Source organism: Cololabis saira, chromosome 11 (assembly GCF_033807715.1).
Source record: "Cololabis saira isolate AMF1-May2022 chromosome 11, fColSai1.1, whole genome shotgun sequence".
NCBI classification, from domain to species: Eukaryota; Metazoa; Chordata; class Actinopteri; order Beloniformes; family Belonidae; genus Cololabis; species Cololabis saira.
In genome coordinates, this window is record NC_084597.1 from 27,033,705 (window position 1) to 27,299,085 (window position 265,381).

At 39.7% G+C, this 265,381-nt stretch overlaps 16 protein-coding genes across 23 annotated transcripts; 10 read left to right on the forward strand and 6 right to left on the reverse strand.

Annotated features, from left to right (window-relative positions):
* The first annotated feature begins 1,728 nt into the window (after window positions 1–1,728).
* LOC133454451 (eosinophil peroxidase-like) lies at window positions 1,729–26,128 on the forward strand. The gene is made up of 11 exons (XM_061733182.1): window positions 1,729–1,796; window positions 15,652–15,827; window positions 16,008–16,140; window positions 16,568–16,697; window positions 16,773–16,979; window positions 17,067–17,430; window positions 22,244–22,404; window positions 22,494–22,752; window positions 25,258–25,428; window positions 25,528–25,765; window positions 25,924–26,128. The coding sequence occupies exons 1-11, from the start codon at window positions 1,729–1,731 to the stop codon at window positions 26,126–26,128; spliced, it is 2,112 nt and encodes a 703-aa protein (XP_061589166.1).
* A 10,887-nt stretch (window positions 26,129–37,015) lies between these two features.
* mpx (myeloid-specific peroxidase) lies at window positions 37,016–44,015 on the forward strand. Its single transcript, XM_061734255.1, has 15 exons — window positions 37,016–37,053; window positions 37,147–37,212; window positions 37,308–37,395; window positions 37,571–37,746; window positions 37,927–38,059; window positions 38,439–38,568; window positions 38,644–38,850; window positions 38,932–39,295; window positions 40,072–40,232; window positions 40,983–41,241; window positions 41,332–41,502; window positions 41,601–41,838; window positions 41,997–42,198; window positions 43,462–43,530; window positions 43,919–44,015. The coding sequence occupies exons 2-15, from the start codon at window positions 37,149–37,151 to the stop codon at window positions 43,925–43,927; spliced, it is 2,271 nt and encodes a 756-aa protein (XP_061590239.1). The 5' UTR covers window positions 37,016–37,053; window positions 37,147–37,148; the 3' UTR covers window positions 43,928–44,015.
* Window positions 44,016–59,891: 15,876 nt separating this feature from the next.
* LOC133454452 (serine/arginine-rich splicing factor 4-like) lies at window positions 59,892–61,084 on the reverse strand. The gene is made up of 2 exons (XM_061733183.1): window positions 60,309–61,084; window positions 59,892–59,895 (listed from the first exon to the last, which is right to left on the reverse strand). The coding sequence occupies exons 1-2, from the start codon at window positions 61,082–61,084 to the stop codon at window positions 59,892–59,894; spliced, it is 780 nt and encodes a 259-aa protein (XP_061589167.1).
* A 6,437-nt stretch (window positions 61,085–67,521) lies between these two features.
* On the forward strand, window positions 67,522–75,927 carry loxa (lysyl oxidase a). Its single transcript, XM_061734250.1, has 7 exons — window positions 67,522–68,351; window positions 69,214–69,322; window positions 70,011–70,148; window positions 71,310–71,466; window positions 74,993–75,088; window positions 75,261–75,376; window positions 75,476–75,927. Exons 1-7 carry the CDS (start codon window positions 67,739–67,741, stop codon window positions 75,480–75,482), a joined length of 1,236 nt encoding a protein of 411 aa, XP_061590234.1. The 5' UTR covers window positions 67,522–67,738; the 3' UTR covers window positions 75,483–75,927.
* A 5,265-nt stretch (window positions 75,928–81,192) lies between these two features.
* On the forward strand, window positions 81,193–89,864 carry snx24 (sorting nexin 24). Its single transcript, XM_061734252.1, has 7 exons — window positions 81,193–81,359; window positions 82,564–82,647; window positions 86,877–86,981; window positions 87,164–87,258; window positions 87,391–87,420; window positions 87,590–87,654; window positions 87,782–89,864. Exons 1-7 carry the CDS (start codon window positions 81,291–81,293, stop codon window positions 87,850–87,852), a joined length of 519 nt encoding a protein of 172 aa, XP_061590236.1. The 5' UTR covers window positions 81,193–81,290; the 3' UTR covers window positions 87,853–89,864.
* Window positions 88,011–97,453, reverse strand: ggcx (gamma-glutamyl carboxylase). The gene is made up of 15 exons (XM_061734251.1): window positions 97,283–97,453; window positions 96,832–97,035; window positions 96,588–96,746; window positions 95,608–95,773; window positions 95,163–95,241; window positions 94,949–95,055; window positions 94,706–94,869; window positions 94,337–94,614; window positions 93,948–94,079; window positions 93,519–93,670; window positions 93,249–93,418; window positions 93,034–93,164; window positions 92,547–92,694; window positions 90,647–90,851; window positions 88,011–90,547 (listed from the first exon to the last, which is right to left on the reverse strand). The coding sequence occupies exons 1-15, from the start codon at window positions 97,305–97,307 to the stop codon at window positions 90,388–90,390; spliced, it is 2,280 nt and encodes a 759-aa protein (XP_061590235.1). The 5' UTR covers window positions 97,308–97,453; the 3' UTR covers window positions 88,011–90,387.
* Window positions 97,454–99,624: 2,171 nt separating this feature from the next.
* Window positions 99,625–110,242, forward strand: gmcl1 (germ cell-less, spermatogenesis associated). The gene is made up of 15 exons (XM_061734253.1): window positions 99,625–99,913; window positions 103,956–104,161; window positions 104,276–104,395; window positions 104,512–104,608; window positions 104,689–104,786; window positions 104,889–105,001; window positions 105,095–105,160; window positions 105,454–105,538; window positions 105,648–105,738; window positions 105,828–105,968; window positions 106,186–106,255; window positions 106,359–106,434; window positions 106,539–106,684; window positions 109,700–109,787; window positions 109,891–110,242. Exons 2-15 carry the CDS (start codon window positions 103,967–103,969, stop codon window positions 110,002–110,004), a joined length of 1,500 nt encoding a protein of 499 aa, XP_061590237.1. The 5' UTR covers window positions 99,625–99,913; window positions 103,956–103,966; the 3' UTR covers window positions 110,005–110,242.
* Window positions 110,243–114,789: 4,547 nt separating this feature from the next.
* Window positions 114,790–117,148, reverse strand: fam136a (family with sequence similarity 136 member A). Its single transcript, XM_061733392.1, has 3 exons — window positions 116,883–117,148; window positions 116,644–116,784; window positions 114,790–115,497 (listed from the first exon to the last, which is right to left on the reverse strand). Exons 1-3 carry the CDS (start codon window positions 116,967–116,969, stop codon window positions 115,309–115,311), a joined length of 417 nt encoding a protein of 138 aa, XP_061589376.1. The 5' UTR covers window positions 116,970–117,148; the 3' UTR covers window positions 114,790–115,308.
* A 2,567-nt stretch (window positions 117,149–119,715) lies between these two features.
* Window positions 119,716–126,330, forward strand: pcyox1 (prenylcysteine oxidase 1). The gene is made up of 7 exons (XM_061734254.1): window positions 119,716–119,914; window positions 120,094–120,238; window positions 122,420–122,626; window positions 123,839–124,013; window positions 124,113–124,324; window positions 124,441–124,593; window positions 124,684–126,330. Exons 2-7 carry the CDS (start codon window positions 120,118–120,120, stop codon window positions 125,352–125,354), a joined length of 1,539 nt encoding a protein of 512 aa, XP_061590238.1. The 5' UTR covers window positions 119,716–119,914; window positions 120,094–120,117; the 3' UTR covers window positions 125,355–126,330.
* Window positions 126,331–138,074: 11,744 nt separating this feature from the next.
* Window positions 138,075–142,013, forward strand: LOC133455297 (uncharacterized). 5 transcript variants are annotated; one of them, XM_061734257.1, is made up of 19 exons: window positions 138,075–138,194; window positions 138,410–138,463; window positions 138,550–138,576; window positions 138,894–138,944; window positions 139,038–139,073; window positions 139,178–139,198; window positions 139,275–139,316; window positions 139,404–139,442; window positions 139,609–139,662; window positions 139,746–139,772; window positions 140,163–140,213; window positions 140,298–140,336; window positions 140,438–140,458; window positions 140,531–140,563; window positions 140,655–140,693; window positions 140,818–140,844; window positions 140,947–140,963; window positions 141,111–141,149; window positions 141,256–142,013. In XM_061734257.1, the coding sequence occupies exons 1-17, from the start codon at window positions 138,140–138,142 to the stop codon at window positions 140,955–140,957; spliced, it is 627 nt and encodes a 208-aa protein (XP_061590241.1). In that variant the 5' UTR covers window positions 138,075–138,139; the 3' UTR covers window positions 140,958–140,963; window positions 141,111–141,149; window positions 141,256–142,013. The 5 variants fall into 5 exon arrangements, with proteins under 5 accessions (XP_061590241.1, XP_061590244.1, XP_061590242.1 ...); XM_061734260.1 differs by having other exon boundaries at window positions 140,658–140,693; XM_061734258.1 differs by having other exon boundaries at window positions 139,407–139,442.
* Window positions 142,014–142,482: 469 nt separating this feature from the next.
* slc20a1b (solute carrier family 20 member 1b) lies at window positions 142,483–157,144 on the reverse strand. Its single transcript, XM_061734256.1, has 11 exons — window positions 156,863–157,144; window positions 153,142–153,879; window positions 152,657–152,797; window positions 152,077–152,162; window positions 151,665–151,761; window positions 148,240–148,359; window positions 146,760–147,038; window positions 145,374–146,016; window positions 145,052–145,237; window positions 144,333–144,417; window positions 142,483–144,145 (listed from the first exon to the last, which is right to left on the reverse strand). The coding sequence occupies exons 2-11, from the start codon at window positions 153,488–153,490 to the stop codon at window positions 143,984–143,986; spliced, it is 2,148 nt and encodes a 715-aa protein (XP_061590240.1). The 5' UTR covers window positions 153,491–153,879; window positions 156,863–157,144; the 3' UTR covers window positions 142,483–143,983.
* Window positions 157,145–165,463: 8,319 nt separating this feature from the next.
* stard7 (StAR related lipid transfer domain containing 7) lies at window positions 165,464–172,566 on the forward strand. Its single transcript, XM_061734262.1, has 8 exons — window positions 165,464–166,322; window positions 167,850–168,013; window positions 168,240–168,289; window positions 169,617–169,727; window positions 169,881–169,963; window positions 170,087–170,186; window positions 170,265–170,349; window positions 170,521–172,566. The coding sequence occupies exons 1-8, from the start codon at window positions 165,904–165,906 to the stop codon at window positions 170,697–170,699; spliced, it is 1,191 nt and encodes a 396-aa protein (XP_061590246.1). The 5' UTR covers window positions 165,464–165,903; the 3' UTR covers window positions 170,700–172,566.
* A 7,904-nt stretch (window positions 172,567–180,470) lies between these two features.
* On the reverse strand, window positions 180,471–189,830 carry drg1 (developmentally regulated GTP binding protein 1). The gene is made up of 9 exons (XM_061734263.1): window positions 189,663–189,830; window positions 187,285–187,408; window positions 186,958–187,133; window positions 186,804–186,873; window positions 186,244–186,413; window positions 185,863–185,993; window positions 182,555–182,722; window positions 182,300–182,422; window positions 180,471–180,677 (listed from the first exon to the last, which is right to left on the reverse strand). Exons 1-9 carry the CDS (start codon window positions 189,699–189,701, stop codon window positions 180,578–180,580), a joined length of 1,101 nt encoding a protein of 366 aa, XP_061590247.1. The 5' UTR covers window positions 189,702–189,830; the 3' UTR covers window positions 180,471–180,577.
* A 1,922-nt stretch (window positions 189,831–191,752) lies between these two features.
* kcnn2 (potassium calcium-activated channel subfamily N member 2) lies at window positions 191,753–223,785 on the reverse strand. Of its 2 annotated transcripts, XM_061733394.1 has the most exons (9): window positions 222,885–223,785; window positions 221,607–221,702; window positions 205,401–205,819; window positions 204,988–205,129; window positions 204,707–204,817; window positions 204,465–204,592; window positions 202,172–202,179; window positions 198,767–198,873; window positions 191,753–193,342 (listed from the first exon to the last, which is right to left on the reverse strand). In XM_061733394.1, the coding sequence occupies exons 1-9, from the start codon at window positions 223,599–223,601 to the stop codon at window positions 193,067–193,069; spliced, it is 2,004 nt and encodes a 667-aa protein (XP_061589378.1). In that variant the 5' UTR covers window positions 223,602–223,785; the 3' UTR covers window positions 191,753–193,066. The 2 variants fall into 2 exon arrangements, with proteins under 2 accessions (XP_061589378.1, XP_061589377.1); XM_061733393.1 differs by lacking the exons at window positions 198,767–198,873; window positions 202,172–202,179 and having other exon boundaries at window positions 193,167–193,342.
* Window positions 223,786–239,387: 15,602 nt separating this feature from the next.
* slc2a11l (solute carrier family 2 member 11, like) lies at window positions 239,388–244,777 on the forward strand. Its single transcript, XM_061733395.1, has 13 exons — window positions 239,388–239,435; window positions 239,579–239,677; window positions 239,829–239,989; window positions 240,104–240,228; window positions 240,387–240,516; window positions 241,795–241,943; window positions 242,060–242,247; window positions 242,441–242,551; window positions 242,836–242,937; window positions 243,037–243,112; window positions 244,054–244,181; window positions 244,323–244,583; window positions 244,689–244,777. Exons 1-12 carry the CDS (start codon window positions 239,397–239,399, stop codon window positions 244,527–244,529), a joined length of 1,515 nt encoding a protein of 504 aa, XP_061589379.1. The 5' UTR covers window positions 239,388–239,396; the 3' UTR covers window positions 244,530–244,583; window positions 244,689–244,777.
* Window positions 244,778–248,581: 3,804 nt separating this feature from the next.
* On the forward strand, window positions 248,582–259,089 carry nt5c2l1 (5'-nucleotidase, cytosolic II, like 1). Of its 3 annotated transcripts, none has more exons than XM_061733396.1 (17): window positions 248,582–248,803; window positions 250,147–250,220; window positions 250,371–250,488; window positions 250,575–250,670; window positions 252,530–252,621; window positions 252,730–252,787; window positions 252,896–252,989; window positions 253,106–253,159; window positions 253,242–253,325; window positions 255,530–255,565; window positions 255,641–255,748; window positions 255,838–255,904; window positions 256,585–256,755; window positions 256,844–256,895; window positions 257,900–257,960; window positions 258,309–258,485; window positions 258,571–259,089. In XM_061733396.1, exons 1-17 carry the CDS (start codon window positions 248,742–248,744, stop codon window positions 258,643–258,645), a joined length of 1,479 nt encoding a protein of 492 aa, XP_061589380.1. In that variant the 5' UTR covers window positions 248,582–248,741; the 3' UTR covers window positions 258,646–259,089. The 3 variants fall into 3 exon arrangements, with proteins under 3 accessions (XP_061589380.1, XP_061589381.1, XP_061589382.1); XM_061733397.1 differs by having other exon boundaries at window positions 248,584–248,803; window positions 250,122–250,220; XM_061733398.1 differs by having other exon boundaries at window positions 248,698–248,840.
* The last annotated feature ends 6,292 nt before the right edge of the window (window positions 259,090–265,381 follow it).

Consider the following 265,381-nt stretch of genomic DNA (forward strand, 5'->3'; position numbering starts at 1 on the left):
CTGTTGCAGCACTTTGGTGAGCCTCTCATTATGCTGCTCCAGGGTGGATCCCCAAAGCACAATGTCATCCACATACACCCAGACCCCGTCAATGCCCTCTATTATGTGCTCCATGGTCCTGTGAAAGATCTCAGGAGCAGAGAAGATTCCGAAAGGCATCCTTGAGAGGCAAGTTTACTGAAGAACCGTGCACTGGCCATTTCACTTGTGATCTCATCCCTGGTTGGAATCTGTTAATGTTCTCTCTTTATGTTGTCATTAAGATCTTTTGGATGCATGCACCAACTTAAATCACCATTCTGTTTTTTAACACACACCATGGAGTTAACCCATTCTGTGGGCTCCTCCACCTTCTTAATAACTCCCATTGATGTCATTCGGTCGAGCTCCTGTTTTAACTTCTCACGCAGTGGTGCTGGAACACGTCGCGGTGCATGAATGACAGGCTTTGCATCCTTTTTCAAGTGTATCTTGTAGGGGAATGGTAGAACACCAAATCCTTTAAAGATGTCTGGGTACTGGTTCACTATCAAATCCACACTGTTTGGTTCATTACTGTGGATGTGGTGCACTCTTTTCACTAAACCCAGTCTTTCACATACTTTATCACCTAATAGTGACTCGTGTCCCTCTGGTACAATAACAAACATGAGGCTGTGTTCCTTTCCTTTGACTCTCACTTTAAGTCTGCATGAGCCTGTGGTATTAATAGACTGTCCATTGTAGGCTTTTAGCGGCTTGTGATTTTACCTTCATGGCCTTGATGTCATGCTCATTCACCAGGTTAGCTTTTGCTTCTGTGTCCAGCTTAAAAGTGATGACAGCTTCATTCACCTGCAATGCCTTTATCCATGGGTCCTGCTCCACTCTGTTTACACTTGACTTATCCATCTCTGTAGACATGGACTCCCTGTGGACTTCCTGTATCACCATGACTATGCCCACATAGAATGTGTCACAGAGAGAATTTTCGGTACTTGTTTTCCATATGCCAGACATTGTTTTGCTGCATATCTGGGCCACACCTTTTACAGTCAAAAGTCTCTGTGCCTTTATGCCATTTAGCATTTGTTGCTCTCGGTTTCTGTGCCCGGGTAGACACTACAGCAACCGCCATGCTTTCTGCGTCCCTCGCCATTCCACTGAATGTTTTAGCATGTTGCATGGCTAGTTCACTAGCATGGCGAATCTTCACTGTGCCAGCTAAAGTTAGTTCAGTCTTTCGCAGCAACCTTTCTCAAATTTTTATGTCCTTTATTCCGAACACAATCTGGTCACGAATCAACGCTCCAAAGTTACATGTTCTAGCTTTTAGCTTTTTAGCAAAAAAGCATCAAAGCTCTCTGCAGGCTTTTAAAGACGTGACCGAAACACGTATCGTTCAAAAGTCTCATTTTTCTTAGGCGGACAGTGTTCATTAAACTTCTGCACAACTGTGACGAACTTATCTTTATCCTCTTCGTCTGCGTACACAAACGTCTTTGTGACAAAGTGGGTGAGAGCACAACATTTGTCCCCATTTCAGTCCACTGTCTTAGTCTATCCAAATTCAACCATGCTTGTTTGTTTTGGTCATAGGTTTACCATTGTTTCATACCATGAGAACTTTACTTTAAGTTCTCATGAGTTGAGTTTTGTTCAGTTAAGCTGAGTTAATTCTTTATTTGTTTTTCTTTTTTTTGTTTCTATTTTGTCAGGGGTCGGGAACCTATGTCTCGCGAGCCATATATGGCTCTTCCGTTCACAGCGTATGGCTTCCAGACAACCTCCGCGGTGGGAGCCGCATCTCCTTCTCGGTAGCCAGGCCGAGGCAATCACGGGCTATTCACGCGCCCCCCTTCCCCCTTTAACGTTCTCATGGTGATCTCTACTACGTCCGCCATACAATAATACAATGGGCGCATTGCGTCATTGGGCGCGCAACACACTTTAAAAAAAAAATAAGACGTTTGTATGCGCGGGTCGCAAAAATACGGTAATTGAAAAGATGGCAAAAGAAAAAGAGATGACGAGTATCGTACATTTCATTTCAGTCTCAATATCTGCCCCATCCTCTGGAACTCTCTCCCTGCTCACAGCACAGACTTACCCACTTTCAAATCACATCTCAAAACTCACCTCTTCAGACAGCTTTTAATGTGTCATTCGTTTCTTATCCTTTATCTCTTATCTTTTTTTTATCCTGTTTTTAATTTTTAATTTTATTGATCTCGATGTTTTATCTTTGTGTCTGAAGCGTCTTTGATTTTTTAAAAGTGCTCTATAAATAAAATTGATTATTATTGATTATTAGGGCCTTCGCACTTACAGTGCGAAGGCCCTATTGTATCTGTAGGAATTCTTTATTAGGGCCCGAGCACTTACAGTGCGAAGGCCCTATTGTATCTGTAGGAATTCTTTATTCTTTATCCTTTCTTCTGACATACCCCAAAAGTCACCAAATTTTGCATGCAAGTCAGGCCTGGCGAAAAATGTGATATTTAATGGTTTGCATTAATGGGCGTGGCAAAATGTCTCAGCAGCGCCCCCTAGAAAACTTTGTGCCTCAAGCCCCACAATACAGTTTAACGTACATGCACGAAAATCGGTACACACCTGTATCATGTCGCAACTTAATGAAAAGTCTCTTGGCGCCATGGCCCAAACCGAACAGGAAGTCGGACATTTTTTAATTTATCGTGTAATTTTGGCGCAATTTATGCCATTCCTTCGGCATTTAATACGGCCCGAACCGTAACGTGCACCCAGGTGTGTTATACATCAAAATGTGCGTCTCCATCCTGCGACGACGCACATTACTTTTCTCAGTCAAAAGCATTACCGTGGCGACGCTAGACGCCAAAAAGCGCACCCACCCATCATCTGGTTGGTCCATATTTGGACTTTATATACGTTGAAATATTACCTCATTGACAAAGAGTTTGTTCTTGAGACTGACCATTGTGCATTGCAGTGGATTCATAATGTGACAAAGTGGGTGAGATCACACCATTTGTCCCCATTTCAGTCTACATTCTTAGTCTATCCAAATTCAACCACGCTTGTTTGTTTTGGTCATAGGTTTAACATCGTTTCATACCATGCAGGCACATAGTACCCCGGCTTTGTTTTTGTTCACAATTATTTCACTTAAAATACCGTATTTTCGCGACCATATGGCGCACTGTGTGGAAAGGCGCACCCTCAGTTTTGTGTGTCATTTTTGGTTTTAAAACACACATATGGCGCACCGACCCAAAAGGCGCCGTCTACGGAGACGGAGCTGCACACACGCACGCTGCAAAACACACACGCGCTAATAATACAGCGGAAGCAAAACTTAGTTTGATATTTTATTTCACTTTTCACATCAATCAAACCCTTCAAAGGTTCATATTCTGTTTCTGCATTAAAGAATTTTAAAAAACCACCGGGTTGCTGCACATAAACCTGTCTCAGCCACTGATCATCTCCTCATCCATCCAGCCCTTTTCATTTCACTCTGGCTGGAAAAGTCTCTTTAGGGAACGCTTTTCTTTTAAAAATCCCGACCGCGGCGGTCCTGGGTCCCGCTCCCCGTCTGCTCCCTCGCGCTGGACCGGGTCCGCTCCCCGTCTGCTCCCCCGCGCTGGACCGGGACCCGGGTCCCGGGTCCCCCGCGCTGGACCTGCTCACACACGCGCTGTCGGGGATCCGGTACCGGGTTGTATGCGACAGGAGCTCCGTTAATTCAGCTGCGCCAGTCCGAATTTCCAGACCTGTCTCGGCTTCTTGATCATCATCCCTTCATCCAGCCCCCTCTTTTCATTCACCCTTATAATGACTCCGGCTGGAAATGTCTTATGCAAAGTTTTTCTTTTAAAAATCACCACAGTTTCTGTCCATCAGCTGCGCCAGGCCAGCGCCACATAAACCAGTAAGTGTGTGTCGCGCCGCGAACACACACGCGCATGTCGGGATCCGGTACCGGGTTTGTAACCGACAGATTTGGCTGCAAATTTCGGAGGGTGAAGCTGATCTGACCTGAGACAGACCCCAGAAATCCCTTCTCGTAAAGCGGCCGGGAACCAGGTGATCGGACCGCTTGGGGAACCAGGAAGTCGGCTGCAGCAGCGCGCATCACCGCGCTGCTCCAGCCGCTGCTTTAACCGGGGAAAGTCACCGGTTCCGACCGCAGGAGCCCACATGGACTTGTAGCAGGGGCTCCCGGGGAAAGAGCACCGGCTCTGCAGCGGGGATGCGGCGATCGGACCCCACAAACCCACGGCAGGTGCTTCCTCGGTTCCCGACATGCAAAACACACGCGAGCTGCAGAACACACACACACAAGTGTGCTTATTTAAATAGAGCGGAGCAAAACTTAGTTTGATTGTATTTTATTTCACTTTACACATCAAGCAAATCCTTAAAAGTTTTCATCATCTGTTTCGCATTAAACAGCTCAGTGGAGTCTCATTCACGTCGCAACTCACGGGGGCTTCACCCGCCCCCTTCTCCCTTTACCGTTCTCATGGTGGCCGGCCTTACATTACCGTAATTCAGGTAATAGACACGGCGCACCGTTTCAAAAGGCGCCCGGCACATTTAAAAAAAAAAAAAAAAAAAAATGTGCGCCTTATGGTCGCGAAAATACGGTAATACGGACAAGTACTGTTAAGTTTAAAGTTGTTTATTTGTTCGATTTTGTCATTCATCATGAGTTGATTCTGTTACTTACCATACCCACCAGGTTCCAGTCTCAAAAGGAGGGAACAGTGCAAACACTTCCTGTATTTATACCCTAGTGACATCATTAATGATGTCACTGTCATTAATGATGTCACTGGGTTGAACCATGAGGTCAATTTTGTGATTTGTTTTCTTATTGATTTTGATTATTTTCAGCATGTTTGAAAAGGTATCTGTTACCATAGGCAAAGCTATTGTGTGTTGTGTGTGTATTGATGGTGATTGTAGTTGAGGGGAAACTATTTTGATTGCTCAGTTGATTCCAAGGAAGCGAGTGGAGTCACCTTTGGAGTGGAACAGCCTGATTGAATGGCATACTTAACCGGCTGCTGTCTGCTGCCGGGGGAGAGAGAGATCAGTGTGCAGCCACGTGCACATGTTGCGTTACTTTCAGTTCTCATGAGCTGAGTTTTGTTCAGTTAAGCTGAGTTAATTGTTTATTTGTTTTTCTTTTTTTTTGTTTCTATTTTGTTTTGCATATATTTTTTTGCAACGTCTATGACATGGTGGCATTTTTGAAAAAAATAAATCACTCTTTTGGACATTTTAGCATTGCTTCTGAGTCTGCCTCCTTCCATCCATCTACTCTGGTCACGCTTCCCCACAGTTTTGTATACTTCCACTGCCTGAGGTCCCACAATGGTGAGAAGCAGTGCTATCTTCCGTGCATCTGGCTTTCCATCCAGCCCGAGGGCCTGCAGGTACAGCATGAAAAGCTGCTTAAAAGTTCGCCATTCACAGTCAACATTTACAGTCCAATTTACAGCGTCAGGCGGCTTCACACTTTCCATGACTCCTGTAGCCGGACCACTCATGGTACCATGTAATGTTTTCAATAAAACATAGAAAACATGGCTTTGGTGAACTCAGCCGTTTAATGTGTTCCCATAACATGTACACACGTTCTTCTTCTACGTACCATGTAACTATAGCACACAGGTAGAACTGAGACCTAGACTGCCATCTAGTGGATGGCCACAGGGATCATGCTTTTTCATTCTTTGAAACAGCTTACCTACACATATAACGACAACTTGAAGTGTTGCTACATTTAAATCTTAGACTTATTTCTACTTCTTGGCTTTCAATTAAAGCTGAATTTTAACATCTTGTAAATATGTTTCTACATATTTTGTTGCTATGTGTTTGCTCTCTTTGTCTTGATGTACATTATCTTGATAAAAAACCTGTTGCTTTAAATGTGCAACATGAATATATTTGACCTTCACCTTGATCTTGACAGTATTAAAAATTGCATTATATGATTTTATGCCTATAGTATGAACAGGAGAACATGAAAGTTAGACAGCACTACCTTAAAGTAATTACATATTAATTTGAATGGAATTGCTGTTTTAAAGTGCACTATGAATTCTACCAACATGTTTTCTTCAAATAAGGTGTGTCTGTTAAAACAAGCAACAAAGGGAAATAATAATCCAAAAATGTAAATTAAACAAAATGTGAAAATGTGTTGCTCAAATTAGCTTTTAGTTTATCAAGACTGTTAAACCTATAAAAAAAAGACTTGCTGTTGACATACATATGTTCAAGTTGTAACATCTTGAACTGTGTTTATTTCATGTCATAAAAAAGGCCAAAACACTCTTTACAGTTGATAGATGAAAAAAAGATGCCAGAAAAGAAAAGTCTCCATGGTGCAATTGAAACACAGACTGTCCTTTAATTAGACAAGTTTATATTTGCTAACTTCAAATAACTGTTCCTGCCCTTTTAACGAGACACAAGCAAAAATAAAATAACTTTTATGTGTCGTCTTTTTAATCAGTGGAAGTGTGCTGTTATTTTATGTTATTCAAGATAATGTGTATTGTGTCTGTACTGACTTACTGAACAAACTGACGAGCTTCCTTATTGTTTTCTTAGAAAAGGTGAGGTCTGTACCACGCAACTCGTTATCGTAACTTATTGAATGAATAATACATTGTCCAAAACAGCTCAGCTTCCTGGACATGGTGAGTTCACCAACTTAAGCATGACGTATTGTTCTCCAAATAGGAATTTATTTTGTTGTAGACACTATAGATGTGCTGAAGGTGTATATTTGTGTTAAACAATTTTTAAAATGATGCACTTCTTTCCAGTCTGCAAAAGCAGAATCTCTCTTTCTTGTGTCCACCCACATGTATCTCTAATGAGCCCAGAGGTGAAATGTAATTTTACGCAAAACACTGAAGTTGACTAACAGCCTTTAAGTGTGTTTCTGCTTTTTTGAAAGGATGCGGACAAAAGTGTTGCCCTTTAGAGGATGTTAAAAAAAAAGGTGACCTTTTCTTGTCAACAAGTCGAAGGGGTAAAACAGCTAACTGCCTTTACTTTAGTTACTTAGACTTTTGAGCTGTGGATAAAGACCTAAAAGAGAATAAAATGCTTATTCTGAAGACAATATGGCTTGTTGTGCTGTTATTTGTACTAATACAACACTGCAACTGGCTAGGGGTTGGCCTGGAGGGTCTGAGATCAAAAGTGAGATGACAGCAGCCACAATGCAAAATCCAGTTAGTTAACCTCATCTTAAAAAATAACCAGCTTTGCCTTTAAAAAAGCATCCATCCATCCATCCATTGTCCGCCTCTTATCTGTTCCCGGGTCGCGGGGGCAGCAGTCTCAACAGAGATGCCCAGACTTCCCTCACCCAGACACACCCCAGCTTTTCCGAGGGGAGTCCGAGGCGTTCCCAGGCCAGCCGAGAGACATAGTCTCTCCAGTGTGTCCTGGGTCTTCCCCGGGGTCTCCTCCCGGTGGGACATGCCTGGAACACCTCCCTAGGGAGGCGTCCAGGAGGATCCGGTACAGATGCCCAAGCCACCTCAGCTGACTCCTCACAATGTGAAGGAGCAGCAGCTCGACTCCGAGCTCCTCCTGGGTGACTGAACTCCTCACCCTATCTCTAAGGGAGCGTCCAGCCACCCTGCGGAGGAAACTCATCTCGGCCGCTTGTATCCGCCATTTCGTCCTTTTGGTCACTACCCAAAGTTCATGACCATAGGTGAGGGTAGGTGCGTAGATTGACCGGTAAATCGAGAGCTTCGCCTTTCGACTCAGCTCCTTCTTCACCACGACGGTCTGGTACATCGACCGCATAACTGCGGACGCTGCACCGATCCGTCTGTCAATCTCACGCTCCATTGTTCCCTCACTCGTGAACAAAACCCCGAGATACTTGAACTCCACCTGAGGCAGGACTTCTCCACCCCACGTGAGAAGGCACGCCACCCTTTCCCGGTGGAGAACCATGGCCTCGGTCTTGGAGGTGCTGATTCTCATCCCTGCCGCGTCGCACTCGGCCTCAAACCGCCCCAGCACATGCTGAAGGTCCCGGTCCGATGAAGCCAACAGGACAACGTCATCCGCAAAAAGCAGAGACGAAATCCTGTGGTTCCCAAAGCGGATCCCCTCTGGCCCCTGGCTGCGCCTAGAAATCCTGTCCATAAAAATTATGAACAGGACCGTTGACAAAGGGCAGCCCTGCCGGAGTCCAACATGCACTGGGAACAAGTCTGACTTACTGCCGGCAATGCGAACCAGACTCCTGCTCCGATCATACAGATACCGGACAGCCCTTAGTAGAGGGCCCCGGACTCCATACTCACTCAGCACCCCCCACAGAATGGCACGAGGGACATGGTCAAATGCCTTCTCCAGATCCATAAAGCACATGTAGACTGGTTGAGCAAATTCCCATGAACCCTTGAGCACCCTGCGGAGGGTGTAGAGCTGGTCTAGTGTTTTGCCATTTAAAAAAGCAAATCAAGTGAAATAGCAAAATCTCGTTTGGTGTAGTACATTTGAGTTTAAATAGGCTCTACACAACACTTGAGCATTTAAGTGAGACATATTCCATATTCTATATAGATTAGTAAGAAATATCATTTAAAGCAGCATTTTCCAATTAAATATATTGCATGTGTTTTCAAAACTACACACTCATTTGAGTTGAGCTAATTTCTGTTTTCCTGAAACTAAGTAAATATCACTTGAACATCATTGTAATTTATCTGGAAAGACCATTCAGACATTTTTCTTTTCTTGTTTTTTAGTAAATACTAGTCATTTAATGTCCATCCATCTATAGTTGCTTCCTCTTTTCCACCGTCACAGAGGTCCTGTGGAGCCTATCCCAATTAAAGGGCAGGGAGTACACCCTGGAAGGTTCAGGTATGCAGACAAACAACCACAAACATTCAATCTCGCATATGAAAAATGTATGTTCTCTTATTCAATATGCAACTCAATTCCTGGGACAGGTCATGGTTATATCCCAGTTCAATTACTGCAAAGCCCTCCTAGCCTTGATTTTATTCCACTGATTCTAAGTGACTTTGGAAAAAAACATCTGCTAAATGTAACGTAAAATGTTGCCTGACATGCATGCATGTTTTTGGATTGTGGAAGGAAACTAGAGTACCAAGATAAAGATACATGCAAATTCCCCTCAGAAAGGTTCCTGCTTAACCAAGAACCTTCTAAATGTGAAGCAACTACCAAGCCACCCTCGTGCTCATATGTAACTTAAGTGCCTCAAATAGCCATTATGTAAATAAAATAAGGTTCCTTTCTTATGGAACAATCACATGGAGAGATATAAATAATAAATTAAGATAGTGACACAGTTCCAACAAAGTTCAGCTATATGCCATTTTATTTGTGTATTAAAAGCATCTCACATGGCTCCTTTTAAAATTAATTCACACCAAAACACAAAAACTGTGATCTGGCTTTGTGGATGTATCTTTTAAACAATGGGAAAAGCAGAAGAACTTAAAATGAGACACAGTAACAAAGTGGGATATAGTTTAGATGATTTAGGGAGCGATAAGCTCACACTCATTCATGGCAGGAACCCAAAGGTTGTAGCTGGCTACACATCTTCATTGTCACAATCCTTCCCCACCATTCTCCAGACCAATCTTATTACATGAGATATTCAGCATGCTCACAGCATCCCTTTGTAGCTTATTCATCTTTTTCCTGGCAGACTGGGAAGAGTTTAATACAATGCTGATCCTTGGCTGCCGGCTGATGGTGCTAGCTGGTGCTAGCTGGTGCTAGCCAGAGAACACAGTATGTCCAGCTGGTAGCTCATCAGCCACTAGCTCCAACATCAGCAAAAGCTACCAGCTGCTCTGGCTGACATACCTTCGCCCACAGCCAAGCCTGGGTCCAGAGGCCACCCTTCAAAAAAGGTGACCTGGAAAGGTCCTGGGGCAAAGGTGGCTCAGCCAGGGACGAATTATTATTATTTATTATTATCTAAATATAAACCACTTCAAAGACATTTTACAGGTGAACTATACCAAACCACATAGAATAAAAAAGAAGAGTGAAGTTAAAGGAAGAAGAATATAAACAACGGGTTTCTGGGTCTCTGGAAAGCGCCTAGAGATAACTAACGTTGTAATAGACGCTATATAAATAAAATTGAATTGAATTGAATTGAATTTCCAGGGTCTTTTCCATCGATTGTAAAATAATGGATAGACTAGCTGGGCCATCTGCTGTAGGTCTTCTTTAGAGCAGTATTGAAGCCTGTTTTCCTTGTACTGCGCAGTGCCATGTTGTAAAGAATGAAGAGGCCAGGGAAACTGGAACACACCCACCTTATGTCAATCAAAGCTTCCTGTGGGAACCACCTCCTTCAGCTAATCCACACCAGAGGTGCAGTGTAGCTGCCGGCAAATATTTGCAGTAGAATATCTAGTTTCAGATGTCGTTTAGGTGTAAAAAGTCAGAAATGACTGCTGCACGTACAGTAGCTTATACTTGCTTTGTACAAACTGCCAATTGCTTCACTGAGTTTCGCTTATGATAAGGAAATGATAATGGCTTGGCCAATTGAAAAGCCTACACCAACTACTACAAATAAATCAATTGCCTTGTATAAACTTCACCTTAAAGGTATTGTGACATAATTTTTAACATGCTTTTAACACTATTAAAAGTCTTGGCCAACATCCCTCAACTTCACTCCAGTACTCCATGCCTGGCTTCTTTTATGACGGTGTTTTTTGCCTGTGAAAAACGCGTCCTTTTCCCCCTTTCCTGTCAATCATTGTCCCGCTCCTCCTCCCAACCCGCCAACCCACCCGAGACAAAAAATGTGCTGGCTGTTAATGTGTTTATTTCTGCTGCAACGTTCGTTATTTTAACATGGGAGTCAATGGAGATTGACTCAGTTTTAAAGTCAGTCTCCAGTGGTCAGTTGATGAACTGCACTTTTTGTTACTTCTGGGTTTCAAACCCAGAAGCCTATATTGACAAAAGAGTACACTATACTTTTCTTACACTTTTCTTAAAGGGACATCACATGATGGTCTACAAGACTCGTCTGATTCAAACGATGTAGTGTCCTAATTCACTGGGACAATACATACCACGGTCAGACGTGCTTATTTATGAGTTCCTAATCTGACGTTTCAACTATATCAGCTCTGTTGGTTTCATCATCATCATCATTTTATTTATTTCAAACTAACAAAACCACAACTCTCGTACTACAAAACAAGAACAGAAAGTTACAGGACACCATTGAACAGAACAAACAACAATACCAACAACAGACACTATAACAAAACAAAACAAACACTGTTTGAAAAGGGGATGGCAGAAGCAAAGCTTATTAATTTCCATCCCCCGCCAACACACATATAACAAAGACAACCATAACACAAAGTTACTCCCTTAAGCCCCTCTTCCCCTCAATCATTTCATTTCTTTACATCAGTTTATCTCCTCTTCCCTTTTATACATTTCAAAGACTGCTTTTCTGTACTTACTTTTAAATTGACTGACACTTTGACTAAGTTTAATTCCATCATCTAAACTGTTCCACAGAATTACCCCTCCAACAGAAACACACATACTCTTAAGAGTTGATCTTACACTTTGTTGTTGCAATTTAAGTTTTCCTCTTAAGTCATACCTTTTACAACCTTCCCTGTCATAAAATAATTTTTGAATTAAACTTGGCAGAAGATAGTTTTTAGCTTTATACATGATTAATGCAGTTTTCAATTTTACCAAATCAAAAAATTTTAATGCAGAGGCCTTAAGAAAAAGTAAATTAGTATGATCATTGAACCTGACATTGAAAACTGTTCGTATGGCTCTTTTTTGTAATATGTATAAAGGCAACAGGTTGGTTTTATATGCATTACCCCAGACTTCCACACAGTAACTCAAATATGGCAAAACAAAAGAATAATATAAAATAAGTAGAGACTGTTGGTTAAGTATGAACCTAGATCGCCTCATAACACCAACACTCTTTGCAATCTTGGAACATACATAGCCAATGTGAGTTTTCCAGCAGATTTTTTTATCAATTATCACACCAAGAAATGTGATATGATTCACTCTTTCGATACTTATATTATCTATTATTATTTGCACTGGAATGTCAACTTTACATCTGCCAAATAAAATGAGTTTTGTTTTTTCTAGATTAAGTGACAATTTGTTATAATCAAACCAGTTTTTCAATTTATTCATTTCCTGCGTGATTTCTTGTAAAAGCTGCTGCAAGCCCTCACCAGAACAAATCATGTTGGTATCATCGGCGAAAAGTACAAATTTCATAATTTTGTTTTTTTGTTTGTTTGTTTTTTCAATTACTGTGAGTCAGACATACACATAGTACTGTCCACCTTTTATCAATGGATGTTTTGTACTGCCGTGTTTGTAAGTGAAGAATGTGTTGCCTCTTTTCCAAAATTTAGAACAGTTTCTGTGTTGTAACACTGATAAGCACTAGCAAATGCCTGACAATATCAGTAAAAGAGTGAAGCAAAAACACTATCATATTATGGCAAGTGTCATGATAGGATAAACAATATGAAGCTCATTTTATTTCTGAAGAAAAAGAAAAGATTTAAAACCAAATTTCAGGTAGGCATGCACCGGGTTGTTGAGGTCTAAGGTGGTGAACTGCTGGTTCCAGAGGCTTGATTTCCTCCCTCATTCCCTTCTCTCTTCTTCATTTTATTCATCAAATGACAGAAGGTCAAACATCTAAGAATATTTTGTGCACATTATACAATTCTACTTTTTAGTCCCACATGTTTTTTAAATTAGTAATCATTATTGTAAAACATTAATCATTGACATTGACATTGAATAACTACAATCCAAGCAACTGGAAATGGAATTGTATTTTATTAAAGTTTTAGTTTAAAGGGAACCTATTATAAAAAACACATTTTCTCTTGCTTTAACATATATAAAGTGGTCTCCCCTCAGCCTGCCAAATCAGAGAAGGAGGAAAGCAACTAAATTCTGCAGTGTCTGTACAGCCGCCCGGATGATCCATCCAGTGTGATGTGGCTTCTACGAGCCGTTCAGATTCTGCTCCCTTTCGTTATGTAACGAAAATACGATTTACATAGGTTTGCCTCCGATGCGTGAAACCACGTCCACAACTAACTCCGCCCGGCCGGAGCTTCCACCATTTTTTGGTAGCGGTGTATCACGTCATTCAGGCAGCCAATCAGCACAGTGCCTCATTATCATAGCCTCCCCGCCCACTCAGAATCCTGCATAGATAATGAGGTTAGAGAATGGGAAGATAAAGACATGGCTCAGAGGCTGAATTTCTAATTTATTTAGCAAAAAAAAATCAAAAGCTTATTTTTAAGACATTCAAGGCCTGTTTAAAATAGGTATAAGATGCCATAATAGGTCCCCTTTAAGTTTTAAAGTTCTAATGAACTTTGTAATTCTTTTCTAGTTTAAATTATATTTTAAATATTTTGACCACTTAGGGCCTTTTTTCTTACCCTGCACCTTGAATGTGGGTAAATTTAAGAGACCACATTCAACTTGCTACTCTAAACTGACTAGACTGTAGATACGATGGACGAATCATTGAGTCACGTGACCCCTTGATTTCTGAAGAGCAGTTTTGAAGCCTCTTTGTCATTGTACAGTGCACAGCCATGTTGCTTTGGAAGCTGATGGGAATATCCCTAGTGTATGTCAGTCAAAGATACCCGATGCTCGGTTGCTTTGCTAAGCTGGGTAGCATGACAGTTATGGATGAGGAAGTGATAGTAGCTAGCCATTAGCTGAGCCGACTGTCAAACCAATCTCATTAGAAATACATTTATTGCTTTATATAAACTCTTCTGATGTGGTAAGAATAAATTTACTCACAAAGGTGGTGTTAGGATTTCATGAAATTGTTAAAGGCTTGAAGGGTTTTTCTACAAGATTCTACACTGGTGGTTGCTCCTGGGGCAGGATCACCTTCTGTCTTTTATGAATAGACTGTTTAGTTGAGTTCTGTCTTGTTTAGGTGAAGATAATGAAGAGAGACAGATGTTTTAAAAGTAATAGGTCTCATCCTGTTTTTGTCAAAGTTTTAGTTATCTCAGATCTTTTCTGAGTTAACATCTCGAGTAAGAAACAATCAACAGAAATATATAGCTGAAAGTCCCTGCAGCTGGCTCCACATATAAGGTTCAACATCTGCACCTATAATGTACAAAACACCTCCTTTTTTTTAAATACGACTGGATCGATGACCACCATGTGCATTTCTCTCCTACCTCTATGGTTTGAGAAAACTGTACCTCCAGCTGGAAAATTTTGTGCATGATATTATAAAGCTTGTATTAACATTTGCTTCTGTTCACTGGTTTTCTTATGGTGCAGCAGACAAACAAACACGCAGATCTTTCAGTGTTATCAAAATGCATGTAAGATCACATTAATTACCATCATAGATTAGCTTGAGCTAAACCAAGTGAAAATAGCTAATTTGTGGTAGCTGGGTTGAGGTGGGCATATTACAAGTGGCCTCCGGGCTTGCCCATCTTTGTCCCTTTGGCTGTTTTTGGATTAAGTAGAGGGGCTTGGGCAGAGTCTGCCTTTTGAAAGATGGCAACCTCTACAGAAGAGAAAATCAGGCTTCGAAAAGAGTGTCCAGAAAACCTCTGAGTGATGTCCTGGGGGTTTTGTCCAATTTTTCCCATGCAGTCTCTGGTCAAACTGTATTGAAAACCACCATTCCACTTTAATCTGATAATATGACATGAAAAGACACATTCACATTTGCAGAATGTCTAGGAAAAAGATAAGATGATTATGAAAAAGAAACACGGTTTCTTGCTGTAATTGCAAAAACTGTTTATCTGTATCTGTATATGATGGTAGTATGATGTTAGTGTGCCTGTTTTAGTTTCTGACCATTGCCACCAGTAGCACATTATTCTATTTATTTGGTTTTTCATTATTTTTTAACGTGTTATTTGTGAATTTTCTAAATAAGATGATTTGTCCTATCACTGACAAAAGGAAGGAAGACGTGCTGTTCAGTGACAGTATCTTCACCTGCTAAACCCAAGGGCGAGGCTTCTTTTGTCTCCACTGAATATAAGGAGGCTGACCATATCAGAAAAGTTTTCACAGGGATCTTCAAAGACAGGGGTAACAAGGACTCTCTGTGCTTTAATGCTTGAATGAGGAAATCCTTCTTTGAGTTCCTTCAAAATGTACTAACATCAGTTTGGTTATGTGTTGCAGAGATGCTTTTTTCAATCCTCCTTGTGTGGGGCATCAACCTAGTGCCAACTTATTCCATATCTAATGGTTTGTTTTTCCATGGTTAAGATGTTTCTACACATTGTCCTTATTTATATTGCCTTTCATTGAAAAAAAAATGTTTTGACATTTTTTTTTAGATGAATATCTTGGAAGTCCTTTCCTTCAACACTGCTTTAAAGAGGCAAAGAAAATAGTGGATGATGCATACAAGTACTCCAGAGAAGAGTGAGTTGATCAGATGAATTCTTGCCTTGATAGTGAAAAAATGACTTACATTACAATAGTTCTACAGCTATATGTTGGTGTGAAGGAGCTACAAACTGTCAAAAGTATCACCTGTTTGGGTTTTGTTGTTCAACTATGTGACTCTTTGTTCTGCAGAAGTCTGAGGCGGGTCTGCGAAGATGTGGTGAGTCCCCACAATGCTCTCCGTCTCCTGAAGCAGCCTCGCGGTGACACCCGCTCAGCTGTGAGATCTGCCGACTACATGGCACAGACTCTCCGTCTGCTCCATGACAGGGTACATCATGTGCACAAACGCTCTCTGAATGCAACAGGTCAGACATGCAGCATCCACAGAAGATATCACACACAGTCAACACATTGTTGTTTTTTAAATAGTTTTTACTGGTCTGGTTAAAGGTCTGAGGTGTTCTGTTTTCTAGCGTAGACACAGTGGAGTGCTTGTAATTAACTCCAGGAAACATGAAAGTGAAATCTCGAAATTTGTCTGACAGATCTGCTGACTCCAGAAGACCTGATGAAACTTGCTGAGATAACTGGATGTGCAGCTCGAATCAGAGCTCCACAGTGCCTGACCACACCAAAAATCAACAAGTATCGCACAGCCACCAGTGTCTGTAACAACCTGTAAGAGGAACACTAGACTGTCATGACATGCTGCTTTGAATGCTAGGTTTATAAAGTCTGATAATTTCTAACAGAGAGAAAAAAAAAACATTTACTGGATATTTAGAGTTTAACATGAAAAGCCAAGTGTTTTGGCATGACAGGCTTTTTGTATATTAAAAAATACTTGAATACCATGCTGTCAAGAACACTGGTTTTCCGTTCATTTTGGAAATGTAAAAATAAACAAACTGATACGGTTCCTTTAAGGCTATTAGTGGAAACTTAACAGGGTTCATATAAGAAAGAACAACATTTACTTTAAAGGACATGTTTGTTATAGATGCATCTTAGGCCATTGACCGCAGAAGATGTCTTCACCATTGAGGGAATTCCTAATTTTTCTAAGAAATGATTTCAACCATGTCAAAATCCTATTTGCTTTCAGAAAAAACCCTCGCCTCGGAGCCTCCAACACTCCCTTCACCCGTTGGCTCCCCGCTGAGTATGACGATGGTATCTCCCAACCAAAAGGATGGGACAGAAACCGAAGATTCAACAACTTCTTGCTGCCACTGGTACAGCACACAGAAGACTATTAGTATGCATGTATGATTGTTTAGATTTAATATTTAAATCTTCTCCACTCTCAGGTGCGACAGGTGTCCAACAATATCCTAAACACAACAGATGCAGGTGTTGTCAGCGACAGAGAGTACACCCACATGATCACCCTGTTTGGACAGTGGATTGACCATGACCTCACCTTGACACCCTCCTCCCCCAGCATCCGCTCCTTCAGCAACGGGGTGAACTGTGATGAGAGCTGTGAACACACTGAGCCATGTATCCCTATCCCGGTTGGTGTCAGAGGTCAAAACTAAACAGTGAAATGTTGTTTTAACCTTCTATGCTTTCACTCACCCTCTGCCACTTTGTGCTAACAGATCCCTCGTGGAGACCCCCGCCGGCCCTCCGGCCCAGACAGCTGTATCCCTGCATTCAGATCTGCTCCTGCTTGTGGAACCGGATATTCAGCCTTCAATTTTGGCGGGGAGCCCAACAAGAGAGAGCAGATCAATGCGCTGACAGCCTTCCTGGATCTCGGGCAGGTGTACGGCTCTGAAGAGAAGCTTGCGCTGTATCTTCGTGACCTCAGCAGCAATGCTGGCCTGCTGCGTGTCAACACAGAGTTCAGAGACAACGGCCGCGAGTTGCTGCCCTTCCACCCTCTGAAGGTGCAAATATGTGCCACTCGCAGAAGAATCACCAATGACACCAACGCCCGAGAGGTGCCATGTTTCATTGCAGGTTAGTTCTTAAAATCAGGATATTCTCATACATAATAATAATAATAATAATAATAATAATAATAATAATAATAATAATAGATTGTATTTATAGAGCACTCTTCATTCAAAGAATCTCAGAGTGCTTACAAGTTAAAAACAGGTACAAATGTAAAAACTCGCCAGCGTCCCCCTCCTCTCTACTCTCCTTAGCAGTTAAAAACTTTCCTGAATAGGAACGTTTTTAGGCCTGTTTTAAAATTGTCCAAGTTCTGTGGAGCCCTCAACTGGGCGGGGAGACTGTTCCACAGGCGTGGTGCTGATGAGCAGAAGGCTCGGCCCCCCATGGTGCGGAGTCTTGTTTTTGGGACTCAGAGGAGCAGGCTGCCTGTAGATCTGAGGGAACGGGTGGAGGTTTGTGGAGTGATGAGGTCTTGTAGATATGGTGGTGCGTGTCCATTGATGCATTTATGGGTGAGTAGCAGGATTTTGTAGTTGATCCGGGAGGAGACAGGGAGCCAGTGCAGCGTGTGAAGAATGGGAGTGATATGTTCGTATTTCCTGACTCTCATCAAGACCCTGGCAGCGCTGTTCTGAAAATATTGCAGCCTCTGGATGTTCTTGCCAGGGATCCCGAAAAAGAGTCTGTTGCAGTAGTCCAGCCTTGAGGAGATAAAGGCATGTACCAGTTTCTCTGCATCTGGTAGGGTTAGAGTGGGGCGGAGTTTGGAGATGTTCCGGAGGTGGTAGAAAGACGTTTTGCATAGTTATTTTATGTGGTTGTTGAAAGTGAGGTGGGGGTCAAATCGAACCCCCAGATTTGTGACTGAGTTTGAGAGAGGGATGACCAGGCCGTCGAAGGTGAGTTGGGATATGGGGGAAGTTTGGATCTGATGTGGTGTGCCAAGAAGGAGAGCCTCAGTTTTGTTACTGTTCAACTGAAGGAAGTTGTTAATCATCCATGCCTTTATCTCCTCAAGACAGATGATGAGAGATAACAGGGCTGCTGAGGGAGTGGGGGCAGTCCTTATGTAGAGTTGCGTGTCATCAGCATAACAGTGGAAGGATATCCCATGTCTGCTGATGACACGACCAAGTGGGAGCAGGTAGGTGATAAAAAGGATGGGGCCGAGGACCGACCTCTGTGGGACGCCACAGGTGACAGGGAGCAGCCTGGATTTACAGCCTCCCAGCGACACATATTCAGTCCTGTCTGAGAGGTAGGACCTGAACCACTGCAAAGCACTGCCTGAAAGTCCAGTGGTGTTTTGAAGGTGCTCCAGGAGGATGGTGTGTTCCACAGTGTCGAATGCTGCTGTCAGGTCGAGGAGGATAAGTATGGTGGATGTGTCTGCTGTCATCAGTATATCATTTGTCACCCTGAGCAAGGCTGTCTCAGTGCTGTGGGCTGAACGAAAGCCAGACGGAAATTTATCAAACAGATTATTGTGTTTGAGATGGCCCTGGAGCTGAGAGGCAACTACTTTTTCTAGTACCTTGGATAGAAAGGTGAGGTTTGAGATGGGCCTGTAGTTAGCAATGACCTCTGGGTCCAGTTGGCTTTTTGAGGAGGGGACGGGTGACAGCAGCTTTGAGGGCAGGTGGAACATGACCAGTTCCGATTGAGAGATGTACAGCCTGGGTGATGATTGGGCTGAGGATGGGGATGTATGACTTGAGCAGAGCAGTTGGGAAGGGGTCCAAGATGCAGGTGGATGGAGTCATTCCTCTGATGGTTTCCTCAATGTAGCTCTGCTGAACCCCAGTGAGACATGGGAGGGATGGCGGACTCCCAGTCACGGGGCTAAATGCAGGGGGAAACAGAGAGGAGGAGCTTTGCATCAGTGAGCGGATGTTGTTGACTTTGGCTCTGAAAAAGCTATTGCATTTTCCCTCTGTGGGTTCAGTGGAAGAAGATGGTTGTGGCCCGAGAAGATGATTTATGGTGGCAAAAAGCTGCTTGGAATTGCCAGTGTTTTTATTTATCAGGTTTGAGTAGAATTTTGACCGGGCATCTTTCAGGGACTGTGAATAGGCCTTTTGATTTTCATGAAAGGCCAGGTTGTGGACTGTGAGCCCAGAGTGTCTGGCTCGGTGCTCCAGAACACGGCCTGCTGTTTTTAAGCTTTGTAGTTCCTGTGTGAACCAAGGGGCGGAACGTTCAAAATTGACCTCACGTGTCTTGGCAGGGGCATGACGGTCAAAAACGCTGCTCAATTATCTATTATAATAGTCCACTAACTCATCCATCGTTGCAGAGGATGGGCAGGTGATGCGCTGGAGGTCTGTAATCATGGTGGTTGGGTTGATACGTTTCCAGGTCCGAAAAGTCATTTGTCGCTTAGGTCTGGTAGAGGGCAGCAGAAAATTCAAGGCCATAGACACCACTTGGTGGTCGGACACACCCAGATCGTAGACATCGTGGCTACTGATGGGGGCTGATTTTGTAATAGCCAAATCAAGGGTGTGGCCTCTGGTGTGGGTGGGAACCTTGACATGCTGCTGCAAACCAAGACATTCAAGTAGACCCATGAATTATGTTGCAAGATTACAGGAGGGGTTGTCCACGTGGATATTTACATCACCAATGATGACAATGTTGGTTGACATGGTGCAGAGTGATGTGAGCAGATCATGTATTTCAGGGAGGAATGAAGAGTGTGGTTTGGGAGGGCGATATATGAGAAGCACTGTCATGGAGTATGGAGGTTTGCATTTGAAGGCTAGACATTCAATAGAGGTAAAGTCAGGCAACGGCAAGGGAGATAGTTTCAGATCAGCCCGGTGGATGATGGCTAAACCACTACCACAGCCAGAGCTGCGGGCCTTCTCCATGTAATTGTAGCCAGGTGGGCAGGCTCTATTGAGCACTGAGTAGTTCCCTGGTTTGTGCCATGTATCCACTAGACACATGAAATCCAGCCCTTTGTCCAGAATATGGTTGTGTATGAGGAGTGGTTTATTTTGGAGGGATTGCGTATTGAGCAGCTCCAGAATGGCAGGTGACAGAGCTGGTGGTGGAATTCTCTGCAGACTCCGGAGTAAACTGTGATCCAATCCTTGTTTTCGGTTTTGCTCTTGCCTCAGAGGCCAGGGGCAGCTGTTACCTATTCCAGGAGCGCCAGTATTCTGATGACGTTGTAGAGAAGCGCCGCGTTCAGCTGCGGACCAGAAGGAGGGAATTGCGGCAGGGCAACACCGGGAGAAAACAAACCCTCGCCGGGCACTGCGGTGGATGTAACGGGGTCAACGTAGAAGGCCAGGCTGACTAAAGCCTGAATTAAGGTTCTGCGTCACACCAACGCAGAGCACACGCCGTCGCCGTGATGCCGTCGTGAACCCTTCGGACTTCTCCGTCACTCCATTTCGCCGCGGTGCAGTACCCCCCGTGACCGCTAATTCGCAATCTTTTCCTGAATGGTTTATCCGACTTTTTCCGGTCACAGTGAATCAAAGAGATAAGGACAACTATTGTGCAAAAAACCAAAACAAAAAAAATCACACATACACGAAGAAAAGAGCGCTGAAAGTTCACGACTGCTTCAAATCGGAAACCGGAAATGCGTTGCTTCCAAGCGAACCAATCACAGCCCTCTCGGTATGCGTGTGGTCTGCGTCGCCTCGACGCGTAGTTACAATTTTCGAGAGGTGCGCGTCAGTGACGGCGTGTGGTCTGCGTCGACGCGTACCACACGCCGTAGGCAGAACCATAACTCAAGCTTTAGAGCTGCGATGCATGCTGGAGTGGTGGAGCTATTGGTACTCAGCAGCTGTGAAGTGGAATACTTCAGTATCATGCCAGATGCCAGTGGAGTTAGCCTGGTGCTAGTCAGCAGCATCACAGCTAGCAGGGCCAAGCTGCAACGGCACAGCGGCAGGACTGTCCCGATTGAGTTTTCCCAGGCAGGGCTGAATATAGGTTTTACAGTCCGGGTGGCGATACGGGCAGACGGATATTGCACAGCCAGAAGTCCAACCGGCGTGATGCACAGCCAGAAGTCAGCTAGTGGAGGAAGCAGCGCCTGCTCTGGCAGAGTAAAGATCTTTCCCATTTGGTGCGAAGATGACAGCTGTAGCTGGGGGATTATCTGTGTACAATCAGTATAGGCCACAGGGGTATCAAAGACGGGTTTAGGATGCCAACTTTCCTCCATATTTAGCAATTTATTTAAGAAGCTTTTTAATTTTTTGATTTTTTGATTTTTTTCTAATTTAACAATTGGACATTCTCATGCTTTACAGATGAAAGGAAAGGAAAGACAATTTTAGATTACCAAGTTTATCATACTTTTTTTTTTGGTCATTATCATCCCTTTTATAAATGTGTCATCCTCTGAAGCTTTCGTGAGTGGGTAGTGGAAAACATAATAATAAAAGCTCTCATTCTGTAACTCATTCTGTAACTCTTTCTTTCTTGCTTAACACTCAAATATAGGAAGTAATGGTCTCTTAACCTGCTAGTGAACTGTTAAATAAAGAAGTAAATCTTTGCAGTGTGTTAAAATGTATTACTATGAACTTCACAGAGAAGTTGTTAAGGATTGATAACACTTTTTAAGTCTGTCATAAACTATTAGGGCTGTTATCCTCATTTAATTCTTCAAACTGTCTTTATTTACTGTTCAACTGTGACATAAGATATGAATAATAAAAAATTAAAGATAGAAATCGAATCCCAGTAGTGTAGTGTTGTTCAGTAAAAACATTTGTACATTTTATTTTTCCCTGTTATTAATCATGTAACCATTTTCATCTTATAAGGTCACGAAACATGGTGGCTCTAAAAATAAAATATTAAGCAGGACGTGAAAACTTCTTGTTTCATATCCCTGAAGGTGACACACGTGTGGATGAGAACATAGCTCTGACATCCATTCACACTTTGTTCATGCGTGAACACAACCGTCTAGCTCGTGGCCTGAAGAGACTGAACCCACACTGGGACAGTGAGACACTCTACCAGGAGGCTCGCAAGATCCTGGGTGCTTACACACAGGTAAAGACACCTCAGAGTAATTTAACGTGCATTTATATTCCCCCACGCCTGTACAATCCACTCATCTGAAATCTGTCTGTCCTTCTCAGGTGTTTGTGTTCAGAGATTATCTGCCACGCATTGTGGGCAATGCCGCAATGCGTACACAGCTGGGTTGTTATCCTGGATACAATCCCAATGTTGACCCCAGCATCTCCAACGTCTTTGCTACAGCAGCTTACCGCTTTGCCCACTTGGCAGTACAACCAGCTTTATCCCGACTGGATGCAAACTACAGAGAACACTCTCAGTTTCCCAGCGTCCCCTTGTTCAAGGCTTTCTTGACTCCCTGGAGAATCATCTTTGAGGGTGAGCTGCACAACACAACTCTACAAAGGTGCAGAGGTGGAAAAAGTACAAAAATATTGTACTTAAGTAAAAGTACCTCATGGCGGTGGGGGGGGTGGCTGGGGGGGCTCGGGCGGGGGGCTGTGGCTTGGGCGTCTCCGGGTCTCCCGGGGGGGGCTGGGCCGTGGACGTGGGGGTCCCACTCGGAGTGGCTGTCTGCGCTGGGGGGACATTGCTGCCTTGGTCCTCCGTCGCTGGGCGGGGGCCGAGTGCCCCTGCGGATGTGGGGACTCCGTGACCCTTGGGGTGTCCGCCGGGGTGGCCTCGGGGGGGGGGTGGGGACGGGTCCGGGGATCGGGCCTCCCCTGACCGGGGGGTGCACGGGCGGGTGCGCCTGCCCGCGTCGGCGGCCGGGGCGACTCTGTCTCTCCGGGCAGGCTGGCCCCCTGCCGGGTGGGGGGGGGATTGCCTGGGTCGCGGTCCGCCGCCGCGGGACCCCTGGCTGCCTCTTCCCGCGCCGTGGGGGCCCCGCCCGCGGACCCCCTCGGCCGCCGCCGGGGGGGGGGGGGCTCGCAGGTGGTGGGTTGCCTCCCTCCTGCTTCTCCCCTCTGTGGGGTTGCCGGTGGCCTGGGTTACGGGCTCTTCCGTGTCGGCCTCTGGTCTCGCGGGTGGCGGGGTTGCTCCCCCCCCTCCCCCACTATAGATACACTTCAGGTAGAGCTTTGTTTGGTTTATTACACACACACACACACACACACACACACACACACACACACACACACACACACACACACACACACACACACACACACACACACACACACACACACACACACACACACACACACACACACACAGCCACTTAGTCACATGCATATACACAAACATACACAGCCACACAAACATATACATACACACACACACACACACACACACACACACACACACACACACACACACACACACACACACACACACACACACACACACACACACACACACACACACACACACACACACACACACACGCATGATCATATACATACACACACACACACACATAGACATACACACTGGCTTGTTCACCTGCATGCTGGCTCTCTAGTTTTTGGGGTTAGGTAGTGGTAGCGGTAGCTTAGCTCAGACTGCGATCAGATCTCAAGATTTAGGTCGATTGCTGTTGTTGTTTTGGTTGGCTCCGTGCCGGTTTCGTGTTTTGTTTGTGGTTTTTTGTTGCAGATCTCCAGTGCTTGACGTGTGTTTCCGTGTGTTCCTGCTTCCTGGATTGGCAGTGGATGTCGTCACCCCCCCCCCAACCCCCTCCCCCCCACAAATAAAAAAAAAAAAAAAAAAAAAAATCACTGGGTTTGTATGTGTATATTTATGTATGTGTACGCATATGTATGCGTATATATATGTATATATATTAATTATAGTAATAATGCACTTATATATGCTTTTGTTTTCTACCGTCATGGTATCAATCATTAATGTGTGCAGACAAGGGAAAAAAAAAAAAAGTAAAAGTACAAATTTTAATTTAAGTTTTAAGATGCCAAATATCCAGAAGACTACTTGTACTGCAAACATGCCTTAGAGTGGAGACTGAGATTACCTCTTTTTAATTTACAAAATTACTTAAGTAAAAGTAAAAAGTACCCATTAAGAACATTACTTAAGTAAAAGTATAAAAGTACCTCAACTTAAATATAATAAAGTAACAAAAGTACATGGTGTAAAATGTACTTAAGTACAAAAGTAAAAAGTACAAAGTACAAAGTACAAAGTACAAAATTCAAAGTACAAAATTATTTTCAAAAGGATTGCAAAGAAATGAAGAATCCAAGAATTTGCTTACAACTCTAAATAATGGTGATATTATTCTGACCCCTTTAGCGTTTGTCTCCATTACCCCATTTTAATTTCTCCCTTTGCTCATCACTGCTGCTGTACCCCATTGGCCCCTCTGCGTCGATTTAACGCGGAACCATAATTCAGGCTTCAGTCCTCATCGGTACTCGACGCGACGGCGGTTCCTCCGGCCTTCCGGCCCGCCTCTGCGGCGCAACTCTCCCGGGAGCTGCGGCTCCTTCTCGGTGTATTCACGCGCCCCCCTCCCTTCCCGTCCGCCTTATGGTTCCGCGTTAAATCGACGCACACCTTACGCCGTAGGCTACGGCGTAAGGTGTGCGTTGCCGCGTACCCTACGCCGTAGCTCTGCGCCGGTGTAACGCGGAACTATAAATCAGCCCCCGCTGTGCTGTTCTTTAATTTGTAGCGAGTAACGACGTGTCCAATTTTAAATATAGCGGATTAAAAGTATGATTTTTTTCCTTGAAAATGTAACGAAGTAAAAGTAAAAGTACACAAAAATGAAAGTATCAATAAAAGTACAAATTCTCAAAAATCTTACTTAAGTACAATAACGAAGTACTTGTACTTCGTTACTTTACACCACTGCAAAGGTGTTATTGTTCATTATATGTCACCTAATTATAATTATGTTTTCCTAATTTCTACTCCTAGGTGGACTTGACCCTCTGCTACGTGGTCTAATCAGGCGTCCCGCCAAACTGAACACCCAGGATCACATGATGGTGGATGCTCTCAGGGAGAGATTGTTCATGTTCGTGAAAAGATTGTCCCTGGACCTGGCTGCTCTGAACATGCAGAGGGGACGTGACCATGGCTTACCTGGTACAAACTTCTACTAATTTCTGGACCTGATCATTTCATGTTTCTACACTTTCATAATTATCCTCACTCCTTTTGTCCTCCTGTTGTTCACTCCTCCAGGCTACAATGCGTGGCGTAGGTTATGTGGTCTGTCCCAGCCCAAAAACCAGGCAGAGCTGGGCCAGGTTCTGGGGAACAACAACCTTGCCCGCCGGCTGCTGGAGCTCTACGGGACGCCTGACAACATTGACGCCTGGCTTGGAGGTGTTGCGGAGCCTTCTGTGCAAGGTGGGCGTGTGGGACCTCTGTTTGCCTGCCTAATTGCGAACCAGTTCCAGAGGATCCGCCAGGGCGACAGGTCAGTATGTGGGAGGATTTGTACCTTCATTTAATTGTTATTTAGAGGGGTAAAGAAATTCCCAGATATAATTGGTGCCACCATCTCGCATCTCTGTCTCTTCTGACGCTGTCTTGACACCAATGTGTTTGTTTTTCCTCCTGTTTCAAAATTTGCAGGCTTTGGTATGAGAACCCAGGCGTTTTCACCGAGAGGCAGAGGGCTGCTCTCTCCTCTGTCAGGTTGTCCAGCATCATATGTGACAACACCGGTATCACTAATGTCCCTATTGATGCCTTCAGTGTCCTCTCAAGGAAGAATCCGTGTGTGCAGTGCACCCGTCTTCCTCGACTTGACCTGTCAGCTTGGACAGAGAGACCTTAAGCAAGTTTTTAACATTTTAATACTCAAATTTTTCTGTCAAGCTCCACTTTCCCAGTCATTTGTCATCTACTACTACTTAGTTTAACTTGTTTTGTTTGTTTCTCTTCTAACTACTTCCATCAAAAGACGTCTTCACATGTTGTTTTATCTGGCAGGCGCACACTGTGCAAACAGTGATGAAAAGTTTAGTTTAAAGCACTAATTAGTAGTGTTCACATTTACCTTCCAGGAGCCTCTTGATGTTCAGGACAACGAGGTAGCTTAGAATCTAAACACTTCCAAGATACTTTATTTAGTGCAACTGTGCTAATTTATAATCTCAAAATCTATTTTTTTATTTAGTATTTTATACGAAAAGATTACAAATCCATCAAGAAATAATTATCTATAATCTATGTATTTCAGAAGTTTATATTTGTAGGTTGTTTCAAATTGAGGACTTACGATATGGATTAGTACTAGCCATCAGTATCCATTACTCTTTCTCACTTCATTGAACTAACTTGTGCTTTTCTTCAGGTCCTTTAGGAACATCTGGCCCCAGAGGACCTCCTGGACCACCAGCATTAAATTCAGTGCCACACACAAACAGTCTATCCTCTTGGTTCTTATGGACAAGTGCAACCCACCTTTGAAGAGAACCAATCATTTCCTGTTACATACACCAAACAGAACCATGACAACATGTAAGCAGTCCTGTTTACAAGCATCATTCCCCCGGCTTTCAGTTTATTGCTAGGCACTTTTAAGTTCTGAAGTGTGTCTGGTGGCCAGAGATGGCATGTTCCGATTGTGATAGCAAATTCAGCTTTAGCTACTTGATTAAACCAAAGCTACTGAGAGCAGCAAAACAACAGCCACATGTATAGACTAGGTGTCAGGGTTTGACACTTCCCCCCAGTTTGAGTTTCAGTTCTGTCCCTCCTGTTTCCCATTTGCCCTGATTGTGTCTGCACCTGTGTCTCGTCGTGTCTCGTTATCCCCTGTGTATATCTGGTCTTGTCATTCCTTTGTTCCCTGTCGGTCCGTACTATTTGCTCCCTCCATGTCTCCTCGTCGTTTTTGGATTCCAGTTTTTGTTCTGCTTTTGATCCTGCCCAGCAGCGTTTTTGGTTTTGTTTTTGCTCAATAAATCCTGTTTTGTTGCGAACTCCTGCCTCCTGCTCTCCTGCGTTTGGGTCCTCAACAACCACACCTTGTGACAGAACGGACCGACCATTATGGACCCAGCAGGAGAGACTCTGGATCTGTGGGAATTTTTCTACCCCAACAGAGTGGAGTTCTTCCACCGCTTGGTGAAGAGGACAGGGGCCTGTTGCCAGCCCCAGCCTGCTCTCGTCGGGGTCCTGGACGCACCTCACTTTGTTCCCGAGGTGGTCTCGGACGCACCCCATCCTCTTCCCCCCTTCTGGGGAACACGCCTGGCTCGAGGGGGGCCAGTGTCTTCGACCCCAGGGGAGGCGACGTCTGCACCCGCTCCAGTCTTTTCCTGCTCCGGCGGTGGTCCTGGACGCATCGCCCCCTGTTCCTGCTCCAGCGGTGGTCCTGGACGCATTGCCCCCTGTTCCTGCTCCGGCGGTGGTCCCGGACGCCTCAGCCTCAGCTCCAGCTCCAGCTCCTGCTCCCGTTCCTGCTCCGGTGATGGACCCGGGTTCCCCCTCAGCCAGCGCCGAGGACCCGGGTTCCCCCCGAGCCAGCTCCGAGGACCCGGGTTCCCCCCGAGCCAGCTCCGAGGACCCGGGTTCCCCATCAGCTCCGAGGACCCGGGTTCCCCATCAGCTCCGAGGACCCGGGTTCCCCCTCAGCCATCACCGAGGACCCGGGTTCCCCCTCATCCAGCACCGAGGACCCGGGTTCCCCATCAGCCAGCTCCGAGGACCCGGGTTCCCCCACAGCCAGCGCCGAGGACCCGGGTTCCCCATCAGCCAGCTCAGAGGACCCGGGTTCCCCATCAGCCAGTGCCGAGGACCCGGGTTCCCCCAGAGCCAGCTCCAAGGACCCTGTCTGCCCCTGTTCCGGCTCCCGGCATCCTGTCTGCCCCTGTTCCGGTCCCGCCGCCAGTCTCGGTTCCTGAGGCGGTCCCGCCGCCAGTCTCGGTTCCTGAGGCGGTCCCGCCGCCAGTCTCGGTTCCTGAGGCGGTCCCGCCGCCAGTCTCGGTTCCTGAGGCGGTCCCGCCGCCAGTCTCGGTTCCTGAGGCGGCCCCGCCCATCTCTGTTCCTCTTCCTGAGGCGATCCTGGATGGATCTGCCCCGCCCCGAGAACGCCGGTGTGCCTGGTCCCGAGTCTGGTTCCGGGGTTGGCCCCCCAGAATGAATCTCCGGTTGGCCCGGCCCCGTCGGCGTCCTCCGGAACTCTCTCGCCGGTCTGCCCGGCCTCGAGGACGGCCCACGGAATGCTCTCGCTGGTCTGCTCGGTCCCGAGGACGGCCCCCGGAACTTTGGCCGTGTGTGGCTTGGGCCCTCCTCCTGGCCCCCTCCGCCCGCCCTGGGTGACTGTTGGGACATCTGGGATCTGTCCCTTGAGGGGGGTACTGTCAGGGTTTGACACTTCCCCCCAGTTTGAGTTTCAGTTCTGTCCCTCCTGTTTCCCATTTGCCCTGATTGTGTCCGCACCTGTGACTCGTCGTGTCTCGTTATCCCCTGTGTATATCTGGTCTTGTCATTCCTTTGTTCCCTGTCGGTCCGTACTGTTTGCTCCCTCCATGTCTCCTTGTCGTTTTTAGATTCCAGTTTTTGTTCTGCTTTTGATCCTGCCCAGCAGCGTTTTTGTTTTTGTTTTTGCTCAGTAAATCCTGTTTTGTTGCGAACTCCTGCCTCCTGCTCTCCTGCGTTTGGGTCCTCAACAACCACACCTTGTGACACTAGGAGTCTTCTCAAAAAAGATTAACTCTGACCTTAAAGATGTTTTTGTCTAGTCGAATCGTAAGAATGAATCATCCTTTGTGCCTTAAAATCAGTATGCTGCCTTTGCTACATTGTCATTCTGCATCGAGACACCTATTCTATGTTCTGACCCTTTTGCATGCAATTGTTTAATTAAATCCACTGAAATCTGGATCATTTCTCAAGTCTTATTCTTGGTAACTTATACACTCAGTATCAGTCCAGTTATTCACTTAATGGGAAAGAACACATTAAAGAGCATTTTATGCGTTTTTTTCACAACACAGATGTCAAAAGTATTTTCTCAAGATGTCTCATTTTTGCTATGTGAAAAAAAGGCTTCTCAAGTCTGAGCTGCTAGCTTGCTGCTCGGCTACAGAGTTAATTTTTAAAGAAACTTTGTTGTAACTTCATGTCAATCCTTGACGTCCCCCAATCTTGTGTTTACAAATTATTTACCTGCTGCTCCCAACTCACTTGCCTGACCCACAGGCAACTGCAATGGGTTTGACTCCACCAGGGACAGGTCGAATGATGGCTGGAGCAGAGCTCCGCTTGTCCTCGTTTCAGCTCTGGCAGCACTTGTTTCGGAAATTGTTTTCAGTATTGATTCGGTAGAAACCCTTTAAATGAACATGATTGGACACATTTGAGAATAGTGAATGTAAAGTAATAGAGGGAATGCGCATGACGTCAAAGATGCGACTTCACAACGGGTTACGCCCACTGAGTGGCAGAAAGACTGAGTGGCAGCGTAAACTTTCAGTTTGAGCACTTGAAAACATCTAAAATAGGAAAGAGCTGTTGTGGGATCGACTGTACTCATAGATTTAGCAAGAAATCGGAATTATCGTTTTACAGACTGCCGAAAAATACGCTTAAGAAAGACAAATGGATTGCTGCAATTCGCAGAAAAAACTGGATTCCAGGCACCGAAACGTGGACTTGCGGTTCCCATTTTGTATCAGGTAATGTTGGATTTTTGGGTAGGTAACGTTAAACGGTCAAATCATAAAGTTTTGTGTCCTCATTACTTTAATTTCTACAACAAATCCTGCCTTGAAGTAGGTACAAGCGTCAAGACTTTTGAATGCCTTCAAACTTTGCTTTGTGTATTTCCCCGGTGTAGAAAATTAAGTACATATAAATATCAGGAAACTCAATTTGTGGCCAAATATTAATGTCCATGGACCACTGGTTCTTCGGGTAACTGTACGGGTCACTGTCATGTCCACCTGCCTTTAATTTAAGCCGATAATCGGCTGTTATCCCGTCTTTGCCCGAATAGTTGCAGCTGTTTTTGCCACTCAGTGCGAGTAAGGGGGCGTGGTCCAGTGGGAATGTGACATCAATGCATACCCTCTATATCAGGAGTCCCCAAACTTTTTTCAGTGGGGGCCACAACAACTTTCCTTTCTGTGATGGGGGGCCGAGGTTAGTCTATAACAGGAAATGATCTGCCCCGGCGTAACCAGCGGACTTCAGTGTAAAGCACATCTCTGTGGGCTGATTCTTCTTGCTTTGCAGCACAGTGCTTGCTGGTGAATCAAGCAGTGGACTTGTAGCGGGAGTGTGAGACCTCTTTCTGCCATTTCCTTTTTCACGTGCCCGACGAGCCCCCGCGACGCGCCGGTCATATTTGGAGCACCGTCCGTTGTGATGCTGGCCAGCTTAGACCCGTCCACATCCAACTCTTCCATTGTTTGGCAAACTTTACCAAAAATATCCTCCCCTGTTGTCGTATCTGTGAGACTTTGTAATGCTGCCAGCTCCTCGGTAACATCAAAGTTGGAATTTACTCCCCGAATAAAACAGTTGTGCTGTGTCCTGCATGTCGTTGCTCTCATCCAATGACAACGAAAAATACACAAAATCTTTAGCTTTCTCTTTCAGCTGGGTGGTAATGTACATTATCCCCCATTTCTTCATCCCGCCTGGTGACTGTAGATGCGGACAGACTCACCGCGTTTAGGAAATCTTTCTTGTCCGGACACACCTCCTCCGCAGCAGTGCTCCAACACTTTTTAATAAACTCCCCATCATTGAACGGCTTTCCACAGCGTGCTATCAGTTTAGCTACCTTGAAGCTGGCCCGGACGGACGCCACATTCATCTGCGTCTGACGCAGTAAAGCATGTTTTTGTGATGGAAGCTCACATGAGCTACCCAAGGGAACACGGGGAGAACATGCAAACTCCACACAGAAAGGCCCTTTCACCAACCCCACCCAGGGTGTGGGCGCTGATGTCATGGGGAAACTAACACGCACTTCAGCGCCCACAGCGCTGAAGTGCGCGGGAATCGAACCCAGGACCTTCTTGCTGTGAGACGGCTGCACTACCAGCTGCGCCACCTTTGTGGTCTTTTTCTTTTTCTTTTTTTTTTTTCCACAATCTGTTTATTGGAATTTTCAAATAAAAACAACAACATTACAGTAACATTGGTCAATGGAGTAATGATGAAACAATGCAAGAAGCAGGCAAAATATAAACAGAATAAGACCAAAAATAAACCAAGACAGGACAAATACTACAAACTAAAAGGACAAAACTCAAGACAAAGACTAAAGACAAAAGATAGCTTATTAACGTAAAAAATATATAAATACAGTATATGAATAATAACACAAAATACTAAAAAATAAAGTAATAGTTGTTGGTCAGTTCGGCAATCTGTCATGTCTCAACTATACCATTGAAATATATAATGGGTCACTCGGGAATCGCTGGGAAGTCCAGCTCTCGACCATACACAAAAAACGGGTCCCACGTCTTATAAAATTTTCCAAGGGAGCCCCTCAAAACGCACCTAATCCTTTCTAGTCTAACAAAATTAAGGACTTCTCTTATCCATACTGTGTGCGAAGGAGGAGTTGGAGATTTCCACTTGAGTAAGATCAAGCGTCTCGCTAGTAGAGTAACAAAGGCTATAAAAGCAGCTTCCGAGGAGGTGAGTGGTATTGTGGGTGGAGATGTGCCAAACAACGCAATCATTGCATTAGGCTCTATTACTTTATGAGTAACCCTTGATAATGATCCAAAGATTTCTTTCCAATAAGAGTGTAAAGCAGGACAGGACCAGAACATATGCACGTGACTTGCTGGGGCCTGGTGACACCTGTCACAAGTTGGGTCCACCTCCTTGTAGATCTTAGAGAGCCTGACCTTTGTGAAGTGCGCACGGTGAACAATTTTACACTGAATAAGTCCATGTTTTGCGCAGATGGAAGACTTATGGACTCTGTTAAGAGCCTCCTCCCAGAGATCCTCTGAGATCTCCTCTCCCAGGTCTGTTTCCCAAAGTGCTTTAATTGAATTTAAAGAGACAAGACGAACAGAATAATTTTGAGTGTAAAAGTGTGACATCATTCCCTTCAGGGCAGGTGCCGGCTTAAGGAATGACTCCAATGGAGAATCTGTGGGTGCATTAGGAAATTGAGGGAATCTATTTTTAACAAAACTGCGAATCTGAAAAAACCTGAAGAGGTGTTGTGTGGGTAGGCTAAATTTCTCAGATAACTGTTGGAAAGATGCAAAAGTGTCATCTATGTATAGATCTTTAAATGATTTGATGCCAAGACTAGACCAGATAGCAAATGCACGGTCCACCAAAGATGGAGGAAAAATGTGATTTGCAGTTATTGGAGCCAGTATAGAATATGTCTGGAGACCAAAGAAACGTCTGAACTGATTCCAGACTCGCAGGGACGATTTAACAATGACATTTTTCGTGTAATCAGAAGAAAAACTCTGAATGGGAGAATGGGCTAAAGCCGAAAGTGACACTGGGCCACATGAAGCTGCTTCCATTTTAAGCCAGATGGGAGGAGAGGGGTATGAGTCAAATTGTAGCCAAAACTGAATTATTCTGATATTGGCTGCCCAGTAATAAAACCTGAAATTCGGTAGAGCCATTCCTCCCAACGCCTTTGGCCTCTGCAAAAATTGCTTGCGGATCCTTGGAATTTTCTTGTTCCAAATAAATTCTGAAATAACGGTATCAATTTTGCAAAAAAACTTTTGTGGGAGGAAAATGGGTACACACTGAAATAAATACAAGAACTTCGGCAGGGTGTTCATCTTGACTGAATTAATTCGGGCAGCTAAGGATAAATTCAGCACTGACCACCGGTCAAAATTCTCTTGCATACGGGACAGAAGGGGAACAAAATTAGCCTTATATAGATCTTTAAACTTGTCTGTAACCTGAACCCCTAAGTAGGTGAAAGAGTGCTTTGCAGTTTTAAATGGTAAGCTATGGAGTGGGTACTCATGTGCTGCCTTATTCAAAGGAAATAACTCACTTTTATTTAAATTTAATTTGTAGCCTGATATTGCACCAAATTAGTTAAATATATTGAGAGCCGCAGGGATAGAAATGGGAAAATTTGAAACGTAAAGGAGGAGATCATCCGCGTAAAGAGAAACTCTCTGTTCCATCCCATTCCTGAAAATACCTGTAATGTGGGGGTCACAACGAAGCGCAATGGAGAGGGGCTCAATGGCTAAGGCGAACAAGAGGGGGCTCAGGGGACAACCCTGGCGGGTGGAGCGATGAAGAGGAAAGTATTCTGACTGGGTGTTATTTGTCCTAACCGAGGCTACGGGGGATGAATAAAGTAGCTTCACCCATGTGACAAAATTCCCACCAAAGCCAAACTTCTCCAAGGTGAAAAATAGATACTTCCACTCCACGCGATCAAAGGCCTTTTCAGCATCTAAAGATATCACAGCTTCTGGCACAGATGTCATGGGGTGATGATAGATTGTATCAAAAAGTCGTCTTAAGTTAAAAAAAGAGTGCCTATCTTTAATAAATCCAGTTTGGTGGGGAGAGATAATGGTTGGTAGCACAGTTTCCAAACGTAGGGCCAGCATTTTAGACATGAAATTTAAAATCCACATTTAACAAACTGATCGGCCTGTAGGAGGAGCAAGCGAGGGGATCTTTATTATTTTTGAGGATAAGAGAGATAGACGCTTGACTAAGTGTTGGGGGTAGACTAAGAGATGTAAATGACTCATTAAACATATCTATCAAAATGGGAGCTAATTTATATCGGAATGTTCTGTAAAACTCAATTGGGTAGCTGTCCGGCCCTGGGCATTTGCCACCTTGCATAGATGTGATAGCAACAGAAAGTTCACTAATGGTTATTGGCATCTCCAATTTTTTAACCATGTCAGGGTGAACCCGAGGAATTTCAACAGTAGTAAAGAAACTGTCCTGCGTATTCGAATCAGCTTCAGACGTGTATAATGAAGCATAATAGTTTTTGAATTCATCGTTAATTCTTTTGGGGTCTATTGTAATATCTACCGATGTTTGAATTTGGGGGATTTGGTGAGAAGAGGCAGATTGTCGTAATTGATGGGCCAATAACCTGCCAGCTTTGTCACCCTGTTCATAATAATTACTTCTGGACTTAAGGAGTAGTTCAACAGCATGGTCTGTGGTCAGCGTGTTGAATTCTGACTGGAGAGAGAGGCGTTCTTTCTACAGGTCTGGGGTTGGCAATGTAGCATATAAACTGTCCAGCTGAGCAATACGTTTTTCTATTTCGTCCAATTTTTTCCTCTTTTGTTTTCTCTCATTACTTACATAAGAGATCACTTGCCCTCTAATGTAAGCTTTTAAGGTTTCCCACAATATGGAAGGAGAAATACCAGGGGTCTTATTTATACTCAAAAATACATCAATTTCGTTGGACATTAATTCTACAAAATTTTCATCCGAGAGTAAGCGTATATTAAAACGCCACGGGGCCTGTGCATGAACTATCCCCCTAAATTGGACACTCATTGTGACAGGGGAGTGATCAGAAATGACTGTAGCCTCATAAGAGCAGGAGCTCACGGAAGGGAGAATTCTATTATCCATCAGAAAATAGTCTATTCGTGTGAACGTGCGGTGTACATGGGAGAAAAAGGAAAACGCTTTACCGGAGGGATTAAAAAAACGCCAGGGATCTGAAATTGCAAACTCGTTCATGAAGGTCTTAATTGTTCTGGCAGATCTCGAAGGGGTAGTGATTTTTGACGAAGAGCGGTCCAGCTCTGGACTCAGCCAACAATTGAAGTCACCCCCTAAGATTTTGTGGTCTTTTTCTGTCAGCTCACCACTCGGTCACGGTAAAAGTCATGTCAGAATATACCATTGTGTGAGGGGGTGAAGATGAGCCACTATTAGTTATAAATAGCTCATAACTATGGTCAATTCTAATTAGAATGCCAACATTTAAGTAGGGATATCTTATGATAGGAAAATTAAAAAAAAAAAAAAAAAAAATTCTGGGATCATAAGTGGGCCACCCCAATTGCTTTGGCGGGCCGGATGTGGCCCGCGGGCCGTAGTTTGGGGACCCCTGCTTTATATAAACTCTTTTGACATGGTACAACAAAAAGCGTTCTTCAGAAACCCTATAGGGTGACATTACAATGGGATTAGTCCAGTTCTCTTACAGCCTAATGTACTATTTGTACTGGAGTACAATTAACTCTGTAATTTAAAAAGCAAACCCTTTCTGCGGATCTGTGTTTCCTATAGTGCTTTCACACTGCATAGATAAAAATCTGTGTTGTTTTAATATAATTTACAGACATCGATCCCCAGAGTGTCATAAGGGCTTTACTTATTTATTATTAAATGATTACCTCTTGATTAACATAAACTTTAAATATTGAAATATATGCAGCTGGTCAGACACTCGTAAGTTCTCAGTAATTATTACAGGTCCCCAGATAATTTGAATCCATTGCGAGTGCAGCAATAGTTAGGTTTTGGTTTTACATTCTGTTGTCAATTATACATCAATCCTTCCACACCTCCTCTCTTCTCTTGTGAGACCAATGTGACAGACAGGCTGTTGTCTTGACAGTTCTACGAAAAGATCAGATACGTAGTATCTAGTTTACAAACTAGTGGGCTGTCAAGGCATTGACTTCTTTCGTGATCGCACAATATCAATACAAGAAAACAATTGAAGTGAGGTGCAAATGAGCATAAAATAAAATATTTGCAGCACTTTATTATATATCTACTTAGCTTGGCTGTCCATGCATGTTTATGCATGTGAACTACAGGTACATCTTAATTTCACCAAACTTCTAAGTGTCTTACTCTGTAATTAGGTTAATGAATTTATACTTTACATGTTTAAAACGTGAAGACACCGTATTCAAAATTGTAGATGTGCTCTACCGGGTTGTTTCTGCTTCCTAAGTACTGACTGTGCAACTTAAATTTCTTAATATTTTATTTTTGCCTTCACTGCTTATCATTTTTAAAGGTATCACAAATAAACCTGCCATCCAGGAAGTATAAACCAGCAAACTTGTTGACATTTACATGTGACTGATGTTTTTGTCAGACGGTGGAGTGTGTTGGGTCAAATACTGTAGATGTTAATGTCGCAAGAAACATACAAACTTTTTACAATAAAAAAAAGATTAAGGAGCCAAAACGTAATACTTTTTAGTAGAAGTAAGACATTATAAAAGAGTTTACATTTTATATTATCCAACATTGTATTTGACAAAGATAGGAATTCAATTTTGTATTTTTAAATTCAATTTTTGTTTAAACAGACAAGTAGGTATGTTACTGCGCACCTGCACAACTTCACCAATCTAGACAGAACCATTAACATACCTTCTCTATCTTTTCACTCTTGTTATTGTGAGATTAAAACAGTTAAATTGCCAAATATAGAAGTTTCAGTTTCAGTGTCTAACCATTTAGCACCACAATTAGCACTTGTTATTCTATTTATTTGCTAGTTGTCTGGATTTTTTTCCAAAATGACATTTGCTGGTTATTAAAATTATATTGTTAATACAGGAAGCATTAACCAGTTGGACTAAAAGAATGACCTGTTGCACTGAGAGAAAGGAAGAAAGAAGTGCTCTTTACTGACAATAATTTTGCCTCCTGGGGCGAGGCTTCCTGCGGTTCTACTGTATATATAAGAAGGCTGACCATGTAGGAGAACATGACAATGTCAAAGATGTTCTGAGGTCATCATAGCGATCTTCATTTACTCAGGTAAAAAGACTTATTTTGTGTTTTAATGCTTGAATTAAGAAATCCATTGACTGTCTGTAAACTGTACTGACATCACGTTGCTGTTTGTTACAGAGATGCTTTTTTCGGTCCTCGTTGTCATGGGCATCAACCTGGTGCCCACTTATTCCAAATCTGAAGGTTTGCTCTTCCACAGTGAAGGTGTTTGTACATATTACTCTCATGATTTCTTTCTTTTTATCAAAAACATTGAATTTTCTTATTTTGTTATTTAGGTGAATATCTTGGCAGTCCTTTCCTTCAACACTGCTTTAAAGAGGCAAAGAAAATAGTGGATGATGCATACAAGTACTCCAGAGAAGAGTGAGTTGATCAGATGAATTCTTGCCTTGATAGTGAAAAAAAATGACTTTGTGGCATTAGAACTATACGTTATAATAGTTCTACAGCTGTATGTTGGTGTGAAGGAGCTACAAACTGTCAAAGGTATCACCTGTTTGGGTTTTGTTGTTCAACTGTGTGACTCTTTGTTCTGCAGAAGTCTGAGGCGGGTCCGCAAAGATATGGTGAGTCCCCATGATGCTCTCCGTCTCCTGAAGCAGCCTCGCGGTGACACCCGCTCAGCTGTGAGATCTGCCGACTACATGGCACAGACTCTCCGTCTGCTCCATGACAGGGTGCATCATGTGCACAAACGCTCTCTGAATGCAACAGGTCAGACATGCAGCATCCACAGAAGATATCACACACAGTCAACACATTGTTGTTTTTTAAATTGTTTTTCCGGGTCTGGTTAAAGGTCTGAGGTGTACTGTTTCATAGCGTACACACAGTGGAGTGCTTGTAATTAACTCCAGGAAACATGAAATTGAAATCTGGAAATCTGTCTGACAGATCTGCTGACTCCAGAAGACCTGATGAAACTTGCTGAGATAACTGGATGTGCAGCTCAAGTCAGAGCTCCACAGTGCCTGACCACACCAAACATCAACAAGTATCGCACAGCCACCAGCGTCTGTAACAACCTGTAAGAGGAACCCTAGACTGTCATGACATGCTGCTTTGAATGCTAGGTTTATAAAGTTTGATAATCTGTAACAGAGAAAAAAAAAAAAAAAAAAAACACTTTTTATGGATATTTTAACTTTAATGATAAAACATTTGAATTCAATTTTTTCAGATTATGTAAATATAAAAACAAACAAAAACTGTATGGTTCCTTTGAAGTAAATTATATAAACTCAACAGGGTTCATGTGAGCCAGAGCAGAACTTACTTTTAAAGGAAGTGCTTGTAATATTCACACATCTTAAGCCATAAACCTCAGAAGATGTCTTCACTGTTGAGGAATTTCCTAATTTTCTAAGAAATGATTTCAACCATGTTAACATCCTATTTGCTTTCAGAAAAAACCCTCGCCTCGGAGCCTCCAACACTCCCTTCACCCGTTGGCTCCCCGCTGAGTATGACGATGGTATCTCCCAACCAAAAGGATGGAACAGAAACCGAAGATTCAACAACTTCTTGCTGCCACTGGTACAGCACACAGAAGACTATTAGTATGCATGTATGATTGTTTAGATTTAATATTTAAATCTTCTCCACTCTCAGGTGCGACAGGTGTCCAACAATATCCTAAACACAACAGATGCAGGTGTTGTCAGCGACAGAGAGTACACCCACATGATCACCCTGTTTGGACAGTGGAATGACCATGACCTCACCTTCACACCCTTCTCCCCCAGCATCCGCTCCTTCAGCAACGGGGTGAACTGTGATGAGAGCTGTGAACACACTGAGCCATGTATCCCCATCCCGGTTGGTGTCAGAGGTCAAACAGTGAAATGTTGTTTTAACCTTCTATGCTTTCACTCACCCTCTGCCACTTTGTGCTAACAGATCCCCCCTGGAGACCCCCGCCGGCCCTCCGGCCCAGACAACTGCATCCCTGCATTCAGATCTGCTCCTGCTTGTGGAACCGGATATTCAGCCTTCAATTTTGGCGGGGAGCCCAACAAGAGAGAGCAGATCAATGCGCTGACAGCCTTCCTGGATCTCGGGCAGGTGTACGGCTCTGAAGAGAAGCTTGCGCTGTATCTTCGTGACCTCAGCAGCAATGCTGGCCTGCTGCGTGTCAACACAGAGTTCAGAGACAACGGCCGCGAGTTGTTGCCCTTCCACCCTCTGCTGGTGCAAATGTGTGCCACTCGCAGAAGAATCACCAATGACACCAACGCCCGAGAGGTGCCATGTTTCATTGCAGGTTAGTTCTTAAAATCAGGATATTCTCATACATGATCTGTGTACAATCAGTATAGGCCACAGGGATATCAAAGATGGTTTTAGGATGCCAACTTTCCTCCATATTTAGCAATTTATTTAAGAAGCTTTTTGATTTTTCTATTTTTTGATTTTTCTAATTTAAAAATTGGACATTCTCATGCTTTAAAGATGTCCAGCTGTTGTAGAGCTAGGAAAGATTGGTTAGATTACCAAGTTTCCGCATACTTTTCTTTTTGGTCATTAACATCCCTTTTATAAATGTGTCATCCTCTGAAGTTTTCATGAGTGGGTAGTGGAAAATAATAAAAGCTCTCAATCCGTAACAGTCTCTTTCTTGCTTAACACTAAAATATAGGAAGTAACGGTCTCTTAACCTGTTAGTGAACTGTTAAATAAAGAAGTAAATCTTTGCAGTGTGTTAAAATGTATTACTATGAACTTCACAGAGAAGTTGTTAAGGATTGATAACACTTTTTAAGTCTGTCATAAACTATTAGGGCTGTTATCCTCATTTAATTCTTCAAACTGTCTTTATTTACTGTTCAACTGTGACATAAGATATAAATAATGAGAAAATTAAAGATAGAAATCGAATCCCCGTAGTGTAGTGTTGTTCAGTAAAAACATTTGTACATTTTATTTTTCCCTGTTATTAATGATGTAACCATTTTCATCTTATAAGGTCACGAAACATGGTGGCTCTAAAAATAAAAGATTAAGCAGGACGTGAACACTTCTTGTTTCATATCCCTAAAGGTGACACACGTGTGGATGAGAACATGGCTCTGACATCCATTCACACTTTGTTCATGCGTGAACACAACCGTCTGGCTCGTCGCCTGAAGAGACTGAACCCACACTGGGACAGTGAGACACTCTACCAGGAGGCTCGCAAGATCCTGGGTGCTTACACACAGGTAAAGACACCTCAGAGTAATTTAACGTGCATTTATATTACCCCATGCCTGTACTTTTTTAGCTTTTTTATTATCTTTAAACCTTTAATCCATTTTAGTGACTTTGTATTTTATGTTATTTATTATTCATCTTAAGTTTTGTATAGATTTCTCTAAAATTTTACACTTTTTAGGCATTTTTTACTTTCTTTTAATCTTTTAGTTTTTAGCTCCAGTGTTTCCTCAGGGGGGTCCTCCACACTGGGAGGTGTGCCTGCTCTGCCCATGGGGGTGTCGTCATGGGGGTCCCTCAGGCCTGGGTAGCTGGGGGAGGGACTCCACCTTCTGTGTGGGGTCTGTCCTGGTCTGTCCGGGTTGGGGGGGGGTCTCTGTGACGATGCTCCTTGTGGTCATGGCCGGTGGAGCCTCTCGATGTGGACGGCCACCCATAGGTACTGTTTTCCTCACTTGGATCGTTAGTGCTAAGCCATGTCACCAGTCCACTTATTGTGTGTGTGTGTGTGTGTGTGTGTGTGTGGGCGTGTGAGTGTATGCACATGTGTATGAGTGTGAGTGAGGGTGTGTGTATACGTGGGGGGTGGGGTCGTATGGGATGTTTTAAATTGTACTTTTGATTGTTATTTTATTTTGTATGTAAAGCACCATGAGTTGCATTTACACTGCATGAGTTGGTGCTATATAAATAAATAAAGTTTAAGTTTAAGTTTAAGTTTACAATCCACTCATCTAAAATCTGTCTGTCCTTCTCAGGTGTTTGTGTTCAGAGATTATCTGCCACACATTGTGGGCAATGCCGCAATGCGTAGACAGCTGGGTCGTTATCCTGGATACAATCCCAATGTTGACCCCAGCATCTCCAACGTCTTTGCGACAGCAGCTTACCGCTTTGCCCACTTGGCAATACAACCAGCTTTATCCCGACTGGATGCAAACTACAGAGAACACTCTCAGTTTCCCAGCGTCCCCTTGTTCAAGGCTTTCTTCACACCCTGGAGAATCATCTTTGAGGGTGAGCTGCACAACACAACTCTACAAAGGTGTTGTTGTTCTTTATTTGTCACCTAATTCTAATTATTTTTTTCCTAATTTCTACTCCTAGGTGGACTTGACCCTCTGCTACGTGGTCTAATCAAGCGTCCCGCCAAACTGAACACCCAGGATCACATGATGGTGGATGCTATTAGGGAGAGATTGTTCCAGTTTGTGCAGCATCTGTCTCTGGACCTGGCTGCTCTGAACATGCAGAGGGCACGTGACCATGGCTTACCTGGTACAAACTTAACTAATTTCTGGCCCTGATCATTTCATGTTTCTACACTTTCATAATTATCCTCAGTCCTTTTGTCCTCATGTTGTTCACTCCTCCAGGCTACAATGCGTGGCGTAGGTTCTGTGGTCTGTCCCAGCCCAAAAACCAGGCAGAGCTGGGTCAGGTTCTGGGGAACAACAACCTTGCCCGCCGGCTGCTGCAGCTCTACGGGACGCCTGACAACATTGACGCCTGGCTTGGAGGTGTTGCAGAGCCTTTTGTGCAAGGTGGGCGTGTGGGACCTCTGTTTGCCTGCCTCATTGCGAACCAGTTCCAGAGGATCCGCCAGGGCGACAGGTCAGTATGTGGGAGGATTTTTACCTTCATTTAATTGTTATTTAGAGGGGTAAAGAAATTCCCAGATATAATTGGTGCCACCATTTCGCATATCTGTCTCTTCTGACGCTGTCTTGACACCAATGTGTTTGTTTTTCCTCCTGTTTCAAAATTTGCAGGCTTTGGTATGAGAACCCAGGCGTTTTCACCGAGAGGCAGAGGGCTGCTCTCTCCTCTGTCAGGTTGTCCAGCATCATATGTGACAACACCGGTATCACTAATGTCCCTATTGATGCCTTCAGTGTCATCTCAAGGGAGAATCCGTGTGTGCAGTGCACCCGTGTTCCTCGACTTGACCTGTCAGCTTGGACAGAGAGACCTGCAAGTTTTTAACATTTTAATACTCAAATCTTTCTGTCAAGGTCCACTAACGCACTAACTAGTATGTTAGATTGTTTAATATATATGTACAGGGCCGGCCCAAGCATCCATGGGGCCCTAAGCAAAATTTGATTTTGGGGCCCTCTGTTACTGCCAATAATACTGATTATTGATCATTCACACACCCACTATAAACTTATTTCGTGTTCTTCCCCATCATTACAAATACACTTGTAAAATTAGAAGTAAGAACTTTTTGTTGTAGTTAGATTGTAATCCACACTGATTAAAACCATAGAAGTAGACGAAAGATTAACAAATTTGCAGAAAAATCTTTCAATTAATATTTTGCAAAGTCAGCAACTGCCCCTACTGGCCACACAGAGAAGCAATAGATAAAATGTCAAAGAGCTGCACAGTTGCAGCAGTGTTGTTTACATCATCCTATTGTCAGTCTGGCATGTTTTTACCCTACTATGGTTTTTAATTTGAAGAAAAAAGCGGCCTGGGGTTGATTTACACTTAATATTTAAAGCTATATAGTACTAAGTGTGATACTGAGTGTCATCTACTGTGTAGGCCTACTAAAAGAAACAAAATATTCAAATAGATCATTTAAAAACCATTTACTTTAAACACGTTATCTACTTTATTTTTATTATTATTATTTATTATTATTATTTCAAATAAACTGCAACAGCAATGTGCAACACCAATTTGAAGTGGAACAACAACAATTAAGTGCAACAACAAAGTACTACAAAAACTATAATTAAAATCACTCGACTTAGATAAACAGTACCTCATCAATATGTTCTCCATATAAAAATAAATTCAAATGTACAAAAACAGACATTATTAAATAGGATTAACAAATAAAGTCAGTTTTTGCGACATGATGGGCCTTCAACCTACTGCTCTGGAGCCGAGAGGCAGTAGTCAATATGCCAGCAGTAGTCTACTCTAGTCTTACACATAATATTGTTTATGTAATAATATTAAATATTGTGTTTTTGTACAATAACATATCTTTGATAATGTATGAATCATCACTCACACATAAAAAAAATAATTGTATTTTTTTTAACTCTTGGGGGCCCCCTAGTGGAGCAGCCGCTTAGTTCTTTATGCCTTGGGCCGGCGGTGTGTGTGTGTGTGTGTGTGTGTGTGTGTGTGTGTGTGTGTGTGTGTGTGTGTGTGTGTGTGTGTGTGTGTGTGTGTGTGGATCCATCCTGTGATTCCTTGTATCTGCTTGATGTGCAGGGAACAAACCATGTGGGTGAACAGGACCGTCAGGTCTTCCAGGAGCCTTTTGATGTTCAGGACAACGAGGTAGCTTAGAATATCTAAACACTTCCAAGGTACTTTATTTAGTTCCACTGTGCAACTGTGCTAATTTATAATCTCAAAATCAATTTTTTGTCAAGTCAAGTCAGCTTTATTTATAAAGCACTTTAAAAACACCAACATGGTCCAAAGTGCTGGACAGGCAAATGGAAAACTAAGATAAAACACCATAAAACACAAGACAAATTTAGCATTGAATACAAAATTGAAAAGAATACGAATCCATCAAGAAACAATTATCTATATTTATGTATTTCAGAGGTTTATATTTGTAGGTTGTTTCAAATTGAGGACTTACGATATGGATTAGTACTAGCCATCAGTATCGATTACTCTTTCTCACTTCATTGAACTAACTTGTGCTTCTCTTCAGGTACTTTAGGAACATCTGGCCCCAGAGGACCTCCTGGACCACCAGCATTAAATTCAGTGCCACACACAAACAGTCTATCCTCTTGGTTCTTATGGACCAAGGAAGTACAGATGGAAGTACAACCCACCTTTGAAGAGAACCGATCATTTCTGATCGGTTCATTTCTGTTACATACACCAAACAGAACCATGACAACATGTAAGCAGTCCTGTTTACAAGCATCATTCCCCCGGCTTTCAGGTTATTGCTAGGTACTTTTAAGGCCTAATTGTTACCCATAGTGTCGAACTGTAGTGGTATGTTTGACTGGTGGCCAGCGATGGTATTTTCTCAAGATGTCGGCTTTTTTCTTTGTCAGAAATCTGGAACTTCTTAAGTCTGAACTGCCAGCTTCAAGATCTTCTTTATCTCTCAACTTTGGCACCATCTATCTCAGCATATTTTTTTTTCGGCACAGCAGAACATTACCAAAAGACAACAGTTTTGATAATCTTTACCTTATTAAACATAAAGCGTGATTTCAGTAGATCTGTTCTTACAGCATGCATATTATTTTGCCATTTTATTTGTCAGTTATGGGGATTGGAGTTACAATTATAAGATGAAAAACTTAAGCATGCCATGAACATGTTTTGACATGTGTTTTGTCTGCTACCTTTGTCTTTCTGTTTCTTTATCATTATTATCATTATTATTATCATCATCATTTCAATTTTCTATTGCATTTTGCAGTCAATAAATAATATAAAATGATACTGTTCCTGGCTTCTTAATAATGAGGTCTTATGCATAACTTGATCCGGTTTTCGTGCCCCCCACAGCACTGAGACTGCCCATGTCAAGGTGTTCAACAAAATCCACATAAATGCAAACTGTGGAAGTACCACAGTGCTGGTATTACATGTGGGGTTCCGCAAGGTTCCATCTTAGGACCGCTCCTATTTAACATCTACATACGCCTACTAGCTCAGATAATAATAAATAACAAGATAACTTACTGACATGCCTTCCACTGAGGAAGCAGAGAGTTGGGGCTCGGAGGCGTGCTCATCCATCACCCGGGCCGAGGTCACTGAGGTGGTTCGTAAGCTCCTCGGTGGCAGGGCACCGGGGGTGGATGAGATTCGCCCTCAAGTCTACCTCAAGTCTACCTCAAGTACCTCAAGTCTCTGGATGTCATAGGGCTGTCTTGTTTGACACGCCTCTGCGACATTCCATGGAGGAAGGTGACAGTACCGCTGGAGTGGCAAACCGGGGTGGTGGTCCCTCTGTTTAAAAAGGGGGACCGGAGAGTGTGTTCCAACTACAAGGGGATCACACTTCTCAGCCTCCCCGGGAAAGTCTACGCCAGGTTACTGGAGAGGAGAATACGGCCGATAGTTGAACCTCGGATTCAGGAGGAACAATGCGGTTTTCGTCCCGGTCGTGGAACACTGGACCAGCTCTATACCCTCCGCAGGGTGCTCGAGGGTTCATGGGAATTTGCCCAACCAGTCTACATGTGCTTTGTGGATCTGGAGAAGGCATTTGACCGTGTCCCTCGTGCCATTCTGTGGGGGGCGATCAGTGAGTATGGAGTCCGGGGCCCTCTATTAAGGGCTGTCCGGTCTCTGTATGATCGGAGCAGGAGTCTGGTTCTCATTGCCGGCAGTAGGTCAGACTTGTTCCCAGTGCATGTTGGACTCCGGCAGGGCTGCCCTTTGTCACCGGTCCTGTTCATAATTTTTATGGACAGGATTTCTAGCCGTAGCCAGGGGCCGGAGGGGATCCTGTTTGGGAACCACAGGATCTCATCTCTGCTTTTTGCAGATGACGTTGTCCTGTTGGCTTAATCGGACCGGGGCCTTCAGCATGTGCTGGGGTGGTTTGAGGCCGAGTGCGACGCGGCAGGGATGAGAATCAGCACCTCCAAGACCGAGGCCATGGTTCTCGACCGGAAAGGGTGGCGTGCCTTCTCTGGGTGGGTGGAGAAGTCCTGCCCCAGGTGGAGGAGTTCAAGTATCTCAGGATCTTGTTCACGAGTGAGGGAACAATGGAGCGTGAGATTGACAGACGGATCGGTGCAGCGTCAGCAGTTATGCGGTCGATGTACTGAACCGTCGTGGTGAAGAGGGAGCTGAGTCGAAAGCCGAAGCTCTCGATTTACCGGTCAATCTACGCCCCTACCCTCACCTATGGTCATGAACTTTGGGTAGTGGCCGAAAGGACAAGATCGCAGATACAAGCGGCCGAGATGAGTTTCCTCCGCAGGGTGGCTGGACGCTCCCTTAGAGATAGGGTGAGGAGTTCGGTCACCCGGGAGGAGCTCGGAGTCGAGCCGCTGCTCCTTCACATTGAGAGGAGTCAGCTGAGGTGGCTTGGGCATCTGTACCGGATCCTCCTGGACGCCTCCCTAGGGAGGTGTTCCAGGCATGTCCTTCCTCCCTAGGGAGGTGTTCCAGGCATGTCCCACTGGGAGGAGACCCCGGGGAAGACCCAGGACACGCTGGAGAGACTATGTCTCTCGGCTGGCCTGGGAACGCCTCGGACTCCCCTCGGAAGAGCTGGAGGAAGTGTCTGGGGTGAAGGAAGTCTGGGCATCCCTGCTGAGGCTGCTGCCCCCACGACCCCGGAACGGATAAAGCGGAAGAAGATGAGTGAGATGAGTGAGAAGATAACTTACCATACCTGGCCGACACAAAACTTTACATTACAATGTCACCATGTGACAATGAGCCCATATAAGTGTTGAGTAGATGACTAGAACAAATCAATGATTTGCTATGCATCATTTTCTTCAGTTGAACACAAACAAAAGTGAAGTTGTTTTGGGACCAAAAGAAGAGTGTTTAAGAGTCAGCACACAGCTTCAGCTATAACAGCTACGAACCACTGATAAGGCCGAAATTTGTGTGTAGTCATAGACTCAGAGCTGAACATTCAGAGAAACATTAAAACAATTACAAAGTCAGCTTTCTATCACCTGAAGAACATCTCCAGGATCAACGAACTAATGTCTCAGCAGAACCTTGAAAACTCAAACATGTGTTCATCTTCAGTTAAATTGATTACTGCAACAGTGTTGTCACTTAATTAAATCTTTACTCCACTGAACATTGTAACTCTCTAATGTCATTTTTCAATAGAAAAGTAAGTAAGATCCACCAGCAACTGACCCCTCACTCATCCTACAATCCGTCTCCTCTCATGTCCACATCTTTCAACCGTTCTCAAGCTTCCAACTCCCTTCTCATATTGTAATTCCTGACCTCATCCTGAAATCAAAAACATCCACCTGCCAGCCAGTGGCGCCAACAGGGAGGGGCCAGGGGGGGCCAGGGGTGGCCATGGCCCCCCCCACAAATTTGCTGGCCACCACACTGGCCACCCCACTTGCCTCAATAAAAAAAAAAAAAAAAGAATTCCCGGTCACATAGGTTCTATCGTCAGTTTCTTAAAGTATTTCTGAGCCTAATAATTGTTTATTGTTGGCTTTGTCTCGAACACAACAAAACCCATCAAATTAAAAGCATCAAAATGTAAAAAAAATAAATAAATAAATCAAAGCTGCAAGCAGGCCCTCGCACGTGCAATTTTCACCAATAAAGGTCAAGGACTCAAAACTAAGTCCAATGACACCACCCACGACTCTTTATGTCAAACCATTCAAAAGTTATGGTAGAAAATAGGGACTATCAAATATCGACCAATCAGAAGAAGAGGCGGGGCTAATTTGCACCAATTATGTTCAAGGACTCAAAATCGAGTCCAATGACACCACCCACGACTCTTTATGTCAAACCATTCAAAAGTTATGGCAGAAATTAGGGACTATTAAATATGGACCAATCAGAAGAAGGGGGGGCACGATTTTTGGCATCTATCGTCGCCACGGTAACGCTTTTGACTGAGAAAAAAGTAATGCGCATCATCACAGGATAGAGACGCACATTTTGATGTACAACACACCTGGGTGCATGTTACGGTTCAGCCAAAGAAATGGCATAAATTGTGCCAAAATTACACGATTAATTCAAAATGGCCGACTTCCTGTTCGGTTTCGGCCAACGCGCCAAGAGACTTTTCTTTAAGTTGGGACATGATACAGGTGTCTACCGATTTTCGTGCATGTACGTCAAACCATATTGTGGGGCTTGAGGCACGAAGGTTTCTAGGGGGCGCTGTTGAGCCATTAGACCACGCCCATTAATGTAAACCATTAAATATCAAATTTTTCGCCAGGCCTGGCTTGCGTGCAAAATTTAGTGACTTTTGGGGCACGTTTAGGGGGGCAAAAAGGCCCTCATTTCGTCGGAGGACAAACGAGAATAAAAACTCCTACAATAGGGCCTTTGCACTGTCAGTGCTCGGGCCCTAAAAAAAAAAAGAAATATAAAAAAAAACAAAACCTAAGTCATATAGGTCTTAGGTTTTTACCAACATGGTATTAACCATTAATATATATGCAGACAAGTTAGGAAGTAAAAAATATATATATATATATATATATATATTTCTCAGCCTGTTGCAGGCCGGAGCCTCGGGAGCTGCGTTCTGGCCTGTGTTCCCGGCCGCCCCCATCCCCCAGCCCCCCCCCCCCCCCCCCCCCCCCCATCCCCGGTCATCCCTTTGCTGCTTCCACCTGCCTACTGACAATTTTATTACCGTAACACAAACAAAATATATATATAATCACAATTACCGTGACTGGAAAAATATAACCCAAAATAAAATAGAGCTCTTTTCTTCAAAAATAAAATAAAATAAAGAATTCCCTTCTAGCACATGTCCAGTTCTTATTGTACTGGTAAATGTTCTTTTGCTGTTCCGTGTCCCTTATGTACACTACCCGGGTAGGTATAAGTGTAGGTGTTATTTCCTTAGCTGGGAAATCCTGAGTTCAAGATGATCTTGTCCATCCCTGCAGCAGCTGGCCAGTCTACTGGCAGGAATCTCCACACCATCGTCCGTGGGTCTGGCTCGCCATCATATCCGAGGACTTCTCTCATTCAATTGAAGGGGATCTAAAAAAAAACAGTCGGAGTTCCGTCAATTTAAGCGATTCACTCAGCAATACTGCACAATACAGCACTCTCTCCCGCACACTTTATCGTCTCCTCTATCCTTTTTTTTCTTTTCTATCCTTTCTTTATAATTTCACCTGTACTGATTACACCTTCCTGTTCACATGCATGGACACTCCTTCTTTTTTTCTTTTTCCCGCGTGCCCGTTAATTACATCGCACACCAGCAGAGGGTCGGATTTGCCGTTCCAATGCCTAGGGCTGCCTAGGATAAAACTTGCGCAGCGTTAACCCTTTAGTGACCATACACTTTTAGTGTGTGGGTTACATTAATTTTAGTACTCAATTGTAACTGTAGTTTAAGTCTAATGCTTCTTTATTCTGCCACTGCACTGACCTTTTTTTTCCTATTCACTTTTCATACATTTATTATGTAAAGCACCTTGAATTACCTTGTTGCTGAAATGTGCTATACAATTAAACTTGCCTGGCCTTGATGTAAAGTGAATAGAAATAACCTAAAAATGTGTTAAATTTGTAAAATCTGACTCAATGAGTATTTGAAGGGTTTATAGTATGGACATCTGCTTTGCTGCAGCATCTTGAAAATCCCAGATATCCCTTGTACTGTGTTTATCTGCTTTACCCAGTGTTCAAGATATTATGGTGCCCTGGACAAAATGATATGAGCTATGATTAAATAAGATTGCATCCATCCATCCATCCATCCATCCATCCATCCATCCATCCATCCATCCATCCATCCATCCATCCATCCATCCATCCATCCATCCATCCATCCATCCATCCATCCATCCATCCATCCATCCATCCATCCATCCATCCATCCATCCATCTACCACTCATCCATGGTTGTAGGGGCAGTAGCATAACCCAGATTTCCATCTCCCCACCACTTTGTACAGCTCATCTATGGGGATACAAAGGTGTTCCCAGGCCAGCTGACACACAAAATTAGTTTCAAGCTGAGTTTGTTTTCCACTGTGAAGGCGTCCACTGTGGTATAAAAATGTACAGTTATTTAACTGACCACTAGGGGCTGTCTCCAAAAGCTGGTCAACATAACATAACATAGCCTGATTAAGAACAAAACAAACCAAAATCTCCACAGGTGGATTTTATATCCATGACAAATGAATAGGGGTGAGAATATTGGAAAGGTCAGAGTTTAGAGCTCAGTTAAGCATCAGGAAGTTTGTCCTGACCTACAAACTCTTGTTCTCTTGTTAAGAAAGTTCACCATCACTTCCACATCTCCTTTGGCATGGATAAACTGGAAGAGTTTGGGAATCATGCTGGATCATTTCACGATCCTTCTAGTCTACTGGGACTCACAGTCAATACTGCAATTTGTGTCTTAAAATGTGTACTAACATGGTGCCACACAGTGAGATGATGAAAGAGACTTTTCAGGAATCCTGTGTGTGACATTGGGGTTCTTATACAGTATGTGTGTGCATGTCCAATGAAACTGAAATATACATGATTACAGCAGTGATTACTGCAGTGTGTACTTCTTTCTTGAACAAACAAATATGAATATATAGAGAGAATAGAAGTGAGGGATAAATTAGCATAAAAGAAAATATTTGCAGCTCTTTTTTTTATTTATTCTGTTTGGCTGGGCATGTTGCGAATCTGCCATTGTCTGTTTCTTTGTGTTTTTCCTAACACTCTTGTGTATGTTTTCTTAAAAATTAATTATTATTATTTCAAGCAGCAATGTTAAATATTTGATTAGCTGGGGAAAGACGAGAGGTAAATCATTCGGATATCTCTAATCTGTAAAATTAAATAACACTGTATCCCCAGTAGATGGAGCTATTGCTCCTATTTACACTAAATATGTATGCGTGGATTGTGAACTACAGTACAGCTATATCTTAATTTCCACCAAACCTCTGGGTGTCCTGCTTTGTATTTAATTTATCAAATTTACACTTAACACATAAAACACAATATACAATCCTAAATGCTGTATGTTTTTACATATTTAAAAGCAGCATGCAAATCGTACATGCTGTTTCTGTTACCTAAACATTGACTGTGCAGCTTCAAATTGTGAGTTTCATTCTTAATGTTTTATTCTTTTCTTCATTGCTTTTGACATTATTAGTGTGTCTACAGGCATCATGAATAAACCTGCCCTCCAAGAAGTATAAACTGGCTAACACACTGACATTTACACGTGACTGCTGTATTTTCCAGACGTCTAGGGTTCAGAGGAAACAGAAGTGAACATGGGAAGAAACATGTAAACTTTATCCAATCAAAGAGGATCAAGGAGTCAAGACGTTTTTGTAGAGAGAAAACATCACAACAGAGCTCAGTACATTTTCTCCATCTTTTCATACATGTTAGTCTGGGGTTAAAACTTTTACGTTGTCTGATATAATTCAGGTAAAAAGCAGTTTTCTTGTTGAAACTCCTGTTTCTCTAGTTTGGGTTTTTATATTAAAGGCAGATCACATGACTACATGTCAGCCGTATGAAATGTGTCACTTGTCATAGATCTTTAATATAGCATTAAATATTGTTTGCAATGTCTTAAGAGAGATAAGATAAGATAATTCCTCTCTTTGTTGGCAGCAGTACACTTAACACACACATGCAGGGGAGGGGTAAAAAAAAAAAGTAAGAAGTAAAAAATATATATAATATAATAATAAGTCTTAACTCCTTGTTCGTTTTTTTTGTTGATGTTTTTTTGCTATCCATAGCCACACCAGACAGCTGAAAGAATGAAAGATCTTTCAAAAAAAAAAAGGAAAAAAGAAGAGGAAATACATAGGCCACCTGCTCAGCACCAAACAATAGCTTTCAAAATATAGGCTGCAATTATAAACCCTCAAGATCACTGAGTACACAAACCATTACACAATTCATATTATACTTAATTCTAGTTTGCTTAGAGGACAAACTTTTGCACTCTTGTACTATTTTAGTGTGGTTACCACCCAGTTGCAGCAAATTTGTACATGGACATCAGATCAGAACCACAGCATATTCTCTGATGAGAAAATGTATGGATCCCCATGTTGCCTACAGATTAAGGAGGGTACTGCAGGCTTTACCTGATCATTGCTGGTGGCTGGGAGTCAGTGGAGACCAAAAAAAGAGCAGTCTTAGTTGTGATTTCTTAGTTTGAACTTTACAGACAGCTGCAATCACAATGATACACTGTTTGTCTGAAGTTTTATGCAGATAAATTCAAAGTATGAAACATTTAATATGTGGTATTGTGTAACATTTTTCACAAAGTTCTCATTAAACAGAATGTAGTGGTTGCGTCTGTACTTCATCATACATGAATCCCATATACAAGCATTTTTAAAAAACATTAACCAAACAATAGTTTAGAGTGAAGCTGGCGAACACAGCTGTTTATTCTTTTGCTGTTACAGTTTTTCACAATTGTTTAAACACATTTCCTGATAGACTACCTCACTTTCTCAAAACTCTAAACAAAAAATACAAAACTCACACAAAAAATGCAAAATCCTACACTTCTCTTGCAAAAGCACACTCTACCCTCAAAACAGTGTTAACTCTTCACTAAATGGTATTTCCTTCTCAAATGCCAAACACATACATCATTTGAGTGGACATTTCTAAGCACCCACTGAACACTGATGTGCAGAATGGAAGACTCTATAGTATGAATGGAAGACACTATATGAATGCCTCAGTAGAATCATGCATTTGTATGTTCAGTGTTACACCTTCAGCTGTTGGATGTAATATATCACCATATAGTATTCATATGTATAGGCTACTCAAATAGAAAACAACACACAATTCTTTACTGTAACAACAAATACGTAATATTTTACAGTATGAGTAGGAATGCTAGAAGAAGTGCAGTGTTGTAGGGGCCAAGGGTGGCGTGGTGATGGAGGACGATGAACATATCAAATCAAATCAATCAAATTGATGGCAGCACACATTGTTATGTTCCCTCCACGTTGGCCAGGGACCTCTGTGATGGCACGCTGGCCGATGATATTCCTCCCTCAGCGCCTTCTTTTTACAAGGTTGAACCCTGCTTCATCAATGAATATGAATTCAATGGCAAATTGCTGATTGCATATTGCACAACAGCCTTTGGAGTTTAGAAATGTGATTGACTGTGTGTTCTGTGTGAACAGCAAGAGAGGGAATTCAGGAAGAGTGTGTAGGATATTAGGAATTGTGTGTAGTGTTGTGAGAAATGTGTGGTATGGAATGGGAATTTGAGTCTAGAGCAGTAAATGTGCTTGGAGTTCAGCAGGATTGGTTCAGACACCTGAAACATGAGTTTCAGGTTGTGCACATTGTGTCTGATGTTCCAATAAATGTGTTTAAACAATTGTGAAAAACTGTATTGTATCGCTGCATTAACTGGAATCTCACCCTGTAGTTCTGTGAGCTAATGGGAGATACTGGGAGGGAGAAAGTGTAAAGAGTCACTGCACAATGTAAAGTTTGGTGGGCTGAGTTCTGATAAAGGGCTCCTCCTCCTCTTGGTTGCCAAAACTGAAGTGTATGTGCAGATTGCCACGTAGTCCACCAGACTGACTCTGCATGTGTGTGTGTATGAGAGAGAGAGAGAGAGAGAGAGAGAGAGAGGGAGGGAGAGAGGGAGAGTATGTGTGTGTGTGTGTGTGTGTGTGTGTGTGTGTGTGTGTGTGTGTGTGTGTGTGTGTGTGTGTGTGTGTGTGTGTGTGTGTGTGTGTGTGTGTGTGTGTGTGTGTGTGTGTGCAATCTGGGTACTCCAAGGGTAATGGAAACCCATTATTTATGAAAGAGGAGACAATATTTGAACTGTCTGTTTCTGTCATAGACATTAGGGCTGAGCTCAACTGTTTTTGAAAAGCCCAAATCTTGCAAGCTGGTGAGGGGAAGTTAAGGACTATGATGACATGTTGAAGGTTAAATCTGCACAAATTTACAAGAGATTAGGGGAAGCAGAATGCAATGGGTTGGAAGTTTAATGTAGACGTGCGTGATGCAGCTCAGAGGAAGTAAGCCTTGCATGGAAAAAATCAGTTGACCGAGTTTTTGCCTCACCCTCATAGATCACAGTGCTCACATGCAAACATATGTAATTGCAGATGAGAACTGTGTCAGAAGTATTAATTTTCAGCAGGTTTGAAACCTGGATGAGAGCAATAGTGCAGTCTTCAACAGTAATTCCCCATTAAAGAATATTTTACATTAACCTTAAAGACAAATCATTCTTATTAAACTGAAATATAGCTCTGAAATCTCACATAATAGGTAAAGTTTTGCCAGATGTTGACTCAAAAAAAAAAGGTGTTGGTTTGATGGTAAATTTAGCGTCATGACAGGATGAGAATCTTTTTTTTCCCCTCTTTACTCAATGACGTGTCTTATGCCGAGTTGCTGTCTCCCTCCCTTATTCTGCATCTCAGACGTGGATTTATCCAAATTCTTTGTGCTCAGTTGAATGCCCAAAAAGTCTGGAACAAGGATGAATTCCAGCGACGTGGACAAAGGAACTAGGCTAATTCTTTGCAGATGTGTCTCTGAATCATGTGCAGGAACACTGAGAGAAAGGAAAAAGGGCTCAACATGTAGAAAGTTGAGTGAATTACTAGCAAAATATATCAGTGACCGAAAACAGCTGGTTCTGACTGTCTGCCTGGTGTTCCAGGGAAGAGAAAGGAGGCAAGCAGTGAGCGCATTCACATAGTTTTTGGTCTCTGGAGGAACTGTAGGTATGCATAAGCACTGTAGTGTATGTTAGTCATCTTAAAAGCTAAAACCCAACTGTGTTTCAGTTAAAACAACACAGAGCATCACTTGCACTTTCATACTTGGAAAATTAACCCGCTAGACAGCCTGTCTGAGACCAAATAGGAAACATTTTCCAAAGAGTAGAGGTATCTACTGGTAAAATCGTTGCTACTCTGGAAAACGGTTGGTTTTTGTTTTGTTTTTGGATGTTGTTTTTTTTCATTAGCCTAATTTTTTATTGACTTATTGACTTATCCTATTCCATCCTCAGGATCTCCATTTCATGATTGCATTCTCCAGTTTATCTGGATCACCAAGCTTACGGCTCCTTCTTTTGCTGTCTCCATCGGATATTGTACATTTATATGTCAACAAAGGCATCACAATTGCAATCTTTAGATCTTCAAAATAGTGTATATGTTCCCAGGAAGAAAGTGTTGTATTTTTTGGAGCTCATACAACTCCACTTGGCTCTGATTCACCCATGTGGTTTACACAAGTCGAAAAAGAACCTCATTTGACTGCTAGATGATGTGTACCCTCCAAAAACAATACAACTGGCTCAGCTGCAAGTTACAGCATGCTTTAATCATTTTATTTTGCATCTAAATAGAATCCAGTTGCAGACTTTGAGTTATTTTTAGTATTCTTCTCTTCCAGCTGTTGTTTCGACACACTGGTTGATCTCAGGACAATATATTCTTTTGTAATTCATGAATCGGTCAGACAATACTTTTAAAACCTCCTTGCTTTATTCTTGGTTTGCAACAGTCACATTTTAAGGAACATTCTGGAGTTTAAAAAATCATACGTTTAATATTATATGGTAAGAAATGTAAACTTAAGTTAGAAACAAAAATATTTTTTTTTTAGTTTTGAGACAATAATGAATAACGTGTTTGCGGTGAAATGGCAATTAATGTTTTCACGTAGGGGAATCCATAGATTTTATAAGAAGAACTGGATCAACCCCCTGCTACATTAACCATATGTTTTCTTTAGGGGAGTAGGGAGTCTCTTTTCCCCATTCTACACGGTACAAATGTGGGTAATGAGCAGGCCTGAGCACCATGCCCACCTTATTTCTGTCACAGTTAACTATTTTAGCTTACATATGCTAACCCATGATAGATGGATGGATGGATGGATGGATGGATGGATAGATGGATAGATGGATAGATGGATAGATAGATAGATAGATAGATAGATAGATAGATAGATAGATAGATAGATAGATAGATAGATAGATAGATAGATAGATAGATAGATAGATAGATAGATAGATAGATAGATAGATAGATAGATAGATAGATAGATAGATATCTCCTACGCTGTCTCCTACGCTCCTATGCTGTAGGAAACAGTCACGGATGAGGAACGGCTGATCCAGTTAGTTGAAATGAGAAGTTATCTCTATGATACCTCCTCATTTCACTACAAAAACCTCAATAAAGTGGCAGCTGGCTGGAGGGAGATGGACAGAGAGCGTCCAATGTCACGCAGTGCAACGCGATAGTCGGAAGCTCGCATGCAGTTAGGACACAGTGTTTAGTTGTGGGCGTGGTTTGCATTTTGGTTACGTAACAAAAAGGAGCAGAATCTGAACGGCTCGTAGATCCACATCAGACTGGACGGCTCATCCGGGCGACTGTACAGACACTGCAGAATTTGGTTGCTTTCTTCCTTCTCTGAGTTGGCAGGCTGAGGGGAGACCACTTTATATATGTTAAAGCATGAAAAAACATTGTTTTTCATAATAGGTCCCCTTTAAGCAAGAGAGGTACAGGATATGTAAAAGACAAAACAAAAAAAGAACTTTATAAAACAGTGTAAGGCATACGGTATCCTAAGAAGTCAATACAGTGTTAAGCGCTAAGTAGCAGAAGTGATGATAGCAAAGATCACATAACTAGAGAATTTAAAATAGTCCTCTTCAGTTTTTTGTTGTAGATTCAGCGGTCCTCTTTTCAGATCTCAGTGGTGTCAGTCAGTACATTTGAGCACTGATAGAAAATCAAGTTATTGCCTTAGCCCGACTGATATTGAAGTTTTAAAAGCCATGTACACACCTTAGTCAGGCCGTAGTCAAACCGAACTGGAGTTCTTGAAATCAAGCTATTTGAGCCACATAATGCGGTTCTAAATCGAGCTATTCCGGCATGTATACGCAAAACACAGTTAGCCGAGCTATTGACTGGCCTGGAAGTGACGAGACCGCGGAAGTGGGAATACAGTAACAATAGTCACTGCTACTGTGTGACAACAACACAGAGTCAGAAGAAGAGGAAGACTTTGAGTGCATCTTACCACACCTAACGTTGTTGAGTCGAACACACCTCCCTCAATAATTAGATTCTCTTCCCGTATATGTATGCTCTGAGTTCTCGGACAAGCCAATTAAATCCTTAGCTTGATTATTGCCAATAACTTGATTTAGATCTGGATGTAAACCATACTGTGTTATGAAAATGGAAAACCAGACAATCAGTTTTGAAAACCATAAGCCCCCAGGCTTTTAACAAACATCTTCACATCTGAGACTGTTTTTCAAATAGTTTTTTTTACAGTTGAAAAAAAGCATAAACATTTTCTCTCCACATCTGGCAGATATTGTAAATTGTACATTTTAGGTCAGACAAGATCACCCCTTTTCCTTTCTTTCTTTTTTATTGTGAACAGGGGCAATAAATTATTTTTATTACAGTCTTCAAATTCAGAAGTTAACATAGAGAAAGTTACCTGTGGCTTTAAACATTTTGGAAAATTCCTTAGGTTGATGATATGGCATTAAGAGGCTCCTGGGAGGATACTCTACTAACATAATTTGAGTTAATTGGAGCCACACCTGTGGATATACTTTAAGTCACACGTTTAAACACAAAGGCTTCCTTTTGTGACATGATGGGAAAATCAAACAAAAGTTGTGGACCTTCACAACGTTCATTGGTGCTCACTTTATTTACGTAGCACCAGTTCATAACAAAAGTCATCTGAAGGCACTTCCCAGAGAAAATAGGTTCAACACAGTCAAATTAAAGATAATCCAAATCCGCCCAATTATATTCCAATCCAATCAAGTTCATTTTGTTTTAGTTAATCTAATTCATTCCAATAGAATCTATGTTAAAAATCCATATAATGCAATGTATATTTCTGTATCCCAGAGATGAATTGGTTTGTTGCAAAATGTGTACACGAACACTGGAACAACATGGAAAGATCTTGTAAAGTTGCTGGCTGAAATGAGAAAGATACTTTATCAGTAAAGTTGGATCTGTGCTGTCATGAGCTGAAAGGCCACAAAATGTCCATAAAAACACTTTGCAGCTGCACATGGAGATAACGGTCTTAATTTTAAGAGACATGTCCTGCTGTCTGATGAGACTACAACTAAACTATTTGGTCATATATGTAATTGTTCTTTTTTGAGGAAACATTAAGAAGCTTGCAGGCCTTAAAACACCACCTCAACCATAAAATATGGAGGTGGCAGCATCATGATGTGGGGCTTCTTTGCTGAACTTTACAGAATAGGCAGGATATTTCAGTGGGACAATTCTATGGACACATTTTCTATGCACACATTGAAGCTACTTCTCAAACCATCAGCCAAAACATTAAAACCTAGGCATGGATGGGTCTTCCATAGGTACTATGACCCACCAGTGAAGGTACTGGCATGGCCGTCACAAACCTCTGGCCTCAGTCCCACAGAAAACTTGTAAATGACACTGAAAACACATGTGAGTGCAAAAAGGCCATATACTTGATTAATCTCCACCAGTTCTGTCAGTAGAAATGGATCAAGATTCCAGCAAGAAAGTGGGATAAGCTTTTAGCCGGGTTCCCAAAACATCTGAGCCAAATTAAACAAGTTAAATGTAATTCTGGCAAATACCAGTTAAGTGTATTTAAATGTCTGCTTTTGAAAAAAGTAATTAAACAAATTCCATCTTATTATTCTGACATTTTACATTTTCCAAAAATGAGAATCCTATGTGTATTTTTCTGAAATATATATGGGAATTCTAGTTTCAACTTAATACAGTTTTTTAGAGCTTGTCTAAAAGGACCCTTTCCAAACTATCTCTAAAGTGGAATGGCATTTTTGCATCTTGAGGCTTAAATGTATTCATTTTGATGTATAGGTCCCTTGTGACAGGATTAGAATTTTTAGCCGTTTCACTATTACGGGATATTCCAACCTTTGTTGGAAGATTAGAATGCATATATACATGGCTTTTAGGTTATGCCCAACTTGGTATTAACCATTGATATATATGCTGACAAAGGGAAAAAATGGAAATTAATCACAAGATGTTTCATTGTCATCAGTGCTTTAAGTGGACAAAAATAAGTGCCGGTACTCCCCTTATTCAACTGATGTCAGGTAAATTAGGCGGTGAATTATGCTTCTGCGTCACACCAACGCAGACCACACGCCGCAGCCGTGACGCCGTTGTGAACCCTTCGGACTTCTCCGTCTCTCCATTTGGTCGCGGTGCAATACCCCCCGCGACCGCTAGTTAGCAATCTTTTTCTGAATGGTTTATCCGACTTTTTCCAGTCACACTGAATCAAAGAGATAAGGACAACTATTGTGCAAAAAACCAAAACAAAAAAAATCACACATAAACGAAGAAAAGAGCCCTGAAAGTTCACGACTGCTTCAAACCGGAAACCGGAAATGCGTTGCTCAAACTCAAACTCAAACTTTATTTATTATTATTATTATTTAGCACCAAATCATACAATATAATTGCAACACATGGTGCTTTACATGCAGATGTTACGGCCCCTAACAGGCTCAATAAAGAGGTCGAACATAACTACCAAAAGTCAAGTAGTTGCGTTATAAAAAAAATTAGTTTATTCATAAACAAACAAAAATGAACTCCAAATCACAAAACAACCATTCCTAACAAATGATGATGAGCCAGCAAAAGAAACAAAGGAAGGGAAAGAGACACAGACCAACCCACAAAGGGCCGTCAGATCTGGGCTCTTCCCTCTACCCTAACCAAGTAAACAACCAACTAAACCTATCAGAAACAAAACCGGAAAAAAACATGACAACTGGACCCATCAGAATTAAAGTAGAAATTATAACAAACAACACAGGCTGCTGCTGCTGCCGGATGGTGGCAGAGAGAGTGAACCAGGCTCCAACCTCCTAATTTTAAAGCCTCCCCCAATCAGCCTGACTGAGTTCACCTGTGGGGGAAAAACACACAGATGGTTAACATCACTTATGACCAACAGGGGGGGGAGGATGTAACACCCCCACCCTAAGTTACTGAACAATGCATTCTGAAAGAAACAAAAAATTAACAAAATTACCAAAACATTCAGAATACATTGTTCAGGAAACAAATTGTCACAGACGCGACAATGCGTCAGCCAAAACATTATCCCTGCCACGGACATGTTTGACCTCCACATTAAAGGCCTGCAGTCTCAAACTCCAGCTCATCAAACGCCTATTTTTATTCCGCATTCTGTGCAGAAAGACGAGGGGATTATGATCGGTATATACCACCACAGGAACACTGGTTGAGCCCACATAAACCTCAAAATGTTCTAACGCCATCACAAGCGCCAATGCTTCTTTTTCCATGGTTGAATACCATTTCTGATGGCGATCAAGCTTCTTTGAAAAATAAGACACTGAGTGCTCCACTCCATCAGCACCCTCCTGCAAAAGAACAGCGCCCACCCCAGTGTCACTCGCATCTACCGCTAACTTAAAAGGCTGATCGTCTGTCTTGGAGACAGATTTCCTGGAGCGATCCTTGACCTCCGATCTGGAGCGAGACCTGGAGCGAGAACGGGAGTGGGATCTGGACCTGGAGCGGGACTGGGAGTCCCTCTTGCCCTTCTTCCCGTCTTTCTTGCTCTTTGGGCTGCGGCTCCTGCTGTGGTCGTCATCCTTCTGGGCGCCGTTGCTGCGCTCCTCTTCCTCCTTCTTGCTCTTGCTCTTACTCTTCTTGCTGTGAGAGCGGCTGCGACTGCTGCTGTCACTGCGGCTCTTGTGGGACCTGCGACCCCTGGAGCGAGACCTGGAGCGGCTGCGAGAGTAAGAGCGGCGGCGCTTGGCGCCGGGCCGGTCCTCGATGAGCCGGATCTTTCTGCCGTTGACCTCAGTGCCGTCGAGTTTCTCCAGAGCTCTCTTCATGTCGGAGTACTGCCTGAACTCGATCACGCCCTCGTTCCTGCGGCCTCTGTCTCTTCCTCCCCAGCGTCCATATCCACTCCTCCCACCATAGCCTCCATCTCGCCGGGGCCCCTTCGTGTGCTCCACTATCACCCTCTCAGCAGACTCCGGAACACACAAGTGAGCCTCACCAGGATCACAAAGAAAACTGTCACTTAAGTCCACATCTTCCTCCTCATCTTTATACATAGAGCGAGTAACAGCACAAGATGTGAAAACCTTGGGAAACTTCTGAGCCAGCTCATCTGGAGACTGCCTAACCGGGATCGGCGTCACTTCAGGTGTAACCAGAACCTTTCCACCAGCCAAATCGTTCCCCATTAAAAAAGAAACCCCCTTAATCGGGAAACTAGAACACACCCCCACAACCACTTCCCCTGAAAAAAGATCTGACTCAACCGAGATCCTATGCAAAGGCACGTCTATGCCCTGCATGCCAAACCCCAACACTGGAACATCAGAACCCACAGCAGAGTCATCACTCAATGGCAAAACTCCCTCCAGAATAAAAGACTGGGAGGCAGCCGTGTCCCGTAGCATCGTCACAGAAACTCCAAAACTGTTACCAGGCAAGGAAACAACCCCAGCCATGACAAACGGTGCAAAATCTGCCAGCTCACTGGACCTTTCAGCCACCACAGTTTCGTCTATGATTTTATCGAGTTTATTTACCAAAGCTACCGATATTGTATTTCGCCTTTTCAAAACAGGACAGCCTGCCACAATATGTCCCATTTTCTTACAGTAAAAACACATCACATTATCCTTGTCCTTCAAATCCTTATCAGCATCTAATGAACCTGAACTGCCACCCTGAGACACACCAGCCAGACTTTTAGCATTATCCCTGCCTTCATCATTTGTAGCAAAACGGGAAGATCTTGAAGGGAATCGAACCGGGATCTCACCGCCGAAGGACGGGCGCGCTGACCAGTCAGCCAAAGGAACATCCCTCCCATTATCATTTAAGGTGTCAAAATGCCTATTAGTATAACTGAAAGGACGATCCACAAAAACAGCCTTGTGAGAAAGGACATACTCGTCGACCAACACAGCAGCTTTAAAAACATCACTCACTTTGTGTTCACTCAAGTAAGTTGACACTCTCTCTGGGAGACAGTTTTTAAAATCCTCCATTAATATCAACTGTTTAAGTTGCTCAAAATTGTCAACCCTGTTAGATGTACACCAGCGATCAAAAAGAGCCTCCTTCTCCCCAGCAAATTCAACATAAGTCTGAAGATCCTGCTTTTTTAACCTTCGAAACTTTTGACGGTACGCTTCTGGCACCAGCTCGTACGCTCTAAGCACAGCAGCTTTTACTTCGTCAAAATCTCTACTGTCTTCCGTCGGGAGTGATGCGTAAACTCTCTGTGCTTTACCACTGAGGACACACTGTAACAACAACGTCCACACATTTTTCGGCCACTTCAGTGCAGAAGCCACCCGCTCAAACAAGATGAAATACTGGTCAACATCTTTTTCATCAAAAGGAGGGACTAAGCAGATGTTTTTACTAACATCAAAATCTGTGGACCTTGCAGAACCCTGAGAAGAAACACCAAGCTCTATTTCACGCATGCGAATTGTCGTCTGCTGTTCAATCCTTTTCATTTCAATATCATACATCATTTCCTTTTCTTTCAAAGCCAAACGCTGTAACTCAACATCCAGTTCTTTAAGTCTTACTGCCTCATCAGTCTGACCAAACCGCTCAGGAGACTTTGGAGCCTTCTGTAACTGCGGCAAAACACCTTTATCAATCAAGGCAGTGTATAACTCCGCCTTGATAGTTTGTTTCCTAGATTGTTTGGAAGCAGGTACCTCATAGTGGTCAGCAATTAACAGCAGACTATCCTTAGTACACTGATGGAACACCTCTAAGGTAGGAGATTCAACAAACTGTTCCAACTCAAACTCCATCTTCAAGAGAGCAAAACTACAACCACACACACACACTACTGCAACCAGCCTTAAACAGCAAACTACTGACTTACAAATTACTGCATACCAAATCACAAGTTGCAGTCAAATCACAAGCATTTCCAAAAACCAACAAAACTGTGTACACAAAGTTACCAACACACAAAAGGCAACACACAGTACAAACGCCCAAAAGCACACCTACCTACCTAAGACATCCAGCTTAACACAGGCCTACTGCCACTAAGCCACCAAATCTGGATGCCACATAAACCACACTGAAAACTTTAAAAGTCTTCAGAAAGTTTGGACGAGCCCCCAAATTATGTTACGGCCCCTAACAGGCTCAATAAAGAGGTCGAACATAACTACCAAAAGTCAAGTAGTTGCGTTATAAAAAAAATTAGTTTATTCATAAACAAACAAAAATGAACTCCAAATCACAAAACAACCATTCCTAACAAATGATGATGAGCCAGCAAAAGAAACAAAGGAAGGGAAAGAGACACAGACCAACCCACAAAGGGCCGTCAGATCTGGGCTCTTCCCTCTACCCTAACCAAGTAAACAACCAACTAAACCTATCAGAAACAAAACCGGAAAAAAACATGACAACTGGACCCATCAGAATTAAAGTAGAAATTATAACAAACAACACAGGCTGCTGCTGCTGCCGGATGGTGGCAGAGAGAGTGAACCAGGCTCCAACCTCCTAATTTTAAAGCCTCCCCCAATCAGCCTGACTGAGTTCACCTGTGGGGGAAAAACACACAGATGGTTAACATCACTTATGACCAACAGGGGGGGGAGGATGTAACAGCAGAATAAAATAACAATCAAAAACACAATTGGTTGCTACCGAGCGAACCAATCACAGCCCTCTCGGTCTGCGTGTGGTCTGCGTCTCCTCGACGTTAGTTACAATTTTCGGGAGGTGCACGTCAGTGACGCCGCAGGTGACGTCTCACGAGGGGCAGTCGCGTTGCGACGCCACTGTAGCCAAATCACGAGGAGAGAACAGAGTACTGTGAGCTCATGAGAAGTCCCGGTACGCCGTAAAAAGTCCCGGTACCCCAGAGGCTAATATTGAGAAGTGGGGGTACTCCGTACCGCTGCCTACCGGCCCACTTAAAGCACTGATTGTCATTCAAAACTGCTTTGATCTGCATCTTTTTAGGTCCCTGATGAAGGTTTGACACTCATTACCTTCCAATAATAGATCTAGAGTTGATTTCAGTCAGGAATCTACCTTCAAGTTGAGTTTTAAAAGTATAGAAAAAAAGGGTGTTACATGAAACCAATCATAGAAAAATAGGCTTTTATGACATTTGCATGTGGGACAGCACTGTTGCCTCACAGCAAGAAGGTTCCCAGTTCGACTCCCTTGCCAGGCGGGGGTCTTTATGTGTGGAGTTTGCATTTTCTCCCCATGCTTGCCTGGGTTCCGTCCGGGTACTCCGGCTTCCTCCCACAGTCCAAAAACATGCGTAGTAGGTTAATTGGTGATTCTAAATTGCTCGTAGGTGTGAGTGTGCATGTGTCTGGTTGTTTGTATCTATGTGGCCCTGCGATGGACTGGTGACCTGTCCAGGGTGAACCCCTACCTCTCGCCTGAAAAATTAGCTGGGATAGGCTCCAGCAGACCCCTGTGACCCTGCAAAGGATATAGCGAGTATAAAAAATGGATGGATGGATGGATGGACATTTGCATGTTTGCATTTAGAGAAAGATCCAAAGCTATTGCTAAAAGGTGTCACCTCTGTTAGCAGGCCCAGTGTTGGCAGACAATGTAACATCATAAAACCTCAAAAAGGCCCACATATAAAGCATAGTGATTAAACCAGCTTTGAGCCTTGAAAGTGAAATAGTAGAGACTGCCCCACCCTCATCTTTAGTGAGGCGCCCCTGAGCAAAGCTTTTAACACCTGGCTGCTCCAAAGGCAAATGCATCTACTCCTGGGTGGTTTCCAGGTATAAATATGGGTAAGTGTGACGGTGAACAAAGCATTCCTGAAGTACAAGGGGTGGGAAAAACATGCTTGAATAAAGGTTGGTACCATTTATTCATATTTTTAGATAATGAGACCCATTTAACTCCAAATGGGTGAAGCTATTGTCAGAAACCTGCTGCTGTTTAAGCACATAATTTCATTCACAGGCAAAACACCAAAAGTAATTAAATAAATCTGTGTACAGATGAGAGACATAGCAAAAAACAACAACAAAAAAACAACAACAAAAATACACCTGCAGCACTCAAATCTACCCCCTTGTATCAAATATATATAAGGACAGTGTGATTATAACTCAGGTGGTCTGTCATATTTACTCCTGCAGTTGTCAGTCACAGTAAAAGCTCCTTCCAGTTTCAGACCTTAGTGGTTTTATTTGTCTTTTTTAGTTCACTTCTATCAAACTCAATCATGAAGTGTTTTCTAACATCCATCCATCCATTTTCTATACCCTTTTTTATCAGGATCACGGGGGTCTGCTGGAGCCTATCCCAGCTCATTAAAGGTGAAAGGCAGGGGTTACACCCTGGACAGGTCACCAGTCCATCACAGAGCCACATATAGAGACAGACAACCAGACACACTCACACTCACACCTAAGGGCAATTAAGAATCATGAATTAACTTAACATGCATGTTTTGGACTGTGGGAGGAAGCCGGAGTACCTGGAGGGAACCCACGCAAGCACGGGAACATGCAAACTCCAACACTGGGCCCAGGGGTCGAACCAGGAACCCTCTTCCTGTGAGGCAACAGTTAGGGTTGCCACCCGTCCCGTAAAATACGGAATTGTCCTTTATTTGAGAAAAAAATGTTGCGGCCCGTATTGAACTAATACGGGCCGCAATTTTTCCCGTATTTTCATTAACGCCCCATACACACGTCTGTCACACACACATCTAAATTTAACAATAATGAACAAAATAAAACACAGAAAACATTAAGGCCAGCAAAATCTTTGATTGTGTAAATGAACTTTTACACCATATTCTAGTTGAATTATTGAAATAAATGAACTTTTACACCATATTCTAGTTGAATTATTGAAATAAATGAACTTTTACACCATATTCTAGTTGAATTATTGAAATAAATGAACTTTTACACCATATTCTAGTTGAATTATTGAAATAAATGAACTTTTACACCATATTCTAGTTGAATTATTGGAATAAATGAACTTTTACACCATATTCTAGTTGAATTATTGAAATAAATGAACTTTTACACCATTTTCTAGTTGAATTATTGAAATAAATTAACTTTTACACCATATTCTAGTTGAATTATTGAAATAAATTAACTTTTACACCATATTCTAGTTGAATTATTGAAATAAATTAACTTTTACACCATATTCTAGTTGAATTATTGAACTAAATTAACTTATACACCATATTCTAGTTGAATTATTGAACTAAATTAACTTATACACCATATTCTAGTTGAATTATTGAATTAAATTAACTTATACACCATATTCTTCACCTGTAGCTATATTTTACATCTTGGCTGATGTGGACATACGTAGCATAGGAGGTTATTTCAGTTACTAGTACGGTTGTCTGTCTATACAGTCATGCAAGTTCAATGCTATTAAAGCACTTTAAACTTTAAATCAAAGCGTTTTGTTTTTTTCATATAAAATAAACAGATTTTTATGCAGTTTAAAAGTTTTGGGGCTTTTTTTTGGCGCCTGTGCTGCTGAAATCGGGGCGTCCCTTATTTCTATTTCTGAAAGGTGGCAAACCTAGCAACAATGCTAACCACTAAGCCACGTGCCCCTCCTGTTTTCTAACAAATGAAGCACAATATTTTTTATCAGATATAAAGATATATATCCCATCATAGGTCTTTCAGGATAAAATAAACTTCACTGAGTTCACAGTCTTCGCTTTTAAGGCTTCTGACGTGAATAACTGTAAAATCCTCGTGACCTTCTCTTGTGGTTTGGCAGCAGTCACCCTGTGGTCCATTATAAAGATGCTAGAGACTTTCCTGGTTTTCTGAACAGAATAAAATGAAAACCTTGGATTAAGTTCCCCAACCTTTGCATTATATATCTGATGTTACCAGCAGGGCAGTGAAATGACTGGTTCAGCAGAAGACACACGCTGGGTCAGTAACACAGATATCCATTACTGCACAGCCTTAAAAAAGACTAATTATGACAGAGGAGGGCTCAGTGAAGTGGGGAGGTGGGAGGATTCCTGGAAAAGTAAAAGTATTGTAAACACATTGAAGAGTAATGTTCAGGCTTCTGGGTGAGTAAGTGCATATGGTTTCTGGCAGAGCGGGATGCATTTTGGGAGTCCATCTAGCCCTCAAAAGAACCTTTTTTTATATAATTTTGTTTTTGTTGCTTTGACAGGAAAAAGAAAAAGATGAAGATAGTGTGCAGTCCTTTACAGGAAAGTATCCATGATTCATACACTATCAGAAAGACTTCACCCAAAGTTTTCAGTTCAAAGTATGCTACATCTGCTCTCCGTGATGAAGAAAAATAAATTCTGCTCCTGGTTACAAACTTTTCTTTACCTTCTTATGGGTCAGACTGGGCAGTTATCAAACGCACTTGGCTGCCTGGTTATGACCACAGATCACAGTTGTTATATGAGCAGCGGCATCAGACTTGTATAACAGAAACTCAAACGCCAAATGCTGAACTCCTCCTCCTCCTCCTCCTCATCATCATCATCTCGCAGGGCGCATCTGCAGGCTGCAGGAACAGAGCAATATGACTTCACTTGGATACACTGAAACATAGTTTAACATTCTGGACATCCTTCTAATCGACATGAGGGATATTTCAATCTAATTTAAGCAGCATCTGCATCTTTGTCACATTTTCACATTCGTTGTAATAGAAACCAGCCAGCCTCATTCAATTGATTTCATCAATTGATCATGGGATTACGCGTATTTGGCGCTTGGCGTTACGCATTTAGGTGCATCTTATTTGTTTTTTTCCTACAAGTCGCCCAATCTCAGAGGAATCCAGGGGGGGCAGCGAAAAAAAATGAGCAGACGGGGGCTCTCCGACAGACGCTGCAGTGGTCTCACAACGGCAAGGTTTTCAGCATTTTAAGTCAGGGCTCAGAGTACCAGCCGCCGAGGCGGAGAGGCGCACCTCAGGAGCAAGTGCAGGCGCAGCCCGTCACCATCATCCGCGACACGCACGACAAACAGGACGCCCAGAGCCAGCCGGTGGTCGAGCAGCAACACCAGGCTCCCGCCAGCCTTCCTCCGCTGCTCCAAAGGCTAGTGAGAGGGCAAGAGCACCTCCAACAGCCTCACCATGGACGTGCCGACCAGGGGAGCCTTAAAGCCAACGAGACGCAGGAGAAGGTCTCTGTCAGTCCGCCTCTGCCCAGGAGAGAGGACATGATGGTCGGCGACGATCCATACGACCCATACAAATCAATCGACACTGATAATCCTTATTACAATTACCATGATGTTTATGAAAGACCAAGACCCAGATCACGGCCAGGATATGGCACAAGGTATCATCAGTACGGTAAGAGTCAGGACAGTACTTTCAAAACAACATTTGAATTTAATAAATGGGTATAAATTAGTCAAAAAGTGACATGCATGATTGAATAATCAAATAAACATAATTTATGATTTATACATATATTTACTCATTTATTTAATAATGCATTATTATCAGTACTCGAGTTGTAAAAAAAAAGTCAGGGGGGATGGTGGATTTTATCATATGGGGACAGATAATTTGTGCTGATTACAAATAATATAATATATTACAAATAATAGCACTGACCAAAACACCTGCAGAAATATTGCAGGAATGACATAGCAGCAGTTTTCTGAACTTATCAATATGCCTCTGTCCTTCACAGGATAAGTCAAATTTAGTTTCTAGTTAAAATGTCTAATTTTAGTAAAAAACATCTTATTACACTTAAAACAAGACTCATCACTGGAAAAAACAACAATTTTCACCTGTTTCAAGTAGATTTTCACTTGAAATAAGTAGAAAAATCTGCCAGTGGAACAAGATTTTTTTGCTTGTAATGAGAAGATAAATCTTGTCCCACTGGCAGATTTTCTACTTATTTCAAGTGAAAATTTACTTGAAACACATGAAAATTGGCAAATAAGTTATTTTTCTGGTGATGACTGTAAATGTTGAAATAGCAGTAAAACCACATTCATTGATGAAATGACATAAGGGATGGAAAGGGGGGGTGGCAGTTTTACAAGGGGGATGATTTGGACCGTTTTTATTTCAGGGGGGATGCCATCCCCCCTTATCCCCCCTCAACTCGAGTACTGATTATTATTCATATTCATTTGACCATTTTAATGTTCTTATTTAATTTGACCTATTACTATTATTATGGTGTGGGTTGCAGGTCTGCCTGATCTTGTCCCTGACCCATACTACATTCAAGCCTCTGCCTATGCCCAAAGAGTGCCCATGTACAACTTGAGATGTGCAGCTGAGGAAAACTGTTTGTCAAGGTAGACTTCTGATCCACGGGGGTGGGGTGGGGGGGTTGCAGCTATGCCTTAGCTCTGCCCTGCACCATAGCAACCATATACGTGGTTGTGGCTGCCTAGTGGAAGCAGTGAAATGAGGTAAAATTAAGTGAATCCTGCCACTGATGGAGGAGAAGGAAAGGGGTGGGATGGTGGATTTTCTGTAAAAGTTTAATCATAGCTTGCCCTGGGAGAGGAAGCCCGGATGGTAAACACATTATCGAAGACTAACCCAAACAACCGCGTGCCTCCAAAAGATTTTTTCCACCCATCATTTATGCACAGACTGGCTTCACTCAGACTCTGGAAGTCTGCTCCATTCAGAAGAGGGGATGAAGCAGGAAAAACATCCTCAGTGACGTCACTGTGTCCACTTTTTACGGTGTGTGTGTGTATGTGTTTCTATTGAAATCACTTTTTTTAATTATTTTTTTAATTTACTTTTTTTTTCCGATCAATGCCTAAAATCCAGACACCAGGGCCTCCAACATTTTTTCTTTTTAGTCATTAATACATAGATGGGAATTACTCAGACGTTTAAAGTCTGCTCCATTCATTAGAGGGGATAAAGCAGAAAAAATCATCCTGTCAGTATGTCCACATGACTTTGTGTGTGCGTGTGTGTGTGTGTATTTTCACCTGAAATAGCATCTGTTTTCTTTGCTTGCAGCTCAGCCTACACATCACATGTGAGAGACTATGACACCCGTATGCTCCTGAGGTTTCCTCAGAAAGTCAAGAACCAGGGCACAGCTGACTTCCTTCCCAGCAGGCCACGCTACTCCTGGGAGTGGCACAGCTGCCACCAGTGAGTATAATGCCATGTCAGTGGCGTCCACCACATCATCACACAGCCTTGCTGTGACCTCAGTCCTCTGCTGTCTGGAGTGATTGTGGGCGCTGCACACTTTCTTTTATGGCTTTGTTAATCACCCCTATAGACTGTTCTCAACATTACATTGTATCTTGTTTATCTTTCTTTTTTTTTCTTTTTTTTGCACACACTCTGGTATTAATATGTGCTTGCATTTTTATCAGTTAAAAAGTGTTAAACGGTTTAATTACATGCACAAAGACAGAAGAAAAGTAATCAAAGCAGGGAATTTAAAAATCTGATCTTACAGTTTAATGATTTAAAAAAAACTGGTGTTGCAAAGTTAGTAACCATTAGTAACTATAGTAACTATCTATCAGATAAAGTTTAACTGAAAGTTACACTAAATATATCAGAAAATAATACAGTATGTACAGACTTAACAATGCTGATGACTAAATTTTAAAGAGACAGTATGTATGGCACCCCCTGTTGAACAGCAGTAGAGTTACTTTAAGCTGTTTTTTTTTTTTTAATTTTCTGAGCTTTGGTATGAATAGCATCTTAAGAAATGTTTTATTTATAGCTTTCAGCATTCGAAACATTATTTTCTGTTCAGTTTACAACTATAAAAGCACATGTGGTCAGACACAAATGTTTGATAAGTGTAAAGAACAAGAAAAAGAAAGAAATCTGCCACTTTTGCCATACCACCCTTGAGCTTATGGAAAAGGGCCTCTTCTTTTCTTTTTTTTTCTTTAAACTACCTCAGTCCATAGTTATGTTGTGAAGTGAGCAATCCGCAGGGCTGCTTTCCAAGATGGAGTGTTCTTGGAAAAGACTCAATAAACTGTTGATGTAGCCTGTATAGATTTATGTCAGTGTTTTAAAAGTCAGCTGCTGTTAAAATCCAGACTGTTTTTTTTTTCTTTTTTAAATCACAGAGTTAATCCACCTGCTGATACAAGTTGTTTCCACATAAGACATATGAGATACACAATAAATTCCTAAGATGTCTTCAGTTACATTGCCTTGCAGTCATTTGATTCAAATATATTTAATTATTAGAGATCATTTAAATGATATAGTGCTTTGCGGTTGCAGAAAGAGGTTTGTTCTGTTGTGTGACTTTTCTATTTTTCTGTTGGTGCACAGGCATTTCCATAGCATGGATGAGTTCAGCCACTATGATCTGCTGGATGCCACCACTCAACACTCAGTGGCTGAGGGCCACAAGGCCAGCTTCTGCTTGGAGGACACCTCTTGTGACTATGGATACTACAGGAGATATGCATGCACCTCACATACCCAGGTTTCAAAGATGAAAATATATTTTCAGATGTTATTATTGACTTTAGAGTCACTTTCTATAAAGAGAACTGGAAAAATGCTCTGTGATATCACCCATATTTTTTCTGAAGAATTGTTTTGAGGGAAGTTTTTGAGGTAATCCTTCTATCAGATGGGCCTATTGGAATATCTGAAACAAGGACTGCTGGGGCGCCATCCATTGCTAGCCTAGCCTCAGTCCTGATGGCTCAGGCAGTGCACCTGACGTAGTAGCATTCAGACACTTCTAGCCCAACCTGGAAGAGTCAGAGGGCAAAGGTGGCTCATCGGGAGAGGGCAACAGTCCAGCCAGTCAGTATGTCACTCACAGCAGAAGGTTGTCAGCTTGGCCGAAGGCAACAGTTTTAAGGTGGCCAACCAAGAGCCAGTTACAGACGTCTGTTAGTACAATTAAGAACATAACAGGCTGTGTTGTCTGTAAGCTAACAGTGATTATTCAATTCAATTCAGTTTTATTTATATAGCATTATATTACAAAACAACCGGTCCCTAGGCACTTTTCTAGAGACCCAGAACACGACCTGCGAGCAATTATTACATAAACAATTAAAGGTAAAAACTCCCCTAACTGGAGAAAAACCTTAAGGCAAACAGTGGCAAGAAAAACTCCCCTTTAGGATGGAAGAAATTTTGAGCAGGACCTGGATCATAAGGGGGGACCCTCCTGCCAAAGAGCAGCCAGGTAGAGAAGGAAAAGAGACCTAATAAAGAAACAATGAAAAACAGAGAGCAGAGAGGCCTAGATATATTGTCAAAGGTACTATAGACGAGATATATTAGTATTGCTTATTCGTGAGCAGGAGAACTAAGAGTTTTATGTGCATGTGACTGATACATGGTTAGTTGGTGCACTACAGAGACGACTATATAAACAGGCTTAGCGAGCAGACACTGAGGTGGTCAGAGGGTGGGACTGCAGGTCAGGATGTCAGCGGATATCCAACAGAGACATCTACTGTATACAGACAGATGGAAGCAAGCAGTGGGATGATCAGATAGTGGGACTGCAGGTCAGCATGCAGGTCTGGAAGTTCTGACCTGAAAACATATGCAGAAGAGAAAAGGAGGGACCAGACCAGCACAACAAACTACGAAAACAATGGAGCGGAATTATATTCATGAGATACTTCTCATTTATAACTGTTGATTGAGCTGAAGAAAAGGAAAGAGAAGGAGAGAAGAGTACCCACAAATGGGTACTACTGCAAAGTAATGCTGTGGTTCAATTCAATTCAATTCAATTGTGTTTATATAGTGTCTGTTACAACTCAAGGTGTCTCTAGGCGCTTTCCAGAGACCATGAACATGACTTCTTGACTTGATTCTGGATTATATTTCCCAAGGGCTGCAAATATAAACTGGCCATAACATATTGGCCCTAACACTGAACCCTGCTGGACACCATAGCATAACCTAATCTGTACTAAGGGAACCTCGTGAACATTAATAAAGGGAAATCTGTCAGATAGATATTATTTAAACCAACTGTGCTCACTTAGCTCTTAACTTACAGCTCAGACGGTAAGTTCCCTGAACATGCTTGGGTAGCTGAAGTGATAAAATCATACTGTTACATCATAGTGTAGCTGTCACTCAAAAAAAAACATGCCAATATCTCTGCATAAATGTGTGGCGTTACATAATTAAAACATTTACCTGATGAGGTACCCTGCCCATCAGTTGTCATGGAAGTGATATCAAGCTATTAGAGACCAAAATGTTTTCTTTCTTTTTTTTTTAAAATATGTCTATTGCTGTTAAGTTGGACATTTTAACATGCGAGTCTGACTCACATTTAATGGTCATTTCAGGAACTGCTTGTTCTTGGCCTTTCATGTTGATAAATGAATAGCAGGCCTGATGTAACCCCTTGATGCTGCATTTATTGATATTTTTCTATTTACAGTGAGTCACGTGACATGAATACCTGTATGTTAAAGGTGACATTTGGGATTATCAGTTCCTCTCAGCTCTCATCTGTGTTTTAAAATACCATGTTATACTCATTTACAGAGTCATTCTTTGAGTTTGCGGTTTCAGTGCTTTAATTTAGCTCCTGTATCTTTAATACCACTCCCAACAGGCCTAGATATTTGTGACTGGTCAGTTGATGTGTCCGAATTTTGGAGGCTTCTTTGTTTGAAATATGCAAACTATCCACAAGGCAGGTACAACTCTCTCTAAAACAGGATCCCTTTAGCTATAAACAAAAAAATTTACAAAAATGTGAGCTGGTCTTTGATATTTATTTGTGAACTCTCCGGGAGGCTTGTTTTCAATTTTGGCTTTTCCAGTTTTGTTAGGAAAATAAAATGTCAGGTATTGTGTTGACGGATTCCAGACGCTACCACATTTATCTAGTTTAGTTCTGCTGGCTAGAACAACAACAGGCAACAATGTCATGTGTTGATGATGTTTACCAACTTAAAACTCCTGTAAATTAATACACAGACAAACCACCTTCAACTGAGGAAACTTCATTTTCATAATAATAATAATAATAATAATAATAATAATAATAATTATTATTATTATTATTATTGTTCTATGACTGTGTTATGATATATATATATATATATATATATATATATATATATATATATATATATATATATATATATATATATATATATATGTATATAAATATTATTTGGAGCTTTGCAATATAGTAATAATGTAGGTTGGGTTTTTTTAAATACTGGATTGTAATCCTATAAGTCTGCCCAAATGAAGGTGAACATGTAATTGGGAAACAATACAATGGCGTAATTTAAAAAATATGTTTTACTTTTAATTGCTACAGGATTAATCAGCAACATCGGCTCCTTACCAGGACATGTTATTGATTTCACAATTTACACCAGTTATTTTTTATTCAGTTATTCAGTTATTATTTGATTATCAGGATTATTAATCTAACTACAATCTATGGTTTTGTCTACTGTTTAAATGTTCAGAATAAAGTGGGGATAGAGACTATACTTATTTAAAATTTTCTGGTTCTAAGATTTTAAGTAGGTAACTGTTTGAAAGGGAGAATGAAACCCACAAAAACAACTTCTTGGAAGAACAGATAGTTATTGTCTTTGAGCCAGCAGATTTACAGTTTCCTTTTGCAGGAGCCAGTGGTGATTGCGCTTTAATGAGCTTTGCCGTCTCTTTCACGATGATTCCACCTGTTTGGATTATTCTTCCAACAACTTCTACTGTTTTTCACTATTTTTCATAGTTACCCTCTCTCTCTCTCTCTCTCTCTCTCTCTCTCTCTCTCTCTCTCTCTCTCTCTCTCTCTCTCTCTCTCTCTCTCCCTCTCACGTGCTTCCAAAATCGAATAAACCAGATGACTCTTAAGTAATATTTTATCAGATGTTAATATTTGATATAATGTCAGCCTTTAGAGACTAAATGTTCTGTATTTAAAAGTGTGTTTCATCACAAGTTTTCTTATGTAATGTTTTGTGCGGACAACTGCTTTTTCCAATGTGTAGGGTCTAAGCCCGGGATGTTATGACACCTACAACGCAGACATCGACTGCCAGTGGATTGATATCACAGATGTGAAACCTGGCAACTACGTCCTAAAGGTTTGTTTCTAATACCAGATAACTTTCTCCTGAGTCATTCATCCCTGTCGACAGAGTTCAATTTCTGTGGAATAACAGTGTGTATTTGATGTTGTTTATTAGTCTTAATACTGTGTTATTGATGATCTTATTGATTCTCTTATTTTCTCATTTTACTGTTTGTTCTCTGCAGATCGCCGTAAATCCGTACTATCAGGTCCCAGAAACAGACTACAGTAACAATATTGTGCGTTGCGACGTCCGCTACACCGGCAACTATGCCTATGTGTCAGGTTGTCACATGTCAACGTAAGTATCATGTGTGAGTTGACCCAGGTGTCTTTCCTTTCCTTGTGTCGTCCATTCATTCTCATGTTATTTTTAATCAACTTTTTTTTTATTTTTCAGGTATTGAAAAGCGACACTGATCCACAGAAATTCTGCAGACTTTTTTTTCTCTAAATGACTCAGAATGGACTGCCGGGGAAGACGACTAGTTTAGAGTTTAAAATTCACAAAAAAAAAAAAATTATATAGAAACAGTTTATTATAGCACCAGATTGTACTGAATTTTTCTTTGCTTCTGTGCAAAAGCATTTTTATTCTCTTTGCTAAGAAGCATTTTCACAATATTTTAATTTCTTACATGTATTAAATTGTGCCGTATGCTTATCTCATACAAATTGTAAGATACTCAAAGAAGTAAATGAATGAAATTGTGTATTTAGAAAAATAACATAAATGGAAAAATGAACCTGTTGTCCAAAGGAAAAATGTTATATTTATATGTAAAAGCTGCAGGTTTCTGTCCTCAAAAGTTTTTGAAGAATCTTAAATGAATAAAATTTTGTGATATTGTTTCACAGTTTTATGATGTTTTATTCCAAAGTGCCATTTTCTTTTCTTACCTTTGCCATGCTTCTGATATATTTATGCTTCTCATATTACGCTGTGTCTTGTCTTTATTCAGCACAAAAACACACATTTTCCTGTAGCGAAATTTGTCTTCACACACTGGAAAAATATAAACTCAAATACAAGGGTTAAACAAAATATGGCTTCAAATTAGTGCACTTTTTTCATACACCTAATAAGATTACTTTTCCATGAATTCATTAAACATTTGGTGTAGAAAATGTCTGAAAATAGTTCAAGCCAGCCACTGTGTGACGGTGATAGATAGAGAAAAGTGTACACCAGTGAAGCAGCACTTCCAAAAGCCTTCAAGACTTAGTTTTACTTTTTACTTCCATTCCTATTTTTTTTAATCACTTCATCATCCATTTCTTATTTTTCATGAGAATGCAGTTTTGCACAGAACCATTTGGATAATGACAGGTTTTATGAAAAAGTATTGACTTTTAGCTTTAATCTAAGAGCTTCACTCTGTAGGAATTACAACTCATTCTAAGCAAATAACTTTTTAGACCCTCAATGTATTTGGCCAGAGTAACGGTAATAACAAATGTAAATATAACCATATTTGTTAATGCTTGGATGAAGATCCTTCACAGTTAATGACTACCTAAAGTCTGGAGCAGCGTGGACATCACCAAATTCTGAGATTCTTCCCTGGAGAAGATGCTTTTCCAGGCCTTCATTGCATCCAGCTTCTGTTTCTGTTTGTGGGTCTCTGGCCATAGCTTTGTGTTAAGTAACTGAAAAGCTGCTCTATTGGATTGCATCCGACCACTGACGTGGCCAATGAAGAATATTCCGTCTGTTTGACCTCTTAAAGTCTTGAGTTGCTTTCGCAGTTTGCTTAGGGACATTATCCGTCTACAATGTAAAGAGCTATTCCATCAGGCATGTAGTTTTTTGGCTGAATATGAGCCGGGAATATAGACATTAACACTAATAATCAACACTAATGAGCTTGTTCCACTGGCAACCTTGCATACCCAAAGCATTTATAAATAACAGTATAATCGAATTAAGTAGTGATTAGATCCAAATATATATATATATATATATATATATATATATATATATATATATATATACAGTGGGGAGAACAAGTATTTGATACACTGCCGATTTTGCAGGTTTTCCCACTTGAAAAGCATGTAGAAGTCTGTCATTTTTATCATAGGTACTCTTCAACTGTGAGTGACAGAATCTAAAAAAAAATCCAGAAAATCACATTGTATGATTTTTAATTAATTAATTTGCATTTTATTGCATGACATAAGTATTTGATCACCTGTCAACCAGTAAGACTTCCGGCTCTCACAGACCTGTTAGTTCTTCTTTAAGAAGCCCTCCTGTTCTCCATTCATTACCTGTATTAACTGCACCTGTTTAAACTCGTTACCTGTATAAAAGACACCTGTCCACACACTCAATCAAACAAACTCCAACCTCTCCACAATGGCCAAGACCAGAGAGCTGTGTAAGGACATCAGGGATAAAATTGTAGACCTGCACAAGGCTGGGATGGGCTACAGGACAATAGGCAAGCAGCTTGGTGAGAAGGCAACAACTGTTGGCGCAATTATTAGAAAATCGAAGAAGTTCAAGATGACGGTCAATCTCCCTCGGTCTGGGGCTCCATGCAAAATCTCACCTGGTGGGGCATCAATGATCAGGAGGAAGGTGAGGGATCAGCCCAGAACTACACGGCAGGACCTGGTCAATGACCTGAAGAGAGCTGGGACCACAGTCTCAAAGAAAACCATTAGTAACACACTACGCCGTCATGGATTAAAATCCTGCAGCGCACGCAAGGTCCCCCTGCTCAAGCCAGTGCATGTCAAGGCCCGTCTGAAGTTTGCCAATGACCATCTGGATGATCCAGAGGAGGAATGGGAGAAGGTCATGTGGTCTGATGAGACTAAAATAGAGCTTTTTGGTCTAAACTCCATTCGCCGTGTTTGGAGGAAGACGAAGGATGAGTACAACCCCAAGAACACCATCCCAACCGTGAAGCATGGAGGTGGAAACATCATTCTTTGGGGATGCTTTTCTGCAAAGGGGACAGGACGACTGCACCGTATTGAGGGGAGGATGGATGGGGCCATGTATCGCGAGATCTTGGCCAACAACCTCCTTCCCTCAGTAAGAGCATTGAAGATGGGTCGTGGCTGGGTCTTCCAGCATGACAACGACCCCAAACACACAGCCAGGGCAACTAAGGAGTGGCTCCTTAAGAAGCATTTCAAGGTCCTGGGGCCTTATGTACTAAGAGTGCGGCGCACAAAAAACGTTCGTACGCCACTTTCAACGCTCACGGTCGGATGTACAAAGAATGACGTGAACGTAGAAAGCTGCGGTCCGTCACTCACACATTAAGGCTTTTGTACGCACTTTTCTGAGGTTTTGTCCGTTGGCGACACTCACTGGTGATGCAGTGAAGTGCAGAATATGAGGAAACGTAACGTCAACAATAAATTCACGACCACGTGAAGGACACGACAGTCCCCACATCACCAGATAAATTACACAAGAGTGAAGCTGGAAAAATCTCACAATCAACCACATGATCTGAACAAACAATTAAAGGCAGGAGCTCAACGATGGAACCTGCAAATCCTGATGGAGCTTTGGCTCCGTTAGAGGAACCTGCTGATGCAGGATCAGGAGCGAGTCTTCAGGAACCAAACTGATCTGCTGGTCCAGGACTAAAACTGAACCATCAGCTGGTTCAGGTACTAAGAGGATCTTCTGGATCTCTGTCCTGAACTGGACCAGCTGCTCCGGTTCAGACCAACATGATGCTTCAGCTGGAGCTGCAGGTCGGACCCCTGTCACCATGACGACCGTATGGGACGAGGACTGGAGATTAAAGCCAGATCCTAAAACATCCCATAACTGTGTCTGGACAGAAAAACATTCAAATACATTTTGCAGCAAAAACAGCTTCTGTAAAGAGGTCTTAAATAAAAAAAAAAAGGTGTCACGGAAAGGTTGGTTGCGAACTGATGTGATTCAGCATGAAATAGCTAAGTTTTTATTGAATGTTTAGGCAACTTTCAGAGTCTGATATGGAGTCATGAGCTGCAGGTTCTGCAGGATCCAGAAAGTGTTTCTCCGCTGATGGACCGGTGTTGTGCCAAAAAGTGATTGCCTGCCAGAATCTGATTTCTTCTGATTTGTGGCCGCGGGAGCGCGCACAGCAGCCCGTTGAGCGAGAGCGCTAAAACGTTAGAGTTTCAGATTATGAAGCTCAAGAATGAGATCAAGTCATATTTAGGCAGAAACAACTTTTCATTAAGTGTATTTGGCCTTCAATCAATTTTTGGCAGGTGAAAAGACCCATTTTCAGGGGAGAAATCAGATTCTGGGAAGCAATCAATCTTTGGCACGACAGGGATCTAGACCGGTCTCTCCTCCTGCGGATGAAACACTCGAGTTACAGCAATTTTGCTCTTTATTTATCACGTTTGCACCTCGATAATCCCGTTGGAACAAATTGTCTTTATTTCTGCAGCAGAGGAATCAGATCGTGATGCTTCATGTTTTAAATATAAATTGTATATTGTTCACATTGTTATACGATATATGAGAGAGGTGATCGCGGACATCCATAATGTGTAAGACTCAATAAACGTGTACATTGGTCTTAATCCGTTAGTATATAATATGCATGACAATAAAGCAGAACGAGGAGCCGTTTTTCATCCAACAAAAATTCTGGTGTCGGTTCTTAAAATACAAAAAAGAAAAGCAGAGTGTGATGCACTAACGCTGCCCATAAACATTAACAAACCCGTACGATCATAATAAAACCACAACTCTTCACGGAACGCAACGCAACGCAACGCAACGCAAAGAACACCATAATTTAGGTGTCAAACTGAATCCCAGAAGGGCCGGTGTCCTGCATGTTTTAGATGTTTCACTGCTTTAACACACCTGATTCTAATTAATCATCATCACCAACTTGTCACCAAAGTCTGGGTAGTTCTGTTGATGACACAGTCACTTGTATCATGGTGCAATGAAGCAGGGAAACATCTAAAACCTGCAGGGACACCGGCCCTCGAGGACTGGAGTCCGACACCCAGCTCAGAGCCGATGTTTTCTTTTTTTATTTGTTTTACCTGTTTTTGCACATTTCTTGTTAGGATGAGCAGTTTTTAATGGATAATTATCTTCATTATCATATTCAAACATATTTGAGGGATGAGACCGGGCGGAGTGTTGTGCTCCTGCATGTGCGCTCAAATCCACGCTGATTGAGATGTACAGAGAAACCTGCGTGGATTTGGGCGTACGCACAGCTTTGTACATCTGAATTTTTGCGTTCTTGTTAATTCCACGCACGGATTCGAGTTGAAATCCACGCACTCTTAGTACATGAGGCCCCTGGAGTGGCCTAGTCAGTCTCCAGACCTGAACCCAATAGAAAATCTTTGGAGGGAGCTGAAAGTCCGTATTGCCTGCAGCGACAGCCCCGAAACCTGAAGGATCTGGAGAAGATCTGTATGGAGGAGTGCGCCAAAATCCCTGCTGCAGTGTGTGCAAACCTGGTCAAGAACTACAGGAAACGTCTGATCTCTGTAATTGCAAACAAAGGTTTCTGTACCAAAATATTAAGTTCTGTTTTTCTGATGTATCAAATACTTATGTCATGCAATAAAATGCAAACTAATTACTTAAAAATCATACAATGTGATTTTCTGGATTTTTTTTTTTAGATTGCATCACTCACAGTTGAAGAACCTATGATAAAAATTACAGACTTCTACATGCTTTGTAAGTGGGAAAACCTGCAAAATCGGCAGTGTATCAAATACTTGTTCTCCCCACTGTGTGTATGTATATATATATATATATATATATATATATATATATATATATATATATATATATATATATATATATATATTATAGTGAATACATATTATTTCTGACAAATATTTAATCTTGATAAACACATTTAAATGTCTTTATTTCTGCCTTGAGCTATTTTGTTGTGTTTTAGACATGTTTTTTATTTCTTTTAGATTATGGATTAAGCTCATATTTGTTGATTGAGTCAACATGAATCAGTAAGTTAATAATCATAATAATAATAATAATAATCATAATAATAAATGTACCTTTTGACCGACATTACGGTCCGTGTCCTCCGCTCCACCAGGGGGCGTCAGTGAGGACTCATTCAGCTCATTTCAATTCTGTGATTTTTATCAGGCTGCTGCTGCGGTGTTTGTTTGTGTTTGTCTCTGAGCGCCACGGGATCAAGTTTTATCTTCAGAATCATAATAATTTGGTGAAAATGCATCCAGTACGTGTGTCGATTCCGTCGTTTCGTTCAGAAAACAACTCGATCGAGAGAGGATACACGGTAAGCTGCTCTGTCCGCCGGTTCTGCCACTGTCATCAGTTTAAATTGAGCTCTTGTGTGTGTTTTTACCCTGAAGTTGTTCATTCTGGTGCTGGACGCAGCCAGTTTGGATATGAGACAGTGTTTTCACCCAGTGTTCTTTCATGTAAAGAAATTACAGACTTCTAATTGTGAATGCAGTTAAAGAAAGCCCCTGTAGACCGGTCATTTTGGTTTAGACATTTAAAAGTCATGTTTTTAGGATGAGGTGATTTAGGGGTGGAATTTATATTAATATTTACAATTTAATTGAGAGCAAAAAATGTAGCTAAAGGTTATGAGAAATGTACAGATTTATCTTATTTGTAAAATAACCTTTTTGTGCCACTTTTCCTCATTTCTCAACTACAACTCAAACTTTTAACTTTAAACAGCACTTTTCTCTATCAGAGCCCAATACTACTACTACTACTACTGCTAATAATAATAATAATTAATAATAATAATAACAATGATAATATATTAGGGGCTAAGTGGGGGTTCAAGATAGTTTCTAATTCAGTGTCTCCTGTTTATATTAGTATTTTCCTCAAATAAGTTGGCTTCATCTTTGGAGGTCTGCTGAGTGGATAAAGCTTTGATATCAAGTATTGTTTTATTTTTTTTTTTTTTTTTTTACTTTATAAGGAAGATCATAACAGTCCTACCTTTTCGGGTCATCTGGACTGGCTCCTAAAAAGTAGAAAAGTTGATGCTTTAACAGGAGCTTCAATGTGTCCATGGATTTCCATGTTCAGTTTTCATATCTGGGTCAAAATGACAGGTTTCCACATACTTGTAAGCAGAATAACTTTCCTACATTAAGAAAAATAACTAAGGTTTTACCCCTAAAAGTTATATGAACTGTGCTGGTATTATTCATAGTTGTTACTTGGTGATGTGTGGTCATGTGTTATGTTTCCTGAGGGGAACTGGATAGCCAACTTTGCTGTCACTGAAGTTTCCTCCTTGGTGTAATGCTGGTATGAGCAGATCCAGCAGAGTGAGGAAGTAGACAAGAGCGTGATCAAGGATGTTTTACTGTGACCTCTGACAGATCACACCACAGCAGCCAGATGTTTCCTCTCAATAACTAGCTGACACCATTAATAACAGTCAAGTGCTGGCTGGATGGTATTCCTTCACAACGTAGAATTGACTTTTCTATTTTTTTCCTTTCTTTCAGGTCTTTCGAATCGACATCCTGATGAATGGGAGACTGCACACTGTTGAAAAGCGCTACAGTGAATTCCACAATTTGCACAGGATGGTGAGATGTGATGCCTCTCCTCATTTTATCATCTTTGGGTGATTCAGACTCAAGTCCACAACTTCTGCCTTTTAATACGTGGGGGAAAAAAGGCATTCCCCCCTCAAATTCAGGAGTATTATGACACTTGAGTGTTAAATTATGTAATGTGCTGGAAGTTTTAGGCAACTCATCAGTAAGTTAAAGTTCGTTCAAACCCGTTTGAATGATTCAGTCCTTTTAACCTTACTCAATTTGCTGGGTGTATAATAACTGCTGTACAAAATACAGAAGTGAGAAATAAAGAGAAAGAGGGAAATGATTAGTCCCTGCAGGGACTAATAATATGTGCTTCATGGTGGCTAACTCTGTTAACCATACTGATGTGTTTGGGGTTTCAGCTTTACAGATGAGTTCCTCTCTCCATCCTGCTCATTAATCCACATTTTGTCTGAATGCAGCTCTGCTAGTTTCTAAATGCTGTGCAGAGGGCAAGGGTCAAATTAATTATGGCTGAAAGATGTTTAACTGCTCCATGCGGAGGTATTGAATATATTATAAATAAATGTTGTATAAGTGCAAAAACCTTCCCTCTCTTGCAGAGCCGGATTAACGCAAAGGCAAACTAAGCATGTGCCTAGGGCCCAGACAGGGGGACAAAAAAAAAAAATTTCTTTTTTTTTTTTTTTTGTCTGCACACATATTAATGGTTGATAACATGCCGGTAAAAACCCAAGGCATATATATATGTACATTATATTTAGTATACATACATACATACATACATATATATATATACGCATACATACGCACAGGGCCGCCGCAAGGGATGTGCGAACCGTGCCTCGCGCCCCAAGGGGCCTGGCGCTATGGGGCGTTTTTTTTTTTTCCCAAATTTTTTTTTTTTTTTTTTTTTTTTTTCCTTTTTCCTTTTTTCCCTTATAAATATCAACAGTCACGTTCCATTACAGACCTAAATATGTACTAGTCTGTGCATATCAATAAATATATGTGCAATGATGCGCGTGTCTGTTGTTCAATACAACTGATCAGACCAAGCGCAGACACAAGCTGCTCTGATCCAGACGGTGGAGTTGGAACAAACTGTCACACAATGTCGAGAGAACGAGACAGATTCAGGAAATTTCCATCAGGGGATGAAAAACGAAAGAAAATGGAAGAGTTTAATGCCTCTATGAAAGGCACGTTTGATAAATTTGTTACAAAAATCACCGATCCGCCCGGGTCTCAAGCAGCCGTGGGGCCCCGCGTCGAGGCAAGAGATGATGATGAGGCAGGGGAAGGTATCCAGTATTTTGCTAATTGGAGAGTTAAAAATTGCGCATATAGACACCCGATCCGACCCGAAAAACCCAAAAATTTTGCCCCCCTAGCCATTTCACACAGGGCCTCGCAAATCTCCCAGACGGCTCTGCATACGCATACACATACATACACATACACATACAGACATACATACTACAGCACACTTTGTCTTACTGCAAATTTTATTGGTCTTTGTAGATTTGACTTCTTATTTAACTATTCAATTTAATCAACACATTTAATTAAGATTTTCTGCAAAATGCTCACAATCGATAAGATAAGGATAATTTAATAGCATTTAATAGAGCGTTGTAATAACGTATAAATAATACAAATCTAAAAATAGTCTGATAGACTGTTTAATATACAACACATGACTTATTTTGGAATACAAAGAACCAACTTGACTATGACTATGCTATGTAAAATGTGAATTAAGTTTTATTAGTAACTTTGGTAAGTTTAAGATTTCATAAATAACATCGATGGAGGGGGGCCCAAAAATTACAGTCTGCCTAGTGTAGTCCATTTATTTAATCCGGCTCTGCTCTCTTGAGGTCTTTGTGTGAATTCTCAAGTTGAGCCGCTCAGAGATGGGTGTTCAAACTACTAAGCTTAAGATATTGTTCCTTATTTTCAAGTGTCTGTTGTGACCTTAAGAGACCGTATTGTGATCAATTTCTGAGTGAATACTGAAGAAGAAGTGAAATGAATAGATTAACCTACAAATTAATTCAGGATTCAGTTATTGTTGGCTTCATTTGTTGCTATGGTGCCAGTCTTTGCATTTATAGTGAATTATAAATTCTCCATAGCCTCCATGTTAGGTATTTGCTCCTCTTGGCTAAAGGAAATTGTAGACAAACCGCTGGAGAGAAATGAATGGCACACCCCTTTTTTATGGGATCATACACAGAACAAGAAATGGAGAGCAAAAATATAGAGGCAAAAATAGTCTCTTCCTTTGATGCGTTTGGAGTTCACATCACTTTGCTTTAGCATTTTGCCTACTGTTTTTAAAGGAGCAGCTCAGAGGTCATTTTATTGTTTAAGTCAATTATTATAAGTTAACTTGTGTGTCCCCAGCAAAGTACTCACGGGTTAAGTTCATCACATAAATATCTCACTCCCCTCGGTTTAGCAGATCCAAAGAACTTATTTTACTCTTTCAAGAGCCATGTTCATTCTTTTTGAAATGACATCCCAGTTTATTTATATCAGTAGTAAATACAGTGCCTTGCAAAAGTATTTGGCCCCCTTGAACTTTGTGACCTTTTGCCACATTTCAGGCTTCAAACATAAAGATATAAAACTGTAATTTTTTGTGAAGAATCAACAACAAGTGGGACACAATCATGAAGTGGAACGAAATGTATTGGATATTTCAAACTTTTTTAGCAAATAAAAAACTGAAAAAGTGGGCGTGCAAAATTATAAATTAAACTACTAATGATGATAAATGGAATCCACCTGTGTGTAATCACGTCTCCGTATAAATGCACCTGCACTGTGATCGTCTCAGAGGTCCGTTTAAAGCGCAGAGAGCATCATGAAGAACAAGGACCACACCAGGCAGGTCCCAGATACTGTTGTGGAGAAGTTTAAAGCTGGATTTGGATACGAAAAGATTTCCCAAGCTTTAAACCCAAGGAGCACTGTGCAAGTGATAATATTGAAATGGAAGGAGTATCAGACCACTGCAAATCTACCAAGACCTGGCCGTCCCTCTACACTTTCCGCTCATACAAGGAGAAGACTGATCAGAGATGCAGCCAAGAGGCCCATGATCACTCTGGATGAACTGCAGAGGTCAGGGGTCAGAGGTCACCTACAGCTGAGGTGGGAGACTCTGTCCATACGACAACAATCAGTCGTATACTGCACAATTCTGGCCTTTATGGAGGAGTGGCAATAAGAAAGACATTTCTTAAAGATATCCATACAAAGTGTCGTTTAAAGTTTGCCACAAGCCACCTGGGAGACACACCAAACATGTGGAAGAAGGTGCTCAGGTCAGATCAGACCAAAATCAAACTTTTTGGCAACAATGCAAGATGTTATGTTTGGCGTAAAAGCAACACAGCTCGTCACCCTCAACACACCATCCCCACTGTCAAACATGGTGGTGGCAGCATCATGGTTTGGGCCTGCTTTTCTTCAGCAGGGACAGGGAAGATGGTTAAAATTGATGGGAAGATGGAAGGAGCCAAATACAGGACCATTCTGGAAGAAAACCTGATGGAGTCTGCAAAAGACCTGAGACTGGGACGGAGATTTGTCTTCCAACAAGACAATGATCCAAAACATAAAGCAAAATCTACAATGGAATGGTTCACAAAAAAACATATCCAGGTGTTAGAATGGCCAAGTCAAAGTCCAGACCTGAATCCAATCGAGAATTTGTGGAACTGAACTGAAAACTGCTGTTCAAACGCTCTCCATCCAACCTCACTGAGCTCGAGCTGTTTTGCAAGGAGGAATGGGCAAAAAGTTCAGTCTCTCGATGTGCAAAACTGATAGAGACAAACCCCAAGCGACTTAGAGCTGTAATCGCAGCAAAAGGTGTCGCTACAAAGTATTAACTTAAGGGGGTGAATAATTTTGCACGCCTTATTTTTCAGTTTTTTATTTGTTAAAAAAGTTTGAAATATCCAATACATTTCGTTCCACTTTATGATTGTGTCCCACTTGTTGTTGATTCTTCACAAAAAAATTACAGTTTTATATCTTTATGTTTGAAGCCTGAAATGTGGCAAAAGGTCACAAAGTTCAAGGGGGACAAATACTTTCGCAAGGCACTGTACATGTTTAGAATGAACCTATTTTCTTGAATGTAAGTTTTAGAAACTTGGAGAAATTTTGAGACGGTCTAAGTGTTCAAATATTTTCTGACAGATTACATTTTTTTTTTTTTTTTTTTTAAGTTGAAGAAGAGCATAAAGCTGCCTGAGATGCCCTCAAAACATGTCAGAAACTGGGTTCCTAAAGTCCTGGAACAGAGGAGGCAGGGCCTGGAAATCTACCTGCAGGTAGGTTACTCTAACACCTGCTGTTATGGTCCTCAAATTAAGAATGTAAAAACATTTAAACTTTGTCCTGCATGCAGTCTTTTCTCCTTTTGAGAAATCGAAATCCAATCTGACCAAAGTAAACATTGAAACTATAGACGGGAGGTTCATGCACTTGCTGAAATTCGCCTTTGCTTTGTCAGACTATAATCATGGAGAATGAAGCCCTTCCAAAAGTATTCCTGGATTTCCTGAATATCCGTCATTTTCCGTCAGTGCCAAAAACAGAAAGCTGTGGGTGAGTTGAAACTGCAGGTTTGCTACAAAATAAGAGCAATTTGTGGCCATTTTTGTTTGTTGGAGATTTTTGTTCCCAGGGCAGAGAAAGACTATGTGGCATAACGTTTTATTTTTTTCTCTCTCTTTAAAGGTCCTTTGATACAGAATCTTTGGAATCAAAGTAATTTTGAATTTTATCATTTGTATAAATCAGCAAGTCATTATCTTGTTTTAAACTTAAGCCAGTTAAACTGTGATTGTTTGCTCTAAATTTGACCTTTGTTCAAATCAATGACTCCACCTATTTCTCCATGTACATAATACACAGCCTCTTCTCCTCTCCTTTTCAGTAAACTTTCTCATCAGCCAGTCATGCTGTTCCTCAGAGACCCGTACGTGCTGCCGTCTGACGATGGTGCGTTTATATCACAAACATCCTAAATTCATTCACGCTATCACACTTCAAAACAATAATTTATTTGAAAATGCCACATTCAGGTGAGGTATAAAACTGTTTGCGTATCATTTATCTTTACTTCCAGATACATTTTCCAATGTCGTAATTGAAGGTGTGATGCACGGAGTCTTCTACCCCGATCTCCAGCTGAGGTAGAACCACGGAGACGGAAACGAACGCAGCAAACGGCTGCTTCGCATTTTCACACCAGTTCAGGTGTGCGTTAAGAAGAACAAAACATGTTAACATAAACTGAGCCTCATTTATATCATCTACAGCATTTAACAACAAAAAAGCATTATTTATTTACTTTCTCTTTTTTTTTTTTTAAACAAAAAAAGGATATTTAATCTACATAAACCAGCACATTTTAAATCATGAACACTAACTCGCATGTTCACTAACATTAACTCAGCTATAAAATTAAACTATATGTGGAAAAAAAAAAAAAAAGGTCAGCTAAGATGTTTTGACGAGTGAAAAATAAGGTAAAAGTCAGAAAAATAAACAAAAAGAATTTGAAACATAGATAAGAGGCCCTTCTATGTGGGAATAAAAAGAAAAGGGGTTTTTGAGATTTCAGTGCGTAGTTGTAGGTTGTGAATGATTCTCAAAGCCAGAAAAGAGCTGAAATGTAGTTCTCCAGATGCTGAGGAAAAAGGGACTTTTCTTGCTTGTGAGTGACGAAGTGATGGACTGTGGTGTCGAGCTGCACGGATCATGGCCTGCAGACTGGGAGGTGCCACTCGCCTCGTTGCACTTTTGATGTGGGTTTTTAATTTGTTTTGGCCTGCAAAATTGAGTCAGCAGAGGGAGAGCAGCAGGATAATGTGGGTGGATATTTTATTGAATGCTGGGGGAGTTGACAATAACATGCCACATGTGGAAAAATAGTTTGTGAAGTGGACCTTTCTGTGACAAAGCATAAGGTGCCTGTGGGGGAAAAAAAAGTGCTGTAGTGACTGTGACATTGGTACTCGTGAGCCCCACTTGGATCTCTCAGGTGCTGGGATTGAGGTTTCAGGCAAATAGCCAGTTTAAAACAAAACTGCAACACATTTAAAAATGTGGCTTAACCTGAAGTTGATGACACATTTAACTAAAATTGGGCATGATTCCAGCTGCTAAAGTATAAGCAAACACTCTCACTACAGATCCTGTCGCTATTGCCAAAATCTTATCCCTGATTCCCTGAGACCATTGAGGATTTATGGAACCCCAATGTCACATAATAAACTTGCTGCATTTCCATAAGTTTTGAACATAATTGTCCCTCCTGTCTTTCCAACTATATAACACTGATGTTGTCCTAGTTTGCACTTGAGGACGGATGCAAAAAAACCAACTCTTCGGGTTCTGCACCATGTTGGTGGAAAGAGGCGTTTCTGAAATCTGAGCTGACAGACATAGTTCATCAGTAGTTTTCATTGTTATTGTATGCATATGCAAACTTATTTGCATAGAGGAAATAGAGAAATCAAGTAAAATATCTGAATTTTAATGTAATCAAAAAGGGAAATGCACACAAAAGGTTTATATAAATGTAGGCACAAGTAGATTATCACTCAAGTTTTACTTTTTACATGGAACTAAAGATCGTGCTCATTTCTGTTTTTGTAGACCAGCATCTAATACTAACACTAGGTGTATAATATCTGAAGTATGTAAAGGGAGCTTTATGTGACTGAAAAGACACTCAGCCAGTAAAATATGGTGCAATATGGATTATGACCCAACTAGTCTTTGTTTTTCCTTGTGAATCAACTAAATCTGTGAAATTACAAAGAATCTCAAACTGTCAACAATTTAATTTACTTTGTGAAATGTTGTTTCATGTGATTTGTTTTTAAACAGTCATTTCTCTGAAATGACTTTTTAGAGGCTTTTATATGACAGGACCTTGACTACATGTCACTGTTCATAACATGAAGTCGAATGGTGAACCTCAACTAAACAAATCATGGCTTTATGTATTCAAAATGTTAATCATTTCCTAAAGGTTCATTGTAACAACTTGCATGCATTTATATCAAACATTTTGCTCCGATTGTATGAAGTGTTGTTTCTGTGCCAAAATGTCAAACTACAGTGAACACTGAGCTACTGTAGCACTTTAACATGAATGATGTGAAAAATACTGACACAATAAAATTTGAGATTTGTTGAGACGAGTTGATTTTGATTAAATAAAAATTCAAATTTATTACAACTATTAGAAAGTAAATAGAAAAGGTTGGCAGATTAGCTAACAGCTGTTTACCAATAGCTTGCTGTGTTTCTCACAAAAACAATAAAATCACAACAGTTAATTATTTAAAAAAAGGATTAATTAACTGTAAAATGTCCCACTGGAATATAAAACTCAGTCACATCTTTTAATCTGTTTCACATCATCCTTTAAAAAGAAAAAAAAAGAAATGGGGCAGATCAGCTATCAAGTTCACTTACAGAATTCTGGTTTTACTGCAGCTCTCCAATGTCTTCTTAGTCATTACCAATAAGAAAATGACTACATTTGGAGGATCTAAAAAAATGTAAAAACATGGATTCTCAAATTCTCTCTCTCATTCCTGGGCAGTAAAACCCCAGAGCTGTAACAGTCCAGTAGTAGCACACACTGACTGAAGCGTGTGATTCAGCACCTGTAGTTACGTAATCACCAGCATTTAAGATGCTTCTGTCACGATTACTTTAAAGCTCTCCGTGACCGACTTCATCTTTGAGCCTCTCATCCTGGTTGGCTTCCGCTTGAGGTTCTTTCATGTTGGCAAAGGTGACTTCTCTTGTCAGTTGCTCAAGAGGAGGGAGGCCTACGGCCAGGTTTCGCAACGCGATGGCGGTCATCAAAAATCTACAATACAAGAGGGACACAGTTAATGACATTCATTATGCACCTTCTGTGATAAGGCAACAGACCTTGGCTGTCGCCACCATGTCAGGAAACACTCACCCTCTCCGTATTGTATAGTACTTTTTCACAGCGAAACGTTCCAGTCGCTCCAGCACCCCAGCCTCCCTGCGTTTCTTCACCTCCTTAATCCGGCGCTGCCTCTTCAGGAACAAGCGCACAATGGGGTCGGTGGCGCTGACCTCGGCTCCTTCGTCGTCATCTGCAGCAATAAGAGGCTGCAGCTCTGGAGGAAGGGGCTCAGTCTCTGTGGGGTCAGACTAACTGGTTAGCGTGCGATGAACAGAGCTTTTTAGCAAAGAGATTAACACAGTTCAATGACATGACGGGAGTCATGTTATCAATATCAGATTCTTACACATGTTTTCTTTCTAGCGTGTCACAGTAAATGGATAGTTCAGACAAAAAAAATATTTGGATTTACATATCAGTAAAACATTATCTAAAGTCTGGGCAGCAGGGTTGGGGATGGTCAGCACTGTTGCCTCACAGCCAGAAGCGTCCTGGATCAAATTCAGGCTGCAGTCTTACTGTGTGAAGTTTGTAGTATTTACGTGGCTTTTCTAAAAATAAAGAACCATCCAGACCGTTATCAGAAACAAAGTCAAGAGCCAGGATCTGTGGGCGGTATGGTGTCGCATCAGTGCCTTTACACTCCTGGGATGGCCGTTTTAATGCAGAAAAGTACATTCAGATTGTGAGAAACATGTCTTGTGTTTCCAGGGATTTCCAAGTGTTTGCAAACGTGGGGATGCAAAACCACATTCTGTACCCATTACAAAGATATGGCTGAAGGGTACAGATACTGGCCTGCCTGACTCATCTTAAAACAACAGCAAAAAATAAATAAAAAAAGATATGTGGGTTCATAGCGTTAGTAAAAAAAAAAAAAAAAAGTGTGTACATTTTTTATGTGTTGTGTGTTTTTTATATGTCGTGTTTGACTGTTTATTTCACTGTGATTGTATGTGTTTGACACTTTGTGCTGCCTCTTGGCCAGGTCATCATTGTACATGAGAAACTGTTCTCAATTGACTTACCTGGTTAAATAAATAATAAAAATTCTGATTTGGCACTATGGATAAAATAAAAAAGACTATTAAAACAAAACCACATAAAATCTGAAAATAAATTAAATTAGTCTTCAAGCTCAGTCTTAAACAGAGAAGGGTTAAGTATTTTCCATCCAGACAAACTTCTGTTTCCAGAAAGAGAAAGGGGAGTTTGATGGCTGAACAGCTCGGCATGCCATTCTGGACTCCACACTCATCAAATATGAATACTTGATAAAGACCTGGGGCCTCATTTATCAACCGTGTGTAGAAAAGGTTCTAAATTCTGTTGTAGGAATTAAATTTAGAATGTGTGTAAGTACAAAAAAATCTGAATTTATCAAATGTGCGGACACGGGTCGTACGCACACTAGTAAGTAGTCAGTGATGATAGATCCCACCTGTTCTTAACTGCCGTGATCGTGCATGGTAAAGCTTGCGTGCGCACAAAACAGGGCTTGAAAGATGCGCACGCCACCTTCTACGCAAAGGTTGGGATTTAAAAAAAAATAAAAATAACGGGAAAATGTGCTTATCTTTACGCAAACTTTGATCCTAGCGCGCAAACATTTTGAAGATATGGGGAACTGGCGGCGCAGACGGTGAGGTGGTGAGATTCATGTCATACTTTTAATGTCATCACATATCAGACTTATAATATAATAACGCTGATCGTTCCCAGCAGAGCATCGACCTCAACACTGGGTCACTATATGAAGTAACAAATCTTCAGTTCTTCCAGAAACTTCCAACAACTACCGTAACCTTCTTGTCGGGTTTATCAAGAATTGACAAACTGAACAGGTGTGCCTGGTGCCAACCTGGGGACATTTGAACTTTTCAGAGCATAATTTTTAAAATAAATCTTCCTCGCCAACAACGTGCATCACCTGTCCCATTGCGAACGCGCTCCTGCAGCTCCAACAGCTTGGTGAAGTTTTCCTGTAGCGCTGCTTCTGTGGTGTTGACGTAGACATACATGTAGCAAGACGGGACCTCGGACACAGTGTAGACCTTATGGTAAGCCCCAGCCGGCACCTGCACCCATCCACACGAAGGCTCATCATTTCTTGGACGTTACAGAGCCATACTGCATGAGTGTTACTTCATCATTTTAATTTAACTAATGTTCATCGTTTTTTATCCCCAATATTTTTCTTTAGCTATTTCCTTAATGTTTTTGCTTTTTTCAACCTCCCAGTCAATGCCTAACTGCAGTTCCAGATGTTTTTTTTGTTATCAAGGGACCTTGCAAATGTCATCAAAAGAAGAAATTGCCTAGTTTCAGAAACGTGTGCAGAAGATTTTATCTTACTACACAATTTTCAGCTGGTAGAAGTTTAGTAGAAAGCTAACTGTGATTTTGTGTAGCCGTACCTTTATCTGCTCGCCAGGCTTCAGCGTGTAGTTACTTTTCTCTTCCACTACCTCAACATTCACGTGGCCCTGTAACACGTGGATACTGGTGTTGCCTAGATCTTCACTCACAAAGTTTTCCAAGTGGAGACCTGAAAAGTAACGTGCTGTCCGTTAGCACACATGCAGCCACTCTCTCCATGCAAAAGAAAAAATTTAAAAAAGAGATTTGTGACCTGGGAAATCAGCAATGAAAACGATCTCCGTTTGATTGTCTAAACTGCTCTCAATCTCCTGGAACTTGGTCCTCCAGGGTGAGAGGTCCACCAACAGCGGCATCAGCCACGGATTTGGTTTGAAAGGCGACCACTCAGCCTTCACGATGTCCACACGAGGATCGAATATCCTTCGAGATGAGCAAAACAAAAAAAACATCACTACTCACATTCTTACTCCGTTGCAGTTTTGGAAACATCTTTTCATCTGAATCAAAATGCTCCCCAAACCTTTGCTGGAAGCGCTCATTGATGGACACCCAGATATCAAAGTAGATTTCAGGATCAGAGATGTTGTAGCGTGGCAGCAAGCTGTTGAGGCATGTAGAATACTGCTTCAGCATGTCCCCATGATCTTTCCAGCGACGGCTCTGCGTGAACACCTGCAACACACAGTCGGGACTCGGGATTATTTGACATTTCTTTGTAAATGAGCTTGAGTTAAAATTAAGAGGGGGAGAAACTATTCATCAGCTTTTAGGTGGGTAGTAGTTGTCATATGAATGCTGGGACCCAAGGTTTTCCAGATGTAAGTTTGAACTGTAACATCAGAAAGTCTCTACCTGTTAGTGGGACTAATGCTTTAGCTGATGAGAAAGCAGCAAACATACCTTTAGCCAGAATAAACAGCAACACATCTGTGTTTTCCCAGTAACTCACCCCAGGGTTCAGATATCCAATTTCACCAGTTTTTCCATCTTTGTAGGTGATCTTAACGTGCTGATGGCTGCGGGAGTGAACCATCATGTCCCACGAGTAGCCATACAGGCCATTGGTCCAGTTATTGTAGCCCTGCCCAAAAACAAGCTACTGTGAAAATTTCATCAACATCACAGTTTTCATTGGCACCCAATGACAAATGTCCACTATTATCAGACTTTCACCTCACTACAGGTGACACCAGTCTGAGCGGCTGTTTTTTTGTAGCACAATGATTGACTGATTAAGCAACCACGGCTCAACCAACGCGGGTAGAGTTTGAGTTTGAGTTTGCAAAGTACAATCTCACTCAACAGAAGATATAACCATGCAAAAAGAGTAAGATATACCTGCGTGATGAAGTGGGAGTATGGCATGAAAAACTGTTCAATTATGTAGAGAATTGTAAAAATGGCTCCCAGCTTGTGTTTGAATCTCAGTTTGGAAGCAGCGGCCGGGCTCTCCTGCCGTTCAGTGCGGTAAACGCAGGAAGTGCTTTGCTGTGGCCCCGCTGCAGTCAGTGGCAGGATTCTGCTGAGGAATGATGGGAAACGGGCAAAGAATCTCCTTGGCCAATCAGGATAGCAGAAGATAGGACTGGTGGCTAGCATCGTGTAGGAAAACATCCCTGAGGAGGAGTCATGTTCTCAATCAGATTCAGGTAAAAATGACATTACATGAGTAGATATCAACAAGGAGAAGTAAGACTGTGCACTAACCGATGCTGAAGAGCTGAGAGTTCATGCAGTGGAAGTATGAGACAAAGAAAATCCCGTAAGGTCGTGTGGTGTCAAAAAACAGCAGATACCCAGCTGTCAGATCCAGAATAAGTCCACCTCCATGCACTACAAGCAGATTCACTAACTCCACAGGGAGAATCACTCTGGAAAATAAAACATGGGAACAACTCCGTCAGCGAGCTGAGATACAACGTGATTAAAAGTTGCTAAAATAACACCCACCTGAAAGGATCAAAAAGCCAGTGATGTGCCAGGTACGACATTGAGTATCCCTCCACCCAATCAGCATCCAGCTTTTTGATTCCAGCAATGAAGTAGACTATAAATATCTGTGGATCAGGGATATGGACATCTTTAAATCACCCGTTCTCACAATATTTCAGTGACTGACTCCCAGCTATAAAATAAACAAGAATCACTGACAAATGACACAAACCTGCGTCCTCAGTAAGGTGTAATTCCAAAGAGGGACGTGAGCATTTCTTATAGACGGTCTTCGTAGTCCATCCACTGACCTACAAATATTTACAGGCATTAATCAGAATCAGAAATCAGAAAAGGGTTTATTGCCAAGTTTTCACACGAGGAATTTGTTTTGGGGATTGGTGCAACACAATACAAATATAAAAACAAATATATAAGAGATAAAATAAAATGAAATGTATAAACAATAAAAAGTATAAACAGTAAAATAAAATGTAGACCAGAAATGTACAAAATGAGGTTTTAAAGTGCCGGGTGAGTCTGTACAAAAGTGACTTAGGAACTTAGGATAGGTAAAAAGTATAGACAGAAATGTACAATGAGGTTTGTAAAGTGCCGGATATGAGTCTAAGAAAGCACGCAAAAGCATGCAGTCAAGCCGACAGGCTTCAGCTCACCAGTATCTGTTGCCTTCCATGAGCGTGAGCTGAAATCCAATGAGACCGTAGAGGTACGAGTGATTGTTCCAGGCTGTTTTATCCAGAAAGAAAATGTACCAGTATGTCGAGATGAACATAAGGCAAGAAAGGCGGTAGAAGCAACCAAGCATGATGCCCAGGGAACCTTCAATTAAAAGCAAATAAAATACTTCAGTTAAAGAGATTAATCTAATTAATATAATCTAATTAAAAATAGTTTAAAACACATCATGATTAGTAAATACCAACAAGATTAATGGATAAGATGCAAGAGAGAGAATGATGGAATTATGCAGGTAATAACTACTGATCTTTTTGTCCTTGTTTTAATCAGGACTATTTACTATTTATTTTTCCTTTTTTCTTTTCTTACTGGTTCTTTGTTGTTACATATATTTTTCTTTTTGTGTTTTGTTGTTTGCTTCTTTTTTGGGTGGAAATGCTAGAAAGCATTTGTTGTAGAAAGTTTAAATAATAATAATGTGAAGGTTAAAAGGGTAGGCATTTATAAGCTCAGAGCTTCAGCCTACTCCTTTTCGATCCAAATGATTATACGACATGTTATGAATGAGTGTACCATACTGAGCACATGATCGAGATAAATAAATAAATAAAATATTTTGTTATTTCAATAAGTAACACGTAATCTGCACACAGGTGTTTGGTCCTTAGCTAAGAGGCTACAAAAAATAAGAATTGAGCAATTGTAATATTTCATTGCTGCAAACATTGTCAGTATACTCATCTTTTTGCTTCCAAGTAATAATTTCACTTGTATTGCACAACTTGCTTGGCTTAGGGGAAACATATAAGAGGGAATATTACAGGACTGTTATGTGTAACAGTCCAGCACCCCCACAGACACTGTCCTGTAAAAGTTCTGCATCCATTCTTGAGTAAGCAGCGACAAACTATGAGGTGTGACTCTTCCAACAAATCTATATCATATGGTAACCCACCGAGGAACATTACCACGTACACCAGGTACATCCAGTCCAGCGGCAGTGGCTGTAAGAAGTTGAAGAGAGGAAAACGGCACACCGGGGCCCCATCTAGATACTTGTAGTCCAGGTGACTGAGACCACGTTCCTGTGTGACATCAATGGCCATGAGCAGACCTGCACACAGAAAAAAAACCAATGTTGAAAACTGGCACTTCTTTGCAACAGGTTCACATTCACAAAGCCAAAGGCATTAATTTACCAAACAAGCAGCGAAAGATGCCCAGAGATGCAGGGTCAGTGGGGCGGTTCAGGAGGGTCACCAGGTTCTGCCAGGAGCTCAGGTCCTCCTTCCTGAACCCAAAGATCCTCTCCATCCTGCTTTGGGTCTGTGTTTCTTCTGTTTTAGGAGCTGCTGCATCTTTCTTTGCAGTTTGTTCTTCTCCATCACTGCCAACAAGAGCACCTAGATAATCGTAAATAAAACACAAAGTTGTATTCATGACTAAAAGTAAGACACTGTGTGCTAAACACGACGAGTGCTTTATTTTAAAGTAAATCCCTGCATGGTTGAGACAAAGTCCAGTTCATATTTGTACATGGAGCAACACTGTGGCTTAGCTAACAGTTTGTTAAATGCTGGTCTAACTGGTAATTACAGTAAAACAACCTGACGACGCCTCCTTTTTTGCCACTGCTGACAATAACCTCACCTGCTAATGCGTCTCTCGACTCCATTATACAGAAAAGACAAGACTTTCTAGACCAGGGGGAGTCTTTTCTCTGCTCTCCCCGTCCCAGGTGGAGGTGTCCTGAGTGGGCGAAAGAGACGGACACAGTTTACGTGTCACTGCACCACACACACTCTCTGCTGCAAACACACACACACATCTGGGAGGGCGGAGGAGGAGGATTCAGCGCGGGATTGGAATGTTGGAAAACAGATACTCGTTTCTTATTGGCTAATTCCTCCTGTGGCCACGCCCCCGTGATGTCACTTCCGGTGTAGACGAAATGTCAAAAAGGCCGTAGAAATAATTTTAACTTAAATGAAATAAAATAAATACAATACTTGAGTATAAATATAATACTACAAATGAATACAATATTTTAATATATCATAATATTTTAAATATGTTCATGTCGTTTTTATTAACATCTGCAAACTGCATGACACCAACACTGGCATCCCCCCTTTCCATCCCTTATGTCATTTCATCAATGAATGTGGTTTTACTGCTATTTCAACATTTAGAGTCATCACCAGAAAAATAACTTATTTGACAATTTTCATGTGTTTCAAGTAAATTTTCACTTAAAATAAATAGAAAAATCTGCCAGTGGGACAAGATTTATCTTCTCATTACAAGCCATAAAAATCTTGTCCCACTGGCAGATTTTTCTACTTATTTTAAGTGAAATCTACTTGAGACAGGTGAAAATTGTTGTTTTTTCCAGTGATGAGTCTTGTTTTAAGTGTAATAAGATTTTTTTTACTAAAATGAGACATTTTAACTAGAAACTAAATTTGACTTATCCTGTGAAGGACAGAGGCATATTGATAAGTTCAGAAAACTGCTGCTATGTCATTCCTGCAGTATTTCTGCAGGTGTTTTGGTCAGTGCTATTATTTGTAATATATTATATTATTTGTAATCAGCACAAATTATCAGTCCCCATATGATAAAATCCACCATCCCCCCTGACTTTTTTTTACAACTCGAGTACTGGCTATAGTTGTCAGTACAAATGTGTGTGTGTGAAATACAGCAGGTATTTAACGTCACAACGAGGTGACTACATCTATATTACTTCATGTCAGCTGTACTTATGGCTGCCATGGTTGTGTCCTGAGGGAACAAAATCACAGAGCTCCTTTGGGGTTACAGCGGTCCTACTGGTTCTATATACTTTTGAGGTTCCTGATGAGACTTTTTATATCACATGCAATATTTCATCTATTTTCTTCCATGTCGTTAACTGGAATTTCAGAATATCACCGCTGGAGGGCAGTTGTGTAAAGCCTGATTTATGGTTCCTCGTGTCATATTTTTATTCCCCCTTTTCATTGTGGTTAGAGAAAAGGGGGAGGAGAACAAATATTTAAATAACCAGTAAGTTTAGAAGGTAAATTATTAACACATTAATATTTCATAGTTTTACATAATTCTTTAAATTATTTTGATCTTAATTTTCGTTAAACTTGGCTCTTGGGCTCTATGGCTCCACAAATATTTGTGACTCCTCACTCCTTAGCCTGAATACTACTAAATATATGTACATTTAAAAAAATTATATTAATTTAAAATAATCAACTAAAACATTTTTGCACAGTTGATTCACAAACACCTCTCCGATTTAAATGATTTTCACCCAACGTTAGCACACAATATTAGGTGAATTATTGATTTTCGTAGTGCCCTTTGTACTTAGTTACACAAAAGGTCTAATCAATACGGCCCATGTGCTCTTTGGGATTGTGTAAATAAAACTGAATGAATGAATGAAAAATGAGTTTTATGGGTGTTGAATTCATAAAATCTCATTAAATCAGCCCATAGTATGATTTTATAATAATTACAGTCTTGTGATATATAGTCTAGATGACCATGAACACATCACAAGTGGTTTGAAAACAATCGGTGTTATGTATCACAAGTTTCATGGGTGTTGAATTCATTTGGTGTTGAATTCATTAAACCTCATTAAATCATCATTAAACCTCATTAAATCAGCCCATAATATGATTTTATAATAATTACTCTCTTGTGATATACAGATGACCATGAACACATCACAAACAATATGACCAAAATCAGTGGTATGTATCACAAGTTAAATGGATGTCTTTGAATGTCGAATATCCAATATCAAACCAATTCAACCGCGGTCTTCCTGGAATACCGCTCTGATCGTGCTTCGATGTTCGAAGGACGAACCTTCTACTGACTCAGGGATCGCTGCTGTTACAACTCTGGTACAGTAGGTGGCGGTATAACCTAATAACGTTGGTTGCGAGCCGCCAATAAACTTAGAGAAGAAGAAGTAAAGAAGAAGAAGAAGAAGAACAAAAAAAAAGTGGCCACATATTTTTAGAGTAATTTTATCACCTTTTGTGTTTAAACTGAAATTAGCTCCCATTTCGTAAAAACATGTAACTGTAATCTGATTACATTTGGGGGCTTGTTTAGAGTAGCAGCCGGTCAGAAGACACGCTGTCATACGTGCTTTTGTTTGTGAATTTGGCAGCTAAGTTAGCTGTGAAGTGGCTCGTCAGGTTTGACTCAATAATCAGCTGTTCCGTCCACTCCAACCCCACACCTGTCCACCAGCGGAACCACCAGGTGAGCCAAGCTGCTGCTTTGGTAAACAGTCTGGTTTCATCTGTCGAGGGTGAGAGACCCAACACCAGGCACTGGTGGACAGTACTCGAGTTGTAAAAAAAAAATTAGGGGGGTTGGTAGATTTTATCATATGGGGACAGATAATTTGTGCTGATTACAAATAATATAATATATTACAAATAATAGCAGTGACCAAAACACCTGCAGAAATACTGCAGGAATGACATGGCAGCAGTTAAATGCAGCATTCTGTAAACTTTAAATATCCACTGGGCTTACATCAAATACATCAAAACACAACAATAAAAAACAGTTTTCTGAACTTATCAATATGACTCTGTCTTTCACGGGATAAGTAAAATGGATCACTGCAAAAACTCAAAATCTTAACAAGAATATTTGTCTTATTTTTAGTTAAAATGTCTCATTTTAGTAAAAAAATCTCATTACACTTAAAACAAGACTCATCACTGGAAAAAACAACAAATTTCACCTGTTTCAAGTAGATTTTCACTTAAAATAAGTAGAAAAATCTGCCAGTGGAACAAGATTATTTTGCTTGTAATAAGATAAATCTTGTTCCACTGGCAGATTTTCCTACTTATTTCAAGTGAAAATTTACTTGAAACAGGTATAAATGGTCAAATAAGTTATTTTTCTGGTGATGACTCTAAATGTTGAAATATCAGTAAAACCACATTCATTAATGAAATGACATAAGGGATGGAAAGGGGGGATGGCAGTTTTACAGGGGGGTGATTTGGACCGTTTTTATTTCAGGGGGGGATGTCATCCCCCCTCATCCCCCCTCAACTCCAGTACTGCTGGTGGAAACACTTAAAACTGGACCTGTAGGGGTTCGGGAACAAAAGAGCTGAAGAACGCTTTCTATGGACGAAGTAAAAACGTGTGTTGGTTATTTCTCTCCTCCATTCCAACTGCCAACATTCAGAAAACTAACTGAAAAGTCATGACATTCTAACCCACTGAAACTACACTCCTGCTGGTGAGTGGCCACGACACACCTAGGTTCTATGTGGTGAAACATCAGTGTCTGCTGTGATTGATTGAAGAATTTATTAGAAGAATTGCATAGGATCAGGTACAGTTTCATGACAGTACAGATTCACTGATACAAAGTCAACTAAAAGGCATTATTCCAAGAAAGCATTACACTTGTTTACATCGGAGACCTTTTTTTAACTCATATAACATTGAATGACATACAGGTAAGAAGCAGTACTTTGTAGGGAAGATTGTAAAAAAAGAAAAGGGGGGAATTACTGTTATTTTTCACCGAGAGAGACTAAAAAGGTGATGAGACAAATAGAATAAGCTAGGTAATACAAAACAAAAGCAGAAAACAAAACAAAAAAACAAGAAACAATAATCAGAAGGAACAGCGGGATGTGCAGTAGAGGCTTTGATTATTCCCAGTTACGAGTAGCAGCCTCCTGTAGGTGCTTTTTAGGGCAGACTTGAAGGAGATTAGGGATTTGCTCTCTTTTATGGCTGTCGGTAAGTAATTCCACATGTTGGTAGTATAGGAAAGGGTTAGGTCAAAGTCATATTTGACCCAAACCAGTTTCTCATTTACTAACTAGAATCTGACATTTTTCTATTTTTTATTTTCTTGTTTAAAGATGATTTAATCATGGTAAAACAACGATAAGTAGTGGTGCATTTACAGTGCCTTGCGAAAGTATTTGGCCCCCTTGAACTTTGTGACCTTTTGCCACATTTCAGGCTTCAAACAAAGATATAAAACTGTAATTTTTTGTGAAGAATCAACAACAAGTGGGACACAATCATGAAGTGGAATGAAATGTTTTGGGTATTTCAAACTTTTTTAACAAATAAAAAACTGCAAAAATTGCAGTTTTGCACATCGAGAGACTGACATTTTTGCCCATTCCTCCTTGCAAAACAGCTCAAGCTCAGTGAGGTTGGATGGAGAGCGTTTGTGAACAGCAGTTTTCAGTTCTTTCCACAAATTCTCGATTGGATTCAGGTCTGGACTTTGACTTGGCCATTCTAACACCTGGATATGTTTTTGTGAACCATTCCATTGTAGATTTTGCTTTATGTTTTGGATCATTGTCTTGTTGGAAGACAAATCTCCGTCCCAGTCTCAGGTCTTTTGCAGACTCCATCAGGTTTTCTTCCAGAATGGTCCTGTATTTGGCTCCATCCATCTTCCCATCAATGTTAACCATCTTCCCTGTCCCTGCTGAAGAAAAGCAGGCCCAAACCATGATGCTGCCACCACCATGTTTGACAGTGGGGATGGTGTGTTGAGGGTGATGAGCTGTGTTGCTTTTACGCCAAACATAACGTCTTGCATTGTTGCCAAAAAGTTTGATTTTGGTCTCATCTGACCAGAGCACCTTCTTCCACATGTTTGGTGTGTCTCCCAGGTGGCTTGTGGCAAACTTTAAACAACACTTTATATGGATATCTTTAAGAAATGGCTTTCTTCTTGCCACTCTTCCATAAAGGCCAGAATTGTGCAGTATACGACTGATTGTTGTCGTATAGACAGACTCTCCCACCTCAGCTGTAGGTGACCCCTGACCTCTGCAGTTCATCCAGAGTGATCATGGGCCTCTTGGCTGCATCTCTGATCAGTCTTCTCCTTGTATGAGCTGAAAGTGTAGAGGGACGGCCAGGTCTTGGTAGATTTGCAGTGGTCTGATACTCCTTCCATTTCAATATTATCGCTTGCACAGTGCTCCTTGGGATGTTTAAAGCTTGGGAAATCTTTTTGTATCCAAATCCAACTTTAAACGTCTCCACAACAGTATCTCGGACCTGCCTGGTGTGTTCCTTGTTCTTCATGATGCTCTCTGCGCTTTAAACGGACCTCTGAGACGATCACAGTGCAGGTGCATTTATACGGAGACATGTTTACACACTGGTGGATTCCATTTATCATCATTAGGCATTTAGGTCAACACTGGATCATTCAGAGATCCTCACTGAACTTCTGGACAGAGTTTGCTGCACTTAAAGTAAAGGGGGTGAATAATTTTGCATGCCCACTTTTTCAGTTTTTTATTTGTTAATAAAGTTTGAAATATCCAATACATTTCGTTCCACTTCATGATTGTGTCCCACTTGTTGTTGATTCTTCACAAAAAATTACAGTTTTATATCTCTATGTTTGAAGCCTGAAATGTGGCAAAAGGTCACAAAGTTCAAGGGGGGTGAATACTTTTGCAACCCACTGTATATGGTATGTTGTGGGGCTTTCGAAATATCTCAGCCTGTGCAAAACTATGTTCTGGCATTTCATGAGAAAGAAAGTCAAATAAAATGTAAAAGTTATAATTTTATGCAGTTTTTAAAAAGTAAATCTTCATAATTAGTCAAACATTTCCCAGGTTTTAATTGTTTGTTTATTCCTTCAGAAATGCATAAAGTTATTATTTTCGATAATACAAAACAAGTGAAATAAGAGCATTATTCTGTTAATTCTTTTGAAGTGTAATTCTTTCACTCGCATTTGAATGAGAGAGATTCGACTCGAAGTTACTCAGTCATCGCTGGTTTATATTCTTTAATTGTTTTGTGAAATAATGACTTGCCGGGGATAGAGCAGGACGCAATAGTAACGCTTGTAAAAACTGTGGTGAACAGAACCTGCATTGACGAGTTTGTATTGGGATCCAATTGATTTGTTGTGCTTCTGCTCCCTTTAAGTTAGGTCAGTGTTTCTCAATTCCTGTCTTTGGGACCCCCTGTCCTGTATGTTTTAGATGTCTCCTTATACCAACACACCTGATTCTGATGAATGGCCATCATCAGCACATTATCAAGGTCTGCACAAGTCTGTTGATGACACAGTCATTAAAACATGCAGGACAGGGGGTCCCAAAGACAGGAATTGAGAAACACTGAGTTAGGGCATGTGTTGGCTCTAGTAATCTGTGAGGTGAGTATTTTATTTACATGGTTTGTATCCATTGGTCAGTGGAACTTAAATATTAATTAAATAGTTCTTCTGATTGGTAACCGTTCTCCTATGATGCTGTTTTTTCAGATTTTCTAGAGATGGGAAGTCTGGGCAGCAGTTGTCAGTCCCCTCCTGAGGGACCAGAGGAAGCTGGAGAGGGTACAAGTGCCTGCCATAAACAGAATTGCGAGTTTAAGAAGAGAAAGCGGAATGCACAGTGTGACTGTGAAAGGGACGATGACGACGAGGAGGACGACGACGATGATGCCCTGCTAGATACACCTCGCAGGCAAGTCCAGTCAGATGTCACCGTTCTGACCACTATTTTTAAATCATCAGAGTAATTTTTGTACTCTAGGATTGTTTGTTCACTCTGGTTTTCTTCTGTGTTTTTGTTGAGCAGGAAGAAACTGAAAAGCACTTCAAAATACATTTATCAAACTTTGTTTCTGAATGGGGAAAACAGCGACATTTGCATTTGTGCTTTGGGAGAAAAGTGGAACCTACACAAAGTTTACCTGTGTCAGGTAAAATAACGAAACAAAGTACTTAATTCATTTTGATAAGTATTGGGAGTCATTTAGCTTATCATTTATAATTTCATAATCTTTCTTCCTCTGTTTCTCTCATGTCCCTTTCATAGTCGGGGTATTTCTCCAGTATGTTCAGCGGCTCTTGGAAGGAGTCCAACATGGTGGAAATCAACTTGGAGATCCCAGATCAGAACATCGACACTGAAGGTGAGAGTGACAGAATACAGAGAGCTTTAACCTCTCCGTTTTTTTTACTGATGGCCATTACCTGTCCTGTGTTTGTGCAGCTCTTCAGGTCGTATTTGGATCCCTGTACCGTGACGATGTCTTGATCAAGCCTAGCAGGGTCATCAATATTCTTGCTGCTGCGTCCATGCTGCAGTTGGTCAGTACACAACAGGAAGTCGGCTCTTTTTTTTTTCTTCTTCTTCTTCTTTTAGATCTGAAATGACAACAGTTTTGTATCATACAATGTTGTTGTTGACAGGATGGCTTGATCCAGCAGTGCGGTGAAACCATGAAGGAAAACATCAGTGCGAAGACTGTTTGCAGATATTATGCTTCTGCCGGCATCTACGGCCTCAATTCAATCATGAAGAAGTATTACTTTAGAGATTCTTTGATCATTTTCATGATTTTAATTGTAGACATACATTTATACTCTGTTTTCTGTATGTGTATTTCTTTCTGCAGAAGTCTTGAATGGCTTCTTAGCAACTTGATGACTCACCAAAATGTTGACTTGATGAAGGAAATTGGGTACGTGTGATTCCTGGGTTTTTGCATCTTCCTGTTAACTCGGTTCTGTATTTAGTTTTCAGAGAAACTCAATTATTTTATAAAAGTTTAAAATCCTCTTTTGCTTCGTTAACATATACTCCTGTAGCACTTGAGTTGCTGTATTGTGCATTTCCTACTTGATGCTGCAACTTACAATTAAGCTGTCATACTCATTTAGTGCTGTCAGCTTCTTTTTTTTCTTTTAAGGAGAACTGTCCATTGGATTTATTTTATAATTCTACTCAGTGTTTGACTCTGTTCCGTATTTACAGAGTTGAAGTGATGGAGAAACTCATTCAGTCATCTGACCTGTTTGTCATGCAAGTGGAGATGGATGTATACAGTACTCTGAAAAAGGTAGCCCAAGCATTCATATTCTGAATGCCTTTCCCCTCTGACAACAGACACTATGTTGTGAACTCCCGGCCGTTTTTATGCATCACTTAATGTGTTTTTGTCATTGCAGTGGATGTTTCTGCAGCTCAATCCATCATGGGACGGCCCAATCAAGCAGCTCTTGGCTGATGCCGAGGCCTGGCTTTGCAAACGCAGGACAGGTAATTTCAGTCAAACATCTTGTAAGGCTGCATCGTACTGTATTTTTGTATTATTAGTCACTCTACTTTTTCCCTACTTTTTCCTCTAGATCTCTGTGAGAGAAACCCATTCTTGAACACAGACGAAGGTGTCCCTTTTCGCTCAGTGTTCAAGTGTCTGCGTCTCCAGTATATCCTCAACGATCTCGCGTCTGCACGCGTTCTGGAGAGAGACAACATTTTGCCTTCTGGTAACATGTTGCTTACTTAATTTCATCATAGTAGTGATTCTGCTACCTCTTTTTTTAATTCCACTTACTGTGTGTGTGTGTGTGTGACAGACCAAATGTTTAGATACACTTCCCCATTTGTTTGAATTAGAAGGTGTGTCCAAACTTTTGGTCTTTACTGTACCTGTGTAATTATGTGTGGGTGTAAAATGTTTCAATTAATATGTGTTTCTTTCAGATTGGCTGACGGAAATGTACAAAAACCAGTGGATTACTATGCTTCGGACAGAATGTGAGAATGATAATGGGTGAGAATCTGAGACAAAAACATTATCTGTGCACATTAATTTCACTTGAAACTTTGATGGATCCTATTCTCTTTTGAGTTCAAACCCATCTTTGCATCTTTAGACCTCAGGAATCTAACAAACAGGAGTTTGAGCTGAACAGTATGAGATGTGGCAGGAAGCTGAGTAAAGATGGAGATGTGAGTTGAAGAATTCATTTAACAGGGATTTTTGTCCCAACGCAGGCTATGCCTTTTCTTTAATATCTGCAGAAAATAATAACAGTGATTTTTTGTCTTCTTAGTACTGCTGGAGATGGACCGGCTTTAACTTTGGGTTTGACCAGCTGGTGACTTACACAAACCGCTTTATAGTCTTTAAGAGGAATACACTAAGTCAGCCATTTGGGGGCGCTGTGAGTCTACAACCTCAAAGACATCTGGCTTACAGGTTGGAGAGGCAGTTTCATAAACCGTATTGTTTTAATTCAGGAAAATAAAATGATCCTAAGGATAATTTAAATACTTTAATCAACAAATCTTTACCATTATAGCATTTATCAAACACACTCCGTTGTGTGACAAAAAGAGATGTGCTGTGGCAATTTTTATAAATTAAAGTAAAGTACAGATTCATAACAAATACAACATTGGTAAACTCGAGATTACCAAAGTTTATTTTAGCTGATCTTTTATACCCCCCTCTTCTCATTCTGTTTCTTACAGCTATTGGCCTTTTGTTATAACCCATATAATGTTTGAATTTTTCCACGACACTCTCCACTTTTGATTAATTAAACACATTTAATCACACATACAAAATAAGTCAAAGAACTCCATCTGTGATTCTTGAGCGTCATCCCGGGGAGGCATGAGAACAGAGGGCCCAACCGTTGTGAGAAGGGTATAAGTAGGCAATGTAGCACTGAACAGCAACCAAAGATTTCACCAAGGGAATAATACAACAAGCCAAAACCATGAGCAAAACAAAATGCTTGGTGGACATCCTGAGTGTTGCGAGCCACCAGGTGTTATCCTGAGGGTCATGGTGATCGATGTCATGAGCTGCTCGTGTGCGTCGGAGTGACAGGGGTGCTGATGTTGCGAATGGAGTCCTATTATGATAAATAGGTTCATTGTTGCCATGTGGAGGGTAGACTACCTCTCACGGGAAACTGGTCTCAAGGATTATTCTGCCCTGGTTGAGAGACCAGCTTCCTGGTGGTCCTCAGGAGAAGGGCCTGAGAACCGTCCGCAATGGCTTGCGCGGATCCAGGTGGCCCTTTTCAGGAATCTTTACAGGTCATGAAGTCCAAAAAAAATGTCAAACTGACTTAAGGTAGTTCTAGTCCATTTAGGTATGCGCAGACACATCAGAACTAGTGGTAATGCCTTTGTTCATGGGAACCTGGTTTCCTCACAACATTTGGCCAATGTATTCTTTAGTGAACATTTTTTTTTACAGTAGCCTTCTGCCACTGTGGTGAACCCCTTTTTTTTTTTTTTTTTTAAACCACAAGGAGGTTACCTGTTGAAGCCTCCCCCCTTTGGATACATGGTCCAAACCATGAGTCCACTTAAACTAAGGGAAAAAAATGTAGGAAGGAAGTAGGAATGGGAGATATTTTACCATTCACGATAAACCGTCAAAAAAATTCCCCACGGTAAGAATTTGTCATCTCACGGTAAAAATGATAAATTGAGGAAATGAGCCTGAAAGAAAGAAAGAAAGAAAGAAAGAAAGAAAGAAAGAAAGAAAGAAATGAGCCTGAAAGAAAGAAAGAAATGAGCATGAAAGAAAGAAAGAAGAAAGAAATGAGTCTGAAAGAAAGAAATATTCCCGTTGATGACACTTTTTGTATTGGTATTTTTTTTATCGTTATTGGGTTAAATGCCAGAAATTATCGTGATACATTTTGTTGTCCATACCACCCATCCCTACTGGGAAGACATGGTTTCCCATCTGAAGATATCCACGCCCCTTCAGGAGAGATGCAGTAGCCATGTGCCTTCCACAAAGCCTTTTCCTGTGGAGTAGAAAAAGCCTGGACAGCAGAAAGAGAAGAAAGATCTGGTGTCTGTATGTGAGCAGACAGCATGGTGAGAGAGGGCATACCTTGAGTCAGTGTAGATTGTCACAGTCTTGTCAGCTGCCAGCTTACAGGCTTCAGTAAGTGCAACGAGTTCAGCAGTCTGAGCAGAGAAGTGAGGTGGCAGTGATCCTGAGGACAGAACAGAGTGATGAGAGCAAATCCTACACGGTTCTTCCCTGAGGATCACATGAGGATAAGCCATCACCAAAGAGATTCAAATCAAGTTAAGGACAGGTGTGTCACACAGGTCAGCTTGAGGAGTACACACCTTCGAAACAACCTGATCACCGGAGTGGGGCACACCATCCTCCTCAGTAGGGAGAAGGGTGGCTGGATTAAGAGTGTTACATCTCTGAATCCTGGTTCAGTCAGAGGTATCGTTTTAACTGAATGTTTTTTTCAAATTAAGTTTTTTGACGATGCTAGTTTCATACATTTAAATTCAGTTATAGTCTTTTAGTTGTAAACTTAAGTTAAAGTTTTTTTGTTTGATTTTTTTGTCTTTTAAAGATTGGTATACTTCTTTTTTATAAACCCTGGGCTTATTTTGTTTGGATAATAGTGTATGGTGTCGTATTTTTGTTTAAAGAGATAATTGGAGGTTTTGGGGGGGTACTCCCATTCACTTTCTTCAAAAATTTGATGTGGTTAAGGACATTATGTGGAATAGATATCCCAGTTAAAGAATCTCCATTGTGAATACAGGAGATAATTTTCTTTAGGCTAAAAGGGAGGGAGTAATTGTTTTAAATACCCAAATGCACACTTGACATTCACAACAGTTTCAGCTTTGTGGTGTTTGTGATCAGGCAGGATTAAAACAGAGATCTGCTTTGGATAAGTGCAGAAGGGGCAAGGAGGACGTTATGCTTAGAATTAACAAATAAAGTGAGCAGAAAGTAATGATCGTTTTAGAACCTTTTTTACTTTATTCACACCACAACACCTAGGAATGCGCAACAAATTATTATTTTAATCTTTTCCTTTTTTCTTGCATTCTCCAGCTGTCTCACACATGAATGTTCTTGTGATATGCAGCTCCCATCCGGTCAGCAGTAGTATTGTTGGATAGTGAGACTTTAAGTATCCTAAGTGAAAAAAACCGCTGTCAGTAAAAACAATACACTTGTGCTTTTCCTGCCAAGGTGAGCCGAAATATCTGTTTTGCTAAAAGTCTTAAGCTTGTTGCCAAAAATTCAAAATCCACAGGCAATTTTACAAGCAGTTGAACACTATCAAACTTCAGTATACCTCTCACCTAAAACATCCTATTTCTTCATATTTTAGTGTTTTCTTTTAAATGCTATATGTATTATGTCTTTTCAGCAGCTTTGGGAACTTTAATTTAACTTTGGCAATTTTTGTTTGTAAAGGTTGCGTCTTGCCTCCTTCGATAGCAATGGAAAGCTGGTCTGCAGTCGCACAACGGGTTACCAGCTTCTCAGCCTAGAAAAGGACCAGGTCAGTGAGGATCTTCAGATTGCAGATGAATTCCACTGTCACTCCATCATCTTTTCTACTGTGCTGTCTTAAACGTATTCTTTCTTTCTCTCTAATTCCTCAGGAGTGTGTGGTGATGAACTTGGACAGCCGGTTGTTATCATTCCCCCTCTACGTGTGCTGTAACTTCCTGTATACATCACCTCCCTCAGACAACCGTCCAGATTCCTCAGAATGACTGCCAACAGCCAATGACTGCTACACTGTTATAAAAAGTCAGTAAATTAAACGTATGTTATGACATGACACTTACATGTTGTGAAATCACAACATAAAATGTTTTTAAAGCCAAATAGTGATATTGTGTTTATTTACAAGTATGATGTTGTATAAAGTCGAACTGAAATTTATTGTACATTTTTGAATACAAACTTGAACAATAAAATTGTATTTTCTTGTGGAAAACACACATTTTTGTATTTTGTGCAGAGAAATGTTATATCCTTTACAACAATATACTTAGTTTTTACATTTTAGCAGTGTAAAAATGACATTTAACATCTGTGATGATTATTAAATCCAGACAAATTAATTGCTACATTTAACAAACATCCATCCATTCTCATCCGCTTATCCGTAACCGGGTTGTGGGGGCAGCAGTCTGAGCAGAGATGCCCAGACTTTACTCACCCCAGACACTTCCTCCAGCTCTTCCGAGGCGTTCCCAGGCCAGCCGAGAGACATAGTCTCTCCAGCGTGTCCTGGGTCTTCCCTGGGGTCTCCTCCCGGAGGGACATGCCTGGAACACCTCCCTAGGGAGGCGTCCAGGAGGATCCGATACAGATGCCCAAGCCACCTCAGCTGACTCCTCTCAATGTGAAGGAGTAGCGGCTCGACTCCGAGCTCCTCCCGGGTGACCGAACTCCTCACCCTATCTCTAAGGGAGCGTCCAGCCGCCCTGCGGAGGAAACTCATCTCAGCTGCTTGTATCCGCGATCTTCTCCTTTCGGTCACTACCCAAAGTTCATGACCATAGGTGAGGGTAGGGGCGTAGATTGACCGGTAAATCGAGAGCTTCGCCTTTCGACTCAGCTCTTTCTTCACCACGGCGGTCCGGTCCGCATAACTCCGGACGCTGCAACGATCCGTCTGTCAATCTCACACTCCATCGTTCCCTCACTCGTGAACAAGACCCCGAGATACTTGAACTCCTCCACCTGAGGCAGGACTTCTCCACCCACCCGGAGAAGGCACGCCACCCTTTCCCGGTGGAGAACCATGGCCTCGGTTTTGGAGGTGCTGATTCTCATCCCTTCCGCGTCACACTCGGCCGCAAACCGCCCCAGCACATGCTGAAGGTCCCGGTCCGAAGAAACCAACAGGACAACATCATCTGCAAAAAGCAGAGATGAAATCCTGTGGTTCCCAAACCGGATCCCCTCCGGCCCCTGGCTGTGCCTAGAAATCCTATCCATTAAAAATTATGAACAGAACCGGTGACAAAGGGCAGCCCTGCCGGAGTCCAACATGCACCGGGAACAAGTCTGATCTACTGCCGGCAATGTGAACCAAACTCCTACTCCGATCATACAGAGACCGGACAGCCCTTAACAGAGGGCCCCGGGCTCCATACTCACTGACCCCCCACAGAATGGCACGAGGGACACGGTCAAATGCCTTCTCCAGATCCACAAAGCACATGTAGACTGGTTGGGCAAATTCCCATGAACCCTCAAGCACCCTGCGGAGGGTGTAGAGCTGGTCCAGTGTTCCACGACCGGAACGAAAACTGCTTTGTTCCTCTTGAACTTGAGATAGCTGTCTGTATATTTTCGGATTTTATCTCTCTTACGCTTACTCTTAACAGCTGTGGTGCCTACACCATCACTTTCATTTTCACATGTTTTGTCTGATGTGGAGGTTGTTGTGCCTGTAGCTTCTTTATTTTGTCGCATTAAAAATCAATCCATTTCTTTTTTTTTCCATTCAGAAAAAAGCTGCCAGCTGCTAGTAGAACGGTTGGCAATATGGCTTGGTGATTGGCACAGCAGTATAAATCGTTAATCACATCAAAATGATTGCACTGTTGTATTCCCGTGTACTACTAATACTATGAGGAAATCTCTTGTAAATATATTTTATATAGAGCCTTAAAGGTATTGTGACATCATTTTTAACATGCTTTTAACACTATTAAAAGTCAATATCCCTCAAATGTGTCTAAAAAGGTGTAACAAGAAAAACTTCACTCCATTACTCCATGCCTGGCTTTTTATGACGGTGTTTTTTGCGCAGTGAAAAACGCATCCTTTTCCCCCCTTTCCTGTCAATCATTGCCCCGCTCCTCCTGGGTGGGTGGAGCTGGGTGGAGGGGGCGGTGATTTAGCGGACCTATACTATAGGTCCGCCACCCAACCAGATGCGCTGTTTTTGCATAATTATGCGGAAACTCCCAGAAAGCACACAATACACTGAATGTTAAAAGTTCGTTTTTTTTGGGTGTAATTAATGTCAAGACACCCAACAAACACAAAAAATCAAGAAAAATTTGTTTTTCATGTCACAATCCCTTTAAAGCCTTGATTATTTCCCCTCTAATCCCGAAGACATTACAGAACAACTACATATCATTTAAAAATACCTTCATCATAATTGTAAGTGTATTTAAAAAAAAATTGCGGGGAATATAAAAAAAATGTCTAATCAATCAAAACTTTTGCAATCCCCTTCCCCGCAGTACCTCTGCAGACCCCGTAGTGGTTGCGGACCCCCTGTTGAAGACCTTTGCTGTATTCTGTTAAGATCTGTTGACTAAGAAGTAATATTAAGTTGGGTTTTTTTGTTTTGTTTTTAAATTACATTTATGTTAATGAAACATCTGGATTAGGGGGCATTATCATTTTGGAAAAAATGGGAAGATGTTGAGTGCACAGCACCACAGACTTACTAAATAGTGACACTGATACACATCAATACATTGATACACATCAATACACTGACAGTACAATTCCACTCTGGCAGCAAATCCTGTTAAGACGGTGGATTTCTCAAAATAGAAATGTGGATTTGACAGGGGATGGAACGTGCGCCTATTATTAGGCATCAAGCAGCTCTCTATATCCTAATTGCACACTTGCACAGTTAAACGTTCAATCAAAGATAAAACATTATGGATGATTGAGGAGAATTAGTCAATAGATGTCATAAACAGGATATTTACCTTGCCTTTTACCACCTGTTGGTAAGTTTCAGTCATACATTCAATAATGTCTCCAGTAACTTTTACATAGAATAGCTTTTGGGAATGCTTTCTAATCACCACTTCATGTTTATCTGCAAACCTCATTTGAACAAAAACGTTCAGTTGAAACACATCTGACTGAACCAGCATCATCAACTCAAGCTTTATTTTTCAGTAATCATTACTCATGTTACTTGAGGCTTCAGGATTTCTTGTGTTTTAGCCCTGTCTGTACTATTTTATGCATTTCCAATCATCACTTTCAGATGGTCACTGTTTTCATTGAGGTTTACAAAGTTTATTGAATTACCGTAATTGCTTCAGAATTCCAGAGTGTTTCTGCAGCATTTCACCATTACACTGCCACTCGTGTTCAACTAGTCCCTCAGTTCTTTTACAGTGGTGTTGGTTTCTTTTGACCACTCCCATCACAACATGAAATAGACTTGCATTTTCTCTATAGTATACAGTTACATGTATTTTTGTTTTTATTAAAGTCATTTATTCAATGCTTGTTTGACGATTTGGTAAATTGGTTAGTACCTCATATTGTTTGGGAAAATAGTGGGGTTTTTGGTTCTAGATCAGACGGTTTAACTCTGCAGCATCTCAGTGACTCGTCTGTATAGTTGCAATTGTGAGTTTCACTATGTTAAAAATAATTTTTATTTGGCCATTATTTATTTTTACTTCCTTTTATATTTTTATGGATTTTTTTTTCCCCAAAGAAATATAAAATCTCCACTGCCAATAAAAGTGCCCTTTCACACGGGCTGTGGTGCTATCACATACTCTCTTTTCCAAGTGAAATACTTTTATCACAGCTATACTGTTGTCTGTTTATGCTTTTTAAAACATTTGATAAACATTGATATGTTATCACTTCACTACGATGACCTTCCTTGTGATGACTGTCTTTATTGTGTATGCAACACCATTAAGTCTAGAAGACACACCTACTTATTCAAGATGATCGAGTGGATATCTAGACTTTGACTAATAGTGGTTGCATCATTCTCATTTCATTGAAGGAATTAAACAACCATTTCTGAATTATATATTTTCTAAAGAACAAGTTTGGAAGGGTTTTATGAAAACCTTGATTAAACTTACAGTCTGATCAAACAGCTTTTGAATCACTTCTCTATCAGAATGAATCATAGATCAGACTGTAGAAGGTTAAGCTTTTGTTGTCAGTTGGCATTCATCCAATTTTATTCAGGTATGAGCAGTGAAATCTGAACATAAACGTAAAGACTATAGGTTAAAAATGACTAGTCAATTAAGTGTTTTCTAAATATGATTTTAGGGGGAATATTTAAGTCACCACTGTTGCCTGTTTCTTTTTTTTAACATTATAAGATGTAAAAAAAAACAAAATATATTATGTATAGTTCCAAGCGTTAATTATTTCACAGTTGGTTAATATCCCACTAAATACTCTCAACCGTTGGAAGAAATACTCGTCAATGGATTACTTTATGAATTCTCCCTCTGCAGATGTATCTTACAGTATCATTATATACGGCGTTCCTTTGATGCTTCATTTAACTAAAACAATTTTAATTCATCAGACTAGTGGCACATTTTCTAAATGATCAACAAAACAGATTTGGAGGCTTAATATTGGGTCTGTGACAAATATCCTTTCTTTGGTGTGTTTGCGACTGCTTGTACAATTTTACCCCCTTCCTCAGGCTGCATCATTGCTGTATTTATTTACCATGATTTGTATAAATGACAATTTTCCTATTTTTTAAAATAAAAACAGTGAAACTGAAGTGTTTTTCATTCATTGTCTTGTAATTTTCCACATAGAATAAGAAAATACATTCAACCAAAACTCAGTTATCATTGTTTTAATTGAGGGGCAGAGTTTATGTTGGTGTTGTGTAAATTCACAGTTTAACATAGAGAGAAAAGTTGAATATAAAATCTTTAAAACCATGTGCACTGACGAGACGGTGGCCTGTACTCACGGACATAATGCACTCAGATTTGCTCAGAAGATATTGACCATGTTCATAAAATGCACAGCTGTAGGTCTCTTCAAAGCATTTTTGAGTAGATGTCTTGAGATGAGAATTTTTTTCTCGCTCTAGATGAATCATGATACAACAGATAAAAAAAAAATTCAGCTTGAGTAACAAATCTCACAACACCAACAGTTCAAGTCTTCTTTCTTCCCAACGTTTACAGTTCCAACCCTTCATTCTTCAAATCACTAACTGAGCTTCTTGTATTTGCATCTGCTAAGCCCGGGGTATCTTCAGGACCAACTACAGCCATTTATCCTGCTCCTCACTGCTGTATAGAGTCCAAATGGTCCTTGAGTTTTCGGGTCATGCTGGGGATCAAGTGAATGTGATCATCTACACAAGTGCCCACACAGCGGTCCATCAGCGATCGAACAGCTGGCTCCTTTGCACCAGAGTCAAAAAGATCCTTTGCTTTATCGTTACAGTGCATTGTGCATCTGGTCAGACGATCCTGAAAAAGGCAAGGGAGGAAAAAAAAAAGTCATAAAACAAAAGCAACAACTGTATTGAAAGTTTAAGACTCAGAGTTGTTTTTGTTCAATCTCAGAGCTCAACATGTTAAGATTCTCATCGATCTGGGCTGGGGCTGGCGCAGCTGGTAGGGCAGCCGTCTCAGAGCAAGAAGGTCCTGGGTTTAATTCCCGCCGGGGAAGCAGCGGGTGCTGAATGCATGTTAAGTTCCCCCATGACTTCAGCGCCCACACCCTGGGTGGGATTGGCGAAAGGATCTTTCTGTGTGGAGTTTGCATGTTCTCCCCGTGTTCCCTTGGGTAGCTAATGTGAGCTACCCTCACAAAAACATGCACACAGTCCTGGGCTATACATGCCCCCTCTGGCCAACCGGGGCGCCAGATGGGGTGGGGAGGATCTGGCCGGAATAACGTGATCCTTCCACGCGCTACGTCCGGCCAGAGAAACCTTACCCTGTCTGGCGAAAAGAAGCTCCCTGCTCACTCCCCAAGTAAGGAGGAGACTTGAGCTCAGTGCAGGGCCTCCCGTGGTTTGGTAGAGGATAGCAATGCCCAGGACTGACTTAGGTAGGAGCACGGGGTGGTAAAAATGGGGGTAAAAAACGGGGATTTTTTTCTCAACATTTCCTTTCAGGAATCGTAGAGATCAATTCATTTCTTTACAATAATAAAAAAAATTGAATACATTTAATTTCATATCCATTCCTTATATATACCTTATTTTGATAATTATCATTTTATATAAACTGAAAATGTAAAAGTTAATTTTTTTTTACAATATTAATATAGCAAACAGCAAAAACAACTTTCAGCTCTACATTTTTACAAAAAAAATGTCCTTTTCTCAACAAAAACTATGGAGTTTGAGGTGAGAGGCCTCATTTAGGTCTTACATAATTTTTCAGATGAACAAGAACATATTGCAGTTTCCATGGTATCATTTAGTTCACAAATACCGAAAGAAAATGCAAACAAAATTAAATTTCCTCTTTTGTACTGTATACATTTGTTAACACACCACTAAGTTGCAAAGCTTTAATCATTACACACTCATATGTCAATGTATTTAGATTATGTGGAGGTGTCTAAGAGTGCTTGTTACTTTCATGAGAGTGAAGTTGCCTCACCTGAAACTTCTCCAGCTCTGAGGTGACCAATCCCTGAGCCTGGGCCAGAGGCAGGTGACACTTCTCAATACACTGATGCACCTGAGACATGGAGTCTGTGGAGCGATCACAGCAGTCTGCACTGCATTTGAACATGCGACCCTGCAGCAGGACACACACCAGACAAGCAGAGGGATGTTACCTGTGCAGATCATGATCTAGTAAACAGATCACCATCTTCCAGCATAAATTACATTTACCTGCATCTTCCGGATCTGCTCCCTCTCCAGACTTTGGACCATGTCTTCGATCACATTTTGCACGCGTGTCTGATGTGCCTCTGCCATCTCTAGTCCCTTATTAACCACAGAAATGCTAGAAACGTCTAAACAACACCGGACTGTGGATGTATATCTGCAGTATCTCCACGTACGCACTGCTGCAGAGTTTCTTCACAATTGTATCACTAGTAAGGTCACCTCCATTCAAGCACGCGTTATGCGGCGGTGTAATTGCGTCACTTCCGTTTTCCTTCCGCACTTCTCCAAAGGGCGACAACTTCCGGTGGGGTTCTCCAGAGCTCAACATAGTTCTTCATAATAAAAGCTTATTTGAATATTTTAAATCTGAAAATAAAAATGGGACGATGTCGCTCTGAAATAAACCCTGTACCATGAGATGTTCAATTCTACCAGAGGTGGGTAGTAACGAGTTACATTTACTCCGTTACATTAACTTGAGTAAGTTTTGGGAAATGTTGTACTTTTAGGAGTAGTTTTGAATCATTATACTTTTTACTTTTACTTGAGTAGATTTGTGAAGGAGAAACTGTTACTCTTACTCCGCTACATTAGGCTACGTTGAGCTGTTACTTTTCTTTTATCCCTTTTATCCGCGTCAATCCGCGTTTTATACACGTCAATCTCATGACATCATTGAGTGATTCTTTGGGAAAAATGTTTTGTTTTGTTTTGTTACATTTACACAGACTCAAACATACAAACACACAGAGTTTATATGAGTTAATGGGCTTGTTCTAGTTCTGCCTGCGGAGCCTGGTTAAAAAAAAAAAGTACAATGGCTTGATATTTTGTGCTACTTGTGCTTAATTTATTTTTTTATTCTGTTATTATTTTATTTATTAAAGTACTTGAATTTACTTTAAGATTATTTTAATTTAAGCTATTTTTTATTAATTTTAATTTATTTTATTATTTTATTGATTTAATTTGCCTGAAGATGATTATTTTATACTTTTGTCTGTTTGAATGGTTGTGTTAAAAAAATAAGTCAGACGTTACTCAACAGTTACTCAGTACTTGAGTAGTTTTTTTACCAAGTACTTTTTTACTTTTACTCAAGTAATTATTTGGATGACTACTTTTTACTTTTTCTTGAGTCATATTATTCTGAAGTAACAGTACTTTTACTTGAGTACAATTTTTGGCTACTCTACCCAGCTCTGAATTCTACTAACCATGTTAAACAACAAATCACATGCTTTATCTGTATATTGCGTTTATTATGTTATTGTTATAAATATGTTCAAGTTTATTAATATTATAAGGCAATTCAATTACAAATTGAACATTACAAGGTTTGGGATAGTGTCTTTGCGCCAGCAGATGACAGGACTGTGAAAGGTACGGGTCAGGGTTTAGGGTTACTGGAAATATGAGGAGTGGTGAGAGTACAATCCCCTGTGGTGCTCCTGTGCTGCTGACCACCTGGTCAGACACAACTATTCAGTCTCACAAGCCGCGCTGTTTGTTCGGTAGTCCAGGTGATTGTGGAGGCATTGACCTGTGTTTCTTACATAGTAATGCAGATTGGATGGTGGTGAATGCACTGAAGAAATTAAAGAAAATGATCCTCACAAAGCCACCTGCCTTGTGGAGATTACTGTGGGTTCGTTGAAGTAGGTATGTGATGGCATCTTCAACTCCAACCCCTACATCAGGGATGGGCAATCCTGGTCCTTGAGGGCTGGTGTCCTACAGGTTTTAGATGTTTCCCTGCTTCATCGCACCATGATACAAGTGACTGTGTTGTTAACAGAATTATGCAGACTCTGATGACAGGTGTGTTAAAGCAGAGAAAACATGCATGACACCGCCCCTTGAGGACCAGGATTGCCCACCCCTGACCCAGGTGATAATTCAACTGCAGTGGGTCCTGGAAGGTGCCTCTTTGCTTATTCATTAAACAATCCAACCAGTGTTTTATAAGGACTCTGCATATTCTTCATCATATAATCTTCTCAAATATGAATAAGCATGTGTATGGGCTCATTTCGATTGTTACTTTTACAGTAACGGTTAAGACCATGGATGTATTATAGAACTGGATGGGAAATTGAAAATGGCCGCCCATTCATTTCAATGCATTTTGCTCAGCCAGCGCATACGCCGAAAAAATTTCTGACTTCCGGGTTTACTTCTGCGTTATCGGGCCCATAGAGCATGCGCAGTTGAGTCACCTCCCATGATGCTCTGGGGCCTCCCATCATGCCCCGGGGCAATGACGCGAATATTAATATAATATGTATTAATATAATATATTAATTAATGTATATTATTACATGTATAGTATTACATATATTATTAATGTATTAATATAATATAATTACATAATATCTATTAATATAATACATCCGTGGAAATTCCACGGATGTATTATATTAATATATATTATGTAATTATGTCCGTGCATTCCACGGTGGAATGCACGGACACGGCTGTGACGTCAGCCGTGATGTCACGCCCAGAAAGAGACTTTTCTTTGACTTTTCTGGCCGTTATAAAACATTTTTGACGGATATAAAGTCCATGACTTAAAAATATAGAATACAAAGATTAGTAATTGCCGGTGATTACAGCTGGAGGTGTCCTGTGAACAGTTTTAGAGGCTTCTCTTTTACTATTGCGGTCTATGGGAAAAAAGCTTTCTGGGCCCCATGGGATTTTTTGTTGCAGTACCGCGGCTGGCCACTGGGAAAAATCGGCGTGCCTTCTGAGTGCGAGATTCGGGGGCTGGTTAAGACGACCTTTGGGTGCTTTTATTGTGAAACAGGAACTCAAACGTACCAGGAAATGTTTTGTTGAAATTTAGCAACATTCACATAACGACGTGAATGAACTATTCGTGTATTTCATTTAGTTTTCTTAAACATCAGTTTTTTTCGGTGACATTTAAAGCAGTTACTTTTTTAGGCTAAATGAAACTTCTGGCGTGTTAGTCTGTGAAAGTTTCTTCTGGATTAACACCTGAACTTCTGTTGTAACTTGAAGTAGTGAGTATTAATACTTTAAAACATGCACTTCTGCTTTCGTTATAGTGATTCCTCTGGCTGTATGATCTAAGTTTGTGCTCGATTAGTTATTCTTTTAAAAATGTGTGTGCGACCTTTGACAAAGACTGATAATTGGGTGAACTTTAAGCGACTAAATCGTCCCCGTGTATTCTGGACAGATGCCTCTCAGCGCAGACTCGTAGATGCCAACCATGAGTCTGCAAACGCTGTCACTGCGAGCTCTGCTGTTCCTGGGGCTTTGGCACACCGGGAGGAGAAGTCTAGCCTCGGCTCCAGAGCTCCAACATCAGCCCAAGAAGATAGGTAAGAATCCACAGCAGTGGCGTCAATTCAGTGGAAGCTAAGGTATGGCAAGGTTACGAGTCACGGAACTTAACTAGAGTATCAATCAACACGTCCAGCAAATACTCATCACAGAAGTTTATGTAGTTTATCTGTGTGGTCAAGAAAATTGGAACTTTTTCAAATGCAGTCTCGCTCACTGCAAAAACTCAAAATCTTACCAGGAATATTTGTCTTATTTCTAGTTAAAATGTCTCATTTTTAGTCAAAAAATCGCATTACACTTAAAACAAGAGTCATTACCAGAAAAATAACTTGTTTCAAGTAAATTTTCACTTGAAATAAGTAGAAAAATCTGCCAGTGGGACAAGATTTATCTTCTCATTACAAGTAAAAAAATGTTGTTCCACTGGCAGATTTTTCCACTTATTTTAAGTGAAAATCTACTTGAAACAGGTGAAAATTGTTGTTTTTGAGTCTTGTCTTAAATGTAATGAGATTTTTTTTAAAAAGAGACTAAAAATTTGACATTTTAACTAGAAATAAGACAAATATTCTTGTTAAGATTTTGAATTTTTGCAGTGTATAATAACTAGTGAAATCGATCATGTTGTTCTTATTTGCATTTGTAGTTATTCCATAAATGTATTAAAAAAAACAAACATTTACATTTAACCCTTGAAGCAAAGGTGTGGCGGCTGCCATACCTTGCCATACCCAATTGACGCCCCTGGTCACAGATCTGCAGGACAACCAAAGGCTTCAACTCAACTCCTGCGTGGTGCAGTTTGCTAAACGGTGGTTCAATTTGTGGTGTAAAAAAAAAAAACTGAACGTCGTCATCAATATGTGTCACACTGTGGCAACCCATAAAAGAGAAAAACTAAAAGGAGGGAGAGTAAGTAAATTAACCAGAGGTGTCAAAAGTATTCACATTCATTGCTCAGGTAGAAGTATAGATACTAGAGTTTAAAAATACTCCTGTAGAAGTACTGGTTTCAAAACTACTTAAAGTATAAAAATAAAAGTAATGTAAGGGGGAAAAAAGCCCTTAAGGTCAAAAGCCATTAAAAATGAATGCATCTTATTATAATGCAAATATATTAAAGAACCATATATGTATACTATTGAGCATTAACATAAGTAAGGTAACGAAGTATTTGTACTTTGTTACTTGACACCTCTGAAATTAACTTGTAAGTGGAGGCTACATCAGTCAAAAACAGTTTGTCCTAATATTGTATACTCTACAAACTGTCCCAGAGGTGAGGGTGACTCTGCCAAGAATGTGGAGGAAAAAGTTAGGTGCAACAACTTTAAGACCCTTGACATTACTTTCCTCAAAAGCTCACAGTAGGACACATCAAGTTGAAAAATATTTGTCTCTTTTATTCCAGAATACCCATATCTTCCTCTTCTGCAGTTCCCAAAGGGATATTTAATACTGGTGCATCTTTTAACTTCTGCTTACATCTGGAACTCTTCTTAGATGTTTTCAATCATCCTTACTTTTTAAAGGTGGTTAGTTCTACTGTTTGACATATGCTGCATTCAATAACAAATGAGAACTCTGAATTTCCAACTGTGGGGAAAATAGAATAAAATGCTATCAAGAAAACATATTTCTTAGTTGGATTATAAGATTGTAGAGTGCTTTAGTTTATTTGTTTCACTTAAGTGAACTGCAGAAGATAACTTGTTAACAGAAAAGCAAACGGTAAAGCAAATCATTTTGACGTCTCACTTTCAATGTACAGCAAGTGTAGCATGATTTATTTTGGGTGGAGATGAAGATGAGGATCATAGATGGTTCTGTTCTGATTGTGGAAACCCCCTGACAATCTGATTCAGTCCTCGACATCTCAATACAAAGTGAGAGTGTTGTGTTTATATTTGAGTTGACCCAAATGTACCTTCTCAAGCAGGAAAAAAATTTCTTAAGATCACATTTTAAGGTAGAAAATTGAGGATTTATGTATTTTTTGTAAGGTACACCCCATTCAGAATATGTTCCACTAGGAAAAGCTAAGAAGCTTAAAAAATGACTTATAATCTGAAAAATATTTTCAGAGTGAGAGAAAATATAGACAGATATGGTCTTTAGATGTGAAAAGATAATAATAAAACACTTTGCACTTTCAGTTCTGCACTTTCAGCTGTCATTCTAATGTGGTTTACTCTTCTATATCTACTCCTTCAAAGCTGTGGTTGGAGCGGGCATTGGTGGAACAGCCGCAGCGTATTTCCTGAGACAGGAGTTTGGAGCTGGGGTCAAGATCGATGTTTTTGAACCCGGCACTGTTGGTGGGAGACTAGCGACAGTCAAGATCGGCGATTATGAGTATGAAACAGGAGGCGCAGTGATCCATCCTCTCAACCTGCACATGAAGCACTTCATTGAAAGATTAGGTAATGTCAACAGAAACATACCTTCTTGGATATATGATATTCTCAAATAAATCAATGTTTATTATTGTTAGTATTAGTACACCTTTGCTTCCATAAGAATGAAGAGGGTAAATAGCAGACAGGTGCTGCTGGTAAAATGCAGCGAATCAGTAAACATCACAGTGGCAAAAAAAACAACTGAAGTTTTGATACTTTGCTGGTCTGAAACATTCAAGTTTGTGTATTAACACAATCCCAATGAGGAATAAAGTCAGCAGCAATATGAAAAAGGTAAAGTGTTGCTGCCCATCAGTCTGGAAAGGGCTATAAGAGCCATTTCCAAACAATTTAGGTCCATCATTCTACAATAAGAGAGATTGTTCATAGGGCTGGGCGATTTTGGACAAAAATAAAATCCCGATTTTTTTTTTTCTCTGAAAACCCGATTTTCGATTTCGATTTTTTTGGTAAAACTACAAAACATAATGGAATAAATTGTTTCAAATATTTTATCTTTATTTTTAAAGAAAAATAGCAAACAAATTTCCCTATTGGGAATGAAGTGCAATTGAAAGATACTGTAAATCCTCCTTGAGTTTAGTAAAGTGACAACATTTACAATTTTCTTGACCAAACAAAGATGACCAGACGAGCTCTGTCTGTAATGCAGCTGCAAAAAAGGAAAATCGATTTTCCGATTTTCCTTTTTTAACATCGATTTTGATTAATAAATCTGATTTAGATTTAAAATCGATTAATCGCACAGCCCTAATTGTTCATAAATGAAAAACATAGGCCTAAGATCAGAACAAGTTATGCTCAGAGTAGAACCCCAAGAGTTATATCTTAGACTCTACAGGCCCCAGTTACAATGTTAAAGTTAATGATTGTAAAAGTTAGAAAAAAGGCTATACAACAGTGGCTTGTTTGGAAGCTCAGGACAACCAGCTTCTCTCCAAAATGAACATGACAGCATGACTCGTTGCATCTGGAACAGATCAGTAAAGTGGAGGTCTTTGCCCATCATGCATAGTGTTATATTAGGTGAGAAGGTAGGATGTTTAATTTGTTGATAATCTGAAGTTGTATCCATAAAATGGTATCATTGGTATATGATTATGTTCACCTGTTTGAGTATGTAAAACATTAGGAGTGACATTGCATATTTGTTTTTCTGACTGTGCTCAGCATAGTTTGAAACTTGAAGCCATGTTATGTTTCATTCTAACACAGGTATTCCTCCAAGAAAAGACATCCCCTCTAAGATGGCCATCTTCGATGGAAAGGAGCTTGTGTTTGAAGAGAGCAATTGGTTCATAATTAACATGTTACGTCTGCTTTGGCGATACGGCTTCAATTTTCTTCGTATGCAGATGTGGGTGGAGAGTGTTTTGGACAAATTTATGAGGTGAGGAGGAATGAAATAATGGTACTTCAGGAAAATACGACACGATTCTGCTTAGTCTATTGTGTGTCCTAATGGTCCTGTATATCCTATTATTGACAGAATCTATCAGTATCAGCAGTATGGTTATGCATTCTCCAGTGTGGAGAGGCTTTTGCATGCCATGGGAGGTGATAACTTCCTTACCCTCATGAATCAGACTCTAGAAGAAGCCATGATGGGAGAAGGATTTTCACAGGTCTTCATCAACGATGTTGTTGCACCCATCACTCGTGTCAATTATGGCCAAAGTGTCCGCATCAATGGGTTTGTGGGTATGTTTTACAGTACAAGAAGTCAATATACAGTACATCTGCTGATTTAAAAAAAATGTTTTGTGAAAATAAGGCAGGTTGAATGTATTTTCCTGTAAGTTCTTTTTTATTTTTAGGGGCAACATCACTAGCAGGAGCAGATTCAGGTCTGTGGGCTGTGGATGGTGGAAATAAGAAAGTGTGTGCAGGACTCCTTTACAATAGCAAAAGTGAGTTAATTCCTGCCAGAGTAACGTCAGTCTCAGTCAAGGTTCGACCATCAAAGACAGGTACAGTTCAAACAGGGTCAAGACTTGGGGGGGGAGAAATCTTTCTCTGCTAAATGTTACTAATGAATCCCCTCTGGTTTCCACTTTCAGGCAACACTGCCAGCTTCTATGAGGTTAATTATCTCGGTGAATCAGGCTCAGGACATGCTCTATATGACATTGTGGTCATAGCGACGCCACTTCATCAAGGGAAATCTGAAATCACATTCCCAGGTTTCTCTCCCCCCATCCCATCTCACTACCCAGGTCGCTACCACCAGACAGTCACCACTTTGATCCATGGCAAGCTGAACGTGTCCTACCTGGGAACTACCGAGCCGGCCTCAGAGTTCAGCGTGTCTGAGGTTCTCACCACAGACTCAAAGGGGTGTGTCATCAACAGCTTGAGCGCCCTCAACCCCGTACACATCCCTGATGGATACAAACAGCGCTCCGCCAGTCACACCAAAGTCTGGAAGGTCTTCTCGCCAAAGCCTCTGACTCAGGAACAGCTGGAGACCATGTTTCTCTCCTACGATACAGTGTCAGAGACTCCGTGGCTCGCCTACCCTGCTTACCGTCCGCCGCACCGTAAAACACCACCTTTCATCCTCCACAATCGGCTGTACTACCTGAATGCTATCGAGTGGGCAGCAAGTGCCATGGAGATGAGTGCAATATCTGCTAGGAACGTGGCCCTGCTGGCGCACCATCGCTGGCACCAACAGGCCGGGAAGATTGACCAGGAAGACCTGCACATGCGACTGAGAGGAGAACTCTAAGAAGCGAGAACTGGACAGTCTTAAAATCAAACATGATTTTAAAGAAAGAAGAAACGACAACAATCAACCATGCCTCTAATATTTGTCAGGTAGATAAAAAACGATTTTCCTCACCAAAGTACAACTTTTCTTTTTGAGAATGTGCTGTTTTCTGAGATCACAACAGTTAGCTTGAAGAAAATAGATGATCAATCTCAAACTTGATAAAAACTGCAGCACCAGCAACATTAGAACCAAACTGAACTTTGCTGAATTTTACCACTGTGAATCCAGCTGCACTGAAGGGTCGACACGCGTCTCCCTCTTCAATTGTGTGTGTGTGTGTGTGTGAGTTTATTGTTTTACACCTGTTATGAATAGTACTACATAGGTTGTCATTTTTTCTGCCTGAGTTTTTACCTGGTGTCCACTGATCCTGAGATGTCCCTTTGCTGATTGGTTTATGTCCTCTGATAACTTTCCACTCTCTCTACCTCTGCAAAGACTACTGTATTTGATGTTAGTAGGTGGCAACGAGGGAGTGGGACCATTGTAATTGAAAACTGATCTTAATAAAACGTCTGTTTTTATACTAATCTTTAGTTCAACTCTTAACAGGATAGAGTAATCCAATATAACAGCTTTGAAATATATTGGTGCCTTAAAGATGTCAAGCTGGCTTATATGTTCCTAAAATTGTTTAGAAATTATTTTCTTAAGAAATTAGCCATAGTACTAACTTGCATTGAGCTGAACACGTTTCGGGACACGCAGGACGATTTGCTCCTTTTGGGATAAAAATGGTGTGAGTGTGCATGTCTTTTTTTTTTTTTTTTTCTTCTAGATTTTTAAAAGAAGGGGCCAGCAGATTAAGTGTGCACTTTAACTAAGTTTCAGTTTTATAAAATGAAATACATGTGATTTTGACCATTACTGAAACCTCCCTGACTACACTGTAAATTTTAAGTTTACAATCACAATAAAGTGATAAAATGCCTGCTTTGTAATTACATTTCATTTGAACTCATTTGACTGCAAACATTTACAGATTTCTCCAACATTTAGTCTTATTTGTAAGTTTCTCTTGTCTTTATCCTAAAAATCTTTTTCTTTGCACTTTTTCTACAGTTCTGATATTTGTTGAACATTTAAGGGTGAGGAGAGACGTGAGCACCTCATGTTTTTTTTCCCTTTTGTGTGTGAAAACATGATAAAAAAAAAATTGATCATAGTGGGTCATAATAGGCAAATACAGTAAATCTCAGTTGAGCAATTAATAATTACTTCCTTTTACTGTGCCATTATCTATGTATTAAAAATGAATGGGCATATATGGACAATACTTAGTATCCCCATAATTCATTAGCTTGTAGATGCAGTTTCAGCATCATCAACTTGAAGTAGTTCAATGGCTTAATTTGTCCTACAGTTATGGCAGAATTTTGGCTAATTCTTCTTTACAACATTGTTTCAGCTTTTAGATATTTTTAATCATCGCATAAATCTCTTTTCAAATTAACTGTTGGCTGGACTTTCACTAGGCTTCTCCAAAAGCTTGATTCTTTTATTTTGCAGATGTTCTGATCCAGATTTGTTGGATCACTGTCCTGTGTCATGACCCATGTTTCAACCAAGGGTTGTCTGACAGACAGATTGCCCCCAGAATGGTGTTCTTCAGGACCCACAATGCTGCATGTTTTACATGTTGCTCTACTCTAATACACCTGACTCAAATTAGTGGATTGTCGACAGACTTGAGTAGAACCTTGATGACAAGCTGATGGTGATCCAATCAGGTGTGTTTGAGGAGAGAAATGTCCAAAACATGCGGTAAAGTGGGCCCTAAAGGACCAGAGTTGAAGATCACTGAGTCATACCTGCCAACATTGGGCTGTGAAAAAGAGGGAGATTTTCTGGGGTAGCGGTTGGAATGCTCCACTCACAAAATCCCCGCCCTGATATAAACAAGACGACTTTTAATGAGCTTTAAATCCATAGCTACAATGAAATGTGCTAAAATGTACCTCCCAAAATGACTCTACAGCCTTCTTGGAGCCAAATGTGTTTAATATTAATAACAATAAAATACAATATACAATTGTACATACAATAATAACAAAAAACAATGCTGTCATTAATGTCATCTTCTAAACCACACACATACTGAATCACACACTGAGGTGGTGGTGGTGTGTGTGTGTGTGTGTGTGTGTGTGTGTGTGTGTGGGTGTGTGGGTGTGTGTGTGTCACGGACTTCTTGGAGGGGGACATAGTTGTGGCCAAGGCTGTTATGGTTTATCTTGCAAGAAAGGAGTGCGCAAAGAGTAGAATTATCCAAACTCATTGTGTTTTCTGTGAGGATCTTTTTCACCATGCTGAATGACCTCTCTCAGCTTGCATTGCTGTGAGGGATGCAGAGCATTGCCTTCATCAGTGATGCCAGATTTGTAAAGCTCTCCTCTTTCCCTAGAAGAACCCAGAACCTTCAACTCTCTCTTCCTGTGGGAGATCCTTGCTTGCTATGACTTGATTCTCCACCAACTCTTCCTTTCTTTCAAAGCATTTTCTCAAACAAAACAAATAAAAAAAATTTCAAATAACAAAATAACATATTTGAACCATTTTCCAGACAATAAAATAACATTTGAACCATTTTTCAGACAATAAAATAACTGAAAAAGGATTGAGGCAGGATTTATGAAAAAAATTAGAATACATTTTAAGTTTTCTAGTAATAATGTCAGATGAAGCGTTCCAAACCAAAACGAATGAGCCCTCTAGTGTATCTCTCCGTTGCCTTGAACAGGCTGTGTGCTGCAAAATGTGCTGCAATTCAGACTCCAAATTTCCCGCGTTGCCCTGCGGATGTGACGTCACATGACGCTGCATGCACGTTCTCCCCGTTCTCCCGTGCCGGCTTCACTGTTGGCTGCAGTACCCCCAACGGCCGTCGTGGTGAAGGGTGGCGCTAGAGAGTCTCATTTCTTAAAAGGAGCCTCAGGCTCCTTTAAGATATATTTATGTAAAATATGCTTTGCTGATGAGAAAATATGTTTCTCTATTTTTCTTATTTTTGTGAGGGGGGGATATATATTGTTTTTCGGCACTACCTTGTTCTCTATAGCTGGTATAACATGAATTACTGTGGGATCAATAAAGTTCTTATTTTTGCCATCTGAGAAAATTAAATATATTATATTTGGTACCTAACTGTTTCCCAAGTATATTAGTGCGTGTGTGAATGAATAAATGAGACGTAAAACGTACATTTCTTTGTAGAAAGGCGCTTGTATTAGTTTACAGCGCAGTCTTGAACATCCAATATGGCGGCGACTTTGACGTATCACAGCAGCTCCATGGGGCGGATACGGATATCCCACTCATGTACCCTGGGAATGGACGTGAGCTTGGACGTAGGCAGTGACGTATGGCACGCAAGGCACGTAGGGCGGGTGCTTTTGGGTTGGGTTGCCAGGTTGTCAGGTACCACGACACATTAAACATCATTGACTCATTTCACTTTAAAATCGGGAAATAAGCGCGAGAAATTAAAAATCGGGAGCAGGGTGGGAGAAATGGTTGAAAATCGGGAGACTCCTGCATAAATCGGAGTGTTGGCAGGTATGAATATATTATATTTGGTGCCTAACTGTTTCCCAAGTATATTAGTGCGTGTGTGAATGAATAAATGAGACATACGTACATTTCTTTGTAGAAAGGAACTTTATGAAAATAAGTCAATTTACTTGTATTAGTTTACAGCGCATTCTTGAACATCCAATATGGCGGTGGCGTTGATGCCATATTGGATGTGGCAGTTGGCTCAGCACTCGATGGGCCGTCTACGTATATGTCTATGCTGTGACATCATTTCAACAGTTTTTCGACTCGTACCCATAAACTTGAATTCGTGTTCACAGTGAAGACTCGTAGTCGTAGAAATTAGAGTTGTATTCACAAGACTTTGCACTCACAGCTTTTAGATTCATACTCACATAAAAACAATCCTAACCCTAATAATTTATCAGACTCAAGTGTGTGTGACAGCAGAATTTTGGGTACAACTTTTTTATTTACATACAAATGTTTATCATTACGAATACGAATAGTTATAACATGGACACATCTTTTTGGAAGTTATCTTACTCCATATCTGCAGCGCTGATATTCCCCTTCTCACCACTGCAAGAAGGTGTTATTGCTGGAGTTGGTGTTTGGTAACAAACTTTTTCATGTTCATGTACTTTCTGTTTTCCATTTACATTTTTGTGTTGCTTGTTTTGTTCCTGCTTCCTGCTTCCTGCTCCTCCGGTTCAGGTTAATTGCTCCAAGGCGGATGACCGTGCAGCATACCTGCGGCACAAAGTGTGGTTTTGTTACCTAAATGAGAGTAGGAGGTGCAGGCCATCGTAGGAATGAGGGTAGGTCTGTTGGCCTCCAAACCGGTTATTATGTTTTTGTTTTTGGTTTGGTTTATTTATCCACCCTCAGTTTGTTGACCTGTGCACTGTTCATGGACCGTCTGGTTTGCAATAAAACTACTTTTGGTAAAAACTATCTGTAGCAAGGCGAGTGCTACAGGGCCCGACCGACAGGACAGAGGACACAGGGTTTTCGTGCAGAAACTCTTTTATTCACAACACACCGCCACACGTGCACAAGCAGAACCTTCTCCAACAGCCAGCCGAGACCACTTGCTGCTGTGCAGCCCCTTCTTATCAAGGCAGGCAGGGTGGAGAGGTTGATGGGGCACACCTGTGCCCCATCACCTGAGTGGCTGCACCTCCACCCTGCCACACTATCAGACTGCCAATTCCTCCTTCCAACTCCTCTAAACAAAGTCTAGGCTGATCACATCCTGAAACGAGGTGAATTATTTAATTCGGAATAATTAATTCAGAATTAAAAAACATCATGTAACTGTGGCCAGTGACACAAGAGAAGTAAATCTCAGGGCAGGAAGATCAGTTGGAAACAAGAAGAGGAATTGAAGAGAAGATCAGCTGAGGAGAGGAAAATCAATTGAAGAAAGGTAATCTGCTTCCAAGAGAGGAGGATGAGCGTATCCAAAATTATAGCAGAATGACCACATTTAGCAAGTGGCTGAAAACCATAAAAGGAAGCATTGATAGTTGAAGTAGCTTTGATTTTAAATTAAATTCTTGGAACAATTATTCATACGTATAAAGAAGGTGAAAAACCTTTTCAATTGTTGAAGAATTTAAAATGCATCCAAATAAAATCATGAGTAAGAAGAGGAGGAAGAAGAGGAAAGGAAGGGAAGGAGCAGAGGGATTATAATGGAGCTAGGTAGAAGGAAAAAAGGAAGGGATGGTAGTTCTGGTTTTCTCCGAGGTGGTTCTAATTGTGAGGCCGATCAACTTTGAATTGCAACAGATCAGGGTCAATGAAGATAATTTGTAATGACAAAGCCAGGCCAGAGGAAAAGAGGCTAAAGTGGCCCTGCTTCTCGCTCCCTGGGTCTCATGTAAACAAACCTGATGAGAGCAGGTCTATCAAAATGAAGAGAATTCTTCCATCTGGCAGTGAGAAATGAAAGGAAAAAACAGGAGGAGCAAAAAAACTATCAAGAAAGTGGTAAGTAGTACAGATAGTACATAAGCTGATTTAGCTCAGAGCAGCTCAGTCAGTTGTGCTAATGTTGAGTGTCACAGTAAAGACACCTGCAACAAACTTGTTTACTCAACTAGCAGGCTGAAAAAAAAACCCCATCTTGGACATAACGCCTTCTTCAGCTATCAAATCAAAGCTGTGTCAATTAAGCTTAACGAATGAAACATTATAGAATTCAAGGTGCATGGATGGAAATAATTGTGCTTTGTGTTCCAGTGGTGTTTATATTTTATTTTGAAACAATATAAAGATGCATTATTTAAACTTTTGTTTTTCTTTCAAATTTCTTAGCATCAGATTATTTACTGTATATAACGTTTTTTTAATTTGTTGGAGGGGCCCCGTGTGAATTTTGGCCCAGGGCCCCAAGAGACTTTAGAACTGCCTCTGAGTATGATGGATAGGTTTTTGATGGGGGTTGTTGGATGGGGAGAGGCATTTTTTGAAAAATGTATTGAATGTTTAATATTGTTACACTGAACATAATTACCCTGAAAGCAAAGAATACTGTTGCACAACAAATAAAGACAGTTACACTTGAAAAAATAACCGTGTAAATGTGGTTTGTTGTGTTATTTAAAAGAGGTTATAAGGGGTTGCAAGGATTTTCTTATAAACCAAAGGGGGGCTCGCCAGAAAGTTTGGGAACCACTGGTCTACGCTAACTTTCTTCTGCCCCTGTTACGTTTGGGCGTATATCACAGTGTCCCTCACTGCTGGATGGTTTTCTACCAATAAATCTAACAATAAAATACAATATTTGTAGAATTTTCCAGGTTCCCTTTGTCCCCCAAGGACCTGTTGTAATTGTAGGTGGCAGACATTGCAGCTTTAATCATTTTCTTGGAGGAACATACTTGTGGCCAGGGCTGGTATGCAGTACTCGAGTTGAGGGGGGATGAGGGGGGATGGCATCCCCCCTGAAATAAAAACGGTCAAAATCATCCCCCCTTTCCATCCCTTATGTCATTTCATCAATTAATGTGGTATTACTGCTATTTCAACATTTAGAATCATCACCAGAAAAATAAAACCAGGAAAATAACTTATTTGACTATTTTCACCTGTTTCAAGTAAATTTTCACTTGAAATAAGTAGGAAAAATCTGCCAATGGGACAAGATTTATCTTCTCATTACAAGCAATAAAATCTTGTTCCACACGCAGCACGATGGCTTAGTGGTTAGCACTGTTGCCTCACAGCAAGAAGGTTCCCGGTTCGACTCTTTCTGTGTGGAGTTTGCATGTTCTCCCCGTGCTTGCGTGGGTTTCCTCCGGGTACTCCGGTTTCCTCCCACAGTCCAAAAAACATGCATGCTAGGTAAATTGATCATTCTAAATTGCCCGTAGGTGTGAGTGTGTCTGGTTGTTTGTGTGGACTGTGGGTGGAAACTAGCATTTCTGCTAAACCTGGTGTATTTACACTGTGTTAATTAATATGCATTGTCAAGTGAAAATCTACAGGTGAAAATTGTTGTTTTTTCCAGTGATGAGTCTTGTTTTAAGTGTAATGAGATTTTTTTACTAAAGTGAGACATTTTAACTATAAATAAGACAAATATTCTTGTTAAGATTTTCAGTTTTTGCAGTGATCCATTTTACTTATCCTGTGAAGGACAGAGTCATATTGATAAGTTCAGAAAACTGTTTTTTATTGTTGTGTTTTCGTGTATTTGATGTAAGCCCAGTGGATATTTAAAGCTTACAGAAGGCTGCATTTAACTGCTGCTATGTCATTCCTGCAGTATTTCTGCAGGTGTCTTGGTCAGTGCTATTATTTGTAATATATTATATTATTTGTAATCAGCACAAATTATCTGTCCCCATATGATAAAATCCACCATCCCCCCTGATTTTTTTTTTACAACTCGAGTACTGCTGGTATGGTTAATCTTGCAAGAAAGGAGTGCGCAAAGAGTAGAATTATCCAAACTCATTGTGTTTTCTGTGAGGATCTTTTTCACCATGCTGAATGACCTCTCTCAGCTTGCATTGCTGTGAGGGATGCAGAGCATTGCCTTCATCAGTGATGCCAGATTTGTAAAGCTCTCCTCTTTCCCTAGAAGAACCCAGAACCTTCAACTCTCTCTTCCTGTGGGAGATCCTTGCTTGCTACGACTTGATACTCCACCAACTCTTCCCTCAGCTTTTTTTCAAAGCATTTTCTCAAACAAAACAAATTTTCAAATTTTCAAATAACAAAATAACTTATTTTAACCATTTTCCAAACAATAAAATAACTGAAAAAATCTGAAAAATGGTTCAAATATGTTATTTTGTAACTTGAAATTTTTAAAATATGTTTATGTAATGCTTTGCTGATGAGAGAATATATTTCTCTATTTTTCTTATTTTTGTGAGGGGGGATATATTGTTTTTCGGCACTACCTTGTTCTCTATAGCTGGTATAACATGAATTACTGTGGGATCAATAAAGTTCTTATTTTTTCCATCTGAGAAAATTAAATATATTATATTTGGTACCTAACTGTTTCCCAAGTATATTAGTGCGTGTGTGAATGAATAAATGAGACGTAAAACGTACATTTCTTTGTAGAAAGGCGCTTTATGAAAATAAGTCCATTCACTTGTATTAGTTTACAGCAGCGCAGTCTTGAACATCCAATATGGCGGCGACGTTGACGTATCGCAGCAGCTCCATGGGGCGGAGCTTGGACGTAGGCAGTGCTTTTGGGTTGGGTTGCCAGGTTTGTCAGGAACCCGTTAATATAATACATCCATGCAGGAACCCCGACACGTGAAACACCATTGACTCATTTCACTTTAAAATCGGGAGAAATTACAAATCGGGAGCAGGGCGGGAGAAATGGTTGAAAATCGGGAGACTCCCACTTAAATCGGGAGTGTTGGCAGGTATATGCAGATGATTTCCACCTCCCAGAAGTCTGAACACCTGCTGATAATCAATCCATTAAGGGCTGATGATTAGCACCACCTGGCTGCCAATCTGGTGAAATAAGTAAAGTGGTAATTGATATTCTTGTTTATTTAGTTTTATTTGGCTGCATTTAAAAATAAATAAATAATGTGTAAAAAAGATATGTGTTGTGTTATGTTTGCCTGATGTTAGTGTTATCTAATATTAAGACCCACTGTGATCAAATTATTTTACTATGCTTTCACACACACACACACAAAACAACAACATAGGATTCAAAGAAATTGAGTACTACATGTTACAATTACAGCATTATACAGCTGAGTGCTAAGTGTAAGTAAAGTCTGAATGCAATTATTTAAACCTTTTATAGTTAATTTTCTATTTGGAATCATAATGTTTCATCATGGCCGAAAAAGAGAACCGACCCAACTTATCAGTGCAATTATAAATCAATATCTGGGCTGACATGGGTGCATGAATGCACATTCTGTGAATACCTCCCACATTTATGAAGGCACCATAGATGATGAATGATATACAGGTAAAAGCCAGTAAATTAGAATATTTGGAAAAACTTGATTTATTTCAGTAATTGCAGTCAAAAGGTGTAACTTGTACATTATATGTATTCATTGCACACAGACTGATGCATTCAAATGTTTATTTCATTTAATTGTGATGATTTGAAGTGGCAACAAATGAAAATCCAAAATTCCGTGTGTCACAAAATTAGAATATTACTTAAGGCAAATACAAAAAAGGGATTTTTAGAAATGTTGGCCAACTGAAAAGTATGAAAATGAAAAATATGAGCATGTACAATACTCAATACTTGGTTGGAGCTCCTTTTGCCTCAATTACTGCATTAATGCGGCGTGGCATGGAGTCGATGAGTTTCTGGCGCTGCTCAGGTGTTATGAGAGCCCAGGTTGCTCTGATAGTGGCCTTCAACTCTTCTGCGTTTTTGGGTCTGGCATTCTGCATCTTCCTTTTCACAATACCCCACAGATTTTCTATGGGGCTAAGGTCATAGGAGTTGGCTGGCCAATTTAGAACAGAAATACCATGGTCCGTAAACCAGGCACGGGTAGATTTTGCGCTGTGTGCAGGCGCCAAGTCCTGTTGGAACTTGAAATCTCCATCTCCATAGAGCAGGTCAGCAGCAGGAAGCATGAAGTGCTCTAAAACTTGCTGGTAGACTGCTGCGTTGACCCTGGATCTCAGGAAACAGAGTGGACCGACACCAGCAGATGACATGGCACCCCAAACCATCACTGATGGTGGAAACATTACACTAGACTTCAGGCAACGTGGATCCTGTGCCTCTCCTGTCCTCCTCCAGACTCTGAGACCTCGATTTCCAAAGGAAATGCTAAATTTGCTTTCGTCAGAAAACATGACTTTGGACCACTCAGCAGCAGTCCAGCTCTTTTTTTCCTTAGCCGAGGTGAGACGCTTTTCGCGCTGTTTCTTGGTCAACAGTGGCTTGACACGAGGTATGCGGCAGTTGAAACCCATGTCTTTCAAGCGTCTCTTGGTGGTGGATCTTGAAGCACTGACTCCAGCAGCTGTCCACTCTCCCCCACATTTTTGAATGGGGTTTTTTTCACAATCTTGACCAGGGCGTGGTGATCCCCATCGCTTGTACACTTTTTCTTACCACAGTTTTTCCTTCCCTTTGCCTCACCATTAATGTGTTTGGACACAGGGCTCTGAGAACAGCCAGCCTCTTCAGCAATAACCTTTTGTGTCTTGCCCTCCTTGTGCAATGTGTCGATGGTTGCCTTTTGGACAGCTGTCAAATCTGAAGTCTTCCCCATGTTTGTGTAGGCTTCAGAACTGGACTGAGATACCATTTAAAGCCATTTGCAGGTGCTTTGAGTTAATCAGCTGATTAGTTTGTGGCACCAGGTGTCGTCAAAATGTAACCCTTACACAATATTCTAATTTTGTGACACACGGAATTTTGGATTTTCATTTATTGCCACTTCTAATCATCAAAATTAAATGAAATAAACATTTGAATGCATCAGTCTGTGTGCAATGAATACATACAATGTACAAGTTACACCTTTTGACTGCAATTACTGAAATAAATCAAGTTTTTCCAAATATTCTAATTTACTGGCTTTTACCTGTATAGAGGTATTAGCACACATGAAGACATGGCTTTGCAGTACAAGAGCCTGGTGTTAAACTGACCAGATACCCACTGAAAATGCAAACCGGATTTGGTTGAAGTTGGGAAATTGTGTAAAATGTAAATAAAAACAAAATACAACCTATATTCAATTGAAATACACTACAAAGACAACATATTTAATGCTCAAACACATCAACTTTATTTTATTTTTCAAATAATTATTAACTTAGAATTGCATGGCTGCAACACGTGCAGTAGAAGTTGGGAAAGGTGGCAAAAAATACTGAGAAAGCTGAGAAAAGCTCAAACACCTATTTGGAACATCCCACATGTGATCAGGCTAATTGGGAACAGGTGGGTACCATGATTGGGTATAAAAGGAGCCTCCCCAAACATGCTCAGTCATTCACAAGCAAGGATGGGGTGAGGGTCACCACTTTGTCCACAACTGCGTGAGAAAATAGTTGAACAGTTAAAGAACAACATTTCTCAAAGCAAAATTGCAAGGAATTTAGGGATTTCAACATCTACCGTCCATAATATCATCAAAAGGTTGAGAATCTGGGGAAATCACTGCACGTAAGCGCCACGGCCGGAAACCAAGACTGAATGACCGTGATCTTCGATCCCTCAGAAGGCACTGCCTTAAAAACCGACATGAGTGTGTAAAGGATATCACCAAATGGGCTCAGGAAAACTTCAGAAAACCACTCTCAGTAAATACAGTTTGTCACTACATCAGTAAGTGCGGGTTAAAACTCTACCATGCAAAGCAAAAGCCGTTTATGAACAACATCCAGAAACACGGCCGGGTTATCTGGGCCCGAGCTCATGTAAAATGGACTGATGCACAATGGAAAAGTGTTTTGTGGTCTGATGAGTCCACTTTTCAAATTGTTTTTGGAAACACTGGACGTCGTGTCCTCCGGACCAAAGAGGAAGCGGACCATCCGGACTGTTATCAACAAAGTTCAAAAGCAGCCTCTGTGATGGTATGGGGGTGCATTAGTTCCCATGGCATGGGTGACTTACATTTCTGTGAAGGCAACATAAATACTCAAAAGTACATACAGATTTTGGAGCAACATATGCTGCCATCCAAGCCACGTCTTTCATGGACGCCGCTGCTTATTTCAGCAAGACAATGCCAAGCCACATTCTGCACGTGCTACAACAGCGTGGCTTGGAAGTAAAAGAGTCCAGGTTCTCCCCTGGCCCGCTTGCAGTCCAGACCTGTCTCCCATTGAAAATGTGTTGTGCATTATGAAGCGTAAAATACGACAGAGAAGACCCCGGACTGTTGAACAACTGAAGTGGTTCATCAAGCAAGGATGGGAAAGAATTCCACATGAGAAGCTAAGAGAATTAGTCTCCTCTCTTCCAAAACGTTTGAGTGTTATTAAAAGGAAAGGTGATGTAACGAAGTGGTAAACATGCCCTTTCCCAACTTCTACTGCACGTGTTGCAGCCATGAATTTCTAAGTTAATTATTTGAAAAATAAAATAAAGTTTGAGTTTGAGCATTAAATATGTTGTCTTTGTAGTGTATTCAATTGAATATGGGTTGAAAAAGGTTGTCAAATCATTGTATTTTGTTTTTATTTACACAATTTCCCAATTTCAACCGAATCCGGATCGTATTTGGGGAATTATGAAGCTTTTTCAGTATACATTTTACAGTGTTTCTATGCATTTTTGCATTCCAGGGATTTCTTTAATCTGTGTGATTAATTGAACTATTGTCTCACTGAGCAACATTGTGATCCCGTTACTCATAAGCCAAGTCTTCTCAGAGAAATCAACATTTCCATTCCTAAAAGGAAACAAACATTGGTTTGAGCTCTGACACAGAGTCCCTTTTTTCTTGTTTCTTTTCTTTTTTTTCCATCAGACATCCCAAATACAGGCCCATGTGACTCAATAGCAAACAATGGGTGACATTGATGGGCTGAATAAGGATACGTCTGTGTGGTGATATGCAACCAAGCTGTCCTCTCAGGTAGGGAGGGACAATGGTACCAGAACTGCCTGTCCTTTCTAGACATGTGATGTGATGCAAGATTTATATAAAAGGCCACAAAGTGACAACAATGCCATCCAAAATCTTCAAACCACACCAGCAGTCAAGATGAGATTTATTGAGCCTCTGTTTGTTTTCCTTGTTGGGGCAGCATTTCATGCTGGTAAGTAAAGGAGTCATAAATGTTAAGAAAATGACATACATTTTAAATCCAGTGGTCTATTAATGAAGGCTGATGTTAAATCAGAAGTTTGACATTTTGTCCTTAAACATATTTGCTTTGTGACATGTATGAATCTGCAGAAAGCTAATTAATGCTTTATTAAATGATTGTTAAATATCTATCTGAGGTCTGATGGCATTTGTGATCACTTTTAGCACTATCTGCATCTCTGGAGTCTGTAGAGAAAGAGGAAAAAGTTCCTAAAGATGGTGAGGAATTATTTTAACATAGAAATGATGAAGACGATGTCAGAATTAAAGTGGTTGCAAAATGGATTATTTTTCTTTCCATGCAGATGGACTAACAGAACTACAGAAAATAGGTAAGTTAAGAACCAATTTTAAGTTGAATAGATCCTTGTTAACTGCATTATATTGACAAAAGACGTTTCATAACTAAAATCATACGTAACATTGGAAATAAATGTATTTACCAACGGTGAAATTATGCAACATGAGTTTCCTTTTCAAAAGTACAACTAATACATAAAGCTGGTCTGACTTTGTAAACTAATGCATTTATAAACCATTATTCATTGATCTGAAAATATTAATCTCCATTTTTGGTAAGGTTTTTCACTAGTATGCTAGTTTTCTTGGATCTTTATAGTTAATTATTTTCATCACTTCATCTGCTCAGATCAGGTGGAATTTGAGGCTGCACAAAAGACCAAGGAAGTTCACATCAACGGTAGTTTAAAAACAAAATGTAAAGTTTTGAAGAGCAATCCGTTTTATTAATAATGGTATGCTAAAGTCATTTTTGTTTTTTTTTCCTTAAAAGTTTCAGAGGAACTCAGAGATGATGCACGCTACCTTGGTGAGAATAAAAAAGTTAAAAAAATAAATAAAAGATTGACTTTATCTAAAACTGAAGTGGTCGGATGACTCTGCAATGAATGTTTTCAACTCTTTCCCTCACAGAATCTGCTAAAGATGGATCTGGTGAGTTCAGATTAATCTTAGAATTATCAACATTTCTGTCGAAAAACGCCTATGTAACCCTTTTTAATATTTTCAGCAGTGGCGGGGCATGTGCAGGACAAGGATACCGGAATCATAGGTATGTGAAAACAAGACATCCTGTTGGACGGTTTCAGGTCACATCATCCATGTTTTAACTGCTTCCAATATTCAAATTGTCCTCCAGCAGAGGGAGCTGGGAATGCTGATGGAGCAGCACATGAAGGTGAGAGAGGTTATGCTGTTCAAATATGAGCCTTTTGGTGACATTAAAGGACATTTACTTTAGTAGACATGACTACACATCTGCAGAAAAGTAACGGATGCTTGATTAAATACATCAGATAATGCCTATTTATTTGAGGTCTGATGGTACTTCTGATTATTTTTAGAGTGCTCTGAATCTCTGGAATCTGGAGAAAAAGAGAAAAAGGTCGCTCAGTATGGTAAGAACGTTTTTTTTTCTTTTTTGCCCTTTTTTGATACTAAGAATGCAGTTTCAAAAGTGAATATTGTTCTCTCCATGCAGATGGACTGACAAGGTTGCAGAAAATAGGTAATGCAACCTTGTACCATGCACCATGTTCTTAGTAAACTGAAATGTCACCCTTGTCAATTTTCCAAAGTGGACACTTGTTGTCTGTGTTATAATCCAAATAGTGTTTTAAATAAATGAAATCATATTTATAGTGTGTGTTTATTTTAATAAGTTTGCCTTTATAGACCACCACACAATGCACTTGAAATAAACAACTAGACTTTCAGCTTTAATTTAAGAGGCTCCAGAAAATGATGGTATTTCCCTTTCAAGACGTACAACTATTTTAAGCAAAGTTCCTTCATTTTCAGAGGCTCAAAAGTATTTAACAAAGTGACATAACTGTCAGTTAATTTTTGCATCATGATTCATTGTTGGCTTTAGTTATACATCACTTCCTCTCCTCAGATCAGATTGAGTTTGAGGCAGCGCAGAAGGCCAAGGAAGCTCAGATCAATGGTATGTTGAGAAAATGAAAAGTATTGAAGAGCAATCCATTTTATGAAGTGTGCTTTGTAAAATAACTAGTTTTATTTCCTTCAGTTACAGAGGAACACAACAGTGAAGGCCCTCGCTACCTTGGTGAGAGAAAACAAAACAAAATTGGTTGACTTTATCAATAACTGCTATATATACTGTATAAATCCCTCAGTATTGAACATTTTCAACTCTTTCCCTCACAGAGACACTTCAAGATGGATCTGGTAAGTTCAATCTTACAATGATCCTTTTTCGAAAAATCCCTGGTTAACCTATTCAAATGTTTTCAATGGTAGAGGGGCACGTGGATGAAAAGGACGACAGCACAGGTATGTGAAAAAAAACGTCCTGTTGCATGTTTAAGTATTAATTTATCTATAACTGCATTCAATATTGTATAACTGTGAAAACGTCCTCCAGCAGAGGGAGCCGGGAACTCCGATGGAGCAGCACATGAAGGTGAGAGGTTGTGTAGCTCAAACATGTGCCTTTAGGTGACATTAAAGGTCAACTTAGAAAAGAGTGAGTGTCATGGAAAACTTTTCATCTGAAAGCCTAAATTTATTTACCCTTTTATATACAGAATCAGATTCCTCTGAGGAAACTGATGGTGAGTCTGACTGATATTTTTAGCCATATGATTTTTGCACATTAAAGTTGCTGTTTTAGCCTCTCTACCACGGTTGACTTCTGTCTTTCTGAATTTTGACAGGGAGACAATAAGACAAGGTTAGTGGTTTATCTTTTTTTTTCTTTCAAAAATACTTTACTTATCATTTCCATGGGCCAACTTTTTTTAAACTTTTTTTTAAAAAACACATAGTGTAACAAAAACAAGACACAAATACCTGATAAAATGTGAATGTACCTTTCTAGCGCTCCGTGAGACAGTGACGGAGACTGTGAGCAGCTTAGGTAAGGCTAAGTGGAAGTAAAAACAATGAGAAAAAAAACTTATAAAAGATTTTAATTGTGAATTCAACCACCTGTAGTATTCAACATTTTCTTCCCCCCCCTGCAGATGAAATCAATTGGAAGTCACCTGAGGAGCAACATGAAAACTTCAAAATATTTCAACTGCATTTCTTGTTTTGAGACTGTGGTATCTGATAGGTCTGCTGAGCCAGACTCACAAGTACCTGCAGGGGAAAGATGTGGTAAACTGTTTTGAGCAAGGCAGTGAAGTCTAAATTGCGGGTTATGCAATAAACCAGACAGGGAAAAACACACCCGGTTAGAGCCAGTCTCAGCTAGATTTTAAATAGTGTCAGAAAACCTCATGGACTGTCTTTGAATTAAAGTCTGCAGTTAAAAAATAAAAATAAAAAATGCCACAAGCATCATTTAAAATTTACAACCTGGCAGCAGTAATAATTTCCCCACTTTATTCACACACTGAAAAGTGTTTTTCTCTGAGGTTATTCCAGTCAACTCAGAGATGAGTTACACTTCCCTGACCTCAAAAAATAAGACACGGGATTGTTTATTTTAACATAGTCCTCCTTGTATGTGAGTAAATCTAGGACGAAAATCCAGGACACTCAGACAAGGCTGTCCTCAGGTACTTAATGTGCTTGATTTATCTTCAGGAGCTAAGGTGCACTGTCCTTGCCCTGTAAGATGCTGAAAGGATTGCTTCAAAATTTATGTTGCTGAAAGTTTGCGGCCTCACTGATGAATACATCCTTTAACTGTGGACATAAAACTCAAATTTCATTAGGGTTAATTCCTAATATAAAAATGTCAAAGCAGTGGGGAAGTAAAAAGAACCCCCCCCCCCCCCCAAAAAAAAGAAGAAAAATCAACCCACTGCTGCAGTCATACTATGGTTCCCACTCACGAGGAGTGAGTCACAAAAGCCTCGGGAAGTGTGATTCATAAATAGTCCTGAAAGACTGCAGCATTGTAATGTGTTTGTAAAACTAGCATACAGGAACCAAATGTCCTGGTCTCATAGATGTGTTGGAGTGACTAAACACTGCGGCATGTAGACACGCGCTTATTAATCACCCTCCCCCTTGACAGCACGCAGCTTTGCATCGGTAAAACAGTCCCTCCAGTCTGTAAAACCTGATTGTTGTCATGTGCTACTATATTGTACTTTGTATCTTCTGGAAAATAATCTGATTACTTGTAAAATCTCACCTTCCTTTTATCATAAAACCACATTTCAAGATTTTGCTGTGAATTTTTTGTGAAGAATTTTGACTGCTTCTTGTGTGACATTTCAAATGAGTAACACACTGGATCAGTTTTTCCATTTTTATTTATATTTTTCATCCACAGATGTAGAGATGATGTGCATTAAAAAGAAAAAAAAATCTTTGGTACCTAAAGAAATAAAATAAAATTAAGGCAACTACTGCATCTATATTTTGAAATGCTTTTAGTACTGCGGTCGAATGATCACTCACTGGTCGCAATGCCATTATACTGTTTAACAGATCAATTCAACACCAAATCAACTGTTTTCAAGTTCTTGTTTTCATTTGGATACTTCAGAATAACAGGGGAACGTTACCACAACCAAACTGTCAACAAAAGGTGCAAATGTCTCAAAACCACACTGGAAGTAGGTATTACATGGTGAACTAGAGAAACAAGACTAAAGCAGGCCCAAAGTATTTAACCATCAAGAATGATGCAATCAAGTTTTGACAGGTCCTTTTGGAAAGCACATCTCTGTGCTGCGTGACATTCTGTTATATCTTACAAACACAAAAAAAAAAAAACAAAGTGACCAAATTCAGGCAGCAATTGTTTTTTTGCATTAGTAAAGCCTCTGGAGATTAAGAACTGGTTGCAGTGTGTCATTTCTTGCAGTCATATGTTTACCATTTAATGCTTACAATACAGTTTATTATCCAGGCTGAGCTGCAGGGGGAGAGGAAGGGGTTAGGGTTTAAAATTGTTTTTAAATGGAACAGAGTTAAATCAAGGAGAGATGAAGACGCCAAGCTTTGAATCAGACACAAAAGAGTCAGAGGTCTCTGCTGTTCCTGCCAACAGTCAGCTCACGTGGAAACAAGGACGGCAGCTACTGAGGCAGTACCTGCAGGAGTTTGGGTACACAGACACCATCCTGGATGTTCAGACTCAAGAGGGGCCGCTCGTTACTCAGCCTGTCGTGTTCAGAGCAGAACGGAGCCTCGGAGAACAAAAATCAGTTATTCAACATTAAAAAAAAAAAAAGAAAAAAAAAAAACATTAACAAATGCATGGAAATTTGAAGACACCTACAACCTTGTTTTTAAACCTACAAATGCAGCTTTTGCACCTAAATTGTTTTCAACTTGTTATGGATGAAAATGTATATACATCCAAAGGCTAATACTGCATTTTTGTGTTTCTCCAGAGTGTAAAACAAATATCAAAACAGTGTTGTATATACATAAATTGCAAAAAAAAAGAAAAGAAAGACAAGAAGAGAATCAGCTTGAATTTTGACATTCGTATCAGTTATGAATGAAATGAAAAAGCAAGTCTGAACAAAGAAATGCAAGTTTCCCCCAGTGGATTACATGTGCTCCAAAACGAATGAACAGCAAAAATATAGGTTGAATATGATGCAGCCAAGAACCACAGGCACATGTCACAAGTACTTTCAAACATGTCTATATATTTCACCCTCTTCAATTCATCTAAATCTATTGACTTGAGGTAAGAAATATTTTGGCCATCCAACTTTTCCTTTTCTTCTGGCGTGTACTGGAGCGGTTTCTCTCTCTTCCAATGTTTGGAGTTCCGCTTCATGTTGTAAAGATGCCATAGATGAAGATGGCCATGATGGCAGCACTGATCAGGCCAGAGATGGGCACCGTAACAAACCATGCCATGAAGATATTTCTAAACAGACGCCAGTCAACTGCCTTCCTTGAACGCAACCATCCAACAGCCACCACAGAGCCGACCTGAATACACAGTAATTGTTAGAAAAGTCTTCCATTTTCTGAAAATGTGTGAAATCTTGTTCCAAGAAAAACCTGGTCCACACTTAAACTCTCTTACAGACTGTTTACTATAGACTCCCACATATTAAATAATGTCTTCCTGTGTCTCAGTCAAGTTCCCAGACCACAGTGTTTGAGAGCAGCTTACCTTGCAGTGGGTTGTGGAGACCGGCAGACCAATGTTAGAAGCAACCACGACAGTCAAGGCGGAGGCCAGCTCAATGCTAAAACCACTGCAGGGAGAGGGGAGAGAGAAAAAAAAAAAAAGTAGAAAAAATAAATAAACTCATGGATGTATCCACTCCAAATTCCAAATAGGGCTGTTCGATTTTGCCCAAAAATAAAATCTCGATTTTTTTCTCTCAAAATCCGATTACGATTATTTTGTGAATTGACAAAAGGCAAAGAAATGATTTCAAATATGCTGTTTTTTTATTGAACATTTGCCCCATTGGGCTTTAAGTGCAAACTTTGCTCTTATTAAACCAAAAATGAATGAATAAAGTGCAAAACTCTGTAAAATAAGTTGAAAAAAAGTTTTTAAAAAATATAATAAAATATAAAGTTTTATCTCTGAAAAAATAAAAATCAGCAAATCAGCACTTGCAAACATACAGTAAGTTATATTTCCAATTAAATAAAACAAGACATTTTCTAATTAAACTAAACTGGGTCTTTACATGTGAAAAGTGAAAAATCGATTTTACGATTTTCACGTTTTAACATCGTTCTAATTACATAATCGCGATTACGATTTAAAATCGATTAATCGAACAGCCCTAATTCCAAGTGTGGTAATGTCTGAAGAGGGAATGATTTTTATGCTGAAGAAACAAAGACTGTCATTTCTGGAGAGAGTGCGCCTACCTTGAGGGGGTAATGGGCGTGAGGTCCCTTCCCATAGTCTGGATCACCCGGCGACCCCATACCCAGAGCCCAGCACATATGCCAACACCGCCATACAGCAGAAGCCAAATAGGTGTGGCCATGTTTGTGGTCACACTGCTCGTTTGGTAAACCAACCACAGAGCTACTAACGGTCCAATGGCATTACTGCAGATCAAAGAGTAAGATTATTTCAGCAAATGCGTGACAAGTAAAAATTTAACCAGCAACCTGACACACAAGCACATGTATCTTATCAAGCTGACTAGTAACAATACGGTCTTTCTTTAAGGAGACTGCTTACCTCACGTCATTTCCTCCATGGGCAAAGGATCCAAAGCAAGCAGTGAGAATTTGGAGGAACTGAAACAGGGTTGAGACTTCTGGCTTGTCTTCCTCAAGCTTATCATCATCAAGGGAGCTTTGGCTGCTACCAGCATCTTCCTTTGCAATTTCTAGTGTCACATCACCTTCTCCTATACTTTCAGGAGTTGTGTTTTCTGCCAAAGCATTGCAGTAGCTTGTGTAACTGTCCATTCGCACACGCTTTCTTTCGTGACCACCTGACCCTGGGCCCTTATCGCCATCTTCACCAGCACGGATGTCCCCATCTTTATGCTTGAAGTCACTGTGCATGCCAATGATGGCCATTGTGTAGGACGTATAGCTGTTATTGCGCCGTATGGGTCGGTCACTCCCCTCGCCCATGCAGTCGCCAACCTTAGCCAGGTGAAGCTTGTGTAGCAGGTCCTTGTAGAGGCCTGAGTCTTTGTGGACTGTGTGGTACTGGCTATAACCGTTACTGGGGATCTGTGTCGTCCTGTTATTGAACTGAATCTGGTTGTTGAAATGGACTTGATTGGCAGCATTTGTAGAGCCATTGCTGAGCTGAAGGCCCTGGTTGTCATCAAGCCCAGCTTGATTGGTTGATTGAGACTGTTTGGGGGCTGCAAATAAAAAAAAAAAAAGAAATGCTTAACTCACTGTTATTTCATGACTGTCTTTCCTCAGATAAATACCGTATTTTCTGGACTATAAGCCGCTACTTTTTTCATAGGTTTTCAACCAGCAGCTTATACAAAAGGTTCTATTCCGTGGATTTTTCCTCCACCGCTCGGGGCGCTCTAACCGGAATTAGAATCAAAACTAAGACAAAATAAATGCAAAGAAGAATACGCTACTTCTTCTTCAGATAGAAGTAGAAGCAGATTTCAAACGGATAAATAAATACTGGTTATTTTCTCTTGGTTCTGTCCCGTTTTAATCAACAAAGTTGCTGCCGTGTTAAAAGACACTGTTAGGAAAGATCTATTTAGGTACAAACATGTACATCCTTTACAGTTCAGAATCCTTCTGTACATGTAGTAAATATCTAATCTAACAAATATCTGCAGCTTGTATATCTTTTTTTTTATTATTAAAAAAAAAAAAAAATAGAGCGGATGCGGCTTATATGCATGTGCGGCTTATAGTCCAGAAAATACTTTACTTTTATTTACTTCAACTCAGTATCTCATATATGACAATATCAAAATGAATGTCTCATTGATGCCTCAAAACAAAATCTTGAAGGGCCAGGCAAAAACGTGTGCCTCGTTTCCATATAAAGCCTCCTATTCTAAGCAGGAATTTGCCAAAAAAAGGGGCTGCATTAAATGTAACCCATGAAAACCTTTTATGTACTACTTACTTTCATTTCCAATGCTGAAGTCTGTTTCATCTGAATCTCCAATGTTAAAAGCCACCTTGCGCTCTTTATTTTCAACATCGTCAGAATCGCCAATGTCAAATGCCACCCTGCGCTCCTCAGGTGCAGGCTGAGGTTGAGCAGAAGAGTTCTGACTGTCGGCTGGTGCAGGAGGTAAAGAGGCATCCTTTGCAGTCTGTTTTAGGATAGGACAGTGGGCCTCTTTGAGCTCTCGTTTTTCCATCAGGGGGCTCTCGGAGGGGCTGGTAGACTTTAAATCTCCTGATATGAGAAGAGTGAAATGTTACTCCAGTTAGTCTCAAGTGCGCTTCCCTGCTACTTAAATCTGTAAAATGTAAGAAATGTGTTACAGCAGAATCAACAGACCATTGTTCTATAAATATGACCCAAGTTCAAAAACCCTCAGTGTTCACAGCATCACAAATATATCACAAGGTGCACTGCACAAGCTATAGTACAAATTCAAACATGTAATCTTGTTATATCATACAAAACGGTCAGGGTTAATGTAGAAGCAACACACGCACCTCAAGTCAAACCAGGTTTATTTTAGTCCAAGGGCTAAAGACCAGTTAGAGGATCACTGACTTAATTGACTTGTGCAGCAAGCGGAAGCTCATCAAGCTTAGGTCATCTGGTGTCAAATAAACATTATGTGTCTATTAGAAAATAAATTACCTGTACCTTCAGCACCACAAAATATAACTGTCAAATATTGTAATTATCTAACAATGAAGAAGAGATTAAACTGTTACAGAGACTTTAAATCAGTTTCAACTTGCTTTTTAAAGGTTTTCATATTGAAGTTTGTGTCAAGTAAAGAGTTAGACGTAACATTTAACATGTCCTAGTGTCCAAAACAACTAACGCAAAGCAATCCACTGAATCCATAAGCACCGCTTTTTGTAAAAAAAAAAAAAAAAAAAAAAAAAAAATTCTAAAATGCTACAATCAGTGACGCTGCTCTAATACCCAAAAATCACATCTGGTGAAGGAATAAATAAATAAAACTAATCCTGGATTATAGAGAACTGGTATCTCTAAGGTCTAAGGTGATTTTCATAAAGTTGGGGGGGGACAACACATTTGAATGAATGAACTTGACCTGTGAATAGGTTGAGGATACAATGTGAATTAAGATCTAATTTCAGTGGCTCAACTAATACAGCTTTTTCCAGAAGTCAGAAGAACCCGGGGAAATACTTAAAAAGCATGTCTTGTGAAGAAAATAATTAGAATTATCTTTCTTGACATTGTACCAGTACAACGAAATTGGCAGTACAAACCCTTAGAGTGCAGAATAAAAAGACAAATTTAAGACGATTATATATATATATATAAATAAAATAATCGTACACACACACACACGGAGCAAAACAAAAAACTGTAAATGGCAGAAACCCCGAGCAAATATAGGCACACACGCATTGACATGAAAATAACTTAAAAACATGACACTCACTTTCAATCTTCTTCTTAAGGCGAGGGCAGACGATAAACCACACTATAATAGCCGTCAGCATGGCGCAGGCCAGTGAGATGAGCAGGATACCCCACCAAGGAATCATGTCAAATCCCAGCACTGAGGGATCACCAGATGCCAAGCAAAGAAACACAAAAGGCAAACAGAGAAAGGCAATTTTAAAAGACAAGGCAGCGGGTGCTACCTTCACTGCAGGATTATAATGCTTCTAAAATACTATTCCCAAAACACATCTAAGCATTTCAATATTTGTAAAACTATAAAACCATGACAATGAGTCTGTCATGAAAAAAGAAAGATGCTTGTCCCACAATTCAAAGCAAGCATTCAAAGCAACGGGTGATTACTTTGTGTTATATCATCACTATGACATTTTCCCCAATTAGATTATCATATATTATCAATATAGATTTACATTTCAGGATCAATATGCAAGTTACAAGCATGGCACATGGTTGTATATGAAAGCATGCCCCCACTTGAATTGGAACGATTACATAAAACACCTAACAGGTGAAACCGAACAAATTCCAGCACAAACCCCACCGCAAAACTAATAGAAAACAGCCAAATCAGTTCCTTTAAATATATTTAAATTAAAAAAAAAAAGATAAAGGACATAGGGAAAAGTATGACAACTTGTAACAATAAAATGCACCATCTTGCTAAAACTGCCCCAAGACTGACGCAGCAGAGGCAATGTCACGCATTACATGGATTTCTCTTCATAAGCAGTTCTTTTTTATACAAACAAGGCATGTTGGAAGTGTTTTGGGAAGAAAAAAGCAAGAGGACTTAAAAGTCCAACACCACCTCTAAGGCGACCGTGGCTGTGCATAATAAAAAATAATCATCAAAACACAAAAGAAGCTTTAAACCTTTTATCTCAAACCGTTGGGCAGTTTCAGATAGACAGAAGGAAATGAGGGCCAAGGATAATTGATGAGTGCCTCTGTTGCAGTGTTCATTTGAGGGCAGAGTCCACAGAGGACTCTCCAGAGTCACACTGCGGCAAGACTGCAGAGCACTAAAGTGATGTTTGTTTAGATGTGCAATGGGAGCACAATCCCTTCATGCATAATGTTATGGGAATAAAGAATTTTGAAGGGGACAAAAGTATTGGCCTTAAATTAATATTGTAATCATTAATCCTACATTACAAGAAAACAAAAAACAAAAAACCCTGCACACTGGGACAGGCTTATCCCACAGCCAGACCGTGGGCATGAATGTGACTACACAGGAAATGAAATTTAACCACAGCCATGTTCCTAACCCCTCCCTGAAACCTAAGTATCCATTGGCCTACATTGGACAATGACATGTTTTTTTTCTTCCCTTCCCTCAACTCGTTCCCCTTGTACCGCATATGCAGCTCACCACCAACCTTTATTACAATGACAGCTAAAGTCATAGTTTATGACACAGCTGACGAATGTGAATATCTCTCCCCGTTTACACGAACTATATCCAGTACAGACCACAGCTCTTAGGATTAAGACAGCTGCATTAAGTGTCACAACTAAAGAGATTATATCCAAGCACCACTACAGTGAATATCCTTGACACTGCAGTATTCAATAACACCCTACAAAGATGAGATTTTGATTCAGGTCTATATTTCAGATTACAGATGCATCTGTGTGTTAGTCATCCCTAGAAAACTGTGTTTTTCCCCTCCCTTCCTTTCCCTTCTGAAGGTTGCCGAAGGAAAATTTGCATCTAGCTAAAATACACTGCAGTTTGGCAATCGAGACTGGAGTGAAAGGGTCAAAGTGAACTATCACTGTGACACTATGGACCCTGAAACACACAGGCACCAAAAAGTCACAACAGGTTCTTGACATTGCTCTGAAAGCCAAAATAGTTTAGAGCAATTTTACCAAATGTAAGGACACTTACTAATATTTGCAGCATTTTTAGGAGTTCAGATTTTTTTTTTTTTTTTTTTTAATATGCCATGAGTCTTGATGTAATGTAAAGTTGGATCCCTGCCCCCTTGCCGCACCACTATTCTTTCATACAACTTTGGAGCATGCAGGACACACTGTACTTTGTTCATTGCGGATATTCCTGCTGCTGCATTGGAGTGCATATATCAGCAATAATGAGGTGTTGTAGTCCTGTGTGCCAGAGTAACAGCATCCAAAAACCAACAAATGACTTTAGGGTAGCTGAATGTAATTTAAATATTGACACTTTTTAATACACTATGTTAATTATTAAAATATTGAAATAAATGCTCTCATTAAATACAACTGATTTTGCAGAAATTGAGAATTAGTCTATGTTGTAATAATTTATAGTCTAAATTCTACAAAATATGTGGATGCTCAATGTGCTCTTTAAGGAGCACTTCTTTATTAAGGAGCACTTCGGCATCTAGTAAGATGCATGCACTTACGTCAAGATGGTGTCTTCTTAGACGTAGCTTTCTTATTTAAAAAAAAAAGAAAAAAAAGAAAGGTATTCTAGCACTGGCGTGACAACACCTGTGTCCAACTGGACTCTCAGTAGTCTGAACAGCACTTATCCAGCTGGACCCTCCTATGTGATTTTTGTGCTTGTGTTCTCTCAGATGTAAGTGGCTTTGGATAAAAGCGTCTGCTAAATGACAGTAGTATAGTGTAGTATGTGAAACTAACCACAACCAGTGATCATCACATTATGCGATACAAATTATAGTTTGTTGAGATGTCTTAATGTAATCTCACACCTTTTCAAGCGAGGTACCCAAATACAGGTCCTCATGTTCCTTTGTGAGGGATTGAACAACTGTATTGAATGTGCCTGACTAAGCATGGGCTATGCTGGAACTGCAAGTGACATCCTCTCTGTGAGCGTGCTGATGTGCATGCACACATCAGTGCACCAAATCGGGTCAAATTCTGGCCTGTAGCCGCCATTTAATGGCCCAGGCCAGCTTGAACTGAAAGGCCCTGTAGAGAGAAGAAAACAAAAAGGAGCAAGGATGGCTCATTTAATAAAAGTTCTGGACGATGAAAAACGAACAATTATCAAGAGCATTACCACACAAATCATGGAAAGCAATTCAACTCCTAGAAGCAGACAATTATGACCATTTCAACAGTCTCTTTACTTCTCTTTTTCCTTCTGCCAAGCTTGAAGGACACTGACGTCAAGAGTTAAGTGAATTCTTATTTCCATTCTCTTGTCGTGCTCGAGTCTAAAACTTCCTTCCAGACATGACCCACAAAAAACAACAAGCAAGAGCCCCACAAGCTCAAAAAAACATGTTAAAATACACAGGGCTTCTGTGAAAATGGTAAACAGTCTAGCTCAGTCTGGGATATGTGTGGGCATCCGGCTGTCTGAGGGAGCAGTTTATTCTAAGCGGTGGCTGTGGGCAGGCATGCAGAGCAAATTGAGACAATGATACTCACTCGGAGCTCCAGTGAACGTAATGGAGAAAATGTTGATCCCCATAGTGATGGCATAGAAGACAGGGAGGGCCTTCAAACCATTAGGTACAGGGTCTTTCTGCAGGAAAGAAATAGCTACATTCAAGAAGTGCTAAGTTCAATGTTTGTATTGAGCAGGGCATTTTCCTGCCAGGTTTGTTGGTGCCACAATAAAGTCACAATGATAATTTTAATTAGGGAATAGGGCAGAAAAATGCTATACAGCAAGCAAGGAAGTGACGTTTTTCTCTGACGCAAACAAAACGTGTTTGGCTATGTGAAAGCAGTGTTTAAAGTCTTAAAGAAAAATGTTTGCGTCCTCAAAAAAAAAAAAAGAGTAAATTAACCAAAACAATAACTAATATATACACACATATGATAACGGCAAACTTACCTTGGATAAGATGAACACTCGGACAAAGTAAAAAACAACCCCCGACATTAATCCAGACAAAAGGGGGCTCAGGAACCAGGACCCAACTAAAAATGAAAATGATGAATTACATGTAGTGAAAATGTGATAAAGACATCCAATTTAAGAAATGTTCTAATTACCCTAATGTTTGATTTTTTTTTTATGTTCAAACTTATTTAGTTTTACCATTTTGAACTATGTAGCTATACATTGCAACAAAAAAAACATTCACTGGCCATAACATCACTGAAACAGACTAATTCAAATTCGAGATTGTTCTATATTTAACAGTAATAAACTAAGTGTTAAATATAACATGTTATTCATTACTAAACATTCAAATTATTTGAAATTCTGAAAGGCAGTCACATCTAACATATGTATGACAATTATGAAATTAGGTCACATTGCAAGTCCACATCACAGATAAAAAATAAAACCAGGCACAAACTATTCAAACAATACAGTATATGTCACAGGCTGCCATTACATTAATGCTTTGCAAGTAATACACGGTGGAAAAGATATTTAGGTCAGGGCATTAAACTGTCTTCCTTACCGATACGTAGGAGTTCAAGCCACCTGACTCCCTGCTGACCTTTGGCAACCAGTGAGAAGCCAATAGTAGCACCAACAATGCAGTGTGTTCCAGAGATCGGGAGCTTAAGGAAAGAAGCAGCCAGCTGCCACACAGCAGATCCTAGTGATGAGGAACAAATCCAGGAAAACAGTAAATATCAATTAAGTTTCCCTCCATACATTTTAAAAAGAGAAAACAAAAATCATCATCATTGAGCACACATTAACGGGCAATTGGCAGTTGAATAGTCTCCCTTTCTATGTCATAGCAAAACAGGCCACGTGTTTTCACATTACCGGTACCTCCCCCTACATTTTCTAAATTAGTTGTGTCCTCATTCCATGGTGCTGGTTTGAGATTTTCTAGTTTTAGTAACAGTAACAAGGCGGTCATTGCAATTTGTCTTTCTGTAGTTCAACCACTGCATATAAAACTACATGTGGGATAAAATGCAAAATACTTACCAAACATAGCACTGACGGATCCGGCCATCAACACATGCTCGGAGCCATTATACATGCCCACGTCGATGATGCCTTTGCGGATGGTTTCACTCACTTTGGCCCCAAGGAGTACAGAGCCCAGAGTCTCAAACACTGTGGCCAGAATGCATGCCTGTCGCAGGGTCACAACTCCTGAACCAACAGCTGTGCCAAATGAGTTGGCAACATCATTGGCACCCACAGAAAAGGCTAGTATGAAGGCAATGACGAAGCCAACGATTAGCAACCACATGTACTCCGTCAGAGGAGTATAGGTCACCACTCCTATTGTACTGGCCATAATTATTGTAGCTACAGTTGTTGAAACCATGATTGTAGACTATATCAATTCCTTCTCACTCTTAAAGTAAAGCCTGTCAAAATTGATACTTATGATATGCTACTTTTATACAATAGCTAATAAAAACTAAGAGGTATCAGATAAAAAAATAAATAGCTAATAAATTTGATTAATAAAGTATCTGTCTAGCTTTACTTTAGGCCAACCTTATTTAACAGGATTTCTGAAAATCAGCAGTGCAAAATTTTACAAGGTTTTATCTGGTACTGACCAGAATAAGTGTAAACTAGTAGTAAAGAGTTATTGCTATCCTGTTATTACACTACCACTGTTGGCTTTTTCTTGGTGTTTAGATATCAAGCAGAGTGAGCAACCAGCCATCGTGAGGAACTGTGACTGCAAAAGAGCAGAAGTGCATTCTGGAAAGAGAGAGAGAAATTGAGAAAATGTTAGCTTTAAAATACACTGTTTGACTCCATAAAAAGCTAGCATCAAAAAGACAACGATGAGGGGCTCATTTCATCCTTCTATGGCATGTTGTTGGATCTTAGGAGTGCCCCTACAGATAAACTCAAAGCAGCATGGGAGAAGGACTTGGGGCTTCCCTTTTCGGAGGATACCTGGGAGTCCATACTTAGGCCCCGTTTACACGTAGCCGGGTATTTACAAAAACGGAGGCGTTTTCATGCGTTTTGGCCGTTCGTTTACACGGAAACGGCGGTCAAAGTCACCAAAAACGATCATTCCTGAAAACTCCGGCCAAAGTGGAGATTTTCAAAAACTCCGTTTTCCCGTTTGCGTCTAAACGGAGGAAAACGGAGGAAAACGGAGATTTAAGCTTCAGAACGTCACATTATGCACCAGAAACTCACCAGCGTCATGTGTGCGACCTGTGTTTACAATTAGTTTGGCCACCGTCAATATTTTCTTGTATTTTACCTGTTTAATATTCTAAAGTCACACTTAAAAGTAACTCCCCCCCCCCCGTCCAGCCTCCTGCTCATTCAAGCCTGTGAGCGCGTCAGCCAGCAGCATGAAGCCTGAATTATGGTTCCGCGTTAAATCGACGGCGTAGGGTACGCGGCGACGCGCAAGGTACGTGCACGTCGCCGCGTACCCTACGCCGTAGGCTCTGCGTTAATGTAACGCGGAACCATAAATCAGCCTTAACTGGAAGTTACACACGTGTCATTTGTTGATGTTTTTCCAGGATTCTGATTGGCTTGCATGACGTTAAGAGCGTTTTCATGCGGGTCCGTGTAAACGAGGATTTTTTTGAAAACGTAGAGGGGAAAATATCCGTTTTTGTAAATACCCGGCTACGTGTAAACGTGGCCTTAAACTGGTTAATACAACCTCCCTGTGCGCACGTCACTGCTTAATTCAGTTTAAAGTGGTACACAGGGCTCATATTTCCAAAGCAAAGTTATCCTCCATGTAGGGATGGGCGGTATGGACTAAAAACTGTATCACGATAATTTCTGGCATTTATCCCGATAACGATAAAAATGACGATAAAAAAAATACCAATTCAACTCCACCTTTGTAACTATAAATCTATCACCACATTCAGTCTTTGGAGCCCCCAAAACACTGCTCTAAAAGAATACTAAATACTCCTAAACTACACCAATTAAATTAAATTAATAAAAACCAATTAAATTAGTACACCTGTACTGCAAAACTGTAATGACTAACGGGAATTTATCTTTCTTTCTGGCTCATTTCTTACTTTCTTTCTTTCAGGCTCATTTCTTTCTTTCTTTCAGGTTCATTTCATTCTTTCTTTCTATCATTTTTACCACGAGATGACAAATTATTACCGTGGGGAATTTTTTGGACGGTATATCGATGTGAACGGTAAAATATCGCCCAGCCCTACCGCCATGTACCCAGATATTAGTCCTGGAGAAAATTAGATACTCGCTTCAGCAATCAAATAAGTTCCAGAAAGTGTGGGGACCTTTTCTAGAAGCATTCCAGACCCTGTGAACTATACTTCATATTTCTTTCGTATTCCTGGTGCAGGCTTTTGATGTTAGAATGACCTCATATTGTGATTAGTATTCTGGCAGTGACAGGGGAGGGATTAGTTTGGTCTGTAGTTTGTTTTTGTTATTGTTCTATTTCTTTTCATACTGTTTAATTGTTTTTTATATTTTGTTCACTGGTGTATGCTATGATCAACATGCCCATGCCTACTCAAATTCTTTGTAATTAACATTCAGCATTTCACCTTTGTTACTTTTTGAAAATTTCAATAAAAAGATCTTGAATGAAAAAACAAAAAAAAAAAGACAACGATGAATTTGTATTTATTCAAATCTGAACAGTGACGAACATGTGAAGTAAATGCGTAGGCCGGAAGGAGCCGGAGGTCTTCTAGTTACTGCCTTTGCCAAACGGGAAGCCATTTTTAGGAAGTAGCACACAAAGACATTCTAAGTTCATTGACGACCTTTATTTTGACCTAAGCAGCTGGTTCGGTGTAATATCCTTCGCCCGCTTGCTTGTGGGTGTTTTGTGGACATCCTCACCCAGGTTTATCAGCCCACCTGGACGGAGGCGGCTACACTATGATTACACGTGCCGTCGTCCATTCATAGGTTGGCCCTGACGACGAGCTCCAGCCAAGTCTGACGGCTGATTTATGGTCCCGCGTTACACCGACGCAGAGCCTACGGCGAGGGCTCTGCGTCGGTGTAACGCGGGACCATAAATCACGCTTTAAGCGCCCGGCCGTCGACTAAAAGGAAACGCGTTAAAAACGTAAAAGTCAAATCTGTAATGAGTCTCTGTAAACGCCATGCTGACGTTAAAAGCTACACCTTTTAGCCTGCCTCGGTCCTGGTACAGATGGACACCTCTCGACCCAGTTCTAATGAGCCACCAGGTGTGTGTGCCAAACAGATGGCCAGCACTCGCTAACGGGGCTTAGCATTTACTTATTATGACTGTCCTTTAACATGCTCCCAGCTGGCCTTTCCATAGTCCGGGAAACAGATTACTTAACCCTCAACATATGACTCAGTTTAGTGGTTAACAACTGGCCTCTTGTGGGTAATGACTGAGTTATACCGCGTTCCATTTACCTCGGAAATCGGAACTGGGAACTGGGAATGGCAGCCATCTTGGAATGGTAACTCTCCACTTTCCAAATAGGAAATCCCACTTCGAGGGGCGTTCCAGTTGAAAATTCCGACTGGGAACTGGGAAATTCCGACTTCCGAGGACAAATGGAACGCGGCATAAATACAGCAGCTCGTACAGCCGTCCCAGCCATTGTGAGTGAACCAGCGACTTCACATATTAGATGGAATTACAGCCAAAAAAAAGGGGAATATACTCAAAAAAGAGGGTTCTTGTTGTAAGACACAATATTTACTAAAACATCACACTTACCACTCGTCACTGCAGTCGGTCTGTTGATATAAAATGATGCCCGTTAGCTCGTAAGCTAATTAGCTCAACACGGAACGCGCGCGCGGGATAATGAAAAAATAAATTGATTATGAAATATTCTCTTTAAAAAAAAAAAGCTGTCCTAACTTCAAAATAATGTGTGAGGCTGAAAAGGAACTATTTAGTAAAATCAGATTGAGAATTTAAAAAAAAAGTCGTGGTTCAATTCCATAAGTGTGTGATGAATGGAAGCTCCTCGTCGGCGTGCTGGACCGGCTAGAGCAACGACGGAGTTTCTTTTAATCACTGGACACGCCCTCCCCAAGCCCCGCCCCTCCGGAAGCCCCGCCCCCAAGCCCCGCCCCATCCGGACGCCCCGCCCCATCCGGACGCCCCGCCCCCTTCGCCCAGCTGGCAGACACGCCCGGTCACGTGACCGCCCGTGTGAAGCAAAACAGCCTGGTCTGTTTATTCGCAGAGGTGGGCAATCCTGATCCTCGAGGGGCAGTGTCCCGCAGTACATACACACACATATATATATACAGAGGTGGACAGAGTACTCGACCCCAGTACTCGAGTAAGAGTACAAATACTACTGGTCAAAATTTACTCCGTTACAAGTAAAAGTAGCTCAGTCAAAATATTACTCGAGTAAGAGTAGAAGTACTTGCTTTTAAAGGTACTTTAAGTAAAAGTAAGAGTAAGAATAAGAGTAAATTTCTTATTTTCCACATCAGTAAATTACTATATTTTTTCTAAATTAATTTAAGGATCTTTTAACTCGTTTCTGAGAATTAACTCTTTGAAACCAGCTGCACTGATGTGCTGCTTTTAGAACCACAATGTTATATAAAACCTGCAGAAACACCAAAAACAAATCAAATGAATGGGATCATAAGAGGACAGCAGATGATGCAGAGTTTATTCACAATCATGAACTGAAACCAAATGAACCTGCACCATCCAACTAAGTCTGGATCCCCCTCAAAGACCACTGCTTTACAAAAAACTACATCTCTGCTTTCAATAACTCAATGTTGAAGTCACTTCACTTTACAGGAAGGACATGTACCAGTACAATATAGCAATATAGAGCATAACAAACTGTCTCCCCATGTCTGTCTTGGCTGTCTCCCAATGTCTGTCTTGTTTGTCTCCCAATGTCTGTCTGAGAGCGTGCACTGTGATAGGTCTCCTCCTTTGACAAAAACAGCTTGTGTCCAATAGGATTTTAGGGAAGAAGAAAAAAGAGCAGACAAGTAATGAGTACTTTTCAGCCTTCCTAGAAATTTACTCGAGTAAAAGTAAAAATATTTGTCTTGGAAATGTATTCAAGTAAGAGTAATAAGTACCAAAGAAATCTAACACTCAAGTAAAGTACAAATCCTCTGGATATGTACTTAAGTACAGTGCTCAAGTAAATTTACTCCACCACTATATATATATATATATATATATATATATATATATATATATATATATATATATATATATATATATATATATATATATATATATATATATATATATATATATATATATATATATATATATATGTGTGTGTGTGTATAATTATTATAATATATGTATATACTGTACATACAGGGGTGCAGATCCGATGTCAGAATTTTTTACCAATATGCAACTCATACCATGCCATAAATTGGTAAAGGCCCGTCAAAAAATACTGCACAGGGAATCATTTATTGTGCTTACTTTTCTTGTTTATTTGTCCTAAACAGCCTACAGTGTGTGTCACTGCTTACTTAACTGTTATATTCGTAAATCATAATTTTAAGGGTTTTGGGCATGTAGTGTCTACTCATCTCAAATTCTTCTCACCATCTTCCTTTTATCCTATGGGGCTACTTTATGCACGATCAATTGATATATGGATGAAATATGGAGCCCTAAACAAGTTGTTTAAACTAACTGATCATGTTTTAACACAGTTATGGTGGTAAACAGTTCTAAAAAAAAAAAGGACCCATTGCTTTCATTCTGTACACCCCAAAACGCACCGTGGATGTATTATTTTTTTAGAAATATATTTTTAATAAATATTCTACATATTCAACCTTTAAGTCTGAAAATACATTTGCTCAATTTTGAATAATTTAGGGTATTTTTATTGGGGGGGACTATTCATGTTTTTCAGAAATTGGGGGGGACATGTCCCCCCCGTCCCCCCCAGGATCTGCACCCATGTACATATATAATGTATATGTATGTACGTATGTACAGTATTTATGCCTTTATCAAGGGACTTTCTTTTAAGAATAAGAATAAGAATAAGAAATCCTTTAATAGTCCCACAGAGGAGAAATTTCCAGATTGCAGCAGCAAAGGGGATAGTGCAAAACACAAGAGGCATCAATATCACACAATAATAATAAAACACTATAAACAGTATATACAATAATAATAATAAGAAGAAGGAGAATAAAAAATAGTAATAAGAAATACTAGTATATAAAAAGAATAACAGATGGATATTTGCAGATGTTATTTACATAATTGCACGTTGCAGAGAATGTTATTGCACATTATTTTCCAGTTTCCGGTTTTAGTACAAGAAAGGAAAATATTATTAATGGAAATGAAAAGGAATCAAAAAACGTTATTACTGATAAACTGTCCAAAATGGTTCAGCCTAAAGAGTGCAATGCTTATAAAAAATACAAAAAACATGTTTCATGACATTAGGACAGGAAAATATTGCACAATGCTGATATAGAAAACCTTTCATCTATAAAAAGAACATGGGTACAATAACTAAAGTTATATAAATGTATGTATTTAAATGCTTAAAGTCTAGCATCCCTACTAGAACAATTGTTTTTGATATTTGTAAGATTTACATTTTTTTCTTATCTATAGTCCTATTTCATGTCACAAAGAATGTGCTTAGTAAACTGTAGGAACAAGGAAGCTTATCCTTTTCTTATTGCAACATGTTGCTCTGATTTTAAGAGACTTCCTTTACATTTTTCCACACAATCCAATGCCTAGTTCTAGGACATGTATTCTAAATAAATCACATAATTAGTAGTCATTTTGGGAGGTGCATACAACAGAAAAACAAGAACACATGGCTTCATGGTTTTTGCTTACATTAAGTTTTTGTTATTTAAAATATAATCTTGAAGGGAAAAAAATGAACCAAAATAATATATACTAATACATACATAATGTCACATAAAAACAGTATGGGAAAACAGCTGATGATGTTATGGGCATTACACAAGACTTGTTGCTCATTGAAGTGCATTCAGCCAGAAATGATAACAACATTGACTACATAACAAAAAGTTGTTTTCTTTGGTCGCCGTCCTTTTATTGTGCACATCAACAGAGACATAGGCCTGTTATCCTGAATAAAGGAAATGCTTGATGAGCAAACCAAAACAGTCTGGCTCATTAAAAGTGTCGGGAAAATGGGTTTTGTGAAATCCAACCGGAAGGACAACTGTTTGTGTGAAAGGAAATGTTTAGATGTGACCATATAAACGTATAAAGACAGTGCTGTACGCATCCGGCCCCTTTCCTGCCATCTACCTGTTTTACGTGATTCTTTCAGAGGATCATGGAATATTTCCCCATCCACAGGTTGGGACAGGCAAGATGGGATCAGTGTAAAAGGGACAGATGTAATTACGATTATTCTTCCAGCTCTTGAATGCAGCATTTCAGAGGGGTGGGAGCAGTGATTGCATGAGAACTGTTAGGCCAAGTTTTAGGGTTTTATAACGTCAATTCTCAGACTTCCATCCTTTACCTCTAAAGATGTAATTAGTGTCTTCTTCAACTCCCACTTCAGCCAAACATAGCATTTATATAACAAAACTCCTTGTTTACTCCCTTAACCACAGGGCATTTAGAGTGAACAATATCAAAAGAAACAAGCACAAAGACTTTAAATGTAATGTTGTTTGTTTTTCGGCAAGACTTCATGCAACCTTGAATAGAGAATCATAGTAATCTAATTCATGTTACTTGAAATGACAATGGAAAGCTACTTTTTAAATGCTGACAGGTCACATACCACATAAAAGAACATTTAGGGATCTAACCATAGTTTGTATGCAATGTAGTGGGAGAAAATACAAACACATTTCTGCATCTGTATTGTAAATATTATTCTCTGAAGTAGTAACAGTAATGTTAGTGTGAATTTATTTACTTACTGTAATTTATTTACTGTAAGGAAAATGTAAATCACATGCCATGTAGACATCACATGATCACATGTAGACATGAATCATGATGTGGTTTAAAGTTATTAACTTCTTAGTTGTAAAACATAAAAACCCCATATAGCTTTAGAATCAGCAAACAGATAATTCAGATAATATCTGAAGATCTGAAGAGTGGAACCATTGAAAACCAATTTCTAATGTAGCATTCTCTCTCTCTCTCTCTCTCTCTCTCTCTCTCTCTCTCTATATATATATATATATATATATATATATATATATATATATATATATATATATATATATATATATATATATATATATATACAGGATGTGACATTATGCCACAGACACTTGACCTAAAGACACTTTTCTTGGAAGTTGCATTCAGTCAATATAATTTATCTCTTTTCTACTCATATCTTCAGTGAGCCTAGTTTTTAGCTGTAGCTTATCTTTAGTGCATTTTATTAACGACTTTAAAATATCTTAACTTTAAGTTTAAGATCTCAAATAATCACATAATCAGATTTAGAAAGTTACCCAACGCTCAGAGCCACTTTGCAGATAAATAGTGCCACCTGGCGTTCATTACTTTAACAATTTATTACGCTCATTCCCTCGATCAACGGTCAAATGGTCGATTCCCGTGTCAGAGATATTACATTATATTATATTATATGAGACGACGAGATCGTCAATCCCTTCCTAGTGATGAAATAAAGCAATAGAGGGTTTATAATGCGAGTCATACGTTACGTCATCAGGAACACCCCCTTCAAAGGCACGAAAAGAAGCGCTATATGGGTTTTCATTAAGTATTCCAACCCCCAACTATATTCCAATCATATAGGCTAGTTTATTTTAACTAATAATCTAGGTTTATTATTGGGTCATCTATCAGTCGTTACCTTGTTTTATACAGTCTATGATCGTTATCTAATAACGCTGGGGGGCGTGGCAACGCAGTGTCTTCTATTTTGGTTTTTATTTCAACTTTATGCAGATACCGAACTAAGACCAGATTTTCCATTTGCCATCTTCTCTTCAGTGATCGAAGGTTTTCTGATTATCTGGAACACATATTTCGATTTAAGGAGAGTAGAGAAACATTTTTAAAACTTTATTAACAAGAACAATGACAGACTCAGATGTAAACATAAGTAGGCTACATCAGATTGAGAGAACAATCACACCTCCTATTAAATTGAGATTACATAAAGGGAAAGGAAGAAAATAAACAAATAAATATAAAAATAAATAAATAAATACAAGAAGAATGAGATGATAATAAATAAACGAATGAATGAAAAATGAGTACTTAAATAATAAAAAAGGAAGGAAAATCATATTGACAAGTACAAGGGGTTCAGGATAAATTGACAGTTGTAATCAGAGTATACAATTCGACTACAAGGGGAGTATATTATGTGTTTTAGACACTGTTGAAATAAGGAGATTTCCTTTTTAAGAGCAGTCTATGAAGGGGGGGTGACATTGTATTTCATTTTTCATTTCATTTATTCCATTCATGGTATATCTTCTTAACCATGTTGTATAAAATTCCAAGAAGTACACATTACACCATGAAAGAAAAGGAGCAGGAAGAAGAAAACTTATGATACCTGCCCCCCTCTGTTAATACAATTTCATTGACTTGCTGAACACCAATCTATCTATACATATATAAACAAGAAAACAAACAAAAATACCACTCTTCTATCTATTTTTTTCTCATTCTCCTTCTTCTTTTGTGTAGGCACTTATCTTTTCTTTTTTTTTTAATTTTCTTAAGCTGACACAAACTTGTGCAACTTTTCAGTTCCTTGCTTTGTCTATGCCATATTTTTACACCTGTAACAGAAACATTAAAGAAACTGTATGGAGGAAGTGTAGGTGAACCCTGAAACTCACTAACCTGGTGGCCGTTCAAGTGCTGAGAGGCTCCTGTCTGGACTAATGAAAAGTGTCAAATGAGGTACCGAATAGCAATTTGTAAGGTGGGTTTTCTGGGCTGTCTGGTTAAAAATCACGTACTTGAACTGCTATTCTGATTGGTGACAAGCGCGTAAATGTGTTAGCTACAACTTATATACAAAATGTTTATGTTTGGCACCCCATAGGCACGTATATAGACCAATGAAAGTGAATCAGGAAGCGAGAAGCATCCAATGAACCATAGACATATATACACGTATATAACCTTTGTAAATGTATGACATTTACTGTATATAAATGTCTAATAAATAATAATAATACATTTTTTTTAAATAGGTTATTTTTATTTTTATTCAGAACTGTCCTTTCTCTACCACAAACTGCTGCACCTTTAAATGTTTATTCTGTACATAGAAATACCACATTTGTTTATTGTTTATTGTTTTATTTTACTACCTAAGAGCGAAATTAGCGGAGTCAAATTCCTTGTTGGACAATGTTCAAACCTGGCCAATAAAGCTGATTCTGATTCTTCTGATTCTGATTTATTTATAACGCACGTTATATTTAGTAATCTAGAAGTACTACAGAGCAGAAACATAAAACATTGACATTTTTTTATATTTAAAAACAGAGCATATAAATGATATATTTAGCTATAATAGTCTATGCCAATGAACAACTGAATTACAATGTGTAAGGCGGTCTTGTTTCGTAGGCATGGTAGGCATAAGCGGAAATGTATTTTATGTCTGAATTTATTTTATTTACTACTACTACTACTGTCATTTAGAAGCCGCTTTTATCCAACGCGACTTACATCTGAGACACACACACCATGGAGCAATTGGGGTTAGGGCCTTGCTCAGGGGCCCAAGGTGCAGAGGTGTCAAAAGTATTCACATTCATTACTCAGTATAGATACTAGAGTTTAAAAATACTCCTGTAGAAGTTGAAGTATCAACTCAAGTTTTTTACTCAAGTAAAGGTATAAAAGTACTGGTTTCAAAACTACTTAAAGTATAAAAGTAAAAGTAATGTAAGGGGGAAAAGCCATTAAGGACAAAAGCCATTGAAAATGAATGCATCTTAGTATAATGCAAATATATTAAAGAACCATATATGTGTACTATTGAGCATTAGCATGTGTTTCAGAGAGCAGGAGATATGATGACTAGTTGTCTATAAGTATTGTAATGGTGCAAAAAGTCAAACTTCAGAGGCATGTTATCATTTATCCTAACCTTTATTGGAATGTACATCCAAGTTTAGTTGCAGGAATCTGATGTAAGAACAAAACTGGACAAGAACATCTGAAACAACCACAACCAAATTCACTCTATCCGGATGGAGCAATTTAACTGGATAGTTTTTTTTTTAAGGCCGAAATGAAATAGAGTAACGAGGCTGTTTTTAAAATGTAAGGAGTAAAAAGTACAGATAATTGCGTGAAAATGTAAGGAGTAAAAGTAAAAAGTCGTCTGAAAAATAATTACTCCAGTGAAGTATAGATAACCAAAATTTGTCCTTAAGTAAGGTAACGAAGTATTTGTGCTTTGTTACTTGACACCATGGATCTATAATATTGCTTGACACCTCTGCCAAGGTGCTTCATCTTGGTTTCCATTCTGGGGATTGAACCACATTGTCATTAGTTTCTATGCTTCATTGAATGTAAACGATACATTTTCAATAAAAAAAAAAGAAAAAAGCGGAAAAGGCGGTTACCTAGGGTTACCCAGCTGAAGTGATTTGCTACAGAAATGACAGGCTGGTGTTTTGACCAATGAGCTCACAGCGACGAGCAGCCAATGAGCGCCTGCCTTTGAGCTGGGGGGGCGGGTGCTGATAAATTAGCAAAAATGGCTCTACAAAAGGAAATAACAATACCAGTTCCACTAGGAAAAGGAGAAGGTAAAGCAATAATAAAGAAGAAAGGAATGGAAATATGGCAGAAAAGGTGGGAGGAAGATCAGAAAGGACAGGGATATCACAAAGTACAAAAGACTATAATAACAAAGAATTATACTGAAAGGAACAGAAGGGAGGAAACAGTTATAACAAGACTCAGACTGGACCACACAGGATTAAATGGCACCGTGCATGTAATGGGAAAAAGGGATAGGGATAAATGTGAGAACTGTGGAATAAAAGAAAACAGTGAACATATCCTAATGCACTGTAACAGGTATAAAATAGAAAGAGAGCGGCTACAGGAAAAAGTCAGAGAGGCAGGACTTGAGTGGAATTTGAGGGGGATACTGGGAACAGAGGGAGGGGGGGTTGAAATCACCAGAAAGGCACTGATTAATTTCCTAAAAGACACTAGGCTGATAAACAGAATTTAAAACGGGCTAAATGAAATAATTTTACACACTCTTGTACAGTAGGTGGCGGTATGAACCTGAAAGTTGCTTGCGATCCGCCAATAAACTGAGAAGAAGAAGAAGAGCTGGGTGGGCGTGGCCACGGCGGAGGAAGAGGAGGTCAAGTGTTCTGCTAAAGTTAGAAAACCCCGAGGCTCTCTCTCTTCGGTAACACACACGCCAACCGAGGCACCACGTAGTTACCTAGTTTACGCTTTTGTAATTACTGTTTCAGTTCAGCTATAAAAGTCGGGGCGTTGAAGTATTTGTTAGTTAATCCGTAGCGTGATAGTGATAGATGGCATTAAACCATAGCTAATGCTAATGCTACACGCGTGCTCGCACACGGGATGACAGCGTCACCACCTTTGTAAAACGTGACATTTACTGACAGAATCTGGGATTCACTTTCATTACTGTAAGTAGCATATCTGCAGAGCATGAGCTTTGGATTAAAGGGCACTAGGTAACATTGCTGCTGCACTAACTCCCTCTGTATCAGTCCCAGTCTCGGGGACCTTGTGTCACGGTCACAGCTGTCATGTTTCACTCCGTGTCTCGTCGCCCTATCTGCGACACAATGAAGCTTCAGAACAGTAGGTCATTCAGACGAGCAGTGGAGGAGGGCAAAGGGAAGCTGGGCAGGAGCATGGGCCTGGTGTGGTCCTGGTTCCAGAGGGCAGGGGTCGGTGCCAACGAGGCCACAGGTCACAAGAGGAAGGGACTGCTCTCCATATTTGCCGATCATTGTAGCTTTGTGACCGGTCAGAGACTCCGGCGTGCCTGCCAGATAGGCGAGCTTTATTCCAACCTGTACTCTGAGCGAACCAGGCAGACCTTGGCTGGCAGCATATGGCGCAGATTTCAGAGCAAGCACGCCCCTGCTGGGAAACTGGTGGCGGCCCTGGTGGGAGTCTTCATGTGGGAGAACGAGAAGATTCAAGATGAGGAAATCAGCAGGTTGGTGATCTTTATTCAGAGTGACATAACGTTGTATTTATATGCAGTACTCGAGTTGTAAAAAAAATTAGGGGGGATGGTGGATTTTATCATATGGGGACTGATAAATTGTGCTGATTACCAATAATATAATGTATTACAAATAATAGCACTGACCAAAACACCTGCAGAAATACTGCAGGAATGACATAGCAGCAGTTAAATGCAGCCTTCTGTAAGCTTTAAATATAGTAGTAGTAGTAGTGTTTATTTCGAATATGAATCATATAAAAAAAGAAAAAAAATAAGACAATCGTCTTAACATGAGACATAACAAAGTACATATTTGAAAGGGAGTGAGAAGAAGTAAAACGTATAAACTCTCACCCCCTCTCCATATGACTAGCTAACACATGCGAACATAACATTATGCAAACATAATAAAAAAATAAATAAAAAAACAAAAACAATCAAAACAAGACAATAAAAACATTGTAGCAACATAAGCTACTGACTAGTGTAAGAAAATAAGGATAAAAATAGATAAATAAAAAATAAACACTATCATTGCACCCAAGCATTTTGCTCATCCCTGTACCTCTGAAAAATAATATCTTTGTATTTTATTTTAAACGGTTTAATATTTGGACATTGCTTTAATTCCATTGAAAACTTGTTCCATAGCCTCACCCCGCTGGGCTTACATCAAATACATCAAAACACAACAATAAAAAACACTTTTCTGAACTTATCAATATGACTCTGTCCTTCACATGATAAGTAAAATGGATCACTGCAAAAACTCACAATCTTAACAAGAATATTTGTCTTATTTCTAGTTAAAATGTCTCATTTTAGTAAAAAAAATCTCATTACACTTAAAACAAGACTCATCACTGGAAAAAACAACAATTTTCACCTGTTTCAGTAGATTTTCACTTAAAATAAGTAGAAAAATCTGCCAGTGGAACAAGATTTTTTTGCTTGTAATAAGAAGATAAATCTCCCACTGGCAGATTTTCCTACTTATTTCAAGTGAAAATTTACTTGAAACAGGTGAAAATTGTCATATAAGTTATTTTTCTGGTGATGACTCTAAATGTTGAAATAACAGTAATACCTCATTCATTGATGAAATGACATAAGGGATGGAAAGGGGTGATGGCAGTTTTACAGGGGGGATGATTTTGACTGTTTTTATTTCAGGAGGGATGCCATCCCCCCTCAACTCGAGTACTGTTTATATGTACACGTGCGTTATTACGAATTATGGCAGACATTGAATAGACAATCCAAGATAAATTGAGCCAGTTGACTGAAATAATGCACAAGTTAAATACTCTTCATATTTGTCACATCTCTAGAGATTTTGCTGTCATCCTGTATTGTCAACACATCTATTACGTAAACACTAAACAAAGAAGGTAGTTGGAGACAATGGTGATTAAAATATGTGCAGTGCTTCATGTTATATTGACCTCTCCATGATATGCGTGAACTGTGCAGCATGTCCCATTAACATGTCCGCACGCTGGGATCCTTTTTAAGGTGTGGTCATGAGCTACAGGCTGTCGGCGGTGTAAAACGTCTGTGCACATCTTCAGGGACTGTGAGTGCTCAACAGGAACTTGGCTGGGAGATTGTGGTGGAGAAAAAGGATTTCAAAGTGTGGAAGCGACCTATTCCCGACAGTCATCTCTATGAATACAGAGGTAAGGTACCTCGCAATCTCACATGTGTAAAAGGGAAACACAAAAACAAGAGTGAAAATTAAATTTTCAATTAAATTTCATTCATATAGCGTCTACTACAACACAGGTTGTCTCTATTTACTTCCCAGAGATCCAGAAAATTCTCTGAACGGGTATTTCCTGCAGAGTTGTCTTGCTTTATTTTATTAATTTAATTAGATTTATTTATTTTTTCTTTCAATTCCAGTTTTGGGTTCCTACAATGACGTCACACCTCGACAGTTCTTCAATGTGCAGGTATTGACCCAGTACTCAAATCTTAAAATTCATTGCGTGCAACCTATTGAGATTCTCTTGTTGAAGAAATCAAGCGAAACTGCTTATATTACATGGTTACCAGCATTAAATAAGTAATCAACTAGAGGTAGAGGAGATCGAGGGGTGTACTATGAAGTGAGATAATGACTTGGTCAGGTATGATGAGACTAAAGTCATAGTTTTCACTGTCACAAAGGTGTCTTTTAACGTAGGTGGTTAACTTGAGGTGAACATATATCCTCCTTCATTGCAGTTTATGTTAAGAATTTCATATTAAATTGTCGCTTTCTTGGTGGTACAGCCCTTTGCAATCTTAATTATTGGAGAACTATATTGGGGCACCACATTGGTTTGGTTCTTAAAGGAGACCTATTATGGCATCTAATCCCTATTTTAAACAGGCCTTGAATGTCTTAAAAACAAGCTTTTGATTGTTTTTGCTAAATAAATTAGAAATTCAGCCTCTAAACCATGTCTTTATCTTCCCATTATCTAACCTCATTATCTATGTGGGATTCTGAGTGGGCAGGGCTATGATAATGAGGCACTGTGCTGATTGGCTGCCTGAATGACGTGATACACCGCTACGAAAAAATGGAGTTGCACCGTGTTATAACTTCATGCGAGCGAGCGTCAGCGACAAAATCGATTCCATTGCTTTATTTTCTATTGGACTGTCCTAACTGGCCGCAGCGACGCAGTGCGACGCGACGCAGCGTTTTGAGCTGAACATTTGTCAGACGCCCTGCTTCTATTCTCTTCCTGCCGTTCACGTTGAAAGCCGGTTGAAAGCGCTGTAGGAAACGGTCACGGATGAGGAACGGCTGATAGTTGAAATGAGAAGTTATCTCTATGATACCTCCTCATTTCACTACAAAAACCTCAATAAAGTGGCAGCTGCTGGAGGGAGATGGACAGAGAGCATCCGATGTCACGCAGTGCTACACGATAGTCGGACGCTGGCATGCAGTTACACGGTTTTATAGTTGTGGTTTGCATTTTGGTTACGTAACGAAAATGCGCAGAATCTGAATGGCTCCTAGAAGCCACGTCAGAATGGATGGCTCATCCGGGCGGCTGTACAGACACTGCAGAATTTGGTTGCTTTCCTCCTTCTCTGAGTTGGCAGGCTGAGGGGAGACCACTTTATATACAGTATGTTAATGTTACAGCATAACGAGCATTAAAGAAAAAACCTGTTTTTCATAATAGGTCCCCTTTAAATTCAAATAATCTGAAATGGTTGCACTTTAAGCACAAACCTGGTAATGAAAATAATGTGCATATGCTTTTCCCTTTCCCCTAGTTGGACACAGAATACAGGAAAAAGTGGGATGCCTTGGTTATCAAGCTTGAGGTGGTAGACAGAGACGCCAACACGGGCTCTGAAGTCGTTCACTGGGCGACCCACTTTCCTGTGAGTTTACTGTTTTACTTTGTTATAACAAGTTATAAGCAAGGCATCTGTGTTTCTTGGCTTTTCAGAAGTTAAGTATATTCCTTAGTTAGCTTTTAGAAGGGCATATGTTATGAATTAATTCATTTTGTCTGTATGTATGCATCTTTACAGTATCCTATGTATTCGAGGGATTATGTGTATGTGCGCCGCTATGAGGTTGATGTTAACAACAACCTAATGATCTTGGTATCGAGGTGAGACTTTTTTTTTTTTTAGACGAATATTATCGTTTTTTTATTTTTGTTTTGAACCTTTAGCTTTACAAACAAGTGTTTTATGTATCTCTTTCTGTTTGTGATTCTTATTCTGTTGTGTAGAGCTGTGCAGCATCCTAGAGTCCCAGAGACTCAAGATTTTGTGAGAGTCCACTCGTACCAGTCAAGGATGGTTATTCGCCCTCACAAAACCTTTGATGAGGTTTGTAATGAATATGGTACCAAACATTAACAGTTTCATAAGTACACTTTCTGAGTGGGTTTTTATTTTCATTCACAGAATGGATTTGATTACTTGCTGACCTACAGCGATGACCCACAGACTGTCTTTCCCCGTTACTGTGTGAGCTGGATGGTGTCAAGTGGTGAGCGTTTATTTTTTTATATATAATATTCAGTTACATTTGTAATCCAAATATTTGGAATTGGAATCTACAAGTGTTTGAGGTACATTAATATCGTATATTCACTCCTGTTATTTTTTTAAATATGCCATCATTTGGCTCATGACCATTCCCCTTCTGGTTTCTTGTCAGGTATGCCAGATTTTCTTGAGAAGCTGCATACTGCTGCTTTGCGAGCCAAGAACTTGGAAGTGGGGATTCATGACTACACAGGTGTCATTAAATCTAGTGATGCCAACCGCCAGCCGTCCCAGGAGCGCCTCAGTGGAGAAAACACGCACACTGGTGGTCCCGGGCAGATCTATGCTTGAGATGGATAATTCATTGACCGGAAGTTCAGTTTGTGTTTCTTCACTTGAACTGAAGCCCAAATCAAACCCTCCAACCCTACTTTTAGGGGTACTTTATACGTGAGAATTGAGTTAACAACCTACGTTAAAGACATGTCCATCTGTAGATGTGGGAATGCTTTGTATAGATGAGATGTGTCCAGAACAGTGAACTACATTGGTGACTGATGTGCTGTCTTTGTGGAGATGATGCTCCAGTGGCTGTGGCGAAACCTTTTGTTTGGCCAACCAACGCTGTGTGACATTTTGCACTCTTCAATAACATCTGTCCTACAACCATTATTAAGATCGAGCCAAATTTTCTATTTCGCAAGCATGCGTTTGCCAAAGCACCATCTTATTTTAGGATTCTGTGGCTTGTCATGTTTGACAAGGCTCGACTTTAAGCTCTCTTCAGTCTGCCAGCATCTACATTACTGTACAAGTAGGGACTTCAGTGCCACTGTCCTCCGGCGGATGGCATCACTGAAACGTAAAGCCTTGGCCAAATGTATTCACCTACAAATGAACTGTGGCCTCTGTGGAAAACACCTTTTTTACCTGGTTCCTTCATTTCATGGGTTTAAAGCATGTAACCCCCCCCTTGTGACTGGATGGAAAAAAAGAACACTTTTACAAATAAAATGACAGTTGCTCTAAGAGAACAGATCTAGGACTTTTTTCAGTACTTTAGATGGCATGGGTTTGCGCTGATCACAGCTTTGCCCACCTCACAGCGTCTGAGCGTTTAAAGCTGCCGGCCTTCTGAAGATAAACCAGTCCTTTAGTATTAGGGGCGTAGTGTCTTATAATAACCATATAAATCCTCACACATAATGGTACTAATGGGCGTCTAGCTAGGCAATGGTATAAAGAGACTAATACCAGTGTGCTTGGACTAATGCCGAATACAGGTGCCACGTCACAACCCACATTTCATTTGAGTGGACACTGGTCACGTTTCAGCTTTAAGTAATTTTCCTCTTCTATTCATCACTGTGGTGTATACTGTTGGGAATTTAGGTGTTGGTATTTTCTATTGCTGTAAATTCTGTACATTGGTCAAACCTTACCATAGGAGCTGGAAGACCGTGTGTTTTTCTGTGTGCAACAAGCTCTAACATTTTCCTCCTGAGATTCAATCTTACCATATTTGTTCATGCAAGTCCTATTGAAATATCATAGTATTCATCTACATCACTTGATGTTTTTGTAGTGAACTGTATGCAGGGGTGTAATGAATGTATAAAAAGCACCACATGTTGTGGAATAAAACATTGCCTAAATAAATACACAGTTTACAGCCTGTCAGGACCGGCACAAAAATCCTACCAATCTGAGTTTTTTTTTTTTTTTTTTAAAAGACCATCTGATAATTTGTGTCACCAGAACATCTAAGTGGCTATTTCAAAGTCTTTGTGGATTTCTGTGTTTTCGTGAGCATTATTGCATCTCTGCTGCATCAGATCTTTAATTATACCCTGTTGTGACTTATGTCCTTTTCAATAAGAATTGCAGTGTGTGATGAAATACTTTAGATGTAGGAAATTAAATGCTTGTTTCAGATATCTCATTGGTCCAATAAAACAAACTGTCAAGTCAGATTAACCTTATTAATTATGCCACATTTGACATTGTTTAAGCTTATGTGTGAATGTTACATTTTAATGTTTGTAGACATGTATGTGCCATCTGCAGTAGTGAATCTTTGAACTTTTCTTTTTTCTTCTGTTCATCCAGACAATGTCTGTTCTAATTAGCCTCATATGAGTTGATGCACTTGTAACCCGGATGAATGCAAAAGAAAAAAAGTAACCGTAACGAGATCAAATAAACATATTTGTGTGCATCGTACTGTGTTCAGCTGGTCACTGGAGATTGGTTTTGGCCCTAAGTGGTCAGCATTATGGCTGGGCTAAACTACTCGTAGTCCAGTCTAATTGGATAATCTGCAGACTTCGTATTCCCTGTCTGGGTAAAACGTCAGTGACAGAAAGCCAGAGCAGTTTCTGGAAGCAGACTGGGAGAAGAATGTCATGTTCTACACATGCACTCTGTGTAGTACTTGTGATTATATACAGTGTATATATATACAGTATGCATATAAATAAATGAATGGCCCCATGTGGATTTTATGCAGTTTAATTACCAACAATTGTAAATTACCACAGTACCCCGTTTTAGCAGTTAGAATTTGGAAAGATTCAGTTATTTCAAAATTATACCCATAATAAAATGCATCAGTCTTACCCTTGGAAAGGCAGCAACAGTTTAATTTGATGAATGAACTTTCTGTCTTTTTGTCCATCAGCTTTTTAATTATAATATTAATACATTGTATTTATAGGTGCCTTTCACAACACTCAAGGACACCTTACAGAGAACATCAATTATACCAATAACAACCAAAGAGCAACAGATTCAAACATTATTAAAATGCCATCAAAATGAAAAAAAAATTGTTTTTGCAGACAAACACTTTGCATCAACAGCAGACACGTTACTGTCTGATTTAGAAATGCCTTTTGTCCTGTCAAGTTGGAGGAAAATAAGTAAATGTCCAATCTTATCCAAAGAACCACAGAGGTGTATAAGAATCAACCAAATTCTCTGTTTTTTTCTGAGAGCTTTACATGCATTACAAAACCAAAAAGAAAACAAGAAAAAAGAGGAAGGGAAAAGAAAAAAAAGTGTCTGCCCAACTGAAAGGTTAATGTTCCATCTCATCTGTGCCTGTAACTGCTGTTTTTGACATGACATGTCGGATGAGGAGGGCAGTAAATAAAATCAATGTAGCCATGATTCAGTTTCATAATGGCTTAAGAAGCTGCTTCAGTTCAGAATGAGGATAATGCAGTCATTTACAATGAAAGTAATGAGTTATACTTGGTGATGTCAGTAAGTCCTGCACTGTACCTAGTTGATCAACTGTAGTTGAAATAAGGGGTTGCGTAAGATGGTACCTTATTGGTACCATCAAGCAGTGATGATATAGATCATTTCAAGTGTAGGTAATACTTAGGAAGGGTGCATTGTTTTCATGAATACCAAAGATGTCACAACTGCACTCATACATTTTCCCCACAGCAGAATCCATGGTTGACTCAACTGCAGAAATAATATTTTTATATTTCAACCAATTGTGTGTGTGTGTGTGTGTGTGTGTGTGTGTGTGTGTGTGTGTGTGTGTGTGTGGATTTTCATCTAAGACTCAGAGCAAATGAACTATTGGAAAGTAGATAAATGTTTCGTTTTTTTCCAAAGTGGGATTTATTTTCATGGTGCATTACTTGTGATCAGACAACATGGACTAAATTTAAAATAAGTAACTGAGCTTTTGTTTTACATATCATTTGATTATCATGAGGAAAATATGAGCTGATGCTTAAACACTTTGTGTTGTACGTTTCAGGTTGTGTGCAGGGGTGATTCATGATTTGATTTACGGATCTGCGACATGTCTGCAGTCCTAACAGGACACACATTGTTTTAATATATCACCTCTACAGAGAGTTAAAAGGCACAGAGCACTTATTGTAATTGATCTTTTCCATAAACTGGACATCTTCTGACTACCCTGCTTTTAGAAAATGACAGCTTTATCTGTATGAATGGGATGAACTCCCTACCCGCTTTTTCTTTTAATAGTTTATTTCTTTTTACAATTTATTCAACATGATTAAAAAAAAAAGAATTCTCAGTAAAACACAGAATATTTGAATGGTATTTATTGGCAATATATATGTATGTATATATATATATATATATATATATATATATATATATATATATATATATATATATATATATATATATATATATATATATATATATATATATATATATATATATATATATATATATAATTGTTAAATACAACAGTTCATGTTTTCTAAAATATTTTCTTACCTTGTTTTACCTTTCATTTTATTTATATTTTTGTATAAATAAATCAGAAATCCAGTAATTTCCAAAATTTTAATCTGGGTTCAATGAAAAACTTCACATCAGGTAACAGAATGCAGGTAGTGCTCACAAGCCTCCAAGGTGCTTGGTACAACCATGGACAGACAGACAATGCACTGCATGGTTAGATCAAGCACAATGGAGTCCTGGGCAGAGACATAAATAATGATAATCCAACACAGATCCTTCACACAGCTGGGCATCCTGCATCCAAGGGATATGAAAACTTGTTGACCTTTGTGGAGATTTTTAGTTAGAAACAGTATATTTGTTTTCTTTTGTCATCAAATAAAAAGTCATTTGTGAGCACGTTAAAGGACCAAAAATCCTAAAAGAGATACAGTAATGTCAAAGCATTTTCTGGGTTTTCATTGGAGGACAGCCCCAGAGACTTTCGCGATCTAGAAATCCAAAAAGTCTAAATGGTAAGAATGAGGGGTTCCAGGTTTATGGCTAAATCCTTTAAAAAAAGAGAGATATCGATGGCGAAATGACGAGCAAGATGATGGCAACATATTGCAGTTCAGAACATCTGCAGAGTAATTAAGAAAAAATGGTCATAGGTCACGTTCACTGCGGTAAAAATGGCTACACCCTTCTTGCGCACAAACTGCGACAAACCCCACCCTTCTCGCCCTTCTCGCCCAGTTCTACTCGACTTAACTGAAAAAAGATTCTACCAAAAATCCTATCAACCTTTTACCGCTCAAACACTCAAATGCTCAACTTGTTAAACACTCTGGTGGATATTCTCCCAATAATCAATGGAAACAGAGTTTGGTAGATCTCGTCTGCATCTTATATCGTCCAGACCCTGAAGTTTTGTTAGTAAAACGAGCCTTGGTGGCCCATTGACCTCTGGAATAGTATCTATATCGCTGTAGACCATCTGAAGACATTTTCCCTGTGCTCTGTGCTCAGGTTAAAGATATAACCACTGCTGTCCTTTTCGTCCTAATTGTGTTAATGGTCAGTGAGTGCAATGTCAAGAGTGGCGATACCATCAAGCTAAGAGAGCTGTTTCTCCGAAATGTCTCACAATCTTGTTACCTTCTCTTGAATCTCTTACAGCTCCCAGGGGACATTTGACTAAAATGAGATGGTACAATAATCAACTTAGAGTCCAGGCAACTGAACCACTTTGTGTGATGAAGTGACCTCAAAATGCATATGAATGCAACAAAGAGAAACCCCACATTTGTATGGACCAGACGACACAAAAATGGTAATACTTTGGGTGTAAATGGTGGGTGGTGACGGCGGAGAAGAACATTTTCTAGAACAATGAAGATGTTTCATGGGGATGTGAGGATGGTTTGAGTGGACAGATGATTATGAGACATAATCATGCTTTCTTACCTTGGATTTTGGGGTTTTACTTTGGGTTTTTTGTCTTCCAAATACTCACACTGACGAAGATCTTTAGATATGCCATCACATCATCTATCGCTCTGTTTTGACACAGTTCAAAAGCTAATAACACAGAAATTTAAAGAAAAAACATTTTGAAATGCTTTTCAGACTAAAGGTCATACTTAACCAACTTTACATACTATCTTGTAAAAATTTTAAATCTGAGCCATTCTAACTTACTCAACAAAACCCACCTTTCCATCTGCCGGCCTTAAAGTTGAAGTATGCGGCTCTGAAGAGACGAAGACGACTGGATGATGAGAGCGCGCTGTTGGGGTCTTCATGCTTCCTCCACTGGAGACAGACTGCCCTGGCTGCGTCCTCAGCACCCTTCAAGTCCCCATCTCCTGCCCCTCCTTCCAGCTAGGAGGGGTGGTGATGTTCTCATGGGATAGGTGCACTGGCAAAGAGGACTTGGTCAGTCTGGGATTGGATGTTTGGTTGGGGAGTTTGGGGGGGCTGCTGGTTCCGCATTTCATAAATATTAATACAAAGTCCACCCTCGCTAAATGGGTAGATTCTTTAATTTTGTTAGAGAGGGAAGTGCTTTATTCACTTAATGGCTTTTATTAGTGCCCAGTCCTCAACTCTTTCATTAGCTAAAGTGCTGCTATAATTTACAGGGCGAAAGGGGGAGGGGATGAGGCGGTGTCTGAAGAGGGTTGATCCTGATGTTGCTGGACAGAGAGGCATTACCCTCAACCACTGCAGCTTTTACTAAAAAAGAGACTATTCAGATAGATCGAAAGGCAACCTCAGTGTATAACATCAAATAAACTCTCACTACAATACTTCGAAAAACCATTACAGCATCATGGACAGAGTCTCTCTCACACCTTGACTTTTGTTGGCTCTTTGATTTTGAATGAAATGCTTCCCAGCAATTTCAATTTGTAGATGGACTGAAACCAATAATTCCTTAATAATATAATTTTGTTGATAGGATCTTTATATATGGTAGAAACGAAATAGTGCTACCAAATTGTCTTTCCATTACCACATCATCGTCTTTTAGATATTGGAAGATCAGATATTGTTCTTTACTATCACTATCAAGTGATTTCTTATATTTTTAAGTGATGACAAACCTGACAGTTCGGTGTAAAAATAAAGTATTGCATCTTTTACTGTGGATTTTTAGTGTATGTAAAATGCAAACCTTTTTTAATGTAAATTACAATGCAAATTCAATTTAGTTCAATAATACTTTACTAATCACCGAAGGGAAATTATGTTGCAGTTACTGTTATAGTGTGTTAAATGTAAGGAAACAGTTTATTCAACCTGATAAAACTCCAACTTATCGATGGCCAAAATGCAAGACATCCTTTCTAAAAGAAAAAAAAAGCAATTTCCTGAAAGAAGAAAATAAAAAACTAATTTTCTCAAACAAGATTTTTTTTATGGATAACCAATAAATGCTACACTATTTTTGGACAAGATTACTGTTATATGTTAACAAAGCCAACTAGGTATTGAGTTGCAGTCATTTTTTTGTTCATTTTGGAGATAGGAACTTTTGCGTTTCAGCCATTGTTACGTGGTTTTATCTTTGTACTGAATGTGCTTTGGTACAAGAATAGACACCTTTAGGGGTTAAAAAAAACCCAACAAATTAAACATAACTGTGCTGTTTGAACAAGTCTTTACTTTTTAAATTTGTCTAAATCCTACCTCAATCTATACATTTGTGCATGCACTTGCTCCATCCACTGCACTCATTTATGCAAATGAAAAAAGGAAGGCAGCTGCACACCACCACCAGTTAACTCTTTGGTGTCTAGAAATGCACCCAGTGCACCCTAATAAAAATCTTTATTTTGCTCCAAGGAGTTTTGTTACTTGCAAACAGCTGGCATCTGATGAAGCCCACTGCATCTGAGTGAATGAACTGATTAACCTGAGTGGCTGTCCCCACTCGAGAGAGGGAGTGGGCCACCAGCCTGAATCACTGCCCTCATCATCAATGTCACATAAATCACTTGGCTGGACACCAGCTCCAAACGAGACCCTGCTTTCTCCTCCGTCTCAGACTGAAATGTTTGTGGTAAGACTGTAAGTCTTCATGGATTCAACTGAGACACATTTCTGTGATAGTTTAGTCATACACCAAATATAATGCACTGAATACTGGTTTAAAAGAAAGACATTAATAAATAAAAAATGTATCTATTCATACATAGATTTAAATCAAAAACTACACATGAAAGGACAAGAGTTTTATAAGAATTAACACAGGGCCATTCAATTAGGTTTTTATTATACAGTTGTTTAAATGCACGACTTAACCAATATTCAATATGAACTATTCATGGTGTCAAGTACTGTTGGATCTTTCATAGGCAACAGGTTTGTGTTACCACTTTTATTTCAAGCAAACAACTTGGATATGCATGAACAAGATGCTTTCATGGACATATTTGGTGATGTGCTAAACAGCTGTACAAAACACTGACTACGTTTACATACAGTCAAAATTCGGGTTATGGTCAATATTCCGGTTACTGAAACATTCGGAATAATCTGTTTACATGCAGGGGCAAACATCCCTGTATACATGGTAATTCATCATTTGGGATATCTCCATCAGACCAGCGATGCACAGAGAACGTCATGACGCAATTTCCGTCATTTCCGCTTCTTCTTCCTGTATCCAAATTCAAAACAACAATAACAGCAGCACGGCGGATAATGAACAGCCCAGTAGAAGCCGTTTTGTTTCTCGACCCAGTAATACGCCTACTCCTTTTTCAGCGTCTTCCAGCGGTGCTTGATCTGGTCTGGCGTTCGTACAAATGCTGCTTCGCACAACTTTTCGCTCACCTTCTTGTAAATCTCGCTATCCTGGTACTTTCTACCGTCTACAAATGACAAAATGTTCATATCTTTCATTACATTTATGAAGTGATTAGTCTCCTCCTCACTCCAAAAGTGTGGCGTGGTCTTGTGTTTCTCCATGTTTATAAGAACTTCCTGGACTCAAAAGAGCAAGATTACTTGCGAAAAGAACTTGTGCAGAAAACTAATTCATGTTCCGTTTGATCAGGATATCCCGTTAGGCGTATACATGACCAAATATTCGGGTTTTAAAAACCGGAATATGAGCAAATTCTGGTTATTCAAAGGGGTTATTGGTGTTTATACCACGGTCTGTGTGAATACTCGATTCTGATTGGCTGGCAGGTGTAGGTTATAACTTATAACCGACACCTAGAAAACAATTTCGGTCAAATTGCCTGATAACTTTTTGTTGTTCTGCAGGACGGCTACATGAGTGATTTTGTAAACTTGAAACTCGCTAGATGATGGGTCATCGTTGTGAGAGCAGCCAGCAGGCTGACTGGGCTCCATCAGTACAGGAGAGTACAATGCTCCGGGAAGCAGTGGCGAGGATCGCGACCCACAAACTTTAAAGGGGACCTATTATGGCATCTAATACCTATTTTAAACAGGCCTTGAATGTCTTAAAAACAAGCTTTTGATTGTTTTTGCTAAATAAATTAGAAATTCAGCCTCTGAGCCATGTCTTTATCTTCCCATTCTCTAACCTCATTATCAATGCGGGATTCTGAGTGGGCGGGGAGGCTATGATGATGAAGCTCTGAGCTGATTGGCTGCCTGAATGACGCGATACACCGCTACGAAAAAATGGCGGAAGCTCCGGCCGACGGAGTTAGTTGTCAGCATGGGTTTGCGCATTGCTCCTGTCGATACGTAACGACGAGAGCATAATCTGAATGGCTCGTAGAAGCCACATCACACTGGATGTCTCATCCGGGCGGCTGTACAGACACTGCAGAATTTGGTTGCTTTCCTCCTTCTCTGAGTTGGCAGGCTGAGGGGAGACCACTTTATATATGTTAAAGCAAGAGAAAACGTGTTTTTCAGAATAGGTCCCCTTTAAATATTCGTCCATCAAATGCAACGATGATGGACATGCCAGTATCTCTTTCCAATTTCACAATTAATAGAAATGTAGCATTTAATTTTAAGTAGTTTCTACTTTGGGATAGCCAACTGCCTTGTTTCGTTTATTTATTTGAATGATTTATAATGTTTGTAGCTTAATAAAACGATTTAGGAAACTATATGTGGACTTTGATTCTTTGAAACAAATATATTTACTGTTTGTTACTGATCTCCCGTTGCTAAGTCGTATCTCAGGTCCGTCCTAGTCACTGGAGAAGTAAACACTGTGTCCATTGCATAAGGACCTTATGGGACGGTAGTGATAGTTCCAGGTATTAGTCAGACCCTCAGGTGTTCCTGTTAAAAACTATCAGGTTCCAACAGCTGCGGACGAGAGGTTAAATAGTCCGCTCAGCTGCTCCGCTGTGGCTTGTTATAAAACTAATGAATTCAACTGAAAACACATTAAAGCATGAATAACTGATTTAATATTTAATATTTCTTGGTAAGTGACAGTGCATGTAAACGTAGTCACTGTGGCACACGGGTCATGCAGGGATTTAAAACTCCTTTTATTTCTTCACCAGCTGGATAACATCTTCATCCTCCATCACGTGGTCCTTGCCCACCTTTTGCGGGTTGTGTTTCACAGATGAGCCCCACACGAGTGCGCTGTAAAGAACATAATAATCTTATTAACCAAAAAATACAAAATAATAATACAACTACTTGTGTATGAACTTCATTGTTCATTATTTGCTTTAATAACGACAGTACTATCAAAGTATAAAGTAACCCACACATAACTGAATGCATCACTGTTTGACCTACCCATTCCCCCGAGGACATCTATTGCTCACAAGCACCAACATATAGACTGATTAATGACTTTGGCTCAACAATTGGGGGATGCTGGTAAAACAAATGGTCTTGGATCCAAAACTGAACTGTCCAATCAATGTTTCACCAGTGTAGCTGGCAATAAAAAGGGCAATGGCTGTAATTAAAGTGATTCTATTATTTTAAATTGAGGATGTACCAGCAATGCTTTTGCTCAAAGTACTCAAATTTGGTTAAAATGTCAAAAAAAAGGAGGACGACTATGAGCAATAACAATATAATTAAAAAAAAATGAGAGTTTCAGCGTAGGGAAAATAGAATATCATATGTGCTGGTCCAGTGGGCGATTATGTTGGGGAGGGGGATAGTGCAAAAAAACAAAAAAAAGACATTTTATATTCAACCTCCACGGCTTCTGCAATGCTTCTTGGAGCTGACGGATGCTTCTTGAACAACAGCTGGAATGTGTGAATGCTGTACCCTCAATGGCTACAGAACTTCAGCATTTCAGATTCTCGATCACAACACTGACTGGGCAGATCTACTTAAGAGCCTCACATCTGAAGCCTATTATTAAATGCAACTGCATTTGCTTGTCTAATTCGTGAACCTAAAAACTGCTTTGCATGTAGCATGCTTCTGTGCGGCCAGGCTTTCGGCTGACACTGCTAGTCCAAATATCAGCAGATACTCTGAAGTCAAAATGGATCCAGCAACAACCTGCCCATGTATACTTTCAATAATCCCTCGGCTGCAATGTGTCTTTAATGTAGAGACGCCTGAAAATATACTCGCCATCCAATGTCACGAGAAGACGACAAGATCTCGCCAGATATTCAAGAGAAGCAATCAAGACCGAACTTAACAAGAGCTTCTGTTAGTTTTAAGAACTGTAGATTATCTGTGTATCAGTACTTAAATAGGACATTGTTTGCTCTGTCATCCATATAGTTTTAATAACTTCTGTATCCAGTTCAGTGTCACGAGGGCTAGAGCAGGTCCCAGCTCGTCATCATTCTCTTTACTTAAATATTTTCAAACTGCCCACAGAGTTTAACTAACCAGTTCCATTGTACTAGAACAACTTAACAATAACAACAATTGATACTGTTATCAGTACATCATTTCAAAAACAAACAAAAACATTGACGTTCCCTTTTTATGAACATAAACATTCGTTCAAGGGTTATCAGTCGTCTTACAGGCTCGTTTTATACCCCTTTAGGGAATAAAACATACGCTTTTAAAGGTGTAAGCGCATCAGATTCAGAAAACTGTGGTTCACAACTGTTTTGTTTGCAGCCATGCATGTCTTTTTCTTCACTGCTGCACCATCCAAAAAATAAATAAAAATGTTGTTGTAATGCAGCAGTAATGTGTCATTACTGCCGCAAAAACATTGACTCATAGTTAGTTTTAAGGGTAAAACTTGTAGCCGACTTCAAAATACTCACTACTTAAATTCTTTCACAAGGTTTTTGTGAATCTTCAAGCAGAAATCCTCGACTGAAGTTCGTTCATCAGGGAGTACGACAGGAGATGTGTAATCAGGGAGCTGGCCTTTGGGTTTGGTGTAACTGCAAGTAAAGAAATAATTTCAGCCAAATTGTTGTTTTAACATGCAAACACACCCTCCCCTAAATCAACTCCTTGTGTTTCACTTTTTAAAATCATTGCCTCACAAACTCTAAAAAAGATGTAACTCTTACATGCGCACAAGCTTCAGGTAGTCCCACATCCTCTCCAGCAGGTCATCAAAGTTCCAGCGGTGGTGAGCTGAGATGGGAACACAATGGGGCACCTTGTAGATGATGTCAAGCTCCTCAATGGAGATCTGGTCGATTTTATTGAGGACATAGATGCATGGGATGTACACCCTGTAGTGACAGGAACAAAGTAGGTGAGTGCAGTGCAGGTCTCAAAGTAGTATGTTGAACCAATTTTACTTCAAATGGAACTGAATAGAATTTCATTTTAATATACAAAAATAAGACATTTCCACCTGTTTCCTACTAGTTTAAATTCATAAACCAATTCAGTGTTCTTTTTGATACATTGTGGCTATGGTTTAATTTCACATCATTTATTATTAAGAGTATAATTTCTAATCAAGTTATGAACAATATTTTCAGAACCAGATTTGGACCAAACAGCTAATTTTTGTTAAGTATGTAAGTAATTTGTTCTATAAAATGTATTATTTTAAACTGGACAATAGATAAAGCGGGCCAAAACCAGGCTTGCAAAATGCTAATACAACATACAAGTCACTGGATCCCTCAGCATAACTAGGCTTGGTCAACTGTTATGTAATTTACCTAAAATATGAGCAGGGCTGCACATAAGTGGGCCGCCAGAGCGCATGCGCCGTCAAAATCCACAGTGCGCTGTCAATCTTGTGCTGCAAAGCGCTTTTGCGTACCAACAGCTGGGGCTCATATTATTGGTTGTGGCCAGACCAGAATACTAATATTAAAAAATCTATTGCGAGAGCTTTTCCCCACTCAAAGTTGGTACTGGCCAATCACAGCGCGTCCTTACTCTCCCTCCATGCTCGTTGCGGCGGTGGGTGGGCAGGAAGAGATGGAAGGATCTAGGGCTGTTCGATTAATCGATTTTAAATCGTAATCGGGATTATGTAATTAGAACGATGTTAAAACGTGAAAATCGTAAAATCGATTTTTCACTTTTTTTTTTTATTTATTTATTTTTTTTTAACCTTGTCTGCACACATATTAATGATTAATACCATATTAATGATTGATGGAAATACCTCTCAATACCTGCGACAAGTGCCCCATCGGAGAGGCTCTTTAGTGTAGGAGGGGGCGTTGTAACCATGGTGATATACTAACATGCCACCGGGCATCCCTCAAGCCAGATGCGGTAGACCGGCTCGTGTTCCTTGCAAAAAACTTGCAAATGTGAATAGCAAATGTAATGACTGACATTACACACCTCTACCTCCTTCATGGGTTGCATTATTATTTAGCATGCAAAGACCCAGTTTAGTTTAATTAGAAAATTTCTGGTTTTATTTAATTGGAAATACTGTATGTTTGCAAGTGCTGATTTGCTGATTTTTTTTTTCACGATAAAACTTTATATTTTATTATATTTTTTAAAACTTTTTTTCAACTTATTTTACAGAGTTTTGCACTTTATTCATTCATTTTTGGTTTAATAAGAGCAAAGTTTGCACTTAAAGCCCAATGGGGCAAATGTTCAATAAAAAAACAGCATATTTGAAATCATTTCTTTGCCTTTTGTCAATTCACAAAATGATCGTAATCGTAATCGAAAATCGGATTTTGAGAGGAAAAAAAAAAAAAAAAAAAAAAAAAAATCGAGATTTTATTTTTAGCCCTAGAAGGATCTATCACAAGCAGCTTTACTGAACAAACCCCGACACGTCTCGTCAAAATGTCCAAGAAGCAAGCGCCATTAAGTAATTATTTTGGCGTTCCACCACCACCAACTACAAAGAGACGCCAAACTGAACCACTACCCGAATCGAACACAAAACGTGTGTTCGCCGAGAAGTGGCTGCATGATGTTACGCGGCGACGCGCACCGTACGTTCGCGTCCCCGCTTATTATACGCCATAAGCTCTGCGTTGGTGCAACGCGGAACCATAAATCAGCCAGTGTCCGTCACTGCGTGCAGCAGTTTCCTGCCCCAGCAAGACGCTGCTCTCTGATTATGGCTCACAGTTTATGAAAACCCCAAATAAAAAATAAATTTGAGAATATTTGATGAAATCAATAAACAATTCCATCATCAAAATTATAACAAATAAAAGGTTCAACATATCTTGCTTTGCATGTAATAAGACGAGGTAATATATTAGTTTCACCTTTTAAGTTGAATTATTGAAATAAATTAACTTTTACACCATATTCTAGTTGAATTATTGAAATAAGTTAACTTTTACACCACATTCTTCACCTGAAGCAATATTCTACACCTTGGCTGATGTGGACATACAGAGCATAGGAGGCTATTTCAGCTGCTAAATGGGTGGCTATCTGTACAGTCATGCAAGTTCAATGCTATTAAAGAACACGTTTTTCATATAAAATAAACACATTTTTATGCAGTTTAGAAGTTTTGGGGCTTTTTTTTGGCTCCTGCGCTGCTGAAATCGGGGCGTCCTTTATTTCTATTTCTGAAAGTTGGCAACCCTAGGTGCAAAATATGCCGTGAGCATCCCAATCTGGCCGATAAAAACTGTAACTTTTATACTGACTCTACAGACTAACACGCACCATAATTTGTTAATTCATCTTTATAAGTGAATAAATATCGTTTTGCCTATAACTTATTCCTGCATCCCTCTTTTATCGATCCGGCGAGACGGGTCACCGCGTTTTTGGAGCCCCAAGTCACATATCCAGGGGCTCCTCTGAGCACCAGACCAAAATAATTATGTGCAGCCCTGAATATGAGAAATTGTCCTATTTGTACATATGTCAAGTACCTTTAGTAAAAGCCTTAAAAAAAGTATAGATTTTTCCTATATTTGTTAACAATGGTATGGACGCAAAAGTAAAGAAAACTATCCTGCAGATACTTCGATTTATAAATCATGTAAATTTATGTGTGAATATTTTTATAATAATGTTATAACAACAATGGAATAATTTTATTTTTTCAATTGTAATATTAGTATACATTATGCTTATTTTCTCTTCATATTCTCACTGTAAAATATTGAAACAATGTCTTATGCTTTACAACATATAGCTGCAGTTTCATAGTATGTAGCTGTTATTAACACAACACCACAGTGCCAAGTTAAATTTAATTATCACAACCAGCATCTAGTTTTGAAATTCTTTTACATCAACTTAATTCCACTGTCTTGTTTTTATCCAGTGTGACTGGATGCTGTGACACAAACCACATTTTTTCATACATCTGCACTGGTGGTGGAGTATGGATTTCAGATTCCAGCAGGCCACACCCATGTGGAATGACTAAGGAAAGGCCTGCTCCGGCATTTCAGCAGCTTACCTATTTCCCTCCACAACATCAATGAGGTCATCAGCAGTGGAGTCCGTGCGCAGAGTGATGTCGGCGTTGTGTATCTTGTACTCTGCCAGGATGCTCTTAACCGTCTCAGAATCTAGCTCAGTTTGTGGACACTAATGAGAGACGATCAGAAAAGAACAGACACGTCAGAACAAAAACACCTTTTATACATTCTAAACCACCTGCTTTGAATCATCTTACACCAGACCTCACACTTGAAGATCATAAAGAAAAAACCTACATGAACAATTACATTGTTCATGTAATTACATTACACCCAGTAGTCATTAAGGTATTTATTATGTAGATGTAGTTATTTTGCATCTCTCTATGTAAAGTACTGTCATGCTGTGTGAAGCATACTGTAGTTGTAAAGTTAATGCCTCCTTTGTCCTTCTTCTTGAAACCAATGTTGGGTGGTTGCTTGTTAAGTCGAATGCCGAAGCCCTCCAGCTCATGTTCTATTAGCTTCTTATGCACAAGAGGCTTCAACACATCCAGGACTATAAGGATTAGATTGCAGGTTCGAGCCACTAAAAAAAAAAAAAAAAAAGGATAGAGAACGTTGGAGCAGTGGATGTAGAAATCACATTTGTTTTTTAATGAATACAGTAGAAAAATAAGCTATTTAATAAAATCATTTTTTTTTCTTTTCCTACTACAAACTGTAAAAATGCAGTAATTGTTTTGTGTTTATAGAAACTCCTTGATGGCTATTTGGCGACTGTAACAATTAAAATCATGCCGTAAAACATATTTTTGGGGGCTTTTAACAAATTAGTCTCTTAAATCTTTTAATTCTATTAATCTACTATCTAAAGTAGTTTTTGATAGTAACTTGTATTGCCAGAAGGAAATATACATCACGACATTACCGTTTTCTTCTTATTTTGTTTTTTCAGTCTTAGTTATCAAAACTCTACCTGCAATGACTTGTCTGCCTCTGCCCTTGCCATCCTTGGCTCCCTCAATGATTCCTGGGAGATCGAGGAGCTATGAAGACAAAACAGAAGATTATCACCTCACTAAAACTCAACCAGATTGTGCGGCAGTGGGGGGGTAGGGGGGTTCTTGTACCTGAATTTTGGCACCTTTATACCGAATGACTCCAGGTACTGTAGTAAGAGTAGTGAACTCGTAGGCAGCGACCTCAGAGTACACACCTGCAAGGTTACTTAACAGCGTTGACTTCCCTACTGAAGGAAAACCGACAAAGCCAACTCGTGCATCACCGGTTTTTGCCACATCAAAACCTAAAAGCCACAGCAAAGGAAAAGACACCGGAATCTTAATGGGTGATGATGAAACTGCTTATTAGTGAGAAAGCTTCGTATGGAAGCAATCCCGACCATATGAAATAGATGAAGCAGTATGTGAACTAAATATACTGCATGATCAACATACCTTCTCCTGTTCCACCCCCACTGCCTCCTTTCGGTGTAATGAGTTCCCTCCTCAGTTTGGCAAGACGTGCTTTGAGCAGACCCAAGTGGTGAGCTGTGGCCTTGTTCTTCTGTGTCCTGGCCATCTACAATGAGAGTTAACACCATTGCATGGCAATGTTTTAATAAGGAAAGAAAAGGCTCAAGTGAACAGGGTTTTTTCCCCCCATCTGCAACAAAGAAAAACTTAGTTCTAAATAAAAAGACATATGAGGGATCACTTAAACTGCCTCATTTATCTTCATGCAAGAGAATGACAGCTTGTTAAGGTTTGTTTTTTTTTCCTTTTCACTGCATGTGAAACATTTGAAGCATCTGCAGGAGACAGCACATTACATCACAGTGACAGCATATTACAAATACGAGACATAAATTGAATGTCCTTATTTCTATTTGGATACAACTCAATTTCAGTAATCCCAATTTAACATTTTTAATGTATTTTAATTATTGAAAAAATTAACTGCTCCTTCAACACAAATAACTCCTTATAAGGTTTATCAAAAAGGTAACAACTTATAATAAACTTATAATAAAAATGTGTGGACATTGTACACATGAGCAACAAAGACACAAATTATTTGACCTTTTCTTCATTCAAATCTTTTAACACAATTTAAATATATTTTTCTTAAATCTGAAAGAATTTAGTTCAATCTAATAGGAGGATCCACTCGGAGGGCCCGGCTCTGCCTGGGTGCGGGGGCATCGCCTCCTTAGTCGTGTAATTTTGGCGAAGTTTATGCCATTCCTTCAGCAGTTAATACGGCCCGAACCGTAACGTGCACCCAGGTGTGTTATACATCAAAATGTGTGTCTCCATCCACGACGACGGGCATTACTTTTCTCAGTCAAAAGCGTCACCGTGGCGACGCTAGATGCCAAAAAGCGCGCCCCCCTTCATCTGATTGGTCCGTATTTGATAGTTCCTACTTTCTGCCATAACCTTTGAATGGTTTGATATAGAGAGTCGTGGGTGATGTCATCGGACTCGATTTTGAGTCCTTGACCTTTATTGGTGGTAATTGCATGCGCGAGGGCCCGTTCATCGCTGCTTGCAGCTTTAATTATTATTATTATTGCACAGTGGTTGATGATTACTCTGAGACTCTGAGTGATGAGAGTTCATCAGAGCAACAGTTTGGGGGAAGAAACTGTTCTTGTGTCTGGAGGTTTTGGCTACAGCGCTCTGTGGAGCCGTCAAGAGGGCAGGAGTTCAATCAGACTGTGTCCTGGGTGTGAGGGGTCTGCAGAGATGATACCTGCCCGTTTCCTGTTCCTGGACCGGTACAGGTCCTGGATAGATGGGAGATTAGTCCCAATTATCCTCTCTGCAGACCTGATTGTCTGTTATCACCTTATATCAATAGGTTCAAGTCCGGAATCATTGCTAAATCGTTTTTAGAAAAAGTTCCCAAATTCCTTGTCCTGCGCTGCCTGAAAACGCCGTAACCAGCAGGTTTGTGCGGCAGCGCCGGTGTTCTGCCATTCCCTTTCCCTGCCAGAAAATGCTACTTTGTGGTTCTGCACATGCGCACAGTCGATTTTCAAAGTTTGATTGCGACGCCAATCATTTCTTGCACGATGTAAAAAGGATAATATGGGATGTCGAGTATTTGACCTTTCAAAATACATTACCCATGACATGAATTGCATTACACTTTGTGAAAATTATACGATAAAGAGAGAAAAAAAACAATTCTATCGCTTTATTTGATATTCATTCGGCTATTCGCCTTTATTTAACCAGGCAGGTCATTAATAACATTCTTATTTACAATGACGGTCTGGCAAGAGACAAGGACCACTTGGGGGAAAAGGACGTGGTTTAGGGAGTAAAACACAATAAAATTGTAGCTCTACAAAGGTAGAAAACCATTAGGGAGCATTTTTTGGCAAAGCAGCAGAAATTGGCAGAACACCGGTCCAGGTGAGGAACTGTGTCGTTGATGACGTCACTGCTGCTAGTTGCCAGCCAACCCGCGGTTGCATCTTTTACTAAAGGCTGATTTATGGTCCGCGTTACACCGACGCAGAGCCTACGGCGTAGGGTACGCGGAGACGCGCACCGTACCCGCGTACCCTACGCCGTAGGCTCTGCGTCGATTTACTCAGACACATGTTGTATTTCTCTATTTAATTAGTAACACGCTTATAATCCAAACAACTAAATAGATCAACTTTCGTAAAACACGTTTAAATATAAAGATGTCGGGAGAGAAACGTGGAGTTTAAAAACGCGGCCCGTTCCGTGTCTGCTGGAGTTAACCCCAGCGCTGCTACGTGGTGGCTAAAACGTGACTGGTTACATGGGTTACTCAGACAGTTAATTTACCTTACCTCATTTTCAATCTCTGCTATTTTGGCAAGTATACTCATGTTGACGATGATTCCAGCACTCTATTCGCGTTTAGGGAAAAAAACTACTGAGATTTGAGAAGAAAGTTACAAAGTTTAGCTATTTAGCACCACACACACCACACACGGTTGTGCGCCACTGTTTCTCAGAAAATCTCGCGAGGTTAGGGGGCCACATATTTAGCCCTGCGTTTTGACTTGCAGGACAATGTGTGCGCCACTGCCACAAGAATAGGATACTAAAATCATCCCCAAAATTTTGTGTATTTATGAACGATTTTAAAATATATTTGAAATCTCTAAAACGTATAACAACAATTAAGGCACGAAATTTATATGATCTCTTAAAGAATTTTCCCTACTGAATTGAATAAAATCAGTCTGAATTCCCCCTTATAAAAGCTGCTTTTTTCCCTTACTAGTTTAATTACTTTACTAATTTAATTACTTATTTATATAAGTTCCTTTTATTGCATTATGTCTGTTTATTATTTATTTTATTCAGTCTGTTGCACTTTAGGTTAAAGCATTTTAAAATATGTCACATTAGGGTCAGTTTTATGTTCCCTTGTCACTCTTTCTGGATTTCTAATGCTGTATTATTCGTCATGCTCAATTCCCTCAGCTGTTGTAGTCTTTTCTATTAATAACGTCATGCCATTATATATACTACATTTGTTTAATTGTTGTTTATTATTACTGTTGTAATTGGACATGTACATTACTACCTGCCTTGGGAACACCTGAATGTGTTTTCACTAATTGTAACGTCTGACCTTTCAATAAAGTTTCTAAAAAGAAAAATAAAAAAATGTGTGCGCCACTGTTTCTCACAAAATCTCGCGAGGTTATCGTGCATCAGTATTTTAGCCCTGCGTTTTGACTTGCAGGACAAGAATGCTTTTTCTGCCTTTGACATAAAGTATAATTACCTAATAAAATATAGTGTAGTTAACAAAACAATATTTAATCTCATAAATCCTCCACTTATTTTAGGATATAATGTAGAGTACATAGGCGTAAATCTACATCAATTTGTAGTCTCATCCTAACGCACTGTTATCTCAAAGGCTGAGGAGGTCAAATTTAAAATCCTTCATGGAATTTACCCATATATTAACCTCATACATAACCCCTTTAATTAGAAAAAAATTATGTATATTCTTTGAAAAGAATATTGGGAATGCAGAACAGATATTCTGTAAATGTGAGCCTTTTGTCTTGTTTTTTTCCCTCTTCTTCTTCCCCAGGAACTAGTGCCAAGTGTGGTTTACATTGCAACTCTTAAATAGTAGTTATTAATCCCCAATTTAAATGTGAAAACTTTTCTGGCACAAGGGAACATATCTATGAAGCAACTGTACAGTGATTGGTCCAAACAAAGTGTACAATGATTGGGTCACTGCTTTACAGTTATGAGCCCAACAACTGAACCCCCATTATAAAAAATGTTTATAAAAGAAGTTATGCAGACAATAATTCATAACATGAGCAAACAGAGGAATGGAATGATTGTGAAGCCCATACATTTACTGAGTTAATATTTGACAGAGGAAGTATAATAATTATCATCTTTTCACAACCCACTGATTGAATGTAATTCACTCCAGTGTTCCTAGCTGCCATGCGACTTAAGCCTAGGCCTTGAAGTAGTGTCCTTTGACCATATTCCTGAAAACGTAAGATCACATTTCTCCATAATCCAAGAGAGCTCTTAGGATTCTGCAATGTGAATTTTATCCCAGGAACAGAAGTTGAGGCTGAGGGCTATATGAACGTTATCCATCTATGTTGCATATACTCACTCAAAACCACTTTTTAATCCAATACAACATCCCACACAATAAAACAGGACACAGACCTGTCTAACTGTGTATTTTTATTGTTTATCATTGAAGTCGCATACAGTTTGATCTTTCATTGGTTTCTAGTTTGCTAAAGTTTGTAGACTGAACACTTGTCATTTCTTAACCTTCTGGCTGATTTATCATTAAGTTGATGAGCTGGTTGAACAATATCAGTGCTGCTGAATTGATGAGTGACCACCAGATCTCTTTTGACCCAAGCTATACTTCACATTGATGCTTAGAATGTTCAAATCATTTAATATACTCAGAAATAACCTTAAAGACAACTTTATATATCTTAACTCCAGTCCAGGATATCTTAAATAAAATATATGCTGATATGCTGAATCTACCTCTTCATGGTCCTTTGCGGTCAGTTGTTTACTTGTAAGAGGTGTGCTTGTCCTCATGAAAATATATAAAAATAGGCATTTTCCTCTCATTTTCAAAAGGTAGATATGGTTTACAGTTCAGCATTTGTTGTATCCCAGTTGAGATGACAGCAAGCATAAATAGCACAGACAATAGGGATGGGAGGTGAGACACAGCAAGACATGGGGGTAATTGCTGAATTTATGATCACTCAGTGCACTTCTGTAGACCCCTGCAGGCCAATGTGAATGCTCTTTGTGAGGAAGAAAATGAATAAATAAATTAATTAATAAATAAAAGGGCTTTGACTTGACTCATCAACACTAACCACTTGACAATTGACAATAATAAATCCATGCCCAAACATCTTACAGTTTCTTCTTTTAATGAGTAACATATCTTTATATCATATGTCAGTCAGCATTGAAGTGCATTGATTAAAAAGTAAGTGCAAGTACAGATTCTGATGCATTCATTTTGACTGGAGGATTAAATTATTTGCAATGTCACCCCAAAAATAGTCATTCTTCAGGGGCAAAATAAAACCGCTATAGTTGATGCTGTCTCTAACCTAAAAGATACATATTTTTTATTTTTATTTTTTCCCACATTCCAAGATTTTTAAGGTATCTCAGAGTGACAGTGTGTCGGAGCGGTTTTCATCTCCCTTCTGCTGTCACTCCACTCCAGGCCATCAAATGCAGCGATTTCCTCAATATCACTGACATGTTCCCTGACGGATTCCTCAGTGGTTTCTCAGTTTGCTTTAAGGAACACGGCAACTAAATCAAGCCAGCAGAAGCATAAAGTCTGTGAGAAGCACTATTTTAGTGCAGTAGTTTCAAACCTGGTAACCTTGACACCTAGAACTGGCTACCTCTGCATAGAGATGGAGAAGAGTTCATATCACAGCCCCGTTGATAAACTTCAGGGATAGGGAAGCGCCATTATTTGTGGTCATGTCACCAGAGAAAGGATAACAACATCTTTTGAGGTAATAAAAAACAATAACAGCATGAAGTTATCCATTAAAATGCATTGTCCCCTGTAACTCAGATTCTGTCATCAGAATTTGGATAATACTTATTGAAACCATAAGGCTTTACGATAAATGCAACTTGGCCATATGATGGCAAAAGTCTTCAGCGGAGGCGTTCCCCTTAGACTCTAGCTGCTCTCTGAGGAGGTGGGTGGTGCTGTGGAGGACGACCTCCTTCGTGACACTGACTGTGAGCGCTCAGGACTGTGTTTGTCGTAAGGCTGGAGCTGAACCTCCAGGAAGTCCCTGTGCTGCTGGCTGATGACCTGGCTGATGAGTCCAGGCAGAGCTTGCAAGTTGCTCAGTAGAGTCTCTAGCTTTGTCTCCAGCAGGGCGATCCTCTTCTCCATGTCCTCGCCTCTCTCGTTTAAGTCCGATACCATGTCATACATGACGTTTTGAGTCTGCAACAGGACAGAGAAAAAAACACTTTATGCCATTATTTGCCAAACCGATATAAATGCCTCACTAATAGCCTTAAAACTCTGGATGTGTGCATTATAGAGATAGGGAATGAGAGAGAAAACAACCTCAGGCTTAGAAAGTGAGAAAAGTGGAATAGACAGTGAGAGTCACACAAAAGGAAACACTTAAAAATTATAAAATTTCAGAATTCAAAAATATCTGCCAAACAAAAAAATAAATAATTCAATGATAGACTTATATTCTTTTAAACAGTATTTTTTATTCCCACATATGCTCAATGCTTTTTAACAGTGTATACATGGGGACACATATCACAGTCCTTTTCAAGTGTAGAAATACAATTAAATTCAGTTTAAGCAGGTATTGCATAAGTAGGGGTGAGCAAAAATATCGATATGGCGATATATCACGATACTTTGCCGGCGGATTCGATATTCAAAATTTAAATATCGATTTTCTTTTGTAAATTTTTTTTTTTTCAAATAATAAATCATATTTCAGACAGGTTGTAAATCCAGTACGACTTTATTGTATACATGGGTTTAAATAAAATTGTTAATGTTAATTTCATATTATGTAAATAATATGAAAAACATATGTAAATACACTCACCAGCCACTTTATTAGGTGCACCTTGCTAATACCTGGTTGGACTCCCTGTTGCCCTCAGAACTGCATTAATCCTTCATAGCATAGATTCAACAAGGTACCGGAAACATTCCTCAGAGTTTGGTCCATATTCACATGATAACATCACCCAATTGCTTCAGATTTGTCAGCAGCACATCCATGATGCAAATCTCCCTTTCCACCACATCCTCTATTGGGGTTCTATTGGATTGAGATCTGGTGACTGTGGAGGCTATTTGAGTAGTGAACTCATTGTCATGTTCAAGAAACCAGTCTTTGATGATTCGCGCTTTATGACATGGCGCGTTATCCTGCTGGAGTAGCCATCAGAAGATGGTAAACTGTGGTCATAAAGGGATTGACATGGTCAGCAGCAATACTCAGATCTGGTGCTCAATGCTCAATTGGTGCTCAATTGGTACTAATGGGGCCAAAGTGTGCCAAGAAAAGATCCCCCACACCATTACACTACCACCCTGAACCGGTGATACAAGGCAGGATGGATCCATGCTTTTATGTTGTTGATGCCAATTCTGACCCTACCATCCGAATGTCGCAGCAGAAATCGAGATTAATCAGACCAAGCAACGGTTTTTCAATCTTCTGTTGTCTAGTTTTGGTGAGCCTGTGCGAATTGTAGCCTCAGTTTCCTGTTCCGTTTGTGGTCTTCTGCTGCTGTAGGCCATCCGCCTCAAGGTTTGACGTGTTGTGCATTCAGAGATGCTCTTCTGCATACCTCGGTTGTAACGAGTGGTTATTTCAGTTAGTGTTGCCTTTCTATCAGCTCAAACCAGTCTGTCCATTCTCCTCTGACCTCTGGCATCAACAAGGCATTTGCATCCACAGAACTGCAGCTCACTGGATATTTTCTCTTTTTCAGACCGTTCTCTGTAAACCCTAGAGATGGTTGTGCGTTAAAATCCCAGTAGATCAGCAGACCAGCCCGTCTGGCAACAACAACCATGCCAATTTCAAAGTCACTTAAATCATCTTTATTCTGCATTCTGATGCTCGGTTTGAACTACAGCAGATTGTCTTGACCACATCTACATGCCGAAATGCATTGAGTTGCTGCCATGTGATTAGAAATGTGCGTTCATAAGCAATTGGACAAGTGTACCTAATAAAGTGGCCGGTAAGTGTATGTCGTAACTTTAGCTTGTAAAGTTACAATAAAATGGCATGGATAATTTGAATTGCATTGTTTTGTCCCATGAATTATCACTATAATCTGATGTACGTGCAACTCGAATTTTAATATGCATAATGCTTTTTACAGTTTTTCGGCAAACTATTTATAACATTGCAAAATTTGGATATTGCAATATCGTATTGTGACTCAAGTATCGCAATGTGTATCGTGTCATGAGGTCCTTGGCAATACCCACCCCTATGCATAAGATTTCAAAAATCCAAGTCAGGCAAATTAACTGCATGGTGCTCAGAATGTTTTTATGAGCTGTATTATTTCTATGCAACAGTAAAGGATGTATAGTCTGTGCTCCTTGTGCTGCTTTCAGAAGGGATTAGTTAATGACAAATCAATTATAGAGAGGCATTCAGTGCTCCTATTAACATGTGGACAGCGTACAAAGAAAGAGATGAAAAATGTGATCCTATTAACATTAGGACTGCAATTCCAAATGTAAAATTAGACAAATTAAAACTAGAACCCTGAAGACAAAACTGTTTAATTCTATTCAGATTATAAACTGACACTAAGAAAACCTTATTATGTCTTTTTCTAGGCACTTCTCCTCCATCTCAACAGAAGAGATCAATTATAAAGGAAATATGGGAGATATCATTTGTGAGGAAAAGACAACTGCGGTACAAGAAAAATTTGAGCACACTTACACTCGACTGCAACGGTTGAGGTGGTGAAATACAACAAAAAGCACAAATATATACTTTGCCATGTGCACTCTTATTGCATTGTTTCATGTAAGTTGTAAATGCGGTCATCTTAGGGGAATGCTGGAAAGTAAAAACCATAGAAGCAACATATAATGACACAGGTTGGTCGGATAGGGCAAACAGCCTGTAGTCCTACCCTCTGACCACCTCAGTGTCTGCTTTCTAAATCTGTTTATATAGTCTTGTAGAGCACCAACGAACCATGTATCAGTAATACGTACATAGAACTCCTAGTTCTCCTGCTCACGGTTAATTAATATTAATATATCTTGTCTTTTGTACCCTTGACAATATATCTGTGCCTCTTCTCTATCTGTTCTCCATTCTCTTTTCCTGTTCTGCCCAGGTTGCCTTTGGCAGGAGGATCCCCCTTTATGATCTTGGTCGAGGTCAAGGTTTCTTCCCTCCTAAAGGGGAGTTTTTCTTTCCACTGTTTGGCTTAAGGTTTTTCTCCCACTAGGGGAGTTTTTACCTGACATTGTTTATGTAATAATTGCTTGGGGGTTTATGTTCTGGTCTCTGGAAAGCATATAGAGACAACTTGTATTGTAATAAAGGCTATATAAATATAAATAAAACTGAATAGAATTGAAAACATTTTCTATATTACTAAAATAAAGTTCAATGATGGAGGCTCCGAGTTGCTGGAGAGCTGAAATGCTGTCAGACTAAAGTGGGTAACATTGGGGAACAAATCAATCAATCAATCAATCTATCTATCTATCTATCTATCTATCTATCTATCTATCTATCTATCTATCTATCTATCTATCTATCTATCTATCTATCTATCTATCTATCTATCTATCTATCTATCATTTTGTAGTTTTCAAAGCTTATTTGATTATGAGCTTGAGGAGACAAAAAAATCATCTTCTTCCTCACCCTTTTTTTATTTATCCACTGTGCTGTGAAATCCCTTCCATAGTTTTCAAGAACTGATGAGGAACTCCATATCACATCTCACACAGATTTTGGCAGTATAGCCTCCAGTAGGTGGTTTCTGAGATATTATTCAGCATGGGATTAATAATCTCGAAAGCGAGAGGTGATACCATCCATCTCTTACCTTGTCCTCTTCTGATCTGAGGCAGGAATGATAGAATAAGTTGTTTAAGTCAAGCAGTGTGGACTAAATCTAAACACTGCCTCTTTTTCAAATAGACAACCCTTAATTTCTAGTTAGGTGAAGATCTTTGAGTGGACCAAATACTACAGAAACTACTATTTTAGGTGGTTTGTCATCTTTTCACACTGATTTAGACTTAAGTTGCAATTAGATGCAGCCCGAAATATAGAGCCGAATTTATACAAGTGTAACTGTAAATCATGAAGCATGACTACGGTAAAAACTCCAATCCTGTAACTTTTGCACAGACTCATATCCGGCACTTTACAAACCTCATTGTACATTTCTGTCTATACTTTTTACCTATCCTAAGTTCCTAAGTCACTTTTGTACAGACTCACCCGGCACTTTAAAACCTAATTTTGTACATTTCCGGTCTACATTTTATTTTACTGTTTATCATTTTTATTGTTTATACATTTAATTTTATTTTATCTCTTATATATTTGTTTTTATATTTGTATTGTGTTGCACCAATCCCCAAAACAAATTCCTCGTGTGAAAACTTGGCAATAAACCCTTTTCTGATTCTGATTCTGATTCTGATTCTGATACAGTAAACTGTGATGTTATAAAATGAGATCCTGCAATCTATGATGGGGCAAATGTTATCGTTATAGAAGGGAAGTCAAAGACACAAAATCACAAATTGACATCATCAGCCCACTTCTGGACATGAAAAAGGGGAAGGAGCATTGCAGAGATTGCGTGAAAAGCAGCGTCACTGAACAATTTTACAATTTGAAGAGATGTAATTCATGTGAAATAATAAAAAGCAACAAAGATGGTTTGGAAAGGATCAGTGTATATCACAAGTAGTGCATCGCTTAAATCAAACAACGATTTTTAAGAGAGACTGCAGAGGAGATAATGAATTAAGGGGGTACAATGTAATCTGATGAATTTCACAGTGCGTCGCAGTGGCAATGCATCTTTCAAGATACACATGTTCAGCTCCATCCCTTCACTGACAGTATGAGAATAGAGAAGTTACACTGCCCTCTAATGGTCACAGGCTCCTAGAGCAAATTAAAGATCTGGCTGGGCAGCACTGGCCATCTGCCACCTTTTTCCAATGCCATATCCCAACTCTCACTGCTGTTTTACAGTATGAGATGATTAGGCAATATTAAGTAATACCTTTCATGACATGCTGGCCCGAATCCAGCCTGACTGTGGTGTACTTTTGAATGTCAGAGCACTCTACTTCTCTCTCTCCTCCTTTTTTCTGCCTTTATTTCTGGCTGAATCATCAGATCACAGTGTGTCTCCCTTCCCAGGTTACTGTTTCTGCTGTGTCAGGCTGGCGCAGTGCCTGGTCTTTCCCTGACGTTTGTCGACTTATGTTTTGTGCATCTGAAGACAAACATTAGGGGATGCATGAAGAAAAAATAGTATATTTTTTCTTCTTTTTTTTTTAAAGGGTTGCTTATTACTTCCATTCAGAATTTTCCAGGAAAGGGCATCCTGGGAAAATTAATTTACACTGTAAAATAAAGAAAGGTTATTATTTCATACCTAAACACCTTGATTCTCAGATGAGTGCAGACATTCACAGTCATTACACAGTTGTAAAGCCTGTCTGTTCATTTGACACCTGTAGACTTTGGGTAGGTAAGAAAACACAACTAATTCAGTGATTGAAAAAGCATGCACTGATTTCACTCACACAAGTGAAAGAAACCTGATGTACAATGCAACAGTAGACTGTAACGGTCTAGCTTACCTTAGCAAGGTCCACTAGGGAGTTTGCTTGGTCATTCAGCTTGCGTTGCTCCATTTTAACACTTCTCAATCTGAACAGAAGACCATTCAGAACCCAGTAAATGAACGCTATCAGATATTTGAAATGTGTTTACACACAAGGCATATACATGGAGAGCACTCCCAGGACATGCACAGGATGTGTGTAGAGAATGCAGGGATTGCAGGGGTTCAAATTGTCTGGTTGAGCTTCATGCAAGTGGAAAGGGGACCACAGAAGGGGGGAGAGAGCTGCCACTGAGGAGAATGAGATCAGCTCTGTCCAACTAAACCCGCCTTTCAAATCGTACTAAACAAGTGAAGGGGACTCATGTTGTAGTGCTTAAAAAAGCACCTATGAAGGCCTGTTTCCATTTGGAACTCTTCTCTGTTCTGTACAGTTGAATATGTATATGTTGTTTTGTAATTGTTCTTTTATAAATGCTGTTTACCAATCACTTTTGTGGTAATTGTCTGAAATAAATTCAAATTCATTCACTCTTTCATTCATTCTGTTAGAAATAGCTTAGTCACCCAAGAGCCAAAAATAACCACCTTAATCTTATGTAAACACCAAGGTTAATGTTTAACATTTAGATTGCAGCTATCTGCTCATATGTGGACTGTTTCTGTTTAGAAACTGTCCAATAATTAACATGTAAAATACAACCTCAGAACTAAAAAGCCGAAACTATATCAAAATTTGAGACTTCACCTTGCATCACTGAGAACATATATATTATATATAGTTAACTTGTATGCTAAAATCTATGCCTTTAAAAAAAAATTATTATCCAAAAACCATTCTTGAAAAGTCCCTCAAAAATAATGTACCTATTTCACACAACATGTTTAAAAAATTCACATCTTCTGTTTAATTAGGCTTCCAAAGGCTGTTTTACACAAATCACAAATAGCAACTGTGCCGTATTATAACGTCAATCACATGTAATTTCAAGATATTTATTTTCCCCCTTTCTCACAAATTGCCCATTGTTGCAAAATTAACAATGAGCAGAAGAACAAATGCAGATGGCAATGGCAATTTTGCTCACATTTCAGAAATTGAGCATCTATAACAAACCCTTTAACTTAACGTTAATGCAGTTTAGAGTGATCTTTAAGTTGCGTTCAAACCAAATGTCACTGAAGATTAGAAAAGGTACTTCTAAGATGCATCCATTGCTGCTCAACAGTGGAGGATAAATGTTGAGTGAATATGAAACTGCACCAACAGAGGGTGCCATAGGAGTCTCTAAAGAAAAGTAAAGGCAAAGGATCAAGTACTAAGCACTGAAATGCTCCTTACAGAGCAGGCGAGTAGAAAAAAACAGTCAAAAGAAACAAAAGAAGAAAATAAGGAGTCTTGAGGTTATGACAGATAATAAATATTGGAGGTTAAATAGCTACACATTTGATGTAAGCCCTGTTAAAAAATATACATTTAACAGTTGGAAGATGGATAGCTTTCTGAAGGGGTCAAAGCAGGGGCAGTTCAATGCAAGAATGCAGCAGGCTATTTATGCTATCTGTTAATTTCTGTCTTTTTCTCTCAGTCAATCACTCTTCAGCGACGGTTCCCCTTTTTTTAACAGGCACTCTCAATCTGGTTGCTATTCATCAGTGGGAAACGGCTACGTTAAGCTTTTCATCACCCCACTAAATCTTTTAAAGCAATCTCAGTTAGTGCTGTGCTGTATTTTTTTCTTAAACCGACATCTCCACTTCCTGTCTTTGTCAAGACTTCAATTTCTGAGAGAGGAATTTTGACCAGAGTTTTAAATTCATGATTGTCTGAAGATTGAAGAAAAAAAAGACACTTTTACTTTTGTAAGCTTAAACCAAACTGAGCTTATTGTTTAGATGTCAACCGGACTGCAGCTTTTTCTGTTTATGGTGGTTTGTTGGATGCACAGCATTTGAACTGGTATGGAAGTTTTATCATATATATATATATATATATATATATATATATATATATATATATATATATATATATATATACCGTATTTTCTGGACTATAAGCCGCTACTTTTTTCATAGGTTTTGAACCATGCGGCTTATACAAAGGTGCGGCTATTCTGTGGATTTTTCTTCCACCGCTAGGGGGAGTGCTAACCGGAATTAGAATAAAAACTAAGACAAAATAAATGCAAAGAAGAATACGCTACTTCTTCTTTAGCAGATAGAAGTAGAAGCAGATTTCAAACAGATAAATAGATAAATAAATACTGGTTATTTTCTCTTGGTTCCGTCCCATTTTAATCAGCAAAGTTGCTGCCGTGTTAAAAGACACTGTTAGGAAAGGATCTATTTAGGTACAAACATGTACATCATTTACAGTTAAAAATCCTTTTTTACATGTAGTAAATATCTAATCTAACAACAGAAATATCTGCGGCCTGCATATTTTTTTTCTAAATAGAGCGGATGCGGCTTATATACAGGTGCGGCTTATAGTCCAGAAAATATGGTATATATATATATATATATATATATATATATATATATATATATATATATAAATATACATTTTTATTATATAAATTATATAAGTCCATATATGTGTACCAGAATTTGGTGTTTAACTGGATCCTGTTGACCACTGGCAGGGTCACGGTGGTTGTATGCTGATCTAAAATGTTCTTTTCTACTCTTACACGACATTAAAACTACTGCAAACATGGCCATGCATGCTGACATTTGATTTATTTTGTAATTTTCTGTTCACATTTTAGCGTTGAGCATGTCAGTTTGTTTGATTGGTGACCTCCATTTACTGCGTGGTTGAAAGTGGGACTAGCTTCCACTCCGTGTAATGGACAGGGAGAACACTCTGCAGGTCGGTTGTGGTTTTTTTTTCTTCATTTTTTTCCCTTGCTGACAGCTTCACACTGGTGGTCACAGTTGCTGCCTCTCCAGCACAAATGGGATTGCTCGGAGGCTGACCTTGCTCACAGGTCACTTTCCATGTATCTTCAGCCCACTGATCTCTAAGCTAACAAGGGGCTCACTTTCCCTTTTCCTGCTATGATTTCCCACTTCAATCTAGTGAATGGAAAGGAGCAGCGATCCCTAAGCGGATGATATGATTGTGTTGGGACACTTGAGTTCACAGCTGCTATGGCATAAAACCCTCTGTGAGACGTTTGGTTGCACCCTGCACGTATTGAGCTGAAATGCGTGATCCCAATGACCTCAGCAGTGTTTAAACACTCTCTGATACTAATTGTCCTGATTATCCTTGCATGACAGCTGCATGCCCTTGCTACTGCGCTGTTTACCAGCGTGGATAGCTGCTACCGTGTCATCCAACAGAGGAATGGATGAAATGTGGCTGCAAATGCTGCAACAGGCGTAACAATGGTTCCACTCACCAAAAGATGACCCTGAGCCCTGATCTGATGAGCATGACTGCTCCATCGTATATAACATGACTTTTATGGGTATCATAAATTATATACTTGTGCTACTGTCATGTGTGGAACTCTAGCTGTCATCCTTCGGTATGTGAAAACACAGTTGATTGGAGTTTAATCAGTGGCTTTCTGATTAAAGGTCAAAGTCTCATCACATCCATGCAGATATGGAAAGAAAAACACCCTCCATCACTGATAATTGAAATTCACCTGATGCGGATCTGATGTAGGTGAGTTAACGTCTTTAAATAAAAGGTGTTTGTTTTGGCCTTTCAAATCTACATATTTGATGACTGTATGGAAAATACGTGCGTGTTTTGTCAAACAGCCAACTAATAAAAACCTGTGCAGCAACTTAAACGGAATAAGCTGGTAACATGTTTATATAAGTGAAACACTATATTGCATTTTACATTTTGAAGCATGAATTTCACTTATCAAATGAGGGAGTGTAATTTTTTTTAGAAACATCATTGGATTCAAGAGCAAGCTCTCGTTAGCATGCACACAACAGGTCTCTATCTACATGTCAGGCGAAAACTTACTTCCGAGCTCTATTGCATTGTGTTGACACAAACAGGAAAAAAGGAAACATGAAGTAGACAAATGAATTATTACAACATCAGAAAAATATATTCAGATGGCAAAACCTGGTTGCTCAAGTCTGGTTGCTGTTAGTCTCTTCTCTAGAGCATCACCCAGCCGAACAGCAGCAAAAAAATGTTTCTGAACTTATTTCTCTCTGCAACAAGAGTGTCACGGCTCTGTGTTTGGACTGCTCCTGGCCACCGCAGCTGAGCTGGGCTCTAAATTTAATCTCCTTTTCTGCCGGTGGTCCTAATCCTGGCTATCGGAAGTACGGCAAATAAAAGTAACCTTCCTAGAAACATTCAAAGGCACAGAGGGTCTAAGGCTCAATTTAACAGCAGTTTACATCTCACATTATTTCCTTTGACTGATGAGCACTTGAGGAAAACAAGCGTGATGACGTCTGATTTGATTTTACAATCACCTCTTGACAGGGCAAGGATACCTGCAGGCCTTTTACCACCTTCCACATGTCATGTCTCATGGTGCATCATACTAATATCAATAAAGAATTTGCAAGTGACAGCCTGCTCACAGGCTGGAAGAACGCTACACCTCATGGACAAGAACAAATAGCTAGCCTATGAGAAAAATGTGTGACAAGAGGATGCTGACACCATGCTGAGTAGCTGTTCAAGCACACAGAGCTGGGCATGACTTTTCCCCACTGAATCTGATTCTTTATAGATTAAGCTGCAGCTCAGACCAATTTCCATTATTAGGCTGTTATAGAGGACAGGAGGTGGACACAACACGCTGCCATCACTGCTGCAAATCGGCTGAATACAACAGGGAGGGTATGGTGACACGGAAAAAGCGGCAAAGACAAAAAAAAAAAGATGATATGAAACTGCACCAATCTGGATGCGGGCTGCTGCAGGACAGGTAGATAGTGCAAGTAAGTAGTGTTTTTGTGATTTTCTGTCTTGCAAACATCTTAATGTGCAAACACAGCCTCTAAAGATTCATGAGCAAATGAAAATTACACACACAGAGTCCATATACGGACAACAAACAAAAAAAAGAGGGCATTTCCATTAGCACTTAGCTGCATGCTAACAAAATCACTGTATTTATTTGTCTTGAAAAGCACTGCACTGATTTTAAGCAATTGCCTATAGGAGCCACAGAATTGAGGTGCTGGTAAGCACTGTTGGGTGAGGAAAAACAACATAGAGGTGAGGCTAAAATCAATACTGTTTCAGAGTAAGGTAGAAGTCCTTAGGAACCCACATAAAGATTAACTTATAGGTAAGAGTCTGACCAGTTGATAGTGATGTAGAAACCCAGATGGTTTAGCCCTGAGGTCAATCTGATATCCTATTCACAGAAAAAGATACGCATCTGACAGGACGAGACCAAAATCAACATCATACTGCTGTGACTCCAGAATATTTCAAGGTAAAGTTATTTTTACGCACATAACACATGTGCTTTTTATATATGTATTTTTTGATGTAACACATACAAAAATAGTATATACATGACCTTTGTGTATATTCTATGTGCAGAATCAACAACATGGTAATGAAATGCAACATCCTGCTTACATCCTCAGTTGAGCACAACATTTTGCTACAGGTGTCAAACAATTCAGATTTCAGGTTTGTGTGGGTCAAACAAACACCGTGCTGGTTCAAATGAGAACATTATAGTTGATAGCATGGCACCTACTGGTGAATGGCTTGGAGAAATTTTCTCTGGTGCTTCCTGACTCTGGCATGGTCCATCTTCCTCACCAGTTTGGTGTTCTTGTAGATGAGCCACGTCTCCCTGAGAACATTCGCAGCTGTGTTTTTTACCTACAAGCACAAAAAGTTAAACACACTATGGCAAGAAAAGATGGAAATAGGCATTTGGTCAAGACTGAAGTAAAGTGAAACCAGTGTGATGAGGACCTCAGAGCGCCAACTTACTCTTTTTGTTAGCTGGGTGTCCATCATGAAATTGTGGACATGTTTTTCAGCTTTGGTTAACTCCAATTTCTTCGCCACCACAGCCACCACCAAGGCCGTGCAGCCAGCACCCTAAGCATACAAATACACCATGTGCACTTTTCCCTTCTTTCACTTATAAATATATCTTTTTTTTTTTTTTTTTTACGAAAAAATTATATCTTTTTGAAATGAAAATGAAAAATAAAAAATGAAAATCTTTTTTGCCAAAAAAAAACAAAACTTTATTTGTTTGTACTCACCATAATGCCAGTCAGGAGGCACACTCCTTTTCCACAATATGTATGTGGGACCATATCCCCATATCCAATGGTTAGAAACGTGATTGAGATCAACCACATGGCTCCAAGAAAGTTGCTGGTTATGTCCTGGTTGTCATGGTACCTATAATAAATAATAAATATAACAGACTGACGAACCTTCATTCACTTTTTATGCTGCAACCAATCCTCATGATTTATTCTGACTTAAAAAAAGAAAAAGAAAAAAATAAATTATTTAGATCAAATTCAATGTAGTGCATATCATTAAATGTTTTGTGAGGTCTGTGCGGTGTAAATCCCTCCATTTTGAGGCTCAAACACAGTCAGTTTTATGCCATATCCATGTTTCATGCTGTGCAGTATGGTAGAGCGTGAGAAACCTATCCAGTCACCTCTCGCAAGCTCTCACTGTCCATGCAGCAATGATCCATAGCGAGATGGTGAAGACCAGCAGCACAGTGCCAGGACAGATGGTCATGAGGGTCTTCATCACGAAGCGTGTGTTGAAGTTGATCTTGTTGAGTGCACCAATACTACGGGACGATGCGTCGGTGAAGAGCTTGCTGTGCAGCAGCATGACGCGGGCGATGAGGTACAGCCGCAGGAACATGGGGATGGACAGGATGATGTCCACATCTGCATCTGTCTTGGATGGGACGTAGGAGTAGGCCAGGCGTGCCGTCCAGGTGAAGGTGTAGTTCCCTGGGATGGGGTGTATGGCGCACACCAGAATCTCCAGGCAGATGAAGAAGATGCGCTCGTAGGTCATGGCTATCCTCCAGTCATCAGCTGCATTGTCCACCATGAACAACTGGAAGGAAAGAGTGGGTTAAGGTGACAAAGGATGAGAGACACCAAACATTTTCATCTTGCTCGCACTGCAAGCTACAGAGAGCCATTAACTGATAAAACTCAGAAATGTGTTAAACTAATCATGAATCAAATTTGACCAGTGCTCAACAACATTTGGAGGAGAAGATACAAATGAATTTTGAAGCTAGAAAAGCCCCACATCTGTCCCACATCTATTTGATGAAAGCTGCCGGACTAGAACATCCCCTTTGATTCTTTTGGATATATCTTCAACATAACCCGCATGAAGGTCTTGGTCGTTAGATCTATTGTCTCTGTTCTGGGCAGCAGTCTCTGCTGGTGTGTCAATACATGCACGCGGTGCATGGTCCAGGCAGCTAACAGACCACTGAGCCAAAGCTTACATATGAATCCCCCATTTGTTACCGTGAACGACATCAAAGACTATGAAATCTCATTTGAGCGTCTGTTCAGGGAGGGACAAACCTGTGCAAATCTGATGGGAATTGTTTTGGAAAACTTTTGGAAATCAGAGTTTTTGGTTGTTTAGAGCAGTGGTCCTCAACCTTTTTTCAGTGATGTAGCCCCTGTGAAATATTTTTTTTCAGCCAAGTATCAACCAGCGCAAAGCACTTTTGGTTGTAAAAAAAAAGAAGACCTAAAACAGAGCACTGTGCCATCAGTAACTAATTTATTAATCATAAAAATATTGCTGCTATGCTTCAACCACGACTCCATCGTTGGTCCAAGTGATTGACAGGTGAAGCCAGGTGGCATTTGACAGGTTAGGTGGAACCATCCTGATGTGGGGGATACTCTGGGGTTTTAGGATAATACGTTGAATAGCCTACTCCTGAAAAGAAAATTCATTTTATGAATTTAGACTTATATTTTCCTCAATTATTTATGAAATATTTATTTTTAAAGGATTTTTGCATGGATGCTACTTTTTAAATATATGTATATTTTAAAATCTCACGTAGACCCATTTTTTTCTTTTTCTATACCATGTGACCCCCTGGGGAGGGCTTAAAATGGGCGTCTGAAGAAGAGCAAAATGCATTCGAAACGTTACGACGCATTGATGTGCTAAATAAATCTGCACTAGGGAGCAAAAGTGTGTGGTCTCCTCTCTTGTTTTTTCCTGACTAGGATTCAACCAGTCACGGAAAACTGAATAATAGATTTTCAATGTAAAAGCAAGACATTTATTGGTTCTACTTTTTCTGAATCCTCTGGTGCTAGATTTTTCTGCATGGTAAGAAATTGTGAATGAGGAATGATCATCTATATTTTTAATTTACATATTTACAAGTGTAATAAGTAAAGCAAGAAAGAAATGAACAGAAATGAAGAGAAAGAAAGAAAATTAATCTCCACAACTAAATTCTGTTACTTCACTCCCACTGCTTGAAGACAAAATAAAAACCTTCACACCAAGTGCTACATTAGCAGCCTTTTCCACTTCAAAACAATTCCCCGATGAGAACATCTGCCACCTCCACATTTGCATACGGTGGAGATTGCCTGGCCACTCCGAAGCTGGATGCTTCACTGGAGGCCTGAACAGGAGCTCTCATCACTCTTCTTCTCCCTGTCCTCTGTCATATAGCCACGGCTTCCTAATATTGTCACCTCTACAGCTGCTGCTCCCTGCTCTTGTTCACCCTTTCCTCCTCTTCATCACTTCCGATCCAATCTACGGGCATCTTCAGCCAGAAGATTTACTGCAGTGTGTTCCCCCTGAACTTATATCTGAGCGGGTAACTTCCATCACATCCCCTTTTACACGATCCCAGGTAGCGCTTATGGTTGAACAGACTGCCCCCATCTCTTACTCTGGTTTGATTTTTGGTGGTTTGGGTTGCAGATTAAATGCTATCGAGCTATATTAAATTCCCCTCTTTCTGAGACGCCACTCTGATATTCCTCCACAGCTACTCCTCCTCCATCCACTTAATCACGTCAAGGTCCTGCGTCTGCGCTCGCCGTCACGAGTGGCAGTAGATATTTCACAAAATGCTGCCATCAGCAAATGCGAGTCATATTTCCTGGCAGCTGTTTTTTGCCATAGGACCAGGCCGCGTTTTAAAGACGAAAAGAAAAGAGGTACTGCAGCATTATATTTGGTTGGAAAACTCCTCATTGTACTTGGTGATGAATGAGGGGAAACCCAGATGTACAATTAACATAACAACAAGCTAAATTGTGCAAAGGCCAGATTGCTTTCAGGGCAGTATTTTCTTTATGATCCATGAAGAAGTGATCAATAGTAAATCATTTTCACAAGCTAATGTTTTTGGTGCACTTGACAGAGCTTACAAGTTTAGTCATGTTAAATTCAGGATACATTAAATGTAGTTGATGTAGTATAAAATACAACTCAATCTCATGAAAAGGTATACGGTGACGTAGATCGGCAGTACTTTGACCTACTCTTTTTGGTCCTCTTGTTTTTAGTGATGTGGACAAACGTTGAATAGTTCTATTTGCTGCTGTGTGATAACTGGTTTTCCATGTTAAAATAGATACATTGTGAAAACATTTTTTGTTGTATTTAATTGTTGTATACACTGTACCTCTGACGGGGGTAACAGTAACCAGAAAATAGGCCAACACAGTCAGAGTTGAGGGGACCTGGGCACTGGGCCAGGCAGACCGACGAGACAGATCAGGGGGCCGCCCTCGGGACTGGGCAGACAGATCAGGGGGCCGCCCTCGGGACTGGGCAGACAGATCAGGGGGCCGCCCTCGGGACTGGGCAGACAGATCAGGGGGCCGCCCTCGGGACTGGGCAGACAGATCAGGGGGCCGCCCTCGGGGCGTAGGCTCGGGCCTGAGCAGAGTCCCGGGCGGTGGCGTGAGCCAAGACCTTGGCACTGGCTGAAGTGCGAGCAGGGTCCGTGGAAGGGTCCTAGGCAGGGCCGCCACAAGGGGTGTGCGAACCGTGCGACCGCATGGGGCCTCGCGCTATAGGCCGTTTTTTTTTTTTTTTTTCGTTTTTGTTTTTCGTTTTTTCCCTTATAAATATCAACAGACACGTTGCATTACAAACCTAAATATGTACTAGTCTGTGCATATCAATAAATATATGTGCAATGATGCGCGTGTCTGTTGTTCAATACAACTGATCAGACCAAGCGCAGACACAAGCTGCTCTGATCCAGACGGGTGGAGTTGGAACAAACTGTCACACAATGTCGAGAGAACGAGACAGATTCAGAAAATTTCCATCAGGGGATGAAAAAAGAAAAAAACTAAAGAAAATGGAAGAGTTTAATGCCTCTCTGAAAGGCTCGTTTGATAAATTTGTTACAAAAATCACCGATCCGACCGGGTCTCAAGCAGCCGTGGGGCCCCGCGTCGAGGCAAGAGATGATGATGAGGCAGGGGAAGGGATCCAGTATTTTGCTAATTGGAGAGTTAAAATTGCACATATAAACACTCAATCCGACCCGAAAAACCCCAAAATCACCCCCCCCCCCGCCATTTCGCACAGGGCCTCGCAAATCTCCCAGGTGGCTCTGGTTCTAGGTACCGGCTGAGGTGCGTCCAGAACCGCCACTGGAACGGGGGGGGCTGTCGCCGTCGCCGTCATCTCCCTTGAGCCTGAACACACCTGGGCCCGCCTCCCAAAAGAGTAATGTACTCTCCTGCTGGGTCCATGCTGTCACGAGTGGGTAGATGAGGACCCAAACGCAGGAGAGACCAGGAGGTAGTAGTTCCAAAAAACGGTGATGTATTATGCCAAACGAAACCAAAACCGGGCAGGTTTGACAAAAAAAAAAGCCTGCCAAAAACATCACAGGAAACATGGAGGGATGAAACATGGAGGGATGAAACAGTACGGACCAGCAGGGAGCAAGGGAAAGACAAGACCAGAAGGGTACACAGAATACACAGAAGGGTTGATGAGACACAGGTGCAGAAGTCAAGACAGAACTAAAACACAAAGACACGGGTTTCAAAATAAAACAGGAACTGTAACCAAACCATGACAAAGATTGTGATTTGTTAACCAGATCTCAAAACGCTAAATGTTTCAATGTTTTATTTTCACATGCTGATTTGCCTTATCAAGAATAAAGTATTTTAACTCATATAGTTTTAAACTATCCACTTTTATGGCTTGGATTAACAAAAGTTTGTTAATTCAGTGTCTCAGTGTGGAAAAGGTGAATCATAGCCTTGGTTACGGTAATTATAAATACACTAGATAAGATAAAATGTTTTGCGTCATTAGGTTATGGAATTGGGTAGTGTTCAAAAATACAAATATTCACACTAAGCCTCCCTTAACATTCAATTACCTCTCATACAGTTCTTTTGATATAAGTCTAAAACACAAAGGACATGTAAGGCTTTTCAGTTTGAGCAGCACTTTTACTACGGTGACATCTAAATAGCTCATAGTATTCATCAAGATCTGAAGATAGAGTACCAGTCGGCTATTTGCCAACAATCCTCTATGTAATTTTGCTTGGGATTTCTCATTAAAGAAGTACAGAACTGTCCCACTCCTGAGGGTCTAATGGGATCAGTGACCTAGATTGTAAATTTAGCTCTTATATAAAATGGAATTACAGAAATAGTTGTATTTCTCACATCAAAGAGAGCGCTTTTGTTCAATGCGTTCAACTCAAGGACAAAGAAAGCATACAGAAAAATCAATAATACTGTGCCCTGCCACTTCCCTCACAGACGTACACGAATGTTCCACATATCACAGTTTGACAGCTTCAAAGGCACTCTGAAACTCTGGCTCTTCAGACGCTTCACATTTAAAAAGAGACTTCACCGAAGTCTGCATGCTCATTATAGCTTCTGATGCCCGCAAAAAAAGCTTTTCTACCAGACCTATAAACTGTCAACAAGCTGGCACGTTACGAACAAAACAGAGCAAGCAATAACCAACACATGTCCCCACACAAATAGTACAACTGCCCCACAAAGCCTCTGCAGCTCATTTACATTTATTTAACAGCCACAATCAAAGTTTCCTCCAAACACAGAAAACATGCTGATTAAACTTTCAGGGGCAGTTGTTCATATCAAATGAGTGACACTGAGCCCCTTTAACAAACTGACATCTGTCAGAAGTGTGTAACTCTAACCACAGCTTGCCCTGTTTAGCTTTCCAAGTGAGTGTAATCTAGACATGGAAACACAAGCTGTGACTGCACTCGACCACACTTTTCTGCTTACAGAGTTACGGCCCTGAAAGCAACTGAATCGCTTGTTTACACAGAGCACAACCTGCAGTTAATTTTACATTTTACACAAACAAACTGGTCCCATCAAAAGCGGTTGCAAAGTTTGTTACCTCAAAACAATGATATTAAACATTTAAAGGCCAGTTGCACGACGAAAGCCTTCTTGGTGAGTAAAAGCAATCATGGTAATGGATGACCTGAAATACAATACTCAAGGGCCCTTTTAGCTCAGAGGATGAAGTATTCCATGCAGGCAGCAGAAGAAGAAGTTATGACAGAGATGGACAAACTACTATTGTAGTGGAAAAACATTAAGACTCTTGAAATATACTTGTAAGAGGCTGATGAATCAATTAAAATGCCTTTAGAATAAAACTTTTTTAATTACAGGTGAGGACATGTTTAATAGTAGCTGGAAGAGATTTGATATCTTATCCAATGCCTAACAATGAAAATGAATGAAATGAATGAATGAATGAATGAAAATTAGAACAGCAATAATAATGTTCAAAGCAAGAAATAATACACTGCCTGAAAACATTCAAAAAATGTTTCAAGCTAAAGAAGGACAATATAGTCTAAGAGGAAAATTACATTTTAAACAACCATGTGTACGCACTACTCTTAAAACCATGTGCATATCAGTCTGTGGGGTAACTCTGTGGAATGGTCTGGATGATGAACTCAAACATAGCACTAACTCTATACAGTTTAAAAACACATACAAGAAAGCAATTCTTGACAAGTATTAAAATGGGGACCTCTAAAGAAAGTAATTTACTTTACATATGTATTTCTTTGATTATTATTTTGTTCATTGTGGATGGATTATATAAGATACAAATATAACTGCCAGCATTCAAGGCTGTTTCGTGGATCATTGTAGAGGTGACTGGGAGATTGGACTCTTGAATTAATGATATTGTAGGAGACCGGTTCAATTATGATTAGTATTACTGATATTGCTTATTGGTTGTTTGTGTTGTATTTATTTATTTTTTGTTATTTTGTCTTTTTCCTTTCTTTTCTTTTCTTCTCTTTCTTTTCTTTTAATTTTATTTAATTTTTATAGGTTATATATGATATGATATGGTGAGGAAGGGACAGGACTAAATAAGCGTTCTGCTTCCTCCTGTTCCCTCTCGAACACATTGTTTTGCTGTGTGTTTTATTTTTGAATGAGACTGTTAAATTGTTTTGCTTTTTTTTAAATATTTTGATGCTTTTAATTTGATTGGGTTTTGTTGTGTTCGAGACAAAGCCAATAAAAAAAAAAAAACAAAAAAAAAAACAATCTTCATTCCAATAACTATGCTTTAATAGGTAGGTTTTGAGGACATAGTTCTTCATATTCTGCATACATTTTGCTTGAGACGGATCAACATTTTTTAATAAACATGTGGACACATTTGTTTGTACCCTTCCATTAAAGAAAGGATAAAAAAACCATGTTAAACTAAAGTGTGTCCTGTATGTTTGTCCTTGGAGTCACCACACTGAACATGGACCAGAAAACGAAAAAGAAAGTTGTGTGAGGAGATCAGAAAGAACATTCTGGTCAAGCATGTTAAAATGTAAAGGTTAAAAGACCATCTCCAAGAACCTTGATGTTCCTGTGACTAAAGTTGCAAATTTCATTCAGAAGTTTAGGGTCCACATGACTGTAGCCGACTTCCCTGGACGTGGACACGAGAGAAAACTGATGTCAAATTGAAGAGACAAATGATATGAATGGTAACCAAAGATCCCAGAACAACCTTCGAAGAAATTCAAGGTGAACTCCAAGTTGAATGGTAATCATTGTATGATCACACGATCCATTGCAGTTTGGTGAATGAGGAGAACCCAAAAGTTAAAACCAAATCATGGAGTTTATCAAAATACATATTGATAAGCCACAAAGCTTCTGGAAGAATGAACTTGGACAGATGGGAAGAAAATTTAGGTTTTTGGTAGTGATGCACCGATTGTTCGGTAACCGAAATTGTTCGGTGAAAATGGCAAAAAAAACACTTTCGGTGTTCGGTGGAATAAGTGGGAAAAAAACCGAACAATTAATAACGGCGTTGTAAAATAAGGAAATAGACTGGCCGCTCCGTCTCGTATCGTTGCGCACTACATAAATCGTTGGCCAACCAAAAACTAACCCCATAAGAATTTTACCTAACATTCACCAGGAGGTGGAACCAAAACAACATAAAGCTGGAAATGAAAAAAATTTCATTTTTTTATGTTCAATAAATATTTTCTACTTTTTAATTTTGTAAAAGATTTTTTTCTTTGAAAAGCATGCCTAAATCAAATGTATTTGATTTATGCAATGGTGAAAAAATTGGCAAAATAAATGAAAAACTGCCGAAGAAACATGTTCGGTATTGTTCGGTATTCGGCCAAGTGTTTATTATTATTTTCGGTTTCGGTTTCGGCCACAAATTTTCATTTCGGTGCATCACTAGTTTTTGGCAAGTCACAACAGCTCTGTGTTCACAGAAGCAAAAATAAAAGAACACTGTAGTTACAGTGAAGCATGAGCAAGGTTTGGTTCTGTTCTGAGGGTGCTTTGCTGTGTCTCATACAGGGTGTCTTCAATATGTGCAGGGAACAATGAAATCTCAAAACTATCAAGGCATTCTTGACCAAAATGTGCTGCCAATCCATCAAACAGGATAATGACCCAAAACACAAAACTAAAAACACCTGAGAATGACTAATAGCAAAACATTGGAATATACTAAAGTGTACTTGTAATATTCCTGATCTGAATCCTATTGAACATCTGTGGAAAAAGTTAAAACATGAGAAGAAGAGAAGAATCCCTTCAAACCTGAGACAGCTGGAGCAGTTTGATCAGGAGAAATGGACCAAAATACCTGTCTAAAGGTGCAGAGGTCTCTTTGGAAGTTGCAGAAATCACTTGATTGCAGTGGTTAGTTCAAAAGGTTGTACACACAACTGTCATTAGTTTGCTTTTTTAAATAATTGTGTTAAATTGCATTTCTGAACGTCAACAAGGTTGGGATCAGTAAATTATTATTTATTATTACCTTTGGCAGTTTCAAGTTATTTCATTGACCATTATATTTTTTCCTCTGTTTTATGGAATTAAATACATAATACATATTTTTTGTATTGTTAAATCAATTATCTGGACAAAAGAAAAATAAGTCAAACTTAAACATAAGGATTGATTAAAAACAATTCACTTTTTTAATAAGGAGGGAAAAGGTCTCTTTTGCTTTCCTTTTCTCACTTTGATGTTTTAAGATGTCTAACATGCAAAACCTGCATATTAACAACATGACCAAACTTTAGTACATTTCATGTTAGTTTTAATGTTAAAGTAGATTATGTAGAGGCTCAAAAAAAGTGTGAAGATAGATGACAAATGCATGTGTTACCCTCTCTGGCAGATGCTTGTGCAGCTGAAAGGAAAGGCCGTTTTGAGACATTTGTCTTTAAAGATTCTGGGTTAGGGTCAGTTAAACCCCCCAGAAGTGTTAGTGCCACTTGAAAAATTACAATAATTCTATTTAAATGGAAACTTTTTGAGGCTGTTATCTAGCGGTTTGAAAACTGAAATTGGCACATCTTAAATGTCATTTTTAATATATAACACCACTGATTCGATTTAGCCTAAACCTGACCAAAAAGCATGCAATAGAAAATAAGGGAAAGTTAACTTTTTTTTTTTTTTTAATGAAAAGTCTTTTCCTCATCAACTGCACCTCCAAAGCCCTTACATAATTTCTTCTTTGGCTCATTTGAAAGCTGAAATACTTATTCATGTTGTTACAAATATGTATCCTTGGATGAATAACGATAATGGTATTTATATGGTATTTTCAGAAGACTTGCATTTACATGTTGCTTCTCAGCAGACACTTTCAGTTTCTGCAGTATACAATTTCATTCATGCGGTAAATCTAAATTCTCACAATTGTTTTGGTAACACTGTGTGTGTATGTTAACAAGTCAGTATCAGGATGTGTTAGTGATGGTGGAGGAGGCTGAGGTCTGACTCCGTGCTGAAAATCCTGATTTAATGTGTAACAATGAAAATCTCAATTATGGTTAATTACTGTTAATCGCAGATAATTCTGGTAGAGTCTTAGTTGTTATTATGATATATTTTAGCCTTTTGCCTGGTTCTTGTAAACTCCTCACTGTTCAAATGTTTTGACAACCCTTTCTGTGAGCAGCCACAGCGATGTCAAATGTTGGAGTCGACTCTTGATAAAACTGAGAATCTCTGTCTAGGTCTGAGAGTAGCCATGCTCTGATGAGAACTCAAATCTTGTTTATAAAAGCAAGTGACACCCACTTTGTCACTATATACACTGTGCTCCTTTATTGTAACATTGAGCTTCTTTCTCAACACTTTGTTGTTGTGACATTTGCTACTTATCCAGTTTTACTAAACCACTTGAAAAGATATGTTGTCTCAGACTGCTCAGCATATTCTCACCGACTGTTAGCTAACACCTATCTGTTGTTTTATTAGCAAACAAGCAAAATATATTCCTTTTTCTAAATTTAGGAAATGCTGAAATTGTTAAAACTATGACTTTGTAAGGTCATTAAACAAATGCTTTAAAAAAAAAAGTATCATCTGAGTTATTATGGGTCAGTCTGAGGCTAATGGAAATGACAATCAAATGTCATGACAATTTATTCAGCATTTATGATAGAATTATTGCAGTGCCCCCACTCCCTTTTTTAAAAATATAACAATAACCCGAAACACCCATAGATAATAAGATGAGATATGGTTACATGAAAGTGGGGAAACACATTCTTCTTGTGTAATTTAGATGAACTATTTCTCCTGTTTTCTTGTATGCAACCTTTATTCTAAGCCTTAACTCTACTGCCGTGCTCCGGAGAAGAAAACAATGTCCACAATATTCTCAATTTCTAAAAATCCCATCCTCACGATGCAAAACTAACGGCACATTAATCCCTTGCTTTGAACAACAGAAGTCGGAGGTCGGGCAGCAAATACAGTGACTGCCTCTAATTCAGGACAAATCTGGGCATCCCTGGCTCCTCTCTGACTTTCATCTTGTCTTCTGATGGACTCAAAATGCAGTCTAATCACTCAGAGTGCATGCTCCTTTCTCATCACTGAAAAGGTTCATTCATTTCAGGTTGGAAGGTAGCAGAACTGAATATGTGCTCAGCTTTTTCCCTGAGTGTACAAACATGGAGCATCTTCTGGGGAGCTCATACGCTAGCTGGGTTAGTTACTGGTTTCATTACTCTCAATATAACTAATGGAGGGCAGCTCAATATTTAATCTGTGTAATGTGGAGATGGGAACATATATCTTGTCATTGAGAATGAAATCACTCAATCTAATTAGTGAATTGGGTCAGGAGGTTTAGTCCAATTAGACATTAATGCAATGCTTTATTTATTATATCAAAGTGACCCACTAAGAGACCACTTTGCTGAGTAAATCTGAAGCTGCTGCAGATTCAGTTTGCTTTTGTTTCTTAGATTAAGTCTCAAATTTGCATATACAATTCTCCCATCCCAGCAAATGTCCTAGAGCCAAAGTAAAAATCTGATATAAATGCTCTGGTCTTTAAAAGTTATGCGGCTCCAGCCAAGTGGCACACATTAATAATCTAAAATCATCTGAATGTTTAAAGTCACACTCGGAGCACAATCTAGTAAATACCATCAATAAATAATCTTTAGGATTCTCAGCTCTTTGGGAGGCTGGGTATCTCTGTCCCCGAAAGCCTGTATGTTCAGTGAAAACACTGAGGTCGCCAGCCAGTGGTGGTTATCTGACCCCTGTCTGGAGTCTCAGGTAGGGGACAGATTTCACTTTGAAAAATGCAGAGTGTCTCCTGCAGTTGCACCATATCTCTGACACATAGACTGCACTCAGGGGCGACGAGCGTTGCCAAGTTTCGTCTTGGCAGGATTTGCTGGCACAAGTCTGGATACTGTGTTTTGTTATCTTTTCTGTAGATTGTAAATGTAATATTGTGTGGCTGTGAAATGTCAGCACTAACTTTTATCAAAGACAGGATGGTCCCTTAAGGATTTTGCATTAGTTTAAGAAAACTCAGCAGAATTGTCGTCACAATGCAGAAAGACACAGTAATGTCTTTAACATCGAACCTCCACAGGAAGAGCAGGAAGACGAGAATACTTCAATGTCAGTCCCTTTTCAAACATGTCAGCTTGTGTCCGAGAAAAGATTGAACTCCTTAGCTGTCTCAGAGCAAGAGGATACTAGCAGCTTTGACAATGACAAATCAAGGTTAGGAAATAGCTGCAGGCTCTAATGTCTCTATTTCTACTCATGTTCTGCAGGAAACTGCAGCATGTTATTGAACCTAACTTACCTAAAAATAAAAATAAAAAGGCATTAAAAAGAAAAAAGTCACTTGAGTGGATTGAAACTTATCAGACCCTCAAACTTATAATAAAGAACAAAAATAAATGCTTCAGATGTCTGCATGGCATTGTTTTGTATAAGAGCAATTAAAAAATGTAATTTGTTGTTCAGACATGCAGACACTGCATGAAACACATTTAAGGACATTTAGCACACCATGGATGCATGGTCAATGCAAATATTCTTGACTCAGTGCGTCACCCATCACTGTCATAGCAGTGGCAGATGTACTGAACCCCTTAACAATTCAAATGACAGCTGGTATCCAACTTCCATTCTATCTCACCTGACCTTTAGAGTGTTCAGTTGCACATTGGAGGAAAAACCTTGTGTTGCTTGACAAGGAAAACAGTTTTAACAGGACCGTAAATGGTGAGGAAACATTTCATCATCTTGACTTAAGCCTCTGCATCTGTGAGTACACATGAATCTGCATGCATAATCTATTTCACTGCAGAAGTGGGAAAAGTGCACTTCAGAAATGGCAATCCATTTGGTGGTACTGCAAATATGTCAGGGTTTTAAACATAAAAGAAGTGAGGGTCAAAGAAAAAAAAATGCAAAATCACATTAAAGTGTAAGAGTCAGAGTCCTAAATATGTGTTCAGTTAGTCTGCAGGTTTCACGTAAGGTGAAATGCCATGTGAGAATGCTGCAGCAGCTCCTGTTTATCGGTTATATTTCCTAACACATGTGTTGGTCCCCAGACTTATTTCAAACAATAACTATCTCAATTTATAACTGCACTCACTTCCTCTTCAATTTTACCTCTACGTGTATTTTTTCTTGACTGCCACTCTCTCTTTGGCCAGACTTTTGCAATTTACAGCATTTTTTATATTATTCTCACCAAAAGAAATTACCGGTATGTGAATACTTATTGGATACCACTACTCCCAATCATTAGCACCAGCTCCAGTCACTTTGAACACTGTGCTCCCAATGACAATACATCTGCCCGCCTCAAAGAAATCTTCAAGAGATACTATCTGGGTGCTTTGGTTTGAGAACAGAAACATAGATTTTTAATGCTGGGAGGATCCGGGATGATCTGGGATATCGCAAAAGCAGCGACATCATCCCTCTGCTCTCCTTCCTGACTTGCACTCTCTCAACTTCCATCCATCCATCCATTTTCTATACCCACTTTATCCTTTATCCTTCTCTTCATAGGCGAGAGGCAGGGGTTCACCCTGGACAGGTCGCCAGTCTATAGCACGGCTCTCTCAACTTCTGTTGTCTAATGAGACTCAGACTCTATGTTCCTCTCTCTTTTTACCATACTAAGGCTTTACCACGTGTCCCTGATTCCAACTGTTCACCAGACAAACAGTTGTAACTAGGACCTGTTAAAAAAACTTGTGTTGGGTCTAGCGTAGCCCGCAGTATTTCACCAGTTTCAGTCACTCGCAAGCCATCTGATTTTATTGAAGTAATGCACAAAGGAAATTTACATCTTATCCTGTGTTTCATAAAACCAAAAACTAGATTTACAATTTAACTTGCATGTCAGTAAACCCGAAAAATTCCCACAGTAAATTTCTAAGATAAATTGGATACAGTAAGGGCCTGATTTACTAAAGGTTTGCGTGTGTAAAAACGTGTGCAAACTTGACAGCACCCGCAAAACACACAACAACAGCACGCGCAAACTTTTTCAGTGCACACGCAATTTAGTACTCTTTATTTAGGATCTTAGTAAATCGGGCCCTAAGTGTTTAGAAACACCTACTCAAAACAAAACAAATGTGTACCTATTTCCATTTTTTGACAGCTTGTTCAGCACTGACAAATACAAGAAACAAAGAAATGAAGAAAATCCTTCATTTTGCGCTGGATTAACATGAACTAACGTGATAGTCTGTGATTTTACTTTGGGACTGTTGAGCATCTAACTTGCTCTTGTAGTTTAAACTATAGTTTGTCACACATTTTCTGCTGACAAACAACAGTTAGAAGAAAACAAGATGGAAACACACAAATCAGCAAGTGTTTTTTTCCATGTGTGTCATTAACAAGATGGAGTTTGAAGTCACTCATCCATGTAGATGCGTGTATGTGTGCGTGTATATATGGAGTGTGTGTGCCAGAACATATGTTAGTCTGTGGAAACTGATTATTCAGACCTGCAACAGCACACATAAAAGACCCTTGGGCAAGGAAGGAAAGGGGCAGTTGGTGTGGTGAAAGTTGTAATATAAACATTTTGAGCTGGATTTAAATGGTAAGACAGGCACCTCCAAGAACCAGATGATTACTTCTCAAGGGGACTTGATGAATTGGAGGACAGAGCTCAAAATCCTCTTGTATATTTACAGTAGACAAGCTGCAGTGAGCAAGACTGCCGCCACTTGATAATGCTTTCGGATTCAGAGTTCAGTTGTTGTACTGTAGATATGCAGTAATCAACTCTGAGGCAAAACAATTGCCTTCATAAAATTTTCTAGGTCAGCATACGAGGAGACATATTCATCGTCAGGAGAGAGGGTTATCTTGTGTGAAACACGCTTTGGATATTGACATGACTATGAAGTGAGGATGGATCAAAGAGGTTTGAGCATCCTTCCTGTGGGGTAAATATGCAGCGGCTGACAATAAAAGAATGTAGAAAGGAGCTTGTTTTAGAGCTAAAATTAGCATTTGAGCTCACCTGTAATGGCAGAAACAATCAGGCTTTGGAGATGTTTCTAATAAGTGAAGAAAAAAATGAGCTTTTAAAAATGGTCATAAATCCGCATTTACACAGTAAATGCAGCTGAGGTGCTGTATCAATGCCATTAATTGAAAATGTGTAACACAGTTTAAGGCAAACTGAATGACAATGAATGTGTTGCTGAATTGGACACACACACAATTCTCATTAAATTCCCATTTGTACCACAGTAAATGTTCCATGGTATTTTGCATCTGCACAAGCAACAATCAGTTTCCACAACACTGGAGTCATATGTAAAAAGGCAAAAGAAAAAGGAATGAACCTTATACTTTTCTGCAACAACAACAACTACACAGGTCTGCAGAAAAAATAAAAAGCTTATATTATTCAGTGCTTTGATACTTTCGCTTACAAAGAAAGGAGTACAACTGAGATTCAAAAGGAGTGACACTTTCTCTTGAATGAGTCTCCCTTGAGACCACAAGTGCTAAATATACCAACAACGATGATGAACATTCTACATTCTACACTAATGCTGTTCACAAGCAAAAAACAGGAATCCAGTCAAGTACATACTGTATCAATTTTTGTTTCGCACAAGAATGTAACCTGCTAGCCTAGAAATCTGCACATACCTCTACGAATTTGAAATGTGCATTTCAGGTACATCTCTTTAGATGTGGGTCTAATCTTTCAGGCTAGTAAACCTGCATCGCTTAATAGACAAGAAGTGAAAACAGATGACAACAGCTGGATCAGATTGCAACATTTAGCAAAAAGCATTTCAGAAATGACCATTTTGTGTTTTTGCAGAAAAATCTATTAGCTATTAAATATATTCTCAATAAGATTTGAGTAAATGTTTTGGTTTAGTTCATATGTCAAGTGAGGTTTTCCTTTTAAATTGAGTTAATAATTAAATAAACAAGTTACAATCTTTCCAAGAGCATGTGTCCACCCTTCAGAAGGTTCCACCGTTCATTTTGTGACCAGTCAATGGAGAAAGATGTGAGTGCAGAAATGTAGAAAGACCTGTAATGCAATACTTTTCCAAGGCAAGGGCAGAAAAATATTGTGTTGAAATATCTGAGGAAAGTCTGATGATCAGGCAAGCTGATCAACAGGGGACTTCAGATTAAAGTGCTAAGACTTTTGCCATCATTAAGTATGTTTAGTGTTGCTTAATCTTCTGTAGTTGTTAAAACTTGATGTCCTTCAAAATGTCTGTTGTTAGGAAGTAATTTTAATGAATCTTACTAACTGTATCAAAATTTAACATTCCTTAAGTTTCCATTTGTTTTCATTAGATGTCATTTGCTTTGGTAAATTGAACCCAGTTGAAAAAAATATTTTCATACCAACAAACACCTTACACTTTGTCTCATTCTTAAAAAGCAACATTTTAGACTTAAAAACACTTTTGCTGTTATCTCAAGATCTTATCAGCCATATCTTCAGTAAAAGCATAAATAAAAAAATAAGAAAAGTGTTTCAACGTTACCTGTATTTCTCTTGCATGGTATATGATAATCAGCCCCAGGAGAATGATTGTAGAAAGGCTTATCAGGCATTTTAGAGCTAATGAATACAGGGATTCCTGCAAAAGAGCAAGAACACTAAAGCCAAACAAGACACAAGCCCATGACACAAAATAATCTTCTCACAGTAAAGCATACATTTGTGGGATTAATCTGCAAAAACATGAAGACAAATAAATCAACATGTTGAAGGAGACTGCAGCTAATCTTGGCATTGCAGCTTCATATCAAAATAATTGGGGCTCTCCTTCATTTTTGGACAGTGGGCCTTTTGGCCTAGACCTAGAGAGAACAGACTACACGGGACTCTTGAGAGACCCTCGTTTCCTGCTGTGGCTGGCTGTTTCCCCATACTTTGGGGGGAAGTTTTTAATGTTAAAGACTTGCTCAATCGGTCACAGAGCAGTGCAGCCAGTACTCGAGTTGAGGGGGGATGAGGGGGGATGGCATCCCCCCTGAAATAAAAACGGTCCAAATCATCCCCCCTGTAAAACTGCCATCCTGCCTTTCCATACCTTATGTCATTTCATCAATTAATGTGGTTTTACTGTTATTTCAACATTTAGAGTCATCACCAGAAAAATAACACCAGAAAAATAACTTATTTGACAATTTTCACCTGTTTCAAGTACATTTTCACTTGAAATAAGTAGAAAAATCTGCCAGTGGGACAAGATTTATCTTCTTATTACAAGCAAAAAAATCTTGTTCCACTGGCAGATTTTTCTACTAATTTTAAGTGAAAATCTACTTGAAACAGGTGAAAATTGTTGTTTTTTCCAGTGATGAGTCTTGTTTTAAGTGTAATGAGATTTTTTTTTTTTTTACTAAAATGAGACATTTTAACTAGAAATAAGACACATATTCTTGTTAAGATTTTGAGTTTTTGCAGTGATCCATTTTACTTATCCCGTGAAGGACAGAGGCATATTGATAAGTTCAGAAAACTGTTTTTTATTGTTGTGTTTTGATGTATTTGATGTAAGCCCAGTGGATATTTAAAGCTTACAGAAGGCTGCATTTAACTGCTGCTATGTCATTCCTGCAGTATTTCTGCAGGTGTTTTGGTCACTGCTATTATTTGTAATATATTATATTATTTGCAATCAGCACAAATTATCTGTCCCATATGATCAAATCCACCATCCCCCCTGATTTTCTTTTACAACTCGAGTACTGAGTGCAGCCAATAAATGGACTTGATGGGACTGCATGACACGGACATTTGAGTGTATACTCACCTTTCCGTAGGCTCCCCATGAGAGTTCAGTCTCTATAACCATAACAACGATCCCAAACATCCCAAAGATTAAAGCATAGTCGCTGAGCCGCTTCCTTTTCTCAAACAAGGCCCTCCTGTGCCCCAGCTTTTCCCCAATGTTCTGGTTCTTCTTTTTCCCCGACTTGCCGCTGCTGTGGCCGCAGCCTCCCCCTCCTCCGTCTCCTGATGCATAAGGCATCAGGGTGGTGGAATTATTATCCTGCTTGGATGCCAAAGTGTCCGACGCATCTGCGGCTGAAATGGGCTGCAAAGGCTGGGACTCGGAATCAAACTCGTGTATGTTTCTGCGGGACGAGCTCAAGTTGCTCAGCGGCCGCATCACGCCGCCGTTGTATCTGCAGCTGCTCATGGCTGTTTCATTGTAGGAACTGTCTCTGTGGCTGTTGTTGCCCAGGCTTTGCTGCTGATGGAGAGGACGGTGATGTCTGGATGAACTACCATGACTAGAGGGTGTCAACCCGCTGACGCTGTACTGGCCACCTCGCTTTGAAGACGTTTCTGAGGGCGTCCTTAATAAAGTTCCCACAGTGGTCGGCGACGTCCCGCGGAAGACGAGGCTTTTTCTTGCATCGCAAGCGCAGTTGTTGCAGGCGCAGCTGCGGTCGTGCCGATCCTCCCTCCCGCAGTAGTGCTGGTACTTACAGTGCTGGAGCTGCAGCTGTAAGGGGGTTTCCATGTCAGTGCTGCTGTCTCAAGCAGCACTGGGAGGAGGATGCCACAGAGCCCCCGTGGAAGGACGCCGTGGTCCTTACGGGAGGATTGAGTCGCTGCATGGAGAGATCCATTTTTTTTTTTTGCTTCAGTTGAATGTGTGAAGGAAGCGCTTCGGATTGGGCAGAGAGGGGACCAAAACAACTGGTTCGACGTCACGAAACGGTTGCAACAATGAGACGCGAATGCCGCGTTCCATTTGTCCTCGGAAGTGGGGATTTCCCAGTTCCCAGTCGGATTTTTCAACTGGAACGCTCCTCGAAGTGGGATTTCCCCCTGGGAAAGTGGGAGAGTCTTCACCACCCCCGAGTTACAATTCCAAGATGGCTGCCCCGGTTGTAAACAGTAGAAGAGAGCTCTGTAAAAATTCTTAGCACTTCATTCTAGTTTTGGTCACACTAAATCAGTCGTATACAAGTATTGTTCGGCATATATATGCTGCTATAGTGTAATTTACATTTTTCATGTGGTATATGCGAATTACAAACTTGTTTACCGACTTTGTAACTGGAACGCTGATAACTCGGCTGTGACGTCATTCCCAGTCCCGAGTTCCGACTTCCGAGGTAAATGGAACGCAGCAGAAGCCCTGCCTCGTTTCATCGGGATCAACATAAACTACTCAATTAGCGCTTTTCCATTCTTCTTCGATCTCCGTGCATTTTATCTCATTTACAAAGAGGCGAATTTCTTTCCGAAAGTGCTACCAAAAAGGGAGTAAACTTAAACTCATTAATGTATTTCCACTTCTTATTATGTGATAGTTCATTAATAGACCTCTGTTATGTGAGATACTGCCATTCCCCACAGCTTTTAGCACACCGCATACACTTATACTCATAAATTCCCCATTGATTTCCCATTTATTGGCTTCTTATGCTGCGTTCCATTTACCTCGGAAGTCGGAACTGGGAATGACGTCACAGCCGAGTTATCACCGTTCCAGTTACAAAGTAAGAATAGAAATAGAAATTTGTTAATTATGTTGGTATAGCCTATTATAGATTAACATGAAAATAGCACCACTATATACCCCTTTTTGAATTATTGGTTTTACTATTTTTATATAATATAATGCAATGACAGTTTCTCTTTGTTTTCTTTTTATATATTTCTTTTCTTATTTGTGTATTATCATCCACCGAATGATATACACTGCACAGGATAGGCCATAATAAGCCCTTGGCTTCAGCCTACTCCTTTTTCGAACATTTCTATTTACCTTTTATTTTATTTGTGAAACGAACATGTAAATGTTTCAATGTATTCTGTCCGAAATAAACCATTCATTCATTCATTCATTAAAAAAAAAGTAGGTAAACCAGTTTGTAGTTCGCATATACCACATGAAAAATGTAAATTACACTATAGCAGCATATATATGCCAAACAATACTTGTATACGACTGATTTAGTGTGACCAAAACTAGAATGAAGTGCTACGAATTTTTACAGAGCTCTCTTCTACTGTTTACAACCGGGGCAGCCATCTTGGAATGTGAACTCGGGGGTGGTGAAGACTCTCCCACTTTCCCAGTGGGAAATCCCACTTCGAGGGGCGTTCCAGTAGAAAATTCCAACTGGGAACTGGGAAATCCCCACTTCCGAGGACAAATGGAACGCGGCATTAGGTAACACACGTATCTTGCTGTCACCCGTGATATACAAGGTGCTGGTTCCATTCAGCTCGCTGGCTGCTGACCACGTGACAGCACAGACCTATAGCAGCTATATGGTCAGGGTCTTTGTCTGCAGCTAGAGATTGATGTGACCACTGGTGGCTGCGTTATAAATGGAGTAGAAGAGTTATGTCACCCTAAGGAAATACAGCCAACTACCCGAGATTGAGCAGCTGTGGAGGCATAAAAAAAGCCTGCAACCCAATCATCCACACGTCTTGCAGCAGCAAGAAATCTAGTCCTGGGGCTGTTAGGCAATGTTAGAGTTATGATTTCTGTATTAGAAGGGGGAGGTGTAGTGGAATAATCGTAATGCCGCCTCTCATATGTGCTGCACTATATAAGTTACCTGAATGTGATCCGTAGGACAGAGAAAAACGACTCTAAAAACCCGCAGAGCAGCAGAGAGGGGCTTAAAAACCTGTAGTTCGACATCACTTGCGTGAGTTCATACGTTTCTGGAGAAGAATAATGGAAGAGGAGCTGTCCGTGGTGCTGAAAGTAAGCCCATCGAGATGTAACTTTCAGCACCGTGGATAGCTCCACCTGCTCATTGATCACAACCAGCCTTCAATAAAACAATCCCTCTGCACAGGATCGCAATGCGCACTTACTCCTGATTGGCTGGAGCTGCACGTCACGTGACAACTCCCACATTCTTGAGGAGGAAGAATCCAGTGAATGAGGGCAGACCTTTATCTATCTATCTATCTATCTATCTATCTATCTATCTATCTATCTATCTATCTATCTATCTATCTATCTATCTATCTATCTATCTATCTATCTATCTATCTATCTATCTATCTATCTATCTATCTATCTATCTATCTATCTATCTATCTATCTATCTATCTATCTATCTATCACTATAAAACAATTCCTGTATGCCCATTATGATAAAATAGACAATTAAAAAAAAGAGATGACTTCGAATATGATTCGTCTCCCCCGGGTTTACTCTTTTATAAAAGTGTATATTGATGAAATTAACAGTTTTGTTTTATTTCTTGTGAACTGTCCACAAATGTTTTAAGGAATTGACTACACATCTAAATAACTAATTATTTAGTCCTTGAAGAAATGTAATATTTCAAAGAAAACAAGTCTCTAATTATTTTTAAACAGTGGAAATAATGGTTTGATCAAAGAACATTCAGAAGTCAGTACTTGGTGAAATAACGCTGATTTGCAATCAAAACTTTCATCTGTTTAGGCATGCTCTCCACCAGCTTTTTTCCTATTGCTTTTTGTATAACTTATTTTGCGAAAAGTCAAACAGTTTAGCATCATTTGGTGGTTTGTAACCATCTATCTCCATCTTGACGAAGCTGTCATAGAGAAGCTGATTTAGTGATATATTTACAGTAAGAAGACATTGCAGTGGTCTCTTTATTTCTTCCGAAGCTGTGTATTTGATAGCAGGACAACAATAGCCCAAATCCAATAGTGCATGTGCCCCCATGAGACCTCTAAAGACGGATTTTACCACCGAGGTAAATTTCTATGGTTGGATTTATGGTTAAGTCACTTTAATTATGGGCCGCTCGGTGGCGCAGTGGGTTAAGCAGCGGGCCATATACTGAGGCTACAGTCCTCCTGCAGCGGTCGCGGGTTCGAATCCAGCCCGCGCACCTTTGCTGCGTGTCTTCCCCGTTCTCTCTCTCTACCCCTTTCCAGTCTGCATCTCCAATAAAGGGCCACTAGAGCCCAAAAAAAAACCTTTAAAAAAAAAAAAAAAAAAAAAAAAAAAAAAAAAAGTCACTTTAATTACAGAGTGCATAATTCTCCCACTGTATGTTCAGTGAAGCTGGTTATTGCTCCCCCTAGTGGTAATAAAGACTCCTACTCTACAGTGAAGCTGAAAGAAGTAAAGAATAACAAAAAAATGCTAGTTGCAAATGTAGGTTTAAATGTTTAATAAATTATTTTTGAATTAGTTTGCAAAAATGATTTATTTTTAATGGACATGCAGAAAATATGTTTAATACTAAGAAACAGACTGTAGCAGCCTAGACAATGAAGCAATTAAATAAAATAAACTGACTTTAAATGTTCAAATCCCCAGATCAAATATGGACATTTGAAAGATTTATTTTGATTAAGATATAAACTTTTTTCATTACATTCATTTCCACCCTTTTAACCGTTTTCTGATTCCTGTTTGTAAACATGTACTGTAGGTCTAAGCAGTGTTTCTGCAATCTGTCTTGATTCAGAGCATTAATCATGTCATATGCAGAAAACTTCGTGACTCTGCACCAGTGGGTTTTTGTGGACTAGAGGTGAGTATAGAGAATTTTGGAGCAATTTCTGGAATGGTGTTGGTATGGAGGATGAAAAAGGCAAAATATCCATTCTGGAGGATGAGGTGGAAGTGGTTGTGGTCTAGAAACCTGGACAACAGATCAGACTGAAGATAGACAAAAATAAGATATTTTATTCATCCTAGCTCACACGTAAAAGAATAGAATAAAATTAAAAACAAAAAGTATGTACAAATAAGAGAGTTAAAACAGCTAGAGGTTTATAAACATCAGCTGATCTTGGAACCAGCATTTTTCCCCATCCATTATGACTTGTTTTTGTCTGATATTCTGCCTCTCTGGGAGAACACTGCATATAACTGGATATTTACCAACACAGTCTGATAAAACATGAACAGTTTATCACATCAGTCCTCAAAAAGAGCAGAGCTTCCTGAGGAAAAGCAGGAAGCGCTGTGCCTTATTGTACACAGCATCCCTTTTTACCTTGTTGTCTGCATATATATTAATGTCTAATACCATGTGGGTAAGAACCTAAAGCATATATATATATATATATATTTCCAGGGCTATATATATATATATACATACATATATATATATATATATATATATATATATATATATATATATATATATATATATATATATACACATACTTACACACAGCCCTGGAAATCTGCATGAGAAAAAACAAACAGACATGAGAACAAGCAGAGACACAAGCAGCAACCATCCCAGGTCCGGGACCGAATCGAAGCTAGGCTACCGCGACTATCTGTCCCCCAAAACTTTGGAGTGAGTATGTAGGTGAGTGAGCAGATGTGTATGTCTGTGTAGCTGTGTGTGTGTTTGTGTGTGTGTGTGTGTGTGTGTGTGTGTGTGTGTGTGTGTGTGTGTGTGTCAAAGTCAGTCAGTCAGTCAAACAGTCAAAATGATGCTCTACCTGAACTGTAACCGTGGTGGAGGAGGGAGGGCGCAACCCCGCCACCCAAGAGACCAGAGGCCGACAAGGAAGAACCCGGAACCCAGGCCACCAGCAACCCCACAGAGGGCGAGAAGAGGGCGGGATGAAACCCCCGGCCAGCAAGGCCCGCCCCCTCCCAGTGGTGACCGAGGGGACCCGCGGGCGGGGCCCCCATGACCACAGGAGGAGGCAGCTAGGGAACCCACGATGATGGACCAGGACCCAGCCGAGCACCAACCACCCGGCATGGGCCGGACATGCGGCCAGGAGGCCCACACCCTCTAGGCCCACAACCCCCACCCAGCGAGAGGCCAGCCTGCCCGGAGAGACAGAGCCGCCCCGGCCGTCGACGCAGGCAGGTTCACCCGCCCCCACAAAAGCGGCCCCCCAGGACCAAAGGAGCGCCCTGCTGCACGGGCACACAGCATCCCTAATTTTGGACCGGTCCAGCTTAATTTCCAGGAACACACCTAGATATTTACAAGTCTGTATGATCTCAATGGCTTCCCCCTCCATGCAGTTCTTGTTTTAGTCACGGACAGCCTCAACAAGGTCCCTGTCCTGCCTTTTTTATTATATGATGGAAAAGCTCATCTTCTGCTCTCTTCAGTTCTTACAATATACTGTACACCAATATACAACATGTTAATCACATTTGATTTGCGAGCAGAAGCCTGAGAACAGGCTGGTATCTTTATTGGATGGTCTACTTTGTGAACCAGTACAAGAAAATATGTTTTCCACAGCGCAGGAACTTTCCCCATCATTTGACTCTTTAGCAGCACTTCCCTTTTGTAGTCTCAGACACACACTGTCTGGACCTGGTGCTTCTCCTGGACTTGTTCTCCTTGTTCTGAGGTCTGGACTTAATGCAACATCTAGACTGTCTACAAGGGAGAAAAAAACACTTCTTCTTGAAGTAGTCAGTGTTTGCAGCAAGAGGTTGCATGTCTTCTTTAAGTCTATGGTGGAGAATACAGTTTATTTGCAGTCATCTGTTAAAGCAGCATAATCAGAGCCAGTTATTAAATTAAACTGAGACATAAAAATACTGACTCAAAGAAAGCTGGCTCTGTAGGGACTACCAGCCGCTAAAGATGAATGTGGTAAGAAGAAAGTTGCTAATCTTCTTAATATAACACACAGCACTGCACATTGTCTAAACAACACTAAAGAAGAAGCGTCTTCGGCTTTGCCACAACACACACCACAGAAGATCATTTTAGACTGGAGGGGACTGCTTTATGGTTAAATCCATTATCTATCTGCATCTTTATTTCTTTTCAGTTTTCTGTTTTTCTTTTTCTTTTAGTGTTTAATTAATTTCAGTAACGTAGTTTCCAATTACAATTATTAAATCAGTTTTCAATTTGAATTTTTAATTCATTTTTTAGTTGAAACCATTGTCTTAACCTTAAGCCTTGTCAGTGTGTGATAATATTATGAATCATGTGGTGTTAGTGGTTTTAAACTTCAATATTGTTCATTTTCATCCTCTCTTCATCCTCCTTCTAATGAAATAAGAGGAACACAACATGCCATCTCACATGATTACACAGTCAGCATCACTTTACTCCCCGAGTCTATGAGTGCATTTTGATCATACTGACAGGCAAAAGATGTGGGAGGTGGCCAGCAGCAAAGGGAGCAGCCTGCTTAGTCAACAGAAACAGTGACTGAGGTGCTTAGCAGTGATTTCCTTTGGGTGATGTAGAGGTCCATTAAGACCAAAAATATAAAGAACAGCCTTGATTCCCAATAGCTTCTCACTTGGAGTCATGACCACTCTTTCGTAACATCTGTCACTCTGAGTTTCCTCTATGAAAAGCAACCTTGAGACAGTTTTCCCCCTTCATGGACAACTGTGCATCGTACTAAAAGACTTTGTGACAGTAAATTTAGTGCAACTCTTTGTGTCACAAATGGCTACTCCCCTCTTGCAAAGCTATACATTGTAAATCATCCTGAATGTTTGCCAATTATGTGTAGCGTTCAAAATGGTCCAATCCATCAGTTTGCAGCATATGTGAAGTATGTTTGGAGCTGCACTCTGGACACACTTCAGCTTAAAAAGTTATCATGTCTTTGCACCAGTATCATCACAACAAATATATTTTATGCTTCTAAGGGAGGAAAATGTTTTTTTGCCAGAAGAGCATAGATGGTTTTTAAACTCCCACACAGAAAGGGAGAGAAATTGCTTTTGTTGTTCTGCACAGTGGTTTTATTTTACTTCAGGGCTTCTTTTTAATAATCTGAAGGCCTCAGATGACTCTACCAGCACAGACGGGACAAAGCAGTGAGTTTGAATAATGCAGTTAGTGTGAGAGAAGTGTGCTGTATAAACCTGCAAAACACCTGCAAAACTATTTAAGATATTTTCAGTATTTCTAACTGGTCCCTTGACAGTTGTCCACACCCCTTTCTTCTTATTAAAGTACAAAGCAGCTTTTATACAGGAACACCCTGAATGTTTGGAGATTCCGTTGGCACTTTGCTAACGTGGTTCAGGCCGACTTGTCCTCTGAGGGGGAAAGGTCACTGGAATTTAAAACAAATTTCTTCTGAGGGATCACATTTACTCTGTGAAGAAATATTTAAATCCTGATGGGAGCATGGCTTTCTAGGATGGCATCTGGCACCTTGCTCACTGAAGGGTTTTAAAAGTATGAAAGTGATTAAAGTTATATGCTGTGTCCTTGGAAGTCATAACTTTCAGACAATGGTGCTTTCCACCACTATCATCAAAACACCAAAATGATTGAGGAATGGAGTTCAGTCCCTTTGTTAGATGTAAGAGATTTATTGATTTGTTGCCAAGATAAAGCTGTGTTGAAGACAAATGGTGGCCCGACAACTCACTGACATGAAATCGTTTTTTTTTTTTTTTAATCAGTCATCCATATGTAATCTTCTTAAAAGCCTGCTCTTTTTTTTTATAGTCTTTTTGTTTGGCCACAAGTTGACCACTGGGCCCCTGGATAATTAGCAGGCCTAGAGATGCAGCATGGCAATAAATGTCACTATCTGCTGCAAATGACAAAGATACTTGCAGGTCAACATATTTCACTATCGCTCCATTAGAAAAAATATAGTGAGAACATCAGTTTAAAATGAAAATAAAACAGCTGGCTGTTAGATTAGAACTTAAAGTCTTGAGAAAATCCAAATGCAGCACATACCAACTTTTCAATTGTGTATTTGAAAAAGGTTTATTTTGCAAGCTTATGAACATGCCCTATCACATTTATCACAGTTTAGTTAGTCATGACTCTAAATAGAAAAACTGAACACAAACCAAAACTTAAAACTTTGAACACAGAAAAACAATTCATAATTAGATATATATCTGTAGGTAAAAATGAAGAAAAACATCCATGACACCCTCTGTCGTCACATAGGAGGTTGCTGTTTTTCTATGTCAAGATTTCAAATATTTCATATTGAAACTATAAAATTCAGCATGGTACTTTTAGCCTGTTGCCTTCTGTAATTGTTGGGAGGTGAGTCATCTTAATATGTAATTACATTTGGTGCAGATGTTGGAAAACAAAAAAAGAAAAAAAGAATAAGAAGCACAACATGGACTGGAATTATTAAACAAAGTGTTACTAAACACTTTTCCTACAACAAGTATCATCAATGTATCTGACTCCAAAAATTGCATTTTACTGTAAATTGTGAAGAAATCTTCTAGGGTTTGTGTCTTTAAACACTACAACTATCGACAGAACATCCTTGAATAGCTGACAAGATAGCAAAGATTGCAAGAAAATTAATCCCAGACACAAGTTAATTCTATATATTGTTGAAAATAAAGAATATCTTTTTGAAGCATTTTTGATGCACCCTTTCACAAAAGATGACATAAAGAATCCAACATCAGCTGAATCCATTATGTGGGGAATTAACTGAACATCATTTACTTAGCTGCAAGTCACATAGACACTGGGTACCTGACTTGTGTGAGAAGCATACCCCCTGGGAGCAGTCTGCATCTATTTTCTCCCGTATTCCTCTGCTAATGTCTCTAATACCTGAATCGAGAGAGCTTTTAGGTGTATCACCCCGGACAGTAGAGCCATTTATGCTGAACTGAAGATTTACTCTTCTGGCAATGAGTTTTAAGTGACACGCTCAAGGGCACGATGGCAATTTAAAGAAGATTTTGACTCTTGTGCTTCCAGTTTATCTCCACGAGCAGAGTGGAGTATTCATGCAGTGTTCATTTGTTTCCAGATTTGTCAGCTATGAGAGTTGCAGGCCCGACAGCACTAACAGAAACTCAAACTCTTATTCATCTGTCTTTATAGTTTGTAAAAAAAAGTGTGTTTTGCAGCTGCACAACCCTGCGCAGCGTTACTGCTTCATGAATTGTGACACTGGACGACAAAGTAGATTTACAGTTTGCCTCACAAATTAATGTTTGGAATATTTGAACATTATTAACATCAGTACAAACAAAATTTCTCTCATAAACATGTTTTATCTTCAGCCATTACTCTGTTTGCTGCCACCAATGATTATGAAATTGATCTGTTGTGACTGGCACTTTGAGGACAGCAGCATTCCTTAGTAAAGGTTTCTCTCCAAGTCCAACAGTGGCCGCAATGCTGTTCAGTCTGCTCTGGTGTGTGAACCATCACCTGTGTTTGGGGCACAAAACCCCTCTCTACATTTAAGATTAGGCTTAAAACTTTACTTTTTTTTTAAGCTTTTAATTAGGGCTGGCTCTGGCACCCTGGACCATCCCTTTAATTATACTTCTTTAGGTCTAGATTGCTTGGGGACTTCCCATGATGCACTAGGCTGTTTCCGCTCTCTGTTCTCCTTACTCTTCTTATATGTATATGCCAATTATTATTGCAGTTAACACTGGTCTCTTTTGTGTCTCACAGGTAGATATCCCTGGACCCGTGTTTGTTGACCCCCCCCAACTGATTGGGCCAGATGGCTGCCCTTCCTGACTCTGGTTCTGCAGGTGGTTTCTTCCTGTTAATTAGGAAGTTTTCATCTCCACTATTACCTCTGCTTGCTTGGGATGAAGGGTTGCACTAAAGTGAAGATTCAGTACAAATTGTTGAGTTCTTTAGCTTCTTTTTCTTTTATAAATGGGAATAATTTCAATAATGAGCATAGTGTCTATTGCTATGTTTTTACATGCTGGCTCAAGTGCAGCTTCCTGTTAAATCAAAGCAGATTTGGCCCTTGCTGTGTGCAAGCCCATATGGGAGCTCAGCTGTCTTTCTCCAAGCACTTGTGGGTTTGGTTCTTGCAGTCTGATCAGGTCACTCGGACACAAAAACAGCAATAAATGGGTATCACAGAGTATAGCTTTATGTTTTACTTCACTAACCGATTACAGGTGGAATTAAAGACCATCATGCTTCCCTCGTGTAGTTATCCTCATGTTCAGTGCATCAAATGTGACTATTTATATCATTAAGTTATGACTTATAAGACAGACATAATTTATTCAAATTAGATTTCAAAGATTTTTCTTTCTATCAAGCTATAGTGGGAGGTATTTTAAAATGTGCACCAGAAAGAAGAAGTGGTAAAATCCTTTGTCCTCAACCATGGCCGTACTATTCATACTCAGATAAAGAAAATATAGCGCATGTGTGAACCTGAAAAGGTCTTTGTAAAGTGAACCTGTGAGCCATTCATTATTCATCGGAAAGTGTTGCCTGGTTCTTCATCTACTTGGGAGGAGCTCACAAGTTTTGGCACGGCTGCTCGAGTGTCTGTTTCTGCTGACAAATGTTTCTCGGGGGGCATGAGTCGAGCCTCAGAGGTGCAGAACATACTGTGTTATTAAAAGGGACAGATGCTGAGAATGTTAACTATGATTCTTTAATGAAAATTGCAGGTTAAGGAAGATGTGAAAGAGGAATGTTCTTGGCAAAGCTGATTAAGAGTTAATGTCTTTTAATGATAGCATCAGCAGAAGTGTTGGTCACCGTCAATCCACAACTTTCTGATGTCTGACACAATGGGTCAGAAACAACAAAACGCAGAATCAAATGCTGATATAAAAAAGATATTTGAAGGTTTAACCATCAGTCAATCTGATCAAATGGCAGTTTCACATTTTTATTCTTATTATCATTTCTGGGATAAAAAGTTTGAAGACACTAGTTGTAAAAGTTTTACACAAAATGTAATTTTCATATAATAGAAAAATGATTAAAAGATCCCACGAAAATACTAAGTGACATTGAGTTTTTTTGTTTTGAATGCGCCGACAAAGAGGGGTTTCAAACAGTTTGGCAGACAAACTCAGGTGATAAATTTGGCACTTTCATTTCGCAGTGGGTCTAACCGGACCAGTGCCTGCACATGAAAGATGTACTGTGCTGCTGCAACGTCACCCTCTGTTTTTTTCTGTTGATTTGAAGCCTGGTTTGTCATTTTGTGGTTGCTATGCTGTTATTTCTCTGGAGGCAGAACTGCACGGAGAAACTGAGGACTCAATAAAAGTCCACTACATGATGGTAGCCAAAGCACTCATTCCTGCAACATCCTTAATTGTGCCTAGTTTGAACTTTAAGAGCTATTTTCAATTAATTGTCCTGTATAGCTCTTGAAAATCTCAACCCAGCAAGCTTGTGGGACCTATAACATTAAAGTGGGATACTTGGGAATGGAGGGGGCTTGGGCTTGAACTGGGTGAGCAGCATGAATCTCATGTGGTTTCATTATTATAGCCCCAAAATCAGAAGCCTATGAAGGATGCAAGTGTATGGGCTCATTGTGAAAGGGGTAAATTGTGTGGGTCTCGTATAGTTTCATTAAAATATACCCCACATCATGGCAAGCAGGGGATCGGTGCCTGAGCCTCTTCTCTTTTCACTATACACCTCTTCACTAGGTGAAATCATCTGCTCTCATGGCTTCTCCTACCACTGCTATGCCGATGACACCCAGCTCTTCCTTTCCTTCCCACCTGGCGACACGTCCGTCTCAATGCGAATATCGGCCTGTCTTTCTGATATCTCTGGATGAAGGACTGTCACCTTCAGTTAAGTCTGTCCAAGACTGCGCTTGAGCTTGGACAGAGCTCAAGTTCAAAGCTCTGCTTCTGGCTTACCAAACAATTACGCAAACGGCTCCTCAATACCTTCACTACTTGATCCAGAGCTACACTCCCTCTCGACAGCTCTGCTCAGCCAGTGAAACACGCCTGCTGCTTCCACCACAACGTGGCGTGAAATTAGTAGCTAGACCAGGGGTCGGCAACCCGCGGCTCTAGAGCCGCATGCGGCTCTTTAGCGCCGCCCTAGTGGCTCCTGGAGCTTTTTCAAAAATGTTTGACCCTTTTTTCCTTGTTTTTTTCTCTTTTTTTTCCCCCTCTTTTTTCCCTTTTTTTCTCATTTTTTCTTATTTTTTTCCTTTTTTTCTTTTTTTTTCTCTTTTTTTCTCTTTTTTCCCTTTTTTCTCTTTTTTTCTTCCTTTTTTCTTTTTTTCTTCTTTTTTCCTTTTTTTCTCTTTTTTCTTCCTTTTTCCTTTCCTTTTTAATCTCGACATTTCGACTTTTTTCTCGACATTTCAACTTTTTTCTCGACATTTCGACTTTTTTCTCGAAATTATTTCAACATTTATCTCGACATTTCGACTTTTTTCTCGACATTTCGACTTTTTTCTCGAGATTGTACTTCAACATTAATCTTGACATTTCGACTTTTTTCTTGACATTTCAACTTTTTTCTCAACATTTCAACTTTTTTCTCAACATTTCAACTTTTTTCTCGAGATTTTACTTCAACATTAATCTTGACATTTAATTTTTTTTTTCTTCACATTCTAAGGCTTATACAAGACTTTTCATTTTTTGCGGCTCCGGACATATTTGTTTTTTTGTGTTTTTGGTCCAATATGGCTCTTTCAACATTTTGGGTTGCCGACCCCTGAGCTAGACTCTTCTCCTCCATTGTTCCCCGATGGTGATACGACCTACCAAACTCTCTCCGATCTGCAGGGTCTGCACCTACTTTTAAGCGCAAGCTAAAGACTCAGCTTTTCAAGGAGCACTTTTGCATCTATTAAACTTCTCTGCTCATCGGAGTTAGTTAAAAGATTTGTTCAGCTCTTTGCAGGACTCAGCACCGAGAAAGCTAAGAAATAGACATTGGACTATTGTGAATTGATCCTCTATAGGCTCTGATCTAAATCCTGTTAAACATCTATAGAAAGAGCTGAAACATGCAGTCTGGAGAGGAATCCCTTCACACCTGAGACAGATGGATCAGTTAGTTTATAAGGATTGGACTAAACTACCTGTCTACAGCTGCAGAAGTCTCAAAAAGTTGTGCAATAAAATATGAAGTTGAGGGTCCCATCATTTTTGTCCATTTCAATTTAATTAGTTAAGAATTCAAAATTATTTTTTGACCCACAATTCAAAAGCAGCGTCCAATTTTTATGTCAGTTTTCAGTATATTATTATATGTTAAAACTTTTTTCAGCTTCAAGTTACTTCAGTAGGATTGTCTCTCTTTAACGGGGAAGATTAACTATATATCAAAGGAAAACACAATGCATTACAACAAAATGTATTGTTTAATGTCTTTTAATCATACGTTTTCAAACCATTATTTAAATCTGTGTGATAAACAAAATGACCACTATCAGAGCTCCACTTCTAAATGAGTGCTAACAGCATGCTGTTCTACAAACACCACTGAAAAACAGCACATTTTATGTAAACAGCAGCTCAAGTAGAATTGTTGTCAGATATGTCACATCTTTTGCGGCAAAATCACAGATCTTTACAACTCTAGTGTGTCGTCCACTGAGACAGGAGGGTTTTAATGAGCAGGTGGCGGGAGCTTCAGATCTTTCTGTGTTTCTCGCAGCGGGCAGTCTGACAAACAGACACCCAGCTGCTCAATAATAACTTCTATCCAATAAAGATGTTCAGCTCATTTGCAGTTGAGGTTGTCTTTGTGAACATTGTTTTTACATAACTGATCAGGCCATACGGTCTAATTGCAAGGTTTCACATCAGACCATATGTTACAAATGGCCTAAATACTCACATCAGAGTATTTCGTTCGGTTCTAGGCCTCCCTCTTTGTCCCAAGAGGTCACAAAATCACCGGGGTGCATCACATTTTTCCAAATTCCTATTCGTAATCGATATATGGCCCGCCCCTCCTCCTTAAACACAGTGAAGTGAATCTTTATAATATTTTTGCTGATTGCAGTGCTCTAGCTCCGATTCTCGCAGATTTAGCTTTAGCCTTCCAGGAAATATTCCATTATGTAAAACCACTTTTACCAGTTTAAATAATGAGAATTAGTAGATTTGGGGCATTTGGTATGGAATGTTACTAATTCAATCAAAACTGAGAACACATCTGTGTGTCCTATAAAAGTAGCACTTTGTGGATAATCACTTCTTGACAGCTGAAATCCAGCTGTGTTTCCTTTCATGCACGGATAAGTCTTCATATACATGAATACAAATCATATACTGTATATGCCTTTCAACGTGTCTGCTTTATGCGTTGTCAGCCCTTTCACTTCTTCCGAAGCTATAAATAGAGCCTCCCTGGCAGCTGCAAGGCCTTTCATCTCCCGTAGGAAGTAGTCATCTTGAAAACCTTTTTTTTTTTTTTTTTATCTAAAGCCGAGAGTGATCTTCCTGGGGGTCAACTGTGAAACATCTGGTAAAAGATTCTCTCCTGGCCCAGAGTAATTCTGTAGAGGTGGGTTCGGTGTTTAACTCGTATCATTTCAATCAGATTTTGGCATCAAACTATCACAAGCAGTGTGGATTAATCTCCAAAAGGCTCCCAGCTACTAATCTTGTGCTTGAAACTCTGAAAAATACACACTTCCTGCTTTTGCCAGGGGTAAGATGAACAGCTTTATTTTCCACCACCAGCAGCAGCTCCCTACATGTTACATCTCCTTTATTGCAAAGTGGAAAACCAACATATTTGTTGACCTATTTCAAACCCAAACCTCTCTGAGCTGCTAACAACACTCCAGGATATCTCTGCACTTTCGTCATTGAGCACAAAGGACAGCTCTGAGCTCAGTGGGGAGACAGTTTATCACTCAATGCCATGTACAGTATTGTTTAATTTGTAGATGGAACAAAATGGCGGAACAAGCCTGAGACTGAGATTATTTAATTGCCATCAAAACAGAAAAATAAATCCTCATAAAAATATCAATGATCAATATGAAGAAAAACATATTTTGTATAAGGGAAAGGGGGGTAGTTGCTGAGAGGATATGATACCTGATACTGGAGGAAGCACTATAGAGGAGGCATGGAGTCCTTTAGCAAGCTTTTGGTCAACTGCAGAGAATAAAAATGATAAAATACAGCCAAGAAATGTTTAAGTGTGTAACAAAAATGAAAATGTAGTTTAAATTTGAAGATGGCTGTGGTCTAACATGTGACTGTTGTTGCAGATGATGTTATCCAATTGCAAAACAGATTAAAGTTTTGGCTACACTTTATACTCACAGTAATGATTCAAAATGTTTATTTGTGGAGGTTTTTATTTTGAAATTGATGTTTCATTTAAATATTGTTGGTTTTTCTTTTAAATCTGAAATTCGTGTTCACTTCAATGGGGTCCTTAGTTTAATGTTTCCAGACTTCCAAGCTGATTGCACAATAATAAGTTACTCAAGCACACCACACAATAACAAATATATGCACACACACACAGGCACATATTTAACCAGTATCGTGTCTGTTTTATGCTCTGTCACTTTCCGAAACTATTTTTCTTGGCTTGAATATGAAGTTAATCATTTCAGTAGTCATTTAAATGTGTTTTGCACCAAAGTGAAAGAAATCAAAGACTCCCCATATGCAGAAAGATGTCAGCTCGAGCTCTGTCACAGCATTTATGTCTTCTTGTAAGTGCTACTAAGAACTTTTCTTTGATTAATGCAAAATTATCTTTTTAATCTGTCAATTAAAATCATTTATTTAATTTAATTTAAATGACACAATAGATGTGGTTCACAGAAAAAATGAAAAATGTTGTGCATGTCTGCAGCTACAATATCCTGTTGTGATAGCAACCATTTTTATAAGTGGTTTTGGAGGGTCATTTCAGTATGGATTCAGTCTGTCTGTGATGACATCCCCGTCTGCTGTAAGTGTAACTGTAACTTTAGTAGAATCAAGGAAAATCAAATCAATATAAAAATGCACACTAATATTGAGAGAAAATTATATGTATGATACTTACATGAAATGAAATGATGTGTATGCATAGACCGTATCTGTACATGCTCTTGTTGCAGTTTATAAAGCAGCTGCTGAACCAAACATGTGTGGAAAGATACAACCTCTTGCTGGAGGAGTGGCAGGTTTCTGTTATCTGGTCCTGCACAATATCCATTTTCTGCATTGGGGGGCTAGTGGGGTCACTGGTGGTTACTTCACTGAACACAAGATTTGGCAGGTTGGTGCAAATAAACATAAAACAAAAAATATACAACTTCAATTAATCTGTGGAAGAATGCAGTACAGTCAAAGAAAGATAGAGTTTAAAACATTGTGTTTCCCTCCTCTGCAGAAAGCGGTGCCTTCTGTTAAACAATTTTGTGGCTATTTTTGGAGCTGTATTGATGGTTTTGAGCCAAACTGCCAGGTCTTTTGAGATGATTATGGTGGGACGACTTGTCTACGGTATCAGTGCCGGTAATCTCAATAGATCTCTTTTTCTGTTTCCCACTGTTGGCCCTACAGGCAATCAATTGCTATAAATACTGGTGCATTTCAACGGCATCCTGCATCTTTTTAAACACAATTATTTACTCTTGCTTATGATCAATGATTGTCCATATGTATTTTTCCAGGGGTTGGGATTTTAGCTCACACAAGATACCTAATTGAATGTGCTCCTACGAAGTTGAGAGGGATGGTGGGAGTGTCTGTTGCCACCTTCGTTGCTGCTGGAAAGTTCAGTGGTCAGCTGCTAGGGATCAGGTGAGGTTGCTGTCAATGTTTATTGGCCTAAAGCAATGATCAGCAGGTGTTCTGTCAAGGGTTCAAATGACTACCCTCATAGTGTCCTCTCTGAAGAGAAAATGATGACATACAAGTCACAAATACCTTAGATAAATGAAAATAGAGCCAAAATGTGCAGGCTAACTCATTGATATTAAAGGTATTGTGACATCATTTTTAACATGCTTTTAACACTATTAAAAGTCTTGGCCAACATCCCTCAAATGTGTCTAAAAGAGTGTAACAAGAAAAACTTCACTCTAGTACTCCATTCCTGGCTTTTTATGACAGTGTTTTTTTGCGCCGTGAAAAACGCTTCCTTTTCCCCTTTCCTGTCAATCATTGCTCCGCTCCTCCTCCAAACCTCCTCCAACCCAACCATACGCTCACAGCGGCGTCGGAGAGTTAAGCCGGGAGCGACAGGCGAAGCATGCAAGGAAAAGCAGCAGGGCGAACCACAGCAAACAATCATAAAAATAAAGGCATGCAAGCAGCAGTGTCTCCTTATCTTAAGTCCAGTCAGTGGCCGCGGGTCTTCTTAGCAGTTCTCCTCCGGTGATTAGAACAAAAGAGGCTCTAAACAGCTCCGTGTTAAGCCTGATTTATGGTTCCGCGTTAAATTGACGCAGAGCCTACGCCGTATGGTGCGCTGGACAGGAGAGGAGGCAGGGAGCTGGGTGGAGGGGGCAGTGATTTAGCGGGTCTATACGTAACGGCCCGCCACCAAACCACATGCGCCGTTTTTGCATAGTTATGCGGAAAATCCCAGAAAGCACACAATACACTGAATGTTAAAAGTTCGTTGTTTTTTGGGTGTAATTGATGTCAAGACACCCAACAAAACACAAAAAATCAAGAAAAATGTGTTTTTCATGTCACAATACCTTTAACACTTAGTTGAAATAGTAGTCCTGCAACTTCTCACATGGCTGTAGAAATTTATATTTGCTTATCAAATCTGCCTCTTATGGAGAATTTGACTAAATCTTCAGTTATCCACAAAAACGTTAGAAAAGCCTTAGAATATAGTTACATTAATCTTCTACTGATCATTCATTGGTCTTATGTCTTCTTGAAACTTTCTGTCTACAGTTATTACTAGAATCAAATGGTTGCACAGCAAATAATAATAACCACATTTGTTTTAGAGCTTGATGATATTATGACTTGTTCCACATGACATCAGGACCAGAGTGTATTTGAAGACTGTGATCGCTCTGCTGCTGCTTTATCTAAAAGTAGATGTTGCACTTGCAGAGAGTTACTTGGCACGGAGAAAAACTGGCACTGGCTGCTTGGTTTTAACGGGTTCACTGCATTGTTCCAGCTCCTCACCCTGCCCTTCTTACCAGAGTCTCCCAGCTTCTTGTTGCTAGAAAGAGGAGACCGAAAGGCTTGTGAGACAGGTGTGAGAAAACACAGCTTTTTCTTGGCTCTGTGGGATATTTTTCTACAAATGTTGTTATGCACTTACGCAAAGTTATGCCCATGAAAAACCTCCCCCTTTCTCATTCTCCGTCAGCTTTAAAGAGGCTATGGGGCGACAAGGATTTTAGCAAGGTGGTGGGAGAGATGTTGAGGGAGAAAGCTGCCATGCAGGGCGTTCGTGACCACTCAGTGTTGGAGCTGTTTCAGAACCCAACAATTCGCTGGCAGCTCCTCACCATCATTGCTACCTTCATCTCACTGCAGTTTTGTGGCATCAATGCTGTGAGTTGTCACAAATGAACCACTGTCTCATATTGGATCTGAAGACTATGAATTCACTTTTGTTCTTTTTATTATTGACAGACCTATGTTGTCTAATTTGATTGAGCAAAATTTTGTTTATTGAATATTTGCATTGACCTGAAAAATAGCCCCCTAAAAATTAGACATGTCATGTATTCACGTTTCTCCCCAGGTCTACTTTTATTGTTTTGATGTATTTCGTGCGGCAGGAATTGATGAAGACAAGTTACCTTACGCAGCACTGGGAACAGGCCTGTGTGAAATGTTATTCTCTGTAGTCTGTGTGAGTTCAATTTCCCCTTATCCAATCACGATCTATACATACTTCACAATCCATTTTTGTCTGTAAAACTTTTTGCTAAATCAACCCACCGTTGAAGGTTTATGACGCATTTATGTCACTGAACCATGCGAACATTGGATGGACTTCAAGTGATCTCCTTCCGTTGTAAACAGTTTGCATCGTCTGCTTTTGTTTGGCATGATAGCGCCCCCATGTGGTTGTGTAACTCCTGCAATTGCTGATGATTGTTGATGTGGCAAACTGAATGTGCTCTGATACTGCAGTTCATGATGATCGAGAGTATTGGCAAAATGGCCCTGCTGTTCAGTGGGTGTGTAGGAATGTGTACAGCTTTGATTCTTCTCATTGTCTCTCTGTTCCTGCAAGTGAGTCTCCACCAGCCACATTTGATGGATATTTCAGCATATTCTGATTGATGTAATAGGACAAATGAACAATAACTTTAATCATTTTATTTTCCTCAGAATCATGCCTCATGGATGCCATATTGCAGTATGGTTTTCATTTTCATCTTCATTTTCTTTTTTTCATCTGGACCAGGTATGTTGGACTTAGACTAAAATGTTTCCATTTGAACAGTTTTCCTCTTTGATTCAACAATGTCATCTTACTATTTGATTTGATTTGATCTTTATTCATCTTGAACAAAACAATAAAAAAACACACCATACATCAACAACAATAATAAAGCACAACCAGTTTTGTTCAAGAAGGGACAGGAAGAAGCAAATGCTTATCTAGTCCGGCCCCTTCTTGCAATATAAGAATATCCGATATATAAAAGAATAATAATAGCAATAACAATAATAATAACAACAATAATACATATATACAGTATATACCCTTCTTCTTGACATATAAAAGTATGTCAATATAAAGGTAATTAAAAGACAAGTGAGTCAATAATAAAAGTAGCTAAAACGAAAGGCATCAAGCACAGTAGAGAAGAAAAAAAGTCAATGAAAAAAAAAAAAAAAAAAACAATCACCATAATAAAAGTAGCTAAAAAAGAAAGAAAAGCATCATGCACAGAAGAAAAAAAGACAATTCAAAAAAATAAAATAAAAAATCATGGTCATTATAACATCAAATGTTGGTAGTTCAGTATGAGAATCTGCTTATAGCAGCGTTTGAATAGCCTGATGTTCTTGCAGACCTTCACACTTTCATCAAGATTGTTCCAGAGTGTTATACCATACACTGAAATGCACATCTTTTTCAATTTAGTATGAGCCATTGTCTGTTTAAAAGTGTGTTTATTCCGTAAATCATGAATACCATCTCTTTTCCTGAATAACGTTTGGATGTTTCCAGGTAAACTATTATTCCAGGCTTTAAACATGGTCTGTGCCGTTTTGAATTTCACCAAATCTGGAAACTTGAGCAAATAAGAATTTAAAAACAAATTTAAAAACAAATTATTCGTATGACATACATACTATAACATACAGTATACACCCATTTTGTTTCTCCCTATTAAGCCGCAACGATAGTCCCACTTCCAGGGGAAATTTTAACCCAACCATTCAAATCAGCTGGATACACACTCGGCTGCATCATCAACTGGGCAGGCCTGTTTGTGCTGGGCATGGGTTTCCCCATTTTAGCTGTAAGTGAATTTGTTTCTTTGTTAAATTATGCATGTTTTGCTTGCCGGCTAGATGGCCTACACAGTAAATGAGATTTGTTATGTTGATGTAAAGAAATGTCGTGCATTGCTCACTTTGACTCACGAATGCTTAATTTCCAGGAAAATATTGGTAATTTTTGCTTCATTATATTTCCGGTTGTCTGCATCCTTTGCGGGTTGCACATAAAATGTAATGTCCCTGAGACCAAGAATCGGACAATACTGGAGATCACTGCAGAGTTTGAGAGGATGCACTCCAAAGCATCAAAAAAGCAATCCACTGAAGGGGACCACGGTGGAATCACAATACATGAGACCAAACTCTGATCGGATATGTGGAGTTTTTAAACTCTTTGGAACTGCCATTCTTTCTAAATTGAGGTGATTCAATCTTCAGTTAAAATGTACATTTCATCCAAGTTCAAATCATCAACTGTTTTTAATAAATTCATTAAATAAGTGACTATTTATATGTTATTCATTTAGATTCAGACCAGAATCAGAACCAAACACGGAGAAGCAGGATTCAGCTTTTATGCTCCACAGATCTGGAACAAACTTCTAGAAAACTGCAGCAAAGCTGAAACCCTCAGTTGCATTAAATCAAGTTTGAAAACTCATGTGTTTACAGCTTCCTTTGACTGAATTATTTAAACTATTCTGAATTAGACTTTAAACAACTGTAGTTTAAGTCAAATCTTTCTTTACTCTGTCACTGCACTGTAACTTTTTTTTAAAGCACCTTGAGTTGCCTTCTTGCTGAAATGTGCTACACAAATAAACTTGCCTTGCCTAGTTAGAATGAGTTTGTCTATAAATGTTATATAAGTGAAGATCAGAATGCATTTTTAAGTCCAGAACTGAGAAAACTATCCAATCCAATCCAATCCACTTTTATTTATATAGCACATTTAAAAAAAAACAACAGGGTTACCAAAGTGCTGCACAATAAGTAAAGCAAGACGTAATAAAATAGTAAAAACTAAAAACAGAGTAAAATAGATAAGAGCACATAAAAGCACGAAATAAAAACACACCAGACAGACAACAACCAGTGATTCAGAAACATAAAAGACAAGACAGAGACCACACAACTCTCATGCTGGATTAAAAGCCAAAGAATAAAAATACGTTTTAAGACTAGATTTAAAAATTTCACGGGTGGGGGCCATTTTAATGTGGGGGGGAAGCTCGTTCCATAATTTAGGGGCTATTGCTGAAAAGGCACGGTCACCCCTGGTTTTTTGCCTGGTTTTGAGAACGACAAGACGTGACTGAGCAGAAACCTCAAAGACCTCGAGGGAGTGTAAAATGTAAGAGGTCTGAGATGTATTTTGGTGGCAACCCATTTAGTGACTTAAAAACAAACAATAATATTTTAAAATGACTTCTAAAAGAGACAGGGAGCCAGTGAAGGGAGGCCAAACGGGGGTGATGTGATCATGGTTGTGGGTTCCTGTTAAAAGACGAGCAGCCGCGTTTTGGACTAACTGTAAGCGTGCAAGGGAGGTCTGGTTGACGCCAGTATAGAGGGCATTACAGTAGTCCAAACGGGTTGAGATAAAAGCATGAATCACTCGTTCAAAATCCTTAAAAGATAAAACAGATTTAATTTTAGATAAAAGCCTCAGGATTTTACTGGATTTTACTACAGAATTTACTTGCTTATCCAGTTTAAGATCACTGTCCATTTTGACGCCGAGGTTGGTGACTGTAGTTTTCAAGTAAATTTGTAGGGTACCCAGATCAGAGTGGAGGAGACTTCATGATGAGGCATATTGTTTCTGGGATCACTGAGCACTCTGGAGGGAGGAGTTTAATACTCTGTGTTTTGTTAATACAGTACGTTGTTTGAAATATTATGTGACATCATACAGCCGGTTTTGCGAGTCTTATAAAATTAAAAAAAAAACAAAAAAAAACAAACAAACGTATTTATAAATAAACTAATGTAGAAAAGTAATCTAATATTATTTTAACGCTAAATGTTAGCCTTGTAATGCAAAATTGTAACGTTGTAAATTAAAGTTTCAAATTTTAAGTTTTATTGTCAGATATGCTATATGTTCAATATACAGCACAATGAAATTACACTCCTGTGTAAAATACAAGTGATAAAAAAAAGAAAAATAAAGAATAATGCATTATAAAAAAAACAGTCCATAGTTATTAAAAATACATAAACTATACTTGAATATTTACAGTTTTAAATGGTATATAACAGGTGTTAATAGGGGGAAAGTGAAATGTGTAGTCCCTGAGTTCTTGAGGACACACACACACACACACACACACACACATACACACACACACACACACACACACTCACACACACACACACCAATGTTTCTTCTCAGCTGCTCTCACTATGCGCTGCAGAGTCTTGCGGCAGGACACGGTGCAGGAGCCGTAACACACAGTGATAGAGCTGAACAAGATGCGCTCTATGGTGACACATAAACAGTGCACCCTGACAGCACCCAGATCTCCCCCCCCCCAATCCCACCATGCTGCACTCCTTCACCAACGCCACCCAAGTCCAGTCCCCACCAGCCCCACACCCATCACCCCAGGTCTCCGACCTGGTTGGCTGGCACAAGACACACCAACATCACAGCCAAACCTGGCACCACCCGCCTGCCTCTCCAGCCCCCAGAAAACCGTTCCACCACACAACGGAAGCACCCCTGCGACCCCTGGGGCGGGTTGTAATTGCTTCTGTCATGATATGCACTTATGGCTCTGAGCGCTAACTTGTGTGACACAGTTACCTTAAACACAAACACAGTTGTTACAAGTGATGATTTGAGTTATTTTGGATTTTTGGTGTGTTTTTTATGACAGCAGAGACAGGGCTAAACCACATGTCCTGCAACTAATAAACTATTTCTTCAAATGAAATTAAAACTGAAAGTTGAAAATAAAGGGAAAAAACCGTGTTGTTTTAAGCTGTAAGCAAATTACTTTGTCCTCTTTTTTGGTTTTTACTTCAATCTCCCACCCTCAAATACATAGTCTGAATATACAAATCTAATATAAGACACAAATATGCAAACTCAGTCGTCCTGTATGACGTTTTAAGGTTTAAAAGGGCAATTTTAATCTAAATCATCTAATTAAAACCCATTTAATGAAAAATACTATAAAACCTTTCTAGTTTTGTTGTAGAACTTCACAAAACGCAAATGACGTAAAAGAGAAGTCAAGGTTAGTCATTATAACCCTGACTATAGCCTCTAAAATATAAATGATTAAGACGAAGGTTCCTTATATTATTAGTTAACTTTCCAAATTAATTTATAACAGCACTACACTTGAGCTTTTGATTAAATTCTTAATAAAAAAATCTTTTGAAACAAACAAACAAAAAATAATTCCAGCACTAGCATGGCAGCACCTGTGTATGACTCTCAGCAGTCTGACCAGCACTTATCCATGCTGTACCTTCTATGTGATTTGTTGCTTGTGTTGTTCTCTCAGATGTTAGTCGCTTTCGATAAAAGTGTTTGCTAAATAACAGTTGTAGCCAGTACTCAAGTTGTAAAAAAAAATCAGGGGGGACGGTGAATTTTATCATATGGGAACAGATAATTTGTGCTGATTACAAATAATATAATATATTACAAATAATAGCACTGACCAAAACACCTGCAGAAATACTGCAGGAATGACATAGCAGCAGTTAAATGCAGCCTTCTGTAAGCTTTAAATATCCACTGGGCTTACATCAAATACATCAAAACACAACAATAAAAAACAGTTTTCTGAACTTATCAATATGACTCTGTCCTTCACAGGATAAGTAAAATGGATCACTGCAAAAACTCAAAATCTTAACAAGAATATTTGTCCTATTTATAGTTAAAATGTCTCATTTTAGTAAAATCTCATTACACTTAAAACAACAGTCATCACTGGAAAAAACAACAATTTTCACCTGTTTCAAGTAGATTTTCACTTGAAATAAGTAGAAAAGGTTATTTTTCTGGTGATGACTCTAAATGTTGAAATAGCAGCGATACCACATTCATTGATGAAATGACATAGGCTAAGGGATGGAAAGGGGGGATGGCAGTTTTACATGGGGGATGATTTTGACCGTTTTTATTTCAGGGGGGATGCCACCCCCCCTCATCCCCCCTTAACTCGAGTACTGCTGTAGCAGTAAATTATGGCTAAATTAATTCCAAATCAAAATATCCGATTTTTTTTTTTTCAAATATAGAACAAATTCAGGGTCCAATGCAGGAGTGACAGTCATCAGGAGACTCCCAGCTACCTACGCACACACGGGTCCCCGGCACATGTGTTCGCCTCTGATAACACAATCTACACGCTCAAAGCGCACAGTGCGCGTTAACATGCTGCACGCAGCATCGCCAACCGGCAGAAGGGTCCACACGTCATCAGAGAAAACACTCGAGGCCTCGCCCACAGCATTTTAATGAAGACGTCAACTTCTAGTCCGATGAGTGACGGGCATCAGTGTTGACCTCAGCCTTCACAGCTGGAAATCTGCGGACTTCCTTTGAGGACGAGATGGACGTTCTTCCAAGCTTCTCCCATGAGGAGTCGAAGGTGAAGACAGACTTTGACAAAAAGTGAGTCCTATTTCTGAAGTTCTCAGTAACACTAGAGGCAATTCAGACGGCCTTTAATTTGAAGATACATTTATATTAACATGGTCAACATTTATATATAAAAAAAAGCTTCCATGCCTGATTTATGATGCAGAAATCCTTGAATGTCAGAAGATCTTCATCATAAATAATGACATCAACAAATTTGAATGTGTCATGAATTCCATCTTTCTCTGAAACTTTGCATACCAACTTAAAATAACTGAATCAGCAGATACTTCAGGAGAACCGGCTATAGTGAGCTCTCCCGCAGCTGAAACATTCCTCCTCTGAGTTTAAATTTGCTAAACTGATCCCAGGGGAAATTCACAAAACAAGAAAGAGCCTGCAGGTAAAATAATTGAAGGACCCCTATGGAGTATGCATGGACTGTCCATTAGAACTGAGACTGGGCTGTCAAAACCCTCTATAATCCTGTCTGAGAAAGTACAAGATCTGCAATTGATTACTGCAGGGAATCATTTGGGGTTTCAGAGCTACACGAGAAAAATACATCAAGCTAGATAATTAGCAGCCTTTTAAAACAGAGAGGGTGATAGTATTGTGGCACTGATAACATCACTCCCCCACCCAGCCCCACCCCCACGGAATAACAGCAAGAGCTGAAACTGGAAGGAGGTAATTGATGTGTATTCTGATATCTGTAAAGCAACTTAAAGCAGTGGTTCCCAAACTTTCTGTGCCCAAGGCACACCAAAGGACAAATAAAAATTTCAAGGCACACCTATTGTGCAAAATAGCTAGCTTAGTTATCACTAATATCATCTGTTTATCTGTTAAGTTTATTATTTACTAATGCCAAATAAGATATGACAAAGACAACTATTCTACTCATGAAATATTTATTAACAAAATACTTCACAAAAATATTTAAACTTTATCAAATTGGACTTCATCAAACACACCCATTTCAGGAGGATGTTTTAAAATAGTTTTTAGATAAAGAGTTTGCCTCTGTATTATGGAATGAGTGCATTCAAAGTAGTATATAGTACATTTAAATTATTATTTTTGTCTAGTTGTATACTATATTGCAGTAGGCTATGGTTGTCACAAAATCCCACGGCACACTTGGACTTGCCTCAAGGCACACCAGTGTGCCGCGGCACACAGTTTGGGAACCACTGACTTAACGCATCATCACTGTTTAATGAGTTCTCAATTCGCATTTGACATATTCAGATATGGCATCCACTATAACAGACATCACATTTGAAACCCACAAAGAAGAAAATTGTAAATAAATAATCTTTTGTCTTGTTGTGTGTGCACATTTCAGCCGTGTTCTTGTCTTTGGATCACAGGGTGTTTGCCAACAGAAGTCTGACCCTTGAAAACATCAAGTGCTATGGCTTCGACATGGACTACACGCTGGCAAGTGAGAGACCTTTGCAGCATCTTGAGCAGACTGCTCGTCATGTCTGCTCGTGAATCAGGACACTACAAATATAAAAAAAGAAATTGTGAATTTTATGGAACAGCAAACATTCAGCAGTAGTCTGTTAATGGTTTTGTTTTGTGTTTGTAGTGTACAAGTCTCCTGATTATGAGAGCATGGGCTTCGAGCTGATAAGAGACAGAATGGTGTCTGTTGGTTACCCTCACGAGCTTTTACGCTACACATACGACCCCAGCTTCCCCACAAGGTTAGTTTTAAAGTTGTCTCTGTGCCATAATTAAAGTCAGATAAATTGTCTGGATTCAGTTAATGGTTTCTCTTTTCTCCTATCAGAGGTTTAGTGGTTGACACCAAATATGGAAACCTCCTGAAGGTGGATTCCAACGGCAACGTCTTAGTCTGCAGTCATGGCTTCCGTTTCCTCAAAGGGTAAAGTTAAAACCCAAGACAAGACAGTACAACATCTCATTTGCACATGCCTTTTTTTTTATTTCACCTGCATGGACTCTTTACCTGTGAATTCTGGAGTTCGGGTAAGAGGATCCAATCATAGAGCAGAGGACAGAAACAGATCTGAAAAATAAATATAAAATGTAAATTGTTCATCAGACGATGCACACCATAATGAAGAACTTTGGAAGAAGTATTTGGTGTGAGTTGAACTCAAAGTTTTAAAATTCAGATGCAACACACCCTGTCAGTATTTATTTAAGTTGTGCTCTGCAAACAAACCAAATGTCATTGAAAGTACTTTACAAAGTGAGATTAACAACAACAATAACAATAATTATTATAATAGCGGCAGCACATTGGGCCTGCTCTGTTTGAGTTTGCATGTTTTCCTGTTCTTCTGTGAGCTTCGTCTGGCTGCTCCTACAGTCAGAAAACCTCTAATAGGCAGCAGCAAGTACAAACGAAAAGGTTGAGGATCATTATATTTTAAGGCAGACTGGACTCCAAGAAAAGGAGGGAAAGCTTCACTAGTTCCTGTTTTTAGAGGAAATTTGAAATGTGTAGGTTTGTGTGTGTGCCAGGCACTTTACAATCTTTTTTCTTTACCTAACATTGATGTCAGAAAGGTTGTTAGAAGAGCTCAGGGTAAGACAAGGATCTACTTGAGTTCTTGTGTGCTGTTTTGTCCATCCATCCATCCATCCATCCATCCATCCATCCATCCATCCATCCATCCATCCATCCATCCATCCATCCATCCATCCATCCATCCATCCATCCATCCATCCATCCATCCATCCATCCATCCATCCATCCATCCATCCATCCATCCATCATTTTCAGTCATATTCAGCGGGTAAAGGGGTGAGGTAAACCCAAGACACGTCACTGGTCCATCACAAACTGAACAAACAGCTGTACATCCCCACTCCCACAGACAATTCAGATTACCAGTTAACCCAACATGCGTGTTTTTGGATTGTGGGAAGAAGTTGCAGTGTTTGACAAAAGTCATCTTTTCAAAGGAGCTTGTAGATTTCAGTGTGTAATATTTGTTGGAGATATATTGGCAAAAAGTTATGCCATGTTACCATGTTCTCAGTTGAACTGAGAACTGTTGTGGCTACATTACCTCAGAATACGTACACACATTATTCAGAGATGCCACAGATCACCCTGCTTGCAATGCACTGAAGCCCCTTCATACTTCAGCTTCAGTGAAGCTGTAAACACTGCAGATTTTATTTATCCTCAATAATTTCACAGTTAAAATCAAGTTAAAGCAACTACAAAGTTTATGTACCTCATATAATGCAAACATGCTTCATTGAATAAAATTTTGTTGCTTTCTTTTTTAAGTAATCAAGATATTGGATTAATGATTTATGCTTTGATTCAATCACACCAATGATGTATTACAACATTAATTTAGTATTTAATTAATTAAATGTATTTATTTTCCAAATCTAAATATTCTGATTGAATTATATAGAAATTTGTTTAAAACTCTGTTTAAGTGTCAAATACCCACTAGTCTGTATGTGAGGGAGGAAATGTTAGTAATATTATTTCATACACTGAAAAGCATTAAATGCAATACAGCAGACCACCATCCACCGTGAGGTTAACTTACTATCAAAGAAGAAAATTTGGAGTTTAACAGATAGGTTAGAATAAAATTTAGGAACAAATGATAAACACCCAAAAGGAGCAATTTTTAAAATATCTGTTCTGTGATTGAGCAGAGGAAATTAAGATACATTTTGTTAAAGTTTAATTTTTTTTCTGCGTGTTTGTGTTTTGAAGCAGCTCATGGTTGTGTTTTTGGTCCATAGGGAAGATATTCACAACTACTACCCCAACAAGTTCATCCAAAGAGATGATACTGAGCGCTTTTACATTCTCAACACTCTCTTCAACCTTTCAGGTACAGAATAAAGTCCTCTTATTGTTGTCTTATACATGAAAAAACATATTTTAGTCTTGCAAATGTGGTGTTCAAATTCATATGGAGAATGTGCTTTGCATCTTGCAGAGACTTATGTCTACGCCTGCCTGGTGGATTTCTTCATCAGATGCAGCAGATACACAAAGTAAGTTTCAGTCTTCCTTTGAACGTAAGCCCTAAAAATAACAACATTGTATTACCCAGTGAAAGTTAATGTTCCTTCTTGTCCATCAACACTGTTGCTTTCTTTCAGCCTCTTGAAAGGTTTCCAACACGGTGACTTGTTCATGTCCTTCAGGAGCATGTTCCAGGATGTTCGCGATGCGATGGACTTTATTCATGATACAGTGAGATATGAATTGTCATTATGCAGCATTTTTCAAAAGAAACTCAGTAGGTATGTACCTACTTCTTTGAGTCTGTATTCTGAAATGTTTGGATGGCATGGGCGTGTATTGTTTAGGGAAACCTGAAAGAGCAAACCATCAAGAATTTGGACAAATATATTGTCAAAGATGTGAGTAAAATTAGCATCTAATACATCAATTTCAGTTGTATAAAAATGGATGAAATACTGAAAAACCATTGCTTTTCTGCAGCCAAATATCCCTGTGTTGTTGACAAGACTTAAAAAAATGGCAAAGGTTTTCCTGGCCACCAACAGTGATTACAACTACACCGAGGTGAGTGTAAAGTCTTTGTTTTTTGTCTGCATAAACATTAATGGTTAATTCCAAATTTGGCAAAACCTTAAAGCCACATATATATGCATGTTCATCTTATAAAATAGTATTTTTTTGTGTGCATGGGTGTGTGTATTTCCTTCACCAGCCCTCGTTACAGTTTACCATGTTTTATTGACCCCTAAAAACAAAACAAAAAAACTGTTTCTGTCAAAGAGAACTAAAATCTCTCTAGGTGACACATACATGTATCATTAAATGCTCATACATATGTAAATATAGCAATATAAAGTCATATACATGCAGTCAACTATACACTTAATTATACACTTATAGCCATAATGGACTATATATATATATATATGTATATATATGTATATATATATATATATATATATATATATATATATATATATATATATATATATATATATATATATATATATATGAAATATGAAATGATTAAATAAATAATTTTATATAAATAATTTTATAATTTTTCTTTTAAAAGGGATCAAAAAATATAAACAGTCACAACAATAATAAAGCTAATGATTTCAATGGTAGTTCTAACAATAACAACATTATCAACATTGGTTGCTGCCATGCTCGTCATATCAGGCCGTCCCAGACACCCCCTGGCACGCTGGCACTGGCTGTAGTCCCTGAACCAGGGGGGCCCAGCCCAGGAAGAACCTGTGGCCACTGCCACCCCCAAAGCCACACTACTGCCAACCAGAAGCCAGGGCATGACCCTGGTGACAAGGTCCACAATGAGTGTATTATGTATAATCTTATATCATGTCAGGACTGAAGTCCCATGGAGAGAAATTATTATCATAATTGTCACAAACTTGTATTACAATTTACAAATTTGTAAACAAATCAATCTGAATATGACTTTACAAATTCACACTTTATAAATGATGAAGTAAGTATTAATATCTGATATCTCATCCTCAAAGATGTGATCATTTTCACACTTTTTGAGACTCTCGGTGTCTCGCAGATTCATGAAGACATGCTGCATTTAGGTGCTGTTGAGCTAAGACTTAGTGCACAATCACAAGAATGATGGAGTATCACAATACCTCATTACCTGCAATGTATATGATTTGCAATTTGAATATAATCCTAAAAACAATATTTTAGATAATATGAAAATGACATTTTCTAAACTCAAAAGTATGGCACTCACTGTGACGTCAAATTCAGCCTTGGCCACTTAAACCAAAACTGCTGGTAGCAGCAAAATATAGCCTTGGCCCAACTAAATGTACAGGTTGTTAGTCTGCTCAAAAAAGATTAACACTGACCTTAAATATGTTTTTGTCTACTCGAATCGTAAGAATGAATAATCCTTTGTGCCTTAAAATCATTATGCATTATCATTGTCATTCTGAATCGAGACACCTCATGTATGTTTTGATCCTTTTACATGCAACTGTTTAATTACTGAATCTACTGAAATCTCGATCACTTCTCCAGTCTTATTCTTGGTAACTTAGACACTCAGTTTCAGTCCAGTTATTCACCTAATTGGAAAGAACACATTAAAGAGCATTTCATGAGTTTTTCCACGACACTCACTTCATCATCAATTAGAAATTAACATTAACATACCGTAAGCTTAACTACTTCTACAGTTGTTTTTACTATCAAATTAACTTATTCTTATGAACTAAGTTTAGATCAGTGGTTTTAAAATTAATAAATGTAGGCCTATGTGGTATGATGTATGGGTCATGGCTCAAAAAAATGTATTTCCCTCATTAAAATCCCATGAAAGCCAAGATGACCCAGCTTTTCCGCAGCACTTAAACACAGCATGAAAGTGTTGGTCTGCAGGAGCTGAGGCTGAAAAGAGTCTTAAATTCCACATGTACATGTGAGCTGATCTGCACGCAAATGTAACCTTAGCAGTAAGCACCAGGCCATGCAATATATAAATGCTTATCGACTAAAATGCTCACATCTGTGAATTTCAGAGTAAAAATGTACGTTTTCTAATCTGATTGTAGATGTATTGTACATGATTTCATCTTGCTCTCATTCATGCGTGGATTTACAAAATGTTAAATACACACAAATTGTTTTTAAGCATTTGTAAACTGTGTGATGCACATTTCTGCCAACTAAGAACAACTTCAAAATTCTCTCTCCACTTATTCTTACATGCTTTTTACCGTCTCTCCTTCACTAAGGCCATAATGACATACCTTCTTGAAAATAATGTTAAGGTAAGGCAACTCTGACTTTGGTGAGGATGTCTAGAAAAGTGATTCGTATGAATTTAACATTAATCTTCATTTCAGTTTGGAAGCCCAAGGCAGCCCTGGCAGTCTTACTTTGACCTTATCGTCGTGGACACCAAGAAGCCACAGTTCTTTGCAGATGGGACTGTGTTGAGACAAGTGGACACGGTATGAAAACTGTCTCCCGGTGAAGAGTTCATAAATTAGAGTGGAACATCTGTGGGTTTTAATAACAGTCTGTTGTATTTTGGATACAGAACACAGGAAAACTGCGCATTGGGACATACACCGGTGACCTGCAGCATGGAACAGTTTACTCTGGAGGTGAGCTGATCTTAATGTCCACCAAATTAATAAGAACAACGCAGGGGTGTTACCCAGGACTTTTACACTGATGAAATTAAAGACGTGTCCCCAGGAAGGATGTTAGCATCTCAACTAGGCCAGTTACTCTAATATTGAGGGAAGAGGGTAATGCTTAATTAATAGTAATAAAGTTTATATTAATACATCCAGTACATCCAGTTTGACCTGTTCTGGGGATTTACTGCTTAGGAGGTTGACTTTTCAAAGACAGTAGTGCAGCAACTGGGTCTTCACTCAAACCGCCTGTGATGTCACATGTTTTCTGAAGAGTGCTTTTGAAACCTGTGCAACTCCACTGTGCAACGCCATTGTTACAAATGTGGGAAATAAACAGAGCTGGAAACTCAAACATGCCCACATAAGTCTACATACACACACATCAACTTATTAAGTAGATTCTTAGTTCATTTTTAGGGGTTATTTAAGAGTTACATTTAATATTGATCTTCTGAAATATCAAAATAGGGAATTCAACCCATATAAATTAGGACTTTTTTTAAAGTAAAACAATTTCAGTGGGATATTGGCATATGAATTGAAATATGAAGTGCTCACTAATGCCATCGTTGTGCATTCATATGAGTTGTATTTATGTACATTGTTCATTCATGTAATATGTCTGTTCTTTTTACCTGCAGGATCCTCGGACGTTGTCTCTGATCTGTTGGATGTCAAAGGTAAGGAGATCCTGTACATTGGAGACCACATCTTCGGTGACATCCTCAAATCTAAGAAGCGTCAGGGCTGGAAGACCTTTTTGGTCGTACCGGAGCTCACCAAGGAGCTGCAAGTGTGGGAGGAAAAGAAAAGTATGACGACTTGATAAGGTTTTTAATCAACTTATTACTGTCACTTAGTGGTTTTCCAAAGTTGTGATGACCTTCTCGGAATTTTCAGATCTGTTTGAAGAGCTGAAACGACTCGACGTCTTCCTCGCTAAACTTTACAGGTGAGTCTGCATCCATCTGTTCATTTGTCCTACTTTATCAAGACTTATTCAGAACTTCTTGAAATGGTTACAAAACTCAAGTGAACAGCAAAAAAAGACTTAGCTTCAGCTAAACTAGGTACAGTTTGTAAGTGAATTTAGTATAAATCCATTTGTTGATGTACAGATAAATGGCAGTTTCGCTGTCACAGCTGTGTTGTCTTTCTGTTCTCCACTGGGCCCCTCTTTTGTTGATTTATATTTTCTTTGATTGCATTCAAATGCAACTGCATGCATTAACAGATGGATTTCCGTACATTTGCGTCGCATGAGCTGTGGCCAGCAGGGGGCGGTGCAGCACATTTATTTGACTTCTGTACACGTATGTGTTTCTGTGCACATTTATAAAGGAAAGCAAAAAAATACATAATTGGTAATATTAATTAATTTCATAATCAACTCTAAATGAATACATCTATTCCTTTATTGTAACAGTATTTACATTTATTTTATAATGTCCCAGATGGAGTAGCGCGAGTGAGATGTTTGTGAGTGCTGAAGTGAATACACTGCAATCTGTTTTGAGAAATGTAATGTACAGGTTTATCGGTCGGTTAAATTATTCTGATAATCAAATTGTTGTGGTACTGGTGAACATTATGTACAGTGCCACACGCTGCATGCCTCTGTTTTGGAAGAATTGGTATAAGTGTCTTTTAAAATTAGTCATTAGACTATTTTTTATTTCTGTGTTTTTTAATCTTTTTGTATTGTGTGTTCTTATTTGTGTTGTCTATCTATCTATCTATCTATCTATCTATCTATCTATCTATCTATCTATCTATCTATCTATCTATCTATCTATCTATCTATCTATCTATCTATCTATCTATCTATCTATCTATCTATCTATCTATCTATCTATCTATCTATCTATCTATCTATCTATCTATCTGAACTATAAACCAGTTGATAAAACGGATCAGTTGTTTTTGATGACTTTTCTTTTCTTGTGTTGTTTGCAGGCACCTGGACAGTGGCAGTGAAGAGTCTCCTGACATCAGTGCCATTCAGACAAGAATGAGGGTAAGCTCCACATGTTCTTTTTGAAGGTTTTTCTGTGTGTGGTGGACTGGATTCAATAGAAAAGAGTTATTGCAGCATTCCTCTTTCAGCTGCATTGAAGCTTCTTTAAGTCATTTTGGTTGCTGGGGAAGTTTCAATTCCACATGAGTCATTAATAGTATTTCAGCACCCAAAAGAAATGTCGATTAGGAAACAAGTCTTGTCTTCTTGTTTGTACACTGGCAGTTGGCATCTGTTATCAAGATAAGGACATTCTCTGCATGAGTCTAAAAGTGTAGACCTCTTAGTTGCATACAGTGTGATTTCAATGTTACAGCAAAACATTGTGTTGTTTGCGTGTGTTTTCAGGTACTGACCCACAGAATGGACATGTCCTATGGCCAGATGGGCAGCCTCCTGCGCAGTGGCGCCACTCAGACCCTTTTTGCCAGCCAGCTGATTCGCTACGCAGATCTGTACTCTTCAACTTGCATCAACCTGCTGAACTACCCCATCAATTACCTCTTCATGGCTCCTCCAGTCCTGGTCAGTCCAATTCCCTCGTTCATACACAGAAAAGACATGCATGCATCATTTTTCTAAATTTCTGCTGCTGCTGCTTCTTTTTCAGATGCCCCACGAGGCGGCTTCTCAAAACTCTGCCGAAGTTGCTTCAACAGAGCAGAACTTTGCCACGATTAAATAAGACTGAGGATTGCCTTTGATGAAATAACATTTACTATACTTTTGGAGTAAATTACCTTTTTCCCTCTCTTGATTTGCTGAAGATTAACAATAGAGAAGACACAGAAGGAGGTTTGATGATCTTCTTCATGTCATGGACAGTTATGCACAAATGAAAGATTTCTTCCTGTCATGACGTGCATCTTTAACAATACTGATGACTCTATATGCTGGATTGTTACGCTATTCAAGGTTTATCACATAAAACATGGTGACATGCCTTTGGGTTTAAACAAAAACAGGCTCAGGGTTAATGTAAATAGAGTGTGATAAAGAATAGTTGTGCAAATGTATTATCTAATCTAATGTTTGTGTAATGGTTGTTAAGAAGAAATATCATCTACTGTGTGGCTTCTGTTAAATTATTACAATAAAAACAGACCCATTCCAGTTGTTTCCACTAAAATAGCTGAACTCTATGTGTTTTCTGGTGAAACTGCAGTCATTTAACAATCATAATCTTACACGTTACAGGAGGTTAAAGAAAAAGTTGCCATACGTATGTTAAAGCAGAGTCCAGATCCGCGGTTGCGAGAAATTTGCAATATCACTGGCTCTGTCTTTCACAAAATAGAGAAATTCCTTATAAGGTCGTGGTCTCCAGGCAGGGGGTTCCTAGAGGAATTTGACCAATCAGAAGACTCTTCAAGACACTGGACTGATTTTTGTCGTTTCTGGAAGTGTCAGTCTGAAATAATTTCAGCCTTTTGGAGTTGAGCTATAGGTGCAGAGCTACTCTAGATGCACCAAAGTTATAAAAAATATATATAAACAAATAAAGCTGGAAATTAGCATTATATGGCCATTTTAATGCTTTTGTCTTATAGAAAGCAGTAGCAGTGGTGGTTGTTTATAACAATACTGGCTCTGTAAGTATTGCTGAGGGGTTCTTTTAAACCATGTGCTCCAGCCTTGGGATGGACTGTCAGCCCTGTCCAAGGTTTAACCCTTTCTTTTGTCTGTAAGGAGCTGGAATGTGCTCCTGCAGACTCTGCACAGGATTAGGCAGGTATCGAAAATGCATGAATGAATAATTAACAACACCTGAAAAACCTGTCACTGTTATTGTAGGCTATGTTGTGAAAAAATACACAAATCACGTGAAACTAAGGTAAACCACAAACCTCAGTTAAATAAATGCCAGTGATTGATTGTTAACGCTGCTGTTCTTTTTGAGTTTGGATAAATTGACCCGCTGGCGTGTTTGCTTGCTGCACTACATCAGCTGTCCACGGGATGGCGCTTGATCATTTCTGCAGCGGCTCTGAGGATCAATCCCTGTGAGGCTCCAGATCATTTTAGTATTCATTACAGCTACATTTGAATTTCAAACCACATGACTACTACCTATCCATTTACTGTTTGCTGCCTTGCCCTGACACCATATCCCATGTATAGCAAATGGATCCTCTCATCTTGAGTCAGGCAGATTAAACTGATCTGTACCTCTGTATAGTTCACAATAAATGAATAGTATTTTACACTTGTTATTGTAACAATATGAGGTAATAAAAGGAGCTTCAGACAGGATATTTTTTAATTAACAAAAGCACTGATTTGTATTTGTAAAGCACATGGAGTGACACACATACTTCCCCCTCCTCAATGATGTCAGAAGTCTTGTTTGGATGATGCATCAGTTTTTTCGTGTTGTTTTCCTGCACAGCTGTTTCCATGTGAGTTTTTATATAAAACACGTTTCATCTGCAGGAAAACTTTAAAGCAACTGTGCTCATGTTCTTGCTTTCATCTTTGCTTTCACCTGCAGCATCAGCGCTATGATGATGCAGGATGCAGTGATGACAGGAAACAGATTTACATTGAGCTTTATCCTAAGAAAAATGACAAAAATCCCAGAAATAATGGTTTAATCACCGATGTATGATGGTGAATCTGAGTTTTTGTGCTGAAAAGGTGATGGGTCCAGCTATAAACAGAATTTCATCACCTTGAAGGAGTTAATTAATGTTGAATCTGTGGCTCCATGTTTGTCCGATGGCGATTTTCTTTTCAGATTTCCAGGCGTTTTAGCTGCATGCTGCGTTGTTTTGGTTTTTCTTGTTAAACATGAGTCCCTTTCTTTCATTTGTGCCTCATACTAAATATATTTCATTTCTTGTGTCATGGCTATTTTTGGTTTGTTTGGATTTCTCTGGCCATTGTCTTCGCGTCACCTGTATTTACAGTATTGAGGCTGTATCATTTTGTTCATTGTGTTATGTTTTATCTTCCTGTTTACACAAATCACCATCTCTCATTTCTCCTGATTGTACTGTTGTTTACAATTTAAACCCTAATTTCAGTTATTTACTTTAGTTATTCAACACTTTCATGTAAAAAGAACATTTGATTATTATGTCAAAGTGAGTTGCTGATTTTGTTCTGCACCTCATATCCTGCAGGTGATATTTAACTGCTTTCTTAAAGCCTCACGAGAGCTAAATGACTAGTCTAACTGGGCAAACTGCTATCTAAGCGTGAACAATCTCTTAACAAACGAAAGCCTTAAGAGAAACTATGGGAAGTAACTTTTACATTTCAAATGTCATGGCCCTGCTGATGATGTTTAGTCTGAAAACAATAACTGCTTTCAGTTCAGAGTCTAGTAAATAGTGCTTGAAAATCCTGAAAATCTTTGAAAAAGAAAGAGCAAAGTCATAATATAAGTAAAGCAATTTGCTCCCTGCCAAAGAGTCAAATCTCTTTTAGTGAGACTTTCTTTCTTTTTTTCTGCTGGGCGCTGAGAAAGCATGTTAAAATTTCAGTGCACTTCATATATACAGGAAAACACACAATCTTTCCTCTATATTACATACTTTACTATACTATATGCTGCACTGTGATGTAGCTGTGTGAAAGAAGTATCAGTTATCAGGTGCTCTTTTTTAGAGTTTCACCCACATGTTACTCGCCGAGGTATCAATTACAGCCCCTGATCACACCTCCAATAATCACAATGAGATGTAAGAAGAAGAGTAGGCTGCTAGCAGTGTTCACAGCACATCTGACACTGAGGACACGGTACTTCATAAAAGATTTCGTCATAATAATCCAGAGTCTAAGTATTAACTTAACACCGTTAAACACTTCAAATATACAGGAAAACACACAATATTTCCTCTATCATCAGTCAAGTATTGACTTGCACTTATATAAGTATTAACTTAACGGTTTTAAGGTAATACTTATCAATACTTGACGGTGCCACGTGAACCTTTTAGAGGAGCAAAACTGGTGTTCAATGTTAGAAATTGAGGAAACAACAGGACACCACTGAAGTACTTTTACTTCTTGACAATTTTTTTTCCTTCTTTAACAGCAATTAGTCATTAGTAAGTGTAAAACATGCAGTCACGTGGAAAAGAAAGCACAGCCTTTTTATGTAGTTTTACCTACCAGGAAATAAAAGGGGAAAAAAACAATGGAATAAATATAATCCTACTAGGCCTAAAAAAACAGGTAAATAAGACACAATGCAAATATGACAGTGAGATGAAGTTTTCTGATGTTATCTAACATCATTACCGTGTTTGAGTTCTGTACCGTTGTACATTTGCTGCTACATTTTTAAATCATTGTCCATTTGAATGATATCATTTGAGCCAAACTTTAGCCTTCACACAGATAGCCTAACATGTACCACTATATTACTCTACAGAGAACTTTCTGCTCAACTCAATAACTGCGAGGTGACGTTGATGGGAAACAAGAACAAATCAGTGCTCTTCCACCACCGTGCTCGACAGTCGGTATGAGCTAATGCTGTGTTTGCTTTTAGCCAAACATGACACTGTGCATTATAGCTGAACATGTACACTTCAGTTTTGTCTACACATTCCATAAATCAATTGGTTGATTCAGATGCGACTTTATAAACCTAAGCTGTGTTAACCTTTTTTTTTTTTGAGCTATGCTTGGTCTGACCTTGGGGTGAACTTGAATGAATGTTTTCCACTTATGGATAATTTTTCTCGCTGTAGAGTGGTGGACTCTAACCTGCATGTAGAGATCTTACTGACTTTACATAATGCCTCTTTGACATTATGCTAGTACACACCTGAACTCTCTAAACCAGTAAACGGAAAAAAAGTTCTGCTTTTGGAATTGATTATCTATTAATCAATTATTCAAGAGCAATGTGTTACTATTTTCTCTCTTAACAGAAGCAGAAGGGATGTAGTTAGTTATAATTTAGTGTTTCTGCATTTTGGCTTTTGTCATCTGAGGAGGTATTTATCACATTTTTAGACCTGATAGAGACCAGTTTTCTTTTTCTTTTTTTTTTTTACACCCTTATTCATTAAATCTTCGTATTGAAAGATGTTTTGCCTCATTTTTCACGACTGCATGCAGCACATTTGATCTTATTATATATTTTTTTAATTTTTTTTTATTTTTACATTGTCTGCAAACATATTAATGATTGTTACCATGCAGGTAAAAACCAAAGGCATATATATGTGCATTATTGCTATATTTAATATATATACGCATACATATGCATACAGAAACATAAATATACCCATACAAACCATTTTAATTTTTTTCTCAAACTTGTGATATTATTCATGAATCCTGCTCTTAAAGGCATGGTCATATATTTACAAAAAATCTCTTTTTTTCTTTCAACAATATTTTTTCTTCCTTTTCATTTTAAATACTCACTTTAAATTAAATATTCAAATTTAATCTAATATATTTAGTCACTGGAGTATAGAGGTTTGTGTCAGAGCTTTACATCTAAAGGGAATCATTTCAAAAAGACATTTTTTCTTCAAAATGTTTTTTTTTGGTTTTCACAAGAAAATAGCAAGGAATAAATGGTATGTATTTATATTGTCTTTATTCAGAGAAGGTACAAGATACAAGGGGAAACACATTTTCTTTTAAAAGATAATAAAGGTACCATTAATAATTAGAAATACATCTGAAAATGCAAACAAGCTCATTAAGAAATACCTATTGTGACATATTTTTAGAGCTTTTCTTCTTTTTCCTGAAATGATTCCCTCACAGTGACTCAATTTGTTCAGAGCAGCCAAAAGAAAAACACATTCACTCATGAACAGCCGCAGATCTAATTTACAAAATAAAAGACCAAACAGAGAATTTGCTCCACGACTTTCATGTTGTGCTCTGTAATTAATGAAGTGCAGATGCCAGTATCTCATCTGCAGTTATTCTTTGTGGTCTGGTCTGCACTGCCAGTTCTGATTCATATTCAAAGCTTCTCACAAGGCACTGCTGACATGTTGGGCTTCAGTGCTGCTCTATGCAGTCAGATAACTGCAGAAGCACCACCGTCCCCCATTCCACACATTCCAGAATTTCCCAGCAAGCATTGCAAGCAAGCCTAAACAAGTCACGTTCTTTACTCGGCGAGAACTTCACACAGTCTAAGAGGCTGAGGTCTCCTTTTGCATACAGTCACATAACTGCAGTTCTACATCCGAGCCCTTTCCTCAAAAAATTTAAAAGTGTGTGTTAAGGCCACACATATACAGTAAGACTTTACAGACTGGTTTTAATACAGTCACACAGCAATCACTTGCTTTCACCTGAAACTTTTTACTGCAGCAGGGCCATCTGTGCCCCAAAATACATTTCCTGTGTATGTGTGTGTTGTTTTTTTTTTGTTTTTTTTTTTAATAATGGCTTGTGTGTCCTTCTGCAAGAGCTTGCAGGAGCAACAGGACTGTGGTTAAGCATTTCCAGCCCGAGAAGTCTGCTGATAGCCATCAAAACATACAAACTTCTTAACTCTTGTTACTCAGGGCTTCAAAAGCAAGGCACACACGGGAGCGGTGACACCTAATCTGGATGCCGAGAGAAAGAGGAGAAAGAGAAGGCAAAAGGCAAGGGGGCTGAGAGGGCCCTGCTCCCTGCATTCCTCCACCCCCCCACCCCCCACCCCTTTCATCGACCTGCCACCACCATCGAGGATGCTCAGAACCACACGTCAACCTCCAACCTCCCCCGTCTTTTTATTTTTCATCTTCTTATCAATACACACTGTCAGTGTTTAGAGTGAAAACAAAGAAAAACACATAAAAGAAAAAACTAGTCCTGATCAAGAAAGTAAAGATCAGGAATATCTGTGAATATCTTTACATACATGGTCATGGTTTTGTTTGAGCTGTAATTTCAATTCACCGGTGAATAAATGCTGATTTCACACCTTGAACCATCACATGTTAAAAACTGGGTTCCCTCCCTTCCTCAAAACCTCCCAGCACATCACTCCTCCTTTAAACTTTGCTCGTGAGGACTTGTGTCAGCCAACAAAGAGTGCAAACTCCCTTCTGTAAATACAGTACAGAGTAAACAGTTTAGGAGGCTCCTGTCCTGTGCCACCACCTGCTAGCAGCCATCAGCTCCACTTCCTCACAAGAGTCGTTTGAAATGAGCCCCTTTTAGCATGCGTTTAGTGCGAGCTGAGGCCAAATGCTATGACAATACTATTGCACTGCTAGAATGGATGGTACAGTAGTGCAACATTGTCAAAGCAGCTGACCTCAGCATGTGTCAGCACGTGGAGGTGGGGACGGCCATTTTTCATTGACAAAGTCCAATTACGTCTAAACAAGCAACAGTGCCAGGCTTTGGAAAAGAATGGAAGAAAAAAAACACACACAAAAAAGAAATTTGACTGTGCGCTTGACTGCTGTCAGGTTGGCTAAAAACTAAAAGCTGGGACC

Bases quoted from the DNA above. Each gene is read 5' to 3' on its own strand.
- LOC133454451 (XM_061733182.1), top strand. From the start codon at position 1,729: ATGGCTCTTCCGTTCACAGCGTATGGCTTCCAGACAACCTCCGCGGTG. The intron at 16,698-16,772 runs GTACAGCACACA...CTCCACTCTCAG, and splicing joins ACAACTTCTTGCTGCCACTG to GTGCGACAGGTGTCCAACAA. The intron at 25,429-25,527 runs GTACAAACTTCT...TCACTCCTCCAG, and splicing joins ACGTGACCATGGCTTACCTG to GCTACAATGCGTGGCGTAGG.
- mpx (XM_061734255.1), top strand. From the start codon at position 37,149: ATGCTTTTTTCGGTCCTCGTTGTCATGGGCATCAACCTGGTGCCCACT. The intron at 37,396-37,570 runs GTGAGTTGATCA...TTTGTTCTGCAG, and splicing joins TACAAGTACTCCAGAGAAGA to AAGTCTGAGGCGGGTCCGCA. The intron at 37,747-37,926 runs GTCAGACATGCA...TCTGTCTGACAG, and splicing joins ACGCTCTCTGAATGCAACAG to ATCTGCTGACTCCAGAAGAC.
- LOC133454452 (XM_061733183.1), bottom strand. From the start codon at position 61,084: ATGTATAAAGATGAGGAGGAAGATGTGGACTTAAGTGACAGTTTTCTT.
- loxa (XM_061734250.1), top strand. From the start codon at position 67,739: ATGGGATTACGCGTATTTGGCGCTTGGCGTTACGCATTTAGGTGCATC. The intron at 71,467-74,992 runs GTTTCAAAGATG...TCCAATGTGTAG, and splicing joins CATGCACCTCACATACCCAG to GGTCTAAGCCCGGGATGTTA. The intron at 75,089-75,260 runs GTTTGTTTCTAA...TGTTCTCTGCAG, and splicing joins CTGGCAACTACGTCCTAAAG to ATCGCCGTAAATCCGTACTA.
- snx24 (XM_061734252.1), top strand. From the start codon at position 81,291: ATGCATCCAGTACGTGTGTCGATTCCGTCGTTTCGTTCAGAAAACAAC. The intron at 81,360-82,563 runs GTAAGCTGCTCT...CCTTTCTTTCAG, and splicing joins CGATCGAGAGAGGATACACG to GTCTTTCGAATCGACATCCT. The intron at 87,259-87,390 runs GTGAGTTGAAAC...CTCTCTTTAAAG, and splicing joins CCAAAAACAGAAAGCTGTGG to GTCCTTTGATACAGAATCTT.
- ggcx (XM_061734251.1), bottom strand. From the start codon at position 97,307: ATGGAGTCGAGAGACGCATTAGCAG. The intron at 95,242-95,607 runs GTGAGCTGAAGC...AAATATTTGTAG, and splicing joins ATGGAAGGCAACAGATACTG to GTCAGTGGATGGACTACGAA. The intron at 92,695-93,033 runs GTACGGCTACAC...GGATGGGTGCAG, and splicing joins AGCCTGGCGAGCAGATAAAG to GTGCCGGCTGGGGCTTACCA.
- gmcl1 (XM_061734253.1), top strand. From the start codon at position 103,967: ATGGGAAGTCTGGGCAGCAGTTGTCAGTCCCCTCCTGAGGGACCAGAG. The intron at 104,396-104,511 runs GTAAAATAACGA...TCCCTTTCATAG, and splicing joins ACAAAGTTTACCTGTGTCAG to TCGGGGTATTTCTCCAGTAT. The intron at 105,739-105,827 runs GTAATTTCAGTC...TTTTTCCTCTAG, and splicing joins GCTTTGCAAACGCAGGACAG to ATCTCTGTGAGAGAAACCCA.
- fam136a (XM_061733392.1), bottom strand. From the start codon at position 116,969: ATGGCAGAGGCACATCAGACACGCGTGCAAAATGTGATCGAAGACATG. The intron at 116,785-116,882 runs GTAAATGTAATT...GTCCTGCTGCAG, and splicing joins AGCAGATCCGGAAGATGCAG to GGTCGCATGTTCAAATGCAG. The intron at 115,498-116,643 runs GTGAGGCAACTT...TGCCTTTTTCAG, and splicing joins CAGAGCTGGAGAAGTTTCAG to GATCGTCTGACCAGATGCAC.
- pcyox1 (XM_061734254.1), top strand. From the start codon at position 120,118: ATGCCAACCATGAGTCTGCAAACGCTGTCACTGCGAGCTCTGCTGTTC. The intron at 124,014-124,112 runs GTGAGGAGGAAT...TATTATTGACAG, and splicing joins GTTTTGGACAAATTTATGAG to AATCTATCAGTATCAGCAGT. The intron at 124,594-124,683 runs GTACAGTTCAAA...TTCCACTTTCAG, and splicing joins GGTTCGACCATCAAAGACAG to GCAACACTGCCAGCTTCTAT.
- LOC133455297 (XM_061734257.1), top strand. From the start codon at position 138,140: ATGAGATTTATTGAGCCTCTGTTTGTTTTCCTTGTTGGGGCAGCATTT. The intron at 139,773-140,162 runs GTAATGCAACCT...TCCTCTCCTCAG, and splicing joins GACAAGGTTGCAGAAAATAG to ATCAGATTGAGTTTGAGGCA. The intron at 140,337-140,437 runs GTGAGAGAAAAC...TTTCCCTCACAG, and splicing joins TGAAGGCCCTCGCTACCTTG to AGACACTTCAAGATGGATCT.
- slc20a1b (XM_061734256.1), bottom strand. From the start codon at position 153,490: ATGGTTTCAACAACTGTAGCTACAATAATTATGGCCAGTACAATAGGA. The intron at 147,039-148,239 runs GTGAGTGTCATG...TTCTCATATCAG, and splicing joins CCTTAAGAAGAAGATTGAAA to GAGATTTAAAGTCTACCAGC. The intron at 145,238-145,373 runs GTAAGCAGTCTC...TTTGATCTGCAG, and splicing joins CATGGAGGAAATGACGTGAG to TAATGCCATTGGACCGTTAG.
- stard7 (XM_061734262.1), top strand. From the start codon at position 165,904: ATGTTTCACTCCGTGTCTCGTCGCCCTATCTGCGACACAATGAAGCTT. The intron at 169,728-169,880 runs GTGAGTTTACTG...GCATCTTTACAG, and splicing joins ACTGGGCGACCCACTTTCCT to TATCCTATGTATTCGAGGGA. The intron at 170,187-170,264 runs GTTTGTAATGAA...TTTCATTCACAG, and splicing joins CTCACAAAACCTTTGATGAG to AATGGATTTGATTACTTGCT.
- drg1 (XM_061734263.1), bottom strand. From the start codon at position 189,701: ATGAGTATACTTGCCAAAATAGCAGAGATTGAAAATGAG. The intron at 186,874-186,957 runs GTACAAGAACCC...TTGTCTTCATAG, and splicing joins ATAAAGGTGCCAAAATTCAG to CTCCTCGATCTCCCAGGAAT. The intron at 185,994-186,243 runs GTATGCTTCACA...GTCTCTCATTAG, and splicing joins GCATTAACTTTACAACTACA to TGTCCACAAACTGAGCTAGA.
- kcnn2 (XM_061733394.1), bottom strand. From the start codon at position 223,601: ATGGAAACCCCCTTACAGCTGCAGCTCCAGCACTGTAAGTACCAGCAC. The intron at 205,820-221,606 runs GTAACGTTGAAA...CTTTCCTTCCAG, and splicing joins ACCATGCAAGAGAAATACAG to TTGTTCATGGTGGACAATGC. The intron at 205,130-205,400 runs GTGACTGGATAG...TATTTATTATAG, and splicing joins ACAGTGAGAGCTTGCGAGAG to GTACCATGACAACCAGGACA.
- slc2a11l (XM_061733395.1), top strand. From the start codon at position 239,397: ATGTCAGCTCGAGCTCTGTCACAGCATTTATGTCTTCTT. The intron at 242,552-242,835 runs GTGAGTTCAATT...CTGATACTGCAG, and splicing joins TGTTATTCTCTGTAGTCTGT to TTCATGATGATCGAGAGTAT. The intron at 244,182-244,322 runs GTAAGTGAATTT...CTTAATTTCCAG, and splicing joins TGGGTTTCCCCATTTTAGCT to GAAAATATTGGTAATTTTTG.
- nt5c2l1 (XM_061733396.1), top strand. From the start codon at position 248,742: ATGGACGTTCTTCCAAGCTTCTCCCATGAGGAGTCGAAGGTGAAGACA. The intron at 255,566-255,640 runs GTAAGGCAACTC...TCTTCATTTCAG, and splicing joins TTCTTGAAAATAATGTTAAG to TTTGGAAGCCCAAGGCAGCC. The intron at 256,756-256,843 runs GTATGACGACTT...CGGAATTTTCAG, and splicing joins AGTGTGGGAGGAAAAGAAAA to ATCTGTTTGAAGAGCTGAAA.